This window comes from Pongo abelii, chromosome 23 (assembly GCF_028885655.2).
Source record: "Pongo abelii isolate AG06213 chromosome 23, NHGRI_mPonAbe1-v2.0_pri, whole genome shotgun sequence".
NCBI classification, from domain to species: domain Eukaryota; kingdom Metazoa; phylum Chordata; class Mammalia; order Primates; family Hominidae; genus Pongo; species Pongo abelii.
Genome location: NC_085929.1, coordinates 37,596,440 through 37,805,024, shown reverse-complemented (window position 1 = coordinate 37,805,024; position 208,585 = coordinate 37,596,440). Strand labels below are relative to the sequence as shown.

Here is a 208,585-nt window from a genome sequence, read left to right as displayed (position 1 = left end):
ATCACCTGAGGTCAGGAGTTCAAAACCAGCCTGGCCAACATGGAGAAACCCCATCTCTACTAAAAATACAAAAAACTAGCCAGCTGTGGTGGCACGCGCCTGTAGTCCCAGCTACTTGGGAGGTTGAGGCAGCGGGATCACTTGAACCCAGGAGGCAGAGGTGGCAGTGAACGGAGATCAAGCCACTGCACTCCAGCCTGGGTGACAGAGTGAGACTCTGTCTCAAAAAAAAAAAATAGAATGCAACCCTTTGTCTCTCTTATCTACCTATGACCTGGAAGCCCCTCCTTCCAGTTGTCCTGCCTTTCCAGAATGAACCAATGTACATATACACATATTGATTGATGTCTCATGTCTCCCTAAAATGCGTAAAAGCAAACTGAGCCCCAACCACCTTGGGCACATGTCTTCAGGACCTCCTGAGGCTGTGTCATGGTCATGTCCTTAACCTTGGCAAAATGAACTTTCTAAATTGATTGAGATCTAAATCAGATACTTCCGGGTTCACAGGCTGGACTCTGGCTGCCCCCCTTTTTTTGTAGAGACAAGGGGCTCACTATGTTGTCCAGGCTGGTCTCAAACTCCTGGGCTCCCTCCTGGGCCTCCTGCAGTGCTGGGACTACAGGCCTGAGCTGCTGTGTCCAGCCTGTTTTCCCCTTTGCTGTGGTGCCTTCTTCAGCCCTGTAGTTCCCACTTGTGCCACACATCTCACCAAGTTACCCTGGCCCTTAGAAACACCTGAGTCTGAGACTCCTGATTTAGATCAGTTCCCTTGTTTCACAGATGAGGAGACTGAATCATGGAGAAAGGAGGGGACTTAACTAGGCTCATAAAGACTGGAGACTTGCTGGGCATGGTGGCTCACGCCTGTAATTACCGCATTTTGGGAGGCTGAGGCGGGAGGATTGTTTGAGACCAGGAGTTCAAGACCAACCTGAGCAATATGGTGAGACCCTCTCTCTACAAAAAAAAAATAAAAAATAAAAAATATAGTCAGGCATGGTGGCTCATACCTGTAATCCCAGCACTTTGGGAGGCTGAGGCGAGTGGATCACTTGAGACCAGGAGTTTCAGACCAACCTGGCCAACATGGCGAAACCCCGTCTCCACTAAAAATACAAAAATTAGCCAGGCATGGTGGTGCATGCCTGTAGTCCCAGCTACTTGGGAGGCTGAGGCATGGGAATCACTTGAGCCCAGGAGGTTGAGGCTCCAGCAAGCTGAGATTGCACCCTTGCACTCCAGCCTGGGCAACAGAGCGAGACTCCATCTCAAAAAAAAAAAAAAAAAAAAAAATCAATGGTTAAAGGGTACAAAAAAATAGGATGAATAAGATCTATTTGATAACATAATAGGGTGACCATAGTCAATAATAACTTAATTGTACTTTTAAAAATAAAGAGTGTAACTGGATTGTTTGTATCTCAAAGGATAAATGCTTGAGGGGATGAATACCCCATTCTCCATGATGTGCTTATTTCACATTGGATGCCTGTATCAAAACATCTCATGTACCTGTAAATATATATACCTACTATGTACCACAATAATAAAAAAAAATAATTATTTGAGCTGGTAAGAATGGTAAGAGCATAACAAAACAAAAACTGAAGAGTCTAGCTGTGTCCCAAGTCCCAGTCCTGCAGTTTTGTTTTGTTTTCGTTTTTTTTTTTTTTTCTGAGACGGAGTCTTACTCCCAGGCTGGAGTTCAGTGGCTCGATCTCACCTCACTGAAACTTCTACCTCCCAGATTCAAACAATTCTCCTGCCTCAGCCTCCTAAGTAGCTGGGATTACAGGCGCCCGCCACCATGCCCGGCTAATTTTTGTATTTTTAGTAGAGACGGGTTTTCACCATGTTGGCCAGGCTGGTCTCGAACTCCTGGCCTCAAGTGATCCACCCTCCTCGGCGTCCCAAAGTGCTGGGATTACACACATGAGCCACCGCGCCTGGCCAGCCCTGCATTTCTTTTAGAGCACATGCCAGGAACCAGAAAACTAGGAATCCTTGTTCCTGATATGAAGGTTGAGAGCCTACTGTATGCGAAGTGCCTCACACAGAATAATATGTAGCTCATATAGCACTTCCGATTGGGCTGGTGCCTCTAGAATCTTTTGTAACCTATCACTTCCTCCCCACCCTCACCCCAAGGGATTGTAACGCATACACAGGTTTGGGAATCACCTGGCATTGAATACATTACATTCTCACCTAGAAAGATCCAGCTGTCAGAAAAGAAATACCCCAGGGCCTTTCTTCTTCACCAGTCAGAATTTTATTGTGGCATCCTGTATGAAGCCTGCCCCCATGCCCCAGGCTAGGTCCTATTGTATTTAACATGACTTCTGTAATTCCTGTGCTTCCTTCATCACAGCATTTAACACTGAATTGCAAACAACAACAAATAGCTATCATTGATTAAGCATTTACGATGTGCATAATAATATTCTCATTCATTTCTATAAGAACCCCTTAGGCATCAGGCTTGGTGGCTGGCTGATTCCTGTAATCCTAACATTTTGAGAAGCCTAGGCAGGAGGATCACTTGAGCCTAGGAATTTGAAACCAGCCTGAGCAACGTAGTGAAACTCCATCTCTACAACAAAAAACAAACAAACAAAAAATTTTTGTGGGTGTGGAGCCACATGCCTATGATCCCAGCTACTTGGGAGGCTCAGGCAGGAGGATTGCTTGAGCCGAGGACGATGAGGCTGCAGTGAGCTGTGATCATGCCATTGCGCTCCAGCCTGGGTGACAGAGTAAGACCCTCCCTCAAATAAAGAACCTCTTAGGTTCTGGGCTGTTAAGTAAATTTGCCCCAAATTACAAAGCTGGAAGTGGGTTCAGACCCAAGCTTCACCTTAGTTGATAGAATTTGATTTTCAGGCCAGACTCGGTGGCTCATGCCTGTAATTTCCCACACTTTGGGAGGCTGAGGTGTGCAGATCACTTGAGGTCAGGAGTTCAAGACCAGCCTGGACAACATGGCAAAACCACGTCTCTACTAAAAATGGAAGACTTAGCCAGGAATGGTGCTGCATGCCTGTAATCCCAGCAACTTGGGAGGCTGAGGCACAAGAATTGCTTGAACCCGGGAGGCAGAGGTTGCAGTGAGCTGAGATCACTCCATAGCACTCCAGCCTGGGCGATAGAGCGAGACTCTGTCTCAAAAAAAAAAAAAAAAGAAAGAAAGAAAAGAAAAAAGAAAGAAAGAAAAAGAAAAGAAATTGATTTTCAGAGACAAGTAAGGCCCTAAACCCTGAGGATGCAGGCTGACTCTATCACCTTGACTCTCCAGGTTCTTCACATGAATCTTGCAAAGTCAGGTCTGCACAGGAGGGAGCTGGGGAGTCAATCTAGGAGGGAATCTCAAGGGGCTTGGAAGTGTTTTTGTGAATGTGGACTGTGGACTGCAACCTTCTGCTTGTATCTTCACCTACCCCTCACTCTAGCCTGGACCTGAGACAGATGACAATAAAACACTCCAAATTCCTGAGCTGGAATGGACCTGAGGCTCATTTAGCTAATAATTCTTTTTTTTTTTTCACTCTGTCACCCAGGCTGGAGTGCAGTGCAGTGGTTCAAACACAGTGCACTGCAGCCTCAACCTCCTGGGCTGAAGCCATTCTCCTGGCTCAGCCTTTCGAGTAGCTGGGACCACAAGCTCATGCCTCCTTGCCTGGCTAATTAACAAAAAATTTTTTTGTAGACACATGGTCTTGCCATATTGCCCAAGCTGATCTTGAACTCCTGGGCTCAAGCAATCCTGTTGTTTTAGCCTCCCAAAATGCTGGGATTACAGGTGTGAGCCACCACACTCGGCTATGATTCTTCTTTTTATTTATTTTTATTTTTTTGAGATGGAGTCTGTTGCCCAGACTGGAGTGCAATGGCATGATCTCGGCTCCCTGCAAGCTCCGCCTCCTGGGTTCACGCCATTCTCCTGCCTCAGCCTCCCAAGTAGCTGGGACTACAGGTGCCCGCCACCACACCCGGCTAATTTTTTGTGTTTTTAGTAGAGAAGGGGTTTCACCGTGTTAGCCAGGATGGTCTCAATCTCCTGACCTTGTGATCTGCCCACCTCAGCCTCCCAAAGTGCTGGGATTACAGGCGAGAGCCACCGTGCCTGGCCCCGATTCTTCTTTTTATTTATTTATTTGAAACAGAGTCTTCATCTGTCACCCAGGCTGGAGTACAGTGGCACAATCTTAGCTCACTGCAACCTCTGCCTCCTGGGTTCAAGCGATTCTTGTGCCTTAGCCTCCCAAGTAGCTGGGACTACAGGCATGCACCATCACACCCAGCTAATTTTTTTTTTTTTTTTAGTAGAGGCTGGGTTTTGTCATGTTGGCCAGGCTGGTCTCGAACTCCTGGCCTTTAGTGATCTGCCCGCCTCAGCCTCCCAAAGTGTTGGGATTACAGACGTAAGCCGCCATGGCCAGCTCATAATTCTTATTTTAAATCTAAATTTTGAACTTCGGAATACTGTTGTTTTAAGCTCCTTTCCCCCACCAATCAATCTACTTACCTCCCACCTCCAGTAGAAAACGCCTCATAAAAGCACCACTCGTCGTCCCACAAGCTGTCTTTCTCCATTTCTAGTCCAGCATATGAAATCAGATTATCATATTAAAGCTTCTGGTATGTATGATGTGCAAAGACGGTCTTCTCAGTGCTGTCTATAATAGCAAAGAAAATGAAAAAGGACACAACCTAAATGTTCCACAGGAGAAACTGTTAGAGAATCAAGATCAAGATACAACCAATCATCCAGTCAGGAAGCTTTGCAGCCCATGAAAATAAGATTTCTTTAATATTTACTTATTTTATTTTTAATTTTTATGTAATGACTTGAAAGGTACTCATGGTATTATGGGTTCTCTATTGCTTTTCTTTTCTTTCTTTTTTTTTTTTGAGGCAGAGTCTTGCTCTGTTGCCCAGGCTAGAGTGCAGTGGTGCGATCTCAGCTCACTGCAACCTCCGCCACTGGATTCAAGCGATTCTCTTTGCCTCAGCCTTCTGAGTAGCTGGTATTACAGGTGTGTGTCACCACACCTAGCTAATTTTTGTATTTTTAGTAGAGACGGGGTTTCACCATGTTGGTCAAGCTGGTCTTGAACTCCTGACTTCAAGATCCACCCACCTCAGCCTCCCAAAGTGCTGGGATCATAGGTGTGAGCCACCGGCCTCTCTATTGCTTTTCAAATGACAAAAGTAACTAGTTGCGTTGTAAAAATAAAACACTATATAAGTGTTTTTGTTTTTGAGACAGAGATTCACTCTTGTTGCCCAGGCTGGAGTGCAATGGCACGATCTCAGCTCACTGCAATCTCTGCCTCTCAGGTTCAAGCGATTCTCCTGCCTCAGCCTCCCAGGTAGCTGGGTTTACAGGCATGTACCACCATGCCTGGCTGATTTTTGTATTTTTAGTAGAGACAGGGTTTCACTATGTTGGTCAGGATTGTCTTGAACTCCTGACCTCAGGTTGTCCACCCACCTTGGCCTCCAGAAGTGCTGGGATTACAGGCGTGAGCCATTGTGCCTGGCCCCTCTATTGCTTTTCAAATGACAAAAGTAACCATTTGCGTTGTAAAAATAAAATAAAACACTATAAAAGTGTTTAAGATAAAAAGTGAAAGTGGCCCAAAAACACACTTACCTACAGTCCCAGTGTTAACCTGCAACATATTCATAATATACTGCTTCATTTAAGAAGCAGGAGAGGGCAGGTGTGGTGGTGGGTGCCTGTAATCCCAGCTACTCACTTGGCTGAGACAGGAGAATTGTTCAAGCCCACAAGTTCAGGCTGCAATGAGTTATGAACTCATCACTGCACTCTACCCTGGGCGATAAAGTGAGACATTCATTTCTTCATGTAAAAAAAAAAGCATATATTCATTAGTAGTATTTTTAACAACAGTGCATTGAAACTGAAAAAAAAAAAAAAGTCTAGATGAAAATATACCAACATTTGGCCAGGCACAGTGGCTCACGCCTGTAATCCCAGCACTTTGGGAAGCTGAGGCAGGTGGATCACCTGAGGTCAGGAGTTCAAGACCAGCCTGACCAACATGGTGAAACCTCATCTCTACTAAAAATACAAAAATTAGCTGGGCATGGTGGCAGGCGGGAGGGTGAAGCAGGAGAATTGCTTGGACCTGGGAGGTGGAGTTTGCAGTGAGCTGAGATGGCGCCGTTGCACTCACTCCAGCCTGGGCGACGAGCAAAACTCCATGGAAAGAAAAAAACAGAGAGAGAGAGAGAGAAGAAGGAGGAGGAGGAGGAGGAGGAAGAAGAAGAAGGAGGAGGAGGAGGAAGAAAGAGAAAGAAAGAAAGAAAGAAAGAAAGAAAGAAAGAAAGAAAGAAAGAAAGAAAGAAAGAAAGAAAGGAAAGAAAGAAAGGACAGAAAGAAAGGAAAGAAAGAAAGAAAGAAGAGAAAGAAAGAAAGAAACAAAGAAAGAAAGAAAGAATATACCAACATTTTAGTACTTCTATTTAAGTGATGAGACACTATGGATAATTTATTATCTTTTCCTCTGCTTTGCCTCATTTTCCAAATTATATTTGATGGACAAAATAAACATTAAAAAGAAAAATAAGGCTGGGCACAGTGGCTCACGCCTGTAATCCCAGCACATTGGGAGGCTAAGGGGGACAGATGGCTTGAGCCCAGGAGTTTGAGACCAGTCTGAGTAACGTAATGAAATCTTTGTCTCTACAAAAAATACACAAATTAGCCAGATGTGGTGGCATGTACCTGTAGTCCCAGCTACTCAGGAGGCTGAGATGGGAGGATCACTTGAGCCTGAGAGGTTGAGGTTACAGTGAGCTGTGATCATGCCACTGCACTTCAGCGTGGGCAACAGAGCCAGACCCTGTTCAACAAACAAACAAATAACTAACTAACTAAATAAATAAATAAATAAGATGAATAGAATCTCTTTTCTTTCTTTTTTAACTTAACTCAAGGACCAGTGCTAGCTCAAGATCTGTTTGTTGGAAGGCCATAATAATGAAAGTTACCTTTTTGGTATTTTTTTTTTTTTAGACAGAGTCTTGCTCTTGTTGCCCAGGCTGGAGTGCAATGGCGTGATCTCAGCTCACTGCAACCTCTGCCTCCTGGGTTCAAGCAATTCTCCTGCTTCAGCCTCCTGAGTAGCTGGGATGACAAGTACCTGCCACCATGCTTGGCTACTTTTTGTATTTTTAGTAGAGACGGGGTTTCACCATGTTGGCGAGGCTGCTCTCGAACTCTTGACTTCAGGTGATCCGCCCGTCTCAGCCTCCCAAAATTCTGGGATTATAGGTGTGAGCCACCACGCCCGGCTGAGAGCTACTTTTTTTTTTTTTTTGAGACAGAGTTTTGCTCTTGTTGCCCAGGCTGGAGTGCAATGGCGTGATCTTGGCTCACCACAACCTCTGCCTCCTGAGTTCAAGTGATTCTCCTGCCTCAGCCCCTGAGTAGCTGGGATTACAGGCATGCATCACCATGCCCGATTAATTTTTATATATTTTTATATGTATTTTTTGATACCGAGTCTCGTCGCTCTGTTGCCTAGGCTGGAGTGCAATGGTGCGATCTCAGCTTACCGCAACCTCTGCTTCCCGGGTTCAAGCGATTCTCCTCCCTCAGCCTTCCCGAGAGGCTGGGATTACAGGTCTGTGCCACCATGCCTGGCTAATTTTGTATTTTTAGTAGAGATGGGGTTTCTCCATGTTGGTCAGGCTGGTCTTGAACTCCTAAGTTCAGGTGATCTGCCCGCCTTAGCCTCCGAAAGTGCTGGGATTACAGGCGTCAGCCACTGCGCCCGGCAAGAGCTACCTTTTTTTTTTTTTTTTTTGAGACGGAGTCTGGCTCTGTCATCCAGGCTGGCGTGCAGTGGTGCAATCTCAGCTCACTGCAAGCTCCAAGCTCCGCCTCCCGGGTTCACGCCATTCTCCTGCCTCAGCCTCCTAAATAGCTGGGACTACAGGCACCCGCCACCATGCCCGGCTAATTTTTTGTATTTTTTAGTAGAGACGGGGTTTCACCGTGTTAGTCAGGATGGTCTCGATCTCCTGACCTCGGGATCTGCCTGCCTTGGCCTCCCAAAATGCTGGGATTACAGGTGTGAGCTACGGAGCCCGGCCGAAATCTCTGAATTCTTGAGAGAGAGAGATCTGGTCATTTCAGTGGGTGCCCCCGGGTGTGGTGGCTCACACTTGTAATCCCAGCACTTTGGGAGGCCGAGGCAGGCAGATCGCTTCAGCCTAGGAGTTTGAGACCAGCCTGGACAACATGGTAAAACCCCTCTACAAAAAGTATAAAAGTTAGCCAGGTGTGGTGGCTGACGCCTGTGGTCCCAGTCGCTCTGGAGGCTGAGGAGGGAGGATTGCTTGAGCCAAGGAGGTGGCAGAAGCTGCGGTGAACCGTGATGGCACCACCACACTCCAGCCTGGGTGACAGAGCAAGACCCTGTCTTTAACAAAAAATAAAAATAGGCTGGGCTTGTGCTCGTGCTCACGTCTGTAATCCCAGCACTTTGGGAGGCAGAGGTGGGCAGATCACCTGAGCTTAGGAGTTGGAGACCAGCCTGGCCAACATGGTGAAACCCTGTCTCTATCAAAAATATGAAAATTAACCAGGCACGGTAGTGCACACCTGTAGTCTCAGCTACTTGGGAGGCTGAGGTGGGAGGATCGCTTGAGACCCAGAGGCAGAGAATGCAGTGAGCTGAGATTGTGCCACTGCACTCCAGCCTGGTTGGCACAGCAAGACCCTGTCTCAAAAAATAATAAAAATAAAAATAGCCGGGTGCAGTGACTCATGCCTGTAATCCCAGCACTTTGAGAGGCTGAGGTGGGTGGATCACCTGAGGTCAGGAGTTCAAGACCAGCCTGTCCAACCAGTGAAATCCCATCTCTACTAAAAATACAAAAATTAGCTGGGGGTGGTGGCGGATGCCTGTAATCCCAGCTACTCAGGAGGCTGAGCCAGGAGAATTGCTTGAACCTGGGAAGCGGAGGTTGCAGGGAGCTGAGATCATGCCACTGCACTCCAGCCTGGGTGAAAGAGCGAGACTCTGTCTCAAAATATAAAAAATACAAAAAATTTTAAAAATAAAATAAAATAAAATAAAAAAGTGTGTGGCACCTACTCTCACTCTCTCTCACTTGCTCCTGTTTTCACCATGTGACTTGCCTGATCCCCCTTTGCCTTCTGCCATGATTGAAAGCTCCCTTAGTCTTCACCAGAAACTGGGCAGATGCCAGCACCATGCTTCTATAGAGCCTGCATAACCATGAGTCAATTAAACCTCTTTTCTTTTTTTTTCTTTCTTTTTTTTGAGATGGAGTCTCAGTCTGTCACCCAGCCTGGAGTGCAGCGATGCAATCTTGGCTCACTGCAACCTCCGCCTCCCAGGTTCAAGTGATTCTCCTGCCTCAGTCTCCCGAGTAGCTAGGACTACAGGTGCCTGCCACCACGCCCAGTTAATTTTTTATATTTTTAGTAGAAACGGGGTTTCACCATGTTGGCCAGGCTGGTCTTGAACTCCTGACCTCAGGTGATCCACCCACTTCAGCCTCCCAAAGTGCTGGGATTACAGGCTTGAGCCACCGTGCCTGGCCTCTTTTTTTCTTTTTTTGAGACAGAGTTTCGCTTTTGTCACCCAGGCTGGAGTACAATGGTGTGATTTTGGCTCACTGTAACCTCTGACTCCTGGGTTCAAGCGATTTTCCTGCCTCAGCCTCCCGAGTAGCTGGTATTCCAGGCACACACCACCTCACCTGGCTAATTTTTGTAATTTTAGTAGAGACGGGGTTTCACCATGTTGGCCAGGCTGGTCTTGAACTCCTGACCTCAGGTGATCCGCTGGCCTCAGCCTCCCAAAGTGCTGGGATTACAGATGTGACCCCAAATATCTTGTCCCCACAGCATCTCCATTGCCCAGCACGGTGCGTGGCACAAAGAAGACATGCATAAATACTTCTTGAATGAATAAATGAAAACATCATTTTGGCTCTCAAATTGTCAGACATTTCACTAACCACCATTAGAGCTAACCCAACACGGGGAGGACCTAGTGTTTTTATACACTGCTGTTGAATCAAATGTCACTCAGGAATCTCACCTAAAAGCTTAACTCATGCAAGCACTATGACCTTTTTTTTTGGAGACCGAGTCTCACTCTGTCACCCAGGCTGGAGTGCAGTGGTGTGATCTTAGCTCACAGGCAACCTCCAGGAAGACCTTCAGGCACTTCTGGACATTAACTCTTTCTCTGTAACGTGTAGCTGATTTTCTTCAGTTAGACAGTTGCCTTTCACGTGTATGTAGTGTGTGGCCATGTTTCCTGCCCCTGTGTCACCAGTGATACCTTGACTCTCTCTCCTTCAGGTAATCAGGCACAAAAAAGAAAATCCTGGGGTGGGCACGGTGGTTCACGCCTGCAATCCTAGCACTTTGGGAGGCCGAGGCGGGCGGATCACTTGAGGTCAGGAGTTCGAGACCAGCCTGGCCAACATGGCGAAACCCCCTCTCTACTAAAAATACAAAAATGAGCCGGGCATGGTGGCGGGTGCCTGTAATCCCAGCTACTCTGGAGGCTGAGGTAGGAGAATTGCTTGAACATGGGAGGCAGGGGTTGCAGTGAGCTGAGATCATGCCACTGCACTCCAGCCTGGGCAACGAGAGCGACATTCCGTCTCAAAAAAACAAAAAAACAAAAAAATCCTCCCAGGTTAAAGTATAGAAATACAAACAATTACATATGAGCACTTTTTTTTTTTTCCTTTTTGTGCCTGATTAATGAAAAGAAAGAGTGTTAAAGTCTCTGCTAGTGATGCAGAGGCAGGAAACATGGCCGATGATAAACCGTGGCCTACTGGGTCCCTGTCGGGCCCTGAAGACCACAGCACAGAGGGGCTGAGATAACTCGGACGGAGGTGGGGAGGCAGGAACTGCTGAGCTTCTGCCTCCTGCAAGATCCTTGTGTAGCTGAAGGAGCTAGGCCTCCGTGTCAGGTGGAAGATTTGCCCGCTCCTCCCAGTCATGAAGGAAACCCAATTGTTGAGAAAGAAAAGAGGTCCAAGGTGCTGGAGAAAGAACCTGGCTGTTGGAATCAGGGAGACCTGCGCTCAGTTTGGATCGCACAACCTTCACCAGGGCAGGCTTGGATGAACCACCTAACTTTCCAGTTGGCTCACCTATAAACAGGGGGCAATGGCTGGGTGTAGTGGCTCACATCTGTAGTTCCAGCCCTATGGGAGGGTGAGGCATGAGGACTGCTTGAGGCCAGGAGTTTGAAACCAGCCTGGGCAACATAGTGAGACTCCATCTCTACAAACATTTGTAGAAATGATCCGGGCATGGTGGCATACCCCAGAGTCCCAGCTACTCTGGAGGTGGAGGCGGGAGGATCACTTGAGTCCAAGGCATTCCAGACTGCAGTGAGCTATGATGGTGACAGTACATGCCAACCTGGGTGACAAGAGACCCTGTCTCTGAAAAAACAAGGCAGGGACAATGATCCTACCCTCAGAGAAAGGCTATGGGGGTTAAATGAACCTCTGGCACTGTTCACCCAAAGCCAAACTATCAGCAAGGGCAGACCTTGAACTTGAACTTGTGTCTGTCTGGCTCCAAAGCAACTCCGTTCATGCTTGAAGTGCCATGATTGTTCAAGGAATGGTCTTGTTGCTATTGTTATTAAGAAGCCGAACAGCCCAGCATTGAAGAGAGCAAAGGAAGTGGGTTGGCTTCACATGCCTTCTAAGAAAGACTGATAAAGGCTAAAGGCGAGTGGGGCAGAAACTAGGGTGCCTCATTCCTGTGTTTCCCTCCATCTCCTCCTCCCATCAGGTCCTCAATAAAGCCTGGCAGCCTGGATTTGTGCTGAAAGCCCCTGGAGCAGGCAGAAGTACCCACACAGCCCTGCTATTCAGCATGCTTTGGGCCTTCCTCTCCCTTCTCTATCTGCTCATTCCTCAGTTTCCACACCAGTAAAATGGGAATCATCAGAGTAAGTGCCTCATAGGGTTGTTGTGAGGATTCCAGAGGGTAAACCAAGGAGTGCTCTCAGCACCATGGCTGGCACAGTTAGTGCTTAACAAATTTGTTATTATTATTATTATTTTGAGACGTTGTCTCACTCTGTTGCCTAGGCTGGAGTGCAGTGGCACAATCTCCTCTCACTGCAACCTCCACCTCCCAGGTTCAAGTGATTCTCCTGCCTCAGTCTCCTGAGTAGCTGGGATTACAGGTGCATGCCACCACGCCCAGCTAATTTTTGTATTTTTAGTAGAGACAAGGTTTCACCATGTTGGTCAGGCTGGCCTCCAACTCCTGACCTTGTAATCGACCCACCTCAGCCTCCCAAAGTGCTGGGATTACAGGCGTAAGCCACTGTGCCGTGTCGTTGTTATTATTATTTTTGTTGTTGTTGTTGTTTTTGAGACTCTTGTTGCCCAGGCTGGAGTGCAGTAGTGTGATCTCAGGTCACTACAACGTCTGCCTCCAGGGTTCAAGCCACTCTCCTGCCTCAGCCTCCTGAGTAGCTGGGACTACAGACGCCCACCACCACGCCCGGCTAATTTTTTTTTTTTTTTTTTTTTTTTTTAGTAGAGACAAGGTTTCACTGTGTTAGGACGGTCTCGATCTCCTGACCTCATGATCCGCCCGCCTCAGCCTCCCAAAGTGCTGGGATTACAGGCATAAGCCACCGTGCCCAGCCGATAATTTTTTTTTTTTTTTTAAAGAGAAATACACATATGTAGAAAAAGACCAGAAGGAAATGTTGGCAGCGCTCGACTCTTGGTGGTGAAATTACAGATCTTTATTTAATTTTTCTTCTTTGTGCTTTTGTGTATCTCCTACATTTTCCACAATGCACATAGCACTTTTACAATCAGGGACAACAAAAAATGCAATGTAAATCCTGAGAGGAGCTATCATCTACATTTGGGCTCTTCGGGGGATGGTCCAGAGGAAGTGGATTTTAGCACAGCCTGGAAGGTTGGGAGAATGTGAACTAGGGAGAGGAGCCAGGTGAAGCCTTTTTTGTTCCTTGGTTTTTGTCTGTCTCCTCTAGACTACAGGTTCCTTGAGGGCAGGATCTGTGGTCTGGCTTGTTCACTGCTGTATCCCTAGCATCTTACAGAACAAAAGCCTGGTGCTTAGTAGGTGATCAATAAATACAAATCTAGTGAATGAATACATGACCTTGACAGCTCTGCTTAGCCTAGGAGACAAGGATGTTCTCAGTTCGCTGTCCAGCTGGTCTGCTGCCAAAACTGAGGTGCACGGTTTCTATGGCAACAGAAGAGGGCCCGACAGGCCAGCAGCAGGAGGCAGATGCAGGGATTGTGAGCTCTGCATGTTTTCAAGGTGTGGCCTAGAAATCCAGAACATGGCAGTGGGTTCTTTCAATAGATGTTGAGAGAAAAAAAGCTTCATAAATACGGCTAACTCAGTTGTTCACCAGGCAGGTTTCTAAGTCAATCAATGAAAACTCGGGCAAGTAGTCGAGGTCTTTAAAGGTGACATGGGAGGCTCTTAGTGTTTGAAGTCTAGGAACTCAAGAAAGTTTGGTTTTAGTCTGGATCCTGACTAAGGGTGTGACCTTGGGCAAGTTACTTAACCTCTCTGGGCCTCAGCATGCTCATTCATAAAATCAGAGGTTTGACCAGCACTAAAATTATTTATAAAAACACATGTCTGGTAGGAATGCAAAATGGTGCAGTCACTGTGGAAGAGTTTGGTGGTTCCTCAGTAAGTTATACATAAAACCATCATATGACCCAGCAATTCCACTCTTAGGTATACACCCAAGAGAACTGAAGATAGGCATTCAAATACACACTTGTGCACAAATATTCATAGTTGCACTATCCATAATAGCCAAAAGGCCACCAATGGATAAATGGATAAAGGTAGTATAGCCACACAATGGTGTATCATTCAGCCAGTCATAAAAAGGAACAAAGTATTTATACATGCTACAACATGAATTAATCTTGAAAACATTACGTTAAGTGAAACAAGCCAGACTCAAAAGGTCACATACAGTATTGTATAATTCCATCTAAATAAAATATCCAGGCTGGGCATGGTGGCTTACGTCTGTAATCCCAGCACCTTGGGAGGCTGAGGTGGGCAAATCACCTGAGGTCAGGAGTTCGAGACCAGTCTGGCCAACATGGCGAAACCCCATCTCTACTAAAAATACAACAATTAGCCGGGCATGCTGGCGTCTGGCGTGCACCTGTAATCCCAGCTACTTGGAAGACTGAGGCAAGAGAATAGCTTGAACCCAGGAGATAGAGATTACAGTGAGCCAAAATTGCGCCACTGCACTCCAGCCTGAGGGACAGAGACTTCGTCTCAAAAAAAAAATAAATAAATAAAATATCCAAAACAGGTAAATCCACAGAGACAGAATGCAGATTGGTGGTTGCCAGGGGATGAAGGGAGAAGGGAATGGAAAGTGACTTCTTAACATGTACGAAGTTTTCTTTTGGGGTGATAAAAATGTTTTGCAACTGGACAGAGGTGCTGGTTGCACAACATTGTGAATGTACTAGGTGCCAGTGAATTATACACTTTAAAATCGTTAATTTTATGTCAATTGAATGTTACCTAAAAAAAAAAAAAGACATGTTCTGCAAGCACGCCTGAAATTACATAATGGATTCCTAGGAGCCTGAGAGATGGGCAAGACTGAGAGTAACGGATGAAGTGGAGAGGTTACTCCCACCCCCCACAATCACACTGCCAAGGCGACATTTGGAAAAAAGCTCCCTGGTGGGATCAGAACGGCATCTGGACTGTCTCTGGCCACTTCCCCAAGGAGGGATCCTGGACGACCCTGGCTCCTTGAACCTCAGGCTCCCTATCTGCAAAACAGGGCTGATGCACGTTCCCTGTTTTCCTCAGAGCGCCACCTTCTGAACCCACCTTCACCGGGTGAATCCGCTGGAATGGGGCCAGTCATGGCACCCTGTTTTCTAAGCATAACAGACAGAGAGTCAGTTCCTGGTTCAAGTGGAGCCATGGACGGGTGACAGGTTTCAGAAGCCACTGGTGAGGAAGGGGCAGTTAACCAGTTTGAATCCTGGCTCCATCACTATCTGTGTGGCCTTGGGCAGGTCACTCACCTTCCTCAGTTCCAATGGTAGAATGGGAATATCTATACCTACTATGGAGAAACGATGTGTGTATACACTGGACACTCAGAGCAAACCTCTTTTTCTTTTCTTTCTTTCTTTCTTTTTTGGAAGCAGTTTCGCTCTTGTTGCCCAGGCTGGAGTGCAATGGCGCGATCTCGGCTCACCGCAACCTTCGCCTCCCAGGTTCAAGCGATTCTCCTGCCTCAGCCTCCCTAGTAGCTGGGATTACAGGCATGTGCCACCACGCCCGGCTAATTTTGTATTTTTAGTAGAGACGGGGTTTCTCCATGTTGGTCAGGCTGGTCTCTAACTCCCGACCTCAGGTGATCCGCCTGCCTCGGCCTCCCAAAGTGCTGGGATTACAGGCATGAGCCACTGCGCCCGGCCTAGTTTTGTATTTTTAGTAGAGATGGGGTTTCTCCGTGTTGCTCAGACTGGTCTCGAACTCTCGACCTCAGGTGATCCGCCCGCCTCAGCCTCCCAAAGTGCTGGGATAACAGTCGTGAGCCACAGCGCCCGGCCCCTTTCTCTTTCTTTGTGGATGTTCCCAGCAGCTTTCTCAAAAATAAAACGTGCCAGTTCCCCAAATCCGCCCAAGAAAGCTGTGGCTCAGAGAGGGAGGCACTAGCCCAAGGTGACAGTGAGTCTGGGCTTAGAACACAGATCTCCTGGCTTCGTGTCCAGGGAACATTCTTCAAGCCTCTAAGTCTCATTCATTCTCCCCAACAGGAGTTTGGCATGTACTATGCCCTAGAGCTGAGGTGTGCAGGACAGGCGCTGCTGTCCCGGTGTACAGGTTAAGATACAGTCAATCTCAAAGAGGCCAAGTGACTAAGCACCAGGACACGAAACCAGACAGAGGTCTCGATTTTGAACTCGGATCATCCGCCAGGGCAACGCCCGGAAGCCTCAAGGCGCGCGTGGCTGGGCGCGCAGCGGTGGGAATCCCGAGCGGAGTTGGAAGCCGGGCCCGTTCATTTGCATGCTAATACCCAGAATGCTTTTCCCCCGCACACCACTTCTCTTAATGGAAGCGCTCAGTTTGGAAAAGTTTGGAACACATACTTCGCTGCCTCTTTGCAACTGTGGGAACTTCCCGCCCGCACACGCGGCGCCTGCAGCCTGGGGCTCTGCGCCAGGCGGCCCAAAGGCGGCCGCCAGCGCTTCCTGGGAAGACAAACCTTGGTGTACAACTCTAGCGTGGTAGCATCCCCGGGCGGGCCGGGGACAAAGCGCCGAGGCCTGGCGGCAGGGCCCATGACCACAGCACCCGGCGTCTCACAGGGCTGCGGACGCTGGGGATGCTCCGGGCTTGGGGAGGCCCGAGGGTGTCCCCGACTCCTCCGGCACCCCCACTTCCCTGAGGATTGCTGGGGCTTCCGGGGGTCCCTGCCCCGTCCATCGCCTTCATATTGTCGCCTCCCGGAGCTGGTGACTTCACGCTCCCCGGGGACAAAGCTCGGCGTGCTGTGGTTTGGGGGAGAAGCTGGACGCTGGCTTCATCTCTCCAGCTCTTCCGGGCGCGCAGCCCATCAGATCGGTCAATGTACCGGGTGCAGAAGCAGCTCCGGAGGTTCGGCCTGTCGCCGGCCAGGACCCCGGGCCCTCTCTGGTGTTTGAAGCAGGGAGGCGGTCGCAGGCGACTTCTGGGGATTTCACGCATGAAAGCGGGGCTCCGAAGGGTGGACAACGCCCGCTCGACCTGCGAGTGCGCTTCGCAGGCTGGGGGGCCCGGATCCGCACCCCTCAGTTCCTGCCCCCCCACCCTGCTAGCCGCCACTCTCAGCGGGCAGGGGAGGGGCAGTGGGAGCTGGTTTGCTGGCTCGGCGCTTCGTTTGCATTGGTCCGGGGGGGCTGAGACTGCAGCCCCCGGCCCCGCGGGCGGGGTGGGGAGGCGGGGGCCGGACGGGGGCTCAGGCTGCTCTAGCATTGGCGGATCTGGGGAATGGGGAGGGGGGGCAGGAAGCGGGGGGAACGGAGCTGCGGGGGGGGTGTATAAATAGGGAAGGGGGGACGTGCATCCTCTGCTTGGTGAGGGGGGGGCGCTCGGCACAAAGAAAGTCGAAAGTTTGCAGCGCCAGGCGGCCCGGGCTAGGCACCCAGGCGCGCACGTGCAAGGCCGGGGGCGCCGGGGGCCCCCACTCTTGAGCTCGCCGTTTCTTTTTTTTCTGCAAGCGAGAGGGGGGGTGTTGTTGGTATCGCCCCCTCCTTCTCCTCCCCCCAGGGGTGAAAGTGCAAGAGGAAGTGCAGCCGCTGCCATCTTTCCTCCGCTCCGAACACACGGAGCCCGGGGCCGCAGAGCCGCCGCTCCGCCGTCGCCTTCTCCCGGCCTGGGGAAGGGCCTACTCTGCCGCCGCCGCTGCCCGCCCGCTCCAGCCGCCGCCGCCGCCGTCGCCACCGCCCTCCAGGCTCCGGGACCCGGCCCGCGCCACCGCCCCCGTGCGCGCCCCGCCGCCGCCGCCTTCGCCTTTTGTTTCCTCCGCTCCGGCGCCCCCGCCCCGGCTCGCGCTTTGCAGGGGACGCAGCGCGCGCCCCCAGCGGGCCCGGGAAAAGCCGCGGCGCGCGCGCGCGCCTGCGCGGCGGACCCCTCCTTCTCCCCGCGTGCGCGTGCCCCTCTTGGCTGCGCGCCGGCGCCGCCTGGCGGGCGGGAGGGGAGGTGGCAGGCGCGTTTGCAGGAGGGGCGCACCTCTTCGCTCGCGCACCCCCCCGGAAGGTAGACCGGGAAGGGGAGGCGGGCGGGCGGAGAGGAGAGAGCGGCGCGCAGTCCAGCGAGGGCGGGGGTTGGCTATGTGGGGGGTGGTGCACCCCGCAGTCTAGACAGTCTGATCCGGGCTGGGGGCGTGTACGCTCGGCGCACCTGCGAGACTACAGAGCCCCGGGCCGGCACGTGTGGGGAGTGTGGACACGTCTGCTGCGCCCCGCTTCTCGCTGCTTAGGGGAAGGGAGGGGGCGGGCAGGTGCAGCGGCCGGGCTAGTGGGAGGGGGCGGCGGCCATGGAGCGGGTAAACGACGCTTCCTGCGGCCCGTCTGGCTGCTACACATACCAGGTGAGCAGACACAGCACGGAGATGCTGCACAACCTGAACCAGCAGCGCAAAAACGGCGGGCGCTTCTGCGACGTGCTCCTGCGGGTAGGCGACGAGAGCTTCCCAGCGCACCGCGCCGTGCTGGCCGCCTGCAGCGAGTACTTTGAGTCGGTGTTCAGCGCCCAGTTGGGCGACGGCGGAGCTGCGGACGGGGGTCCGGCTGATGTAGGGGGCGCGACGGCAGCACCAGGCGGCGGGGCCGGGGGCAGCCGGGAGCTGGAGATGCACACTATCAGCTCCAAGGTATTTGGGGACATTCTGGACTTCGCCTACACTTCCCGCATCGTGGTGCGCTTGGAGAGCTTTCCCGAACTCATGACGGCCGCCAAGTTCCTGCTGATGAGGTCGGTTATCGAGATCTGCCAGGAAGTCATCAAACAGTCCAACGTACAGATCCTGGTACCCCCTGCCCGCGCCGATATAATGCTCTTTCGCCCCCCTGGGACCTCGGACTTGGGCTTCCCTTTGGACATGACCAACGGGGCAGCCTTGGCAGCCAACAGCAATGGCATCGCAGGCAGCATGCAGCCAGAGGAGGAGGCAGCTCGGGCGGCTGGTGCAGCCATTGCAGGCCAAGCCTCCTTGCCTGTGTTACCTGGGGTGGACCGCTTGCCCATGGTGGCTGGACCCCTATCCCCCCAACTGCTGACTTCCCCATTCCCCAATGTGGCATCCAGTGCCCCTCCCCTGACTGGCAAGCGAGGCCGGGGCCGCCCAAGGAAGGCCAACCTGCTGGACTCAATGTTTGGGTCCCCAGGGGGCCTGAGGGAGGCAGGCATCCTTCCATGCGGTCTGTGTGGTAAGGTGTTCACTGATGCCAACCGGCTCCGGCAGCACGAGGCCCAGCACGGTGTCACCAGCCTCCAGCTGGGCTACATCGACCTTCCTCCTCCAAGGCTGGGTGAGAATGGGCTACCCATCTCTGAAGACCCCGACGGCCCCCGAAAGAGGAGCCGGACCAGGAAGCAGGTGGCTTGTGAGATCTGCGGCAAGATCTTCCGTGATGTGTATCATCTCAACCGGCACAAGCTGTCCCACTCTGGGGAGAAGCCCTACTCCTGCCCTGTGTGTGGGTTGCGGTTCAAGAGAAAAGACCGCATGTCCTACCATGTGCGGTCCCATGATGGGTCCGTGGGCAAGCCTTACATCTGCCAGAGCTGTGGGAAAGGCTTCTCCAGGTGAGGAAAGGCCCCTTCTTCCTCCCCTGCCACACGTATCTTAATCCAGAAAAGTCTCCTGCCAAGATCTGGGAGTGCGGGATTTGTGGGGGTCACTTGACCTTATAGAGCCATGCCAGGTTTGGGTAGAGTGTTTTAAGGGCCCTTATTTTGAGATGGTATGCCTGAGACCTGCTTTCCATTCCCTCAGGGAAGTTTTTTTGACGCTAAGTGTACCCTACTGTCTCCTCCTGGGGCCGGATTCCTCAGGCCAGAGCCACCGGACCTCACCATTCTTCTCCCAGGGCTCCCTTTGTGTTTCCGGCACCAGGCGTGGGGCCCCCTCTGGGGGCGGGAGACTGGGCTCCTCCAGCGACTTCCCCGCTTGAATGGCTGCCGAGGGAGGGACTGGAACAAGTGCATCTGGGACTCCCTACACTCCTGAGGCACCAGATTCCCCAACACAGAACACTGGCCATCCTGATCAGTAGACTCCAGCTGTGCCTCTCACACCACCCTGGGATCATGGGACACAGAGCTGGTCACCCAGAGCTGCTGCTTAACACCAAAAGCTTTGATCTGCTCTGACCTGGTAGCTCTAGAGCCTAATGGGACCCACAGAGCCCCTTTATGTTCTCAGCACAGAAAGGAATGGGGGCAGGATCTCTATGTAGGTTCACTTTCTAGTTAGCCTGTTGGGGAACTGAGGTTGTGTGGGAGCAGAGGGTGGTTTTGTTTTTCTCCTAAAAGGCCGGTTTTAACCTGGATTGTAGGACCTTGTGCATGTGAACACGGGGATGGAGAACTCCCTCAGAGGGCCCCAACCGGGAACCAGTCTTACCGGTCAGGCAGCCCCTGCCCACCTGCTCAGGCGGGCATCTGGCTTACCAGCCCAGCTGGGGACTTAAGGCTCCACTGCTTGGCCTCTGGGGACTGAATTCCATCCGGGTGGCATTCATTGGCTGCCTGTGGCGGGAGAGGCTGGGGGAGGGGATTGCTGAGTTTCTAAGGGGCTTTAGTCTGGACAATGAATCACACATACCCCCTCCTGGAAAGGCTGCAGTGAGGCAGCTCTGTTTCATTCTACTGCTACTGCCTCTGGTCCTAGAAAACACTGAGTTTCTGGTAGGGGGAATTGAGGGGGTGGGGAGGCAAGATCAGAGACAAATGCCCACTTCTCTTCCCCCTCCAGAGAAAACCAGGGCAGAGAGGCCTGGGCCTGTGGAGCCAGAACTGGGTGGTGACTTTGTCTTTGTCATGCTGGGGTGGGGGAGAGGGAGTCCTCTCCAGCAGTGAGTGTGTGTGTGTATGTGTACACACGTATGTATATGTGCCTGTGTGGTGAGGTCTGGCCAAGTTTCTAAAGTCCCTCTTGGTTCTCTCTTTTCCAGGCCTGATCATTTGAACGGACATATCAAGCAGGTGCACACTTCTGAGCGGCCTCACAAGTGTCAGGTAGGGGCTGGGCCAGGGCAGAGATGGGCTGAAGGAGATGTTGCTGTTCTCACGGTCGCAGCCATGAGCCAGCTGCTGTGTGTGCCGAGGGCCCGGCTGACTGCCCACCGCTTTGCACACCTCCCCTCTGTTCCTCCACCCTCCCTCTGCTCTCCTCCTTTGTTCCTACCCCAGGCCCCCTTCCCCCACAGCTGACGTTCCTCCTTCCTGGTTGCTTGGTCCTGGTTCCCACCCTGTCTTTGCCTTCACTCTGTTGCTTGGCTTTCCTCTCCTGGTGTTTGCCGGCTCCTTGGATGGTGAGCCGTACGGCACAGATGTTGTGTTGGGAGACCCAGCACTGCGCTGGGCCTGGCTGTTGGTTTCCAGCAGTTTGTAGGGACTGCAGGTTTTTAAAAAAGGGCTCCTGGTGGTCCAGCCAACCACTCTTCCCCTTTTCTGACCTCAATTAGAGCTCCTCCCGGGTCCCCTCAGCTTAGGGCACAAGGCAGTCGGGGAGGTAGGAGGTAGGGAGTGGGTGGTCCCCTCTCCCACACTGGCACCTGTTTAACCCATCCTGAGCCGGGGTTTCTGGAGGACTGGAGAGCAAAGTGGGCTCCTCTTCTTTGAGCTCTTTGCAAAGTAGCAGGTAGGGAAGGCTGGACCAGATAGATTCTCACCCTTGGTTTACCTGCTTGAACAATATCTGGGGGCCCTGCTGGTACCCAGAAGATTGAGTTTCCTCTCCTGGCCACTGAGCCTTCCTGTGTGGATAGCGAACACACCTCTGTCTTCTCCTTGGTTATCTCCCCTCTCCCATGCCAAGTTCCCACCAAGTGAGGGCGAGCCATGATTGTGGGGTGTGCACTGCAGTCTCTGATAGGATAACCTGCTTCTCCTTATCCTGTTGGTGGCAAGGGGAGAGGGTTCAGGGAGACCAGCAGGGAGGGATGAATGTGCCGTAAGTAGGCAGAGCCCCTGGGGGCCAGGCGTGGATGGTGTTCACAGGTGCTGGGCTAGGCAGTCTCCCTGGAGGATGACCCAGGGTGGGCCTGCTGGGATCTGTCTTTGCCTTGCTGTCTTCTCTCTGTCTGTCTCTGATTCTCTCATCACAGAGCACATTCTGACTCAGGTAGTGTGCTGAGTAGCCCGGGCAGAATAGGAGGAGCCCAGAGGGCAGTGGGGGCAAGCCCGGTGGCCTGGGGGGGTAACCTGCACTCTCTGCCCTTTTTCCAGGTGTGGGTTGGGAGCAGCAGCGGCCTGCCGCCCCTGGAACCTCTTCCTAGCGACCTGCCATCATGGGACTTTGCCCAGCCTGCTTTGTGGAGGTCGTCCCATTCGGTTCCTGACACCGCCTTTTCCCTTTCTCTAAAAAAATCATTCCCAGCCCTTGAAAACCTGGGCCCAGCACACTCCAGCAACGCTCTCTTCTGCCCAGCCCCGCCGGGATATCTGAGGCAGGGCTGGACCACCCCAGAGGGCAGCAGGGCCTTTACCCAGTGGCCTGTTGGCTAGCCCGGGCCTCACTGGAGAGGGTTGACAGTGGAAGGGAACAGGAGTGGCATTTGGCCTGAGATCCCTGCTTTTGGGAGAGGCTAACAGGGTGGTTCCTGCCCAGCATGCCCAGCTCCTCCCTGGGTGACTTGGAGTCTTTCCCATCTCAGAGCCCCCAAATGGGGGTAGCAAGGAGCACCTTTCTGGAACCCCCCTATAGCATCCAAGTTTCTTTCTGGGCTCTCTTGCCTTTTCCCCCCTTTCACAGATGGCACCCCTGGGCATCTGTCCTTGCCTAGGTGATTTTGGAGGTTGGTGCCTTCCTGGGAACTAACCACCAGCTTATCTGCTTCCCTTCCCCTGGCATCACTTCCCACAGGCCTGGGGTTTCTATAGACTGGGGCCTGGCCACCCCTTTCCCCACTCCAGGAGTGAGTCGGCCTCCAGAGAAGACTGGCACAATTCCAACTAGAGTCAACCCATGCTGCCCTCTGCCCTTCCCACTCAGATTTAGATCCTGCTTTCATTTCTGGCTAGTGAAGTAGACTTTTGTGTTTTTGAGGTTTATTAGCAGGTCTGCTCAGGAACCAAACTAATGAGTAGCTTTATATTGGGACACCCCAATATATGGCTTTGGGGGCTGAAAAAGCAGATGTAGACCCCCTCCCTCGGATCCTATTGGTGTGCCCTTTAGCACTCCGCAGACTCTGCGGGGTGAACAGGAGTGATGATAAAATTTTTCATTCTAACATTTGAGGCTTTGTGTGTTTTGTCCTTGGTCTGTGTCATAACACTGACATCACTGTCCCTTGGTGTACAAATGCGCTCCTGCCCTGCCCCTCCCAACATACACTCTCACAGACCTGCTGGCCCCTCCTCCAGCCCTATAGCCACAACTCCCCTAACAGGGACCCAGCAGGTGAAGACATGCTGGCTCTCTTGCTCTGGGCTGGCCAGCCAGGTGTGCCTGGGCTTGGTTAAACAGCAGGGGTATCTGTTGGCATGGTGTGGGGATGCTGAAAACATAAGAGGTGAAGAGACGGCTCTCTGGGAGTTCATTCCTTGAGTTCCCCACTGGCTAGGCACAGTCCGTATCGCTCATCCCCTCCTGATGCCAGAGAGAATGAAAGAGGACAGTTACAGAGACTAGTGCCATAGCTTAAGTAGAAAGGCCATCTGAATGTAGGGGCAGGAAGCCTCAGGCTTGACAGTGGCATGTCTCTTTGGGGCTTGGCCTGAATGTCCTTAACTGGCCCAGATGTCCTGGGTACTGCTGGATTTATGAGCTTAGTGGGCTGGGACATTTCCCCCACATGGAGTTCAACCTGAAGCTGAGAGGCTGGAGCAGCTCAGACCTCCCTACCTTCCATGGGCTCCACTTCTTGGGGGCTGGTTAGAGAAGGAATGCATTGAGATGGGCATATGCTCGAGAAGAAGGGGGCCAAAGAGCCCAGGGAGCTGAACCTTCATGCATTGCCCTTAGAGTTTTACAGGGCTGTGGGAGAAAGCTGCTCAAGACTACCTCTGAGGCTGCCTGAGTTCAAGGGCTACTAAGGGTGGGGGTGTGCACTAGTGCCCTTGGTACCACTTGGGCCCCATTCCCAAGCTGCTCAATCCTTAGGAAGAAAAGCTTTAGGAAGTCTGGGAAGGGAGCAGGACTGGGGCTCAGTGTTGAGTGGTGATGACCCGCACTCAGGGTGCCTGGGCCAGGACCTGGCAGGCATGGCCCTTAACTACAGCAGGTTGTCTAAGCACAGGGCTGTGGGCCGGGCAGCTCTTCTGAGTGCCACAGGCAGTCAAAGCATTCTGCCTCTGGCTCACTCTCTTCCTATCAGCATCCCTCTGTCTTCTCCCTGTCTCTAGGACGAAGAATGCTCTTCTCCTGACACCCCAGCATGGAAGTTCTGGATGTTCCCTTTGAGATCTGTCTCCCTCCGCCCCTTCTCTCCTGGGTTGTGTGACCAGGCTCTTTAATGTTCTGTGTTGTCTGAACTTCTGCTGTGCCTAGACTTTGGACTTTTACAGGCTCCCCAGAAAACCTGGGGACTGCAGCAACAGAGGGTCAATCCCGGCACAGAGAAGCCAATAATCACTTCAGCTTGGCTTTGAACACAGGGAAAGCGTTTGTCATGTTTGTGTTTTTTCCCCCAGCAGCAGATTTACATTCCTAATTCTGTTTGCTCAGGCGAAAGTTAGCTTTCATTCCTTGAGAGATAATCAATGGAGGACAGGGTGGGGGAAGCCAGCCCAGTCTGGGATTTTAATTTTGCTTAGCTAATCCCCAAATGGATAAGCCACTTGTGGATAATTGAAGTTTGGCTGTCCATCATCTTTAGGTAGCAAAGCATGACAGAGGCAAAGCCTTTAGAGGACAGATCCCAAAAGAAGGTTGGCAAGAGAAACAAGGCATCTCTTTCCTGTTCCTCTTGTGGTTCCCTCTCCCAGAGACTCTGGAAGACAAAATCCTGAATGTGCTTTCAGCCCCCGAGTAGCTGGGACTACAGTTGCCCACCACCATGCCCGGCTAATTTTTTTGTATTTTTAGTAGAGACGGGGTTTCACCATATTGGCCAGGCTGGTCTCAAACTTCTGACATTGTGATCCACCTGCCTCGGCCTCCCAAAGTGTTGGGATTACAGGTGTGAGCCACCGCGCCTGGCCTCAGCCCTGTTTTCTTACACCTGATCCATGTTGGTTCCTTTGAGTTCTGAGGCTTAGAACACACCCTCTCTCACCATTGGAGGGGTGGTCTTTGGGTCGCTGCCTGGCAAAGCTAGCTCTTGTCCCCAAATAAACAGGTGCACCTCTCTTTCCTGGGGGTGTTTATGCAGCCCCTGCCCTGGTTTAGAGACTGCTGGGCTGTGTAGAGGTTCGGAGTTTTTTTCTCCTACTGTGGCCTGTCACTGGGTCATGAGGTCCCTGGCTGACGTGGGGCCCACCTGTGGCCATGAGAGCAAGCATCATCCAGGGTGCTTTCTGACTTACCTACGTGCTGGAATTTCCTTGCACAAATCTGTTCACCTTTCCCTTTTGGGAGTCCTGGCTGCCAAGTACTGTACACTGTGTTATAAAGTATGAGCACCTTTCACTCAGCAGAAGCTCCCTCTCCTGAATCTGGAGATGGTAAGAGCACAGGCTCTGGGACTGGTTCTTAGTCCAGCTGTCTCATATCCTCTCAGGGCCTCCACTGGCCCAGCTGTAAACTGGGAGAGATCAGAATCCCCCAGGGTGGCCAGGAGGATTGGTAAAGTACTGGCCTGGGTGTGGTGGGGTGGGTGTGCTAGACTTTCTTTAGTAGCTGAGTCTTGTGTTTTAAGCAAGTTCACCTTCTAAAGGTTTCCTCATTTATGATATGAATACACTGAATATATAAAACAGATAAAAGCAGTATGTCATTGCTACAAATTCAGTTCAAATGTATAATGTTTACTTAAAAAGACAATGACAGAAGAGCTAGGTAGGCTGTGCTAACGTACACAGATATTTGGGACTGGGGTAGTAAACAGTGGTGTCTTCTACCTTGACAGCACTGCATGCATTTGTTTCTTGCTATGGCTGTACAGTAAGGAGACAGTTAGATGTCTGTATGTGTTGACAGTGTTCAGCCACTTACCTTGAGCTCTCAGATTCTCAGGATGTGCTTCTGTTAAAGAGAGATGGCAGAGGCAGTTCTGTTCTAGCACAAGGTAATGGGGTGGTCTTCAGTGGGTTACCATTTGATCTGTGACACAAAGGTGAATGTTGCTTTCTCTTACAGTTCTAAAACAGTAAACACACACACACACAAAAGAAATGAGTCAAAATTGACTAGAACCCATGAAACACCTCCCTGGAACCAAAATAGCTTGAAAGCCAATGGATTCAGCTCTTCTCAGGGCGTTCCCAATATTCTGTGACCCCCACGGCTGGAATGCCTTTGCAAGCTCCAGCTGAGGAAGGGATGTTGTGAGGAGACTGATCACTGGTACTAAGTCAGGTCCTCAGGTACAGGAAATGCCTGCCAACCTGGGTCCTCCTTCCAGGGTGCTGGTTCTGACCTTCAGCTCCTGACTCATCCGACCCGGGGGCCTGGCTGTGAGTTGGTGCTCAGCTCACACCACAGCTTTCCAAAGCCACGCTGTCTTGGAGGGTGATCACACAGCTTGCCTCGGAGGGCTGCTGTCAGGATGGGTTGCATGAGATAAGTGCCTCTAAAAGGCTGAGCACCATGCCTGCCTGGCACACAATGAATGCTTAATCAATACAGGGTAGTATCATCATCCTTGCCGTCACCAGCACTTCCCCAGCTTAACGTTTCACAAATGCTCTTTTTTTTTTTTTTTTTTTTTTTTTTTTTTTTTTTTTTGAGACAGAGTCGCTCTGTTGCCCAGGCTGGAGTGCAGTGGTGCAATCTCGGCTCACTGCAAGCTCTGCCTCCCGGGTTTATGCCATTCTCCCGCCTCAGCCTCCCGAGTAGCTGGGACTACAGGTGCCCGCCACCATGCCTGGTTAATTTTTTTGTTTTTAGTAGAGACCGAGTTTCACCATGTTAGCCAGGATGGTCTTGATCTCCTGACTTCATGATCTGCCCGCCTCAGCCTCCCAAAGTGCTGGGATTACAGGCGTGAGCCACCGTGCCCAGCTGGAGTGCAGTGGCACAATCTTGGCTCACTGCAACCTCTGCCTCCCAGGTTCAAGTGATTCTCCTGCCTCAGCCTCCCGGGTAGCTGGGATTACGGGAGTCTGCCACCACGCCCGGCTAATTTTTTGTATTTTTAATAGAGACGGGGTTTCACCATGTGGCCAGGATGGTCTTGAACTCCTGACCTCAGGTGATCCACCCATCTCCGCCTCCCAAAGTGCTGGGATTACAAGCATGAGCCACTGCACCTGGCCCACAGACACTTTTGAAGCCTCCGGCCCTTGTTCTGTCTGCTAATTCTCACGTCGTCAGAATTGCCACTGTCATTTAATGGGCTGCTTTTTCAATTCAAACTCACGAAAATATTACGAAGAATTATCTCTGCACTTTGTCCTGCCTTTCCTTTCCATTTCCCTGGCCAAGACTAATGTCACTTTTGAATAAAATGAATAAATATAATTCTTTGTATAAAACTAGGGGAAACCCAGGGATACAGAACAGGAAGGCTGGTTTATATGCCAATAACTCATCTGTAAATTCATGTAAATGTAATTCTGTGCATTATAGCTAATGCACCTAAAGTCAATTCTCAATGTCTAAGGATGAGCAAATGTGTAACTCTTCATTGTGTAGAGGGGTATAGAGCTTAGCTTGCCATGTCCTGGGCACATTTCCAGTAGTCATTTAGTTAGTACCAGTGATTCCCACTCAAGTGTCCCATAAGGAGGCACCATGGGAAATAAGAGCAGCCTCTTGGCATTCTGGGTAGGGAGCCTGAGCCAAACTCTAAAGCTGTCTTTATAAAAGGAGGTCATGTGATGGCCAGAAATTGCCTTTGCTTCATGGTGCACTTGGTGGGGAGTCAGGTGTGGGGTGCTGGGTTTCACATCATCCCATTTTCTTTTCTGCCTTCAGACCTGCAATGCTTCTTTTGCCACCCGAGACCGTCTGCGCTCCCACTTGGCCTGTCATGAAGACAAGGTGCCCTGCCAGGTGTGTGGGAAGTACTTGCGGGCAGCGTACATGGCAGACCACCTGAAGAAGCACAGCGAGGGGCCCAGCAACTTCTGCAGTATCTGTAACCGAGGTAATCTGCCCACTGTTTCCTCACTTCCAGAGGATGGGCCTGAGCGTGTATGGGAGGCCTAGGGGTGTCTCAATCACCCTGCCTCAGACTCCACTCTTTGCACAGCCGCCCCCCACTTCCCACTGAATGGTAAACACCTTCATCACCCAACTAGCTATTTGCTACCTCTTCCTTCCCAAGAAGCTTGGGGTGCTTAGAATGGAAAGTCCCAGGAGACCAGCAGGTCAAAACAGAAGGAGAGGTTCTTCCCAAGCTTGGGCCCATAACTCTCACCTGCTACTCAGATGGCAGGATGGATGCATTTTGCAGACACCACTGAACCACTGAGGTTGGTGGGGGAGTTAGTAGGTCCCAAAGTGGGAGAAAAAGAGGTTGGTCTGGCTTGAGAGCTTTTGCTGGTTGATTCACTGGCATATGAAATTCAGCAGCCAGGGAAGGAGGTTGAGTCTGGAGATAAACAAGGAGCAGGCACTTTCTAGCACAAGTGGTCAGAAGAGAGCCCAAACTCAGGTAGATTGTGGCCTTGAGAGAGGAAAGTGGAAGGTGCTCTGAGCAGGGCAGCATGCTTGAGGACAAGGTGGGCCTAAGTAGTGTCTAACTCTGTGGCAGTGGTGTTGTGTTGGGTGAAGTCAAGCCTGTCCCCAAGGTTCTGCCGGGTCTAGTTGGCTGTTGGAAGTGCTAGATGTTTGTGTTTTGCAAGCACAGCATCAGTGGAGGCTTGCACTGTGTGCTAAAGGAGGTTGGAGCAGCTATCTGTGAACGTGAGGATGCTTCTGCATGGTGTGCTTTGCTTTGGCCAGTGGGGAGCACTGGGATGTCCTTATCTCCTGGGGCATTCTTGCTTGTCCCAATGCTTCTGAAAGCCTGCTTAGTGGGTGCAGCACTGAACCAGGAGTTAGAGACCCAGGGTTTAGTCCCAGCCTCTCACTAGGTGGCCTCGAGTTCTCCCATTCCCTCTCTAAGCTTGAGTTTCTTCATCTCTCAAATGGGGTTAAGAATAGCCCCCTTTCCTACCTCACAGGGCTGTTATGAGGATCCCAGGAGACAAGGTAGGTGAAAGGAGCCGCACACTTGGGAGACTCTATCCTTGCACTTTGTAACAATGTTGGGAAAGACATGCTTGTTGACACTCTGGGTTGGACCAGGCACAACACTCCTGCAGGCCTTGGCGGAATCGTTGGGTGCCTGTACTGTGTTCATGTGCCCTGAGGTCCATGGTGGAAGGAGATTGCTGAGTAGCTGGGTGTTCTTGGTGTCCTGGAACTGGGTCCCTCCTTGCAGCTTCACACCTGGGGTTTGTACCACCAGGACACCTGCTATGAAAGCAGGGAAGTAGTAGTGAAGGTCTCTTAAGCTGTCTGTTCTGTCTTCTGACATGTCATTAGAGCCCATTTCTGACAGGAGCTTCCTCCAGGTTACAAGCGGTGGGCTTGCGCATGCAGGGAGAGTTATCAGGCTGTGGCTGACCGTCTTGACTGGGGCTGCCCCAGCCCTAGAAATAATATCGTTTCTTGTCTTGCTTCATCCTAACCTGGCTTCCTGACAGCTCCCCCAGATAACTCAAAACCTGCTGTAATATGCTGTTAGCAGGCATTTTGTCAAGTTTTCAATATGGAAGTTCCTAGTCCGAGAACTGGGGTCAGAGACCAGAGGCTGAAAACTGCTGAGTGGAGAAGGGTGCTCATGATAAAACTCAGAAAGCCCAAACCAGATGGTGGAGTAGGGCAGGAACTGGACAGGAGACCCAGGGCTACAGCCCTTGAAGCCCAGCTCAGGAGGAAAGAAAAACTGAGAGCAGCAAGGACAGTGGGAAAGTTGGCCCAGTTAGGAAGCAGCTGATGTGGCAAAGCCAACAACTATTGTACATTAGGATTTATTTTCCAAGGGCTGGTAAAGAGAACTTGGGCAACAGCCATAAGCTACATGACCGGAATGGAGAATCCAGAAGAGTAAACCAGAGTCTACTTTTTCTCAGAAAAGCCAAGACTGGGTCTGGATCACAGGCCAAACATCTCTGGGTCCCACAGCCAGAGCGGGAAGTCCCTTTCCTGCAAGAAGACTAAAGAAGGTGCTGGTCCAACCCATGCTGGGTACTCAGAAGGAAGAGAAAACAATTGCAGTTTTTATCAGAAGAGAAGGAGCAGGATTCTACTCCTGGACTCATTCCTTGGGCAGAAATAGGAAGAGACAAAAAAAAAAAAAAAAGGAAGAGCACCAAAAACATTGAGACATTGGAATCAAAATGCAGAGAGCTCTGTGTCCTCCTTTGCCATGCTGCCACCAAGCCTATACCTACAGGAGGGGTTGCACGAATAAACAAATGTTCTTATCTCTGCACGTGTTCAAACAAAGGCTGAATGTCAGAACAGTTAAGATTGAATAAGGTGAACTTCCAGGTGCCCTCAGATCCTTCAATCCCAACAATTCTTAAACAGTTGACTTAAGTATCTACCTATAGATCTGTCTTTTTCGGTTGTTGCCACAAAAATGACTCCTGGCTGCGAAGAATGGCACAGAGGAAAGGCAGCCTGACTCCTGCAGCCTCACACGTGAGTCAGATGCAAGTTGATGAGACAGATGACTCTGGCTTTGTCATACAGACATATCAGGATGTGTATGATACTATTTGTAGAGGATGATCATTTGCAGTGGAGGGAGTATTATGGCTAGAAAAGCTTGTTCCCACATTTTTGAATTGAGGAAATCAGTTGAGTTGAACAGTGGAAAAGGGAGGCCCTGGCTGAGCACCATGATTTTCTTCCTTTAAAGTTTCTGTAGCAAGATCTTTGTATATATGCCCATGTGCTGGTATGGTGAAAAGGAATAGATTATCAGGAATCTGCCTTTGACAGAGACATTTGAATGCAAACATCATTGCTTGAAAGGTAGAGGAAGCCTTCTCCCCAGTCAGAGGTAAGCACACAAGTGGATGGATGCAGGGAACCTGCTGTTCCCCTGGACTCACATCAAGCTATGTAGGCCCACTCCAACACAGTGCAGTTGGGAATGGCCCCTTCAGGGTTTGGACAAGGAGAAAGCAGTCCCTAACCCCTGCATGGATGTGGAAACTGCCAAAGGATGATTTGCTTCTGGAGTGCCAAGTGCAGGCACACCAGACAAGAAAATGCAACTGAGGAGCAGTGGCCTTTTGCTAATAAGACCATCGTCTCTGGAGTGAAAGGGCCGGTGGCTTGTTGGTTGTAGTGGCAGTCATATGTGTGCTCAGCATCTCCATTGCGTGGATGGCTGGATCAAGCTGCCTCTTTGGCTCTTGGTTAATCACTGGTGAATGGGTGAGTAAGTTTAGAATTCCGGCTAAATATGTCTGGCTTCAAAGACGTATTCTGCTCAGAAGCTCAGCTTCTGTTTCATCCTAACACTTGGCTGCTGAGTTGCTCTGTGTTTAAATTCTAGGCTTTAAGTGGCAGCTGTGGATCCACTCCTACCACCCCGCCATGTGGTTTTGCTATAGATAGTACAGTCTGCAGCTGGGTAAAGTCAAGAGGACTCAGCCACGTGTTTCTCAGACTGTTTTTCAGGAAAACTCAGCAAGACAGTTTCGCTCTTGTTGCCCAGACTGGAGTGCAATGGCACGATCTCGGCTCACCACAACCTCCACCTCCTGGGTTCAAGCGATTCTCCTTCCTCAGCCTCCCTAGTAGCTGGGATTAAAGGCATGCACCACCACACCTGGCTAATTTTGTATTTTTAGTAGAGACAGGGTTTCTCCATGTTGGTCAGGCTGGTCTGGAACTCCCGACCTCAGGTGATCTGCCCGCCTCGGCCTCCCAAAGTGCTGGGATTACAGGCGTGAGCCACCGTGCCCAGCCAAACTCAGCAAGTTTTTATTGAGCATCTGCTGTGTTCTCTTGGTATAGCTCTCCCAGTAAGGAGTAAACATAATAATTCCTGGTGCTCTCCCGCTCCTTTCTGTCCCTTTTTGATTGCAGCGGACCTGCTCTGGTTCATCATAGGGAAAAAGCTTCATGCTATTTTAGAGACCCCCCAAGGGATTAAAAAACTAAGGAAAGGCTGGGCACAGTGGCTCACGCCTGTAATCCCAGCACTTTGGGAGGCCGAGGCGGGCGGATCACGAAGTCAGGAGATCCGAGACCATCCTGGCTAACATGGTGAAACCCCATCTCTACTAAAAATACAAAAAAAAGTAGCCGGGTATGGTGGTGGGCGCCTGTAGTCCCAGCTACCAGGGAGGCTGAGGCAGGAGAATGGCATGAACCCTGGAGGCGGAGCTTGCAGTAAGCCAAGATGGTGCCACTGCACTCCAGCCTGAGCGAGAGCGAGACTCTGTCTCAAAAAAAAAAAAAAAAAAAAAAAAACCAAAGGAAAAAATTACCTTTTCAAGTGGTATCATCATATTATCAGAAAGTTCTGATATCTTATACTGATTGGTGGGAGCCAATGTCTCCTGGTTCTGCTTTGTTTTAGGGGACTCTACAGTACCACCCCAAGGGGCAGGGCTAACAGCCTCTTTCCCATTAGCCTTGTCTCCTCACTCCTGACTACAGCCTCCCTCTTAGGGATGTCTACATGGGACCCTCTTACACCAGTCTATACCCATGATTAGCCTCAGGCAGACCACTGCGGTCATAGCACAGGACAACTTGCTCTACCAGGCAGGGCAGGACACCAGCACCTGGTTTAGACAGATCTTTGAAGTAGCTGTATTGGGAAAGGAGGGAAAATTGGCCCAATCCCACATTTTCCTTCAGAACCACTAACTGCTGCTGTCAGAGGAGAACTTGTTAAATAAAGTTCCCACAGGCCAACCCTGTTTTTCCAGCAGCTTCCATTGTAACATACCATTATGGTAGAAAAATAACATAAGTGTAAATGGTAATAATGAAACCTATTGTAAAAGTCCACTGGATATTTCTAGGGCTCAGGGCTAAGACACTGGAACCAATTAACCCATTTATGCTGGAGGTTACAAACTTTTTTGTGAAAAATCAGACTTTAGCGATGATCTTGAGCAGTAGGATATAAATAATTCCTACAAGGTTAGCGTCCCAATAATGGAACATGAGGCATAAGTGGGTTAAAGCATCTGCCCAGTAGCTAAGGGCCAAGTTCTGGTGGCACATGATCCTGGGGTTGGAGTCCAGGTTCTGCCACTCAGTAGCTGTACGTGTGACCAGGTTACTTAACCTCACCAAGCCTCTTTTTTTTTTTTTGAGACAGAGTCTCGCTCTGTTGCTCAGGCTGGAGCGCAGTGGCGTGATCTCGGCTTACAGGTGCCTGCCACCACGCCCAGCTAATTTTTTATATTTTTAGTAGAGACGGGGTTTCACCGTGTTAGCCAGGATGGTCTCGATCTCCTGACCTCGTGATCTGCCCACCTCAGCCTCCCTAACCTCACAAAGCCTCTTATTTCTTTATCTGTAAAATGGGTATAATAGTAATCTGTAGCAAAAAGGGTGTTGGGCAAATTCTATAGAATAGTGCATGCGGTGTGCTGGGCCCTGGTATGCCATCAGCACTTGCTAAAGGTGAACCTTTATTACAGTTCCAGCAGCATTCAAAATGCCATGCCAATTCAGACTTTTTAAAAACAAATCTCGTGCAGACATTACACAGTACTCTTCGCCTCTGACCCTTTACCCTTTAGCAGTGGATCTCACTGTTATCCTGTGACTGTGTAATTTTGAAAGTGAATGGAAACACCTGATAATGAGTCAACCAGATCTGAAGTGGATTAAAGAGACACTGTCAGGGTGCTGGCACCCTAAGTGGGCCTTATACTAAAAAGCTTCAGTTCCTGCTAAAAGCACCTTCTGATCCTTGACTACAGTGGGGTTTGATGGCATACCTCCTTCCTGTGAAACCCAAGTCAAAATCCTTTTATCAGCCTGCCTGATTCTGTATCCTTGGATGCATGGCTGCTGTGGAAGTTGGCCCAAGATGTGTTCTTCCCAGCCTGAGATATCTCGTGGATCAGACTGACAAAAGCATCTGGGAGGTGGGCCGGAATAGTCCCAAGAAGGCCGGATTGTCCTCCCCCAAAATAAAGACAGAGATCATCCCTGTTTCTTCTCCTGTACGCGAACCTGGTGGATGCTCCAAAATCGAACCAAAACACTACCATGAATAAGAGATGACTGCACTCCTCTGACACAACTTCCTATTTTTGTCTTTGTTCTTCAAAAGGTCTAAACAATTACTAAATCCTGTTATACTGAAGGTGGGGAAGTTAGAAAAATAGAACATCTCCTGACAGGTAGAAGACGGGATCCTTGGAGGCGTTCCTTTGGGATTTCATTTTACCTCCATCTCATTTGTTGTCCAGTTTCCTTTTACAAGGATTAAGCAGGCATCCTGCTGGCTAGAATCCTGTGGCTTCCCTGGAGCCTCAAATTCTTGTCTAACCACATTTCTAGTCATGGTTCCTGCAGGAGACATCCACTCAAATCACCTGTTACTGAGGCACCAAGCAACCCTAGAGGCAGTTGGCCTCTGGCCCTAGCAGGAGCAGGATCTCAGGCCATCCCACCAGGCAGCCAGCCTCGGCCCCTCACCGCAGCCTTGCAGAGTGGGCTCTGCAGAGAAGCCGATTTGTGGACAGTGCCACCCTCCATCCTGAGTCACATGGCTCATGTGGTTGCAGCCATTTTTGAGCCAGGAGGGGGCCCCTTCTAGGTGCAGCTGACCTGGGAATGCTAGCCAGAGCGGCCAGAGGAGAGGAGTGGGGGAAGGAGAGAGGTATCTCTTGCTGGCCGCGGGATCTCATCTCCTTTTGTCTTGTTTAGGTTTCTCCTCTGCCTCCTACTTAAAGGTCCATGTTAAAACCCACCACGGTGTTCCCCTTCCCCAGGTCTCCAGGCACCAGGAGCCCATCCTGAATGGGGGAGCAGCGTTCCACTGCGCCAGGACCTATGGCAACAAAGGCAAGCGACCCCTTGCTCTGCACTTTGCTTCTCTGCGCAGACTGTGTTGTGGGGGCGCTGGGCTGGGCGTGGGGAGGCGGGAAGGCTGCCGGCTTTCTGGCTGCCTTGAGGAGACTCAGAGATCTGAGTGGCAGTGGCCTCCAGGACAAAAGTCACAGTGGGTATCTCACTCCAGGGCAGTGAGTGAGGCTTTAGGGCACTGCCGAGATCCAGCCTCCGCCTCCTCTTCCCCAGCCCTCCTCCCTTCCTCCTGGCCAGCCCCCACTGTCTGGAGCCCTGCAGGGATGCCCCGGGCCCTGGGCAGAAGAAGAGCCCTGCATGATGAGTCACTATGGGCCTGTCACTGCCTGCTGCCCTTTAGGATGGTGTGGAGCTGCGGCTGAATGCTTTCTCCTCTTTTGACCCAGTGGGCCGGTGGGAGCCAATGTCTGGCTTCTCTCACAATAGGGGTGGTTGGTTACTGTGAGTGGCCCTTTCTGGAGAGCCTCTGGCTAAGGTTGTGAGATGCATGGCAATAATGAGCTATCTGACTCCTCTGACTTGGGAGTTGGTTTGCAGAAAGCTCCCCAGGCCCACCTTCACTTGTTGATTCAGGTTGTTTTGTGGTATGTCACGTTGTCGTTGCCTTGGGGATGAGGCCAGGGGCTTGGCAGATGGTAGAAACAGCAGAGATGGCATGCTCCATGCTCCCATCACAGACCTCCCTTCCCGGCATGGCTCTCTGGACCCAGGCAGGAAGCTGCTGATTGGTGGAGGACTCCAGTATGGGCCAGGCAAGGCAGAGCAGCCAGGGTTGTCTCTTGGCCCACTTGTCTGGGGCCTAGGGTGGGGACAGCCAGCCGACTGAGTAGTACAGAGTTGCTTTCAATCTCTGTGCTTTGGCTGCTTGGCCCTGGAAAGGTTTTGGCAGAAGGAAGGCGGTAAGGACAGGGCTCATGTTTGCAGCATTAGGAAAAGGATTGGCTTCTGTCTGAGCCATTGATGGGGTCTACCCAGGTTGAGGACCTAATGGCTCTGGTTCTGCCTGTCTTGCTAGGGTGCAGCTAGTCTGGTGCAAGAGGTGAGGCTACTATTACACTGGCTCGGCATCATCAGAATACCAATTTAACCCCCAGAGGCACCCAGAAGAGCGCCTAGGAGTTGGGGGTCTTTGAGTTGTTCTGGGCAGCTGTAGCAGAGTTGCCCTCTCTGTATCCCTTCCTTGAAGCAGGCTGAGATGACGGTGAGCAGTACATGTGCAGCTGCATGAAGAGTCCACAGCAAGGGAGGCTGGCAGCCCTAGGGCCCTGCCGTTTCACCCCTATAGGCACTCCAGGCTCCCAGACTGACCAGCTGACCCTCCGTGGGTTCTGCCAGGGCAGTGGCTGGCCAACGGCTGCCCTCCACAGGTCTGTGAGCTGGCCCCTCATGACCCCTCCAGGAGGGGACATCTCCAGAGCCTGGCCTCATCGCTCTCCTATATTTTGTTTTTTCGTAGAAGGCCAGAAATGCTCACATCAGGATCCGATTGAGAGCTCTGACTCTTATGGTGACCTCTCAGATGCCAGCGACCTGAAGACGCCGGAGAAGCAGAGTGCCAATGGCTCTTTCTCCTGCGACATGGCAGTCCCCAAAAACAAAATGGAGTCTGATGGGGAGAAGAAGTACCCATGCCCTGAATGTGGGAGCTTCTTCCGCTCTAAGTCCTACTTGAACAAACACATCCAGAAGGTGCATGTCCGGGCTCTCGGGGGCCCCCTGGGGGACCTGGGCCCTACCCTTGGCTCACCTTTCTCTCCTCAGCAGAACATGTCTCTCCTCGAGTCCTTTGGGTTTCAGATTGTTCAGTCGGCATTTGCGTCATCTTTAGTAGATCCTGAGGTTGACCAGCAGCCCATGGGGCCTGAAGGGAAATGAGGCAGCTGCTGCGTCCCCATGGAAACAGCCATTTGGGGACTGCTGGGAAATGCTGTGAATGCGGAGGGAAGTGATGTTTGGGTTCTGTAGCTGAGAGATTTTTATTCATTTTTAACTGCCCCCCAACCCCACTCCAACTCCTTCTCCACCACCCATTCTCCCAATGGTCTTTAGAAATAGATTTTCATCTGATATTCTGCAGAAATATCAATGAGACTTGGTATGGGACAGGGGCAGAAAACACTACATAGGCCTCCAAGGCAAAACCAGTCCCAGTTTCTCTAATGGGAAGAAGCTGGAATTCCTGGTGCTCAATTCTTAGTGACCCCAATCCTATACCCAAATCTATGATATTCTGGGACCTCAGTGATTTTGGTCCCCTCCCACTTCTCTAGTTCGTCATCCTCCCTTCCCATATCCTTCAAAAGAACCACACTAGGGTCTCCACCCACTTATACAATGCGGATGCCCAACTGTTTTTAAGGAAGCCAGAAGCATCCCATGGACCATGGGGTGAGTGTCCTCCAAGAGCCCCCTGAGCTCAGCCCTCTTCCTAGAGGGCTCCAGACCTTCCTGAGCCCTGCTTGGAGGTGAGCATTTTCACTGCTAGGACAAGCTCAGCTATTGAGGACACCCCCACCCCAAATTTCAGTTCTTACGTGATTTTAACCATTCAACATGCTGTTGGGTTTTAATTCTCTAATTATTATTATTATTGTCATTATTTTTTAGGACCAGTTGTAGTGAATTGCTACTGAAAGCTATCCCAGGTGATACAGAGCTCTTTGTAAACCGCAGTCACACATTAGGGTTAGTATTAAACTTTGTTTAGATGTACCATAATTAACTTGGCTAGTTGATTGTTTGAAGTCTATGGAAGAAATAGTTTTATGCAAAATTTTAAAAAATGCCAGTCTGGTCAGGGAAGTAGGGGGTTTCAATGCTGTTGGGAACCAGGAAGGTGGGACAGCCAGCAGGTAGGGACATTGTGTACCTCAGTTGTGTCACATGTGAGCAAGCCCAGGTTGACCTTGTGATGTGAATTGATCTGATCAGACTGTATTAAAAATGTTAGTACATTACTCTATCTGCTCCCTTGAGTCCAGTTTTTCAGCTGTGGGGGTCTTTGGGACCCAGAGGTGGGCAGTCCATACCCCAGCACCTGGGGTGGGAGTGGGATCCCAGGAGACCCCTTTTCCGCTTCATTGCACCAGTTCCACTGGGATTGACAGGTAGGTGGTCCCACTGAAGACTTAGAATGCCAGAATTCACCCATGTGTTCAACAAATATCCACTGCTTGTCTTCACTGCTTGTGTGCCAGGCATGGTTTCATGCTCTTGGGATATGGTGGTGAACAAGACACCACTGTGAGGCTTAATGGGAGAGAAAGTCAACTTAAATATGAGTTCAGATAATGAGAAATACAAGGAGAAAAACTGGGCAAGGTGAGGGGACAGTGACAGCAGAAGGGTGAGTAGGGTGGACCAGGGAGGTGTGAAGCGGGGTTGGGGCTCTGGGAGGGAAGACTTATAGAGGGGATCTGACATGGCCTACCCAGCTAGCACCTGAGGAGGGATGTGGGCAGGGACTCCTCATGGCCAAGGGGCTCTAAGAAGCTCAGCAACTTGTCTCCCCCACCATGTTATCTACCTGATGTTAAGTAAAAGGTTGGTGCACCGTTAATGGTGAATGTATGAAGAAAAGAGGGAAAGAACAACAAACAGGAGGCAAGAAGCAAGCATGATGGAGAATTAACAGGAATAAGAATGAGGAACAAGAGGGGACAGCCAGACTTAAGGCACCCTGGGCATCTTGAGAAATCTCAGGGAAGCGGGAAACCCCTAAAAGGATAGAGACAGCATGTAACCTCCAAGCAAGAAGAAAACAAACAATGGTAAAGGAGAGAAAAACAGACCTAGGGGAACAAACAGCACAAAAATTTTTATACCCACATTGGTATCAGAATTACTTTGTTTTTTTGAGACAGAGTTTTGCTCTTGTTGCCCAGGCTGGAGTGCAGTGGTCTGATCTCGGCTCACTGCAACCTCTGCTTCCCAGGTCCAAGCAATTCTCCTGCCTCAGCCTCCTAAGTAACTGGAGTAGCTGGGATTAAAGGCATGCGCCACAATGCCTGGCTAATTTTTGTATTTTTAGTAGAGACGGGGTTTCACCACATTGGCCAGGCTGGTCTCGAACTCCTGACCTCAGGTGATCTGCCTGCCTCGGCCTCCCAAAGTGCTGGGATTACAGGCGTGAGCCACCACACCCTGCCTAGAATTACATTGTTCTGGTGTAAAGGTAAAGACTCTCAGCTGAATTTTTTAAAAAACAATTCTAAGCCATTTACACAAAATCCTTGGTAAGCTGCTGGGCTTTGTAGACTGTGTGGAATAGAGGCTTAGGCCATTAGATGTTAGTATCAAAGGAAAGGGTGACCCTAGAATGTGGAGGCCCTGTGGACACGTAGCTTTGTGTACAGAATCTCGTCACACCCCCCCGAGTGTTAGAGAACCTGGCCTTGAACCAAGGACTTGACTGGGCCAGCCCGAGTTCCTGAACTCATTTTAGTTCTGCTCCCTGGAGACCTGTGATCATGTCCATGGACAGGTAGGGACCACAGGTATTAGAAAGGAGTATCTGTCACATGGCAGGAGGGGAACAACAGAGCAAGCAGGCTGTTGCATCTTCCAAAGCACTGCTCCCTTGGCAGCCTGAGCTTTGGGAGGCCAAGGCAGGAGGATCACTTGAGGCCAGGGGTTTGAGACCAGCCTGGGCCACATAGTAAGACTCCATCTCTACAAAATTGAAGAACAGCTGCACATGGTGGTGCCCACTTGTAGTCCTAGCTACTCTGGAGGCTGAGGCAAGAGGATCGCTTGAGCCCAGGTGTTCAAGGTCACAGTGAGCTATGATCACGCCACTGCATTCAAGCCTGGGTAATAGAGTGAGGCCCTAACTCTTAAAAAAAAAAAAAAAAAAAAAAAAGGGAAGAACCACCTGAGCTTTGGCTATTCAGCTCCATCATCTGCTCTCTGCCAACCTTGGGGAAATCCTAAATCTCTGAGCCTGTTTCCTGATCAGGTCTTTTGTGAAGACCAAAAGAAACCATCATCATGAGCTAATCCCCTGCACAACCTATAAGGTTGGTTTCATTATTCTATTATCATCCCCCTCTTGCAGGAAACAGGCTCAGAGGGATGGAGGAACTCCCCTGGGTCACATAGTAAGTGGAAGAGTCAGGATTCAAACTCAGGTCTGCCTTGTCCTCAGACTTTACTCCTAAGCTCTCAGTGACAGTTTCTGGTTTTTTGTTTTTTGTTTTTTTTTTTAGACAAGAGTCTCACTCTGTCACCTAGGCTGCAGTGGTGCTATCTCGGCTCACCTCCACCTCCCGGGTTCAAGCGATTCTCCTGCCTCAGCCTCCCAAGTAGCTGGGATTACAGGCACACGCCACCACACCTGGCTAATTATTTTTTTGTATTTTTTGTAGAGACAGGGTTTCACCATATTGGTCAGGCCGGTCTCAAACTCCTGGCCTCAAGTGATCCGCCCACCTTGGCCTCCCAAAGTGCTGGGATTACAGGCGTGAGCCATGGTGCCTGGCTCACCAGTGCCTCTTGAAGGAGGAAATTCCACAGCCATGCCCCCTCCTACCTTGAGTGACAATGGTCAGCACTCACTCTAAAGGTACCTAAAACTTACCCAGAAGTATCATTAGCATCTCACAAATCCCTCCTGTCCATTGGAGGAGCAAGGTTGGCAGGATTCCCTCCAGTTTACATAATTGTGCCTGGCTGCTGAGCACCTGGCAGCAGTGTCTCCAGTATTCTACTCCTTACAAACTCTACCTCTCAGTCTCTCTCCCAAGGCTGCCTACCCTACTCTGCACCTCTCCAAGAGTGGAGGACGACTGGTAGATGGTGTGAAATGATTTTCACTGTGGGAAGGTAGGAGGAGGGCAGAATGATTAATGTCTGGATTTGCATCTCTTGCTAAACTGCTGTGAAAGGAAATACCAAATATTTATCTAAGAGACTAATCCATCCTAACAAAACAAGTTTCCTTTAAGGACAGGGCAGTGCAGAGGTAGGAGCCTCTGAAATAAAACTACTTTGTATCACTGTGAATGGGCATACCAAAAAAATAACTTATTTTTCCTTCAGGGAAGTCTTCTGCCCTCCAAAATCTGGCACCCTACCCCATGGCCAGTCCATACCAGGCAGAGGTCAGAGTCTGTGGCAGCAATGAAGAGGGACTTCGAGATTATTAACATCTCCCTCCCTCCTTCCAAGTCAAAATCTGTGCCCTGAAGCTGCTGAATGTTTTGGAGTCCACGTTAAGCAGCACAAACTCCATGAGCTGTGGGGCTTGTGTTTCATTTTTCAAAGCTTTTCTTTGGATGATGATAAACTATTGTTTATTTGTGAAGTTTCCTCTGCCTCTAAAATACTTATCTCTTGTCTATCTAAGGAACTCTTTTTCAGAAGCTCAGTTCAGATTGCCCCTTGCCTACAAAGCTTTTCCTGCCCCCTCCACAAGACAGCTTATGCGTATTACATCACTACCATGTGCCAAGCACCACGACAGGGGTCTTACATACATCAACAACCCTATGCGGTAGGTACTATTTTGTTCTCACGGAGTCCCAGAGAAGCAACTGCCAATGTCACATAGCTGTGAAGCGGCAGAGCCAGGACTTGAATTCGGAACTGTCTGACCAGGGAGCCCAGGACTCCATCATGATGGATGTGATACTTTGTGCCACCTCCCTGTTCTGCACATATTTCCACTTTTGCATCATCTTTTTAGGGATCTATCTCCCCATATGAGACCAGATTTCTTTGTTAATGGGGATCAGGCAAAGATAATTCATCTCTGTATTCCCATTGCCTAGAATAATAGTTCCTGGCACTTGGCAGCCACTAATTCATTCAACAGATATTCTGAGTGTGCTAAGAGAGACTTAATTCCTGTCCTCAAGGAGCTTTAGCATACAGTAAAGTAGCACAGGACATGGGACATACACATAAATAAGTGTCTATAACACAAGAGAGAATGAGGCATGGGAAGGGATGGAAAATACATGCTCTGGTGCTGTGGAGAAAGATGAGATGCCGTCCTGGTCTAAGATGCTGGCCAGGTGGCATTAGAGTAGGACCCTGGAGCATACTAGGACTGGGACATGTAGGGAGGGGGGCAGGGTGCTCACAGGCAGACATGGGCAAACTTGCCCTTCAAGTCCAAATAACAGCTGACAAACCTCTTCATGTCACCAAGGGAGAGAAAGGGCCCTTTCAGACTGTGTAGAAGCTGCTGGAAAATGCTGGCCAGCCATCGGACTGTGAAGAGCCCCAGGGGCAGGATAGACCATGTTCTAATGTGGAGGCCAGTTTGGTGGGAAGCATACTGAGGCTGGACACCAGGATGAACACAGGATAAAATGATGTTACCTGCCCTCACTCGAGGCTGCCTTTCCCAATAACACAGCCCCATACCTCACAACCCTCTTGCAAGCCCAGGGCCAGAGCTCAGGAGGAAAGGCCAAGCAAGAGCATTGGGTGGGAACCCAGGAGAGGTGGACATCCTCATTACATGGGGCCCCTTCCCAGGGCTCACCCCACTCCAGCTCCTCATAATATTTTAAAATGCTTTCAACTGTATAAACAAACAAGAGGCACCTGAGAACCCCAAATAGGCCATGCCTATGGAAGCCATATTCCCTGCCCGTTTCACATTTCCTCAGACTGTTGTTTAATGTCAGCCTGGGCATTTGCCCTCCACACCTCCTGCTGTACGGGATCATCCTTCTCATTAATACTGAAGTTAGAATGGCTTTGGCCCCATTCCATAAAGGGTGGGAGGCATCTCTTCCAACATCTCCAAACATGGTGAAACCCTGTCTGTACTAAAAATACAAAATTAGCCAGGTGTGGTAGCACACGCCTGTAATCCCAGCTACTTGGGAGGCTGAGGCAGGGGAATCACTTGAACCTGGGAGGTGGAGGTTACAGTGAGCCAGGATTGTGCCATTGCACTCCATCCTGGGCGACAGAGTGAGACTCTGTCTCAAAAAAAAAAAAAAAAAAAAGGTCCCTTCTCAAGCCAGGTGCAGTGGCACATGACTGTAGTCCCAGCTACTCAGGAGGCTAAGGCAGGAGGATGGCTTAAGCCCAGTACAGCCTGGGCAACATACCAACTCCCTGTTTCTAAAAAAAAAAAAAAATGTTTAAATGGTCCCTCTCTCCACTGGAACCTAGGGCTTTTCCTTCATTTTTTTTTCAAAATCAGTAGGTGCTCTGATGTTCACCCTGATTTGGGGACAACAGAGACTAAGTCATAGACAGCATATAAAACGCACTGACAGTCCAGTCCCTTCATACCTGCCACAGGGAACATCTCCCTGGTGAGGCTGTTCCTCAGTACCCTCAGCTGCCCTCAGGTGGCTGCTCATTCTCAATCTCTCCAGCCACCTGCCCTACTTCCTTGGCCCCCTCAATTCCTTCATCCTGGGCTTATCCCCATCCCCTCCCCAGAGACACACAATTCTCACTGTATTTTGCAGGGTACTTAGATTTTTTCTTTTTCCTTTTTTTTTTGAGACAGGGTCTCTGTTACCCAGGCTGGAGTTGCGTGGTGTGATCTCGTCCCTGCAGCCTCAACGTCCTGGGCTCAAGTGATTCTCCTGCCTCAGCCCCGCAAATAGCTGGGATGACCACAGGTGTGCACTGTCACACCTGGCTAATTTCTAATTTCTTTCATTTTTGGTAGAGACAGGGTTTCGCCATGTTGCCTAGGCTGGTCTTGAACTCCTGAGCTCAAGTGATCTGCTCACCTTGGCCTCCCAAAGTGCTGGGATTACAGGTGTGGGCCACTGTGCCCAGTCGAGATCTTTCTTTTTCTAATTATGAATTATGTTGAGTGGGGATAAGGAGGAACAGGGATTCACCTTTCATGTCCAAACAGATTATCAATGTATTTCCTGAAAAAAGACAATTTCCTAAGAGGAATACTGCAGCCAGCTTTTTAGATAGCAATCTTTATCTTCTCATTATAATATTAACAACTACCATTTAGTGAGCACACTTCTAATCCTCATGACCATGAATGGCAGAGTCATCTCCACTTCACAGGTAAGAAATGAGGCTCAGTCTGGGCAACATAGTGAGACCTCATCTCTACAAAAAATAAACAAAAAATTAGCCAGATGTGGTGGCATGAACCTGTAGTTCCAGCTACTTGGAAGGCTGAGGTGGGAGGATTGCTTAAGCCCAGGAGGTTAAAGCTGCAGTGAGCTGTGATCATGCCACTACACTACAGCCTGGGTGACAGAGTGAGATCTTGCCTCAATAAATAAATAAAAAGTGGTTATGAGAAAACAGCAGGTTTTAAAAGAACAAAATTGCCTAGGTGGTAAGACCTGAACAATGTTTAAAAAGATGGATGAAAGGCCAGGTGCGGTGGCTCACACCTGTAATCCCAGCACTTTGGGAGGCCAAGGTGGGTGGATCACTTGAGCCCAGGAGTTCGAGACCAGCCTGGGCAACATGGCAAAACCCCATCTCTACAAAAATACAAAAATTAGCCTGGCATGGTGGGTGTGCACCTGTAGTCCCAGCTACTCAGGAGCCTGGGAGGTGGAGGTTACAGCGAGCCGAGATTGTGCCACTGCATTCCAGCCTGGGTAACAGAGGGAGACCCCGTCTCAATCAATCAATCAATCAAATAAAAAGATACATAGAAAAAAGACTGGAAGGAAATGCAGTTGCAACAGGTTTATTGGGGTGCCTCATCCTACATAAATATAAGCATTTTTAGTGATTTTCACTAGCCATCCTCAGTAACACCATGTCAAGTTCCTCTTTTCCAGTGGGTAGCTTAATGATGGCTGCCATAGACTCAGCTGCTTTCAGGAATTAGAACAGTCTCCAACTGGTATTTAAGATTCATTTAAAATGTTTACATAAAAATATTCATTTAAAAATGTCCATCTCGGCTGGGTACAGTGGCTCATGCCTGTAATCCCAGCACTTTAGGAGGCTGAGGTGGGTGGATCACTTGAGGTCAGGAGTCGAGACCAGCCTGACCAACATGGTGAAACCCCGTCTCTACTAAAAATACAAAAAAAAAAACAAAAACAAAAAAAACAACTAGCTGGGCATGATAGCATGCACCTGTAATCCCAGCTACTCAGTAGGCTGAGGCAAGAGAATTGCTTGAACCCAGGAGGTGGAGGTTGCACTTAGCCAAGATCACACAACTGGACTCCAGCCTGGGCAGCAGAGCAAGACTCTGTCTCAACAAAAAATCCACTTCAAGGTTCCCTTCAAAGCTCACTGCCTCACTGCAGCTTTAACCTCCCAGGCTCAACTGATCATCCCGTCTCCACCTCCTAAGCAGCTGGAACCACAGGCACACAACCATGCCGGGCTAAATTTTTTTTTTTTTTTTTTTTGAGACAGAGTCTCGCTCTGTTGCCCAGGCTGGAGTGCAGTGGCGCGATCTCAGCTCACTGAAAGCTCTGCCTCCTGGGTTCACACCATTCTCCTGCCTCAGCCTCCCGAGTAGCTGGGGACTACAGGTGCCTGCCACCATGCCCAGCTAATTTTTTTTATTATTATTATTTTTAGTAGAGACGGGGTTTCACCGTGTTAGCCAGGATTGTCTCAATCTCCTGACCTCGTGATCCGCCCGCCTTGGCCTCCCAAAGTGCTGGGATTACAGGCGTGAGCCACTGCGCCTGGCTTTTTTTTTCTTTGGGTAGAGATGAGGTCTCACTATGTTGCCCAGGCTGTTCTCAAACTCCTGAGGGCTCAAGCAATCCTCCCACCTCAGCTTCTCAAAGTATTAGGATTATAGGCATGGGCCACCACATGCAGCCTGATAGCTCATTTCCTTTTGGCAGTCAGTAATATTTCATTGTTTGGATGTACCATAGTATATTCATTTATTTACCTACTGAAGGACATCTTGATTGTTTCCAAGTTTTGGCAATTATGAATAAAGCTGCTGTAAACCTGTGTGTGGAGGCTGTTGTGTGGACTTAAGTTTTCAATTTGTTTGTGAAAATACCAAGGACTGTGATTACTGAATCACATGGTAAGAGTATGTTTAGTTTTGTAAGAAAACGCCAAACTGTTCTCCAAAGTGTCTGTACCATCAATTTTGCATTCCTACCAGCAATGAATGAAAGTTCCTGTTGCTCTACATCCTTGTCATCATCTGTTGTCTTGATTTTAGCCATTCTGATAGATGTGTAGTAGTATCTAATCGTTGTTTAAATTTGCATTTCTCTGATAACATATGATGTGCAGCATCTTTTCATACGCTTATATGCCATCTGTATATCTTCTTTGGTGAGGTGTCTGTTAAGGTCTTTGGTCCATTTTTAAAATGCATTGTTTTATTTTATTATTTATTTATTTATTTATTTAGAGATGGAGTCTCACTCTGTTGCCAGGCTGGAGTGCGGTGGCGTGATCTCGGCTCACTGCAACCTCTGCCTCCTGGGTTCAAGTGATTCTCCCGCCTCAGCCTCCCAAGTAGCTGGGACTACAGGCATGCACCACCATGCCCAGCTAATTTTTGTATTTTTAGTAGAGATGGGGTTTCACCATGTTGGCCAGGATGGTCTCTATGTCTTGACCTCGTGATCCGCCCACCTTGGCCTCCCAAAGTGCTGGGATTACAGGCGTGAGCCACTATGCCCGGCCTATTGTTGAGTTTTAAGAGTTCTTATGCATATTTTGGATAACAGTCCTTTATCAGATGTGTCTTTTGCAAATATTTTCTCCAGTCTATGCTCATGCTCATCTTCTCATTCTTTTTTTTTTTTTTTTGAGACGGAGTCTTGCTCTGTCACCTAGGCTGGAGTGCAGTGGCGTGATCTTGGCTCACTGCAAGCTCCGCCTCCTGGGTTCATGCCATTCTCCTGCCTCAGCCTCCCAAGTAGCTGGGACTACAGGCGCCTGCCACCACGGCCGGCTAATTTTTGTATTTTTTTTTTAGTAGAGACGGGGTTTCACCGTGTTAGCCAGGATGGTCTCGATCTCCTGACCTCGTGATCCGCCCACCTCGGCCTCCCAAAGTGCTGGGATTACAGGCATGAGCCACTGTGCCCAGCCATCATCTTCTCATTCTTGTGACATGGTCTTTCACAGAAGAGAAATTTTTAATTTTAATGAAGTCTAGATTGTCAGTTATTTATTTCATGGATCATGCCTTTGAGTGTTGTACCGAAAAAGTAATAACCATATCCAAGGTTTTCTTCTGTTATCCTCTCAGAGTTTATATTTAGCTTGTGTTTTACATTTAGGTCTATGATCCATTTTGAGTTAATTTTTGTGAAGAGTATAAGGTGTGTGTCTAGATTAATTTTTTGCACGTGGATGTCCAGTTGTTCCAGCACCATTTGTTGAAAAAATTATCTTTGTTCCATTGTATTGCCTTTGCTTCCTTCCACTATATTTATTCCTTCCACTATATTTATGTGGGTCTATTTCTGGCCTCTCCATTCTGTTCAATTGATCTGTTTGTCTATCCTTTCACAAATATCACACTGCCTTCATTCCTGTAGGTTTATAAGTCTCAAAGCCAGGTAGTGTCAGTCTTCTAACTTTATTCTTCTCCTTCAATATTATGTTAGCTATTCTGGGACTTTTGCCTCTCTGTATAAACTTTAGAATCAATTTGTTGATATCCACAAAATAACTTCTGGGATTTTGATTGGGATTGCTTTGATCTATAGATCAAGTTGGGAAGAACGGACATTTTGACAATAATGAGTCTTCCTATCCATGTACCATGGAATATATCTCCATTTAGTTCTTTTTTGATTTTGTTCATCAGAGTTTTGTAGTTTTTTTCATACAGATCTTGTACATATTTTGTTAGGTTTATACAAATTTTGGGGGGTGGTAATATAAATGTGTTTTTTATTTCAAATTCCACTAATTCATTGCTGGTATATAGGAAAACAATTGAGTTTTGTATATTGACCTTATAACCTGCAACGTTGATGTAATCACTTATTAGTTCCAGGAGTTTTTCTGTCAATTCTTTCAGATCTTTCCTTTCCCTTCCTTCCCCTTCCCCTCACCACTTCCCTTTCCTTTTTCCTTTCCTGTCCTGTCCTCCTTTCCTTTTTCTTTTTTAACATCTCCCAAGGCTTCATCATTCATCTTTCAGATTTTCTACAGAGATGGTCATGTCGTCTGTGAACAAAAACAGCTTGATTTCTTCCTCCCCAGTCTGTATACCTTCTATTTCCTTTTTTTGTCTTATTACGTTAGCTAGGACTTCCAGTACGATGTTGAAAAGAGGTGATGAGAGGGCACACTGTTGCCTTGTTCCTGATCTTAGTAAGAAAGCTTCTGGTTTCTCACTATTAAGTACGTTAGCTGTAGGTTTTGTAGGTATTCTTTATCAAGCTGACGAAGTTTACTGAGAGTTTTATCATGAGTGGGCATTAGACTTTTTTTTTTTTTTTTTGGCGACAGGGTCTTGTCCTGTTGCCCAGGCTGGAGTGTAGTGGTGTGTTCATGGCTCACTGCCATCTCCACCTCCTGGGCTCAAGTGATCTTCCCACCTCAGCCTCCCAAGTAGCTGGGACTACAGGCATGTGCCACCATACTTGACTAATTAAAAAGAAAACTTTTGTAGAGATGAGGTCTCATTATGTTGCCTAGGCTGGTCTTGAACTCCTGGGCTCAAGCAATCCTCCTGCCTTGGCCTCCCATAATGCTGGGATTACAGGCATGAGCCACTGTGCCTACCCCAAACATTTCTTTATCATGACCATTTCACAGCTATACTTACCTAAGTCTAATGGTAATATTCATGCCCTGGGGTTCTTCTGGATTCGTTTCCCTTCCTTGTGTATTGGGGAGAGTCACGTGCTTACCCCTTTGTCCTGAAGTAAAACAAATGCCCATTTTCCACGTTCAACTTTAAGTGGAATTATGCTGGTGGTTGGGGCTTGGGATTGGAGAGAAGAGGAGGGCATCTGCCCTTAGTGTCTTGACATCATTAACCCTCTTCCTGACGCCCTCAGCTGGCTGGAGTCTGGAGAGATTCATTTGGCCACAGTCCACTTTCTGGGAAGTTTTGTGGAAAAGACAAGTAAATATAAACAACTGAGAAATGTGATCTAGAGGGTAGGTAGGTGTGAGGAATTATTTTTTCTTTTTTTTTTTTCCAACTTTTAAGTTCAGGGGTACATATGCAGGATTACATAGAAAAACGTATGCCACGGTGGTTTGCTGCACAGATTATCCCATCACATAGGTATTAAGCCCAGCATCCATTAGCTGTTCTTCCTGATGCTCTCCTTCCTCCCCTGCCACACCGTCCAACAGGCCCCAGTGTGTGTTGTTCCCCTCCGTGTGTCCATGTGTTCTCATCATTCAGTTGCCACTTATAAGTGAGAACATGTAGTGTTTGTTTTTCTGTTCTTGCATTAATTTGCTGAGGATAATGGCTTCCAGCTCCATCAATTGTCCCTGAAAAGGATGTGATCTCATTCCTTTTTATGACTGCATAGTATTCCATGATATATATGTACCACATTTTCTTTATCAAGTCTGTCATTGATGGGAATTTAGGTTGGTTCCATGTCTTTGCTACTGTGAATAGTGCTGCAATGAAATGAAAGATACATGCATGCATGTATCTTTATAATAGAATGATTTCTATTCTTTTGGGTATGTACTCAGTAATGGCATTGCTGGGTCAAATGGTATTTCTGCTTCTAGGCCTTTGAGGAATCGCCACACTGTCTTCCACAATGGTTGAACTAATTTACACTCCCACCAACAGTGTAAAAGTGTTCTTTTTTCTCTACAACCTCACCAGCATCTGTTATTTTTTGACTTCTTAATAATAGCCATTATGACTGGTATGAGAGGTGTGGGAAATTTATTGTTTTTACAGAGGGTGGAGGAAGAAGGCCCTGGCAGAAGCTCCGCCCAGAGCTCCACAGAGTTGTTAATGGTCTTAAGAACTGGGAGATAGTAGGGTCATGTAGCCAACACAGGACTGTGAACTCTGGGGATGCTCCCATCTACATTCACCACCATTCTTACCAAAATAAAACAAACACTGTAGGTACTATGCCTGCATGGTGACTATGTCTGACCCCAGGCTGCTTTGTCTTAGAAAAGGAGCCCATCTCCATTCTCAAGATAGGGTCTGATCCTTACATAATGACCAGCTCACTTATGGGCTCGTGTGGTCACAATTCTCATGGTCTACAGTGCTGCAGACCAGGAAGCTGTAGCCCCGATCCCTGCTCTCCTGATTTTGGCTGGCAGTGGGCCACCTTCCTTGCCCTTTACGCAGAAAGCTGCACTTCCCAGAACTGTTTTCAACAAGCTGCTTTCCTCCTCCTCAAACCTGCCTGGACTGGTCAGGGCACTCTACCAACAATGCTTTGTTTTCCCTTCCCAAACTTGGCTCTGGATCCAATCCTATCAGGGCACTTGTACGCAACTGCCCAGGAGCGACCAGCAGGGGGAGCCAGAAAAATTCAGATTTTTCAGCTAGACAAAAGAGGTCCAGGATAAAAGCTGTTTCTCAAGGCCCAGGTAATTTTCTCTTCATTTAAGTTACAGAGAACCGGCTGGGTGTGGTGGCTCACACTTGTAATCTCAGCACTTTGGGAGGCCAAGTTGGGCAGATCACTTGAGGCCAGGAGTTTGAGACCAGCCTGGGCAACACAGTGAAACCCTGTCTCTACAAAAAATACAAAAATTAGCCGAGCATGGTGGTATGTGCCTGTAGACCCAGCTACTCCAGAGGCTGAGGCACAAAAACTGCTTGTACCCTGGAGGTGGAGGTTGCAGTGAGCCGAAGTCACACCACTGCACTCCAGCCTGGGTGACAGAGCAAGACCTTGTCTCAAAAAAAAATCTATCTCTATATCTGCATCTGTATCTGTATCTATCTATCTACCTACCTACCTACCTACCTACCTATCTAGAGAGAACCAAGTGTATTGTTAAAACAACTGCTGATTCTAGGTTCAGATGAGTGGAAAGCCAAATGGAGTTCATCCATTCAGTCATCAACAACTTTTTTTTTTTTTTTTTTTGAGACAGAGTCTCGCTCTCTCACCCAGGCTGGAGTGTAGTGGTGCGATCTCGGCTCACTGCAACCTCCGCCTCCCAGGTTCAAGCAATTCTCTGCCTCAGCCTCCCGAGGAGCTGGGATTACAGGGGCCTACCACCACGCCTGGCTAATTTTTTTTTTGAGATAGAGTATCGCTCTGTCGCCCAGGCTGGAGTGCAGTGGCGCAATCTCGGCTCACTGCAAGCTCTGCCCCCCGGGTTCACGCCATTCTCCTGCCTCAGCCTCCCAAGCAGCTGGGACCACAGGCGCCCGCCACCACGCCCAGCTAATTTTTTGTATTTTTTAGTAGAGACGGGGTTTCACTGTGTTAGCCAGGATGGTCTCGATCTCCTGACCTTGTGATCCACCTGCCTCGACCTCCCAAAGTGCTGGGATTACAGGCATGAGCCACCGCGCCCGGCCTAATTTTTGTATTTTTAGTAGAGATGGGGTCTCACCATCTTGGCCAGGCTAGTCTTGAACTCCTAACCTCGTGATCCATCCGCCTTGGCATCAACAACTATTTATTAAGTACCTACTATGCACCAGGCTAGACACTGTATGTAGAATAATTAAGAAGACTACTAAAGTCCCTAACTTCATACATTATAGAAATGAACTAAGAGAGCTGGTGAGTGGAGGTTCAAGTCACTTTGACTTGGGTAAAGAGAAAATGTGTGGCAGGTTCATGGGACTCTGAAATGGGAGAGACAAAACAAGAGAGTTTGAGGCCGGAAAACACTGTGATTCTATCAATACAAAACAAAACAAAACAAAACAAAACAAAACAAAACAAAACTCTCTCTCAGAGAAAGAATACTGTACACAATAAGACTGCTAAAAGAAGTCAAAATTAGAGCACACACCCCAGTATCTAAGGGAAACAGCATCAAGAACAAGTAGAAAATGAAAACTTGAGTAATATACTGACTTTGTTTCAAAATAATCTAGTGGTAAGAGGGAGTGAGTGGGGGTGGGTATGAAAGAAGACTGGGTATGTGTTGATGATTCCACAAACTGGGTGACAGGTATTTGGTGATTCATTATATTACTTTCTTTACTTTTGTGCATGTTTTTAAATTTCCACGGAGGAAGCTAATATATATCTCTTTCTCAACAATTTAGTCAATAACCACTGTAGCCAAGTTTCATACAGGACACCCTATTTGTTATGGGAGAGAACTGAGCAGATTTGCCCATGCAAAATTCCTAAAGAGTTCAGAACACACCAAAGCTGTGGATGTTTTCTCTCCCATCCCCTTCTTTCAGATATGTTGCTAGAGCTTATGGTCCTGATCCTGTAGATAGGGGTACAATGGCTATAAGTTATTTCATAGGGGCTCCTTATCTATGTTATTCATGAGGGCAGGGACTGTGCCTATTTCATATTTGAATCCTGGAATGTAGCCAGTATTCAATAAAAATTTATTGAATGCACATCAAATATGTTATAATTATTTAGAAGATCTGTACACAAAATATGAATTGGGTTATGACTCAAAGTTCTTTAAAATATATATTCACTGTACTTCTATACACCCATTAGGATGGCTATTATCAAAACATAAGAGTTGGTGAGGATGTGGAGAAACTGGAAACTTTATGCACTGTTGGTAGCAATGTAAAACAGTACCACCACTGGAAAATGGTATGGTGGTTTCTAAAAAAATTAAAATTAAAATTACCATATGATCCAGCCATTCTACTTCTGGTATATACCCAAAGGAATTGAAAACAGGGTCTCAAAGAGGTATTTGTCTACCCATATTCACGGCAACATTATTCACAATAGCCAAAAGGTAGAAACAACCCAAGTGTCCATCAGTGGGTGAATGGATAAACAAAAGGTGGTATACAATGAAATATTATTAGCTTTAAAAGGAAGGAAAAGGCCGGGCACAGTGGCTCATGCCTGTAATCCCAGCACTTTGAGAGGCCGAGACAGATGGATCACGAGGTCAGGAGATGGAGATCATCCTGGCTAACACGGTGAAACCCCGTCTCTACTAAAAATACAAAAAAAATTAGCCAGGCGTGGTGGCGGGCACCTGTAGTCCCTGCTACTCGGGAGGCTGAGGTATGAGAATCGCTTGAACCCCCCTGGGAGGCGGAGCTTGCAGTGAGGTGAGATTGCGTCACTTCACTCCATCCTGGGCGACAGAGTGAGACTCCATCTCAAAAAAAAAAAAAAAAAGAAAAAAAAGGACGGAAAGGCTGAGTGCAGTGGCTCAAGCCTGTAATCCCAGCACTTTGGGATGCAGAGGTGACCAGACTGCTTGAGCTCAGGAGTTCGAGACCAGCCTGGGCAACATGGTGAGACCCCATCTCTACTAAAAATACAAAAAAATAGCCAGACGTGGGCTGGGCCCAGTGGCTCACTCCTGTAATCCCAGCACTTTGGGGGGCTGAGGCAGGCGGATCACTAGGTGAGGAGTTTGAGACCAGCCTGGCCAACATGATGAAACCCCGTCTCTACCAAAAATATAAAAAATTAGCCGGGTGTGGTGGCACACCCCTGTAATCCCAGCTACTTGGGAGGCTGAGGCAGAAGAATTGCTTGAATCCGGGAGGCAGAGGTTGCAGTGAGCCAAAATCACGCCATTGCACTCCAGCCTGGGTGACAGAGGGAGACTCCATCTCAAAAAAAAAAAAAAAAAAAAAAAGCCAGACATGGTGGTGCACACCTGTGGTCCTAGCTCCTTGGGAGGCTGAGGCAGGAGGACAGCTGAGGCAGAGGTTGCAATGAGCTAAGATTGTGCCACTGCACTCCAGCCTGGGTGACAGAGCGAGACCATGTCTTGAATAAAAAAAATACAAATAAAAAGGGAGGATATTCTGACATGTGCTACAACACAGGTAAACCTTGAGGACATTATGCTAAGTAAAATTAGCCAGTCACAAAAACAAATACTGTATGATCCCACTTATATGCCATACCTCGAGTAGTCAAATTCATACTATAGAGTCAGAGAGTAGAATGGTGGTTTCCAGGGACTGGGGAAATGGGGAATGGAGCGTTGGAAATTGGGATCTTAAATGTGGGTTAATGGCCAGGTGTGGTCACTCATGCCTTTAATCCCAGCACTTTGGGAGGCCAAGGCCAGTGGATTGCTTGAGCCTGGAGTTTAAAGAGACCAGTATGGACAACATGGCAAAACCCTGTCTCTACAAAAAATACAAAAAAATTACCCGAGCATGGTGGCACTCACCTGTAGTCCGAGCTACTTGGGAGGGTGAGGTGGGAGGATCGCTTGAGCACAAGAGGTTGAGGCGGCAGTGAGGCGTGAGTGTGCCACTGCACTCCAGCCTGGGTGACAGAGGAGTGAGACTGTCTCCAAAAAAAAAAAACAAAAAGCAAAAAACAAACAAACAAAAAAACCAGAAAAAAGTGGGTTAATGAAATCAACCTGAAACCATCTACTTTCATCACTGAAACAAAATTCTACCTTGTGCAAATTTAAACTCATTTAGTTCATAACAATTTTCAGTAGGCACAAAGACTAGAGAGTTTTGTTATAAAACATTAAATCAGGCCCGGTGCACTGGCTCACACCTGTAATCCCGGCACTTAGGTAGGCCGAGGTGGGTGGATCGCCTGAGGTCAGGAGTTCAAGACCAGCCTGGCCAACATGGCAAAACCTCGTCTCTACCAAAAATACAAAAATTAGCCAGGTGTGTGCTGCATGCCTGTTATCCCAGCTACTTGGGAGGCTGAGGCACAAGAATTGCTTGAACCCAGGAGGCGGAGGTTGCATTGAGCTGAGATCGAGCCACCGCACTCCAGCCTTAGTGACAGAGCGAGACTCCATCTCAAAAAAAAAAAAAAAAAAAAAAAAATTAAATCTACCAAGGACTTTAATGAAATGGGTACAGAATCCAACTGGGGAAGAGGAAAATCATCTTGATTTCCCAAAAGGGAATAAGAAACTCAAAACCTCCCTTGGAGAAAATACTGAGATATATTTTCTGTTGACCAATAGGGAAGGAGCATTTGGTAATGATAACAACAAAGGAATCCATGGGAGTAGGGGATGAATTCTGTTCCTAGCAGCACTGTGACATCACTGGATGACCCTGAACAAAGGCCCATAATTTCTGATGGCTCTTCCTTTCTAAAGACGAGGGTACGGTACATATGGAAACAGTGCTTATAAATGCTTGTTCTGGCACCATGAAAGAGGTTTAAAAGACAGTTTCTTTCCCATGTGTCTCCTCATCAGTATGACATCTCAGGGATTGTAATTTACAACAAAACATATCATAGATCATAAGACCAGTGCCACTCTTGACTTCTGGAAAGCCCTGGTTCAAGGAAGAGGTTTTCTTAGCAGGCTTTCTGCATCAGAAGTTCAGTCCACAACTGGCAGGAAGTATCAGCACTGAGCTGAAGCAGATGGGTGTAGCCTGAGTTTCTGTGAGGATGAACTAAAAACAGCAGCCAGTATTCTTTGACATCAAAGGAGTGGGCCTCAGTAGTGAATGAGTCTGGGTCCAGAAGAAATAGTGCAAACAAGGCTTTCTAAAACAGTAAAAAACAACTCAGAAAATAAGAGCCTGGAAAATCTAACCACAGCACAGTAAGGCAATAAAACAAACACTTCTTAATTACCTTAAATGACAAGTGTGCTAATTATGCAAATGATCCACACAGAAGTACTTGCATCAAAAAAAGGAGAATATGAAATAATGATCATGATATACTAAAATGTACTAAAAGTCAGAAGCACATTTGGAGTAATAAAAGTAGAGCATTCAAAAAGCTAAATAATCAAAACAATATATGATACTGGTAGAGAATAGACATATATATGTACGGAACAGAATTGAGAGTCCAGAAATAAACTTACACATCTGTGGTCAACTGACTTTCCACAAGAGTATTAAGACTATTTGGCCGGGCGCGGTGGCTCACGCCTGTAATCCCAGCACTTTGGGAGGCCAAGGCGGGTGGATCACGAGGTCAGGAGATCGAGACCATCCTGGCTAAAACGGTGAAACCCCATCTCTACTAAAAACACAAAAAATTAGCCAGGCGTGGTGGCAGGCACCTGTAGTCCCAGCTACTGGGGAGGCTGAGGCAGGAGAATGGCGTGAACCTGGGAGGCGAAGCTTGCAGTGAGCAGAGATCACGCCACTGCACTCCATCCAGCCTGGGTGACAGAGCGAGACTCTGTCTCAAAAAAAAAGACTACTCAATGGAAAAAGGTTAATCTATCAGCAAATAGTGCTGGATATCCACATGCAAAATAGGATATCAGAAGCATAAAATACTAAAGGAAAAAACAGATACAATTGAGTTGATCAAAATTTAAAACTCTGTGCATCAAAGGACTATCAAGAAAGTGAGAAGACAACCCACAGATTGGGAGAAAATATTTCCAAGTCATATATCTGATAGGGGTTTAGTATCCAGAGTATATTAAAAACTCTTGGCTGGGTGCAGTGGCTTACGCCTGTAATCCCAGCACTTTGGGAGGCTGAGGCAGGTGGATTACCTGAGCTCAGGAGTTCCAGACCAGCCTGGGCAGCATGGTGAAACCCCGTCTCTATTAAAAATACAAAAAATAAGCCGGGCACTGTAGCATGCACCTGTAGTCCCAGCTACTTGGGAGGCTGAGACAGGAGAATCACTTCAGCTTGGGAGGTGGAGATTGCAGTGAGCCGAGATTGTGCCGCAGTGAGCCAAGATTGTGCCACTGCACTCCAGCCTGGGCAACAGAGTGAAACCTTGTCAAAAAAAAAAAAAACCAAAAATGAAAAACAACTCTTACAACTCAACAACAAAAAGACAACCCGATTTTTAAAATGGGGGAAAGGACTTCAATAAACATTTCTTCAAAGAACATAAACAAACAGCCAACAAGCACATTAGTCATTAGGAAAATGCAAATCAAAACCACAATGAGATCCTACTTCACACTCACAAATATGGTAATAATAAAAAAGGAAAAAAAATCAACAACATCCTTGTTGGCAAGGATGTGGAAAAATTAGAATCCTTATACATTGCTGGTGGGATGTAAACTGGTACAGCCACCAGTACCTGACTACAGCCATACCATCCCGAACATGTCCAATCTTGTCTAAACTTTGATGTGGAAAAACTGATATGGAAAATAGTTTGATCAGCCGGGCACAGTGGCTCATGTCTGCAATCCCAGAACTTTGGGGAGCTGAGGGGGTGGATCACCTGAGGTTGGGAGATGAAGACCAGCCTGGCCAACATGGCGAAACCTGTCTCTACTAAAAATGCAAATTTTTGTATTTTTAGTAGAGCCGGGTGTGGTGGCTCACACCTGTAATCGCAGCTGCTCGGGAGGCTGAGGCAGGAGAATCATTTGAACCTAGGAGGCGGAGATTGCAGTGAACCAAGATCACATCACTGCACTCCAGCCTGGGTGACAGAGCAAGACTCCATCTCAAAAAAAAAAAAAAAAAAAGAAAAAGAAAAGAAAATAGTTTGATGGTTCCTCGAAAAGTTAAACATAGAATAACCAGCAATGCCACTCATAGGTATATACTCAAAATAAATGAAAATAGGTATCAAACAAAAACCTGTACATGAATATTCATAGTAGCATTATTCATAATAGCCAAAAGGTGGAAACAACTCAAATGTCCACCAACTGATGACTGGATAAACAAAATATGGTACATCCATACACAGGAATATTATTCAGCCATAAAAAGAAATGCTGATACTTGCTACAACTTAGATGAACCTTGAAAACATCATGCTTAGTAGAAGAAGCCAGACACAAAAGGTTGCATATAGTATGATTCCATTTACATAAAATGTCTGGAATAGGCATATCCATAGAAATAGAAAGAGATCAGTATTTACTTGGAACACTTGGGACAATAACAAATAAAATAATAAAAATTTTTAAAAAGAGTCCAGGCGCAGTGGCTCACGCCTGTAATCCCAGCACTTTGGGAGGCCAAGGCAGGTGGATCACGAGGTCAGGAGATCGAGACCGTGGTGAAACCCCGTCTCTACTAAAAATACAAAAAATTAGCTGGGGACGCTGGCGGGCGCCTGTAGTCCCAGCTACTCGGGAGGCTGAGCCAGGAGAATGGCGTGAACCCGGGAGGCGGAGCATGCAGTGAGCCGAGATCGCGCCACTGCACTCCAGCCTGGGCGACAGAGCGAGACTCCGTCTCAAAATAATAATAATAATAATAATAATAATAATAATAATAATAATAATTTAAAAAAGAAGGAGATCAGAAGTTGCCAGAGGGTGAGGAGAAAGGAAAATGAAGAGTGGCTGCCAACAGGTACTAGGTTTCTCCCATCCGAGTACTAACCAGACTCAACCCTGCTTAGCTTCTGAGATCAGATAAGATTGGACGTGTTCAGGGTGGTATGGCTGTAGACAGGTACCAGGGTTTCTTTTTGGGGTGATGTAGTGTTCTGGAATTAGATAGCGGTGATGGTTACACAACCTTGTGAATATACAGACATGAGTCACATAATGATGTTTCAGTCAACAACAGACCGCATATATGACAGTGGTCCTATAATACAGTGGTCCCCAACCTTTTTGGCACCAGGGACTGGTTTCATGGAAGATAATTTTTCCATGGACTGGGGGGCATGGGGGGATGGTTTCAGGATGAAACTGTTCCACCTCAGATCATCAGGCATTAGTTAAGATTCTCGGAAGGAGTGCGCAACCTAGATCCCTAGCATGTGCAGTTCACAATAGGGTTCACACTCCTATTAGAATCTAATGCCACCACTGATCTGACAAGAGGCAGAGCTCAGATGGTGATGTTTGCTCACCTGCTGCTCACCTCCTGCTGTGCTACTGGGTTCCTAACAGGCCACAGCCCTGGGGTTTGGGGACCCCCGCTATAAGATTATAATACTATATTTTTACTGTACCTTTTCTATGTTTAGATACACTAATACTTATCATTGTGTTAAAGTTGCCTATGTATTCAGTACAGTTAGATGCTGTACAGGTTTGTAGCCTGAGAGCAATAGGTTATACCATATAGCCTAGATATGTAGTAGGCTGTCCCGTCTAGGTTTGTGTAATTATACTCTATGATGTTTGCATGACGCATTTCTCAGAACCTATCCTTGTTGTTAAGTGACACACAGGTACTAACAACTGCTGAACTGTATGCTGTAAAATGATGAATTTCATGGTATATGAATTATATCTCAATAGAAAAGAGCATTTATAAAGTTTTTATTGCTGAATTTATTTACTTTCAGCAAATTTTCTTTTAAAAGATGTCTATGTCTTACTGTCTTCGTGGTGCTGGGACATAACTGACGTCTGAAGCCTTGAATGCCTCTCTTTGCAAACTCATTTGTTACTACTCAGTTACCATCTCACCTCCAATACCCAACTGCATACCAAACCTCTAGCCATTACTAGAACACATACTCCGAGCTCTGCCATACTTTAGCGCCTGCACACATGCTGTTCCTTCTGCTCAGAAACTTTTGTGCCTTCTGTCCATCCCATCCAAGCCTGTTTTTCAATGCCCAACACAAATGTCACTGGTACCCTGAAACTTCAACTCCTCCTTGCCCCATCTCAGAAAATGTAACTTTCTGTATTCTTCTCTCTGTATATTCCTCTACAGTGGTATTTCTTATACTATACCATAATGATCTGGTCCCATGTTTGTCCTCTTCTTCCCTCTTCATCCCAGACTGGGACCACAAGGAGGTACAACTTTTTCTGTGTTTTTTTTTGAGACAGGGTCTCGCTCTGTCGCCAGGCTGGAGTGCAATGGCGCGATCTCGGCTCACTGCAACCTCTGCCTCCCGGGTTCAAGTGATTCTCCTACCTCAGCCTCCCCAGTAGCTGGGATTACAGGCGCACACCACCATGCCCAGCTAATTTTTGTATTTTTAGTAGAGACGGGATTTCACCACCATGTTGACCGGGATGGTCTTGATCTCTTGACCTCGTGATCCGCCCACCTCAGCCTCCCAAAGTGTTGGGATTACAGGCATGAGCCACCACGCCCAGCCGGAGGTACAACTTTCTTAGTCAATCTTGAGCACCAGTGTAGTGCTTAGAATAGGGTAGTGAGAGAAGCTAACATTTACTGAATGCCTAAGAAGTTCAGGGCACATAACAATCTTCACAACCATCCTGTGAAGTATGTATTACCTTATCCATTTTACAGATAAAGAAACTTGAGTTTCAAGAAAGGTACAGTGACTTTCCTAAGGTCATTCAACTTGTTAAATGATGGAATGGAGGAGTTGAGACCAGATTGGACTTCTGCCTCTTTTTTTTTTTTTTTTTTTTTTTTTGAGACAGGCTGGAGTGCAGTGGTGCGATCTCGGCTCACTGCAAGCTCCGCCTCCCAGGTTCACGCCATTCTCCTGCCTCAGCCTCCCGAGTAGCTGGGACTGCAGGCGCCCGCCACCACGCCTGGCTAATTTTTTCTATTTTTAGTAGAGACGGGGTTTCACCGTGTTAGCTAGGATGGTCTCAATCTCCTGACCTCGTGATCTGCCCGCCTCGGCCTCCCAAAGTGCTGGGATTACAGGCGTGAGCCACCTCGCCCAGCCGGACTTCTGCCTCTTAAATCCAGGGTTCTCCCTGTCAGTACAGTGAGGTGGTGACTAGCATAAGCTATGAGATATGACTGCCTGGGTACATATCCCAGCTCTTTCACTTATCTTTGTGGCTTTATGCAAATTACTTAACCTCTTTATGATTGTTTCTTCATTTGTAAAAGGAAGATAATAACAGTGCCTATATATAGGGTTTTTATGAAGAATAAATGAGAAAGTATACATAAAGCACTTAGAACAGTATCTGGCACATACTAGGTGCTCAATAAATGTTAGCTATGACATTTATTACTGTCCCACATTGAGCTGGTGTTTGTTAAACAATGTATGACTGGATAAAATGTACATCTTTCATGCAGAGATTGCTGGATTATCCATTTCACTGATTCAGGATCAGAGTCTCTTAAGAATCCAGAGAGGGGATGTTGAAGCCCTGAGAAGTAGAAACACTAAAATGATAACATTTTGACCTTTTGAAGACTCTTTGAGGTGGCAATGGCCACAAAATTGAGCGGAAACCAAGTATTTTCAGCCCCATTTCCAGATAAATTGGATTTGCTAAACCACCCAGAATAACAAGAGCAAGAATTAGATGTTCAGCTAAGCTCTAGCTTCTGATCCTAGATGGTGGCAATAACAACGATAGTATTAATGATAAAAGCAGAAACTCTTAATATGTGTGAGGCATTCTTCTAAATGCTTTACATACATTAATTTAATGTTCATCGGAGCAGATTCTCCTACTGTATCCAAGAGATCAGAAATTCAGAGCAGAAAGCAGATTGCCGCCTGATAGCAGAGCCACTCTAGGAATGGGGAGATTTTCTCATAAATCTAATGACTGGTGAAAGTGACAAGAGGTTAGTCCATTCAGTGTTGGAAAGGACAAGATCCTAGAAAGTGGAAATGCTCCACTATTGCTTTAGGGGCAACAGCCTGGCTACAACTGGGCAGACTTTCTATTTCTAACATCAGGATAATAGGGAAGCTCCTGCCAATGCTGCATAGAACTAAGAACACTTAGCAGTGATGGCTGACTTCCAACTGAGCCATTAAGGCAAATGTAGAAGAAAGCTCCAGGTAGAAATATCTTTGGGAACTCAGAGAACACACTGAGTGTTTGAAGTTGGTACTTAATCTATTATTGAACTCAGAGTTTGCCATTCTGGGGCCAATTTGAGTCCACTTATGACACCTCCCACAACACTGCTCATTTCTGTTAACTGGGCTTCACAGAGGGTGAGAAGGGCAGCAATCAGATCATATAATTGGGCCTCATTGTAATAAAATGTTGATTTCTGTTGTCCTTGGACTTCTTCCAGCCACAATCACTCTATGATCTTGTCTGAGATTCTTTTTCCTTTCTTTCTCCATTTTGCTGACTGTAATGGAATAATAGCAGAAGCTCTCAATCTGTATGAGGCATATATATGAAGAATGTATAACATTCACTGTGTTTCCTAATAGATGAATTATCTAAAGGACACCTCTTAAGAAGAGATGAGATGGAGCTAACTGTGAGAAAAAAAATGGGTGAAGAAAGTTTCAAGGAGAAGACTCCACAGAGCAGAATGGGAAAGATGGCCAGGAGAAAAGTGAGATAATAAAAGGAAAAGCAGTCCCTGACACCGAAAGTACTCAACAGCTATTTGCTGACTGAAAGAATAAACACTAATAAGAGAACAAAATACCAGGATTACAAAGAGGGAACAAAGATATTTTCCCATCTACTTTGTTGTTACCCCACCTAGGATATATTTAGGTTGGTGCAAAAGTAATTGCGGGTTTTGAATAGTTAATAGATTAACATCTAATTTATGTATTGTTTACATACATACAAATACAAACTACAACCATATATGATACATTTAAAGTAATACGCTAGGCACAGTGGTGCATACCTATAGTCCCAGCTATTCAGGAGGCTGAGGTGGGAAGACTGCTTAAGCATAGGAGTTCAAGTCAGCTTGGGCAACATAGCAAGACCCTGTCTCTAAACAAAGAAAACAAAAAAAAGTGAAGTAATTAATGCCAAACATTGCAATCAGGGTTTGGTGCACTTGAAATACACAAATGAGTGTTTTTACATGCTGAAGACACAGCAACCAACAACGGCGGCTAAAGTGCTGCATTCCTAAAGTTAACCCAGAGAGCCTATCATGCCATGCCAAAGTTCATTGCTCCGGCTCCAAACCTGGGACTTTCCTTTCCTATTTCCTCTCCCTAACAGCTTAGAGCTACTGGACTCCATCCTTGAACTCCTCTGTTTACTGCAAATGTTCTTTATAAGCTATGAAATCTGGATTTGAGGTCTGGTTTCTTACTTCAACTCTGCAACTCATTTCCCACCCTGAGTTCACACAATCTCAAAATGTTCATGAATTTTATGGCTAGACCTAAAGCTTCTTTGCGCCTTCCTGCCAGCCTGCCTTTGTTTTAGTACCTTCTAGCCTATCCTCACTCACTTGAGTTTTTACTCTAATTTTCTGTCCAGTCATCCCACCACTAGTCCCCTATCAAATTGCTTGCTGGACATTTCTATATACATAACTTGCTTGTCCTTACGTCAAATTCAAAACCACCAAGAGCAAATCCAATGTGTGTTCCCAAATCAGCTCCCCTTCCTCACCTCCCTGGTATGGTTACTGACCAATTAGAATGAATGTCCAACCACTCAGAATGCCACAGGCAATAGGCCAAATCAGTGTACTGGGTCCAATGTCAGCCCTGTCCATAATCCTTCTACCCAGCTAAACTTGGAGGAATTGTCTATTCTCACAGTCTCCCTTCTTCATCTCTTATTCCTTCCATAATCCATACATTTTTAGCCCTCCTTCCTTACCATCAAAATTCCTCCTGACAAGGTCACCAATGGCCTTCTTGTTGCTAAAACCAATTAATTCTTTTTAGCTTTTATTTCACTTGATCATCCTTGGTAACATTTAACAATGCTGACCATTCCCTCCTCCCTGAAACACTCTCCTTAGCTTCTCTGACATTATATTATTCTGGTTGCAATCCAGTCACCTCTGGTGGTGCCTTCTCAGCCTTCCCCAAACCTGCTTTTCCTCAGGTTTCTTATCTCAGTGAATGTTACCACCATCCCCTAAGCTCCTAAACAAGAAACCAAATTCCTTATTCTTATTCTTCTTATTTGCTCCTAAACTTCCTTCAGTTATGGAATCCTACTTATTCTTAGTTTGCTTCTCTTCACTGCCTACATTTTTCTTTTTTCTTTTTTTTTTTTGAGACGGAGTCTCACTCTGTTGCCCAGGCTGGAGTGCAGTGGCGTGATCTCAGCTCACGGCAACCTCCGCCTCCCTGGTTCAAGTGATTCATCTGTCTCAGCCTCCTGAGTAGCTGGGACTATAGGCGCGTGCCACCAGGCCCGGCTAATTTTTGTATTTTTAGTAGACAGGGTTTCACCATATTGGCCGGGCTGGTCTCAAACTCCTGACCTCATGATCCCGCCCGCCTCGGCCTCCCAAAGTGCTGGGATTACAGACGTGAGCCACCGCGCCCGGCCTTCACTGCCTACATTTTTAAAGCACTTAACTATGTGCTAGGCAGGTATGTTCTAAGTGATCTAATCCTCAAAATAAGCCCATAAGGTAAATTTTATCATCTCCAATTTTCAGATTAGGTAAGAGAGGCAAAGAGTGGTTAAATAACTTACATAAAGTCACATAACTACTAAGTGGCAGAGCAGGATTCAAACCCAGGTGGCCTGACTCAATTCTGGGTCCAGGTCACTATTCTATCTCACTGAAATCTCTGCAACAGCCTCCTTGGTTTCCAGCCTTCCATCATGGCTTCCCTGTAGCCACAGTCATCTTTGTTAAAACAGAAGTCTGACTCTTGCTACTCTTTTGCATGAAAATCTTTACTGGCTCTTTATTGCCTTCAGAATAAAGTCTACACTCAATATGACATTCAGGGACCTCCATAACCTAGCCAGAAAGTGTATACTTCTTTGGCTTCATGTTTTTGGATTTTGGCCCCATTTTAACCATGACCCTAAAAGCTCCACTAGCACAACGATAGCCTACACTTCCAGGTTTCTGCATTGTTTGATGTGACAAGAACACTCTTTCCCACCTTCACATTTGACTTCTGATAAGCCTTTTCTGATTTCCTAAGACTAGGGTATATGCCTCTCCTGTGAGCTCCCACAGCTCCCAGTTCTAATTCTCACTGTAGCATTTATTTCACTGTGTTATATGATTCTACTACCCATCTACTAATATTAATATCTGCTTTATCACAAGATTGTGAGCTTCCTGAGAATGGGAACTGTGTAGGATTCACTGTTGTATCCTCAGTACTCACTGCTGCCTACCTGGTGTACGGTAGGCAATATTCATTTAATGAATAAAACTTTATTGTCTATATCACACTCTTTAACACCTACTTATATAATGTCCTATATTGATTTTATTTTCATATGTGTTAGCCTGATCTTTATAACCAGAATGTCAGTTTCTTGAAAGATAGCAAATATACCCAGTACTTCTTTTATATATTTATTTACCCTTAGGCTGGGTGCAGTGGCTCACGCCTATAATCCCCACATTTTGGGAGGCTGAGGCAGGAGGATCACTTGAGTCCAGGAGTTTGAGGTCAGCCTGGATATAGTGAGACCTCATCTCTATAAAAAATAAGCAAAATTAGCCGGGCATGGTGGCATGCACCTGTGGTCCCAGCTATTCAGGAGAGCTGAGGTGGGACGATTGCTTGAGCTCCAGAGCCTGAGGCTACAGTAAGCCATGATCATGCCACTCCAGCCTTGGTGACAGAGCAAGACCCTGTCTCATAAAAGAACAAAAAAATTATCTTTAGAGATGGGGTCTCACTCTGTCACCCAGGATGGAGTGCAGTGTCATGATCATAGCTCACTGCAGCCTCGAACTCTTGGGCTCAAGAGATCCTCCCACCTCAGCCTCCCAAGTAGCTGGGGCTACGGGTCTGTGCTACCATGCCCAGCTAATTCTTTTATTTGCAGAGATGGGGGTCTCACTATGTTGCCCAGGCTGGTCTTGAACTTCTGACCTCAAGCAATACTCCTGCCTCAGCCTCCCAAAATGTTGGAATTATAGGTAAGACCCACCATGCCTGGCCTATACCTAGTACTTACAAGTTAGGAGGTACTCACAAAAATTCCTGATAACAGCTAACATTTATTCAGGGATCAATGAATGTCAACAATCCAATGATTTTGGTAATTTTTCTCTCTCTCTCTGCCTCCCTTCATATGAGGAAACTGAGCCACAGTTTAGTAGCTTGCCTAAGATGACGTAGCTAGGAAGCAACAGAGCTGGGATTTGAATCCTCATGTTGGTGCCTGTATTCTTAACCACTATGATAACAGGCTAAGAAAACTTAAAATTACACATGCGAAGTAACTTACCTAAGATCTTTTTAAACATTTAAAAAGTTTTTTTTCCTTTGTTAGTAGGCAAGGAACTAAGATCATGGTGCAGTGCTAAGACTAGAACCCAAGTATTTCCAAAGGCTACGCTCAGCTGGGCATGGTGGCTCATGCCTGTAATACCAGCACTTTGGGAGGCCGAGGAGGGCGGATCACGAGGTCAGGAGTTCGAGATCAGCCTGGCCAACATGGTGAAACCCCATCTCTACTAAAAATACAAAAAATAGCTGGGCGTGGTGGCGGGTGCCTGGTGCCTGTAATCCCGGCTACTCGGGAGGCTGAGGCAAGAGAATCTCACTTGAACCAGGGAGGCGGAGGTTGCAGTGAGCCGAGATCGCACCATTGCACTACAGTCTGGGCGACAGAGCGAGACTGTCTCAAAAACAAAAGCAAAAACAAAAAAACAAAAACAAAAACAAACCCCAAAGCCTATGCTCATAAATTATTTGGTATACTGCTTCTCTTACTTTAAAAGTCACTACTAAGCTCATACTGGGTGTTAATACATCTTAAAACTGCAAATCCAGTTTACTGAAATTGGAGAATATCAGATTCCCTTCCAAGAGAGGCATAATTGTAGCTCACTGGGTGAATTCACCTTTTATATTGACAGTCTAGTCTTATGAACCAATTAAGTTTGTAGTTTCTGCATTCTTCCTGTGACACTGAAGACTGTGTTTTCATCAATGTGAAAACCATGTTATCTAAGCTAAATCAAAATCCACTCTCGTTCAGAATTTATTCTTCCTTTTATTTCTCAACACCAGTGACATGTTCCCAAGTTCTCTGCCTTTGTAGCTCCTTAGTTCCCAGTGTGGAATGTCTTATTTCTGAAAGTAACCTGTGATTGACAAGCCTTCTTGGCTATTCTGTAGTTTACCCTAAAAAAAAATCTGTTCTCTCTGTCGGCTCATTAGACTGCTTTTCCTTACATGGTACTCTGCTTTTCCCCTTTATTTCAAGCATTTATTAAAACTAAGCTATGTACCAAACATACACAAAATGGATATAACCTAACTCATTGAAGGCTACACTTTCAAAGAAACAGCCTTGGTGTTTACATATTTTGACTAGAATATTATTTCCCTAACAAGCTGCATAAAACCATTACTGCTCAGTTTGTAATTATACACCAAAATATTGAGCACAATCTCAGTAGCTACTTCTACAGCACATCATATAAAGTGAATTGCTGGAGCCAACTCATTAGGTCTTACTCCAAAGATTTTTACCAACACTTTGGCCCTCTTTTGCTGACAAAAAGGATTCTTAAGCCTTTTAACAGCTTTATGACTTCCTTATTAGAGCTCACCCACTAACATATCCTGTTAACAAAATGAACTGCCCATCCTTCTTGGGAAACACTCGGGAGAATATTTCCTGATTTCATTGCACAGCTTTGTCTCTGGATTAGTAATCATCTAATACGAAACTGAGAATCAAACATCCCTGGAATATTTTGTAAAATATGAGTATTATGTTTCACAATGTTGTCTTCAAGGATATAAACGATTCAAAATTTAAGTATTTGAGTAGTACTGTATCATATTATTATTGCTGTGATATTTTCAGAAGAAATCTGAAGTCTGCAGTGACTACAGGCCATAAAATATGGCCATCTTGCCCCAATAAATGGAGCAAAGTTCAAATCTGGATCATCTGAAAAAGACAACAGGCACATTTCTAAACCAAATCTGATTGCCTTGAGGAAGGAAGGTACTGAACCTGTTAGAGTACATCTCTGAAGGACTGAGAATCAAGTCCTTCATTCCCCTGTCCCCTAAAAAAATCCAATCAATCATGCTGATAAATGTCTTAGTTACAGGGGAGAAAAAATAGACATGACTAAGCTGAAAAAAATCTCCTTCTGGCTTTGTATCTTTTCTAGGCAGTGCTGTTCCTGATAAGACACATGACACAAAATATGGTTTTGCTGAGTATCAAGGTAAGTTACGGAAAATGGTATTTTTTAAATAGGAAAATTAGATGACAGCAGCAACAGGTAAAGAAGCCTTGGGCTTCCGAGGTAGAAATACTAGCATCCCTACGTAGGCATGGTAGATAATCTGAAAACAGTACAAGTGCTGGCCTGTTATAGCCTGTCTCTACCGTAATCAGAGAGAAAAGTATTACAATCCAGCAAAAGTAGCCCTTCAAAATCTAAGGAGGAGCATTTCATCAGATATCAATAAATGAGCCCTTGCTGCATACAAAGGCAATACATCAGGTGCTGAGTGACCAACTTCAAAGACCCTCCTGCTATTCTGAAATTTAAAACTACTCTCATTTCTTCAAGCCTGTATTTTATGTAATGAAACAAAATGCACATCATATATCTCTTGCTGCAGTGTAAGAGTAAACATAGGACCCCTCCCACCAAAAATTGTGCAAAGAGCCCTTCCCCTTCCGCCTTTTGCTATAGAAATATCCTACTGCTTCCCTGAAAATAGTATATGCTTTCTTTGGCAAGTGGAATATCACCCTGTTACTCTCTCCCTTACTCTGCTTCACTTTTTTTTGTATAACGCTTAAGATTACCTGATATTTTACATGTTTATCATGTCTCTCCCAATTAGAATATAAGCTTCATGAGGGCAGAGATTTCAAATATTTTGTTCACAGATGTATTCCCAGTATCTAGAACTATATTTAGCATGTAGCAGATTCTCAAAAATATTTGTAAAATTAATAAAATTTAAAAATCCCTATTATATTGGAATTGTTAAAAAAAATTTTGGCCTGGCGCAGGGGCTCACGCCTATAATCCCAGCACTTTAGGAGGCCGAGGCAGGTGGATCACGAGGTCAGGAGATCGAGAACATCCTGGCTAACACAGTGAAACCCCGTCTCTACTAAACAAAATACAAAAAATTAGCTGGGCGTGGTGGTGGGCGCCTGTGGTCCTAGCTACTGGGGAGGCTGAGGCAGGAGAATGGTGTGAACCCAGGAGGCGGAGCTTGCAGTGAGCCAAGATGGTGCCACTGCATTCCAGCCTGGGCAACAGAGCGAGACTCCGTCCCAAAAAAAAAAAAAAAAAAAAATTTTAAGACAGGGTCTCTCTTTGTTGCCCAAGCTGGAGTGCAGTGGCATGATCACAGGTCACTGCAGCCTCCAACTCCTGAACTAAAATGATCCTCCCACCTCAGTAGGTGGGACTACAGATGAGTGCCACCACACCTAGCTATTTTTTTTTTTTTTTTTTTTTGTAGAGATGAGGGTCTCATTATGTTGCCCAGGCTGGTCTCAAACTCCTGGGCTCATCCTCCCACCTTGGCCTCCCAGGTGCTGGGATTTACAAGTGTGAGCCACTATACCTGCCAAATTTTAAAATTTTGCCATATCTGTGTACGTATATGTGTGAATAAATTTACAGACTCTAGGGTGTAATTCACAGTGTAGACCAAGTCAAGAGTCAGAGGATCAGAAGCTTGGGTGGGGAGACAGGAAAGTGATTGCAAAAACAAAGCAATGTATCTTATTAAATGGAGGAAAGGGATCAAACATTATCAGTAAACTATTTCAAAGAGTGAATTAAATGTATCTCTCTACTCTTTCTATGAGTGTAGTGAATTCAGATTCACCTCAGATTAGTTGAATTGACACTAGCTTTCTTCCCTGATAAAGCTTTTAAAATTTATTTAGTAAAGTGGCCAAGCATGGTGGCTCACACCTGTAATCCCAGCACTTTGGGAGGCCGAGGTGGGTGGATCACCTGAAGTCAGGAATTTGAGACCAGCCTGGCCAACATGGTGAAACCCCATCTCTACTAAAAAAAATACAAAAAAAAAAAAAAAAAATTAGCCAGGCGTGGTGGCGCACACCTTTAATCCCAGCTACTTGGGAGGCTGAGGCCGGAGAATTGCTTGAACCTGGGAGGTGGAGGGTGCAGTAAGCCGAGATGGTGCCACTGCACTCCAGCCTGGGAGACAGAGACTCCGTCTCAAACAACAAAAAAAAATTAGTAAAGTTGTTTTCCTCCTTAAATTACTGCCTGCAAGACTGAAACAGAGTTTCCCATTTCTATTTTGGGATCTGACTGAGTCACAAGGTAGTCTTGACGAATCACTCTGCTCTATCTCTCAGTTTACTGAGGCTGCCTGGGAACTTGAGCTGTCAGCCAAACAGGAAGAAGGGCCCTTCTGCCTAACTCCAAAAGGCCTAAGTCAAATGGATATGGTGAGATTTAATGATGGAGCTAAATTACAGCAAATGGATTTCCTATAGGGTGAGGGAAAAAAAAAGCAAACATTTTACTTAACTTCCTCTATACAATTCAGGGCTGGCAGAAAGGGTAGACTATTACAATGTAGCTGAGCAAATTTTTCCATGTTTGCATAACATGTGTTTTCAACTAAAGATACTCCTTGTATATTCCTACTATACACAACACCGCAAAAAACCTCAAATGTAAGAAAAAGCAATGTGACAGGTTTGACCCTGACCAAGTTACACTGTTTTTTTTTTTTTTGTTTTTTTTTTTTTTTTTTTTTTTTAGTGTCAGTGTTCATAAAGGCCCTTTTTCTTTTTCAAGGATGGGTATAAAGTGTTACTCGGCCGGGCGCGGTGGCTCACACCTGTAATTCCAACACTTTGGGAGGCCGAGGCGGGTGGATCACGAGGTCAGGAGTTCAAGACCAGTCTGGCCAACATAGTGAAACCCCGTCTCTACTAAAAATACAAGAAATTAGCTGGGTGTGGTGGTGTGCCCCTGTAATCCCAGCTACTCCAGCGACTGAGGCAGAATTGCGAGAACCCGGCAGGTGGAGGTTGCAGTGAGCCGAGATTGTGCCCTTGCACTCCAGCCCAGGCGACAGTGTGAGACTCTGTCTCAAAAAAAAAAACAAAAAACAAAAAAAAAAACTGTTACTCCACTCCCCACCAGATACTCTTTCTTATTTTTGACCCCTATGTGGTCATGAATGCCTCCTGGGTGCACAGCTCCCTAAGTTGTTCTGTGTTTTAGTGCTTATAATTTCCCACATCCCATGATGCCCCTTGATAGAATTATTTTTTTCTGTACTCACACAAATGGAAACAGAAGAGATGAAAAACCCTGGGGATGCGGCCTCGCAGGTCTCAAACTGATCGGCTGTTAAGCACAACCTGCATATCTCTTGGCTGAGTTCCTTTCTTGGCTCAGAGTTAGATTTTGCATGACCTAGGAGGCTTAGGACCCAGGGGGCGCCTTTCAGCTGAAAAACAGCTCGCGCTGCAGCAAGCTAGCTGGGAAGCTCCCAGTTCTAAAGAGAGGCTGTTTACCAGAACAGCATAACAAGGGCAGGTCTGACTGCAAGCCTGGGACTGGGAGGCAGAGCCGCCGCCGCCAAGGGGGCCTCGGTTAAACACTGGTCGTTCAATCACCTGCAAGACGAAGGAGGCAAGGATGCTGTTGGCCTGGGTACAAGCATTCCTCGTTAGCAACATGCTCCTAGCAGAAGCCTATGGATCTGGAGGTGAGACTACAATCTTTCCTTTCCGGAGCAACTTCATGACACAGAAGGGGTAAAGCCCCCTATTTCCCGAACAGGGCCAGGATGACAGGAAACGGAGCGTTTAGCCGGTTTCTGTTGTCCTGTGAAAGCTTTTCCACCCCTCCTTTCCTTGTCAGGGGCTTGCAGCTCCATCTTTGCCATTAAGAACAAAGGCAAGAAGCCACTTTCTCTTTGCCTTTCCTTGCTCATGAGTGGATGGAGCTTGGGGGCTCATCTCCCCTACTCCCCAAGTCCTGTTCTTTCTAAGCCCTTTGCATGGTGTGGTCCTCCTTCCCCAGCCTCCTTCTGTGGTTCTCCTGCAGAGGGGAGTAGGAGCTTGGAGTCTCATCCAGTCAGCGATGAGGCAGTTTCCTCCGTTTGAGGTTGTCTTGAATCTTTTGCCTGACGGAGTCAAGGCTCCTGGAGAATTCTCCTGGGAGGGAGTATTGCCTGTTAAACGGGCAGAAGGTGGCCGTATCCGTGGAGGAGAAAACACCGGAGTTTATGTAACGTGGCCATTACAACACGGGGATAAATGTCACGTCTGGGCGCCCACCGTCCCAAAACTCCCATCTCCTCAAAGGGACCCTAAGCCAGGCCTCCTCCTCTCCATCTCCTCCTCCAAAGTGGTCACAAGTTCAAGAGTAACAATCCTTTGCACTTCTGCAGCGCTTTCCAGATTTCAAAAATAAATAAAACCTAACAGTCTCTGAGCGTTGACTGGGGGCCAGGCACAGGCTAGGGGCTTCACACCCTGAGGTGTGTGTGGAGTTGGGCGGGGGGGGGCGTGGGGCATGAGGGTGTTGCCACGAGAGGAGAGGGAGGCCCAGTAGGGCCCGGGGTCCCCTAACCAAGCTGAGGCTCGATCCGGGTGGTCCCGGCTCCCCTGCCCGCCACGCTGGGCGTCTTCCGTTCGCTGCCGGCTACTCTGTGTCCGGGGGCTTCTCTTCCTCACAGGCTGTTTCTGGGACAACGGCCACCTGTACCGGGAGGACCAGACCTCCCCCGCGCCTGGCCTCCGCTGCCTCAACTGGCTGGACGCGCAGAGCGGGCTGGCCTCGGCCCCCGTGTCAGGTAGGTGTCCTCCGGGGGACGGCGCCGGGGCTGGCGGGCGGCGGCCGCGGTCCAGGTCCCAGACCCGGCACACATTTCCTTCTCTCCTCTCAGGGGCCGGCAATCACAGTTACTGCCGAAACCCGGACGAGGACCCGCGCGGGCCCTGGTGCTACGTCAGTGGCGAGGCCGGCGTCCCTGAGAAACGGCCTTGCGAGAACCTGAGCTGTCCAGGTATCTGCCCGGGACCCCGGGAATCCCCACTCCTGGCGCCGACAGGAAGCGGCGGAGACACCCGCCGCGCACGTGCGGCCGCGCGATGCCGGCCGGCCCCGCTCCGCCTCCGCGCCGTCTGATTGGCCAGGGCTGTCTCCAGGCCGCAGGGCTCAAAGTCCATTGGCCGCCGCCGCCACTCGTATGAGCTCATCCGCCGCGAGCGCTTGTAAACAACTGCGCCGGGCGAGGCTGGGGCGAGGCTAGGTCTCTCCGCCGCGCGTCCTGAGGAGTGGCTTTTGGTCCCTCAGCGATTGTTGACCGTTTGTGGAGCGTCTGCAGTGCGCTAGACCCACACTGTCCACAACCCCGCTCCCCTACCTCCCCCGACACACACCGCGGGAAGAAGCCGTTTGGGAAGAAGTCGTTTGGGGCATCTGAGCTTCAGAGAAGTTAAGCGATTTACCAAAGGCAATGGCAGGGGACAGATTTGAATTCACGTTTCTTAGATTCCAGAGCGCAGGCTTTTTGCTCCCAAAGCAGCAAGACAGTTTTCTAGGATTAAATGGGATAATCAAAATAAAGCATTTCTTTATTTTTTATTTTTTGAGACGGAGTCTCGTTCTGTCACCCAGGCTGGAGTGCAGTGGCGCAATTTCGGCTCACTGCAACTTCTGCCTTCCGCGTTACAGTGATTCTCCTGCTTCAGCCTCCTGAGTAGCTGGGATAGCAGGCGTGCACCACCACGCACAGCTAATTTTTGTATTTTTAGTAGAGACGGGGTTTCACCATGTTGGCCAGGCTGCTCTCGAACTCCTGACCTCAGGTGATCCGCCCGCCTGGCCTCCCAAAGTGCTAGGATTACAGGCGTGAGCCACTGCTCCTGGCACAGAGTAAAACATTTCACTTAAGGACTGGCACAGAGCGTACGCTTAGATGTGAGCTGCTCAAAGGAAGCATGGGTTGTTTCCTGGAGTAGAGGTGGGGGGAATCCCCTGCAGAAGCCCGCAACCGAGAGGGGCCTTGGGAAATAGCAAGGATTTGGACAGATAAAGACGTGGGAGGTAGGAGAGAAGCCCTTCCCTACGGCCTTCCCCTCTCATTTGCCTTGTCCCTGAGATGGTTCAGCCCTCTCAGGCCTGATCTTGCCTCTGGGGCAGAGTTTGACTTTGGATTGTGTGTGGGGGGACATTCTTAGGTGACCCACCTCCATCTCCCCTAACACTCGGACCAGGTTCAGCTGTGGAATTCACTCAGGGCAGTCCCTGATGAGAGCTGTTTCCCACCTCATCTCCAGAGACCACCTCTCAGGCCCTGCCAGCCTCCACGACAGAAATCGAGGAAGCGTCTGAAGGGCCAGGTGCAGATGAGGTGCAGGTGTTCGCTCCTGCCAACGCCCTGCCCGCCCGGAGTGAGGCGGCAGCTGTGCAGCCAGTGATTGGGATCAGCCAGCGGGTGCGGATGAACTCCAAGGAGAAAAAGGACCTGGGAACTCTGGGTATGACAGTCCCCCACCCCTGCTCTTGTTGGGATTCATCAAGAGATGTCATTTGCTGATTGGAGTGTGGCTAATGGGACCTTGTGTCCTATCCTTGGCAGGCTACGTGCTGGGCATTACCATGATGGTGATCATCATTGCCATCGGAGCTGGCATCATCTTGGGCTACTCCTACAAAAGGTCAGTAGCTTCTCTTCTGGGCCCTCTTAGGAGGAGGGGAGGAAGGTACACAAAGTCAAACTTTGTGGCTTTCTTACCCAAAAGGAAGCAAGATGTTGAAAATCAGCTCAAGATGTAGAGACTTGGTCCTAGTCTTTCTTTACCTGCTGACCTTGGACAAACCCTTTCCTTTGGTGCCTTTACACATCACTTAAAAGCTTTGTGAGGGATGTTCTTGTTCCCCATTCTACAAATGAAGAAGCCTCTGTCAGAGACTTGCTCAAAGTCACACAGCCTAGGAGTGGCAGAACCTGGATTCAGACCCAGCTCTTTTGATAGCAAATTCCCTGCTGTCTGATCCAACATGCCTGGCATTGAAGTGAGTGGCACTGCAGAAATCAGGCTCGACACTGATTGCAGGGACCTTAAGACCAAATTCTTTCTGTGAGTTATAAAATTCTGCTACTAGAAAAGGTTTTCAGCCACTGTTGGAGTTGAGGCTTAAATTTCCTGAGCTATAAGCAGTGGGATCTCCTCTGCTAGGGAAAAAAAAAGTGAGTTGGAGAATAGAAAGTCTGTTTGCCACTCTTCACCACATGTGAGAAAGCCAAAGAGGCTACTTGTGAAACTCAAAGACATGACCTGTGGCTGGGACAGCAGGAGAAGAATGCTTATTTTGAAAGGTCCCACGAGATGTCCATCAGTGACTGGTGCATGATGGTAAGCCAGACTGGCATTCATCTTTACAGCACTGGCTGATTCTGGAAAATTATTTGTCATTCTTGGGCAAAATCAGGGGATTTAACTTCTAGCCCTGGGTGTCTGTAATATTCTCCTGTATGGTCTGAGAAAACTTCCTGTGAGGAAAGTGACACAGTAGCCTGCATTTTTCCTTCCTTCCCTCCCTCCTTCCCTCCCTCCCTTCCCCTTTCCTTCCCTCCCTCCCTTCCCCTTTCCTTCCCTCCCTCCCTTCCCCTTTCCTTCCTTTCTTTGATTTTTTTTTTTCAGGGTCTCGCTCTATTGCCGAGGCTTGAGTGCAGTGGTGCGATCACGGCTCACTGCAGCCTCAGCCTCCCAGGGCGCAAGTGATTACCCTCACCCACCCCCACCAAGTAGCTGGGACTACAGGCATGTCCCATCATGCCTGGCTGATTTTTAAATTTTTTATAGAGACAGGGTCTCACTGTGTTGCCCAGGCTAGTCTCAAACTCCTGGGCTCAAGCAATCCTCCTACCTCAGCCTCCCAAAGTGTATAGGCATGAACCACCATGCCTGGCATGCAGCCTGCATTTTCCAGTGATGAGGGCCATGTCTGAGCCCACAGCCTCAGTGGATCACCCAGCAGAGCATCTTTAGAGGCTTTGTAGTCAACCTCCTCATTACAGATGAAAAAGGGGAAGTTTGGGTATAATAATAACAGCAGTAGCAAACATGTACCGTATGCCAGACGCTGCTTGAAGCACATGCTTTAACTCACAATCACCCTTATGAGGTAAATGCTGTTATTATCTCCAATTTATAGATGAGGAAACTGAGGCAAGAGGGGATTATATACCTTACCTGAGGTTACACACCTAGCATTTGGTGGAGAGAAGTCCTCTAACTAGCTATCTCTGTGACCCTGGGCAAATTGCTTCAATTTCCTACTCCACATCATTGTGTGGAGCTAAGGCTTGTGACTACTTAGCTCAGGGTGTGGCACATAGTAGGTGGTCAATAAATGATGGCTGTTTTGCTTTTCTATAAAATGTGTGGCTGGGCATGGTGGCTCACGCCTGTAATCCCAGCACTTTGGGAGGCCAAGGTGGGCAGATCATGAGGTCAGGAGTTTGAGACCAGCCTGGCCAACATAGTGAAATCCTGTCTCTACTAAAAATACAAAAAATTAGCCAGGCATGGTGGCAGGCACTTGTAATCCCGGCTACTTGAGAGGCTGACGCAGGAGAATCGCTTGAACCTGGGAGGCTGAGGTTGCAGTGAGCCGAGATAGTGCCACTGCACTCCAGCCTGGGCGACAGAGCCAGACTCCGTCTCAAAAAAAAAAAAAAAAAATGTAGGTAATGGGCCAGGCGTAGTGGCTCACACCTGTAATCCTAGCACTTTGGGAGGCAGAGGTGGGTGGATCGCTTGAGCCCAAGAGTTCGAGACCGGCATGGGCAACATGGCAAAACCTTGTCTCTACAAAAAAATACAAAAATTAGCCAGGCATGGTGGTGGGCGCCTGTAGTCCTAGTTACTAAGGAGGCTGAGATGGGAGGATCACCTGAGCCTGGGAAGTCGCTATGGTGAGCCATGATTGTGCCACTGCACTCCAGCCTGGGTGACAGAGTGAGATCCTGTCTCAAAGAAAAAAAAAAAAAGTGGGTAATGGATTAGTACTCTCTGATTTCTTATGATGCAGGAAGCAGAGGTCCAGAGAGGGAAAGTATTGACTTGAGAGGACATCTTGACGCCCAGTCTGAGGTTGTTTCCCACAATGAGATGGTTGACATGCAGGTCCAGGGACACCTGCTTGTTCATTTCAGAGTTAATGATGTAGTGGCCCTGGCCTTACAATTCATAAGCAGACCTAAGCCACATTGGCTGAGTTTAGTCCTTGAACTATCTCCTTTTTCCTCAGCCACTCAACAGCATTTGGCTGTCCTGCAATCCTGTGACAGTTTCCAGGCCTTCCAGGTGCTTGAACTGACTAAACATTCTTAATTCTGAGCTCAGTTCTGGTGTCCAGTGGAAGTCTTTTTCTTCTAGATTTGTTCCTCTAGGCTGTCACGAGACTGCCCTGAGACCTAAAATTTATTTTCCTGTAAACTCAGAGCAAGGCACCCAGTCACCAGACTCTCCGTCACTAACAAGCAGATCACCCCTTTCCTCAGAAGAACTGCTCTGAGAACAGACTGTACAACAGGAAACCACATGTGGGCTTAAAAACAAGCTTGCAGCCTTCATCTCTTCCTAAAGTCAGAGAGCAGAGTGTCCTGAAAAGAGCTGTAGGTTGAGTGTGGGTTCAGGTGTCCTCTGAGCCTTGGTATCTTGTCTGTTAAATGGGGATACATCCTCCCTCCACATCTACCCATCTAAGATTATTATAAGTATTAAATGTAAACAGAAACAATAGCACACCAATCAGGTAATAATCACAATAGCAGCCAACATTTATTTCATGCTTTCTTAATAAGGCCCTACTGTATGCTCTTCCCTGATTATCTTTTTTTCTTAATTTTTTTTTTTTTTTTTTTTTTTTTTTTTTGGAGACAGAGTCTTGCTCTGTCGGCTCACTGCAACCTCCGCCTCCTGGGTTCAAGTGATTCTCCTGCCTCAGCCTCCCGAGTAGCTGGGATTAGAGGCACCCGCCACCATGTCCTGCTAATTTTTGTATTTTTAGTAGAGATGGGGTTTCACCATGTTGGCCAGGCTGGTCTCGAACTTCTAACCTCAGGCAATCCACCTGCCTCGGTCTCCCAAAGTGTTGGGATTATAGACATGAGCCACTGTACCCAGCCTCCTGATTATCTTGACTAAGCCTCACAACCACACTAGGAGCACTGTTAGATTTTACAGTGAGGAGCTGAGACCTAGCAGAGTTAAGTACAATGGCCAGGCTACGCAGCTAGTAACGTATGTCTGAAGAGTATCAGTATCTCCAGCAAGTCCAATGAGGCCAAGTAGCCTCATGTAAATTTGCTTTGAATTGCAAAGGAAAATAGGAAAAATAGAAACTTAAAAAAAGTCTGGGTTTAAAGTCAGAAGAAACAAGATCTAGTTCTGGAACTTTCACCTATTCTGGATGTGACACTGGACAAGTTATTTACCTTCTCTGGACCTCAGTTTCTTCATCTGTACTGTAAGGGGTTAGATATGGTGATCCTCCCAACTCCATTTCTTAAAAAGACAATATTGCCGGTGGTAAGACTGGGTTCAAATACCAGCTCTGCCATTTGCTTGAACAAATAGTGTAACTTCTCTGCATCTGCCTTCCTATCTATGAAACAGATCAAAATAGATACCACATAGGTTGTGAGGATGAAATTGGACAGTATAGTTCAGGCATACAATTGGTGCTCCATAGCCTGAGAGAGGAAATTGGAGGCAGCATACAGTAGGGCCTTACTTATTAAGAAAGCAGGAAATAAGTGTTGGCTGCTCTTGTGATTATTACCTGTAGCTGCCTTGGGAACTTTTCCTGAGCAGCAGTGTGGCACAGCACTGTCTCTGACTGGGAAAATAGCAGCGGCTCAGAGTAATAATTGAAGACGACCCGTGTCGTCTGAACAAGGTCTGTGGTGCTTCCATACTCTGGGAGAGGAAGGTGGAGGCAGGCAGCAGCTTCATCTACACCTGCTCTCTCTGGCCAGCTCAGCTCCCAGTCTCACCCTGGCCTTGGAGCAAGCAGTCAGGGTAGGTACTGTAAGCCTTGAGCTCTGCCAAAGGCCATGAGGCTTGCCTAATGGGATGGAGCTTTTCCCTGGCTGGGAAGGGTGGGCAGGCACCAGGCTTCCTCTTAGGGGAGGGAGGGCTGTAAATGGGGGCAGGTGGGAGCTCAGCCTGGCTGGGTCTTTGTCCTGGTAGTCTAGGCCACGAGGTTCAAACGGCCAGTCTGTGACTGAGGAGCTAAGTGTAGTGTCTGCACTAGCTTCAGAGGGAGGTCTTATTTTCTGATAAAAAGGGGAGGGAAAAACTGTAAGTCAACACCACTCCACTCCCTTAGGAGAGGAACTAAGTCAGTGAATAAGCCTTTTGTTCTTTTTTGGCTGCCACACAACACCCAGGCTAACCACCCCCTACCCCCAAGCAGTGAGAAGGGGTTAGGCTGCCTGATGGTCAGTGTAGCAGGCCTAGTGGCCTTTCAAAGGTAACCCAAGGGAGCTGGGAGCAGCCACTGCATCTCTAGGACTCACAGGCACCATTAACAGCAGGCACATGGGATTGAGTGTGCTTCCAGGCTTCTAAATGGATGAGACTAATCCGGACTAGTGCCAGCATCTGCTTTCTTTACCCTTGACTGCTCTTCCAGCCCTGCTCTGCTCCATTAATACAAATTGATTTTTTTTCCCTAAAGACTTGTATATGATGCAGCCTGGCCATTAGCAGCAGCTCAGCTGGCCACAGGTGAAAGGTTGCTGAGGAAAGCAAGGCGCCAAAGTTAAACTCAAAAGCCTCAGTTTCTTCATCTATAAAAGGGGGATTAGGCTGGGTGTGGTGGCTAACGCCTGTAATCCCAGCACTTTGGGAGGCTGAGGCGGGTGGATCACCTGAGATCGGGAGTTCGAGACCAGCCTGACCAACATGGAGAAACCCCATCTCTACTAAAAATACAAAATAAGCCAGGTGTGGTGGCGCATGCCTGTAATCCCAGCTACTTGGGAGGCTGAGGCAGGAGAATCGCTTGAACCCGAGAGGCAGAGGTTGCAGTGAGCCGAGATTGTGCCATTGTACTCCAGCCTGGGCAAAAAGCACAAAACTCCATCTCCAAAAAAAAAAAAAAAGCCTGTAGCTGACATTTAGTAGATGCTTATTAAAAGTAATAAGCATCTCTGGGACGCTGTCTCACAGCAGGATGATCAGGTCAGTTTTCTGGACAACTTTATGGGTTAGGTCCGAAGTTCAGATAGTTCTCTGCATCTCTGGGGCTGAAAGAACAAAACTGTGTCTTGCTTTAGAGTCTCTATCTGGCCAGGTGCAGTGGCTCACGCCTGTAATCCCAGTACTTTGGGAGGCGGGAGGATCGCTTGAGCCCAGTAGTTTGAGACCAGCCTAGGCAACATGTTGAGACCCTGTCTCAACCAAAAAAAAAAAAAAGTTTCTGTCCTCTACTTTATTTTCATTGAGCCCCGGTGAAGCTGTATGAAGTCCATACTGCTGTCACTCTATTTTACAGATGGAGAACCTAAGACTAGAGGTGCAGGAGCTTCTTGTTGAGTTTAACGCAGTCTTGCAGAATGGATATCCTAGAATCCTGGACCTGAGTTTGAGTCCTGGCTTAGCCACTGATTTGTTGTGACAATGGCAAGCTGCTGCTCTTGCTGAGCCTCAGGGATGCTATCTAATGAGCAAAGCTATGCAGGAGGCATAGCCTGAATGTTTGTTTGTTTTTTTCCTGCCAGGGGGAAGGATTTGAAAGAACAGCATGATCAGAAAGTGTGTGAGAGGGAGATGCAGCGAATCACTCTGCCCTTGTCTGCCTTCACCAACCCCACCTGCGAGATTGTGGATGAGAAGACTGTCGTGGTCCACACCAGCCAGACTCCAGTTGACCCTCAGGAGGGCAGCACCCCCCTTATGGGCCAGGCCGGGACTCCTGGGGCCTGAGCCCCCTCAGTGGGCAGGAGCCCATGCAGACACTGGTGCAGGACAGCCCACCCTCCTACAGCTGGGAGGATCTATCACTTTGTGTTCTGGTTAAAACCCTACCATTCCCCCCCTTTTTTGGTGAATCCTAGTAAGTTACAGAAGCAGGTGGCACTGTGGGCTGAGGGTAAGGCTGGGTAGGGTCCTAACAGTGTTCCTTCTCCATCCCTTGGAGCAGATTTTGTCTGTGGATGGAGACAGTGGCAGCTCCCACAGTGATGCTGCTGCTAAGGGCTTCCAAACATTGCCTGCACCCCTGGAACTGAACCAGGGATAGAGACGGAGCTCCCCCAGGCTCCTCTGTGCTTTACTAAGATGGCCTCAGTCTCCACCATGGGCTTGAGTGGCATACGCTGTTATTCATGGTTAAGGTAAAGCAGGTCAAGGGATGGCACTGAAAAAATATATTTAGTTTTTAATATATTTGGGATGGAACTCCCTACTGACCTCTGAGAACCGGAAATGAGTTTGTACAGAAGTCAGAACTTTGGGTTGGGAATGAGATCTAGGTTGTGGCTGCTGATATGCTTCAGCTTGCTGGCAATGATGTGCCTTGACAACCGTGGGCCAGGCCTGGGCCCAGGGACTCTTCCTGTTTCATAAGGAAAGGAAGAATTGCACTGAGCATTCCACTTAGGAAGAGGATAGAGAAGGATCTGCTCCGCCTTTGGCCACAGGAGCAGAGGCAGACCTGAGATGCCCCAGTTTCTCTTCAGGGATGGATAGTGACCTGTCTTCATTTTGCACAGGTAAGAGAGTAGTTAGCTAACCTATGGGAATTATACTGTGGGGCCTTGTGAGCTGCTTCTAAGAGGCTAACCTGGAAACTAAGCTCAGAGGCAAGGTAATAAAGCACTTCAGGGCTTGCTCCTGAAGTGGGCCTGATTTAGCAGGTGGTCCTGCGGGCGTCCAGGTCAGCACCTTCCTGTAGGGCAATGGGGCTAGGGTCACAGCCCCTAACTTATAAAGCAATCAAAGAACCATTAGAAAGGGCTCATTAAGCCTTTTGGACACAGGGCCCCAGAGAGGAAAAAGTGACTTGCCCAAGGTCGTAAGCAAGCTACTGGCATGACAAGAGCCCAGCTTCCTGAGTGCAACATTTCTCCACTGCACTGTGCTAGCAGCTCAGCAGGGCCTCTAACCCGTGATGTCACACTCAAGAGGCCTTGGCAGCCCCTAGCCATAGAGCTTCCTTTCCAGAACCCTTCCACTGCCCAATGTGGAGACGGGGGTTAGTGGGGCTTTCTATGGAGCCATCTGCTTTGGAGACCTAGACCACAGGGGGTCTCTTGGTGTTAGTGATGCTGGAGAAGAGAATATTACTGGTTTCTACTTTTCTATAAAGGCATTTCTCTATATACATGTTTTATATACCTCATTCTGACACCTGCATATAGTGTGGGAAATTGCTCTGCATTTGACTTAATTAAAAAAAAAAGACTCCACATTGCCAAGTTTTTGAGGGGTAACAGGAACCCTCCGTGTAAGTTGAGAAGCTTTGGGTTACCTTGTCAACACCTGTGTGGCAAGCTCTGGGCCTTTTCTTTATTCATCCTGGCCCTGTTACTGGAAGGTGACAACTGCAGCCTGTGTCCAGATTTTTTTTTTTGAGATGGAGTTTGGCTTGTTGCGCAGGCCGGAGTGCAATGGCGTGATCTCGCCTCATTGCAACCTCTGCCTTGTGGGTTCAAGCGATTCTCCTGCCTCAGCCTCTGGAGTAGCTGGGATTACAGGTATGTGCCACCACACCTGGCTAATTTTTGTATTTTTAGTAGAGACGGGGTTTCACCATGTTGGTCAGGCTGTTCTCAAACTCTTGATCTCACGTGATCCACCCGCTGAGGCCTCCCAAAGTGCTGAGATTACAGGCTTGAGCCACCGCGCCCGGCTTCTGTGTCCAGATTATCATCATCAGGAATCTTTCAGGTTGAAGCTGCAGGAAAGACAGGTGTGCAGGTGTCCCAATAAGGTGGTTGGTCATTGCAAATCCTCTCCCCTTCAGCATTGTTTCCAAGGTGGAGGTAGTTAAAATGAGTATCTAGACAGCCCTTGTCAAAGGCTGGAGTGCAGCAGGGGTTGGGTGGTGGGTGACGGGGGTGGTGCTGCAGCAGCCAAAGGGAGAATAACTGCAGAGAAGGAAGGGTCACTGGGCTGCCTGCAGCAGCCCTGGGCTGAGGAAGTTCCCTGCAAGGTGACTACTATGACTCCAGAAGGAAAGATACCAACAGGAGTGTCTCCTGGACTTTTAGCAAGGGATTTCAGCCACAGGTTATCAGCCTCAGGAACACCCAGATGACCTCTGCCCATGCCCAGCCATTGCTCTGTGGTTCTGCCAGCAATGCGTACTCCAGATCATCAGTTTTTTTTGGGAACCAGATTCTGTCCTTAAGTTGGATTCTTCAAGCTTTGAGAGTGCTTGGGAGAAAACACCTTTGGGTTTACAGATTTATATTGTGCCCAAGTCCCCACTAACCAGATAGCATTGTCCTTCCCAGTGGTCACTCTTCCACAACATCCCACATATGCAGAAGCAAGAAGAAACTGGTCTTCTCCTCTGAAGCACTTGTAAGGAAACACAAGGGGTGGGGTGACTTGCATTCATTTCTTCCCATTGCAAAGGTGGCACCTAGCACTGAGGAAAGCAAGCCAGGATACCCAGGCTATAGAAGTATTCATATAGAGAGGATGAAAGGGTAGGGCTCCTAAGGAATGACTCAGCTGGCATGTGAGAGCCAGGCCAGGAAAAGGTCATAGTCAGTCACACCTGCTGCAAGGAAGGGGCTGCCTCAGGTGGGATGTATATATTCTCTAGAGCAGATGGGTGTCTGCTTGAGGGTTTTAGACTTGGGTGCATGAAAACTCTCTGCTATGGGGAGTTTGTATGGGCTAGGCCAGAAGGTGGCTAGCAGACCCTCTACATTTATGTTCCTGAGCCAGTCATGTTTTCACTCTCCATATTGCCAGTTATGTTAACTGCTTAATTTATTTAGTCTGATCAATGGCCCAGTTCAGGCCCACCACTCCTACACTTACTGGGGACAGCCAGGAAACAACCAGCCACACAATGCTGAACTGTGCTGTTGCTGGGAGTCCAGGGCTCAGCCCTAAAGCAAGCTTGCAAACTTCACACATAAGTACAGTCTATATAGCAAGTAAACTCTGACCAGAGATGACATCTGATCCCACAACTCATCAGGTCTATGTACAATATTTCACATACCACCCAACACATATAACAACAAGATAATATTAACAGCAACCACTCTCCTTTATCAATTCCCCCTGCTCCAATACAACCACCACACATTGCATTAATACCCCAAACCCATTCCCAATTTATTAAATATGGTGCAAGCTCATAGACACTTAAACGAGGCAAATCTAGTTGTGATGAAGAGTTCCTAGAGCTCTGGGAGCCAAAATGGAGGTTTTCCAGTACCTGCAGATGTGGCTCAGGAGGATGCTGCCCAGGAGCTAATGAGTTGGGAGAGCAAACATGGGAGGTAGAAGTCAGATGGCCCAGCTCAGGGAGCTGTCTCTCTCAGCATCTCAGCTTTGAGACTCTGCCACCATCTCTTCCCAGCCCAAGCTGCTGCCTAAACCAGGCATGTTGAAGGGTGAGCAATGGTTGCCACGAAGCCAAGACCAAGAGATTGCTGAGATTCCCACTCCCCTCCCTCAGACTCTAGGCCTGTGACAAGCCACACTGTCCTCCAGAACCCATCTAGCTTTAGGCAAAATGTTTTAGGCATCTGACTAAGGAGCCCACCAGAGTATGAGTAACAGAAGCCAAGATCTGAGCTTTCTAGAGGACAGGGCCTCTTTGTAGTCCCCCGCCTCTTCCTGTGCTTGTGACCGTTTGTTGCAGACAGAAAGGATGTTGTCCGTAAGTTCTCAGCCAGTCTCCAGTATTAAGTTTGAAAACATGAGGTGGAGGCTTCCCCTCACATTGATGTGGTCCCTGGGCTGGCTAGAGCCAGTGAGCAGGTAAACAGAAGCCAGCCCTTTCTCTAACTCCTGGCCTGTTCCACCACATATTAAGGGACTCTTCAAAACCTACTCCCTCAACCTTGCTCCAGGAAGGACAGGATCTGGAGTAGAAAGGGGGAGCATCACTGACTTTTTCACACCCTTTGAGTGCCTCCTGGCCATCAGTCTTTCTTTCGTCCACACACTTGAAGTCCTCCTGCACCCAGCTGGACTAGTGACTTCAGAGATCACAGGCAGGTTCACCCTGGGATCCTGCCCAGCAGGTCCAGGTCACACTGATTAGTGTAAGCAAGAGCCTCCCACAATCCACTGCCAGGGAGTTCCTGGGTGGATTCGAGTAACAGATTCCTCCCGGCCCAAAGGCCAGGGGTTTTTTCTTCTTCACAGCTTTCAGGCAAGTATTGGATTTACAGACAGTAACTAGGCCCCAGAACCTGTGGAGATACATTTCCCTGGTGCTGCGCCCACTTGCCTCCTGGGGAGGTAGTAGGAATGGCTTGTTCTGCTTCTAAACAGGCCGCCAATCCACAGGAAGCCCGGACGGCCCTGCTCACAGCAAGGATGGGGCGCAGAGGGGCAATGCTGACTGTAGAACACCCCCCTGCAGGGGGCTGGGCCAGGGCTAGGGAGGTGAGTCCCGGGTCAGGCCGTACTGCATGCTCACAGTGTGGTCCAACTCCTCCAGCTCTGCAGGCAGCGGGATACCCAGTTCCCCCAGGTATAGGGAGAGGGCCTCAAAGGAGTCCTCCAGTTTCGAGAATGCTGGTCTAGAAGGAAAAGAGGTAAATTAGAGGCAGGTGGAATATGAGCAGGGCCATGGGGTGGGTGGAAGGAATCTAGGCTCAGCTACTTCCAGGTTGTATTATAACCTCAGGCAAACTCCTTCACCTAGTAGTGCCTCTGTGAGAAATGGGCATAATGTTACTGCTACCTCATATATTTGCTATAAAGATTAGGTAACCCTATGACAAGGCTGGCCTAGCTGGAGTTAGTACTTAAAAACAATAGGAGAAAAACTTCCCTCCCATGTCATAGAGAAAATGCAGTTATCAAAGGTGGAATCGGAAACACCAGGCTCCTAGTGCCACGGAAATGGCTTGGCTGCCCCCGAAGCCTAAGACAGCTCAGGCTTACTCCTCCTCCACGTTTATGCTTAAATGTCGTGTCACCTCAGTGAGGCCTGCTCTGACGACCGTATTTAAAATTGCAACTGGTACCCTGAACAATCGTCTTTACTTGGCTTGACTCTTTTTCCATAGCATCTGCCACATTCTAATATTCAATATAGTTTACTTATTGTATCTACTGTATGATACAGTAGATACCATGCTACAATCTATGTTCTATGAGGGTAAGCACCTTTATTTTGTTCACTGCTGTAACCCAAGCACTTAGAACTGTACCTAGCACACAGTAGGCATTCAATACTGTATATATATATTTTTTAATAAATTAAAGATATTTAGAATGACTGACAAGAGGTATTAGAAAACAAATACTGTGTAGCTTCACTATTTCTCCTCAAGCTCTTACACTGGTGTTACTGAAGGATTGCGGTCCTTGGCCTATAAAGGAACAAGGTATAGATTCTCCCACCAGAAAATTTCAACTCTAATGTGGACCGCTGGAAATCATTTTTTTTTTTTTTTTGAGCTGCACCAAAGGCCTATCCTAGCTTTATTAAAGGGCCCGTGCCGCAGAGTCAATATAAAAACACAAAGTCCCATCAGTTTAATAACAATAAAAAATCCCAAAAGTGGAAAACTGAGGGGGCAGGGGAAGAGACCCCTGGGCCAGGGGCACGAGGAGCCCTGCTCATGGAACCAGGCCTGGCCGCAGGGTCCCCCGGTATTGCTGTTGCTACGAGGTCGGGGGGCGGCGATTGTCATATGGGAGGCACTGTTCGCCTGGGTCGGGGACCCTCACTTCTTCTGGGGTGTGCTCAGCTTCTGCATGGCCCGGATCTTGTCCAGCAGGCCAGAGATGAAGGCTTCTGTGGGTTTGTAACAGTCAATCAGCAGCTCCTTGACACTGGCAGCCCGGGCATCGTCACTCTCCATGTCCAGGAGCTCATCCACGTCAATCTCCAGTTCTGAGATCTCCTCTTCCTGGCAGTCGTAGAGGCGCGTGAGCTGCTCCAGGATCCACTCCTCCAGGTTGAGGCGTTTCCGTAGCTCCTTGTGGTCATACTTGATGGTGACCTTCCCTTGGCGCCTCACTGGGCCCTCATCATCCGCGCCGCCTGGGCCCTCTCCTGCGGCCCCGGGGGCGCTCTGAAAGCAGATGTGTGGTCCTGGGCTGCCAACGCCGCGCCCCCCGCGGCGCCGCTGTCCGCCATGGCGGCCTCCGGGGCCACGTGCGCGCGTGGGGCCCCTCCTTGCGCCGCCGCCTCCGGGACGCCCGCCGGCTGGCTCGGGTTAGCTCGCCGGCTCCGCTCCACGCGGCTCCGCGACAAGGGCGGCGGCGGGGGCGCCCGGGGGCAGCTGCAGCATGCGGAACCCCCGGGGCCTGGCCTGGCCGCGCCCCGCCCCCTCCCCGCCGATCCGCCCGCCCTTTGTCCCCTGCTTTCTCTAACCGGAAATCATTTTTAAATAAAGATTATGTCCCAACTGGTTATCCTGGGAGGGTGGAGTTAGGGGTGAGGAGAATGTTGAAGGGTATATTGGTTAAGGGAGATTACAGAAGACATATTTCCTATGCTATAAACTTTGGTAATGTTTGAATTTGTTTTTAAAAGAAACATGATTTTTGATGGCAGGAAAAGAACCCCATTTTTGAGACAGAGTTTCACTCTTGTTGCCTAGGCTGGAGTGCAATGGCGTGATGTCGGCTCACTGCAACCTCCGCCCCTGGGTTCAAGCAATTCTCCTGCCTCAGCCTCCCAAGTAGCTGGGGTTACAGGCACCTGCCACCATGCCTGGCTAAGTTTTGTGTTTTTAGTAGAGATGGGGTTTAGTAGAGATGGGGTTTCACCATGTTGGCCAGGCTGGTCTCATGATCACTCCAGACCTCAGGTGATCCACCAGCCTCGGCCTCCCAAAGTGCTGGGATTACAAGTGTGAGCCACCGCGCCCAGCCAGATTCTAGTTTTTTAACCACACACTTGAAAAGACCTAGGGTAACTTTGGTAATAATGAAATTATCACCTGAGAAGAATAAAGGTAATTTTGAAAATACTTCTTCAAAGGAGAAATTAGCTACATGCATAAAACTGCTCACTGTAGTTAATACCTATTGTAAAGGAAAAACCTGAACATCTACATTACAATATGTTCAGACAGTCTCTCAATAGAATTTCATGTTGTCGACAAAAATGATCAACAGGAAGACTGGATAGTAACAAGGGAAATGCAGGGCAAAATACAGAACTATTTACTATAAAAAAAAGTATATGTGTAGATATGGACAGGGGAATATCGAAAGATGAATACACTTATTGTATTCAAATGGTTTGGGTGAATTTCCTTCTTTTAAACTTTCTTTTAATGGCTGTGTCTCTGTGTCCTATCCAGATTACTTGCTGCTTTGTCTTTACCTCTCTCTTCTCCAACCTGTACATACGTGTTGTCAGATGGCTCAGGGGTTGACAGCCACATTCTTGACCTCAAGGCTTCTCTCACCCCTGCGCTTGCGAAGGGCTCAGGGGTGGCCTTAGACTGAGGCAAATGTCCCAGGACCCTGCGAGCTGGGAAAAAAGGCAGGATACCAACCTGCTCTCAGGCTCCAGTCTGCAGCAGATGGCGGCCAGCGGGAAGAAGGCTGGGGGACAATCTGTGGGAACAAACTTCTCCCAGAAAAGCTTCACGTTGAGGCCAAAGTCCAGTGTTCGGGGAAGGCAGTCAGGATCTGCATACACCTGCCCAATGATCTGTAGGGTAAGAAGACAGCTGTTTACAAAGGACTACAGAGGCCACAGATACTTGGCAAGGGAAAGGGATGCTGGGATGTGGACAGGAAGGATGGCAGGAGAGGAGGTGGTAAAATAGGTTAGAGAGCTCTCCCCAATCCCCAATCATCTCTCCAAATCTTACTAATCCAGACCTGTATCCACTGAGAGTTGGGTTACTAAAGAGGACTGAGAAGGGGCTTCACTGCAGAAGCCAAGTGTTCCAAATCAGCATCTGGAAGCTAGCAGCTTCCACTCATCCCACCCTGCCTTGTCTGTGTCTCCTTGTGGCTGTGTGTGTGTGTGTGCCAGAGTTAAAGCTCTATGAGGTGCTGGATCTGATTCATGTCTGAAACCCTTTGGCACCAGCCCAGTGCTCTGAACAGAGGTGTTCAATTAATATTAAAGAAAACAATTTTTTAAAACAAATCTTCCTTCATGGCCGGGCGTGGTAGCTCACGCCTGTAATCTCAGCACTTTGGGAGGCTGAGGTGGGTGGATCACCTGAGGTCAGGCATTTGAGACCAGCCTGGCCAAAATGGCGAAACCCTGTCTCTACTGAAAATACAAAAATTAGCCGGGCGTGGTGGCGCACACCTGTAGTCCCAGCTACTTGGGAGGCTGAGGCAGGAGGATTGCTTGAACCTGGGAGGCGGAGGCTGCAGTGAGCCAAGATCGCACCTCTGCACTCCAGCCTGGGCGACAGAGTGAAACTCCATCTCAAAAACAAAAACAAAAACAAAAACAAAACCTTCCTTCATTATCCTAACCATTCCTTGTCTCTCCTCTCCTCTACCCCTCACAACTTTGTAGGAATTACAGAAGGCTTTGAATGTGTATGTGTTTGAGTCTTTGAGATATGCTGAGATATGCTGTCACCTGACTAAACTCCTAAAGGTAGGAATCTTTCCAAGATTCCTCACTCTGTCCACGTGGTACCTGGCACAGGGCTGGCACTTCCTAGAGTGGCTACTTCTACTTGAAGGGAACTGAGAAGGGCTACATTTGGCCCAAGAGCTAGCTAGACAGCCACATGAACAGTCTCTTGCCCTTCCTTCTGGAATTCTGAGTCTCATCTGCCCCTTATTGACCATGTGCAAGCCACTGCCCTCTTCTGAGCCTCAGTTTCCTCAACTAAAAAAAAAAAAAAAACCTGGCCGGGCACGGTAGCTCACGCCTATAATTCCAGCACTTTTAGAGGCCCAGGCGGGCGGATCACCTGAGGTCCGGATTTCAAGACCAGCCTGGCCAACATGGTGAAAACCTGTCTCTACTAAAAATACAAAAATTAGCTGGGCATGGTAGTGTGTGCCGGTAGTCCCAGCTACTTGGGAGGCTGAGGCAGGAGAATCACTTGAACCCAGAAGGCGGATGTTGCAGGGAGCCCAGATTGTGCCACTGTACTCCAGCCTGGGCAACGAAGTGAAACTCCATCTAAAACAAAAAAACCCTGCCAGTCCTTCTCTTAGGACCAATGAAACACGAACGTGGCAAAGATGTGCAGATGCATTATAAACCATAAAACCCTACACCCATGTTGATTTTAGTCAAGCTAGTCATCCCTAGGAGGAGACGCCCCAGTTCCGAGGGAAGGCAGAGCTGCTAGGCCTGCTGCCTCGGGCATGGCCTTGGTGCCAGAGCTCACCTCACAGAGAACAATCCCAAAGGAGAAGATATCCACCGTCTCATCATAGCTCTTTCCTTGGGGAACACAAGAGAGCACGCTGTTAAGTTTACATCCCTTACCTGCTCTGCACTGGGTCTAGGGTCAATCTAAGCCACAGCTAAGAACCAGGGCTAGAACAGGTTCTGTAGGGACACCCCACAGGCTGTCCTGTGCAGACACCACCTGAAAATAGTCCTTCCTCAGCCCTAGGTGACCTGCCTTGGAGAGCCCTTATAACATAACACTGCCTAGGATGAAACTGCATGTTAAAGTGGAAAAGAACCAGACTAGAGTTCATCCAGGCTCTGCCATTAGCCAGCTGTATGCTCCTAGGCAATTCACTGAACTTCTCTGGGCCTCAGACTCCAAAATGGATTGTATTCAGACCATTTCTGAGGCCTCACAACCCTGATTTCAAGAATCCCAACCAGCATCTCTGGTTGGTTTGAACATTATCCACCAGAGGGCACCACACTTCAGTTCTCACCATGGAGAGAGAAGGCTAAAGCTGGGACAATAGCCTGAGCTCTTAGCGATCCCTGAGGCACAAATGCCACAGTCAGAACTCACCTTATCCCCCATGATGGGACACTGATCAGTTCCCAGCCCCCTGAGCTCAGTAGCTAAATCGTGAGGCCCCTCCTGGCAAGGGAAAAATATCCTCAGCTCTGGGTATCTGGTCCTATGCTTCACAGGCCTCCCCTGGAGTTCCCAGGGCTCTGATGCAAGGGCAACATCTGTCTTCCCTCTGTGGGTGTCCCCCTCCAGGGCTTCAGGACTCACCGTTCAGCATCTCAGGGGCCATCCAGTAGGGGTTTCCCACCACCGTGTAGCGCTTCTTGCGGTCGTTCTTGCGCAAGGTGCGTTTCTTGGTGGTGGCCTTCTCCATGGGGGGCCTTTTCCTCTCTTCCACTATGAGCCGTGACAGCCCAAAGTCTGCCACCACCACAGTCTTGTCCTGGTAGGATAAAAGACAGGTCAGAACTTCATGGGGATGTTCTCAAACCTGGCCCTGGGGAGGAGGCATAGGCAAGAGAAGCCACTGAGAAGGGGAGAAAAGGTGTATAGCAAGGGAAAATCAGAGCAGAAAGCTCTATCAAATAGACACACTCAGGCCAGGCACGGTAGCTTACGCCTGTAATCCCAGAACTTTGGGAGGCTGAGGCGGGTGAATCACCTGAGGTCAGGAGTTCAAGACCAGCCTGGCCAACATGGCGAAACCCCGTCTCTACTAAAAATACAAAAAAAAAAAAAAAAAAAAAATTAGCTGGGTGTGGTGGCACACGCCTGTAGTCCTAGCTACTTGGGAGGCTGAAGCAGAAGAATCACTAGAACCCGGGAGGTAGGGGCTGCAGTAAGCCAAGATTGCGCCACTGCACTCCAGCCTGGGAAACAGAATGAGACTCCATCTAAAAAACAAAACAAAACAAAAAAACAGACACACTTGGCATTTGTGTTTCTGAAGGTTTGGTATCTGTGCACAACAGATTCCCAGCCCACAGTGGGTTCATGGCAGAGCCACTGGAGCCCTGGAGGTGAGGCTCAGGGACTTGGAGAGTGGAACTCAGAGGTGGGACAGGGGGTTGCTTTTGTTTTTCCCTGTCCTGTCTTATTCCTAAAATGATTTCAGGCAGTGGCTAGAACCAGGATAAGACAGAAAAAGGCAAGGTGGAGGCAGTAGATGGGGAGACTTGGGGGAGACAAGCTCTTTGAATAGCTACAGGGCAGTCATGTGGGAAAGGAATGAAGATTGCGTGGTGTGGGTCTAGAGGGCAGAGCCAGGGCCAGCCGGTAGACACCCAGGAAGCCAGATAGCAAGTCAGTAAGACAAACAACATTGTAACCGCCACAGCTGAGGGGCAGTGGGAGGAATGCTGGTCTCAAACTGGTCCCTATAAATTTACTAGCTCGGTGGCCTCAGGCTGAGGCTTCAGGTGCCACCACTGTAAAATGGGGTCAGCAATGAGCTGCTTTACAAGACTATTATGGGGCAAAAGCAGGTAAAACGACAGAGTTCTACATATAGTCAACAAACTTCTGAAGTCCCTTCTAATCAAATTATTTCAAAGGTTGCTAATGAGAGAAAGTGAAATTATGTCTGTGTGTGTCTCGGAGCTCCCAGAAGACAGAGAAGGGCATTGGAAGAAGCAGGAAGGGAAAGATAGGAGCTCCTAGGCAACACCTCTGCCTTCTAGCCAGAGGGGACAAGTCAGCCTCCTTTGTGACAAGGAAGCCAGGAAGGATAGGACCCTGGAGGCCAGACCCAGAGCAGTGGGACATACCAACTTGATGAGGCAGTTGTGCGAGTTCAGATCCCGGTGGATGATGCACATAGAGTGCAAATAAGCCTGGAACAGAAGCATGAGCTGAGGCTACAGGGCCAGCAAATCAACTAGACCCTGAATCTGGAATTGGGGGCCACAGATGCTCTCCTACCAGGCCATGCCCACCCAGCTTCAGAACCCAACCTGGACAACAGGGCCAGGGCCTCCTGTGGCCACTCCCTTGTCCCAATACCAACAGGAAACCTGGACTTCCTCTGCTTCCCTGCTGCCATCTCCTGCCCATCCTTTGGTTCACCAATCACTAGCACAGTGGCTGGCCAAAGCCCTCACTGCTCTCTCCTAATGTCCCCAACTTCAGAAAACCCTGGCCCTTGCAGCACTCCCTCCACCTCTACCCATTTTACTTAGATCCAGGCTGCTCCCTCCTCCCGACTCTCCCAATCTCTGGCTTGAGCCACTTTGGATCCTTCCTGCCTACAACAGAGAAGTGACTTCTTGCTCCAGCTAGCTCTGTCTTTCAGACATTCACCTCCTCTAAGACTCCACCTTCCCCATTGTCTAAACTTTAAGCTCTCCCCCTTCCTACCAAAATGTTTGTCAACAAATTTGTTTGTTATGTCCCCTCTCCAGGCCTCCACCACTGACTCTTATCACTCTCAGGAGCAACTTCCTTTCTCCTTCCCTTCCCTTGCAAATGTAGAAGGAGCCACTCCCTGCTCTCCAGCCCCCTGCAATACTGCTTTCATCCCTTAGGCTCCTGGAGCTGCTCACACACCCAGGGAGCTCTTCCTGAATCACTATAGCTCATGACCTGCCTGCCTGCCTGCCTGCCTGAGGAAGTGCTCCTCAAAGACTGTCCACAACTTTCCTATGCTACCTGATCCTGAGACTCTTGTGTGTCTGTTTTTTTCTTCTAGCCTTTTCAGTGTCAGCCCTGCTCAAAGCCATCTCCTGTTCACAAGCTGAGACACTCCCACCAGCCACATGGATGCCTCTTCTGTCCCACAGCTCCAGCTGCACCTTCTCTGCAGATTAGGTGACTAGCAGCCTCTCCCTAAGCTCTAGTCTCATGAAGCCAGTTCCCTGCCCAGAAGATGCTGATAGGTTCTGCTAGCACAGAACAGCAGGCATCAATGTTAGCTCTTCCCAAACCAGTTCCTCAACCATCACTGCTATCCCCCATCCCCCAAACGTCTGGTAAGTGACACCTCAAGCCACTCATAACTCCTCCTCCTCCTCCTGTTCCCTCACTGCCAGCCAGTCTCTCCATTCTGACTCCACCCTGCCTCCCAGGCTCCTGTCCCCACAGCCACTACCTTAATTCAGAAATCTGAAATGTTTCATTAGCCGCCTATGCAGGTCTCCATTCCCTGGACCCTCCACATTCCACCCCAATGTACTAACCATATCAGTCTAATTTTTTTTTTTTTTTTTTTTTTTTTGAGATGAAGTCTCACTCTGTCACCAGGCTGGAATGCAGTGGTGTGATCTTGGCTCACTGCAACTTCCACCTCCCAGGTTCAAGCTATTCTCCTGCCTCGGCCTCCTGAGTAGCTGAGACTACAGGTGTGCACCGCCACGCCCAGCTAATTTTTGCATTTTTTTCTTTAGTAGAAACAGGGTTTCACCATGTTGGCCAGGCTGGTCTCAAACTCCTGACCTCAAGTGATCCACTCACCTCGGCCTCCCAAAAAAGTGCTGGGATTACAGGCATGAGCCACTGTGCCAGCCCAGACTCATTTTGGAAAAACCACAGCTCTTAAGCTTTCTTGCTTAAAAATCTTTTCCTGCCGGGCACGGTGGCTCACAACTGTAATCCCAACACTTTGGGAGGGTGAGGCAGGAGGAATGCTTGAGCCCAGGAGTTTGAGATCAGCCTGGGCAACAAAGTGAGAACCTGTCTCTACCAAAAAAAAAAAAAGAAAAAAAAGAAAAAAAAAATTCAAAAAATTAGGTGTGGTGGTACACACCTGTAGTCCAGCTACTTGGGAGGCTAAGGCAGGAGGATTGCTTGAGCCCAGGAGGTCGAAGCTGTAGTGAGCCATGATCGTGCTACTGCACTCCAGTCTGGGCAACAGAGCAATATCCTGTCTCAAAACAACAACAAAAAAACCTCCTTCCTGATTCAAGCCCCAGAAACAGGAAAAAAAAAAAACAACCACCAAAAAAAAAAAACCCAAAAAGCCAGTCAACCAAAAAACTCTTTTACATCTGTCTCCTAAATATAGTCCAGACTCCTTAGCTTAAAACACAGTGACCCTAATGTACCCCCAAACTGTTCCAGACTACTACTATTTTCATGGACCCCCATGTGAAGGGCAGTGGCTAAAGTCTCAGGCTTGGCGACCAGACTGATTAGCCCAGGATCCCAGCTCTGTCCCTTTCCAGTCCAGCTTATCTGGAAACCAAGGTTGTCATGAGGAATAAACATGTGCATGCATGTTAATCCCTCAGCCCAGTGCCTAGCATATAGAGGGCACTCAGTACTTGTCAGCTGTTATTATTTCTATGCTTGGAATCATTTGTTTCCAGGTAAAACAGATGATTTTCTCCTCTTTCCTCCCAGGTCTTTGCTCCTGTCACTTCAATCTTGGAGCCTCTCTGCCAATAAGAACTTTATCCAATTCTGATCCTTCAGGGCTCCGCTAGAACTCATTTCCCCTTCATTGATTTCCTAGGCAGTGAGGTGCTCTAGTTGGTCTAAGGGCCCTCAGCACCTGAACACCTGTGATGGCAAGCCCAGGCCATCTCAGGCTACAGTTTGCCTCTCTAGTTTGCCTTGTCCGTGCCCTATTTGCCTTTAGAGATGTGTAATTCTTTGAGAATAGGGCTGTGAGCTGAGAACAATGGGCTGGGGTCAGTTTCAGTGACACAGACAAACTCAATGAATGGCTGCTGACCCAGCCCACACAAGTTGCATAGGAAGGGGTCTCTACCTTCCAGTGAAGCCCACAATTCTCACACCTCTCTCTACTCTCGCCCTGCTGGCAGGTTTGTTGGTGGGACTCACCATTCCGGAGGCTATTCCTTTGGCAAACCTGACCTTCTGCTGCCAGGGGAACGGATCCTGCAGAATGGGGGGAATGATTGTCAGAGGCTGTTGAGCCCTGTCCCACTCGTGGTCCAGGCCCCATGGGTCAATGTGGTCTCCCAGTGAAGCCTCCCTGTGTATGCTCAGTCCCACCCAGCATGGTCCTTTGGAGGCAAAGCAGGGCCCCTCTGCCCTTTAAGCTCCTAGGGTAGTGATAGCATAGGTGTCTGACAACCCACCAAGGCTCCTGGAGACTATGGGGTGGTGTGCTCACCATACTGCGCAGAAAGTCCTTCAGTGTGCCCCCCTCAATGTACTCTGTCAGCAGGTTCAGCTTCTTATCCTTGTACAGCACACCAATGAACTTGAGCACATTGGGGTGGTCTAGGCTGCGCATCACTTTCACCTGGGGGTGGGGGACGCCAAGGAAAGCTGGTGGTTAACTTCTCACTGTCTTCCTTACCCCTTCCCTCCAAGGAATCAGCTTGACAAGTGTTACCACCTGTATCTCCTACCTCCTATCTTGTGATATGACAGGGCACTAAGATCAGGATGAGGGAAGACCACCACCATATAGATGGAGATGGCTTCATAGGCCTTACCCTTGGGATCCTGCCTTTCTAGGAACTGCATTGGGGGAACTGGGGTGGGAGTGGCCAAGTGGCTTGGAGGGCAGTACCCAGACCACAGTTGTCCCCAACTGAAGTTACTCCATGAACTTGGGAGGGGTAGTGAAAACTGTAAATGCCCAAGGAATGTGAGTGCTCAGGGAGCTCCCCTCCACGTTCCCTTAGCAGGGCGTTCAGGTGAGGATTATAACATTTGAGTTGTACTAAATTGGAGTGTTTTCATGTCCATCATCCTCATAACCTGAGAGCTCCTCCGAACCCTGTATCTTTTGTTACTGCATCCCTTGTACCCTGTTTGTGTTGCTTTTAGTAAGTGTTCATTGAACAAATAATTATGCTGTAATTTAGACGGAGTGGGATATTCCTCTAGAGCTCTTTTCTGCTCAGTCTTTAAGACAGTGATTCCAAACTGTATTTTCTCTTGAAGCCATTATTTGTAAGGTCTTCTCTCTTCCAATGGTGACACCAACCTCCCAGGCCCCCTCCATCTTCTTACCTCAGTCAGAAAAGTTTTCTGGGTCTCCTCATCACATCGAATTAACTCTTTCATGACCATCACTTTGCCCGTGGCTTTGTGTGTCACCTACAGGGAGGGTGACTGTTAATGGTGCTGAGACCAGAGGAAATTCTGGAGAACTGTTTGAGAAAATCTATGCAGCTGGCCATCCCATCCCTTGGAGGGCACACTGAGCCGGGTCAGACTGACAGAGTTCATGTGTGGAAGATGCAGCGTGGAGCAACATGGGACTCAGACAGAAGCATACCCTCTTTCCTGGAGAGCTGGGCATGCAGAGGACAGGCAAGAACCCAGAAAAGGGAAGTGGGGAAGGAGGCAGGAGGGGACGCTGCCAAGCCAAGCAGAGGCTCTGGTCATTTGGCATAGAAGTGAGTCTCTTGAGTGAACAGAAGTCTGGGGGCAGGAAGGTCAGTGCCAAAGACATGCACCAGGGAGCTGGGTGGGTCGGGGGTGAGCTCTCCAGCCCTGCTGCCCCTGCAAGCTGAGACACACGTCTTACCTGACCCCCCCTCCCAGTTCTCAGCAGAGGAGGAGGAGGAGGAGAGAAAGAGAGAGGTTAGTCCCTGAGACTGTTCACCAGGGAGGCAGGAGCCATTCCCCTGTGTGCTCCTTGTAGCATGCCCGATACTGAGGTCTGTGGGCACCTAACAAACACCCACTGACTGGAGGCAGGAGGGTCACAGGCACAGCTCAACCCAACCTGGATCTCCAGGTCCACAAGCTCACCGTAACAGCAACATTGACCTTAGGTGGCCTGGGTTGGGGTGAAGGATACCTCTCACACCAACACCCAAAGCCAGGAAGGAGGCCTGGCATCCTGCAGGGTGGGGGGAGGGGACAAGTGATGAGAAATCCCCGAAAGACAGTGACAGAGGGACTGGGGGCAGAAGAGCAAAGCAATTGTTGCCTGCGCTTACCTTGATAGCCTGCCCAAAGAAGCCCTTCCCCAGGACCTCCCCATGGATTAGGTCACAGGGCCGGAAGATCTGCTGTGAATAGCTGCTGGAACAACGAAGGGATTCTGAGCGGCTGATGTCACGGCTGAACAGCAGGGGCTCCTTTGGGGAGCTGGGGCCAGGGGACTTGGAGATACTGTTACTGCGCCTGAAGATGAGGAAAGACGGGGGTAGGGATGCGTAGTCCTCAGAGACCGGCCAAGAAACCCTGGAGGAAGGAAACTTAGGGGCACCTGTTCATTCCAATGTCTATAGTTTAGATGTTATTATTGGGGAACGGGGCTCTTACATCAGATGCATGATTTTGGAGTTGCTGACACCAGTCATTTAAGCATAGTAAAAACACATTCAAAATGGGAACTCTGCATACATCACACATAGAACAATTAACTAGATTCTACTAGCTGATAATGCTCAGTATATGACACATATGACAACACTGTAGATGGTAATTCACCATCTCCCATATCTGCTTGATTTAAGGTACTAAGTGGTTTAGAGTGATAGTTATACTAGTATCCAAAAAATGAACAAATGGGATTTTTTTTTTTGAGACAGAGTCTCGCTCTGTCAACCAGGCTGGAGTGCAGTGGTGTGATCTTGGCCCACTGCAACCTCTGTCTCCCTAGTTCACCTGAGTCTCATGCCTCTGCCTCCTGAGTAACTGGGACTACAGGCCTATGCCACCAGGCCCGGCTAGTTATCGTTATTATTATTATTTTTGAGACAGAGTCTCGCTCTGTCGCCCAGGCTGGAGTGCAATGGCACGATCTCGGCTCACTGCAACCTCTGCCTCCCAGGTTCAAGCGATTCTCCTGCCTCAGCCTCCCAAGTAGCTGGGAATATAGGTGCACGCCACCACGCCTGGCTAATTTTTTTTTTTTTTTTTGATGGAGTCTCGCTCTGTCGCCCAGGCTGGAGTGCAACGGCGGGATCTCCACTCACTGCAACCTCTGCCTCCCGGGTTCAAGAGATTCTCCTGCCTCAGCCTCCCAAGTAGCTGGGATTATAGGCGTGTGCCACCACAACCAAATAATTTTTTTATTTTTTTAGTAGAGATGGGGTTTCACCATGTTGGCCAGGTTGGTCTCGAACTCCTGATCTCGTGATCCATCTGTCTCGGCCTCCCTAAGTGCTGGGATTACAGGCGTGAGCCACCACACCCGGCCCTAATTTTTGTATTTTTAGTAGAGATGGAGTTTCACCATATTGGCCAGGCTAGTCTCAAACTCCTGACCTTGTGGTTCGCCCACCTCGGCCTCCCAAAGTGCTGGGATTATAGGCGTGAGCCACTGCACCCAGCCTAATTATTGTATTTTTAGTAGAGATAGGGTTTCACCATGTTGGCCAGGCTGGTCTCAAACTCCTGACCTCAAGTGATTTGCCTGCCTCGGCCTCCCAAAGTGCTGGGATTACAGGCGTGAGCCACCATGCCTGGCCAGCAAATGGGATTTTGGATGATATTTTGCACATCTTTGTACCTGTCCATGTTTCCTGAATTTTAAGATGATAAACATGTATGATTTTTATAGCAATAAAGTCACTATGTTTACATTTTCAAAAGCGGTCGATAACAGTCATGGTCAATGACTGTTATTTTCACTTACTGAAGAAGGAACAAGAAGGTTGAAGTCCACAGCACTGCAGGTGAACAGCCCTGCGAACTTTCTCTCTGGGGTATGCTCCTGCTTTACTTGGGCTACCCAGAGAGGACTGACGCTGGATGGCTCTTGGCTTGTCCTGACCTACAGGTTTACTTACCCTTGTTCTTTTGTTCTGCCTTCTGCTGACCATGCCCACCAGAGCACACAAGGTTAGCTGCCTGTGCTCCTTTGCATGGTGGCTCTACAGATACCTGGCCACTTCCAAATCTTCCCTTTTCCAGGCCATGGATTTCTAGCTCTTCTCTGCCCTCTGTTGCCCTGCCTCCCACTAATTTCATCATACTGACCAAGGCCAAGAGGCAGCAGGAGTGAGGGCAGCAATTTAATGGGAGGGCACTGTTTCCAACACATGCCAGCTGAGAGGGCTCTAACTTACTCAGTTTGTTTGGTGAGGAGAGTGGATAAAAAAAAAAAAAAAAAAATTTTTTTTTTTTTTTTTTTTTGGAGACAAGGTCTCACTCTGTTGCCCAAACTGTAGTACAGTGGTGTGATCAAGGCTCACAGCAGCCTTGAACTCCTGGGCTCAGGCAATCCTCCTCCTCAGCCTCTTGAGTAGCTGGGATTACAGGCATGCGCCACCATGCCCAGTTAACTTTTTTATTCTTTGTAGAGACAGGAATGTTGCCCAGGCTGCTCCTGAACTCCTGGCCTCAAGCAATCCTCCGGCCTTGGCCTCCCAAAGTGCTGGGATTACAGGTGTGAGCCACAGTGCCATGCCCATCTAATTAAAAACAATTATTATTTTTTTTTGTAGAGACAGTGTCTCACTATGTTGCTCAGGCTGGTTTCAAACTCCTGTGCTCAAGCCATCCTCCTACCTAGGACTCCCAGAGTGTTGGGATTACAGGCATGAGCCACCGTGCCTGGCCAAGAACCTGATTCTTAGTGATACTAAGAATGTGTCACGTTTACTGAACGCTGTCCCTATGGCAGCACTATACAACTTTATGTCCTTTTCCACATTTAATTCTTACATAATTGGTGAGACAGCCACCTTTATCTTACCATCTTATGTCACAGATGCAGAAACAGGCTCAGAGAGATGAAGTGATTTGTGAAGAGAGGAGCTCAGCCTGAAGCCCCAGTAGGGTATCAGTATTTCTGCCTGGGAGACAGTGCTCTTGACTTCTTTTCTGTAAGTCTCCCTACTTGGGGCTTCCACTCAAGGCAACTTCTCCTTCCCCATGGACCTGGCAGAATCTGGGATTTGTGGGTTGTTGGTCCCTCAAGTCTAAAAAAAACTTTCATTCATCTTTTGCTTTATTGTTTTCAAAGTCCTTCTACACAATTTATTCAATCCTATCTGTGCCCCTACTCCAGGCTCTGAGCTCCATGCTTTCTCCATAGGCCATGCTGCCCTTCAGGGTTTAGCATCACTGCCTCCTGTCTAGCTTAGGAGTTCAGTGGACAGAGCCTGACCCTCAGGTTTCTAAGGAAACCTGGCAGACAGCTGGTTCCGCACAGGCTCTGGCTATAAACTGTGATCCCCACAGGGGCAGCTGGGTCAGCACAATCCTCATAGTCTGTCCCTGGCCAGCTGGTTCCTTTCCTAACTCTGCAGGCTTCTGAAAGCCAGCTCAGCTTCACCTGAGAGACAGACATGGGACAGAACAGAGCCAGGGTGGGAGGTGGCACCTCAGGGAACGTCTCTTCAGTGTCCCCTCCAGATTCTCCTTGGTGTCCAGGGTGCTGAGGGCGTGGGGGTGTCCAGCATTCTGTATGTGAGGAGCGAGCCGGGCCTCCAGCCGCAGCTGGTCCAGGCGTTGGGAGACGGGGTCATGTTCAATCAACAGCTGAAGTGTCTGGCTCGTCTGGCTAATTGCATCCTCCACCTATGGCCAAGAGCAGTATAAAGCTCCCACAGGCTGCCCCATCCCAGGCCACCCATGGCCAACCCAGATGACTTAGGCACAGTGTGGCCAGTGCTCAACTTGGCTAATGGTGGCCTCTAGCTGCCAGTGGCCTCACAGTGCCCTCTGCCTGGCATCCTGTCAGCTCTTCCGTCTGTCAACCATCCCTGCTACCCTGGGAACCTGTTAAGCTGAAATAAGTCACCAGTGGTCACAGGCTCAATGCTAAGACAAAGAGATGGGCTGGGGGTAGGAAAAGGTAAAGGCTATAGCCTGATTTCCCAGAGGATCTGTTCAATGTCCCACCCTCACAAGACAGATTAGACATACACTCTACCTCCTCCACTCGAAGTGTGCGGACGGGGGTCCCATTGATCTCCAGGATGCGGTCCCCAGGGTGGATGGCATTGCGATTGTTGGGACTGATGTGCATCCGGTTGACCCTGGGTCAGACAAGAGTTGAGGCAGGGTAAAGATGTCCTAAAAACCTGCTTGACCAATTCTGCTTGTGCAGGGAAGGTTTACCAGGTCCCAGGCCACCAGTGGCCCCTAAGGGGCCCAGGATACCCACACAGAAAGGCAACACCTTTTCCAGGATGCCCCATCTCAGTGAAGGGAATTGCCACTCACCCTGTGGCCTAAGCCAGAAACTTGGACATCATCTTCCCAATCTGGAGTTCCCTCATCTCTCCTACTCCCATCTCTAAGAACTCTGCCTTCTTTCCATCATTGTAGTTATTCACATCTCTTACCTGGATCATGGTAATAGCTTCTATTTTTTTTTTAAACTTTGTTTTTAATTTTTTTTTGAGATGGCATTTTACTCTGTCATCCAGGCTGGAGTGCAGTGGCACGATCTGGGCTCACTGCAACCTCCACCTCCCAGGCTCAAGCAATTCTCATGCCTCAGTCTCCTGAGTAACTGGGATTACAGGCGCGCACCACCATGCCCAGCTAATTTTTTTGTACTTTTTGTAGAGATGGGGTTTCGCCACGTTGGCCAGGCTAATCCCAAACTCTTTTTTTTTTTTTTTGAGATGGAGTCTTGCTCTATCGCCCACGCTGGAGTGCAGTGGCGTGATCTCTGCTCACAGCAAGCTCCGCCTCCCAGGTTCGCGCCATTCTCCTGCCTCAGCCTCCCGAGTAGCTGGGACTACAGGCGTCCGCCACCACGCCTGGCTAATTTTTGTATTTTTAGTAGAGACGGGGTTTCATCGTGTTAGCCAGGATAGTCTTGATCTCCCGACCTTGTGATCCGCCTGTCTCGGCCTCCCAAAGTGCTGGGATTACAGGCGTGAGCCACCACGCCCGGCCTAATCCCAAACTCTTGACCTCAAGCAATCTTCCTACCTTGGCCTCCCAAAGTGCTGGCATTACAGGCGTGAGCCACTATGTCTGGACTTTTCTTTTAATTAAGAAAAATAGAGACGGGGTCTTGCTATGTTGGCCAGGTTGGTCTTGAACTCCTGGCCTCAAGCAATCCTCCCACCTCAGCCTCCCAAAGTGCTGAGATTACAGGCATGAACCACCATGCCTAGCCTACAACAGCTTCCTAACTGGTCTCTATACTTCTAGGCTTTCCCCTCTCCAATCCAACCTCCATACCAGTGATCCTTCTAAAACGTTAACTTGGTCACAACACCTTGCTGCTTAAACTCTCAATGGATCTGCTGGATTTTCATAATCCAGGCCCTCTATACTTAACAGCCCCTTTTCTGGCCACACTCAACCTACATCAGACATGATTAAGACTCCCACTTTTGGAGAAATGCTTCTCCCTCTGCCCTGAACACAATTCCCTCTCCTCTTCATCTAATAAGGTTGTAGAACAGACCTTAGCTCCTCCTGACTTCCCAAACTCTAGTATCTTTCACCTACTGTGCAAGCACTAGCCTAGTGTCCAACACATGGTAGATGCACAATCAATATTTACATGGTAGGCGGCCAGAGGTACAACATTACTGGTATTAGATAGACACAGACTCTTTCTCCATCTGGTCTCTGGCCTGAATCTAGGATAGGGTCTTCACTTCTTTTGGGCCATGGACCACATTTTCTCCATTCATTCTCTAAACTGACAAAATAATAATCAATCAACTCCTACTATATTGCCAGGTACTGTTCCAAGCCCTGGGCATGCAGCACTGAATAAGACAGCAAGTTCCTTCTGGAATTTACATTCTAGTGGAGGGGATAGAAGACAAACAACTAATACACATAATCAAGCCAGATGATTTCAAAGAGCAAACATGATCTGAAACCTGACACCTGAAAGGTGAGTGATTCTCGCCTTAAGTAGCTGGTAGGAAGTAGCCTGGGCAGAGAGAACAGTAAGTGCCAAGGCCCAGGTGTGGTTACAGCATAGTGGGGTCCAGGAGAAAGATATGAGATGAGAATAAAGGGAGTTCTGCATGAGACTTTGGAGGTCTAAGCCCTCTGAGGCCCATTTACAGACTCTGCTCAAGAACCCCTGCTGAAGGGTTCTCAAAATACTTACTCTTTCACTTGCACAGTGGTGGCGTAGTTGGAGCAGGCACTCTCCACGGACACGGAGAAGCCCCGCCTGCCTTCACTGGTGGCCGGCATGGAGATGAGCATGACAGAGTAGGGCAGCTGCTCCTGAACAGACTCTGTGGAGAGTCTCTCAAACATGGGTGCCAGCACCACCTCATTGTGGCACTTCCCACTGGGGAGAGGGCACAGGGGGGAGTAAGATGCTAGAGTCCCACGCAGAAGCCCCCCAGCAACCACTGCACCATGTGGCTTTAAGCAACAGTACCCATAGTCTCACTACCACCCTCTTTGTCATGATTCTAGCTGGCTGCTCAGAATGAGGAGCCTGGGTTCTCAGGGTGGGCTGGGACTGGGGGTGCTGAGCTAGATCTGCAGCAAGTGGTATATTTGGAAAAACACTGGCCTGGGTTGAGGTGAGATGGTCTGGGTTCTCTTCACTCTGCCTTTGACTCACAATGAGAACCTTGCCCTTGTACTATTCTATTCCATGGGCCCCAGGCTGACTTCTTTTATCAACCAAGGTGGTTGGACAGGGTGAGCTCTAAGGGGTCTTTGACTTTAATGTTCTGGGATCGTCCTTGAAGAGTGCCTCCCACTGGGAGGATTGCAGGGCAGAGTGAAAACATTTTCAAGGTAGGTAAGGAAAAAGGGTAGAGACATGTGTAAATCATTCTGCTTACAAGTTAAAGAGCTGGTTAAGAGCACTGCTGTGATAAGAATCCAATGCTCTGACTACCCTAACACTCTTTCTGCCCAATTCACCCTGCCACCGTCCCGCCCGCCGGCCACTCTTATATGGGAGAGGATAGACAAAGGACCACTATCTTACCAGTAGAGGGTGGCATGCTGCACCAGTGCATATGCATCCCCATCCTCAATGATCACCTTGCAGCTCATACAGGCAAAGCACTCTGGGTGGTACTTGAACTCCCCAGCCACCTGTGAGCAGGTGGGGAGAAGTGTGTACAAAAGGGAGGAAGGAAGTGAGTTATCACTGTTGCTGGAGTGAGGACAGGGGTGGGTGAATGACTTCCAATTAAGGCCCCAGTCAAAATCCACTCTTTCACTCTCTGCCCTAGAGCTTCCAAAGGAAGTGTCAGATTGGTACCTCCTGTCATTTCTGAGACTGCACAAAACTGTTTTGGTCTCAGTTATGAGAACAAGTCCCCAGAAGTAATCATCCCCACTAAAAAAGATCACAGTTCTTCCAATACAGGGTTGGCAAGTCTGTCACTATGCTTAAAGTCCTTTGTCCAGAGCAGGTATAGGAGGTAGCACCTCTCTCTGCTAGCCTATTCCAGAGTCTCCTTTTCTGATTCCCTGAAGACAACCTAGGTATATCCTCCTCTCAGCCTGTAACACTCTCCTTGGAGGTCCTTATCCAACTATATTGTGTCTCCTCTCTGCCTGCCTCTCCTCCCACTCCCAATGTTAAACTATTAAGTCTTTGAGGGAAGGATCTTACCTTTCACTTAGTAGGTGCTCAATTGATACCTGCTAGTTGAATGAATGAATAAATAAAGGGAGATGCCCTGGCTGATGGAAAGACTAAAAGATTAACAGGGAACTGGAAGCACTGTCAATGGACTCTGAAGACCAAGAGGGGCAGATATGAAGGGATTCACTCACCATAAAAGGCCCTGTCATCAGCAGGGAGCACCCATGACAGAACTCTCCAAACTTCCCCCAGTAGTCCTTGGGGCAGTAGAGCTTCCCATCCTTCTCATAGTACCAGTTGGTGAGGGAATCCTGGCATTCCGAACACCTGAAAGGCAAGACAAGAACTAAAATTCTCCTGGATCCCTGGAACCAGGCCACATAGGCTGTCCCTGGCTCCTAGGTATGACAACAAAATGGACAGTCCTCTTTGATCCAAAGCCAAGATGGGGCAAAGTTACAGCCTTGTGCTATCTCCCCAAGGGAAGCTGGTTCAGAGTGAACAAGGCCCCAGAAACCAGCTCTGTGTTGTCTGCCTCAGTGGACAGACTAGTGTTTCATAACCTCTTTGGGTCTTGGGGCCCTCTGAGAATTTGATAAAAGCCAAGAAGCCTCCCCTAGAAAAATGTACATATAAAGATGATGTGTATATAATTTAGTTGGGGGGCGGGGTGTACATATAAAGGATTCTCTGAAACCTATTTATGGCACCAGTTAAGGATCTCTGGTCTTGACAGATACTTCAATGAACAAAAGCAGTTTAATCATCTCCACTCTTCAAAACTGACCCATCACTAACATCGTTACCAATGTAATGTTCTTGCCAAAAATATGTTAAGTATAAAAAAACTAATCAGGCAAATCTAGAATGTGGGTTATTCTGTAAGATAACTGGTCTTGACTCTTCTAAAAAGTCATGGGGAGAAGAAAAGGCACAGATTTTAAAAAGCCTAGAGACACAGCAACCAAATACAATGCCTCAACCTTGGATTCAAATTTAGATTAAAAAAGGAAACAGCCATGAACATTTTTTGGAACAACTGAGGAAATGTGGATTTGGACTACAATATTATATTGTAAAATTACCGTGCATTTTCTTAGATGTGATGATATTTGACTTATTATATAGGAGAATTCTTAGCAGAAACATATTGAACTATTTAAGGGTAAAATCAAGATGCCTTTAAGTTACTCTGAAATAGTTCAGCAAAAATAAATAAATAAAAGTATACAGATAGAGGGAGAGAGAGATATACAAAGTGGCATAACATTAACAAATCATGAATCTTTGTGAAAGGTAGGTAGGTGTTCTTTGAACTACATTTTCAACTTTTCTATATATTTGAAATTTTTTTCAAAATAAAATATTGGGGAAGAAACCCAGCATTCTATTAGCACTGTGTAAGATGTACATGTTAGATCCATAGCTCGCTGGGCGGGATGGCTGATGCCTGTAATCCCAGCACTTTGGGAGGCTGAGGTGGGAGGATCACTTGAGCCCAGGAGTTCGAGACCAGCCTGGGCAACATAGTAAGACCCTGTCTCTTAAAAAAAAAAAAAAAAAATCTATAGCTCCCTTCTCCCCTAATCACCTGGCTATGAAGCTCCACCTCTCAAAAGTCTGGTGTGTTCTCAGGACTTACCTGCACAGACAACCTCCTCCTCCCTTCTGAGCTTCCCAACACACACAGCTAAGAGCTCCCTGGCCTGCTGAGCCCATGCCATCTCTTTCCTTCTAGTTCCTTCTTTTCCCTATTCTTGTTGTCAAGGCCTTGCACCTTCCACAGTGGCCACATCCTTGCTTCCAAGAGGTTTGAACATTGCTTGGTTTGAATCTTGATCCTGCCACTTACTAGTTACATCATCTTGGGCAAGATATTTTACTTCTCTACCCTAGTTTCCTCATCTATAAAATGAACTGCTGTGAAAATTAATGGAAATAATATGTATTAAAAATATAGAGAGCAGCTGGGCACAGTGGCTCATGCTTATAATCTCAGCACTTTGGGAGGCCAAGGCGAGTGGATCACTTGAAGTCAGGAGTTTGAGACCAGCCTGGCCAACATGGTGAAACCTGGTCTACTAAAAATACAAAAAATTAGCCAGGTGTGGTGGCACGCACCTATAATCCCAGCTACTCGGGAGGCTGAGGCAGGAGAATCGCTGGAACCCAGGAGGTGGAGGTTGCAGTGAGCCGAGATCGCGCCACTGCACTCTAGCCTAGGTGACAGAGTCAGACTCTGTCTCAAAAAAAATTATAGATAGATAGATAGATAGAGATAGCTTATATAAAAGTCCTACTATAGGCAGGGCGCAGTGGCTCACACCTGTAATCCCAGCACTTTGGGAGGCTGAGGCGGGCAGATCACAAGGTTAGGAGTTCGAGACCAGCCTGGCCAACATAGTGAAACCCTGTCTCTACTAAAAATACAAAAATTAGCCGGGTGTGGTGGCGTGCACCTGTAGTCCCAGCTACTCAGGAGGCTGAGGCAGGAGAATTGCTTGAACCTGGGAGGCGGAGGTTGTGGTGAGCCAAAATTGCACCACTGCACTCCAGCCTGGACAACAGAGCAAGATCTGTCTCAAAAAAAAAAAAAAAAAAAGACCCAATATAGTAGAAACTCAGTATGTGTTAACTTTTATTAAAGATGATGACAATGTAATGGCAGCTCACTTTATCAGCCACTTACTGTCACTAGCTGGACAACTTCTCTTAGTAGCTTTCTCTCATTGAAAATAACTAATAGCATCCTATTACTACAAAGAGCCAATGTGAAGAGGAAATAAGCTAATGTATGAGAGAAAGCCTTTTGCCAGGCAAGTGCATTATTATAACTTGCTAAGCACTGCAGATATAAAAGATAAATAGACAGGGCACCCTACTTCACCTTTCATGAGCTTATGAAGAGTTGAGGAAGAGAAAGTCTAAATAAAACTCAACAATGCAAGGTGAGAGGCCACAGTGAGTTCTACTACTTCTGAGCACTGCGGGAGGTAGAGAAGAGGGGCAGGAATGAGTTGAAGCAGCTGAGCTAGGGAAGTCTAGAGAAGCAAGTCCCTGAGAATCCCTTTATCTTTCTGGATGCCCAATTCCCCCTGGGTGCTCAACAAACACTGATGGCTATTTTTACCCTACAGCTTTTCCTACTTGTCTTATGCAAGGGGAACTTCAGGGTCTTAAGGGCTGAGTATGGCATGAAGAGTATGGCTGTGAAGTGTCTCAAAACTGTGCAGTGAGGATGGAAGCAGAGGGGAAGACTGTTCTTGGTATGTGGCTCACACTCCTCTCAATGTAAGATACATGTGGGATGAGCTCTAAATGAGGAGGAGAGAGATATGGGTTCAAGTTCTTGAGTGCTAACATTGCCTTGGACAAGCCCCTTTCCCTCTCTGGGTTGTTTCCCCACCTGTGAAACAAGAGCACAAACAATACCCTGGGTCCCCTTAACTCTGTGCATATCTGTGTTTTTCCCTAGATGATCTCAGGTTCTAATCTTAGCACCACCATTTACCACCTAAGTGATCTTGGGCTAGCCCCTTCACTTCTCATTTGTGAAATGGCAACGTCATCACCTACTTTCAAGGTAGCAGTGAGGATTTTTTCTTTTTTTTTTTTTTGAGATGGAATTTTGCTCTTATCGCCCAGGCTGGAGTGCAGTGGCACAATCTCGGCTCACTGCAACCTCTGCTTCCCGAGTTCAAGTGATTTTCCCACCTCAGCCTCCTGAGTAGCTGGGATTACTGGCGCATGCCACCACACCTGGCTAATTTTTCTATTTTTAGTAGAGACGGGGTTTCCCCATGTTGGTGAGGCTGGTCTCGAACTCCCGACCTCAAGTGATCTGCCCGCCTTGGCCTCCTGAAGTGCTGCGATTACAGGCGGAGCCACTGTGCCTGACCTGCAGTGAGGATTAAATGTGGTTCTGAAGAACTATGGGGTGCCCAACAGAGGGCTGGCAGTAGGAGCAGGGGCTTCCTTATTGCCTCCCGCCTTCTGACTTAGAAGTTCCTGGGCAACCATCTTTCTTCTTCACTAGACTGTTAGCTCCCTGAGGACAAAAACAGCATCCCACTTACTCTTGGTAGACTCAGCACCAAGCAAAGGACCTGGAAGAGCAAAGCCTTAACAAATATTGCCAAACTGAAAATGGTAGGAGTGGCAAGAACCAGTAGCCCAGGTAGGGGAGCACAAGGGATCCATGGCTCCTGTTCACCAGGTCCTTCTTTTCTTCAGTGTGCAGACTTATTTGCACCCAAATGCAGGCCTGGGCTCTGTTACGCCCTTGCAATGGTATGTGCGCCGCAGGGCATGGGAGCAACAGAACACACCCTCCTTTCCATTGCCAATATCCTGCTTTTGTTTGCTGCAAGTAGGTCTGGCCAGGCCAGGAGAGGGAGCAGGGAGACAAACAAGTGCAGGCATGCAGGAGACAGCCAGGCCAGCCTGCTGGGAAGAACACCTGGCTGGAGAGCAACATCACCAGTCCACATATCTGTGTCAAGGAATGCCTTTAAAGGGCACAGCCAGCTATGTGGCCAAAGTCACTGCCACACATGTCTCTGAAGAACTGGAAGGTGAACAGCTGACAGGAGGGCTGGGTATGGGTCCCTAAGCTATGTTTTGCCACAGAACACAACTGCATTCTCAGACCACTTAAGAAGTTGCCATGGTAGATTTCAGAGTTCTAGCTTAGCTATCGATTAACAGCTACTATTTATTGAATGCCAACCATAATCCAGGTCCTATATGAGGTACCTTATTTATATTATCTCTAATCCTGACAACCCTACAAGGTAGCAGGATTATCCCTCTTTTATAGAAGACTGAAAAGCAGAGTTAAAGTCAAATCATTCTGCAAAGGTGCCCAATACATAATTGATGGAGCTGGAATGTGAAGCTATGTGTGCTTGGCTACAAAGCCACATCCGCTGTACTATGTCACTGGAGTGAGACAGCACATCTCAACAGCTGAGCCTCAGGATTCTCACCTGTGAAAATAAGGAAGCTGGAGCCCTGACAGCTCAAGACCCTTTGAGTGTTAACACTTCGTGATGCTTCTCCTTTAGCCCAAGTACTGAATGTTAAATAGCACAATTCTCCTCCTTCATATACTTCACAGTGTTCAATTCCCCAGCAGTCTCTGTTCTTTTAAACAAAGAACCCAGAACACACTTTGGAACTGTAAGGTGCTACTCGAACATGTCTCACCTCAGATTCTTAGAGGCCATGGACACCATATGTTCTTCCCAAAGCCAAGGCTGTTTTTCTACCTCTCAATTTTTGAAAGTTTCAAGTGAAAGTCAAAATCTGCCCTGGATGTAGGTAGAAGAGTACCCAGCTGGGAGGTGGTAAAGCTGAGGTCTGAACCAGTCATCCCACTGTCCTGAGGAGCCAGAGTGAATTGAGCTGAAATCCTCAGGTCAGGGGAGATCACCTAGAAGCCTACATATGCTGAGGCTACGCCTAAGGACAACCTCCAAAACTCATCTTCCAAAACATTACTGAGGGGTTCCGAGGGCTTGGGCAGATACAAAGTGCATGGAACCCTGAAGGTCAGTTCAGTGGGTCAACCCAGATCCACACAGAGACCTTTTGAGTCAGCAGAGAACATATGAGTTTTTTAAAAAAGATAATCCGTTGAGATTTTCTCTTTCAAGACCTGGATCCATATTCCTTCTCTGCCATTTACCATCTGTGTCACCCAAGGCCAGTTACTTCATGACTCTGAGCCTCAGTTTCCTCACTTGTACATTGCTGATAATATCTTATGGGGTTATGAGAATTAAATTATGTACAGATGTCTTGCATGATGCCTGGCTCACAGAAGGTAGCCAGTAAGTGTTCATTTCTTTCCCTCCCCAATTTGAGAACACCAAGGGCAAATGCAGACAGACCCCTTTTTCTCCTATGCCTAGCAATATGGACCTGCTTCTCAGCCCAGAATGAAACAGATTTCTGTAAGTAAAGAAGAAAGGTCCTAAAATGAATTATTTATCTATCCAAATAGAAATCAACTTTTTTTTTTTTTTTTTAAGAGACAGAGTCTTACTCTGTCACCCAGGCTGGAGTGCAGTGGCACAATCATTGCTCACTGTAGTCTGACCTCCCAGGCTCAAGAGATCCTACTGCCTCAGCCTCCCGAATAGCTGGGACTACAGGTGCACACCACCATGCCTGGCTAATTTTTTATTTTTTGTAGAGACAGGGTCTCCCTATGTTGCCCAGGCTGGTCTTAAACTCCTGGACTCAAGTGATCCTCCAGCCTTGGCCTCCCAAAGTGCTGGGATTACAGGAAGGAGCCACCACGCCCAGCTGAAATCAATTGATTCTAATAGATTCCTAATAATTAGGAAACAGTTACTGTGCATCTAGGATGTGTAAGAACAAGCAGGCAAGGTGCTGTGCTGAGAGAAGCCAAGTGAGATAAGATAGAGGCCCAGCCCTCACTTACATCCAAATTCTTCAGACAAAAATGTTTACAGGTAAAATTCTCAACCTTATGGGGTAAGAGAACCAGTCATTATTGCAGTGGATTTACACATGTTAAAGCATAAGCCCTCCCATGTCCTGAGGAAGGCCTGGCTGGATGGTCATCCCTTAACCTCCCAGTGAACAGCCAGTTGTAGAGAAGCTTCTTTCAGCCCCTAGCCTCTGAATTGACTGGGCTGAAGGAGAGAATGGGAAGCTCCCTCCACCATAGCCTGAGGGCACCTAAAGAGCACCACAACTGGGGATGCAAACTTTTCCCCAGGGCCCAGAAGGGCAGATATGACAGGGGCCTAGAGAAACTCTGTTCCATAGGAGCTCAGTCAAAAATCCCTTTATTACTCCTCCTTCCTGCAGATCCTATAGACTGAAACAGTCTACCAATTAAGCTGTAATTATTATGGAATATGTTATTATTGTTTTAAAAAATTAACCAAACACATAATGAAGCCTACGAACAGCAAGAAATAAGTGTTGCTAGAGTGCACTGATTCAGTTCCAACCAAAAACCAGGAAGACTGTAGTTTCAAGTAATTTGTGTAGTTGTACTGCAGTTAAAGACAGGGCCTCCATTATCTGGCAAATAATGGAAAACAGCTTGTGTGCCTCTGAGGAGCCACATAAGTTGCAGAGCTGGGAACCATTCACCTGATCCAAGTCCTTCATTTTTCAGATAAGGAAAAAAAGAGTCCCAGAGGACCTAAGGCACCTGCCAAAGGTTACTGTGAAGCTGGGCAGAGTTATGCATAATTTTTTCCCTTTAAACATGGATTGCTTTGGAACACAAAGGTTCATTTGTTTTCTTCAAGAGATAACGTGTAAACCCAAGCTCATTAAATCAGTATTGGACATTAAGTGAAATTCTATAAAAAGAAAAATGCTTTAAAGATGTCCGACAAAAGCCACTCCCTAATTTACCTCTTTTGTAAATTCCAATTTGAGGTATTTTCTTACTTGGAAGCACAGTGGTAATTGCAGCTCACTCCTCACGCTAGTGTGGTAGGAAAGACCGTGCATTCTCTGCTGAGTATGTACGGCCTGTCAGGCAGGGGTGTATGGGACAAAGAAGTTGTATTCTTCATTCCCTTGCTCCCTCTTCCTCCCTCACATGTCACGCCTGATCATGTCCCCATGGAATCTGATTGCGTCACTTTCCTTGCAACCACAGCCCCAGAACTCCTATAGACTTTGTACTCCCCCAGAGGCCTAGGGTCAAGAACTTAATTTGTTTCACAGAATCCAGCAAGGACCCTGTTCAGGAGCCCAAGAAGTCTAGCTTCTACTTTCTGCCAAGGATGAAACTGAGGCCCAAAGAGGAGCCCTTAAGGATAGCCTATAATAAAAGAGGGAGGGGCTAATGGCAGAAACAGCTTTCTGACCAGGTAGTGATGTGGTAACGGATACCTGGGAGAGCAGAGGGTATGGGTGGTCCCTCCCTGGGGGGAAAGAGCCCTGTGTGGCAGCTATCTCTTCAGAAGTGACTTCAGGAATGTGGCCTCTTATTTGGGGGAGGGAAGAGTGTCTACAGAAAGTCAGTCAGTACCCCCCAGACTCTAGCTGGGCAAACGGAGCTTGGGGGTGGCAGCAAGAAGACCAGGTTCTCCAGAAAGCCTGGGACAGAACAAGACAAACGGCAGGTGGACTTGGGTGGCATTAGTGGTCTGGCCCTTAAAGGTTCAGGTTGAGAGTTCACTATCTGCTCTAGCTCCTCCTCTTCCTGAGAAGTTGTGTCCTCCCTGGCTTCCCTGCCTCTCCAAGGGTAAAAGGGGTATGGTTCCCGGCTCCTAAAGGAACAACCCTTCCCCTAAGCTGCCTTCCCAGGATTAAGAGAAATTAATGAGGACCTGAAATGTGGCTACTTCAACACTTGGCATCTTAATTCCACATGGTAAAAGCTTTCTCCTAAACTCAAGATAAATTTCCATTGGCTCTTTAGAAAACAATCTCAGCCATACCTTCAACAACAAGTCAGGCAAACTATCCCTTTTTTTACGCTCTGCTAGGAGAGGAAAACAAACCTGAGAATTTCCTCTCCACTAGAAGAAAACAAACCTGCAGCCCCCTGAAGGATGAGAGAAAGTCAGGAAGACAGAAAAAGCTGCCCAGTGAGGCTCCATCTGTTAACTTTGTTGAAACTGGTTGCCTCATCTGTAAAATGGGGATATATAATCTCTTTAGGCTGTTGAGAGATTAAAGGATAAAGTGTCTAGCAGGGCGCTTGGTAGAGTCAGCATTGAGGACCAGTTCCCTTCCCCCTTCCCCCAGTCCAGACACTTCCCAGCACTCTACCAGGGTCCAGCCATTCCACAAAACCACATGGTACACTGCTTTTCTGCCCAGGGCCTGGCCACCTGACTAGTATCCCGGCAGCAAGATCTGGGCACTGGACCTAGCTTAGAGAAGCCAGAAGGGAAAAGTCGACCAGGACCACTGGTGAGGGGGAGGCAGCCTTTTTGGAACAACAGGCTGCTCCCAAAGAATGAAAACAAACCCCACCCTAGCCTGGAATGGCTCCATTCAGAAGGGACCCAGAGGGCCAGAAACCCCCTGGGGAGTTTCTATGGGAGGTGGAGTGGGGCAATGAGCAAAGAAAGCCAGGTTAGAGGTAGAGTTTCCACATCTCCCTCTGAGAAGCCCCACAGAGAGAGGCTCATGGAGGTACTTAGGCCTAGGGACTGAGAAGGTGTGGGGGCTGGCCCAGCAGCTCAGGAACACTCTAAAGCCCACGGCTCCAGTCTTAGAAGCACTCGCCCAGGTCTTTCCCCAGCAACTACATTCACCTGGGAGCTCAGAAGCCCTTCAAGGCCAGAGGTAAATGTGCCTGCCATTAAGAGAACAAACGTTTATAAGGTGCCTACTGTGTACCAGGCTACCCACACCCAGGACTTGCCAGTTTCCACGGTTTGGTAAAACCTGCCCATCCTGCTTGTTGGGACAAATTCCTGGGCAGGCAGCATGGCCCGCAGGTAAGACATGTGAGAGCTAGAAACAGCACTCTATTTGTGCTATTCCGCCCGGAAGCAGTAACACCTAGAATGGACAGGTCAGTGGCATCTTTTGGAGGCTCATTCAGGTTTGTCTGGGATGGAAGGGGAGCTGGAGCTCCCTAAGAAGTTCCTTCTGGGTATATCCCACCCCTCACCACTTCCAGGACATAATGGGGGTATCTCACAAGGCCGATTCTCCTTGGGTATAACCTCTACTGGCTTCTGCCCGGCAGAACTGATGGTAAAGGACTAAGTGAGAAGGACATTTAGGGAGACCACCCTCCTCTCAGGACCAGGGGCCAGGAGAGATGGAGAGGGGAACTCGGAGACCAACTCACCGAAATGGGTCTCTGGAGGTGAAGTAAGCTGGGACTGACAAGTAACTCCCCATCTTCTTCCCACACCAGATGGACAGGCTCAGCTGCAAATCCGTCTGTGACTGCCTCAGGCCGGCTGTAGATGGCCACCATGACAGGCCTGGGGCTCCCGGCACCTCTGGCTGCAGGCAGGCTGCCCTGAGCTCACCTCTCCCTCCGGAGCAGCTGGGGGAGCCTGAGGACTCCAGGCCACTTGGCCCCCAGCAGATTCCCACAGGGGCTCATGGCTGGGATGGCTCCTCCCTAGTTCTCAGAAGCTCAGGCGGCCCCTCTGGACTCCGAGAAAACGACCTCTCTGCGGAGGCTACACACACACTGGCATTCTTGAGCAGGGGCCGGTGACTAGCTACGAAAGAAGCGCTGCTGTCAAGTTAGCCTTCTTCTTCAGTCCCACCCCTGAATGAGGGAGGGAGGGAGGAAGAGGAGGGGCTCCCGCAGAACCGAGGTGTGTGGTTGGAGCAGCTGTTAGGAAACAGACCTTGCAGGCAAGGGGTGGAGCTGGGCTGGATCGAGGCTGCAGGCAGGCGCTGCAGACAATAACTGGGACCGATTGAGCGTCCATCCTGAGCTCAGGGAAGGGCAAGGCAGGATAGAGGGTGAACATATCTGGCCCCAGATGTCCTCAAGCAGAGGAGCTGCCTACAGGACAGTAATTCTGCTTGGAGGTGAAAAAAAAAAAAAAAAAGCAGAGGATGCCAGGTCCAGGAAGAGCCACACCAGACGGGGGGACCTCTGGTAGGAGAGACAGGTCCAGAGAGCCATCCTAGCTCTGAGCTGACATCTGTTCTGTCCTGGCACTAGGGCTCCCATTCATTCCCTCCCTCTGCCTGGCCTGGGGACAGCCTCAAGAGCTGACCAATGGGAGGTGCCACTTCCACTCCAGGGCAGGGCTGTGTTGCAAATAAGGAAACAAGGCCCAGAGTATTAACCTACACCTGATGTGTCTCCATGTGGCAAACACTATATGCACTCTTTTATTTCTCTGAGACAGGACTTATTCTCACTCTACAGACAAGAAAAGTGAGGTACAGAGAGATTTGGTAACTCACTCAAGGTAAAAAAGGGAGTCAGTGGCAGGGCTGGGATTTAAATGTAGGCTCATGTGACTCTAGAGCTGGAGCTCTCCCACTACCAGGCTTCATTCTGGCTCTTCAAGGAGAAAAATCTTTTCCAAAGCCCTCTGCAAATACGACGGAGCCCAGGTTACTCTCATTCACTCACTATTCACTGAGTGTTCACATGCAGAACGCCATCCACTGGCCTCAGTGGACAGTGGAGCTTCTTCTACTTGTCCAGTGATAACCATGCTTTTCAAACTGAAAAATGGGGCATGAGGGAGAAGAAGGCCTGGGGTGCCAAAAGGGATTGATAAGCCTAGGTATCTGGAATGAGAGCCCACCTGAACAGCCCCCAGTTGTGACGATGACCAAACCAGAGCCTACCATGTAGAAAGCCCTTGTCTCCCTGCCTGCAGGATTGTAAAGGAAAAAGCAAGGCTGCTGGAGGAAACCAGAACACTCAGATCTCACTACTGGATTTGGGGCAGTGACATCAGCTCTCCCTCACCAGGCACAAACCTCTCACCATTGTAAAGAGCCAGAAGTCACCCTGCAGCTTCTATCTCTTACTGTGAACCATGGCAGGAAAGTCTGATAAAGATGGTAGATGGGGTTACAAGGGAGCCTTTTCCCATTCCACCAACTGGACACAGGGACAACAATGCCTGTGATAAGAGCACATGGGTTTGAATACTGTTAAGAAGCTACCATTTATTGAGCAGTTAATATGTTCTAGGCCCTGTGTTAAGTGCTAAGCATTTATTATCCATCATATTTAAATTGCCAGTAGAAGGAGGAAACATCATCAGCCTCATTTAACAGATTAGGAAATAGGTTCTGAGGGGTTATGTCACTATTCTCAAGACAAATAGCTGGTAAGTGGTGAGGGTGGTTTTTTTTTGTTTTTTGTTTTTTGTTTTTGAGTCAGGGTCTCTGTCACTCAGGCTGGAGTGCAGTGGTGCCATCATGGCTCACTACAATCTCGACCACGACCTTCTGGACTCAAGTGATCCTCTCACCTCAGCCTCCAGAGTAGCTGGGACTACAGATGCGTGCCATCACGCCCAGCTGTGAGGCTGAGTTTCAAACCTGGTACATATGGCTCTAGAGCACAGGTCAAGGCACTTTTTCTGTAAAGGGCCAGACAGCAAATATCTTAGGCTCTGCAGGCCATACAGACTGTCGTGGCCACTCAATTGTGTCATTATAGGGCAAAAGCAGCCATATATAAAACATAAACTAAGGGACATGGCTGTGTTCCAATAGATATTTACTTATGGAAAGATTTTTTTCTTTTTTTTTTTTCCTCTTGAGATTCAGTCTCACACTGTTGCCCTGGCTAAAGTGCAGTGGTATAAACATGGTTCACTGTAGCCTCGACCACCTAGGCTCAAGTGAAACTCCTACCTAAGCCTCCAGCGCATCTGGGACCACAGGTGCAGGCCACCATACCCGGCTAGAGTGTGTGTGTGTGCGTGCGTGCGTGCGTGTGTGTGTGTGTGTGTGTGTGTGTGACAGAGTCTCGCTCTGTGTGTTTGTGTGAGACAGAGTCTCGCTCTGTGTGTGTCTGTGTGTGTGTGTGTGTGTGTGTGTGTGACAGAGTCTCGCTCTGTGTGTTTGTGTGAGATGGAGTCTCGCTCTGTGTGTGTCTGTGTGTGTCTGTGTGTGTGTGTGTGTGACAGAGTCTCGCTCTGTGTGTTTGTGTGAGACGGAGTCTCGCTCTGTGTGTGTCTGTGTGTGTGTGTGTGTGTGTGTGTGTGTGTGACAGAGTCTCGCTCTGTTGCCCAGGCTGGAGTGTAGTGTTGCGATCTTGGCTCACTGCAACCTCTGCCTCCCAGGTTCAAGCAATTCTCTTGTCTCAGCCTCCCAAGTAGCTGGGACTACAGGCGCATGCCACCATGCTCGGCTAATTTTTGTGTTTTTAGTAGAGACAGGGTTTCACCATATTGGTCAGGCTGGTCTTGAACTCCTGACCTCAGGTGATCCACTTGCCTCGGCCTCCCAAAGTGCTGGGATTATAGGCGTGAGCCACTGCGCCCGGCCCTGGCTAATTTTTTTTATTTTTTGTAGAGACAGGGTCTCACTTTGTTGCCCAGGCTGGGACACTGATATTTGAGTTTCATGTAATTTCCACATGTCACAAAGCATTCTTTTGCTTTTTTTACCCTAACCATTAAAAATCACAGGTCATATAGGCCAGGCATAGTGGCTCATGCCTATAATCCCAGCATTCGAGAGGCCAAGGAGGGAGGACTGCTTGAAGCCAGAAGTTTGAGACCAGCCTGGGTAACAAACCAAGACCCTATCTCTACTAAAAAAATCAATCAATCAGGCCGGGCATGGTGGCTCACACCTGTAATCCCAGCACTTTGGAAGGCCGAGGCGGGCAGATCACCTGAGGTTGGAAGTTCGAGACCAGCCTGACTAACATGGAGAAACTCTGTCTCTACTAAAAATACAAAAATTAGCCAGACGTGGTGGCACATGCCTGTAATCCCAGCTACTTGAGAGGCTGAGACAGGAGAATCGCTTGAACCCAGGAGGCAGAGGTTGCGGTGAGCTGAGTTCGTGCCATTGCATTCAAGCCTGGGCAACAAGAGTGAAACTCCGTCTCGAAAAGAAAAAAAAAAAAAATCAATCAATCACAGGCCTTATTAAAATAGGCAATGGGCCATAGCTTGCCGGCCTCTGTTCTAGAACCACAGAGCTCAACCACTCTGTTTACTACCTCTAATAGTGAAGAACAGCTCTTGGCGTTTGTGCAGAGCTCAGCCATATCTATCTATCTATACCACGAAGACACCACACTCTAGCCCCAGAGGCAGCCAGAAGAAGTAAGCACTGAACAGGTGCTCACCCTGCATTAGGCACTGCTTGCAGCACTACTTGTATGAATGAATTTTAACTCACACTATTCCACAGTGCTGTGATTTCTCTCTTTACAGATAAAGCATCTGAGGTACAGGGAGGTTAAATCACTTGCCTGAGGTCACTCAGCTGTAAAATGTGAGAAGTGAAGCCAGGATTTGAACCCAGACTAGACATTATAGACTACGTTCTACCATGCTATACCAAAGCTCAGCCTGGGCCCAGAGCCAGACTGTCTGGGTTTGACTGTGACAATGCACTGCATGTAAGCCCTTGGCACAAAGTCTGGGACACATTAAAGGTTGATAAATGTTAGCTGTTAATATCATTAAGACTATTGTTACAACTACTGTGGGCTAGCTATGTGGCCTTTAGCAAGTCACTGTCTCTGTCTGGGCCTTGGTTAGGTCTCTAAATAGCTCCCAGCATCAACATTTTTCACCCCTATGAGGTTGCAGAGGGCTCTCTATTTTCCTTGGGTCTCAAGTTAGTTTAAACTCTTCAGCAGGAGGTCACGATCCTGGCCTAGGGGACACACAAGGGCCACAGAGGAGGTGAGGTGGGCTGGAAGTGGGGAAATAACATACGGGATACTGAAAGGGCTGCCCAGCTGGAGAGCTGGGAGCAATCTTTCTCCCAGCCACACAGCCAACTATTTCTCACCAAAAATCTATTATGTTCCCCTGTAATTCAATCAGGCAAGAAGGAGGCCCCAAATTAAGTCTGGAACTAGCAAATTATCTTTTAATTGTACCCTCTGATTTCCATGTGATGAACACAGTACTAATGGAAGAATATGCAAGCCACAAAGAGACTGAGGCCAGGGAGCCCATGAGCATAACTCCTCTTGACATTTCACACAGCTCTGCTGTTCCAGCAGCGGCGGGCTCAGTGAGTCGGTGTCTAGGAATGTGAGCAGGAGGCTGCAGGCGTTCTCCTCTCCCCCTACTCCTCTTACAAAGGACTTGGTGGGTGGGTGGGGAATAAATGAGAGGACATCTCAATGCCATGAAAACTGCCTCCCCCGGAAGAGGAACAGCCTTCTCCCCATGTCCTGAGTTGAAGCAGAAGCCCCTCCCAGGTGGAATCCATTTGACCTCCAAAAATCCAGACTTCAGGAGGAACCTTTGAAGGATTGATCACCAGATGTGATAAGCTGCTGGCTGCTCAGACCCAAGTGTGTAGTTCCTCAGAGCCAACTTCAAAGGGCCCAAGCCACCCAGCATTGGGAGATGAAATGTCACACTGGAGGATATATTTCACCCTCCCACCCTTGGAAACTGGTCCTGGATAGAAAACTACTCTTCTAGGTCCTCAGAGCAGCTGGCAGAAGATTTAGCAGTTACGGCTGCCAGAGGCAACTGCAGGAATCCTTCGACTGGCAGTTACAGTAGGGATAAAATGGCAGGAGAGGTGTTATCTCCAGCACATTTCATAAGTTGGAAACCTGGCACAGAGCTGAACAAACTGACTCCTTAGAACCAGCTGAGGCACAGGTCTTCAAAGCGTCTGTGACAGGCTGGAGAACAATAGCCTTCATAACCAGCAGCCCCTAGTGAATGTTCAGGCAAGGTGTGGTAAGTGAATGAATCACCCCAACCTTTTGTCGGAAGAAAGCTCTGGTCAAACAATTCAAAACCCAAGGAACTGTTTGTGTGAAGCCCTCTATTGGCTGGGAGGACTCCAATCAAAGAAGAGAATTTTTGAGGACTCTGAAACCTCCAAATCCTGAAAGGTAAGCATTACCACCCCCATCTACTAACCATCTTTCGTGCCCCACTCCTCCCCTCTTCCAAATCACTTTCTACATTATAGCGTCAGTCATCCTTCTAAAACAAGGGTCCCGGGCGGGCATGGTGGCTCATGCCTGTAATCCCAGCACTTTGGGAGGCTGAGGCAGGCAGATCACTTGAGGTCAAGTGTTCATGACCAACCTGGCCAACATGGAGAAACCCCATCTCTGCTAAAAATACAAAATTAGCTGGGTGTGGTGGTGTGTGCCCGTAATCCCAGCCACGGGGGAGGCTGAGGCAAGAGAATCGCTTGAACCTGGGAGGCGGAGGTTGCGGTGAGCCAAGATCGTGCCATTGCACTCCAGCCTAGGTGACAGAGCCAGACTCTGTCTCAATAAATAAATAAATAAAATGTCCCAGCAATTCCCAGCTTCACAGGGTTATGAGCATTAAATGAGAACATACGTGAGCAAGCCCACTTCAGTACCTGGCTCATGGAACTCAGTGTTTTATAGAGTGAGAGCTTAGTATCTGCTACTCCTGTAATGTGATGTCAGGTTCACAAACACCAGGTAAAAGACAATATTTGGCATCTATCTTAGGTATCACGCAAAGAGAAAAGAATTTGGCATCTGGATAGAACTTCAGAGATTTAGTCTAATCCTTTGTTTTATAGTTCATGAACTTGAAACTAGGAATGGAGAATTGGAAGCCCAAGACATATGAGGATACCAAGTCACATGAAATGTGTTCAGATTTTCAGACTGGGAAAATTATTTCCCAATATATTGAAAAAAGAAAATATGTTGGCACAGTGATGGAACCATTGTTAGTAACTTTGGAGAAACTGGAGAATGGGTGCAATATTTCCAAAGTATAATGTTCCATATCTACTACATACCAGGTGCTGGGGATGTATTCATGAAATAAAAATGGAGACAGCTAACTGGCCCAGTTTTCAAAAAGGAGGAAAAAGATACTGGAAAAAGTAAGCCTTATGATCCTTTTGCTTTGATTCCTTCACATAAATTCTAGGCAGATGATGGAATAAGTGGACAGTAAGAACTTAGAAAAGGAGCTGATCATTAGGAGTCAGCAGTAGTGAAATAGTAGTGACTAGTTAGACTTGACTTCATGTTTTCACTGGGTTACTCATCATGAGACCTTATCTTGGATTTCCACAGGCATTTGATAAACTCTTTCCTGATATCCAGACAGTAAGAATGTGGGCAGGAAATCTAGAAAAATCAGATACAAGAACTCAACATACCCAGCAATTTGAGGCTCTGAACTGTAGAGGCAGGATTCCTGAATACCTTGCTAAAGCTCACATTGAGGAAAGGGCAGGGATTTGAGCTTGGAAAACTTTTCTTTTAATTTCAGTGCTGCCCTTCCCAGCAGCATAAACTTGGATAAACTATTTAACATCTCTGGGCTTCCCTTGCCCTGCTTGTGCTATATTCCTCAAGAGGTTGTTGCAGGAACTAAACTAGATGATGAGTACAAAAGGCCTCTGTAAACTGAAGATGCATTATAAACATTAGTTATTATCACTGTTCTAGTGCTGTAGTTGCTCATCATGGGGGTCCTGAATCAAAGGTTTCTTTACTAGGCATCTGTGGACACCTGGTATGGGGCCAGGCCTATGCTGGGCACTGAGAGTACCTAGTGCCTGCCTTCACGTAGTTTGATCTGGTGATAGACAGATATGGCCACAGGGTCCTTCCTGGGTGTGATGTGCTTGGAGACACATTGAAGGAACCCTTCCCAGAGGAGAATGAATGCTGTGGCAGAGCAGGGCCTGGAAAAAGGAGGAGAAGACAGCACCTGCAGGAGATGTAGGAGGCTATAGAAGGAGTTAAGAGAGCAAAGGTTTGGGGGACTCCCAGGGAGCCTTATGTGGTGAGTCATCAATGGAGTACGGCAGGAGGTGACCAGAGCCATTCCTGAGGGAACTAAGGTTCACAGAGAAGGTTTCTGTTTAAGGTCACAGGTCTAGGAACTGACAAAGCTGGAGTTTGACCCAAGTGTTTGAACTCCAAGTCCAACATACTAAAACTGCCTCAAATAACTATTTTATTCTTGCCATTTGATTTACAGTAATATTTCTGAAAGTGTAACTAAAGGAATAGCAGCATTGGACCCTCTGGTCAGCTTGTTGAAAATCAAGATTCCTCAGCCCTACTTCAGGTATACAGAATCAGAATCGCTGAGATTGGGGCTAAGAATCAGCATTTTAAACAAGCCCCAGTGTTTCTGATCCACACTAACAATTGAAAACCAATGCTTTTCTTTTTCCTAAGTGCTTTTCCACTTGATTTCATTTTATTCTCACAATAACCCTCAGAGGCAGGCACGATAGATCACTATCATTACCTTGTTACAAACGAGAAAATGAATGTACAGATAGCTTGTTCATCTTCTTATCCTGAACGTAGCTTAATAAATAAATGTTTGGTGATTGACATTTTGTTAAGCCTTGGCTAAGTAGAGACTTTCACCTTCCTGGTGCCACTCTTACCCATTTGTAACCCCACAGTAGCTGCCTCTCTCTTTCCTCGGTGACACGGCAGTGGTGCTCACGTTATGGTATAAAAAGGTGATTCTAGGCTAGGCGCGGTGACTCACACCTGTAATCCCAGCACTTTGGGAGGCTGAGGCAGGCAGATCACAAGGTCAGGAGATCGAGACCATCCTGGCCAACATGGTGAAACCCCGTCTCTACTAAAACACATAAAATTAGCCAGGAGTGGGGGTGTGCGCCTGTAGTCACAGCTCCTCAGGAGGCTGAGGCAGGGGAATCACTTGAACCCAGGAGGTGGAGATTGCAGTGAGCTGAGATTGCACCACTGCACTCCAGCCTGGCGACACAGCGAGACTCCAACTCAAAAAAAAAAAAAAAAAGTGATTCTAGAAGATAGCGTCATTCCATGAAAGTGCTATCTCTGGAACTAAAACAAATTTCAAACAAACAAACATGAGGGATGACATTAGCCAACTTCAGAAACGGTGCTTCTGCAAGAGTCAGTGCTACTGATGGGAGTGGAGCACCCTCTGATCTCAGCAAAATCTCTATAGGGCATCATCAGGAAGTCATGACCAGAATACAGCTGACACACAAAAGAAAACAAACTTAACTCAAGTCTGGCATGAGGTGCTGAGGGGTTTTTTTGTAATCGTAAGGATGGAGAAAGAATTTGTTAGCACACTTCCAGCACTGCCCATGGGAGAAGGGACTCTAGCCTTCGGGGGAAAAATGAAAAACAAGGCAAAATAAGCACAGCAGGTTGCTACAGTTGCAGAAGGCATGCCATTCCTTGAGGCTCTGGTTTTGATGGTTTAAGACTTAAGGATGACATTTACAGACTGAGGTCTTTGTCTATATAAGTTTGAGCTTATCTTATCACCTCAAAAGATAAGCTCTTGCCTAAAAGAATATTGTAGAGCAAAGAGATGGTAATGGTACATACTGGATGGACTTTATTCAAGTGTCCAAAGAGTCATTCAACAAATACATCATTCACCCAGCAAACACTCTGAGCACCCACTACGTTCTAGGCACTTTGCTAAGCTCTGGGATGCAAAGACAAACTAGATACGGCTCCACACTTGGAGAATTTCATACTCTAAGAGTCATGCTAGATGTGTAAACAAATACTGAAATGGATATAACTGAGGTATGAAGAGAATAACGAAGAGAATAACAAAGAGAGAAAAAGTCTCCGATTGGTGGGGAGAGGTATGGGTGGATTTGGCGGGGGGCTCCTCCACAGAAGACGGGATGGTAGTGGCAGACTCTAATAGGCTGATTGCCAGGCAGTAAGAGGCATTCTGGCCTGAAGGAACAACATGTGCAAATGCACTGAGGCATAAAGAGTATGGTATGCTCACATAACGCTGAGCAGGTCTGTAAGCTCTAGTGCACGGCACATATGGGCAGCAATTACACAGGAGGCCAGGATGGTGGAAGAGAGTAGGGGCAGAGCACTAAAGACCAAGTCTGCTAGGCAAAAGAGTTGCCTACAGGCAGTGAAGAGCTATCAGAAGTATTTAAGCAAGCAGTGATTCCTAACAGAACGCAAAGCTGAAACGCCAGAGAATGCTGATCTTTAGTTGCCAGTTTGGCTCTTTGAATGGGTATAAATGCCTAAAGTCTACGGTTGGCCATGTATATGCCCATGTGAAATCTGCTGGCCAACTAGTGTTCACTAACAGCAGAGTATGCCTTTGTCCTGGGGCCACATCTCTACTGCCTTGTCATTTTAACAGCTGGTATTTGTCTATATGGGCTGTAAGCACATAAGCATGGAATTGCAACCCCTTATAGATAATCATCCACTGTTGCTCCATGATACTAATTAGAAAATTGAATGTCTAACATTGAGTAACAAATGCTGTGTTGACATGGACATCCTTCTCCAGGCTGCACTGGGAAAAATGCTTTGGATATCTCAAGAAATCTCTAGGCAATTCAAGCAAAAAAGCCGTCGTCTGGCAGGGAACACCTGAAAAATCACCCTGGTTAACAGAAAATCTGCTATGTGATCTTAGGCAAGCCATTAAATCTCTCTGGGCTTCAATTTCTTCCTCTGTAAAAGGAAGAAGTTAGGTGAGCAAAAAATTCCATACCCATTACAGGTCAGTGCTTAAAGAAGCAACGAGGAAGGAGGTGTGATCAAAGGAAGGTTGACTGGTGGACCACCCAGAGAACTCTTCAAGGCTGATGTTTTCTTGGTGAATGACCCTAATCTAGGCCTAGCTTTTGGCCTTTCAGGTTTTTGACCTTCCTAATGTCCAAAGAGGTGTAGACATTCTGTGATGGTTCTGATCTAACCATTTATCAAACCCTCTATACACTTATGAATTGACTATTAAAATCAGAACACCCATATCCCCTATACAGGTACTATTTCCAGACCCTTCCTGTTATTAAGAATCCCAGGAAGCTGAATTAGGCATCAGAAGGTTGCTCTGTGAGCATGGACTTAAAATAAAGGGAAATGAGTAGCCACTGAAAGAAATTTCATCCTGGAAGTGGTGAGTCAGCCAAACTAGCCCTGCTTGCCACAAAGGACCCTATTCTAGATTCAGCATCTTTATCTGAATACAGTACTAGTTTTGCTTCACTAACTTTTCACTTTCTGTTTCATTGCTGGCCGCTTATTCATTATATTGGTTTTTTTTTTTTTTTTTTTTTTTTTTTTTTTGAGACAGTGTCTCCCTCTGTCGCCCAGGCTGAAGTGCAGTGGCGCAAACTCGGCTCATTACAACCTCCACCTCCTGGGTTCAAGCAATTCTCCTGCCTCAGCCTCCCAAGTAGCTGGGATTACAGGGACCTGCCACCACGCCTGGCTAATTTTTGTACGTTTTTTTTTTTTTTTAGTAGAGACAGGGTTTCACCATGTTGGCCAAGCTAGTCTCGAACTCCTCACCTCAAATGATCTGCCCACCTCGGCCTCCTAAAGTGCTGGGATTACAGGTGTGAGCCACTGCGCTCGGCCTTATATTGGTTTTTAAACTAAGTTTTAATTGAAAAAACTACTTCTTTAGATATGTGCGACAATCACCAATTCACATATATTATTCAGCCCTGGCAGACATTTGCCTCTCTAGTAACTAATAACAAAGAGCAAACATTCATGAGTGCTCTGTGAATAGTGTTCCCAGTGCTACACACACTTTTATTCACAGTAATACTGTGAGGGTAGGTTTTAAGGAGGTAGGTAGTAAGTGCATATCTCCATTTCTTCTTTTTTTTTTTTTGAGACGGAATCTCACTCTACTGGAGTGCAGTGGCGCGATCTCAGCACACTGCAACCTCCACCTCCCAGGTTCAAGCTATTCTCCTGCCTTAGTCTCCTAAGTAGCTGGGATTACAGGTACCTGCCACCATGCCTGGTTAATTTTTGTAATTTTAGTAGAGACAAGGTTTCACCATGTTGGCCAGGCTGGTCTGGAACTCCTGACCTCAGGTGATCCGCCCGCCTTGGCCTCCTAAAGTGCTGGGATTACGGGTGTGAGCCACTGCGCCCAACCTCCATTTCTTTTTTTTTTTGAGACGGAGTCTTGCTCTGTCGCCCAGGCTGGAGTGCAGTGGCACGATCTCAGCTCACTGCAAGCTCCGCCTCCCAGGTTCACGCCATTCTCCTGCCTCAGCCTCCCGAGTAGCAGGGACTACAGGCGCCCGCCACCATGCCTGGCTAGTTTTTTGTATTTTTAGTAGAGACGGGGTTTCACTGTGTTAGCCAGGATGGTCTCGATCTCCTGACCTTGTGATCCGCCCGCCTCGGCCTCCCAAAGTGCTGGGATTACATGCGTGAGCCACCACGCCTGCCAGCCTCCATATTTTTAAATTTTATTTTATGTTTATTTATTTATTGAGACAGAGTCTCACTCTGTCTCCCAGGCTGGAGTGCAGTGACATGATGTTGGCCCACTGCAACCTCCGCCTCCTGGGTTCAAGCGATTCTCGTGCCTCAGCCTCCAAGTGAGTAGCTGGGACTACAGGAGCATGCCACCATGCCTGGCTAATTTTTGTATTTTCAGTTGAGATGGGGTTTCACCATGTTGGCCAGGCTAGTCTCGATCTCCTGACCTCAACTGATCCGCCTGCCTTGGCCTCCCAAAGTGCTGGGATTACTGGCGTGAGCAAATGCGACTGGCTCGTTTCTTTCTTTTCTTTTTCTTTTTTTTGAGATAGGGTCTTGCTCTGTCATCCAGGCTGGCATGTAGTGGTGCAGTCATGGTTCACTGCAGCCTCAACCTCCTGGGCTCAAGCAATCCTCTCGCCTCAGCCTCCTGAGTAGCTGGGACCACAGGCATAAGCCACCATGCCTGGCTAAATTTTTTATTTTTTGTGGGGATGAGGTCTTGCTCTGTTACCCAGACTGATCTTGAAACTCCTGAGTTCAAGCAATCCTCCCGCCTAGGCCTCCCAAAGTGCTGATATTATAGGTGTAAGCCCTGCACCTGGCCTGTATCTCCAGTTTCTTTTGTTTTTTTTAGACCAAGTCTAGCTCTTGTCACCCAGGCTGGAGTGCAGTGGTGCAATCCTGGCTCACTACAACCTCCGCCTTCCAGGTTCAACTGTTTCTCTCGCCTCAGGCTCCTGGATAGCTGCGATTACAGACACCTGCCATCATGCCTGGCTAATTTTTATATTTTTGTAGAGACAGGGTTCCACCATGTTGGCCAGGCTGGTCTTGAACTTCTAACCTCAGGTGATCTGCCCGCCTCGGCCTCCCAAAGTGCTGGGATTATAGGCATGAGCCACTACGCCTGGCCTCTCCATTTTCTAGATGAGAAAAATGAAGCACACAAAGGGCAAGTAACTTGCCCAAAGTACACAGATAATAAATGGCAGAACCAGGATTTGAAACCAAGCAATCTGGTTCTAGAGTGTGCTCTTAACTACAACACAATACTGCTCTCATTACTTCTGGATCTAATTAGTTCAACTCACAGAGGACAAACTTCGTTTCCAAGTTCTTGGGGGAACTGCCAACCTATCCACCCCACTCCCCATCATAAATCACCTATAAGTAAAAGATACTATGCAAGTATTCCATTTTTTTCACTCTATACTGAATGTATATCTTTAGTTAACGCCATCTTTCAAATATAAAATTTAAGAAAACAAAATGAAACAAAACAAACAAGATTGGAATTGAAATTTTTCAGATTTCAGGGCAATTCATAATCAGTTTGGTAGCTAGAGTAGCTGAACTCATTCTTCCTCTCTTGCCCCCCTCTCTGGAGGTACCTAGGGCTTGTTCCTGCCTGGACTGTAGCTACAGAAAAGTGCAGCTCAAGACCTGCTGCTGGAAAGAAGGACTCCTGGGGTCAGCTTCTCTGGCTTCTACTCACTATGGGATAGCTCCTCTGAGGGCAAAAGACAAAGCTTTAACTTATCACCCTGACACTTGCAGGCAATTTTCTACAACAACCAATGTCCGGAACTGATTCCTTCTTGCCATTTACAGTAACTGCAGCCACGGTGGCTGCTATAGGAAGGATGTGGGGAAGGGGAAGGGGAAGGGCAGGGAAAAGCCTGACTTACATCATATCTCTTGGCCACCTCTAGCAATTCATTCAACAAATATCCCTCCTATGCCAACAATATGCTCAGTGATGACACAATGAGGGGCAAAAACCCCACAGTTCATGACCAAATTGTTCTATTAGAGGTCTTAAGATATCATTAAGGAGATGATCACATGAATAAATGTGAGACTAAAACTACTTTTTTAAAAAAAGCCTCAAAGGAAAGGTCTATGAAAACATAAAACAGGGACCTAACCTATTTTTCAGGGTGAAGAATTACTTCTATATTTCTCTGAGCCATCCAGGTAAAGATCTAAATGACAAGCAGGAGTTAAGCGAAAAGAGTAAGGGGGCATTCCAGGCAGAGGGAGCAGAATGAACAAACCCCTTGTCAGAAGGAGGGCCTGTGCAGAAGAGAGGTGAGGCTGAAGTGCAGGGAGCAGGAGGTTGTGGAGATGTGGAGAGAGGCCAGATTACGGAGGGCTCTACTGTAGGCCAAATTAAGGATTTCTTTTTTTTTTTTGAGATGGAGTCTTACTCTGTCACCAGGCTGCAGTGCAGTGGCGTGATCTCGGCTCACTGCAACCTCTGCCTCCCAGGTTCAAGTGATTCTCCTGCCTCAGCCTCCCAAGTAGCTGGGACTACAGGCACACGCCACCATGCCCAGCTAATTTTTGTATTTTTAGTAGAGACGGGGTTTCACCATGTTGGCCAGGATGGTCTCGATCTCTTGACTTCATGATCTGCCTGCCTCGGCCTCCCAAAGTGCTGAGATGATAGGTGTGAGCCACCGCGCCCGGCCAAGTTAAGGATTTTGGTCTTTATCCAAGAACACTGAGAAGTTGTGGAAGTATACAAGGTAGGAGAGACAACACAGAGTGACGTAGTCAAGTTTTTTTTTTTTTTTTAAGATCACTCCTTCCAGCCAGGTGCAGTGGTTCGCACCTGTAATCCCAGCACTTTGGGAGGCTGAGGCAGGTGGATCACTTGAGGTCAGGAGTTCGAGGCTAGCTTGGCCAACATGGTGAAACCCCGTCTCTACTAAAAATATAAAAATTAGCTGGGTACGGTGGCAGGTGCCTTAATCCCAGCTACTTGGGAGGCTGAGGCAGGAGAATTGCTTAAACCCGGGAGGCAGAAGTTGCAGTGAGCCGAAATTGTGCCACTGCACTCCAGCCTGGGGAACAGAGTGAGACTCTTGTCTAAAACAAAACAAAACAAACAACAAAAATCACTCCTTCCAACTGCTCTATAGAGAACAGATTGGGGGGTGCAGAGTGGTTGTGGGAGATGAGGCTATTGCAGACATCCAGGTGAGACGATGGTAGCTTGGAGTAGGGTGGTGGTGGGAGAAAAGGAAAGAAGTAAACCTACCAAAATATAATTTAGAGATAAAACTGATAGGCTTGGATATGCAGGATGAGAGAGAAGAGGTATCAAGGACTCCTAGGTTTCTGGCTTAGGCACTGGGTGGATGGTGGTGCCTCTCAATGACATACATGTTTCAATGGAAGAGGAGCCAATTTTAGGGGGAAGGGTGAAAGTCCAGCAAAGTCTAGAGAAGAGAGTCTGAAGTGCCTGGAAGACATTCAAATGGACAAGCCAGGTTGATAGTACAACATATGGGTCTAGAACTCAGTGGAAAGGTTTAGGCTGGAGATACTGATTTTAGGGTCATCAGTGTGTGGAGGACAATGGAAGGAAGCCATGAGTGTGTGTAAGACTGCCTAACGAGAAAACAGATAGCATGCCTGAAGGAATGGTAACATCTCAGAGCTGGACAAAGAAGGATAAGCAAACAGGTATTACCAGAGAGGTAAGAGAAAACCAGAAGAGTATGGAACGTCATGAAACCCAAGGGAAGAGAACATTTCAAGATTGGCAGATACTAATAATAAATGCTAACATCTGTTAAGTCCCAGTCATGGCCAGGCATTATGCTCAGGACTTTGAATACATGATTGAATTTAATGTTAACAACTTTTTGAGGTGGGAGCCATTTCCCTTTTCATAGACAAGGAAACTGTGGCAAAGAGTGGTTAAGCAGCTGACTCATGGTCAGGTGGCTGGTAAGTGAAGCTGGCATTTAAGCTCAAGCAGCCTGACTCCGAACTTTATCCACTTTTCTCTAATACAACCCTTAGTGCAGTTTGGGAGGTCATATAAGATGAAGCATGAAGAGTGGTAGGTAGACGGACTGATGAAGCTGTTATTTGGAATATTACTAAAGGAATGTTGTTTCAGGGGAGAAACAGAATGAAAGCCAGGCTGGAGCCCATGGTTAGGAATGCTCCATGACATTCTCTATTTCCAGCTGTCTTAGGGAACCAGTTCAGAGACCAGGCCAGGTGCCGTGGCTCATACCTGTAATCCCAACACTTTGTGAGGCCCAGGTGGGAGGATCTCGAGCCCAGGAGTTTGAGACCAGCCTGGGCAACAGAGCAAGACCCTGTCTCTACAAAAAAATAAAAAAAAATTTAGCTGGGCATGGTAGCGTGTGCCTGTAGTCCCAGCTACTCAGGAGGATTGTTTAAGCCTGGGAGATTGAGGCTATAGTAAGCTATCATCATGCCACTGCACTCCAGCCTGGGCAATAGAGCAACACCTGTCTCAAAAATAAGTAAGCTAATTAATGAATTAATTAAGAGGCCAGGCTAGTATGCCAACTCCGTATCCCCCACAGTGCCTAATTTGATGCCATTTATATATAGCAAATGATGCTTGATATATTTGGATAGTTAATATAAGATGCACAATGCTGCCATGTGCTGCTGCTAATCCTTCACATTAAACCATTCTAATGTTTTCAGAGTCCTTGATCATCACAACTACTCCATGAGATGGATTACTTTTATGACATTTTACAGATAAGAAACTGAGGCTCACAGGGGCTAAGGAACTTGCCCACAGTTACACAGTTAGCCTAGCTCAACTAAGACTCAAATCAGATTTTCTGTCTCCAAGTCTACTGTTTTTTTTTTTCCTGGGAGTCCTAGTGGAAAGCAGACTCTCTTGGGAGCCAGGGAGACCTGAGTTCAAATATCAGCTGTGTGACCCTGTGACCCTGGACAAGTTACTCCAAATCTTTCTGGGCCTTCCTGTTTTAGTATAAAATGGGGGTTGCACTGGCCAGGCACAGTGGCTTACTCCCGTAATCCCAAGCACTTTGGGAGGCTGGGGCAGGAGGATCGCTTGAGCTCAGGAGTTCAAGACCAGCCTGGGCAACATAGTATTAATAAGACCTTGTCTCTACTTAAAATAAAAAAAATTGGCAAGGTGTGGTGGCACGCCTGTAGTCCAAGCTGCTTGCAAGGCTGAGGTGGGAGGATTGCTTGAGCTCAGGAGGTTGACGCTGCAGTGAACTATGATTGTACCAGTGCACTGTAGCCTGGACAACAGAGCAAGACCCTGTCTCAAAAAAAGGTGGGGGTTGCAGGGTTATTATGAGGATTGAATCAGATAATCTAAGTGAGGTTCTTAATACAACGTTTAATTAATATCAGTTCTCTATCTCTGGCCTCATCTCTCTCCATTTTTCTACCTCTGCCTCCTACAGAAGCTGTGAAAAGTCTGTGGGTCCTTAGCTCTCTTCCCAAAGTAAAGAGCAGGATTAAGGCACATTCAAGGTCATATGCTGCTGCTACATCCTAGGAGGACCACTCTGTGGTCAGGCTGGAGTCTCCTGTAGGGGCAGAGGAAGAACCAGATGTCTGCCCTTCCTTCTTCTGTCAGGCAGGCCCCAGCTCCCGTCCAATAGCCAGCCTTAATGATCTACTGGCTGGCCGTTTCCTAAAAGATAAACTGGACAAATGAGTAAACACCTTCCGGAGAAGGCCACAGCCAGAATCAAAGGTTTAGGTTAGTAAGTGTGGCAGCAACATCAACAGCACAACAGCAGATGGCAGCGTTGCTCCACTGACTCTGCATCAGGAGCCTGAGACCCAGAAGAAAGTTAACAGCACTTTTGTTGACATTTTAGAGTCCATGAAGCCTTTAAACTAATACCCTTCAATGTTATCTGACCCTACCAGTGTGTGGCAGGCAGGGTGAGGGCTTTTTACCCCATATTATAGAAGAGGAAACTGAGCCTCAGTGAGGTTAAGAAATATGCTTGCATTCAAGAATGCCAAGAGACTCTTGCAGGAAAGGAGTAAGAATGCCTGAGTTCAAATCCCAGCTATGCTACCTATTAGCTCTGTGACTTTAAACAAGTAACCTCCATTTCCCTATTCTTGAAGTAGGTAAGACCAGTACTACATTTTATTAAGTCATTGTAAGGATTAAATGTGCTATGCATGTCATATGCTTAGGAGGGTGTCTGGCACAGAGTACTCAATAAGTGGTACCTATTACTGTAATTATGATTCTACCAGGCTTGCTTAGATGGGGATGAGGGAGAGAAAATGAATGTGGCTTTCAGCATCACAGAAAGTACCCAGCTGTCAGCCAACATATTACAACACAGTCTCTGGTTGCTACGTGTGTTATTTCTTCACTGGCCTTCCTGGAGTCACTAAATTTAGCGGAAATGGTCTGTTGCCTGATGCAGTGACCACAGTCTTCTATCTGCATTAGCCCTTTCCCAGAGTATAGGTATTAGTAACCGCTTCTCAAAAGTGAAAGCTCAAATAGTCTTGTGTTTGCAATCCTGAGAAAGGAGGTCCTGAAAGTTCCCAGGAGCCTTAAGAGTGCTGGATTTTCCTTCTGATAATGCTGTTAGGAACCAGGTCAAGCAATAGAGACCCACGCTGGGGCCATCAAGACTAATAGGGGTAGCTTTTCTTCCCTCCTCCTAAGCCAAACACCTTTGATCAGGGTGAAGGGACAATCATCAAAAAAGTTGTCAAGGTCCTTTGGCTTGCTAACATGCCAAGAGGCCAGGTCACCATTCATAGCTCCACACTTTAACCTCAGCTACAAATGACATGCTCTCTGGCTACTCTCCTGGCCTCTCCTAAGGAGAGACAGCCAGGTCCAGAGAACATCAGAAAGGATTGCCCGAGACACAGAATTAAGGCACTGCTCAAGGAAAGGAAAGAGAGGTACTCAGAGTTTTAAAAAAGGCCTGTTGGGCTGGTCCAAGTACAATGGTGTTTACAAGTAATTGATCACTACCAGTTACCGATTTCTTTGTTCCTTTTCCACTCCCACAATTTCACTTCACTAGCCTAAAAAAAAATAAAATAAAATAAAATAAAAAAGAAAGAAAGAAAAGAAAAGAAAAAAAGGAAAAAAAAGGGGCCTGTTGGGAAGGCTTGGGAAGAATAGTTAGCCATATGTCCAGGAGATCCAAAAGATTCTGGCCAGCCGCCTAATCACACCAGCACAATTACTGACAGAGCTACTTTCAGTTTTGTCGCTGGCCTCCATTGCACAGTCCCAGGTTCCAGCTTTAAGTAGCTTCCTGTTGTCCTGGGCACCTGAGGGTCTGTCGGAAGGCTAACAGAGGGAGGATTATGGATGTGGCCGCAGACCGGAGAATGGGGTAATGTAAGGGGGAGATGAGGGGAGGAGTTTAGGATGGACCTCAGCAATTTCTCCATTCAATATCCAGCCCTACCCCGTGACTAGGAAAACAAAGGTATTGGGGGAAGGGCAGAAGAAAAGTCATTTCCTTTATTGTAACTGTAGCCCAGCTGGGTAAGAGCAAGGTTGGAAGGGGGCCATGAAGAATGAATTTCTCTGAGTAGCACAGAGGGAGTCCTCCTCCCAGCAGGCCTGCACTACTCAGGTACTCTAAATTCACCAGAGAAACACTGGCAAGCTGGCGTGGGAGAGATCTTACAAGACCATTCAGGTTGATGCCCCACGTTCCTCAAAACCCAAGTTCTCTCTCAGGTCAGACAAATACAATCCTTCCTAGCCCTGAAGATTTTCCTCCAACTGGGGCAAAAGTCAAATCAGATCCAAAAGACAGTCACTCTCCCCAGGGCAAATTACCAGGCTCTATCTGAGGGCACCGTGACATCCAGTTTGAATTTACCAGGGGAAAGCTCAGAAGTCAGGAGATGTGCTCCTTCAGTACAGCTGGATTAGAGTCTCTGTCCTCAAGGTAAAGCTGCAACTAGGAGACAGAACCTAGATACTCTACTTCTTCCACGGGAATGATATTTGGCTTGATTGTGTCAGGGTAGTTCAAAGTTGCCCTTAATCCCTGGGGCTCCACATCAGATCACCAATGAATGTGTAATAAGAGAAATGTATACATGTAGGTGTATATAGACACACACACACAACATAATATAAAGTGACAGTTACTGATTATTAAGGGTTTTTTTTTTTCATTTGTTTTGTTTTGAGACAGGGGTTTCACTCTGTCCCCCAGGCTGGAGTACAGTGGCATGATCACGGCTCACTACAGCCTTGATATCTCTGGGCTCAGGTAATCAATGCTCCTCAGCCTCCCAAGTAGCTGGGACTACAGGTGTGTGCCATAACACCTGGCTAATATTTTTGTATTTTTTGTAGAGGTGGAGTTTTGCCATGTTGGCCAGGCTTGTCTTAAACTCCTGGGCTCAAGCGATCCTTCCGCCTCGGCCTCCCAAAGTGCTAGGATTACAGGCATAAGCCACCACGTCCGGCCCTGTTGAGGGTTTTCTATATGTCAGATGCTATGCTAGCCACTTTATATAGGTTATCACATTTAATCCTCCCTAACAACCATGTGGCATGAGTAATATTCTTATCCTCATTTTACAGATTGGTGCCGAAAGCTCAGGGAAGTCACTTAAGGCTAGTTAATAAATTGCAAAGCCAGGATTTAAAACCATAGTCTCATTCCATAGCCTGTACTCTTGGTTGTTATTGTTGTTGTTTTTTTGAGATGGAGTTTCCCTCTTGTTGCCCAGGCTAGAGTGTAATGGCACAATCTCGGCTCACTGCAACTTCCGCTTCCCAGATTCAAGCAATTCTCCTGCTTCAGCTTCCCAAGTAGCTAGGATTACAGGCATGTGCCACCATGCCAAGCTAATTTTTTTCTGTATTTAGTAGAGATGGGGTTTCACCATGTTGGTCAGGCTGGTCTCGAATTCCTGACCTCAGGTGATCCACCTGCCTTGGCCTCCCAAAGTGCTGGGGTTAAAGGCTTGAGCCACCACGCCTGGCCTGCATGTACTCTTATCTACCATGCTAACGTGTCTTACTTCCTCTTTATGTATTTGTGTACATATGTTATCTTTCTGTCTCTATCACACACACACACACACACACACACACGCACACAGAGCTAACAAGCTAGCATCTGACTAGACCTACAAATGACCCAAGACTTCAGTTCTAGGGCCAGCTCTTGTCATCCATGGCCTAAGTAACCCTCAGCAAGTCTTTTTGGTTTCAGGCCTCTCATCTGTGATATGAATGGGTTATACCATATAGTGGGTGGTTTCTTCTAGTTCTGAAGTTTTTTAGCTCTAGGAGAATCCAGAAATTCCAAAGATTAACTTGCTCTACCCTGTCCTGCTTATTTTGGATAGAAAATATTCATACACATAGGAAAACAGCAAGAACAAATATGAACATATAGGTTACATGCCAAGGCGAGACCCAATCTGTGAACTCATTGGGTTTTGATGTTACTTATTAGTCCCAGCTATAAAATGAAAGGGCCAGCCAAAGGCTTAACTATAAGGTCCCTTACAGCTCTGACACTCTCTGCTGCTATCATACTAAATGGAACAGAAAAGACAGAATCAACTTCCCTGGGAGTAAAAGGGGCAGGAACCAAGGCAGTAAGATCCACAGAAAAGACTTGAGAACTCTGAGTTATAGCTGAAAGGAAAGGATAATAATGATGGTTCCTCTCCAACTCTTCCAGAGGCCAGACGTCTCCACGCCAATCCCCTACATGGTTCCCAGGTAAAAGGCAACTGTTTAAAGGTCAACTCAATTATTTGGTATAAGCACAGGGATGCTTTACAACAAGAGCTATGTGCGGGAGCTGGAATCTACAGCACAAGGTGCCTGTCTAGTCTATCTCATTCTCAGGATATAAGCACAGCCCCACCACTTCAGACCTTGGGGGCCAGGCATGCCCATCCAGCCTCTGGAGTGGACCGCTCTTCTTTCCACCAACAAATTTCAACTATTTTACATTGTGAAGAATACAAAGACAAGTTCCCACCCTTGAGAATTCCAATTTGATGGGAGGAAGGAATAACCATTCACTGGGTGTCTACCATGTACTGGGTACACTGCATATATTATTTCATTCAATCTCAACAAGATTATTACCATCCATTTTCCAGATGAAGAAACTGAGCCTCAGACAGCAGGAACAAATCTGATTTGAAGTCTGTATAATTTTTAAGAAACTGAGCTACCTACAAAAATAATGTAGCTATAGGCAGGGTGCCGTGGCTCATGCCTGTAATCCCAGCACTTTGGGAGGCCGAGGAGGGCGGATCACCTGAGGTCAGGAGTTCGAGACCAGCCTGGCCAACAAGGTGAAACCCCGCCTTTACCAAAAATACAAAAATTAGCTGGGCGTGGTGGCAGACGCCTGTAGTCCCACCTACTCGGGGGGCTGAAGCAGGAGAATTGCTTGAACTCGTGGGGCAGAGGTTGCAGTGAGCTGAGATCGCACCACTGTACAAGAACCTGGGCAACAGAGCGAGACTCTGTCTCAATAATAATAATAATAATAATAATAATTATAATGATAATGTAGCTATAATAAAGCTAGTAACAAAAAGTAGGAACCTAGGGAGGCATCCTGTGGTGAGAAAGAACTGGCTCTGCCAACCACACTAAAAACAACTCTTGGCTGGACGCAGCGGTTCACGCCTGTAATTCTAGCACTTACCTGAGGTCAGGAGTTCGAGACCAGCCTGGCCAACAAGGTGAAACCCCATCTCTACTAAAAATACAAAAATTAGCCAGGTGTGGTGGCAGACGCCTGTAGTCCCACCTACTCGGGGGGCTGAGGCAGGAGAACTGCTTGAACTCGGGAGGCAGAGGTTGCAGTGAGCCGAGATCGCATCACTGTACGCCAGCCTGGGCAACAGAGCGAGGCTCTGTCTCAAAAAAAAAAAAAAAAAAAAAAAAATAATAATAATAATAATAATAATGTAGCTATAATAAAGCTAGTAACAAAAAGTAGGAACCTAGGGAGGCATCCTGTGGTGAGGAAGAGCTGGCTCTGCCAACCACACTAAAAACAACTCTTGGCTGGGTGCAGTGGTTCACGCCTGTAATTCCAGCACTTTGGGAGGCCGAGGTGGGTGGATCATTTGAGGTCAGGAGTTCAAGACCAGCCTGACCAAATGTTGAAACCCCGTCTCTACTAAAATACAGAAATTAGCTGGGCATGATGGCAGGCGCCTGTAATCTCAGCTACTCAGGAAGCTAAGGCAGAAAAATCACTTGAACCCAGGAGGCAGAGGTTGCAGTGAGCCGAGATCGCACCACTGTACTCTAGCCTGGGCAACAGCGAGACTCCCTCTCATAAAATAAAATAAAATAAAATAAGAATAAAAACAACTCTTGAAGTACCTGCATAATCTGTAGCACAGCCACAGGAAAGTCACTCTTCCTGGGCCTCAGTTTCCTCACCCATAAAGTGAGAAATATGGGACAACCCTGGAAAGGGCTCCTTTCATCCCCCCCCACCCTGCCTCCAGCTGGCCCATTTGTGGCTCTTCCAGTTTAACCTGGGTTCAGGGGGGCCACACTTGAGGTTTGGTCATGAGCTCTTCCTTGGTACATTCCTTTCCCCACCCTAAGACTGAAATTCTCAACTCAGAAGCTTGTTTCTGTGTTTTCCACCAGAACATGAAATAGTGCTTGGCCCATAGTACACTGGTAAAGACAGGAGGATAGGCCCACCTACCGGAAGCAAGAGCCGTGCCAGGTTTCGTTGACAGTCCTGTACCATATCTGGCTTGGAGCAATGTGGTCCCCACAACCTGGACACCTCCAGACATCTTCACCTGCACACAAAACCAAGAGGCTGAGAGGCCCAAAGTGGCAGGAGGCAAAGGGACAGGGTTCCTACCACACAGAATAAAACTGAGTTAACAGCATCTCATTTGAAAGGGTTAGGCCAATGCTCTGCTAGATGCACAGTTTCTGCCTCCACAAGATCTCTGGTAAGCACTTGTCCAACCTCTGCTCATCTCTCCAGGGACAAGGAACTCATGGCCTCAAAAGTAGTCTCATTCCATTTTCTAAAAATGGTTCTGATTATCCTTTTTTCTACTGAAACAAAACTTGTCTTTTTCTAGAACTTTCAGCCTTTGCTTATAGCTCTGAGAAGAAGAAACGAACACAATCTCCTTTTCAGTGTCAGCCCTTCCTATGACTATTCCCAACCAACAGCCAGAAACTTCTCTCTGGGTTAAACATGTTACTGCCTTTTCCTATTCCTCAAAAGCCCTGTTTTTTCAGATTTTTCCATCACCTAATCCAAGAGCTCATTTATTCAACCAACATCATTGGTCCTCTACATCAGCAGTCCTCAACCTTTTTGGCACCAGGGGCCAATTTTTCCACAGACCCTAGGCTGGGGGTTGGGGGGCAGGGGGGATGGTTTTGGTATCAAACTGTTCCAACTCAGATCATCAGCCATTAGTGAGATTCTCATAAGGAGCATGCAACCCAAATCCCTTGCATGTGCAGTTCACAATAGGGTTCACACTGCTATGAGAATCTAATGCCACCACTGATCTGACAGCAGGCGGAGCTCAGGCAGCAACGCTCACTGGCCCATCGCTCATCGCTGCTGTGCAGCCTGGTTCCTAACAGGCCACAGACCCGTACCAGTTGGTGGTCCAGGGGCTGGGGACCCCTGTTCTAGACACAAAGCTCTTTGTATGTTGGAGGCTGTTAGATTACAAAATCTCTGCTCCTTAAGAAGCAAATCCACTGGAAAAGAACTACTCTTTCATATTGTTCATCTTTCACTTGGATATTATTTCAGAGATAGAACCAAGTACTATTTTAGTTCAGAAAAAGAAAAGTAATGGGTATAAAAGGGAAAGAACAAATATTTAATGAATGCCTCCTATATGTCAAGAACTCTGCTAGGTGCTTTCATAGACCTAATCTCATTTAATTCTCAAAACAATCCTGTGACACAGGTATTATTATATTCACTTAATGGATAGGAAAATTAAAACTTGGGGCAGGGGGCAGGATTGACTGGCTAAGTGGTGGATCTAGCATTCAAACTCAGGTCTTCTGCTCTTTCCATTCTACCATGTCAACTCTTGTTCACTCCAATGAGGGGAACCAGGAAAGTCTTTGTAGAGGAAGCTGACACTTGAGCTGAGCCTTGCAAGATAGGGAAGACTTACTTACCACTGGCTGAGAAAGGAGGGTGAAGGGTTGTGCGAGCTGAGACCAGCATAGACAAAAGCACAGAGTTGGTCCATGTTCCTCCAAAAAAGAGAGGCCCCAAACAAAATACAATACTCCTGGTATGGCTCAGATGACAACTTCTTGAAATAAAGAGGACAGCTGAGATCAAGCTGTGGTACCTGACTCAGCCCTAGAAAGCAGGACAAGGTTGTTACAAGACTCCTTTGTGCGCTCTGTGTATGCAGCTTTGTTCTCTCTGGGTAACTACAGACTGCCACAGGCACAGTGACAGTCACCGAACCCTGTTTCACAGGCACAGGGGCCATGAATAGACAAAGCACAGCTCCTGGCACTTCAAGATTGCTTAACATCATTCTGGAGCAGCCAATGTACACAGTTGTCCTCCTCGTTCCCCAGAGAAGAGTTAAACAAGCTGGCAAGAGGCCTTAAAACACCACCTCAACCCACCCATTCCACTCTTCTCATGCCTCAGTAATAGGATATATATATGCCCATCACTCATTCTTCCTGGGTCTAAAATCCTCAGACTCCTTGTCAAGAGGGGCCTTTTTGGTTTTAGGGTGACAGTGGTCAGAGTGTATGCCATCACCCTCACAAACTCCAAGGTAGAAAGTCTGAGAGACTCACTCAAACCAATTCCAGGTTTGGTTACGGACAGTGGACAAGACAATGAATTAGTGAGAGATTTTAATGAACACAAACATCCAAATGAATCTTCCAAGTTTTGGAAATATTTTTGGAACTCTTACATGTAAGAGCTTTCAGGGTCAGTTTATGAGCTGCCATGCCCCACCCCCAGCAAATCTCATTATTTTAGAGCCACACTTTGTTTCTTGTTTTTACTTTTTAACCCAAAAGTAATAGTCTCTAACCTGACCACCCACTTACTCAACAATTCAATCTCTTGGCTCTGAATGACTTCTATTTCCAAAATTCAAACAGGATCAGGACTTTCCACCATGAGGATATTCAAGATAACTTGTTATTGCCATACCCTCCAGAGCTTGCCCTGCTTTCTCTAGTCTTGAGAAACTCAAAGACATTCAATCAACACTTACTTTAGTACCTGCTCTGGGTTAAGCATGAAAGACCCGAAATCAAGACCCTCTACTCCCTCCTCTCATATCCACCTGGTTTCACTTTCCAAATGTCTCTCTAGTCTTTCCCTGTCCTTCACCCCAGCCCTACTTCAGATCTTTGGCTTCTTTTCCCTATCTACTGTACTCTTAGCTGGCTCATCCACACTGCAAGCTATCTCAGCTCTAGGTTAGACTTCCCAGTGTCCACGGAACAAAGGCTGGGCTACTCAGTATGACACCCCTGTTGTGGATCCCATTCCATCTTACTTCTTAGAAGAAGTGCACTTGTAGTTATCTTTACAGCACTCCTCTCCCTCACTGGCTCCTCATTATCATTTAAATAAGTTCAAATCACTGCCGTCAAAAAAACGTCTGGTACTCTCGCTTCAGCAGCACATACATTAAAATTGGACTGAGACAGGGAAGGTTAGCATGGCCCCTGCGCAAGGATGACATGCAAACTCGTGAAGTTTTAAAATCTAATTTAGTTTTAAAATCTAATTTTTAAAAAAACCAAACCTCTGGATCCCATTTTCTCCTCTAGCTACCACCCTTGTTTCTCCCATTCACAGCCACACGTATGAAAAAGTTGTCTTGGGAGGCCGAGGTGGGTGGATCATTTGAAGTCAGGAGTTTGAGACCGGCCTGGCCAACATGGTAAAACCCCACCTCTACTAAAACTACAAAAATTGGCTGGGCATGGTGGTGCACGCCTGTAGTCCCAGCTACTCAGGAAGCTGAGGCAGGAGAATCGCTTGAACCCAGGAGGTGGAGGTTGCAGTAATCTCGCCACTGCATTCCAGCCTGGGTGACAGAGCGAGACTCTGTCTCAAAAAAAAAAAAAAAAAAAAAAAAAAAAAAGAGGCTGGGCGTGGTGGCTCATGCCTGTAATCCCAGTACTTTGGGAGGCCGAGGCAGGTGGATCACCTGAGGTCAAGAGTTTGAGACCAGCCATGACCAACATGGAGAAACCACGTCTCTACTAAAAATACAAAATTAGCCGGGCATGGTGGTACGTGCCTGTAATCCCAGCTACTCGGGAGGCTGAGGCAGGAGAATGGCTTGAACCCGGGAGGCAGAGGTTGCAGTGAGCCGCGATCTCACCATTGCACTCCAGCCTGGGCAACAAGAGTGAAACTCCGACTCAAGAAAAAAGAAAAAAGAAAAAAAGTCTACACATCACTGCCCTCATTTCCTCACTTCCCACTTTCTGCATAATGCACTGCAATCTGGCTTCCACCCCCACCATTTCTCTGAAACTGTCTCACCAAGGTCAACAGTAACAGTAACTGCTTATTGCTAAATTCAATGGACCCGCTTCAGTCATTCTTTCAGCAAATATTTATTGCATGCCAACTATGCATCTGACACTGTGTTGGGGAAAGAGGAGCAAACAAGAGAGAGATTAAACACAAAGCAAATATTAAACAATAATTTAATTATTTATTGAGGGCCTGGCGCGGTGGCTCACGCCTGTAATCCCATCACTTTGGGAGGCTGAGGCAGGTGGATCACAAGGTCAGGAGTTCAAGACCAGCCTGGCCAATATGGTGAAACCTCGTCTCTACTACAAATACAAAAATTAGCCAGGCATGGTGGTGGGCGCCTGTAGTCCCAGCTACTCGGGAAGCTGAGGCAAGAGAATTGCTTGAACCCGGGAGGCGGAGGTTGCAGTGAGCCAAGATCATGCCACTGCATTCCAGCTTGGGCGACAGAGCGAGACTCTGTCTCAAAAAATAATAATTATTATTATTATTTATTTATAATTGGGGCAAGTGGTACGAAGATATCAAGTTCATAACTAGGAAAACAAGGGTGGGCAAAGTATTCCTTGAGGAAGTAGTTTCCAAGCTGAGCTCTAAAGGATGAATACAAATTAACTGGGCAAAAAAGGGGGGAAGGAAGGATAACACTGGAGAGGGGGGACATGTGCGAAGGCCCTGGGGCAGGAACAAAAACTTCTCACACATCATTAAAGTTGGCTTTTGCTACCTCCAAAGGGCTAGCAAACCATGTCTGGCCCCTGGTCTGCTACAATCCTTCAATAAACAATTAATGAAAGAGCAAATGGTCCTTACAATGTGGTCCCAAAGGACCCTTCTCTCTCATCATTCCTTACAAAAAAATGCTCTAGTTACATTTTGACCTATTTTCTATTCCTGCCACTTTTATTCATGTACTTGCATCCTGACATTCACACCTCAAGTTATTCTCTATGTATAAGCTTCTCTATCTTTTCCCTTAATCAATTTTTTTTTTTTTGAAACGGAGTTTTGCTCTTGTTGCCCAGGCTGGAGTGCAATGGCGCGATCTTGGCTCACCACAACCTCCGCCTCCTGGGTTCAAGTGATTCTCCTGCCTCAGCCTCCCAAGTATAGCTGGGATTACAGGCATGTGCCACCACACCCGGCTAATTTTGTATTTTTAGTAGAGATGGAGTTTCTCCATGTTGGTCAGGCTGGTCTCAAACTCCCAACCTCAGGTGGTCTGCCCACCTCGGCCTCCCAAAGTGCTGGGATTACAGGCGTGAGCCACTGCTCCCGGCCCCTTAATCAAATTTCTATCCTTTCTTTAAAGTTCCCTAAAATCAGGCAGTGTTTGTTTCATTTTGTCTATACCTATTTTACATAAGTTGTTATTTAATTACAGTTCACTGCATATGTCTCTGTCTCCTTCAGTCCCTCTCTCTCCACTCTCCTCTCCCATACCCCATTCAGAGAACTAAGGTGTAAGAATTGTATCTTTATTATGTTCTTATCTCCAGGGCCTAACCTTGGGCCTGGTGCAAAACAGACATTCCTTTGTGTGGTGAACCCAACTGAAAATTTGGATCCAACTGCCAGCTATAAAACCAATTTCCAAAGATAAGTTCCAAAGGTCAGCACAGATGATTCCACTGGAATAACTGTTCCGGCTCCCCGATTACCTATGAGTAGTTTCATGTGGATAAACCTGGCCCCAGTTTACCTGTTATGCATTCACACTGCTTTTCTGTTAGGAAGTACCTGAGCAAAGATATTCACCCAAAGCACACAGCCTCCTAAGCCCAGACCCTCTTCAAGAGAACACTCTTGGCCTCTTTAGCTCTCTTACAGTCTTAAAAATTCATTGATCTATTCTCTTACCACCTTTATTCTAGGCAATGTAAAAGAAATGTAATACTGTAATGCAAAGTCTTAGGGATTTCTGTGAAGCCTAGTGGAGGATCAATCCAAAGTCCAGTCAGTCTGGGAAGTTCTTCCTTAAGAAAATATCTGATTGTACCAGGCTGTTCATTCTCTCCCTCTATAGTGTTTACCTCTCATATTTGCAGACTTATCAACAGTGGCTACTGATTGTTAAGAGTCCAGAAAAGGGCCGGGCACGGTGGCTCACGCCTGTAATCCTAGCACTTTGGGAGGCCGAGGCGGGTGGATCACGAGGTCAGGAGATGGAGGCCATCCTGGCTAACACGGTGAAACCCCGTCTCTACCAAAAAATACAAAAAATTAGCCGGGCATGGTGGCGGGCACCTGTAGTCCCAGCTACTCGGGAGGCTGAAGCAGGATAATGGCATGAACCCGGGAGGCGGAGCTTGCAGTGAGCCGAGATCGTGCCACTGCACTCCAGCCTGGGCGACAGAGCCAGACTCTGTCTCAAAAAATAAAAAATAAAAAATAAAAATAAAAATAAAAAAAAAGAGTCCAGAAAAGGAGCTTGATTAAGTAAATGTTCACAGTACCCTCAAACAATAAAGGACCCTTATTAGGTGTTTAATAAACAGAAAACTGTGTTTTCAGTTATTATTGGAATTTGTTGCTTTTAATAAGTGTAACTGTGCAACGTAAGGTTAGCACTGCAACAAATGGCTCATTATAGGGGTTCTCACCTTTAAGACCTTTTCAATCTTGGTATAAAATACATTCACTTTATGTATGCTTTTCTCTCCCAACTTAATTAGCAATGTGGCCCTCAAACAAATGTGAATCCACTGGGGCAGGCACCAAAAAAAAAGAAGGAAAATAGACTTGCCTAACCATCACAAAGCTACTGAAAGATGATCCAGCAGGGACTCAAACCCATGCTCAGAGACTACCATGCCAGTCATATTTTTAACACCCTATGCAGCCTCAGACAAGTTGAGACTTGCTCAAGAACACACAGCTATTCAGTGGAAGGGCTTGGCCTGGTATCCCACCTCAGAGCCAATGCAGTCCCCACAATGTTCACCTTAAACTTGGTCTAAGAGCTTGGTTTCTGCAAATGAGTCCTTTTTAGGCTTCAAAATGGTGAGAAATCCTCAAGCACTGAGAGCTCATGAGACTCTAATGCCTAGCTTAAATCAACATCCTATCCTTTCATTTAAAAAAATCTTTGAAGCTTCTCACGTTCCACCAGACAATGAGAACCAGGAACAAAACTCAGCCAATTTAGTGCAGCATAAAACAAGTATGGTAACCCCTGGGCCCCTTGGGAACTGGCGGGTCAGGTGTATAAATCCCACTTGTTCTGGGACAAAGCAGAAAGCAGAAGGGCAGGGCAGCAGCTGCTGGGGAACAGCCAAGAGAAAAAGATCACATTTTAATGAAGTGACTATCAAAAAGACTAACAGTAATGATTAACATTCCTCTAGATACTCTCCCTGTAACCCAAAGGGTTTTCTTCCTCACTAGCTTACCAAATTTTACCAAAACGAGTGTCTCAGGAAAAAAAAAGATTAGATGATTTTTAAAAGAGCTTGCGAGCTTCTCTAAACCTTAGATTGTTCTTTTGTAAAAGGAGGGATCAAGTGATTTCTTCCAGCTCTGAGAGACTGACACCAAACCAAGGGCCTCTCCTTTTTCAGGTTAAGGCACAGACAGAGGTATCTCAGAAAGTTTCCTTCTTGCTGTTGTTCTCTTCTTCCCTTCTTTAGTTTATTTGGAAAAATTTGTGAGGGGTAAATGTATGTGTTTGAAACCTGAGTCTGTCACTGTTTGCCTCTGTGTCCTTGGGCAAATTATTTGACCTCTCTGAGCTTGTCTCCTAATCTTTAAAAAGAGGATAATACCACCTACTTTACAGGATTACCAAGTGGATTAATAGAAATAATGTAATAGATGTGAAAATATCTCCCATGGTGCCAGGCACTTAGTTGGACCGATTTGTGACTAACTTCTCTTCCTTCCTGTGTGTGTATCTAGGAAGTTGGCTGGGGAAAAGGTTAAGCTGAATACAGAAACTTCTAAAATCTGAAGGGAAGGTTTTCAAAACAAACTCAGCAAACTTTTTTCTATGTGCCCATGTGCAAGGCACAGAGTAGGCCAGGAATTACTGGGGCCCTTGGTGTGTACTCATGGTGTGTAAAGGACATGGATATACACAGAAATAACATGTCAGAGAGGGACAACCCAGGTGCTACAGGCAAGGCAAGCTCAGTACAGTAACAAAATACACCGCAGTGACAAATGAGACAGATGGTTCTTATGTCTTTCAGGCCACCCAGACTGTAACTTCCAACCAGAAGTTCACTTAATTGTGAATGAGTAGGCATTTTCTTATCTATGGAGGGCCCATAAAAATATCTTTACCAGAGAACCGGTTAACCAATTGATATATTCTCATACAGCAGTTCTCTGCCAGTTGTCAATGACAGAGGAAAAAAACTGCTTTATGCCAGGCAATGTCCTAAGCACTACGCAAGTATGAACTAACTGAATACAAAGATCCCACGAGATCAGGACTAGTCTTGAGGAACTATTATTGTTCTCATCTTACGGAAGAGGAAACTGAAATACTCAGCTAATAAATGTTTGAGCTGGGATTAGACCACAGGTCTAGTCTCCAAAGCCTGTCTTTTTTTTTTTTTTTGAGATGGAGTCTCGCTCTGTCACCCAGGCTGGAATGCAGTGGCGCGATCTCAGCTCACTGCAACCTCTGCCTCCTAGGTTCAAGCAATTCTCTGCCTCAGCCTCCCGAGTAGCTGGGATTACAGGCACCTGCCCCCATGCCCGGCTAATTTTTGTATTTTTATTAGAGACGGGGTTTCACCATGTTGGCCAGCCTGGTTTGAACTCCTGACCTCATGATCCACCCACCTCAACCTCCCAAAGTGCTGGGATTACAGGCGTGAGCCACTGCACCTGTCTCAAAGCCTATCTTTAACTACATTTTAGTCTTTCTTTCCTGGACAAATTACAGGCAGAAAGACATGATAAAAAAGAATACCAGAAAGAACGTTCAAGGAACACTTTAATGAAACCAGGCATTGGTTTCATGTTCTAGTTACTATTCAATGTAAATTAATAGGTAAAATAGTCTAATTCTTTCTACTATATAAAAATACATCAAGAATGAGAAAGAAGGTAGACTTGTAAGAGACTGCTACAGTTTTAGGTCCTCTCATTGAAATGAGATGTGTGACGGTGGGCCCCATTAGCCCCGCTCAAGGTTTACACTAACAAGAAGGCAGCCCTGTTCTGGCAATCAGCTCAGCCTCCAGAAGATGCAGAAAATCCACCATGAATGTGGAAAGCCTAATACAGCCCCTTGATCATGATGGATTTTTATTTAGTTTTGAAATCTTGTGGTCATTTTGGACCCTACCCTGCTCCATCACATATCCAGGGCCATCCAAGTCACCCTGGCCTGCCTATGTCAGGAGGCATCTTTTATTGGTTGGTGCCTTCTTCAATGCTACCACTAAGACCTCATCTCAGGGCCCACTGTACCCACCTCCAGATTGGTGGCCCTGTGCCCACATCATGACTCTTCCTTTCTCTAAACCTACGGTGTCTACTGTAGACTAGAAACTTCCAAAATCCTCAGCCTGGCATTAAACCCTCTAGTCTGGTTGCACCCACATTCTCAGCTGTACCTTCCACTTCCTATGAATCTTTCACCTCCCAATCCTTGCCTCTACCACATGTATTTGCTACTCTTTATGAAGACCTGAAACTTGCCTACTTTTGTCTCCTACTCCCAAAGTTTCTTCCCTACTAAGATATCATCTTCCCCACCTTCTTCAAGCCTATTTAAGATTTCTCAAATCTTACCCACTTCAAGAAGTATTCCCTAACCAAAACTGATGGCCACCCTGGATACCCTGCTATTCTTTAAAAATGCCAAACACATTCCCTGACAACTCACTTCTTCTATCCCCTTATCCTACTTCACTTCTCTTCAATGGATTTATCCCTTAATATGATGTTCATACATTTACTTGCTGTCTATCTCTCCCCACCAGAACACACACTACATGACAGAAGGGATTTGGTCTATCTTGTTCCTTGCTGTATCCCCAGGGGCCAAAAGTGTTTGGCACATAGCAGGAACTCAATATATATTTGTGGAATAAATGTATGAAGAGAATTCTCCCTCATCTTCGAAATTCTATAATGTTATCATATGCAAGCCTTATAACAGCTTGTCTTATCAATTTTTTTCTTTTTTTTAAGAGATGGGGATCCTGCTATGTAGCCCAGGCTGGAGTGCGGTGGCTTTTCACAGGCGCAGTCCCACTACTGATCAGCATGGGAGTTTTGTTTTTTGCCTTAATTACCTTAACTAGACAGTAAGTTTCTCAGAGGCACAAACTATATATAACTCATTTCCACAAATACTTATTAAAGGCTTACCATGTGCCAGACCCCGTATGTCTTAAGCAGCCTGGAATACTGGAAAGAACACTGGAGAAGTCCTACCTTGGTTCTGGCTCTACCACTAGTTGAGTGACCCTGGACAACTCCATTTTCTTCCCTGAGCCTCAGTTTCTTCATATGTAAAACAAGGAGACTATACATTATCTCAAAACTCTCTCCTGGCTCTAACATCTGTTAAAATTTATAAGAGGTAAAACTTGGTCCTGCCCAGTGCCACAGACATCACAGTCACTCAGTAAATATTTGATTTCTTTGTTGTTGATTCTCCGGTTACACGAGGAATCTGAGGTGTCTCAGAACATGGTTTGGATGGAATAACAAGTGAAAGTTTAAGTCCCACTTCCTTCTCAGACTCCATAGTCAACTTCATTCTGCTGTTTGTGCTACAGAGAGGAGGAAGCACTAAACTTGAAGTTGGAAAATATGAACTCTGACCACCACCACTTATTTAGCTATGGAACCTTGTCATTTCTGGGCCTTACTCTCCTCCTCTATAAAAAAGCCACACTTGGCTGGGCGCAGTGGCTCACGCCTATAATCCTAGCACTTTGGGAGGCCAAGGCGGGTGGACTGCCTGAGCTCAGCAGTTTGAGACCAGCCTGGGCAACACGGTGAGACCCCGTCTCTAATAAAAATACAAAAAATTAGCCGGGCATGGTAGCACTTGCCTGTAGTCCCAGCTACTCAGGAGGCTGAGGCAGAAGAATCACTTGAACCCGGGAGGTGGAGGGTACAGTGAGTCTGGATCGCGCCACTGTACTCCAGCATGGGCAACAGAGCGAGATTCTGCCTCCCCACCCCCCCACAAAAAAATCAAAAAACCATATTGATCTCCCAGCTCAAAGGCTCAAAGGCACTACATGCCTTCCTACCCTAGGGCCTTTTTATGCTGTTTCCTCTGCCTGGAATGTTCTGTGAGCTTTTTTTGCCAGGCTAACTTTTACTTATCTCCAGGCGTCAGCATAAACTTGCATTTTTAAGAAAAGTATTCCCTTCAAAAAAAAAAAAAGGAGAGGATGGGCATGGTGGTTCATGCCTGTAATCCCAGCACTTTGGGAGGCTGAGACAGGAGGATGGCTTGAAACTAGGAGTTGAAGACCACCGTGGGCAACACAGTGAGACGCTGTCTCTACCAAAACAGAAGAAAAAGTAGAGAAAACCCTCACCCCTGGTGCACTCTTATAGCACTTATCTCAACTGTTTACCTTAACTATTATAGCATTTATTGCAATTGTTACAATTTTTTATTGTCCATCTCTAGGATTATAAGCACCACAAAACCAAGAACTATGTCACCACTGTACTCAGCATTTGGCTAAGTATATGACACAGAAGAATCCAACAAATATTCTTTGAATGAAAGAAAGAATGCATAAACTAATGCATCTAGAGGCTTTATGCCTCTAGACTATTGTACTGTGAAACCTTTCACAATTTTCTAAGAAAGAGGGTTCAAGACAGGCAACGTACATTACACAGCTGTTAGAAAAAGTTACTGGAAATTGGCCGGGCGCGGTGGCTCACGCCTGTAATCCCAGCACTTTGGGAGGCCGAAGCGGGCGGATCACAAGGTCAGGAGTTCAAGACCAGCCTGGCCAATATGGTGAAACCCCATCTCTACTAAATATACCAAAAAAATTAGCCGGGCGTGGTAGCAGGCCCCTGTTGTCCCAGCTACTCGGGAGGCTGAGGTAGGAGAATGGCTTGAACCCGGGAGGCAGAGGTTGCAGTGAGCCGAGATTGTGCCACTGCACCCCAGCCTGGGCGACAGAGCAAGACTCCGTCTCAAAAAAAAAAAAAAAAAAAATAGTTACTGGAAATCATGTGAGTGGAAGGACTCTGTAAGCTTAAAAAAAAAACTTTTTTAAGAGACAAGGTTTTGTTTCTAAGAGATGAAGTCTATATTGCCCAAGCTGGTCTCGAACTCCTGGACTCAAGCGATCCTCCTGCCTTGCCCTCCCAAAGTGCTGGGATTACAGGCATGAGCCACCACGCCCAGCCTAAAAAAATTTGTTTTAGGCATTTCCACCCCTAGCTCTCTCCAGAAGTCTGTTATCATCAATGAAGAGAAAATCCCATGCTCCCTTGCTGAGGAAGTGACCCACTGGTAGCCCAGTCCTTGCATTCAAGATGAAGGAAATGACTGTCCACAGACGGAAAGCCAGGAAGCAGGGGGCAGATAGCCAGCCCCCCTCCACCTCAATACCCTTTTGCCGCCTCTCCAAAGCTTCTGGACGCTGACCCTGGTGGACCCAGAGGGTGGGCCACCCACACAGGTGGCTGGGAAACATAGGAGACAGAAGGTTCCTGTTGCTGGGGGAAAAGATGGGGAAGGCAGGAAGCTGCAGGGTGGTGTGTGAGGTGGCGGGGAGGTGACTGCAGGTGCAGCTAACCCAACTCTGAAGCTACCCTTCACCCTTAGACAACTCTTCCAGGAGGTGTTTGGCCGCATCCCTCTAGTCTTTAGTCTAGAGAGGCCAAGGGAGCTTCCACGGGAGAACTCAGAACCCCAGGTGGCCTACTTTCGCCACCTGTAGCAGAGATCTTTGAGCCCCCAAAAGAATGGTCCGATCTCTCCTTACCCTTAGTCCTGTCCTAAACCTCAAGGGGCTCCTTATTTTCTGCAAAGAGCTCCCAGCCCCGGGGGACTCCCAGACACCAAGATGCCCGCGAGAAGCCTTGGGTCCTGGCAGGGAAGTCACATCCTCCATTTCCCTCAGAAAACCCAGAACCCGGGGTAACTCTCCTAATTGTCCTGAACCCTAGAGGATCCTGTATTCCTCAAATTCCACAGAGCTTCCACTATAAGAGAACCCCATGCTTTTCAACTTCCTTAAAAAGAGTTTAATTTGGGGGGTCTGCGGCCGCCAGGTCCCTCCAAAAAGCTGGATTCCTGGCAGAGCCAGAATCTCTTCCTCCCCGGGACCTCAACTCGCGGGAAGCCGCCCAACTCGCCTGCCCCTCGGAGCCCTCTGTCTCCAGGATGCCCTGCCTCCCCATTCCCGGAGTCCCACCCTTCAAATGCCTGGGGAGCGCTGTGCCCACCCCGCCTCCCAGCTTCTCTGAGGAGCTCGGACCCACGAGGACCCAACCAGCCCGAAAGCCCCGAGAGACCGCCAGTTTCCCTCAGGCGCCATGGAGCCCGACTTCGGAGATAACGGCGGGACAGGGCGGAGCAGCCCTTCCTTACCCGCCAGCGCGGACATGGTCCCGGGAGCGCGGAAATGGGGAGGAGGAGGAGGCGGGGGACACAGCAGCTCCCCTCAGCTCCCTACAACTCCCCTCAGCTCCTGCCGCCACCGCCTCAGGCACCGGAGGACCACAGCCCCAGGCGCGAACGGGATGCACCGCCTACGGCGCCCTGGGAGGACCAAACCACACCTGGCACAGGGGACTGCCCGCCGATGCCCCGCCCCGCCGCTCTCGGGCCTCGCTCCCGAGACGCGGCCCCGCCCCTTGACTCTGGCTCTGGCTCTGCAGCGGCCCTGGCGCCCCCTAGTGCGAGAGGCGTCCCCTCGAGGTGCTCCCGCCGGTAAGGTTGATTCTGCGGGGGCCGGAAATCTCAACACGGATGACAGTCCGCACCCATCTAGTCGCCCTCATTTACAGATAGGGAAAGTTAAGGATCAGAGGCTAAGTTCGACTACCTCGAAATGGCTTCGCTCATTAGGAGGAGAGCCGGGATGGGAGTCCAGCCCTGCTGACTGCCAGTTCAGAGCTCTTTCCAGTAGTGTTTGGAATCAGGAATATTACAATGGAGGAGCCAGGTCTATCCCACAAACAGCTTTGAGGATGGACTTTTCTTAGAAGCTTCTAGCTCAGAGAAACCACTTCTCTGCGCCACTATGAGTAAGCTGACAGTAAATAATCTCTAAGTCAAAGATAGTTGGAGGCGACCAACCAGCATTCCAGGAGCAGATCCTCAGCCAGGCCAATTAGGTTTAGCGCAGGACGCTGGAGCTTATGCGCCCCATTGGAAGACGAGCACTCCCCTGCAGGAACATGGGCCTACCCAGGTCTTCCAACCTTTCAAAACATGCCAAAAATACAGATATTTAGGTGAAATTTGCCACTTTTAAAAAATGTTGATAGCATCAAAAAGTTCTTAAAATGCCAGGTAGACCAAATGAAACACACCTGGCCACTAGATTTGCCCTGTGGGCTACCAGTTTACAATCTTCTATGAGGAGGAGAGATTACAGGACTAAGAGTTAGGACAGCTGACTGGGTTATGGCAGCTGCTAGCTGGCTGAGTAGCTTTGAGAACCACTTCCGCTCATTAGGTTTGGAAGGAGATTTGGGGTCCTCTGTGTGATTAAGATATTAATACATCATCAGCCAGGTCAGCTGGTCCCTGATGACCCACCCTCCCATCAGATTCTCTCACGCTGGGTCTTTCACAATTGTCATTTCCTTACATCAGATTTAGATCACAGGAAACGTGTCCAAATGACCAGAAAGAGGATGGGGCCCAGGGAAATGGATTCTGTCCCCCCCACCCCCACCCCTGACCAAAGACAAAGTTCAACCCAGGTGCCTCTGGTCCCAGCAGTTGGGTAAGCAAAGGCAAAGGCAAAGGCGGGTACAATTCTCTTTCTTCCTGCTCTAATTCAAACCGGATGCCGGTCAGATTTTTCTCTTCTGGGTGTGGCAGGTGGCTCACGATGTCCTGAGTGTGCACAAAGTGCTGGGGAGGAGGGCTCTGTCCCATTTCCGTTAATTCCTGGGAACTCTTTTCAGTACTCAGTTTTGTAGTTTCTGAGGAAATCATTATAGTAAACACAAGATTGTGTATTGAATTAAAGTGACAGGAATCCAGGGACTCTCCTGACAAGCTGCCTCATGGCTAGCAAACAGGGGACAGGGACTTTCCCCATCCTTCCTACAGAAAGATGTAACACTGTATTTTCCCAGGCAACAAAGCACTGGCATCCTGGGAACCAAAACCTCCTGGGTGTCTTCCCTCTCCTTCCGTTCCACACCAAGGCACCCAGGTCTATCTCTTCTCCCTCCTCATTCTCTCTCACATTCTACTTCCTCCTACCTCCAGCCTCATGGTCTTCACCAGCAGGGAGTTGGGGAATAGCCAAGTCCCCCAAGTTCCTCCCAGGGAAGCTCAGGCGACTCTGAGAAACGCAAGTTGAAAATGTAATGGGAGGGAATAGCTTTCTGTAGAAATGCTATAGCCAAGAGATATATTTTTAATATGGACCCAAAGAACATTCCAGAAATCACTTGTGAACTCAAGGGAAACTTCTGGAGGGTAGAGAAAGCCTGGGCAGGGAGTAGACCAACTGAGTTTCAATAGCACCCAAGTTACCTGTCCACAGTTTGTTTCACTGGCCATAGCTTGGTCAGTCCCTAGGGCCAGATCCTGCCAGCTGCCTCACAGTCAACTCTCTGAGCCTAGGATCCTGAAACCTGGACCTTGAAAAACAACTCAAGGTTCTGCCCTCTTGAAGGTACTGGTCCACTGGTACCCAACCAGACTTGCCCAGTGTCACTTCCACTTGCTTCAAACTGAGCCAGTCTCTGCCCTCCCTGAATCATCCTACCCAAAACTGACTGGTTAATCTTCCGAAAGTATGTTTCTGGACCTGTCATCTCTCTGTTAAAAACCCTTCAACAGCACCCCACTACCAACAAAATAAAAGCCAAACCAGCCCTCATGAGCTGACTACATCTCACCCTGCGGACTTGTCTCCCTATTCCCTTCACTCCAGGACTGTGCTTTTTCCTGAGCACATCCTGCCTTGTGCCACCTGCCATTCCTACAACAACCAGCTCTCCATGTTCTCTGTAATTTTGTGCCCCACTCTGCCCAGAGTGCAGTCTTGTTTCTCAACTCTAAATGATATAGTGGCATCTATAACATCACAAAGTAGGACTACCAGACATTAAGTGCCTCCAGATAAGACGCACCAAGTATATACTATCACTCATGATGTAGTCTTACAAAACAAAAATAATAAGCTTGGATCTGGTGAAACTTCTAGATCTAACAACCAAATTACAGGAAATACATGGAGAAGAGGAGCTTAATAACATTTCCATGACGCAAATAGCAAAAATGACGCTGTGGGAAATGCAACAGGACAAATAACCTAGTTTCTTTAACAGATAAACTGCAGAGTAGAAAAAATTTCATGGACAGGCCAGGCAAGGTGGCTCACCCCTGTAATCCTAGCACTTTGGGAGGCCAAGGCGGGTGGATCATGAGGTCAGGAGCTTGAGACCATCCTGGCTAACACGGTGAAACCCCGTCTGTACTAAAAATACAAAAAAAAATTAGCCGGGCGTGGTGGCGGGCGCCTGTAGTCTCAGCTACTTGGGAGGCTGAGGCAGGAGAATGGCGTGAACCCAGGAGGCAGAGCTTGCAGTGAGCCGAGATCCTGCCACTGCACTTCAGCCTGGGCGACAGAGTGAGACTCCGTCACACAAATACACACAAAAAACACAAAAAATTAGCCAGGCATGATGGCAGGCGCCTGTAGTCCCAGCTACTCAGGAGGCTGAGGCATGAGAATCGCTTGAAACCGGGAGACGGGGGCTGTAGTGAGCTGGGATCGCATCACTGCACTCCAGTCTGGGCAGCAAGTGAAACTCCGTCTCAAAAAAAAAAAAAAATTCAGAGACAAATAATAGCAATGTATGAAACTGATTTGGATCTCAATTGAAGCTACACAAGTTATGAGACAACTAGGGAAATCTGAACAATGTGATTGGATATGATGATTTTAAGAAAATTTTTAAAGGTATTTTGCTTTTTTTTTTTTTTTTTGAGATGGAGTCTTGCTCTGTCGCCCAGACTGGAGTGTACTGGTGCGATCTCGGCTCACTGCAACCTCTGCCTCCTGGGTTCAAGCGATTCTCCTGCCTCAGTCTCTCGAGTTGCTGAGACTACAGGCGCATACTGCTACGCCTGGCTAATTTTTTGTATTTTAGTAGAGACGGGGTTTCACTATGTTGCCCAGGTTGGTCTCAAACTCCTGAGCTCCGGCAATCCGCCCGCCTCACCCTCCCAAAGTGCTAGGATCACAGGTATGTGCCATCGTGCCCAGCACATTTTGCTTGTTTTTAAAATACTTGAGACGCATATCGAAATACTTAATAAATGACATATGACTGGGGTTTGTTTCCAAATAGTTCAGACAGTGGGAGAGGAACAGTGTGCGGGAGGTATAGATGCAACAAGACTGATCTGAGTTGATAGTTACTGGAGCTGGGTGATGGCTACACGGAGGCTTTATTGTCCTGTTCTACTACTGTTTTTTTTTCCCCATCGAAAACAAAAACCTAAGGCTGGGCATGGTGGCTTACACCTGTAATTCCAACACTTTGGGAGGCTGAGGTGGGAGAACCTATTGAGACCGGGAGTTCCAGGCTGCAGTAAGCTGTGATCACACCACTGCACTCTAGCCAGGGCACCCGAGTAAGACCCTGTTTCTAAAAGGGTCTGTTGCCCTGGCTGGAATGCACTAGCATGATCACAACTCACTGCAGCCTTGACCTCCCAGGCTCAGGTGATCTTCCCGCCTCAGCCTCCCTCCCAGGTAGCTGGGACCACAAGCATGCACCACTGTGCCTGGCTAATATTTTTTACTTTTATAGAGATGGAGTCTCCTTGTGTTGCCCAGGCTGGTCTCAAACTCTTGGCCTCAAGCGATCCTCCCACCTCAGCCTCACAAAGTGCTGGGGTTTGTAGGTGTAAGCCACCATGCCTGGCCTAAAATTAAAATCTTTCAAAAAAGAAAAAAAAACCTGGTCTTTTCTCATTGGGCTTATGAGCTCCTGAAGTTCCCTCACCTTTGCATTCCCCACTGTATCTTGGTACTATTCAATTTGATAACTGTTAGATCAAAATCGAAGAGGAAGAAAAAAGGCTCTTTTCAGAGGAATTACCTGTAGCTCTGGCATGTTGGGGAGGCTGAGGCTGGGCCAGATTTGCAACCTCAGCAACATCTTCCATCTCACACTACACCCTGCTACTAAGGAACCTTAGGGAGGGACACACCTTCTGCTCCAGAGAGAGGACTTGGCTGAGAGCCCACCTGCCCTGTTACTAAACAGATGGAGAGACGCTGACAGTGAGTAACCTATGATTGTTCTAAAGGCTCTGATAAGCAACAAGCTAAGCTCCATTGTGGCAGCTTGTCACTTACCAAGCTCAGGAATGCCACGTACTTGACAGGACTGGGGCTGCCTGTCAGACAGGTTTTATCTTGGGCAAGGCTGTGTATGAAGCCAGGCCTCCAGCCTACATTTATCATCTCTAATTATCAATAGTTGTTTAAAGACTTTCTTTCCTTTTTTGTTTTTTTTTTAAGAGACAGTCTCGCTTTGTCACCCAGGCTGGAGTTCAGTGGCATGATCATAGCTCAATGCAGCCTTGAAACTCAGGACTCAAGCAATCCTTTTGCCTCAGCCTCCAGAGTAACTAGGACTACAGGCATAAGTCATGCCCAGCTTCTTTGAAGACTTTCGTCCTCAGTGTGACATTACGGAGGACGCACAGGAGCCTCCATGAGGGCATACCAGTGTGACTACTCCCCACCCATTCACCCTCCATGACACAGACAAGAAGTCCAAGCTCATAGTAATGTAAAACCATTTGTTTAATTCTAAATCAAATCACTTTCACAACAGTGAAAATTAGTGACTGGTTAAGGTGTGCCACTGTACATATCATCATTTTCTGACTGGGGTCAGGACCTGGTCCTAGTCCACAAGGGTGGCAGGAGGAGGGTGGAGGCTAAGAACACAGAAAACACACAAAAGAAAGGAAAGCTGCCTTGGCAGAAGGATGAGGTGGTGAGCTTGCTGAGGGGTGGTGGGAAGGGGGCTCCCTGTTGGGGCCGAGCCAGCAGTCCCAAGTCAGCTCTCCTGCCTTACTTAGCTCCTGGCAGAGGGTGAGTGGGGACCTATGAGGTTCAAAATCAAATGGCATTTGGCCAGCCTGGCTTTACTAACAGGTTCCCAGAGTGCCTCTGTTGGTTGAGCTCTCCTGGGCTCACTCCATTTCATTGAAGAGTCCAAATGATTCATTTTCCTACCCACAACTTTTCATTATCCTTCTGGAAACCCATTTATGTTGAGTCCATATGACTGAAGTCCTCTCTCCCTCCACTAGTTGGGGCCACTGCACTGAGGGGGGGTCCTACCAATTCTCTCTAGAGCAGAGACACTCCAGAGGCCCTTCCAACTTTGGGGATTTCCAGAAGGTGATAAAAAGAGCACTCTTGAGTGGGTGCCCAGGAATGTTTAAAATCTATCAGGCACACTATAAAGCTGGTGGCTTCTTCCTACCAAGTGGATTTGGCAAATGAACCACCTACTCAATACTTTATATTTTGTCTGTTTAAACACTGACTCTGGTGTTGACAGGTACAAAGAAGAGATGGGGACTATGAAGACGGGAGGGCTTCCCTCATTTTCCTCAAGATCTTTGTTTCCACAAACTATGCAGTCATAATTGAGAAAAAGCACTAGGTGGGGCTTCCTACCATTTGTTGGTTATTGCTGGGGTTAGCCAGGAGCAGTGTGGATGGCAAAGTAAGAGAGAGGCCCAGAGGAAGCCCATCTCCCCCCAGCTTTGGGGTCTCCAGAAAGAGGCTGGATTTCTGGGATGAAGCCTAGAAGGCAGAGCAAGAACTGTTCCACCAGGTGAATGGTCCTACCTGCTTGGTACCATACTCCCTCAATAAGATTCAGAGGAAGAAGCTTGTGAAACTGAAAATCAAATCAAGGTATTGGGAAGAATAATTTCCCTTCGATTCCACAGGAAGGAAGACCACACAATATCATTGTGCTGGGGCTCCCCAGGCCCTGCCACCTGGCTTTACAAATCATCAGGAGTTGCCTGCTTGTGAGTCACATGCTTCTCTGGTTTTAGCACACATAAAAGGAGTTTTCAGGCAACTCTATCAAGCCATACCAAAATCAGGGTCACATGTGGGTTTCCCCTTTCCTTGCCTCTTCATAAAGGACAATTTGGCTTCTGAGGATGGTGGTCTTCTGCATGCAGTTGGGCTGACCTGACAAAGCCCCCAGTTTCCTGTGGCAGGTTCTGGGAGAGGATGGATTCAAGCTTCTGCAGCCTAGGGGACAGGGCTGCTTGTTCAGTTATTCCTGCTTCGGAGCTCCAAATCCCACCAAAGTCCTGACTCCAGGTCTTTCCTAATGCACAGTAGTCAGTCTCAGCTTCAGCAGTATTCTCAGCTGTATGTTCTCTGGCAGAGAGAGGCAGATGCACAGTTTTAGGGAGAAAGCTGATGGGAAATCTGTGAGTGAAACCACATGTCTCACCAGGAATAATTTATGCCAGGAAACCAGGAAGTCATTCAAGTTGTTCTCTGAGGCCAAAGACACTGAGCACAGCCCAGAGCCGATAAAAGATCTTTGAGTCTCTGGTGAATTCATGAAGTGACCCCAGCTTTAGCTGCTGCAATGATGATTTTTATGGGACAGCAATTTCTTACATCTCTACAGAGGAAGAAGAGGGGGAGTGGGAGGGGGAGGAAAGAGAACAGAGCGGCACTGGGATTTGAAAGGGGAACCTCTCTATCTGAGGAGCCCCCACTGGCTTCAGACGCAACTTACCAAGGGGTATTTAAAGAGATGAAAATTTCCAGAAATACCATTTGGTGCATCCTTTTGTTTCTGTAATATTAAACTCAGGTGAAATTATACTCTGACAGTTTCTCTCTTTCTGCCTCTTCCCTCTGCAGAGTCAGGACCTGCAGAACTGGCTGAAACAAGATTTCATGGTGTCACCCATGAGAGAGGACTCAATGCCAAGGCCTGAGGTTATAGGCTGTTTACAGCAGTGGCGATACTCAGGGGTCATCGCCAACTGGTCTCGAGTTCCAAAGCTCTGATGAAGAAACAAGACTCCTTGATGTGTTACTGATCCCACTGATTCCAGGAGTCAAGATTAGCCAGGAAGCCAAACACCAGGAGTTGGGGTGGCACGTCACCAGTCCAGAGCCCTGCCACGGATGTAGGCAGGAGCCCAGCATTAGGCAATCAGGAGCCAGAACATGATCACCAGGGCCACAAATAGGAAGAGGCGTGACAGGAACTGCTCGTCCACATACTGGGGTGTCCCAGGGACAGCTGGAGAGACAGAAGGGAGAAAACAGGCTATTAGAACACTGCAGCTATGCACACTGCCCACTCAGGCCAGAAGTTGACAGCATCAATCTTTATCTCTCTCTTTACAACATCAGAATCCTACACACAAAAAGATTTCTTTTTTTTTTGAAACGTAGTCTCGCTCTGTTGCCCAGGCTGGAGTGCAGTGGCACAATCTCAGCTCATCGCAACCTCCGCTTCCCAGGTTCAAGCGATTCTCCTGCCTCAGCCTCCTAAATAGCTGGGATTACAGGCGTGTGCCACCACACCTGGCTAATTTTTGTATTTTTAGTAGAGACGGGGTTTCACCATGTTGGTCAGGCTGGTCTTGAACTCCTGACCTTGTGATCCGCCTGCCTCAGCTTCCAAAAGTGCTGGGATTACAGGCGTGAGCCACCATGCCCGGCCTTTTTTTTTTTTTTCTTTTTGAGATGGAGTTTTGCTCTTGTTGCCCAGGCTGGAGTACAATGGCGCGATCTCAGCTCACTGCAACCTCCGCCTCCTGGGTTCAAGCGATTCTCCTGCCTCAGCCTCCTGAGTAGCTGGGATTACAGGCACGCACCACCACACCCGGCTAACTTTTTTTTTGTATTTTTAGTAGAAACAGGTTTCACCATGTTAGCCAGGCTGGTCTCAAACTCCTGACCTCAGGTGATCCGCCCACCTCAGCCTCCCAAAGCGTTGGCATTACAGGCATGAGCCATCGCGCCCAGCCAAAAAAAATTTCTAAACCCCAAATAATATCAGGCAAAATGAAACTATGTGGAACAATAAGGACAAGACATGGTCCAATTTATCATAAAAGGTTTGGCCTGCACATGCAAATAAACCAGGTCATTAACAGGAAACTCTTGCAGGAAATAATGAAAGCAAGCCTACTGTTTGTTAAGTGTCTTCTATCTGCTAAGTGTTTTGTACGTGTTATTATTTGGTGGATATTATTATTTCCATTTTGAGTAGGAAGCAGCTGAAACATAGGTTTGAGGTGACCTGTTCAAGATTGAAAGGCTCAGAAGTTAGTGGCAGAGCTCTGCAGCCTCTCCACACACTGCCTCTCAAGGGCCCCACAGGGATTGCCTTCCTTTTCCAGAAGAGAAATAGGATCCAGACAGGCAAAATGACTTGTTTTTCACGGTAGAGGCAGAAGAACTGGGGTGAGAACCTAAGTCTCCACTCCTCTCTGCTTTGAGAAAAGCTACCATTTAGAGCTCCCTGTCCTGACTTTGGGGGAAGGAGGATAAAAGAATCTGTATCCAGGATGGGCAAATTGTACCAAGCATGACAAGGGAAAACTGTGACTGTGGCAGGGGGATAAAGTGATCCAGAGTCTGGCCTGGCTGTGGAACTCTGCTTAGCTGGGGAATCCAAGGTTAGCCTTGGACCAGGTTAGAAGGATGCAAGCTATCAGGCAGGTTCTTGCTGGCTTCACAGGGATTTGCCCTTTCTTCAGGGCAGAGTACACCCTATCTTTTGGGGTATCCTTCCTCTGAAAAACAAATGTGAACAGAGGATAAACCTTCAAGGCAGATAAGGTAAGAAAGGGCATCCCCAGGGCCGGGTGCGGTGGCTCACGCCTGTAATCCCAGCACACTGGGAGGCTCAGGCAGGCGGATCACGAGGTCAGGAGATTGAGACCATCCTGGCTAACACAGTGAAACCCCGTCTCTACAAAAAAATACAAAAAATTAGCCAGGCGTGGTGGCGGGCGCCTGTAGTTCCAGCTACTCGGGAGGCTGAGGCAAGAGAATGGCGTGAACCTGGGAGGCAGAACTTGCAGTGAGCCGAGACTGTGCCACTGCACTCCAGCCTGGGGGACAGAGCGAGACTCCATCTCAAAAAAAAAAAAAGCATTCCCAAGATATCTTGGTGCTGAGATTCCTCAGTTGGATGCTCTGATGGATTCACGAAGACAGGCAGGCAGGCAGGCAGGTAGGCAGTCAAGAAAGACTTATAGATTGCCTGCTGTGTACCAAGGACCAGGGTGGGGATGAGAATAACTGGGATGACCCAGTTACCATCTTTAGGGCATGAGCTCTTGGCGTGAACCACACAATGGTCACTTCTGTACCATATGCTGAGTCCAGTGCACATGAAGCTCCAAGTGCAGGCAGAGCTCAACCGATCATGGCATCTCTGCAGGCTCCACAGTAAGGATCTTGGCTTGGGTGTCAGACTGCGATAGAGTTCAGGGCACCCACCTCATTGCCTTGCTCTATACCAAATGCAGATGGCACTTTCAAGCAGTAGGAGGGAGAAATGCAGCAGCAGTTGGTAGACCTAGGCATGGTTCCCACAGGGCTGAGGCTGCTTGTGACCAGCCTCATGTTGTGTCCTGAAGGAAGCTGGACAGAGATGCCAGAGAATGGAGATGCCCTCACTCCTTATGGGTCATCTCGCATTTCCAGGCCCCCAAATGGTCAAAGTGGGGAGTAAATGTGCAGAACTAGGCTTTTCCTCAGCTGAGTATCACTTACAGTTTTCCATTTTATAGACATGGGGTATGTCTTGGTAACATTACTGAGCATTTTCTGATCTGTTAAACGGAGCTAATCACACACCTGTTCCATAGGGTGGTTGTGATGATCCCCTGAGCTTGGAATGGAAAGTGCTGTATATATGCATGCCTAATAGTTGGTAAGTGCTCAACATTGTTACCATGTCTGTAAGTGATCTAAAAACAGCTTAAGATATTTGGAAAGGCTGATTATCCATGTAGTGACAATTATCTGTAACTTATATACTGCTGAATTCCAAGGAGCTTTCAAACAATATTACTAAGATATCTTCCTAATTTCTCAAGGAAATAGGGTCTTACCTGGAGGAGGCCGCCCATCGTTTATATTAAATGCTGTGGCAAATATCCCAAAGGGAAATGCCCCAATTCCAAAAGACATCTGGAAGCCACCATCTCCAAATCCAAATCCTTGAAATCCCTGTGTGGAAGAAAGGCAATTAAGGGCAGGAGAATCAGGCAGGTTTCTCCTGTGCCTGTCAAAACTCAACATACCTCACGTTGTCTTGCATGTGGCACCTACCTCTTCTCCCTACCTTGTGCTACATGTTTCGAAGGTGGGGGACAGCTTTTCCTCCCATATATACCCTGAAGTAGAGGAACTCTGGCAAGCCCTCTGCCCTTTTAGCCTTAGCTTCCAGCTAAGAATCTACGAATGGGCCAAAAAGGACTGGCTCTGACCCAGTGTGAAACACTCTGCTGACATAAGTCAGCACTCACAGGGCTTGAGGATATTTTCCAGAGTCCCACATTAGCTAGTAACATCTTCTACATGCTTTATAGGAGCAATATTGACAGTCACCCCTGTGCCCAAGGGAACATCAAATAAGCTACACATTATCTTTAATAGCAAAAATGTTGAAACTCTAATTAGCCAACAATGGAAGTCATGATCAAAATCTTGATACATGCATTCAAAGAACCATTATCCTGACTTAAGCGGTAACACTGAAAAACTCTTGTGACCAAGTTATCAGACAAAATTGTTTGAACACTGTGGTCACAAGTACATGACAATATGTAGGTATATGGACAAGATACAGATTAAAATTTTTTTTAAGATTGTTACATATAATTTTTACATTTTAAAACACCTTAATGTTTTCTGATTATAAAAGTAATATATGCTTGCTATAAGAAACTCACACATTACAGAAATAATTGACAAAGAGAGTCAGAGATCTTCTATTCACCTTCCTACTTCACAGCCACTCCACTTTACCTCTGAAATAACCACTGTCAGCAGTTTGGTGTATCACTCCCAGTTTTCTTTCCTTGTGCATGTTCTACACTGCATCATCTTTCACATGAAAAGATTCAGTAGGAACAATACTGTGAATAAATAACTCCCTTTTTTAAAGCGTGAGCTCTATGCTAGGCACCATGTTAAGCACTAGGACACATAAATCATGTTTAATTTTTACATTGGCTTCATCTGCATTTCACAGATGACCAAACTGAGGCTTGGAGAGGTGAAATAACTTGACCAAGGAGTACAGTTTAGATCTAAAACTAGGTCAATTTGATCTGAAAACACATGCTTTTCTTTTTCTTTTCTTTTTTTTTTTTTTGAGACAGGGTCTCGCTCTGTCACCCAGCCTGGAGTGCAATGGTGCAATCATGGCTCACTATAGACTCAACCTTCCAGGCTCAAGCAATACTCCCATCTTAGCCTCTTGAGTAGCTGGGACCACAGGTGTACCTCTCCATGCCTCGCTAATTTTTAAATTTTTTGTACAGATAGGGTCTCACTTTGTTGCTCAGGCTGGTCTCAAACTCCTGGACTCAAGTGATCCTCCCACCTCGGCCTCCCAAAGTGCTGGGATTAGAGGCCAGAGCCACTGTGCCCGGCCTTCATGCTCTTAATTACCATGTGCATCTTTCAAATATTTTTTTCTCTTCCCCTGCATCCCTGATGAGAGGTTTAGAACAAATGATTTTAAAAATAATAAAAAGAAGACAGACTATTGGGCCAAATGCTCTTCACAAAGAGCTCAATGGCCTTCATTTATGAGTCTTTTGCAAGTCACAAAAGTAGCTGCTCTCCATCACACACTGAGCAGCCTGGCATCTAGTTCCAAACTTCTTGCCAGATGGCATCACCTATAAAGCCTAACAGCTGACTTAATGAGAGGGCAAACCTAAAGGGAAGGAAAACAAAGAGTTTCCATCTCCTCAATACAAAATGTCTCCTACTCAGTTCATGGTTGAATCTAACTGCTCCTGGGACTGAGGCTGCCTTACCTGGGAAGGTGCAATTGTTTCATCAGGAACCACAGATTCAGTCAGTGCAATCCTGAGGACTAACCATTCTGCTTCCCTTCTAGCAACATCTATATGATCTCACCAGTCCATACATTTGGTGGGATTATGTTCCTGGGCCAGAGTATGCAAAAAAACATTGCTAGTAGCTGCAGGTGCTTATAAATGCTAGAGGTATGCACTTTGGTCATCAAGGCCCTGGCCTCTGGCTTCCGGGGGCCTCTGATTCCTCCATTAGTTGCTAATGCTCTGTAGGAAACCAAAACCTAGGAATGTTAAAGTGATGTCACCTGGTGGTCAAGAGCAGAGACTTCAATACCAGCCAGATCTGGGTTTCAGCACTGTATGTGTGGCCCTGGACAGATCACTTTACCTATCTGGGCCTCAGTTTCCTCCTCCGTTAAATGAGTTGATGTGAGGCTTAAATGAGATCATGCATATAAAGTTCTTAACATATAGTTATTTCCATATAGTAACCATTAAACAAGTGTTCACTGCTAGTATTATTCTTAAGAGTAATCCGGAGAAGACAACCTTAATTTCTTTTTTTTTTTTTTTTTGAGACAGAGTCTCACTCTGTCGCCAAGGCTGGAATGCAGTGGTGCGATCTCAGTTCACTGCAGCCTCTGCCTCCCAAGTTCAAGAGATTCTCCTGTCTCAGCCTCCCGAGTAGCTGGGACTACAGGCACATGCCACCACGCCCGACTAATTTTTATGTTTTTAAAAAAGCAGAGACAGTTTCACCATATTGGTCAGGCTGGTCTTGAACTCCTGACCTCAGATGATCCACCCGCTTTGGCCTCCCAAAGTGCTGAGATTACAGGCGTGAGCCACCGCGCCCAGCCAAGAACCTTAATTTCTATCAAGATCCCTGACTCAATAATCCTACTCCTGGAAATCCTAATAAAATGCCATTATTCAAACTCAAAAAAAAAAAAAAAAAAAGTGGCAGTGTGCGGTGGCTCACGCCTGTAATCCCAGCACTTTGGGAGGCCGAGGAGGGCGGATCATCTGAGCTTGGGAGTTTGAGACCAGCCTGACCAACATGGAGAAACCTCATCTCTATTAAAAATACAAAAATTAGCTGGGCGTGGTGGCCCATGCCTGTAATCCCAGCTACTCTGGAGGCTGAGGCAGAAGAATTGTTTGAACCCAGGAGGCAGAGGTTGTGGTGAGCCGAGATTGCACCACTGCACTCCAGCCTGGGCAACAAGAGTGAAACTTCGTCTCAAAAAAAAAAAAAAAAAAAGTGTGAAAGATGGTTATTGTAGCATTATTTAAACAGCAAAATGGGTTAACAACTAAAAGGTCCTTCGATGAGGAAAACCCAAATTATAATGAACCAAAACTCAATGGGTTCCCAGTAACAGCATGGAAAAATAAAAAATAATAAAAAACTCACTGGGATAAATGGCAGCCTAAATAATAAAGAGGACACTTCAGAGCATCATGGAAAACCTGCCAAAATTAAATTTTAAAGCAAACAGAATGGTGATGGCTACATAAAAATACATATGCACAGCATACAGATGAAGAGAACATGAGGAAATGAGAATATACTTGTTCTGGGCTCTTGGCAATGGTGGGTAAATATTTTGCTTTTAAAATTTCTTTAACATTTTAACATAATTTTTTTAAGAGTAACATTTGATGTAAATATGCAAAAAATTTAAATGTTTTTGTTCCTAGCCACTAGACCACCAGAGATAAATGTGCAATTTTTTTTAGCCAGTAATCTTACTTCTAAGAATTTATCCTAAGCCAGGCACAGTGGTTCATGCCTGTAATCCTAACACTTTGGGAGGCCGAGGTGGGAGGATTGCTTGAGCCCAGGAGTTAGAGACCAGCCTGGGCAACATAGTGAGACCTTGTTTCTACCAAAAAAAAACAAACAAAAAAAGACAAAAAAACCCCCAAAAAACTAGCTGGGCATGGTGCCGTGCACCTGTGGTCGCAGCTACATGGGAGGCTGAGGTAGACTGAGCCCAGGAAGTCGAGGCTACAGTGAACTGTGATCACGCCACTGCACTCCAGCCTGGGCTACAGAGTGAGACCCTGTCTTATCCTAATAAAATAATAATGAACATGCTCACAAATTTATCTATAAATTCATCAGGATTTTTTTTAACTTGGAAAAAGAAAGCCACTAAATGTCTAACAAAGGATTGAATTATGTTAAATCCACACAACTAAATGCTAAACAGCCAGTTAGTAAAATATTGCTAGCAATGTAAAATCTCAAGATAATACTAAAAGACTCCCACTCACACAAAGAAGGCACTAAATATCTGTAGAACAAATGAAATTTTAAGAGAGGGTTACAAAACAGGAGCCACATATTGTAAAAAACAAAAAACCAAAAATTGTAAAAAGTATACACACATCTGTAAAATACACGCATAGATTTGTAAAATTTGTGTGTATATATAATTATAGAAAAATGGAAAAGAAAATAGAACCAAAATGTTTCCAGTGGTTACTTCTGGATTGGTGTGGTTATAAGTGATTTTTCCCCCTCTTTTCCTTTCTGTATTTTACAAGTTTTCCTTTACTTTTATAATCAAGAAGAAAAATTGTAAGGCTAAGAAGGAAACTTCTAAAGCCATCAGCTCATTTGTAGAAGCTTCTCCTAGAATGTTCCTCACCCCTCTATTCTCCGGCTCTGGTCTCTGTCCTTGAGGACGAGGAGGGGTCTTCTCTCTGAAATAGAAATGGTGTAAAATAAGTCTATTACAAATTGCTTTGAGTTGCTCCCTGTGAGGACCTGGAGCTCTTTACCAACAGGGTCAGGGCCATAGCCTCTTTCTTGCCCAGGACATGAACTTATGCCAGATTAATTCTCCAAATACTAACTCTTCATTCTACCTGCAACTGTTCTTCCCACGTGTATAGAGAACCAGGGAGAAAATCAGCTTGTTATGAGATACTCACCAGATTGCACTACAGCCTACTCCTCTTACAGAGATCCTGACTCAGATCGGTTAGGAATCATGGCCAGATGCCTTCCCTGGGCCTGTTACAGATACCAGAAATCCCAAATCCATACTGGAACAGCGGGTGGGTTGTCAGCAGTAAGGGCTGAGGTTCATGGTTTCTCTGACCTTCCCCTATTAACTTCAGCTCTATCTCCCACTATTCTTGGCCAAATACCCGATGCTATTATTTTTGAGTCTCACCCCCTCTAATCACTCAACCCATGAATACTCAATTGAGGGCTTAGTTATACAATAAGCATTATGCAGGATGCTATAATACTAAGACTGATGACAGACCCAACCCTTGAGGTGTTCATGGTTTCAAGGGGGATAGAGCCAGTCACATGACAGTGTGGTGGGAACTGGGTGAGAGCAACTAATGTGAAGAAGACAGACCACTTCAAGGAAGAGGGGACTTTAGGGCTGCTCATAAGAGATGAGTAGAAGTTAGAGGAGCAGGTGGGAATAGAGGGGTAGCTTGAGCAGGACTGGGGAGGGAAGAAGGCAGAAGAGAGAGCAAATACACAGGCTGATAAATGTGAAAGAGCAAGTCCCTTTAAGAGAAGTCTAATATGTCGGGTACACAGCATATGCTAGGCTAGATGGATAAAGGTAAGAGATTCTTCTGGAGAGCTTGGGGATGCCAGACCATGAAGGGCTCCCAATACTTGTGTTTGTTGAATGCTGGACCCATGCACATCTCCATTTCTAGAAATCCCAAACTCCACAAAGTCACCCAGATCCTGTTTCCTCTCCCCCCATGCTTCATACATCACTGATGCAGCAACCCTACTCCCTGGAGCCTCTCCTGCTACATATCCTGCTTCCCAGGCTGCAGAAATGCTCTTTCACAGGGCTCTGCACACTTGTGACTGGGATGTCTGTTCACTGCTGGGTCCCAGCAAGTGGCAACTTAGATCCCCTCTCTTCCCTCCCCTCCTAGCTGACTCTCATCTGGATGAGACTGCTTCGAAACCAAGGGATCATCCAGTACTAAGTAAATGGTGGGGTTAGGGGATGCTGAATGGGAGTGAATTCACGTCCAAGGGGAGAAGTGGGTGGGAGAGGCATCCTAAGTCCTCACCTGGGGTCCTGTTGCCCAGTGCTGCCCCTTCCATAGAGGGGGATGACCTTGTCTCGGCTGATGCCAGCTTTGCAAACAGGACACACCTGTCTGTTAGGTCTGGTCTCCAACCACTGCAAACAGGAGAGAAAAATGCATGGATGGCCCAAGACCCACCAGAGTGATTAGCCAGAGCCACCAGAACAACACAGGCCAGAGGCCTCAAACTGGGAAACACCAGCATGAGCAGGGAACACCTCAAGGAACCCGACTCCTATTCCTTCTCCTACCATTCAACAAATACTTACCAGTGGTAAAATCAAAATTGCCTTTAAATATCATCATAACTGGCCGGATGCGGTGGCTCATGCCTGTAATCCCAGCACTTTGGGAGGCGGAGGTGGGTGGATCACCTGAGGTGAGGAGTTCAAGAGCAGCCTGGCCAACAAGGTGAAACCCCGTCTCTACTAAAAATACAAAAATTAGCCAGACATGGTGGCGCATGCCTGTAGTTCCAGCTACTCTGGAGGCTGAGGCAGAAGAATCGCTTTAACCTGGGAGGCGGAGGTTGCAGTGAGCCAAGAATGCACCACTGCATTCCAGCCTGGGCAACAGAGCAAGACTCTGTCTCAAAAAAAAAAAAAAAAAAAAATCATCACAATTAAACAGGCTTCTTCATGCTTTGTTTATCTCTAGGGCCTCCTAGCAACACAGGGGGAGGGAAACTGCAAGCCTGGGGCTGTCAAGTCTGACATACCCAGCCTCAATTTAGGCTGCTGGTATAAGTACAGCAAACTTTAAATCCCCACCTTCCCAGTAGGAGCAACTGTATTTTCCTGTCAGTCATATTCTTCTTTCTGTGATTTCTCAATTTTTTTTCCCCAGACAGAGTCTTGCTCTGTCACCCAGGCTGGAGTGTAATGGCACGATCTCAGCTCACTGCAACCTCTGCCTCCTGGGTTCAAGCAGTTCTCCTGTCGCAGCCTTCCAAGTAGCTGGGATTACAGGCGCCTGCCACCGCGCCCAGCTAATTTTTGTATTTTTAGTAGAGACAGAGTTTCACCATGTTGGCCAGGCTGGTCTCAAACTCCTGACCTTGTGATCTGCCTGCCTTGGTCTGCCAAAGTGCTGGGATCACAGGCATGAGCCACCGCGCCAGGCCAATTTCTCATTTTTATAGCATTTCCCCAACAACTGTGTATCCCAGGCATCAGAATCAGGAGACAAGCTGATCATTTTCTGGCGACTTACCACATGCTAAAGGATAGATTTTGCTCATTATCTAAATTTGCTTAATGCTTTTTATGTACTTTCATTGATTTTTTGCATTCACCTATTTCTTTCAATATAAAAAAATCCCGTTTTGGGTTTATCAGGCCCTTTCACTGGTTACATTAAAATTTTTTGTTTAGGCCAGGCGTGGTGGCTCACGTCTGTAATCCCAGCACTTTGGGAGGCTGAGGTGGGTGGATCACCTGAGGTCAGGAGTTCAAAACCAGCCTGGGGAACATGGTGAAACGCCGTTGTCTCTACTAAAAAGACAAAAAAACTAGCCGGTTGTGGTGGTGTGCACCTGTAATCCCAGCTACCCAGGAGGCTGAGGCTCAAGAATCACTTGAATCCGGGAGGTGGAGGTTCCAGTGAGCCAAGATCTCACCATTGCACTCTAGCCTGGGCGACAGAGTGAGACTCTGTCTAAAAAAAAAAAATAAATAAATAAATAATAAAAAATAAATTAATTTTCTTAAAAAAACAAGTGATAAAAATGTTTTTGGTTTTTTTTGTTTGTTTTTTTTTTTTTTTTTTGGTTTTTTGGTTTCTTTTTTTCTCGAAACAGAGTCTCACTATGTCACCCAGGCTGGAGTACAGTGGTGCAATCTCAGCTCACTGCAACCTCTGCCTCCCAGATTCAAGCGATTCTCGTGCCTCAGCCTCCCTAGTAGCTGGGACTATAGGCGTGCACCACCACGCCCAGCTAATTTTTATATTTTTTGTAGAGACAGGGTTTTGCCATGTTGGCCAGGCTGTTCTCAAACTCCTTGCCTCAAGTGATCCACCTGCCTCGGCCTCCCTAAGTGCTGGAATTACAGGCGTGAGCCACCACACCTGGCCAAAACGTGTTTTTACAGACATTCTATAAACATGAATCTAGGACTTCAGGGCTGAGGAGATGGCAGCATTGAACGATTTTATTTCCTACTCTTACTGTTCATAGCTCCAAAACTTATGTGTTACGTGTTCTTCATAAACTCACAGTCAATATGTACTACCAGGTCCCACTGGGGACAGAATGTGCAGCCCTGTTCCCACCTTCTTTCTCCCATCCAGATTCTGAAGCTTTAGCAGTCTGGAATTTCTGTCCTCCCCCACATTCCCAGGCCACCTACGAGTGTGGTACTCTACTGCTGACGACCAGGGAGACATTCAGCTGGCTGTGATTATTCACAGCCACTTGTGAATGCCAGGCCCAGCTCTGTCTCAGCAAGCAGGTGCTAAAGCTGGGAAAATAGACTTTTCTCTCCTCACAAAAGCTCTTTGTTGACACCAAAAAAGTTTTCCCCTTCCTAATATTTTCATAACCTTTAAGGGCTGGGGGACTGTTGATATGATAGGAGGTACTGTTTCAACAGAAGCAGAATCTCAAAAATAAAAAGGACCTAACATATTATCAATCCAATCCAATTTATGAATGAGTAACCGAGACCCACAAAGGCCAACTGTGGCAGAATTAGGACTATCCCGATTTCATCAAGTGCCTGTCAGTGGGCAGGTATGTAAAGAAGGCTTGGGGGCGCGGTAAGTAAGCAAATGAGCCCACATCCAGGGCAGATTGCAGCTTCTGACAGCAGTCTCCTGAGACTAGGGCTGTCTTGTGCAACCATAGCTGATGAAAGACAAAGTAAAATGAAATACATCTTACCTGATGTAAACATGGCCAACTGTCAGAGTCCCCAGGGCAACCAGTCATCAAGGAGAAGGAGAAAAGGGGAAAGGAAGAAAAATGCTTTCATTAGCAGAAACACTTGATGGGTGGAGTGGTAGTAACAAAATGAGAAAACAGGAGTAAACTATGGAGCACTGCATGCCCACTGAGGTTCTGTAGGGATTACTGGTATCGGAAATCAGAAAAAACTGGGATAAAAATCACAGAAAAAAAACAACGCAATGGAGATAAGACCCCAGCCTCTGCCCCTGAGATCTCAGTATATGTGAAATCCCCAGGGCTCAGACCACACAGACCCAGCTTCTCTACAAATCACCCTGTGAGAGGTTATAACATCTGAAGGAATCCAATAAAAGCTAAGGATGCCCTGTGCAAAAAATTGACGGGGGCATTCACATACACATGTACTACACACTATTTTACACTCAATTTCAGGGGGTTCATAGCCTCCTCGGGCTCACAAGGGATGTGTGGACTCTCAGGTAGTCCAGATCCAGTTTAACAAAATCTTCAGGCTGTCCTCATCCTTGAGAACTCTCCTAGCAGGAGGCAGCTTAAAAGTTCAGGTCTACTCTAAAAGCATCTTTAAGTAATAGAAAGGATGGGGATGCTACTTGACAGAAAGGGTTACCTTCAGCTTAGAGAGCTGCTGTCCAATCTCTCCATTTTCAAATGAGGAAACCAAAGCTCAGAAACATAAAAATGAACTGCATCAGGATTAAAAAAAAAAAGTCTCCGGACTTCTAGTTCATTGCCCTTTCTATAATCTAACACCACATACAAAAAAAATGACATTTACAGAATTGAAAGAAAAGTATTCAACTCCACTTTTTTTTTTTTTTTTTTTTTTTGAGACAGAGTTTTGCACTTGTTGCCCAAGCTGGAGTGCAGCTCACTCAGCTCACTGCAACCTCCGCCTCCCAGGTTCAAGCGATTCTCCTGCCTCAGCCTCCTGAGTAGCTGGGATTACAGGTGTGCGCCACCACGCCCAGCTAATTTTTTGTATTTTTAGTAGAAACGGGGTTTCACCATGTTAGTCAGGCTGGTCTCGAACTCCTGACCTCAGATGATCTGCCCGCCTCGGTCTCCCAAAGTGCTGGGATTAAAGGTGTGAGCCACCATGTCTGGCCCACATTTTTAATTTCGTTCTCTCGTTTATTTAGTCAACACATATCTACTGTGTACCTACTATGCAGGCCAGGACAGTGGAAAATGCAGGCATGGCTTCTGTACCTCACATACCAAGTATCTTTAGCTGAGTACACTTTGAACTCAAAGGATAGTTCCTTTTCCAATTCCTGAACCACAGTTTAGCTTCACAAACCAAATACATAATCTTCCTGGCCATAACACCTGACTCCAACATTAATCTTGCAATGTCATTCTAAAATGAGTGGAGAACACCCCAAATCATGGCAGATCTCCACCGGCAAGTTCCCTTAAAGGCTCTAGGGGAGAAGTGGAGGTGAACGAATGACCCTCAGGGGAAAGTCAGGCTTTATAACAATGACCATTCCTCCCATTTATTAAGCAATGATAGTCATGTATCACTGAACGACAGGGATAGTTTTGAGAAATGTGTCATTAGGCAATTTCATCATTGTGTGAGCATCATAGAGTGTACTTACACAAACCTAGCTGAAATAGCTTACTACACACCTAGGCTACATAGTATAGCCTATTGTTCCTAAGCTACAAACCTGAATAGCATGTGAATATCGTAGGTAACTGTAACAGAGTGGTAAATATTTGTGTATTTAAACATACCTAACATAGAGCCAAGGTGTGGTGGCTCACGCCTGTAATCCCAGCACTTTGGGCGCTGAGGTGGGCAGATTATTTGAGGTCAGGAGTTCGAGACCAGCCTGGCCAACATGGTGAAACCCCATCTCTATTAAAAATACAAAAACTAGCCATGTGTGGTGGCACATGCCTGTAAATCCCAGCTACATGGGAGGCTGAAGCACGAGAATCACTTGAACCCGGGAGGTGGAGGTTGCAGTGAGCTGAGATCGTGCTACTCAATCTGGAGTGCCATTGCATTCCAGCATGGGTGACCCGGTGAGATTCCATCTCAAAAAACAGACAAAAACCAGGCTGGGCGTGGTGGCTCATGCCTGTAATCCCAGCACTTTGGGAGGCTGAGGCGGGTGGATCACCTGAGATCAGGAGTTCGAGACCAGCCTGGCCAACACGGTAAAACCCTGTCTCTAATAAAAATACAAAAATTAGTCAGGTGTGGTGGCACATATGTGTAATCCCAGCTTCTCGGGAGGCTGAAGCAGGAGAATCGTTTGAACCTAGGAGGCAGAGGTTGCAGTGAGCCAAGATCACGCCACTGTACTCCAGCCTGGGCAACACAGTGAGACTCCTTCTCAAAAAAACAACAAACAAACAAACAAACAAAAAATCCAACATACCTAACATAGAAAAGGTAACGCACTGCTCTATGACATTATAAAATCACTAGATTATAGGAACTTTTCACGTCCATCATCATCTTATGGGACCGCTGTTGGATATATAGTCCATTGTTGACCAAAATGTCATTATGTACTGCCTGACTGTACTGTGTGCCATGCTGTGGCTGAATATCTTTTCATTTCTTAATGTCACTGGATGGTCACATTAACCTATGAGGCAGTACCATTATCTCCATCTTACAGATGAGGAAACCAAAGTACAGCAAAGCTAGCAGATTTGCTCAGGGATGCACCACCCAGACTGGAAGCATCTGTTTCATTTTAGAGTCTGTGTTCTTTCCAATGGCATTCTGCCTTAAAAAAAAAAAAAATTGATAGCAGGCGTGGTGGCTCACACCAGTAATCCCAGCACTTTGGGAGGCCGAGGCAGGCAGATAACGAGGTCAGATGATCGAGACCATCCTGGCCAACATGGTGAAAACCTCTCTCTATAAAAAATACAAAAATTAGCTGGGTGTGGTGGTGTGCGCCTGTAATCCCAGCTACCCGGGAGGCTGAGGCAGGAGAATTGCTTGAACTTGGGAGGCAGAGATTGCAGTGAGCTGAGATTGTGCCACTGCACTCCAACCTGGTGACAGAGCAAGACTTCGTCTCAAAAAAAAAAAAAAAAAATTGACACAGGGCCGGGCATGGTGGCTCACGCCTGTAATCCTAGCACTTTGGGAGGTCGGGGTGGGCAGATCACTTGAGGTGAGGAGTTTGAAACCAGCCTGGCCAGCATGGCGAAGCCCCATCTCTACTAAAAATACAAAAAGAAAATTAGCCGGGCGTGGTGGTGCGTTCCTGTAGTCCCAGCTACTTGGGAGGCTGAGACAGGAGAACCACTTGAGCCCAGGAGACAGAGGTTGCAAGTGAGTCAAGACTGCACCACTGCACTCCAGCCTGGGCAACAGAGCAAGGCTGTCTCCACACACACACACACACACACACACACACACACACACACACAAAAGATATACAATAGCTGTACATTTAAATATATATATAGTTAATATATATATAAAATACATAATTAGAATTTTAATTTATAATCTTAAAATTTATAATTATAAAATTTAATAAATACACACACACACACACACACACACACACATATATATTTTTTTTGAGATGGAGTCTTGCACTGTTGCCCAGGCTGGAGTGCAGTGGCACGATCTCAGCTCACTGCAATCACCGCTTCCTAGGTTCAAGATATTCTCCTGCCTCAGCCTCCCGAATAGCTGGGATTATAGGTGCATGCCACCACACCCAGCTAATTTTTGTATTTTTAGTAGAGATGGGGTTTCACCATGTTGGCCAGGTTGGTCTTGAACTCTTGGCCTCAAGTGATCTGCCCGCCTCAGCCTCCCAAAGTGCTGGGATTACAAGCATGAGCCACTGCGCCCAGCCAGAATATATATATACATATATATACACACACACACACACACACACACATATATATATATACACATATATATATACACACACACACATATATATATATATAATTTTTTTTTTTTTTGAGATGGAGTCTTGCTCTGTCACCCAGGCTGGAGTGCAGTGGCGCGATCTCAGCTCACTGCAAGCTCCGCCTCCCGCGTTCACGCCATTCTCCTGCCTCAGCCTCCCCAGCAGCTGGGACTACAGGTGCATGCCGCCACACCCGGCTAATTTTTTTGTTTGTTTTTTAGTAGACACAGGTTTCACCGAGTTAGCCAGGATGGTCTCGATCTCCTGACCTTGTGATCCGCCCACCTTGGCCTCCCAAAGTGCTGGGATTACAGGTGTGAGCCACCGCGCCCGGCCCAGAATATATATATATTTTTAAGAAACAGGGTCTCTCTCTGTCGCCTAGACTGGAGTGCAGTGATACAATCATAGCTCACTGTAGCCTCGAATTCCTGGGCTCAAGCCTTCCTCCCACCTCAGTCTCCTGAGTAGCTAGGACTACAGGCACCGCCACCATGCCTGACTAGTTTTAAACATAGTGGGGCCTCACTATGTTGCCCAGACTCATCTTGCACTCCTGGGCTCAAGTGATCCTCCCACCATAGCCTCTCAAAGTGTTAGGATTACAGGTGTGAGCCACTGAGCCCAGCCATAATAGCTGTACATATTTTTTATGTTATATGTGATAATTTGATACATTCACATAATCAAATCAGGGGTATCCTGTCTTTTAATTCTTAATTTTGTCAATCATTTCAAGTCCTAGTTTTACGATACCCTGAAGTATCTGAATTTCTAGGAGAATGTGGATCACAACAGCTTTTACACAAAATGGTAATTAGGGCAAGAGCCTCAAGAACAAAAATCTCTGCTTCATTCTATTTATTCACCAATAAATTGATGTTTTACGCTGTTGCCAACTTAAAATCCCTTAAATATTGTTTAAACGGCCTTTTCTTCACACGATTTCTCTGCTCAAAAATATTCATTACCTCTATGTCCCTTTAGTCGAATCTGGGTTTGATAATCTGGCTCAACACTCCTGTAACCATTATTTTTCCTAACACTCCCAGACCCTCATCCACAGTGCTGTGAGATGTATACAGTAGCCTCAATGGTCTCAGATGAGTCCAACAGTGCATGTGCCTGTCCCTAGAAACTCCCTGCCTTGGGGTGACACACACACCTTTCGCCTTTACCTAGCATTTTTTGATCGACCTTTCAAGGTTCAGCTCAAAATCTCAAGACAAAACACACACACACACACACACACACACACACACACACAAACAAAATCCAACCTTCACCTAGCACCTAGGTTCTCAGAGCCAGAAAGGGCTCCTGTAACCATCAAGGCTGGAACAGACACCAACCTTGACACTTCATTTTGATGAGTGTATCTATCTATATATAAACATAAAATATAGTAACAATTATAGTCATAGCTGACACATAGTATTTACTGCAAGCTATGTGCTCTTCTAAGACTTTTACACATTTTGAGTCATTTAATGCTTGCAAACGACCCTGTAAAATGAGGCAGAATGTGTGTAAGCACCTTGTCCAAGGTCAAACAGGAAGGTGGCAGAGTCAAGCTTCAGAAGGAGGAAGCTCAGTTCCACAGTCCTTGCTTATAACCATTATGCTATACTGCCTCTAGGCTCAGCAAAGCAAGTAGCAGGTAGTAAGTGCTCACTAAATGGTAAGTATTATTACTTTAGAGATGGGGAGAAGGAGCTCAGAGTGGAGACAGGATTTGCCCAAGGTCATCCAGCTCATTGGTAGCAGAGTTGGGATGGGAACTCAGGTCTCTTGTCCCTTGAGCCTGAGTGTATTCCCAAAGTGAGCAGGAAGCATTCTGCTCCAAACTGCCCAGGGCCACAGGCTTTCCAAACTTGGCAATGTGCTCTCTGGGGTGGGAGCAGGGGTACTGACCAGAAGAGGTGGCCACACAGGCTGATGACGGCATCCTTGGCTGTGTCCAAGCAGATGTTGCACTCGAAAGTGCTGTCCTGCCCTCCGCTCTCACCAGCGCCATTGCTGCTCCCACTGGGCCCCCCTGCACTGGAGTTCTCAGGAGATGAAGAGGCCGAGGGCCCCTTGCTTGCCATCCTTGGCTGTCAGCGAAGCTCTGAGTGAAGACTCTCCCCAGGGAAATCCTAAAAGGCAGAGAACTCTTGATTGCCCATTTCTGCCGCCCTCTCCCCCCAGCTTCCATGCCAACATTCCTGTCTTCTCTCAGCTACAGAGCTGATTATGACTGAATCTCTGAGCAGACTTCCCAAAGCGCTACAGAAGACAAGAGTTGTAGGGCACTACCCAGAGAGCAGTGACCCAGAAACTTCTCATGAACATGGTCCAGAATATATCACACAGATACACAAACTCCACCAAATACAGAGCAGCCTCCAGATGGTTCTCCACAGGAACCAGGACCTTGTCTCACTCGTATTTAGATTCCCCCATGATAATCAACCCAGGTGACAAATACATGCTAAATTAAATGGAATGTTCAGGCTGTCCAGCCTCTATATTGGCAGGTGAATCTGCTGAGGCAGGAAGGTTGTGATTGTCATATGCCAGAATTTTTTTTTTTTTTTTTAAGAGACGGAGTTTCACTCTGTCGCCCAGGCTGGAGTGCAGTGGCACAATCTTGGCTCACTGCAACCTCTGCCTCCCGGGTTCAAGTGATTCTCCTGCCTCAGCCTCCTGAGTAGCTGGGATTACAGGTGCCTGCCACCACACCTGGCTAATTTTTGTATTTTTAGTAGAGATGGGGTTTCACCATGTTGGCCAGCCTGGTCTTGAACTCCTGACCTCGGGTGATCCACCTGCCTCAGTTTCCCAAAGTGCTGGGATTGCAGGTGTGAGCCACTATGCCCAGCCCATATGCCAGAATATTAAGAAATTCCTGTAATTATGAAAGGTTAGGAAGCTAACAAGGACCAGAAAGATCATCTGGTCCAAGGTCTTCCATATTGCAATCTTTTTCAATCCTCCTTCTGCCACATTGGAATACTATTCACCTTATTTTATCTAAATATATCAACTTTTTAGCTTCAGTACATTTAAAGAGGTTTATGTCACTGTAATAAATGGAAAACCAGTAATACTTACCATAAGTAAAAAGGTTAATATAAAAGTAACAAATGAAAAGTTTACCCTCATACCACCTGACATCACCTGGCACACTCATACTATGTTTTGGACAATCTTGATCTGGTCCAATTTCTTTAGGAAACTGCAGTTACCTCAGCTAGCTGACTAATGTGGGGCTGAGACTGGGACTCATGGACACCCTGTCTGCACCGTGCCACTACATACTAAACTGGCCACTAAATGCTAGTATAAACAGACCACTGTTGACTACCACCTCCAAGTCAAAGAACCCAGCCAGGAGTTGAACAAGAAAGAGGATAAAACCAACACCAAGGGATACTCAGGAATTCTGGATGCGCATTAAGAATCTGTCAGGAGCCTTATCTGGCCTCATCACCTCAGAAATTCCAAGTAGGAAATGTTGGCTGGCTACCACAGTCAGAGAAGTGGAGGCCTGGATGCTGGACTCAGCCTCTAGCTTGCTAGGTGGTTCTGGGAACCTCCCTTTCCCTCTACTGATCATAGTTTTCTCATCTGTAAAATGAGGCACTGGACTCCCTGGTGTCCTGGGTGGCCCCCTCCAACTCTTAAGACTGTGCCTCTCCAGGTCATCTTAACCTATTGTTACCTCCAAAACAAGCGGCCCCTTCCTTCACAAGTTTAGGACTTACCACTGGAACACCAGAAGGTCGCCCTGTTGTCAGCTTCCAGAGTATGAGAAGACAAGGACCAAAAAGTTACAGCCTTCTCAGACCCAGAAAGCTTCCTGCCTTCACACGGTGGACTCAGAGCTCCGGCCTCATGAGCATCCCTCACCACGATACCAGCTCAGTGACTTGAGCAGAGAGAGGAGGCCAGCTCACCACTTTTTCACTCAGTTACATCATTTTACATAATGTCCCAGAAGGGTAGCTGGATGCTGGCGGCACCAGTGCCGTGCGCTGGCCTCGGCTCCAAGACCTTCTCTCTGACCTTCCTCCTCTCCATATTACACGTGCTCTCTTCATCTTAGGATAAAACCCACTTTTGAGGGCCACATTACTGTCTTTCCTCATTATTCCAGCTCAACAATCCTAAGTACCCAACCTATGTGTGTTTCTTTAAAAAAAAAAAAAATCTTAAAAAATTAAAAATTATGCATATAGATTTTGGAAAGACAACCATAAAGTCAGATCAGTCACATCAGCCTCCTGATGTGATGCAACAGAAGTACACAGCACCACCAATGAAGCATGTTTGTGTTAAAACTCAGACACTAATCAAGCATCTAAAATGAATTACTAGCTGGGCATGGTGGCTCACGCCTGTAATCCCAGCACTTTGGGAGGCCGAGGCAGGTGGATACCTGAGGTCAGGAGTTCAAGACAAGCCTGGCCAACATGGTGAAACCCTGTCTCTACTAAAAACACAAAAATTAGCTGGGCATGGTGGCGCACGTCTGTAATCCCAGCTACTTGAGAAGCTAAGGCATGAGAATCACTTGAACCCGGGAGGCGGAGGCTGCAGTGAACTGAGATTGTGTCATCCCACTCCAACTTGGGTGACAGAGAGAGACTCCATCTCAAAAATAATAGTAATAATAATAATAATAATAATGATAATAAATAAAATAAATTACCCATTTACAGAAAATATGGAGGATAGGTGCAAGTATTAAACGACTCCATGAAGATGTAATCAGCCAAATCCAGAATGTGGGACTTTCTACAGGACAAACAATAAAGTTCTACAAAAAATAAATAGCATGGACAGGATTGGGGTTATAGATTGAGACACGAGATATTCCAACCACTTGTAGTATGTGGGTCTTACTGGAACAAGATTCAAACAAACCAACTGTACAAAGACACTTGTGACATGACTGACAAAAACTGTTTAGCCTAGGTATTACTCGATATGAAGGAATTATTGTTGGCTGGGCATGGTGGCTCATGTCTATAATTCCAGCACTTTGGGAGGCCAAGGTGGGTGGATCGCTTGAGCTCAGGAGTTGGAGACCAGCCTGGGCAACATGGTGAAACCCTATCTCTACCAAAAAAAAACAAAAAAACAAAAAAACAAAAATTAGCTGGTTGTGGTGGTGCATGTCTATGGTCCCAGCTACTCCAGAGGCTGAGGCAGGAGAATCGCTTAAGCTTGCGAGGCGTTAAGTTGCAGTGAGCCAACATTATACCACTGCATTCCAGCCTGAGTGACATAGTGATTCTGTCTCAAAAAAAATAAATAAATAAAAATAAAAAATTAGCTGGGTGCGGTGGTGCACACCTGTAGCCCCAGATAGTCAGGAGGCTGAGGTGAGGGGATCATCACTTGGGCCTGGGAGGTAGAGGCTGCAGTGAGCCGTGATTGTGCTGCTGCACTCCAGCCTGGGTGACAGAGTGAAACCCTGTCTCAAAAAAAAAAAAAAAAAAAAAAGGAATTACTGTTAATTTTGTTGGGTATGATAATGATATTGCGTTTTTTTTTTTAAACAAAACCTGATCTGCTAGAGACACATTTTTTTTTAATATATATATTTTTTTATTATACTTTAAGTTCTAGGGTACATGTGCACAACGTGCAGGTTTGTTACATATGTATACATGTGCTATGTTGGTGTGCTGCACCCATTAATTCATCATTTACATTAGGTATACCTCCTAATGCTATCCCTCCCCCCTCCCCCCACCCCACAACAGGCCCAGGTGTGTGATGTTCCCCTTCCTGTGTCCAAGTGTTCTCACTGTTCAATTCCCACCTATGAGTGAGAACATGCGGTGTTTGGTTTTTTGTCCTTGCGATAGTTTGCTGAGAATGATGGTTTCCAGCTTCATCCATGTCCCTACAAAGGACATGAACTCATCATTTTTTATGGCTGCATAGTATTCCATGGTGTGTATGTGCCACATTTTCTTAATCCAGTCTACCATTGTTGGACATTTGGGTTGGTTCCAAGTCTTTGCTATTGTGAGTAGTGCCGCAATAAACATACGTGTGCATGTAGAGACACATATTTTTGAAGGAATACAATGTTTGGGATTTGCTTTAAAATACTCCAGGGGGAAAAATAAAAATGAAGAGAAAAGATGAAACAAGAACAAGGAAGTTGGTTGCTGAAGCTGGGTGATGAATAGAGGTTCACTGTAATAATTGTCTGTGTGTGTGTTTGAAAATTACAACAAAAGGTATTTTCTTTTCTTTTTTTGAGATGGTCTTGCTCTGTTGCCCAGGCTGGAGTGCAGTGGTGCAATCACAGCTCACTGCAGCCTCAACCTCCTGGGCTCAAGCAATCCCCTGCCTCAGCCTCCCAAGTAGCTAGGACTACAGGTGCATACCACCATGCTCAGCTAATTTTTAAATTATTTTGTAGAAACAAGGTCTATGTTGCCCAGGGTAGTCTCAAACTCCTGGGCTCAAGCAATTCTCCTGCCTCAGCCTCCCAATGAGCCACCATGCCTAGCCCCAATAAAAGGTATTTTTTAAAAAGATTAAGTTGTAGAAGAGTATGTATATAAACTTATTTGGGTAAAAACTAAGTATGTATATGAGTATGTATGTGTGTGGATCCATACACAGACAGACAGGCAGACAGACACACACACACACAGAGAAAATGCCTAGAAAATACACATTAAACCACCAACAGTTATTTCTGGGATTATAAGGGCTAGGAGACATTACCCTGTTTCAATGTTTTATAACAAACAAGTATTACTTTCACCAGAACATTTTTAAAAAGGAAATCATAAAATGTGAAGTATATTATATATGTTACAATAATGAATATAGGTATTAGAAAATGGCTTTAGGCCAGGCATGGTGGCTCATGCCTGTAACCCTAGTACTTTGGGAGGCCAAGGTAGGAGGATCACTTACGCTCAGGAGTTTGAGGCTGCAGAGAGCTATGAATGTACCACTGCACTCCAGCCTGGGCAATTAGAGCGAGACCCTGATTGTATTAAAAAAAAAAAAAAGTCTTTAACAATGTGGAAGAACATACTCAACTGTATTACTTTTTTTCTTCTTTTTTTTTGAGACGAGTCTCATTCTGTCACCCAAGCTGGAGTGCAGTGGCGTGATCTCGGCTCACTGCAACCTCCACCTCCCGGGTTCAAGCAATTCTCCCTGCCTCAGCTTCCTGAGTAGCTGGGCTTATAGGTGCCCACCACCATGCCCAGCTAATTTTTGTATTTTTAGTAGAGACAGGGTTTCGCCATGTTGGCCAGGCTGGTCTTGAACTCTTGACCTCAGGTGATCCCCCTACCTCAGCCTTCTAAAGTGCTGGGATTACACGTGTGAGCCACTGCACCCGGCCTTTACATGTATTACTTTTGAAATCAGTCAAAAGAATAATAATACATAAAATTTTCCACCCCCCCATGTTCTGGTTTCTACCCCATGTTCTGCTTTTCCCCAATCCTGAAAGTTCTGAGTTCAAGTCCTGGTTCCATCACTGACTGTCCATATGGCCACGGTAGATCCCTTGATGATTTGAATCTCTTTTCTCACCTGAAAAGCGAGAGTATCATGCCTCCTACATGGCTACTGAGGTGGCCCTATGAAATAACACAGTGACCTGGAGGGCCCACCAAGGCAGGACAGGGCTGTTGCTGTTGGGGACGCACACATTTCATACCATGTAACCTGGTCCACTGCTACCCCAATTCCTGGACCCAACAAAGCTGTGCATGGCCCATACTCATACACACAGGCATAAGGGGACAACAAGGATCAAGGTAGGTGTTGAAGTAGGAATGGTTAAGGGACAGTAACAGGTCAGCTCAGAGTTTACAGGGAGTGGCAGCCTTGTGCCAGGCCAGGCACTGAGACAGGCCTGCATGTCCCAACTGTAGGCAGGCCATATCACTCTCCTTGTAATTCTTAGTAGACACCACGTGGTCCCCACCCAGGATCTAGAGCCTCATCCTAGCAGGCACTCAAATATTTGCTGAGTGAGGATGGGCACGCATGACTGACTTTGGTCAACTCCCAGCTGGCTGGTCACCAACTTTTCTTTGTAATATATTCTGGGCCCCACAGCTGCATACTCATCCCTGGAGCCACCTCTCCTCACTTTCTCCTACCCCTATGCACAGGAATCTCAGCACACCAAGGTGGCATGGCAGAAATGAGCAGCTTCCCCTGCAGATTGTCTACTGAGCACCTACAGAACCATATGGGCCTACCAGGACTGGGACAGTGGCCCAAAACATAGAGGTTCCTGATTGGCTCAGGAACTAGGCAGAAAGAGAATCAGGTCCTGAGCATACCTATATGGCCATCCTGCTAAAATTTCTCATGGTCCCTGTAGAAGCTACAGACTTTGACCTGACCACAGAGCAACCTGGTGGTGGCTAGTTCTGTGCCCCTGTCCCTACCCTGAATATTCTTTTCTCCTGACCAGAATCCACTCTCTAGTTTTCAAAGCATTTCACATCTATCGCTGCGTTTTATCCTCATGCCATTTTACAGATGAGGACACTGGGCCAGGGACATTAGAGGACTGCCTAAGGCCAGGACACCATGCAATGCCAAATTCAGACATCCTAACACAGTATCAGCACTCTCTTCATACTTATGTTTTTCTATTAACATGCTGCTTTACAAAATTAAATACCTGGTCTTTGTCTTCCCTCACATTTTTTGTGCAATGTTGTAACTTTTGTGCTGTTTGAAATGAGTACAGAGTAAATTAATCACTCATCCATTTATTCATTCAACCAACCAACAGTTTTCCAATGCCAACTACATTTGAGGTCTGGTGCTACCAACTGTGGAGGAGTTACAAAGAGGAACAAGACCAAGTTGAGGTCTTGGAGTCTAGTACAGGAGCTGAAGGCACATAGATTAATTTTAAGAATTCTAAACAAGGGGCTCCATCAAACTCACCTGTTTTTCCTTTCGTTGTTGTTTTTGCTTGTTTTTCTTAAACAAAGCATCCTCTCACCCCACGAAAGATCTGGTTCCCAGATCCCTTCAGAGATTTAAATAGGATCTGGACCTAGATCAGGCCTAAGAATCTGTATGCTTTTAATGTAGCTCTCACTTTCTACCCTAGATGATTCTCTAATTAACAGAGTTTTGGAAATCCAGCTCTAGAAGAGGGTACAGCTCTATCAATAGCACAAAGCAATACCAACAAAATACAGTATTCTAGAAGGACAGAAACCTCAGGGCCTATCCAGCTACAATCCACAGGGACTACAGAGCGGTCAGATAAACTTGGGGGGTAACGGACAAATCTGCTGAATTCAGATCAATCAGCATTTGGTCCACTGGAACACAGCTGATCATTTTAAGAAATAAGTTCACACCTAGTTTTGAAAAACAGTCCTAACTTTGAGATGTGCAGGGCAACACATGTGGTGCTGGGACTAACGCAGATTTGCAATACTTAATGATCCTGTAGGGACACAAAGCCTGGCGGCTGAATTGACTGACCCAGTATCTTCAATATATTACCTTCCCAGAGCTGGCCTTTGGTCCACTTGGTCTGGCCCACCTCATAGGAATTGAGCAAGAAAGAGAACACGAGAGTTGAATATCCCTGCAGGAACCACCAGGGAACTTGATCTCATGAGGAAATCTCTCTGTAGCATTCTTAAATTCAATTATCAAGTTCTAGAGAACTGTAGGAATTCATAATCTGCCTTTTCTGTCCCTTTAACTCCAAGAATTTCTAGACCAGGGTGTAGTGAGACACCTAGAAATGTTAATCTTAGATATGAAGATTATGAATTTGGGTGATAAATAACAGGCACGATCCCAGCAGAGGTCTCATTTCTGTGAGCACATGCTTATTCACACGGAAGCCTTCTGTCAGGAACCCTGGCATGCCTGAGCCTGTCTACGCTGCTCATTAGATTGCTGCTGCACCACACGTAGGCAGAAATGGGACCTGCATTCCAAGAATGTCTACATCATACTCATAGAAGGATGGAATGGGAAGAACTCTGAATAAGTTTATTGGAACTTGGAACACACAGAAACCAGCTTTGAAATTTTAAAGTCTAAGTGGTGTTTAGGTCCCTAGGCTAGCCCATGGAGATTTGGCCCTCAAATATAGGATCAGAAGAACAGAGAAGGCTGAAAGGACTGGCTTCTTTTCATTGGGGCTGCACTGGTCCTTTTCTCTGGTTCCCTCTAATCTTCCTATCTACTTAGTAGATAGGAATGAATCTTCAAAGATTCATTAAAGATCCTATTATTTGCCAGGCATTCAAGATACAGAAATAAAACATTTTTTTCAGTCTAAAGGGAGACACAGACAAGTGAACCAACAAGGCAACCCAGTGTACTGGGAACTGACAGAAGTGTGTACATAGTACCTGAAGACAGAGAATGCTGGGGAGGATGTAGACACGGCACAAGGAACAAGTGCATAATTCATGGTAAGGCAGCAAGGGCTGGGACTAAGGGAAGAAGAAAAGCCCTTGACTCTTAGTGCCCTTCAGCCTTGGCCTGCCTGGCTCACATACCCTATAGGGTACCTAACCCAGATCTGCCTAACCTTCCAAAGGGCTCCATGATTTTAACGTCTCTTTTTCTCCCCAACTAGCTCCCATTACCTGGTTAAATAAACTGGTACGTCCACATAATAGATTACATAGCCACTAAAAATAATGCTTCCACAGAGATTTTGCTTACATAGGAATTTCAATTACATGACATAATATTAAGTGAAAAAAACAGGATGGGCTGGATGTGGTGGCTCACGCCTGTAATCCCAGCAGTTTGGGAGGCTGAGGCAGGTGGATCACGAGGTCAGGAGATCGAGACCATCCTGGCTAACACGGTGAAACCCCATCTCTACTAAAAATACAAAAAATTAGCCGGGTGTGGTGGCAGGCACCTGTAGTCCCAGCAACTCGGGAGGCTGAGGCAGGAGAATGGTGTGAACCCGGGAGGCGGAGCTTAGAGTGAGCTGAGATCGCACCACTACACTCCAGCCTGGGTGACAGAGCAAGACTCCATCTAAAAAAAAAAAAAAAAAAAAAGAAAGAAAAAAGCAGGATGTAAAATTGTATACAAAATTGAATATATATGTGGCCACGTGCAGTGGGTCATACCTGCATTCCCAGCACTTTGGGAGGCTGAGGCAGGAAGATTGCTTGAGCCCAGGATTTGGAGCAGCTGGGAGTCTGACACAGGAGAATTGCTTGAACCTGGGAGGGAGGGAGGGAAAGGTTGCAGAGAGCCCACTGCACTCCAGCCTGGGCGACAGAGCGAGATTCTGCCTCAAAAAAAAAAAAAAAATTGAATTTATTTGTTATCAGCAGGTTAAAAAGATACCAAAAAAAGAGGTCAAAAATATTAACTGTAATAGTCTCCGGACAGTGGACTTATGGACAAATTTCTTAAGCTTTAAAAAATACTTACATGTACTTGCCACCTTTTCCATAGTGAGTACTCTGTTAATACTCAGGAAAATATAGGCCAAGCATGGTGGCTCACACCTGTAATCCTAGCACTTTGGGAGGCCAAGATGGGAGGATTGGTTGAGGCCAGGAGTTCGAGACCAGCCTGGTCAACACAGAGAGATCTCATCTCAAATTACAAAATAAAAGATGTGAAAGGTCCAATACCTTCAGATCTCAGTAGAGGACAAAAAAGGAAAGCAATCTGAATTAAGTACATTCACAACTGAGGTGTGAATGGTCCTTAGAATAATAATCATCTCAGAAATTTTAACAATTTTAATTTTATGAATTTATTTTTTAAATAAGTAACACGTTTACATGGCTCAAAATTCAATAGGTACAACAAAAGGATATAGGCTGAAAAGTCTCTCCCTATCCCTGGAACCCAATAGCCCTGTTTTCTACCTTCAAGACTGCTTGACTATATCACTAGTATAAATCCTAGAAGTAGAACTGCAAGGTCAAAGTATTTATATTTGTAACTTTGAGATAGTGCCGAATACCCCCAGGGAAGATGTGCCAATTTATATTCCTATGAGAAATACATAAGACATTTGTTTCCCTAAGTCCTTGACAATGACATGTATGTTTTCCAAAAGATAATATATGGCTTTTTTTTTTTTGAGACAGAGTTTCACTCTTGTTGCCCAGGATGGAGTGCAATGGCGTGATCTCGGCTCACTGCAACCTCCACCTCCCGGGTTGAAGCAATTCTCCTGCCTCAGCCTCCTGAGTAGCTGGGATTACATGCACCCACCACCACGCCTGGCTAATTTTTGTATTTTTAGTAGAGACGGGGTTTCACCATGTTGGTCACACTGGTCTCAAACTTCTGACCTCAGGTGATCCACCCAGCTCAGCCTCCCAAAGTGCTGGGATTACAGGCGTGAGCCACTGCGCCTGGCCTGGAGAATATATGTTAAGTGAAATGAGAAATATAATTTTGGCAGTCTGGAAAGATAGTTTAAATTCACTAATTTGCTAGTAAGATTCATTACATTCCACACACTGTGCTAGGCCTTAGAGATAGGACAATTTCCAAACATACACACACACAAACACATACATAAATATATTTTGAGACAGAATCTCGCTCAGGCACCCAGGCTGGAGTGCAATGGTGTAATCTTAGCTCACTGCAGCCTCCACCTCCCAAGCTCAAATGATCCTCCCACCTTAGCCTCCCGAGTAGCTGGGATTACAGCTGTGTGCCACCACATCCAGCTAGCTTTTGTTTGTTTGTTTGTAGAGATGGGGTTTCGCCATGCTGCCCAGGCTGGTCTCGAACTCCTGGGCTCAAGCAATCCACCTGCCTCAGCCTTGACCTCCTAAATTGCTGAGATTACAGGCAATCAGCCACCATGCCCAGAGATAACACATATTTGAGTGGGGATTCTAGAGTCAGCTGTTCCTATTTTTTCACATTTTCGTCCACTACTTTTTTTTTTTTTTTAATTTGAGACGGAGTCTCGCTCTGTTGCCGAACTGAAGTGCAATGGCACAATCTCAGCTCACCGCAACCTCTGCCTCCTGGGTTCATGCGATCCTCCCGCCTCAGCCTCCCAAGTAGCTAGGATTACAGGCACCCGCCACCACACCCAACTAATTTTTTTGGTATTTTTCGTAGAGGCAGTTTCACCATGTTGGTCAGGCTGGTCTCGAACTCCTGACCTCAGGTGATCCGCCCACCTCGGCCTCCCAAAGTGCTGGGATTACAGGCATGAGCCACCACACCCAGCCTCTTCCATTATTTTTAAATACAAAGAATGTTTTGTTCATTTGTTGGGTTTTAAGCTTCAATTATTTTTGAAAAATTACCAGGTTTCATTTTTTAAAAAGTACAAAATGGAGGACAAGAATGGTGGCTCACTCCTGTAATCCTAGCACTTTGGGAGGCCGAGGCAGGAGGATCAGTTAAGGCCAAGAGTTCAAAACTAGCCTGAACAATATAGTGAGACCCCATCACCAAAAAAATTTAAAATTAGCCAGGCATGGTGGCGTGTGCCCATAGTTCTAGCTCCTTGGGAGGCTGAGGCAGGATGATCACTTGAGCCCAGGAGCTCAAGGCTGCAGTGAGCGATGATGACGCCACTGCACTCCAACCTTGGAGACAGAAGGAAACTCTGTTTCTTAAATTAAAAAAAAAAAATTTTTTTTTAAAGAGTGAAATGGGATTTGTACTACCACTGGCACAAACTTTTAAGTGTCATCTAAGAAGCTGCCTTTTGTCATAAAATGTTCCTTAACTTTTTTCCTTGAAAACTAGCACGGCACAGAGGAATGTGATGGCTGAGTTCAAATCTCAGCTCTGCAACTTATTCTGTGACTTCAGACAAGTTATTTTCTCTCTGAGCGTTTGTTTTTCTCATTTGCTAAAATGAGGCTAATACCTTCCTCACAAGACAGTTCTAAGAAATAGAGATAAAACAGTACGGGACTAGCATAGTGCCTGGCACATAGTTAAGTACTCATGAAATGTTAATCCCCCTCCCTTTTAAGGTCTCTGAGTTCACTGAAGGTAAACTGTTATTGTATATTCCTCATAGAGATATGCAACCAGCAGGTACTTCGTTAATTTGCTGAGTAAATGAGTCACAACTTTCCTTTCTCAATGAGCATCATTCCTTGAATGTGGAGTAGATGAGACATCAGAACTGTGTATGTTTATGAATTGAGAGGAAATCTAAAATTAGACACAATTTGACCCAGAGAAAATCAGATTTTCCCCAAGTGTTAAAATTAGGGGACACTTGCTCTATTTCTTATCACTATAAGTAACATCAGCTAACACTCTGCTCAGCCCTCTACATGAATTATCTCATTTAATCTTTATGGCCTGCCTTTAGGTAAACACTACTGTCATCATTAGCATCCCTTGGGATGTTAAATAAAGGCTCAGAGTAGTTAGGTAACTTGCCCATGGTCACAGACCTAGTCAGAGGCAAAGCTTCCCAACCCAAGCCAACGTCCTTAACAAATGGTAACTCAGTGATCTGTTCTTGTGCATCTCATCAAGCGGAGACCCAACTTCCAGGTTCCTTACTCAACACAGGGCTAGGTGCCTCAGGAGCACCTGATATATACGTGTGTGTGTGTGTGTGTGTGTGAATGAGTTGACAGATCTGATGCCCAGGAGCAATTAGAACTGTACAACTCAATATAGCCAACTAGAGTTGTGGAAAATCAGTATCCTATAAGAGCAAAACATGCTGTTCAGAACTGGAAATGTTACATAACTTAGAGTCAATTTTTTTTTTTTTAAGTATTACCCAAAACTCTTACACAAATGAAAAAAAAATTGAGAGATCTGCAACCGGAAGTAGTTTCAAGTTTTCTCAAATTTCTCCCTATTAAAGATAACATACTCACACAGAGGTTTGGTTATCCACTGAACTATTACACACTCTAGTGAGATACCTCCTAGGGCCAACAGCACAGTGCCTGACAGGAAGTAGATGTTTGATTAAGGTATGTGAATGAATGAAGGGGATTTAATTTCAATCAAACCAATACAGCTGAGGAAAATAGTGTTTTAAAGAAAAGCTCTTCAGACTGGACAGACACCAGTTAAGGGCTGTGAATTTCTAGTATAACACCGTGAAAGAAATAATCTAGAGACAGAGGACTTAGCCTAAGGCTCAGGTCTGTCACTCACTATGCCAATGTCTTTACCTGCAAATGGGAAATAATTGTTCCGGCCATTCCTTTGTCATGAGAAAAGTTTAAAAAATAAGGGTTTTGCTTTTTTTTTTTTTTTTTTTTTTTTTTGAGACGGGGGTCTCACTCTGTTGCTCAGGCTGGAGTGTAGTGGCACGATCTTGGCTCACTGCAACCTCTGCTTCCTGGGTTCAAGCGATTCTCCTGCCTCAGCCTCCTGAGTAGCGGGGACCACAGGTGTGCACCATCATGACCAGCCAATTTTTGTATTTTTAGTAGAGACGGAGTTTCACCTTGTTGGCCAGGCTGGTCTTGAACTCCTGACCTCAGGTGATCTGCCTGCCTCAGCCTCCCAAAGTGCTGGGATTACAGGCATGAACCAGCGCGCCCAGCCTTGTTGTTATTTTAAATAAGTATGAAACAGTGCCTAGCCCCTATTAGACAAAGAAATTAATGAGGAAGCAGTAAGATTAATATTCTGAATTCATGATTGCAGGTGTGCAACACAATGCCTGGTTAATTTATTTGTATTTTTAGTAGAGACAGGGTTTCGCCATGTTGGCCAGGCTGGTCTCAAACTCCTGACCTCAAGTGATCTGCCCGCCTCAGCCTCCCAAAATGCTGGGATTACAGGCATTAGCCACCACACCTGGCCAGGTTTCACTTTTATTTTCACACAGTCAGTGCAATCTCATTAATTCAGATTCTATAAAATGTCATTAATTCATATTTTACCTGAGGTTGAGCTAAAGACCTCTAAAATATTCTGAAGGTAGAGTATAAAAACAATAAGGTTGACAAGATCTAACCAATTAAGTAGAAAACTTTTTAGATTTTAATACCCGGTATATACTTGACAAAACAATGATCTCACTTCTCCTTTCTTTTTTTTGAGATGGAATTTCGTTCTTGTTGCCCAGGCTGAAGTGCAATGGCACAATCTTGGCTCACCGCAACCTCCGCCTCCTAGGTGCGAGACATTCTCCTGCCTCAGCCTCCTGAGTAGCTGGGACTACAGGCATGCACCACCACACCCAGCTAATTTTGTATTTTTAGTAGAGATGGGTTTTCTCCATGTTGGTCAGGCTGGTCTCAAACTCCCGACCTCAGGTGATCTGCCTGCCTCGGCCTCCCAAAGTGCTGGGATTACAGGCACAAACCACCACGCCCAGCCTCTCACTTCTTTCAACAGGAAGTCCTGACTAGGACCAACTGTGATTAAAGATAAAACCAAAATGATACCATTTTGGAAAGTCTATAATATTGACTTTTACAAATTGGTCTTGTGCCTTGAGCCACCCCCATTGTATTTGTTACCAGTGCTGTTTGGCAAACACTTAGAGAATGACAACTACCAGGCCCATGATAAAAATAAATCAGAGGGCCAGGTGCAGTAGCTCACGCCTGTAATCCCAGCACTTTGGGAGGCCGAGGCGGGTGGATCGCCTGAGGTCAGGAGTTCAAGACCAGCCTGGCCAACATAGTGAAACCCTGTCTCTACTAAAAATACCAAAAAAAAAAAAAAATTAGCTGGTCGTGGTGGTGGGTGCCTGTAATCCCAGCTACTAGGGAGGCTGAGGTGGGAGAATCGCTTGACCCAAGGAGGCGGAGGTTGCAGTGAGCCCATATGGCGCCACTGCACTCCAGCCTGGGCAACAAGAGCAAAACTCCGTCTCAAAAATAAATAAATAAATGAATGAATAAATAAATAAATAAATAAATAAATAAATAAATAAGTGAGTAAATCAGAGAAGGTCCTGGTTCCTCTGCTCAAGGAATTTATAGTCAGAATGTAACTATTAAAAAACAAAAAGCTTCTCACACTAAGAAGTGCCTTGGCAGAGATGATAGTGTTAAGAAAAAACAAGAAACTTCCTTGGGCTTTGCCCAGGATCCACTCCTGTATTCAGAGACCTGTCCATCTTTAAAAACCCCCACATGCCAGGCACAGTGGAACATGCCAGCTACTCAGGAGGCTGAGGCAGGAGGATTGCTTGAGGCCAAGAGTTTGAGACAAGCCTGGGCAGCATACAAAGACCTTGTCTCAAAAATAAATAAATAAATATTAAAAAATAAAAACCTGGCCAGGCGTGGTGGCTCACACCTATAATCCCAGCACTTTGGGAGTACAAAATGGGTGGATCATCTGAGGTCAGGAGTTCGAGACCACCTTAGCCAACATGGTGAAACCCTATCTCTACTAAAAAATACAAATTAGCTGGGCGTGGTGGCACATGTCTGTAATCCCAGCTACTTGGAAGGCTGAGACATGGGAATCGCTTGAACCCTGGAGGTGGAGGTTGCAGTGAGCTGAGATTGTGCTACCATACTCTACCCTGGGTGACAGAGTGAGACTCTGTCTCAATAAATAAATAAAATAAATAAAAAATAAAAACCACATCTGGCCAGACGTGGTGGCTCATGCCTGTAATCCCAGCACTTTGGGAGGCCGAGGCGGGTGGATCACGAGGTCAGGAGATCGAGACCATCCTGGCTAACATGGTGAAACCTTGTCTCTACTAAAAATACAAAAAAAATTAGCCGGGCCTGGTGGCAGGCAATTGTAGTCCCAGCAACTCGGGAGGCTGAGGCAGGAGAATGGCATGAACCCGGGAGGCGGAGCTTGCAGTGAGCAGAGATTGCACCACTGCACTCCAGCCTGGGCGACTGAGCAAGACTCTGTCTCAAAAAAAAAAAAAAAAACCAAAAAAAAAAACCAAAACACATCACTGTTACATCACCAGGCACTTCTGAGGAGCAATTAAGAGAGCAAATATCAGAGTCAGGTGCTATAGAAACTATCATAGGAATTAATCTGGCAACTGGACCCAGGACAGAATGGCCAGTGAGTCCCCTAGGCCATTTCCACAGAAGCAGACACAATCTGGCTCAATGAACATAGAAGTGCTGCTTCTAATCTTTGCATGTCCTTAGGCCAGCTGGAAGACAAGGATCCAACACTCGGGAGCTTTGTTCCCAACGACCAATGAAATGAAGAGATGGACTCCTGTCATCTACAGCAGATGCAGAGTAGGGAAGTAGGGTTTGAAGGCCGGGTGTGGTGGCTCAGCCAGTAATCCCAGCACTTTGGAAGGTGGAGGCAGGCAAATCACTTGAGCCCAGAAGTTTGAGACCAGCCTGGGTAACATGGCAAAACCCCATCTCTACAAAAAAACACAAAAATTAGCCAAGAGCAGTGGCGCATGCCTGTGGTCCCAACTACTCAAGAGGCAAAGGTGGGAGGACTGCTTAAGTCCGGGAGGCAGAGGATGCAGTGAGCTGAGATCACGCCACTGCACTCCTGCCTCGGCGACAGAGAGACCCTGTCTCTAAAAAACTAAAAATTAAAAAAAGAGAAGTAGGATATGATAACCAGGCAACAATTAGGGCCGCCTCTGAGAATTTTAAACCAGGAGCCACCTGGTCATGACTTTAAAAACTATATTTCTGGCATTGATTTCTTGGAATGACACCAAAAGTACAGGTAACAAAAGAAAAAGTAGACAAATTGGATTTCATAAAAATTTAAAAATTTTGTGCATAAAAAGACACTACCAATAGAGTAAAATGGCAATTCACAGAATGGGAGAAAATATTTGCAAATCATATATCTGAAGAGGAATTAATATCCTGAATACACAGACAACTCCTAAAACTTAACAACAAAACAACCTAATTCAAAAGTGGGGCCAGGTATGGTGGCTCAGGCCTGTAATTCCAGCACTTTGGGAGGCTGAGGCAGGCAGATCACTTGAGGTCAGAAGTTCGAGACCAACTTGGGCAACATGGCGAAACCTTGTCTCTACTAAAAATACAAAAAAACTAGCCAGGTGTGGTGGCACACGCCTGTACTTCCAGCTACGTGGGAGGCTGAGGCAAGAGAATTGCTTGAACCCAGGAGGCGGAGGTTGCAGAGCCCAGATTCCACCACTGCACTCCAGCCTGGGCAAGAGAGAGAGAGACTCTGTCTCAAAAAAAATTTTAAAAGGGTGCGGGGGGTGGCAAAGGACTTGAATAGAGACATTTCTTCAAAGAAGAAATACAAATGTCCCAAAAGCACACAGAAGGGTGTTCAACATCACTAATCATCAGGGAAATGCAAATCAAAAGCACAATGAGATACCATCAGAATGACTACTATTTTTATAACACCAGAAAATAATAAGTTTTGGCAAGGATGTAGAGAAATGGAACCCTTGTGCTCTGTTGGTGGGAATGTAAAATGGTACAGCTGCTGTGGAAAACAGCACGGAGGCTCCTCAAAAAAATTAAAAACTGAACTACCATATGATCCAGCAATTCTACCTCTAGGTATGTACCCAAATAATTGAAAGCAAGGTCACAAAGAAATAGCTATACATCAATGTTCACAGTAGCAGTATTCACAATAGCTGAAACATGGAAGCAATCCAAGTGTGCATCAACAGATGAATGGATAAGCAAAATACATACAATGGAAAATCATTTTATCTTAAAAAGGAAGAAAAATTCTCACATATGCTACAACATAAATGAACCTCAAGAACATCAAGTTAGGTGAAATAAGTCAGTCAAAGGAAGACAAACACTAAGCTGGGTGAAGTGGTGCCCACATGTAACCCCAACTACTTGGGAGGCTGAGGCAGAAAGATCACTTAAACCCAAGAGTCTGACACCAGCCACACGGTTAGACCTCATTTTCAAAAATAAAAAGGACAAATACTGTATGATTCTACTTATATGATGTACTTAGAGTAAACAAAATCATAGAGACAGAAAGTGGAATAGTGGTTGGCAGTGGCCAGGGGGAAGAAGAAATAGGGAGTTATTGTTTAATAGATACAGAGTTTCACTTTTACAAGATGAAAACAGTTCTGGAGGTAGATGGTGGTGATGTTTCTAGAATATGAATGTACTTAATACCACTGAGCTGTACACTTAAAAAATGGTTAAGATGGTAAATTTTATATGAATTTCACTACAATTAAAAAAACTGGGCCCAGGTACGGTGGCTCATGCCTGTAATCCCAGCACTTTGGGAGGCCAAGGCAGGCGGATCACTTGAGGTCAGGTGTTCGAGACCAGCCTGGGCAAATGGCAAAACCCCATCTCTACTAAAAATACAAAAATGAGCCAGGTGTGGTGGTGAGCACCTGTAATTCCAGCTATTTGGGAGGCTGAGGCACAATAACTGCTTGAACCCAGGATGCTTGAACCCAGCTGAGATGACACTCAGCCTAGGTGACAACGGAGTGAGACTGTCTCCAAAAAAAAAAAAAAAAAAGGAAAAAAAAACCCTACGTTTCCATAAAAGGTCATACATTGTGTGATTTTCTTATTAGAATCTTATTAGAAATATCTAGACTAGGCAAATTCATACAGATAGAAAGTGGATCAGAGGTTACCAGGAGCTGGGGGGAGGAAAGAACGAGGAGTTATTGCTTCATGGGTAGAGTTTCTGTTTGGTATGCTGAAAAAGTTTTGGAAATAGTGGTGATGGTTATACAACATTGTGAATTTACTTAATGCCACTGAATTGTACATTGAAAAATAATTAAAATGGGCCAGGCACAATGGCTCACTGCTGTAATTCCAGCACTTTAGGAGGCTGAGGCAAGAGGATTGCCTGAGCCCCAGAAGTTGAAGCTGCAGTGAGCTGCCACTACACTTCAGCCTAGGCCACAGAGTGAGACCCTATCTCAAAAAATATTTAAATAGATAAAATTAGTTAAAACAGTAAATATTATGTTATGTACATCTTACCACAATAAAAAAAATTTTAAGAAAATCTATGCTCCTTATTTAAAAAAATCAAAACTACATTTCTATCCCACTAAGAACATACCAAGTGCTTACTATACACATTACGTCTACATAGTAAGACTTATTAAATAAATGAACAGTTAAGGAAATGGAAATCTATGTAGGCCATCAGAAGTAACGCTTATAGGCCGGGCACGGGGGCTCACGCCTGTAATCCCAACACTTTGGGAGGCTGAGGTGGGTGGATCGCCTGAGGTGAGGAGTTCGAGACCAGCCGGGCCACCATGGTGAAATCCCGCTTCTACTAAAAATACAAAAATTAGCTGGGCATGGTGGCAGGCACCTATAATCCCAGCTACTCGGGAGGCTGAGGCAGGAGAATCATTTGAACCCGGGAGGCGGAGGTTGCAGTGAGCCAAGATCACACCGTTGCACTCCAGCCTGGGCAACAGAGCCAGACTCTGTCTCAAAAAAAAAAAGAAGAAGAAGAAGAAGAAGAAGAAGTAGTGCTTATAGAAGAGGCTGGCAAAAACATGGAGACATTAAAATTAAAATGTGTTTTTTCTTCAGTTTTAGATGTTAATAAGAAAAAGCAAGATATGGAACTGTGTACAGTGAGTGATTCTAACTATTAAAAACGTGCCCTGTAGCAGGAAACAAGAAGGAAATATAGCAACTGCAACAAAGGTTCTCTAGATACTAGAGCTAGGGATGACTAGCGTGGGGAGAGGGAGATTTTTCTGTATTTCCCAAAATGTCGAAAATGAGCACATTGGCAGGGCATGGTGGCTCATGCCTGTAATCCCAGTACTTTGGGAGGCTGAGGTGGGCGGATCACTTGAGGTCAGGAGTTCGAGACCAGCCTGGCCAAGATCATGAAACCCCATCTCTACTAAAAATACAAAAATTAGTCGGGCATGGTGGCACTTCCCTGTAATTCTAGCTACTCAGGAACTGAGGCACGAGAATCGCTTGAATCTGGGAGATGGAGGCTGCAGTGAGTCGACACTGCCACTACACTCCAGCCTGGGCAACAGAGCAAGACTCCATCTCTAAAAAATAATAATAAAATAAGCACATACTACTTTCACAATTTACATTACTGAAGTTTTTGTTTGTTTCAAGGTACGTGTCCAAGATGGTTTGGTTATGGCCAAATGCTGTAGGGTCAAGATAGGCCTAGGAGCACTGTAGTTATGTAGCTATGAGCAGCTAGTCCCGAGCATTCAAACCACCACTGACTCCTCTACTCCCTGCCTATAACCAGACATACACCAGAGTGGCACCCAAAATGAAGGCGCCCCGATTAGTCTTATCATATCTTGGATGACAACTTCATTTCTGGACACAAATAGTACCCTTCCTTTCACTTGACCATGGCCACTCCAACTCCACATGGCCAGAAGTGGCTGGGTTTGAGTCAAGCTCTGCATGGTCAGTAGCCTCAAACGGAAATTTACTTTGTGCTTTAGTATGTCCAAATCCAACTACATTCAGATCAGGGAGATACTGGCATTGCCTCAGAATTTGCAGGTCAAATCACTGAGTTATTTCAAGGGATCTGCAAACTCTTTGAATACCTACATTCAAAATTGTACATGATAACAAATAACCCAATTACAGAATGAGCAAAAGATCTAAACAGACATTTCTCCAAATAAGATATGCAGATGGCCAATAAGAACATGAACACCATCATCATCATCATCATCATCATCAGCCATTAAGGAAATGCAAATCAAAACCACAATGAGATATCACTTCACACCCACTAGGAGAGACATAATTTTTTTAGTGGGCAATAACAAGTGTTGTGGATGCGGAGAAACCGGAACCCTCATAAATTTTAGTGCAAATGGCCAGGCACAGTGGCTCACACCTGTAATCCCAGCACTTTGGGAGGCTGAGACGGATAGATCACCTGAGGCCGGGAGTTCCAGACCAGCTTGACCAACATACAGCAACCCTGTTTCTACTAAAAAAAAAAAAAAATACAAAATTAGCCGGGCGTGGTGGTGCTTGCCTGTAATCCTAGCTACTTGGGAGGCTGAGGTAGGAGAGTCGCTTGAAGCCGGGAGCAGATGTTGCGGTGAGCCAAGACTGCGCCACTGCACTCCAGCCTGGGCAATAAGAGTGAAATTCCATCTCAAAAACAAACAAACAATTTTTAAAAAAGAAATTTTAGTGCAAATGCAGGCCGTGTGTGGTGGCACACCTGTAATCCCAGAACTTTGGGAGGCCGAGGCAGGTGGATCACCTGAGGTTGGGAGTTCAAGACCAGACTGCCCAACATGGTGAAACCCCATCTCTACTAAAAATACAAAAAACAGCTGGGCACGGTGGCACACGCCTGTAATTGCAGCTATTCAGGAGGCTGAGGCAGGAGAATCACTTGAATCCGGGAGGGGGTTCACAGTTAGCTGAGATCGTGCCACTGTATTCCAGCCTGGGTGGCAGGGTGAGACTCCGTCTCAAAAAAAAAGACAATGAGGAACTGTCCCAGATATCTGATGAGATGATGAGACCAGGGAGACTTGACAACTAAATGTGATGTAGGATCCAGGATTGGGTCCTGGAACAGAAAAAGGACATAGTGGGACAAACGGCAAAATTTTAATAAAGTCTCTAGATTAGCTAGTAATATTGTATTAATGTTAAATTTCTTGTTTGGATAATTTTGATATAATTATGTACAGTTTTGACATCAGGTGAAGTTAGATGACAGATATACAGAAAGTTTGTGGATTATTTTTGCAAGTTTAGTGTAAGGTTAAAATTATTTCAAAATAAAAAGGCCAGGCGCAGTGGCTCACGGCTATAATCCCAGCACTTTGGGACGCCAAGGCGGGTGGATCACCTGAGGTCAGGAGTTCAGGACCAGCCTGGCCAACACGGTGAAACCCATCTCTACTAAAAATACAAAAATTGGCCAGGTGTGGTGGCGCATGCCTGTAATCCCAGCTACTTCGGAGGCTGGGGCAGAAGAATCGCTTGAACCTGGGAGGCAGAGGTTGCAGTGAGCCGAGATTGTCCCACTGCACTCCAGCCTGGACAACAAGAGTGAAACTCCATCTAAAATAATAATAATAATAATAAGGGGCCAGGCACGGTGGCTCAAGCCTGTAATCCCAGCACTTTGGGAAGCTGAGGTGGGTAGATCACTTGAGGTCAGGAGATTGAGACATCCTGGCCAACATGGTGAAACCCCGTCTCCACTAAAAATACAAAAATTAGCCAGGCGAGGTGGCGTGCACCTGTAGTCCCAGCTACTCAGAAGGCTGAGGCAGGAGAATCGCTTGAACTTGGGAGGTGGAGGTTACAGTGAGCCGGGATTGCGCCACTGCACTCCAGCATGGACGACAGAGCGAGACTCCGTTTCAAATAAATAAATAAATAAATAAATGAATAAAAAAAAAAAAAAGTTAAAAAACAATACATGGCTGGGAGTGGTGGCTCATACCTGTAATCCTAGCACTTTGAGAGGGTGAGGCAGGAGAATCGTTTGAGCTCAGGGATTTGAGACCAGCCTGGGCAACATAGTGAGACCTCATCTCTACAAAAAATGTAAAAGTTAGCTGGGTGTGGTGGTGTGTGCCTGTAGTCCCAACTACTTGGGCGGCCGAGGTGGGAAGATGGCTTCAGCCCTGGAGGTCAACGCTGTAGTAGGCTACGTTTGTGCCACTGCACTCCAGCCTGGGAAACAGCGAGTCAGTCTCAAAAAAAAAAAAAAAAAAAGTACACGATGCAGGTCAGGAATTGGCAATTTTTTTCCATAAAGGGCCATAGAGTAAATACTTTAGACTCTGTGGACCATATGGGTTTTATGGCAAGTAATCAACTCTACCGAGTAGCATTAAAGCACCCAAAGACAATATGTAAATATAATGTAAATATATATGAATATAAATAAGTGGGTGTGACTGAAATGAACACTGAAATTTTATTTTCCTGTAATTGTCACCTATGTAATATTATTCTTCTTTTATTTCCCATCATTTAAAAATGTAAAAAGCAGGCCAGATGTGGTGGCTCACGCCTGTAATCCCAGCACCTTGGGAGGCCGAGGTGGGTAGATAACGAGGTCAGGAGATCAAGACCATCCTGGCTAACACAGTGAAACCCTATCTCTACTAAAAATACAAAAAATTAGCCAGGCAGCGGGGTGGGCGCCTGTAGTCCCAGCTATTCGGGAGGCTGAGGCAGGAGAATGGCATGAACCCAGGAGGCGGAGCTTGCAGTGAACTGAGATGGAGCCACTGCATTCCAGCCTGGGCGACAGAGCGAGACTCCGTCTAAAAAAAAAAAAAAAAGAAAAAAGAAAAATGTAAAAAGCACTCTTAGCTCACAGACCATATAAACAAGCACTAGGTCCAGGTTTGGTTCACAGCCTATATATAGTATGCAGATCCCCACTCTAGGTCAGAATTTGCTAATGTGTGCTTCAATTAAAAAAAAAAAAAAGATTTTACATCAAGTAGATTAAACAAATGAAACAAGTTACTATCTTGGCTTATAAAGCACATTTCCTTATTGCAGGACTTCTCAGTGCTTTTAATGTGGTATTACATATTGAGAAGCTCCAAGAAAGAATAATGGTATGTGGCTTTCTCAAACTAATTATTAGCACCAAATCCTTTTTTCAGAGCCATTTCTTCAGAACAGTGGCCTGAAGAACATACTTATGAGAATGTCAATTCAGACACTTCTTTAAAAGGAAACTTTTAGATCGAGAAGTTCTAAAAACTCCAACAAATTAAGATCATTTTACCCAGTACCTGGATAACATCTGAATAAGCATTTCACAACTTTTTTATTTTTTAATCTTGGGAAACACAAGTCGATAACTGGCAGGAAGTTTTGGCTCAACCCTAACCTTTTTTTTGTGGCGGCGGGGGAGCAAGTCAGCAGAACTGGGTCATAATATGGAGCCTCTGCTCCCTAAGACAACATAAACATTCCTAAGCATTCTAGCAGGTGTTGAAAAAGTGATTTAGGCAGAGCTTCGTAATGCACAAAATAAGGACATAATAATGTTTGATTAGAAAACTAAAGATATGCTAAGGCCAGGCACAGTGGCTTACACCTGAAATCCCAGCACTTTGGGAGGCTGAGACAGGCGGATCACTTGAGGTCAGGAGTTCGAGACCAGCCTGGCCAACATGGTGAAACCCCATCTCTACTAAATACTCAAAAAAAAAAAAAAAGAAAAAAAAAAAGCTGGAACTTGTCATGTGTGCGAACTGGCAAGTCAAGTCTATAAGAGGACTGTTTTTATATGATGCATGGAAAGCTAGCCAACAGACTGCAAAAATTCTCTCACATCTATACACATATTGCTGAAGAGAGGATTCAAGCAGGGATTATGTTCCAGGGAAGAGAAGGCTGGTCTGAACAACCTCAAGGGGTCCTTTCAACTGAGAGTCCTCAATTTTGTGATTCAGAGTTCACTGGCTTCTCCTGGTCAAACATAAAATCTTCAGAGGCATTTCCAAGTTGTTCTTAGGAAAAAGCTACTAACCCATGGGGTGAGACCCAGTTTACTTATTCATTCAACAAACATTTAAGGTGCCTCTATCAGATATTGGGTCATTCCAAAGTCCTTGAAAAGAAGGATGGTGCACAGGACAACCAGGAAGAGATTACGTAAGGTCAGATGCATTGGCCTTATTTACAGGAGATGTAGGCTAAAGTGATGGAAATGTAAAGAAAAGAGAAGAAAAAAGTCACATTTGCCTTGAGAGCAGAGTCAGCACCAGAAAGATGCAGAACAACTCCTTAGAATCACAGACTTTCAAGTTGGAAAGGACCTTCATCTAATACCTATATACCTCCCTCGAAAGGAGGCACGGAGGCAATCCATTCACTCCATCGGTGGTCACCTCTGACGATTCTTCCATTTAAGGTCTTCTATTAAGCAAAAATCTTGTCTTCCTGTAGAATTCACCTGTTAGTCCTAGTTCTGCCTCTTTTAGCCTAAAGATGAAGTGGAAGCCCTCTTTGCCGTAACAGTATTTTCAATTTTTAAAAAGTTAATTCCCTTCCAGTGCTCTCTTTACTGAGCTAACCATTCCAGTTCTTTCAAAGTTCCTGAACTGGCACCAGCTGCCTCAAAGCGAAGAATGGATATCTAGTGCTTACAGCAGGAAAGCACTTAAAATCAATGAGCTTCAAACATCAGTATACACAGGACCACCCTAGGCATAAGTTCAGATTCTAAACCAGAAGTCTGAACTGAGTCCCGCGCTGTAAAGCCGGCATCTCAGAGAATTTCAAAGCAGATGGTGTAAGAACCATATTTTGAAAAACACTGCCCCGTTTTAGACACGAGGAAGCTGAGGCCCAGCACAGGGAAGAGACTTGGCCCAGAACGCACAATTGTCTGTCGGTGGCGAAGTCTCGAATCCAGGTCTCTTACTTTCAGCCCAACTCTGTTCACCGCGCTCCCCGGCCTCTGCTTCTCCACTCAGGGCAAACTCGTGAAATGCACTCCCAGATGATAGAGGCGGTCTCGCACGGGGGCCAGAATGGGAATCAGTGCCCATGCCTCGAAAGGAGAGCTTGTGGGAGCCCTTCTCTTTCTCAAGGCCTCAGTTTCCCCAATCTGTAATCATGGGACGCAGAACCACAACGCCAGCTCGTCCTCTTTTCGGGGACAGACACGACCGGTCTTGCTGTCTCTGGGCCCCTGGGCTCAGATGTTGAAGCCCGTGTGTCCTGGGAAGGCGGACCCGGGTATCCCGCCCCTGTCCCTAAACTTTGGCGGCCCCCGCCCCAACCCCAGCCCCTCACATACCTGCCTCCGCGCAGTTAACCTCAGCCCAGTCAATCAGTTTTTCGGCTACACGGCCAATACTAATGCCGCGTCAATCTGTTGGGTAGGACCTCCGACCCCTCCTACACGGACTCCAGTCACATGACGCGGAGCCGCCCCTCTCGGAGGGACTTCCGGCCCCAACCGGAAGAGGTTAATCTCCATGTCCGAAGCTCTAAGGTTCCGCCTGCGGGCAGGAAGCGAAGGAAAGTTGGAGCTCTTTGGCAGCTTTTCAAAGAGCTTGGGTTCGGGGCTCCTAAAAGAAAAAAACTGATTCCGGCCGGGCGCGGCGGCTCCCAGCTGTAATTCCAGCACTTTGGGAGGCCGCGGCGGATGGATCACTTGAGGTCAGGAGTTCGAGACCAGCCTGGCCAAAATGGTGAAACCCCTCTGTACTAAAAATACAAAAAGTAGCCGGTCGTGGTGGCGCACACCTGTAATCCCAGCTACTCAGGAGGCTGAGGCAGGAGAATCGCTTGAACCTGGGAGGCGGAGGTTGCAGTGAGCTGAGATCGCACCACTGCACTCTAGCCTGGGCGACAGAGTGAGACTCCGTCAAAAAAAAAAAAAACAAAAAAGAGAGAGAAAGAGAAAGAACTAACTCATTCCGGAAAGTACCAGATAAACCTGGAACATCTTGTTACACCAGAATATAAGGATGATGGTAATAAGAATCATGGGAATGTGTCAAAGAACACAGGAGCTGTCTTTAAGGAGATCCTACTGGCCAAGTCAGGGCAATTTCAGAATCAAAATATGGAGTGATAGTAATAGAGTATAACTAATTGAATAAAATAGTAATCCATGAGTCTTTACAAACATAAAGAAATGAGCATATTAATGGGTGAAGGGAAAGTCTTCCTTTTAGTAGAATGCCAACTAATAAACATGGTGGAATTAGGAAATCAATAATGTGTGGTAAAACTAGAGAAACGGGATGTTTACAACAGTAAAAGTGTCTCCCATAAATTACCTATTGATTACAAAGGGAAAATGGTGATTTACAGAGGTGTAACCTAGCAGAACAAACAGATCAAAGTGATCAAAGTTAACACCACTAGTTAACGGGTCAGATCAAGGGCCTCCTAATAAAATGCACTGAGAACACATCAGTGGTATTTCTGTCAAAAGTGCACCGTACACATCTTATGAGGAAGTGCTAGAGAATCCCAAATGAAGGACACTCTACAAAATAACTCATTGTCATGAAAAACAGAGAAAAGCTGAGGAACTGTTCCATTTTAAAGGAGACTAAAGAAGCATGACAACAAAATGTGGTGTGTGATTCTAAATAGGACCCTGGACTGGGGTGGTGGTGGTGGTGGAATAGTTGTAATGGAAAATATTGGGACAAGTAATGAAATTTGAGTATGGAGTGTGGATTAGCTGTTAATACATATTGTATCAAATCACATACTGATAGGTGATGGAGCTTGTGATTTGCACTCAAGCAGTCATTGGAGTTCTTGACAGCCATCTTCATTCATTCAACAAGCATTTATTAAGTGCCTACAGTTATCCCAGGAACTGTTAGGGATTGGACCTGAGTAGGAGGTGAACATAGTAGATAAAGGCTGGCGTGGTGGCTCACGCCTGTAATACCAGCACTTTGGGAGGTCGAGGCGGGCGGATCACCTGAGGTCAGGAGTTTGAGACCAGCCTGGCCAACATGGTGAAACTCATCTCTACTAAAAATACAAAAATTAGCCAGGCGTGGTGGCGGGCACCTGTAATCCCAGCTACTTGGGAGGCTGAGGCTGGAGAATTGCTTGAACCCAGGAGACAGAGGTTATAGTGAGCCAAGATCGTGCCATTGCACTCCAGCCTGGGCGACAACAGTGAAACTCCGTCTCAGAAAAAAAAATAAAAAATAGTAGATGAAATAAGCTCATAGATGAAATTCCTAGTCTGCCAGCCACCTTCGCAAGTTCCTGTGATCAAGAAGTAATACGGGGGATGTTTCCAGTCACACAAACCTGGATTTGAAACCAAGCTCTAAGAGAAAAACAGCCCCTGATATCCAGGAGATGGTCTGGCACTCACAAATAGACCTTGGCGTATTCTCTTATTGGACGTAAAAACTTCACAGAACATCAACATCAAATAAGGCCACTGTGTGACCATGATGGATCAAGACAATAATAAAACCACTCGAATCATGTCTGAACCCAGACAAAACATGAGCATTGTTCAAACTACAAAAATGGCCAAACATTTCCCTATTGTGGCTCATATAGACATTATAGATTTAGCCTTGGTCTACTCTTCCCTCCTTCTAAATAATGTTTATCAAGGTACTCACTCATAGGCAGCATCCAATCCAGAAAACTCCGTTTTCTTAAACCCTCCTCCAAATCACCTAATGCAAGCCCAAATCCTATGTGTCCTTTGTAACACTTTGTTACTGAGATGCCCCTTTGTTTGTTTGTTTGTTTGTTTTTGAGACAGAGTATCACTCTATCACTCAGGCTGGAGTGCAGTGGTGCAATCTCGGCTCACTGCAGCCTCTGCCTCCTGGATTCAAGTGATTCTTCTGCCTCAGCCTCCCAAGTAGCTAGGATTACAGGCGCCCACCATCACTCCCGGCTAATTTTTGTATTTTTAGTAGGGACGGGGTTTCACCATGTTGGCCAGGCTGTTCTCGAACTCCTGATCTAAGATGATCCTCCCACCTTGGGATTCTGCAGTACCGGGATTACATGTAAGCCACCAAGCCCAGCTGCCCTATTGTTTCTCACGATTCATGACCTCTCACCCTTACCCCATAACAAGTGATAAACTCAACTTGTTTAACCGCAGGTGTGTTCCAATTTCTTCCTACCTCAAAAAGTTGTTATGAGGATACTTGGAACAGGTTCAGCACAGCGTGAGCTTTCTCCATCAATTGATCCATTATCTATTTTTTATTTTTAAAAAAACATGTTCTCAGCCTGTGGCCCAGACTGGAGTGCAGTGGCACACCATCCTAACTCACTGCAGCCTTCAACTCCTAGGCTCAAGTGATCCTCCCACCTCAGTCTCCTGAATAACTGTGACTACAGGCACGCACCACACCCAGCTAATATTTTTTTATTTTTCTGTAGAGACAGGGTCCTGCTGTTGCCCAGGCTGGTCTCAAACTCCTGGCCTCAAGGGATCCTCCCAGTTTGGTCTCCCAAAGTGTTGGGATTACAGGCATGAGCCACCTCACCCAATGCTTTCAATACACTTTTAAAAAATTATATATATATTTTTGAGACAGCACCTCACTCTGTCACTCAGACTGGAGTACAGTGATGCCATCTCGACTCACCTCAACCTCCGCCTCCCTAGCTCAAGCAATTCTCCTGCCTCAGCCTCCTGAGTAGCTGGAATTACAGGTGCATGCCACTACCACCCAGCTAATTTTTGTATTTTTAGTAGAGACGGGATTTCACCATGTTGGCCAGGCTGGTCTCGAACTCCTGACTTCAGGTGATCTGCCCTCCTCAGCCTCCCAAAGTGTTGGGATTACAGGCGTGAGCCACCACGTTGCCCCCTCAGCTTGCATTGTTTCTAGGAGAACCTGCACCATACCGTTATCTATAGCCTTCCCCCAGGTCTTAAGAAGCACGAAGTTTTAACTGTGGACACGGGATTTAGTGAAGCAGCAATCACGACTGTGGGCACGAGTAGCAAGGCTGCAGCAGCACATTGACTATAGAATGAAATGCATCCTACAGGAAGGCACAATCTTCTTTGGCACCTTTAAAGCGTTTGACAAGCATGTGAATTTGATCCTCTGCGATTGTGATGAGTTCAGAAAGATCAAGCCAAAGAACGTGAAGCAACCAGAGCTCGAAGAAAAGCACTTTTGGGGTCTGGTGTTGCTGCATGGGGAGAACTTGGTATCCATGACTGTGGAGGGGCTACCCCCAAAATATACTGGCATTGCTTGGGTACCACTTGCTGGAGCTGCAGGAGGCCCTGGCGTTGTTAGGGCAGCTGGTAGAGGGGTATCAGCTGGTGTACCAATTCCCCAGGCTCCTGCTGGATTAGCAGGCCCTGTCCCAGGAGTTGGGGGACCATCCCAGCAAGTAATGACTCCACAGAGAAAAGTATTACTGGAGCCCCAACACAGTACCCACCAGGACCGGGAACTCCACCCCCACCTGTTGGCAGAGCAGCCCCACCTCTAGGCATTATGTTTCCTCCACCTGGTATGAAACCATCCATGGGCCCACCAATTGGGCTTCCCCTTGCTAGAGGGACGCCAGTAGGCATGCCCCCTCCGGGAATGAGACCCCCTCCACCAGGAATGCATCCACCAAGACCCTAGGATATTGCTGATCCATCTCAGTCACTTTTCCCCCTGCAATGCATCTTGTGAAATTGTATAGTGTTTGTGAGCTTTTTGTCCCTTCTTTCTGCGTTAATCATAGCTAATAATAAATGCCTAAAGCAATTAAACCGGGAAAAAAGATATTGAAGCCATCAGCTTTCATTAAGATAAACTCACTGATTATATTCCTCTTTGCTCTTTTTGTTGGGTTCATAAGGTGGAAAAAATGGAGAGAGTTCAACTTTTCCTTAGTCGGAAATGAGGTCATTCTCATGGTATTTTCTGGAAAGCAATAACCATGTTCCTGAAACCTTAACATTAGGGAACCAGCACTGTTTATTTCTTCATGTTCTTGTTATTAAAAACGTTCCCAAGAAGTAACAGAATTGGAACTACCAAACTTGGAAGCACTTCAGCTTCAAAAATGTATCAAGTAATATCTTCTCTGCTTTAGCACACTAAGGCACTTATAGTCCCTGGAAGCCCTGTTGGTGATGTTGGCATTTATCCTGCCAGAACCCAGCATAGATTTAATATTATTTGACACCTACAACATTGTGCCGAATAAAAAATATTCATTCTGGTGGGAAATAATTTTAAAAATATAAATTTTCTGATTTCTTCCTCTGCTTGCTCCCAAGTCCCCCTGCCCCCTCGCCTTCTTTGCCCTTACTCCTCTAATAATAATAATAGCAGCAGCTAATATTTATTGAATGTTTATAATGTGCTGCATACTGTGCTAAGGGCTTTATGCAATTTAACCCTCACCCCAGGATTGTGAAGGAAGTCTTACTACAGATGAGAAGCTAGAGGACCAGAGAAGTTAAGCAACGTGCCCAAGACTACACAGCTGGTAAGAATCAGGCCCAAAACTGGAATCCGCCCTCAAAACATGCTCCTGTTGAAATGTTGCTTCACCACCCTGGCACAGAGAGCAGGGTCTGTGAAGGGATGGAAGGAGTGATAGGCTGGCAAGGAAGGAAGGGCTTGGGGTAGTGGGTGGGGTGGGGTGGGTGGGAGTGGAAGACCATGCAGAGGCATTTAGACCCTCTCCAGAGGGCAGAGGGAAGGGATGGAGATTAGGAACACAACACAAATAGGAGGCCCCTGTAGAACCTCAGGGGGAGCCACGAG

The 208,585-nt window shown here is 46.9% G+C and overlaps 4 protein-coding genes, 1 long non-coding RNA gene, 1 other non-coding gene and 1 pseudogene across 15 annotated transcripts; 4 read left to right on the top strand and 3 right to left on the bottom strand.

Annotated features, from left to right (window-relative positions):
* Nucleotides 1-17,671: 17,671 nt before the first annotated feature.
* PATZ1 (POZ/BTB and AT hook containing zinc finger 1) lies at nucleotides 17,672-37,906 on the top strand. 4 transcript variants are annotated; one of them, XM_002831027.5, is made up of 5 exons: nucleotides 17,672-19,411; nucleotides 20,782-20,845; nucleotides 27,852-28,023; nucleotides 34,853-34,925; nucleotides 36,403-37,906. In XM_002831027.5, exons 1-5 carry the CDS (start codon nucleotides 18,141-18,143, stop codon nucleotides 36,434-36,436), a joined length of 1,614 nt encoding a protein of 537 aa, XP_002831073.2. In that variant the 5' UTR covers nucleotides 17,672-18,140; the 3' UTR covers nucleotides 36,437-37,906. The 4 variants fall into 4 exon arrangements, with proteins under 4 accessions (XP_002831073.2, XP_002831071.2, XP_002831072.2 ...); XM_002831025.5 differs by having other exon boundaries at nucleotides 34,788-34,925; XM_002831026.4 differs by lacking the exon at nucleotides 34,853-34,925.
* LOC129052629 (uncharacterized) lies at nucleotides 24,871-72,726 on the bottom strand. 2 transcript variants are annotated; one of them, XR_010139456.1, is made up of 6 exons: nucleotides 70,934-72,726; nucleotides 62,383-62,474; nucleotides 54,135-54,253; nucleotides 36,694-38,195; nucleotides 35,502-35,817; nucleotides 24,871-26,074 (listed from the first exon to the last, which is right to left on the bottom strand). It is a non-coding gene; the product is annotated as an uncharacterized LOC129052629 (long non-coding RNA). The 2 variants fall into 2 exon arrangements; XR_008517709.2 differs by lacking the exon at nucleotides 62,383-62,474 and having other exon boundaries at nucleotides 70,934-71,163.
* PIK3IP1 (phosphoinositide-3-kinase interacting protein 1) lies at nucleotides 71,154-82,070 on the top strand. The gene is given in 6 exon segments (NM_001131746.1): nucleotides 71,154-71,362; nucleotides 72,338-72,454; nucleotides 72,548-72,667; nucleotides 73,944-74,144; nucleotides 74,246-74,324; nucleotides 80,405-82,070. Coding segments are annotated over 6 exon segments (792 nt in total). The 5' UTR covers nucleotides 71,154-71,292; the 3' UTR covers nucleotides 80,610-82,070.
* A 1,535-nt stretch (nucleotides 82,071-83,605) lies between these two features.
* Nucleotides 83,606-152,083, bottom strand: LIMK2 (LIM domain kinase 2). 6 transcript variants are annotated; one of them, XM_024239787.3, is made up of 17 exons: nucleotides 138,453-138,522; nucleotides 114,886-115,270; nucleotides 105,266-105,401; nucleotides 104,466-104,575; nucleotides 103,620-103,808; nucleotides 101,460-101,565; nucleotides 100,908-101,104; nucleotides 97,570-97,756; nucleotides 96,632-96,718; nucleotides 95,781-95,912; nucleotides 95,486-95,542; nucleotides 92,473-92,538; nucleotides 90,974-91,148; nucleotides 90,170-90,225; nucleotides 88,345-88,506; nucleotides 86,565-86,911; nucleotides 83,606-85,405 (listed from the first exon to the last, which is right to left on the bottom strand). In XM_024239787.3, exons 2-17 carry the CDS (start codon nucleotides 114,936-114,938, stop codon nucleotides 85,261-85,263), a joined length of 2,205 nt encoding a protein of 734 aa, XP_024095555.2. In that variant the 5' UTR covers nucleotides 114,939-115,270; nucleotides 138,453-138,522; the 3' UTR covers nucleotides 83,606-85,260. The 6 variants fall into 6 exon arrangements, with proteins under 6 accessions (XP_024095555.2, XP_024095550.1, XP_054399307.1 ...); XM_024239782.3 differs by lacking the exons at nucleotides 86,565-86,911; nucleotides 114,886-115,270 and adding an exon at nucleotides 151,831-152,083 and having other exon boundaries at nucleotides 88,349-88,506; nucleotides 138,453-138,552; XM_054543332.2 differs by lacking the exon at nucleotides 86,565-86,911 and having other exon boundaries at nucleotides 88,349-88,506; nucleotides 138,453-138,531.
* On the top strand, nucleotides 141,397-141,505 carry LOC112130681 (U6 spliceosomal RNA). Its single transcript, XR_002912914.1, has one exon. It is a non-coding gene; the product is annotated as a U6 spliceosomal RNA (small nuclear RNA).
* A 5,157-nt stretch (nucleotides 152,084-157,240) lies between the features above and the next one.
* On the bottom strand, nucleotides 157,241-203,271 carry RNF185 (ring finger protein 185). The gene is given in 7 exon segments (NM_001131148.1): nucleotides 157,241-159,755; nucleotides 162,589-162,706; nucleotides 167,193-167,247; nucleotides 168,607-168,719; nucleotides 171,506-171,524; nucleotides 177,379-177,602; nucleotides 203,134-203,271. Coding segments are annotated over 6 exon segments (579 nt in total). The 5' UTR covers nucleotides 177,555-177,602; nucleotides 203,134-203,271; the 3' UTR covers nucleotides 157,241-159,657.
* Nucleotides 202,865-207,576, top strand: LOC100460131 (small nuclear ribonucleoprotein-associated protein N-like; annotated as a pseudogene).
* The last annotated feature ends 1,009 nt before the right edge of the window (nucleotides 207,577-208,585 follow it).

What these genes read in the sequence shown, in the direction of transcription:
- PATZ1 (XM_002831025.5), top strand. Translation starts at nt 18,141, where the DNA reads ATGGAGCGGGTAAACGACGCTTCCTGCGGCCCGTCTGGCTGCTACACA. An exon ending in TGTGGGAAAGGCTTCTCCAG is followed by an intron (nt 19,412 to 20,781) that starts GTGAGGAAAGGC and finishes TCTCTTTTCCAG; the next exon opens with GCCTGATCATTTGAACGGAC. An exon ending in AGCGGCCTCACAAGTGTCAG is followed by an intron (nt 20,846 to 27,851) that starts GTAGGGGCTGGG and finishes TTCTGCCTTCAG; the next exon opens with ACCTGCAATGCTTCTTTTGC.
- LIMK2 (XM_024239787.3), bottom strand. Translation starts at nt 114,938, where the DNA reads ATGGGGAGTTACTTGTCAGTCCCAGCTTACTTCACCTCCAGAGACCCA. An exon ending in TGGAGCCTGAGAGCAGGTTG is followed by an intron (nt 86,912 to 88,344) that starts GTATCCTGCCTT and finishes ATCTGCTTTCAG; the next exon opens with AGCGCCCCCGGGGCCGCAGG. An exon ending in CTGAGCACACCCCAGAAGAA is followed by an intron (nt 85,406 to 86,564) that starts GTGAGGGTCCCC and finishes TTTTCCTTCTAG; the next exon opens with ACCAGCATTCTCGAAACTGG.